Source organism: Marmota monax, unplaced genomic scaffold, assembly GCF_021218885.2.
Source record: "Marmota monax isolate L192 unplaced genomic scaffold, Marmota_monax_Labrador192_F-V1.1 WCK01_AAM20220418_F8-fsc00020, whole genome shotgun sequence".
NCBI lineage: Eukaryota > Metazoa > Chordata > Mammalia > Rodentia > Sciuridae > Marmota > Marmota monax.
Window position 1 is genome coordinate 13,691,814 of NW_026692912.1, and position 248,935 is coordinate 13,940,748.

General features: G+C 45.4%; 1 protein-coding gene and 1 pseudogene across 8 annotated transcripts; one reads left to right on the forward strand and one right to left on the reverse strand.

Moving 5' to 3' along the window:
* Positions 1–41,507: 41,507 nt before the first annotated feature.
* Positions 41,508–235,988, reverse strand: Cdk5rap2 (CDK5 regulatory subunit associated protein 2). 8 transcript variants are annotated; one of them, XM_046451706.2, is made up of 38 exons: positions 235,750–235,987; positions 225,446–225,513; positions 222,488–222,555; positions 203,851–203,961; positions 199,977–200,053; positions 194,018–194,141; positions 191,079–191,233; positions 186,688–186,850; positions 185,476–185,529; positions 184,526–184,645; positions 181,715–181,816; positions 175,482–175,700; positions 145,675–145,845; positions 141,756–141,899; positions 134,024–134,121; positions 129,096–129,226; positions 127,553–127,662; positions 125,413–125,541; positions 118,356–118,451; positions 116,314–116,501; positions 109,637–110,048; positions 103,452–103,683; positions 101,055–101,186; positions 96,010–96,583; positions 94,091–94,323; positions 83,139–83,187; positions 80,304–80,476; positions 75,686–75,805; positions 71,950–72,066; positions 69,923–70,091; positions 68,864–68,988; positions 67,532–67,777; positions 65,412–65,486; positions 64,972–65,231; positions 62,188–62,331; positions 55,250–55,376; positions 51,170–51,216; positions 41,508–50,690 (listed from the first exon to the last, which is right to left on the reverse strand). In XM_046451706.2, the coding sequence occupies exons 1-38, from the start codon at positions 235,806–235,808 to the stop codon at positions 50,634–50,636; spliced, it is 5,679 nt and encodes a 1,892-aa protein (XP_046307662.1). In that variant the 5' UTR covers positions 235,809–235,987; the 3' UTR covers positions 41,508–50,633. The 8 variants fall into 8 exon arrangements, with proteins under 8 accessions (XP_046307662.1, XP_046307663.1, XP_046307660.1 ...); XM_046451707.2 differs by having other exon boundaries at positions 80,304–80,425; positions 109,637–110,054; XM_046451704.2 differs by having other exon boundaries at positions 109,637–110,054.
* Positions 166,308–166,607, forward strand: LOC124097274 (transmembrane protein 258-like; annotated as a pseudogene).
* Positions 235,989–248,935: the final 12,947 nt, after the last annotated feature.

Here is a 248,935-nt window from a genome sequence, read left to right on the forward strand (position 1 = left end):
GGAGGGCATCGTGGGAGAGGAAATGCTTCGTCCCCTTCGGCAGCTGAGCCTGGGCCCAGGTGTAGCAGAAGTTCCCGGAGGCTGACCCCTCCCTTGGTGGCTGTGGAAAGCAGGAATCCTGGAGAGGTGGCATGTGGCAGTGGTGGGGCCTTCTCAATTTGGCAGGCACCTTCCTGAAGCCAGCTTCCTGATCTTGGCAGCAGCAGGAGCTCCCTGGGGACCCAGTTACGTGTGCACTTTTGGGGGGGGTGCCCCTCAAGTTTTAACCCAGGATCTGTTTCTGCAGTGTCCCCCTGGATCTGTAGTAAGTGAGGTCATCCGCTGGGCTAAAGCCCGGGGTGATGTCATGACTAATTTCCAGCCAAAACAGAAGCAAACGCCCCTCCCAAGCCCCTTAGTCCAGTGCAGCCAGACAGAGACCCAGAGAAACAAGGCCTTCTGACCCCAAAGTCCTTGCTCTTTCCACTTTGCCTCCAGAAACAGACAAAGATTAAGTTGGTGGGGACGGTTATTATGTCAAGAACCCAGAGTCCTGATTCAGGGGCCCCTAAAGCCAGGGATTCTGTGGTCTCAAGGTGTCTGTTCTTAACTTGGCAAAAGTTGTCACTGCCCAAGAAAGATGTTAGGTCCCCAAATACTTCCTCCTCACCGTAATGCCCCACTCTTGCCGGAACAAAAATAGAACAATATTGGAGAAATCTATGAAAGTTTGATATATTGTTTAAGTACAGTAAATATGAGTTCCAGAAGATTCATGCTTCAAAATTAATAAGATGTGTCAACAGTAAAAACCATCTCAGTGGAGATGAAAAGTGGCTTCCTCTGGTGAGAAAAACCGTGGGACATGGGGCCTATTGCTTTATCTTTTTTAATCATATCACTTGATTTTTAAAACACGCATATTTCATAATCATCAGATGTGTATGATTTTACAACTGCAATCATTGTATTGTACAATAATGATACCTAAGACATGTATATTTTTATTAAATGATATTTTACTGTTAAAATATCTAAGACATGTAAATGAATACATATTCTATAACAGGTATACACTTCAAAATATACATTATATAGGTCATACCTGAATGTATATGAGACATATTTGAAAATAGTTATGTAAATTGAATACATTTGGTTTTACGAAAAGCAGTCTTTATGAAATGCGTGCTGTAGCAGGTAACTTCACTCTTACATTATCTTTTCCAGGATTCAAAAAAAAAAATTTTTCCGTCCTATGCCAGCTCTGCCCCTTGGTGATTTTCATGCCAGCCCAAGTTGACGATGTGATATTTCTTCTTTCTCTTGCCTTCCCTTTATGTTACTTTTGCAAGACTTGGCAAACTGCTTGTGCAGTGCCCTTTCCATCTATTATCATGAGGTTCAGGGCACGTTTTTCTGGCTCTGTGCTGAGGAATTCTGCATTAAATAGATTTCTTCTCTTCCACAATTTTCGAGAATTTGGATCACAACTGCCTCGCTCCACGACCACAAAACAGGGCGAGCAGAGCTGCTGTGGAGAGGTTCCTGCCAGTTCCGTGAGAATCTAGACCACCCCATGCAGCTCACAGGCCTTAGTGACAGCTGTCCCTCTGCTCAGGCCCCTCCAGGGTGGAGACTGAGAATGACCTGGAAGGCCCACTGAGATCAGAGGGTCCTCAACAGCCCAGGAGTCTCTTTCCCCAACTTGCTTTTGAAAACTTATCTCTTGCTCACCCCATGGCCCTCCTCACTCCACACAAACACTCACGTCCTACATGCCCCTACCTGGTGACCTTATTCTCCTGGCTCCTTCCTGCTGGAATGCCATCCCCTGACACCCTCAGACATCCAAAGCCTTCAGGGTGAGTTACAATAGTAAAAATGGCCAAAACTCGAGCATTTGCTGCCTACCTGAGCATTTACTGCCTGCCTGAGCAGACCTCTGGGGATTTTAAAGTAGCCAACACCTACTGAATGACTGACATATAGGAAGCCCTTTATATCCACTTCCATCCAATCTGCACAACCATTTTATAAGGGCCACCTCAGGAAATGAGCAACAGAGCCACGTACCTTACCTGAGGTCCCCAGGTAGGGAGGAGTGAAGCCATGCTCAGGGTCAAGCTATTGATCCCCAGAATCAGGCTCGGCACCATGACAGCCTGTGGACTGCCGGGGGTGGGGTGACAGATACATCATTAATAATTGCTGCCATGGAGAAAGGCTGTAAGTACCTCAAAAATCTAAGCGTGGAAGTACTATACAGCTCAGCAATCCCACTCTGGGAACACACCAAGAGAAATGAAAGCCCGTGTCCACACAGACACACGTCCACCGATGGCCATGGCAGCATTATTCACAACAGTCTCAAAGTGGAAACAACCCAATGTCCATCGATGGATGAATGAGAAGCAGATTATGGAGTATGCATGCAGTGAAATATTATCTGTCCATAAAAAGTTACACAGTAATGTCACAGGCTACGACATGAATGAACCTCAAAAACATGTTGATATTGGGGAGGCTGCACCCATGCAGAGCCAGAGGCAGATGGGAAATCTCTGCACCTTCCCCTCTTCTTTTTTGAAGTCACCAGTCTGCTATAGGGTTGCCATGACAAAGTCCCACAGACTGGGTGGCCTAAACAAGAGATTTGTTTACTATTTAAAAGGTAGCCAGGCAAGATCGAGGTGTCTGCAGGGTTGGTTCTCCTGTGAGCTTTTCTGGGTTTGTAGATGTCTGCTTTCTCCATAGCTCACCACACAGTCTCTCTGTGTCCTAATCCCTTCTTCTAAAGAAAAAGAAAAACACCCATCAGACTGGGCTGTGGCTCCGTGGTAGAGCACTTGCCTAGCATGCCTGAGGCCCTGGGTTCAATCCCTAGCACTGCAAAAAGTAAATACAAGTTGTCTGGGGTTGTGGCTCAGTGGTAGAATGCTCGCCTAGCATGCTCAAGGCACTGGGTTCAATCCTTGGAACCACATAAATATGTAAAAATAAAGATATTGTGGCCACCTAAAACTTAAGAATAAATATTTTTAAAAAAATACATAGATAAAAGAATAGCAGTCAGGGTTGTGGCTGTGGCTCAGCAATAAAGCGCTCACCTAGCACATGTGAGGTGCTAAGTTCGATCCTCAGCACCAAATAAAAAGGTATTTTGTCCAACTACAGCTAAAAAATAAATATCAAACAACAACAAAGAACACCAGTCATACTGAATTAGAACCTACTCTGTTGGCCTGAGTTTAATGCGATGACCTCTGTGAAGGCACAGTCTCTAATTACAGTCACCTTTCCAGGCACAGGAGGTTTGGACTGCAACATGCGGATTTGAGGGGACACAATTCAGTCCACTAAAGGCACATACTATATGATTCCTTTTATATGAAATGGCCAGAATAGCCGAATGCATTGAGATGGAAGGCCGATTAGTGATAACAGGGGAAAGGGGACTGAATGACTACTTAAAAGCTGTAGGGTTTCCTTTTAGGGTGATGAAAATGTGTTCATTTGAGCACGGCAGTGCATGTCTGTAAATCAGCAACTTGGGAAGCTGAGGCAGGAGAATTGCAAGTTCAAAGCCAGCCTCAGCAACTTAGCAAGGCCCTGAGCAACTTAGTGAGACTCGGTCTCAAAAAATCTAAAGGGCTGGGGATGTGGCTCAGTGGTGACGCACCCCTGGGTTCAATCCCCAGTACCAAAAAAAGAAAAAAAGTTTTCAAACTAGAAAGAGGTAGTGATGACATAGCACTGTGAATGCCGTTGAACTAAATGCCACTGAATCATAAACCTTAAATGGTGAGGTTTTTGTTACATGAATTTCTCCTTGATTCAGGGGAAAGCAGGAAAGAGTGGGCCAGACCCTGAGCTTCGGCCTCGGTGGAGATTCCCGTCACTCCTCTCCCTTCCAGCCAAGCTGCAAGCTCTCTCTGTCCTTCATCCAGGGGGACTGATGGGCCCTGAGTTTTCCTAAGCATGACATAAGATAAAGTCATTTTTGCCAAAGAGAGAAGGAAGAAAATGGCTCCAATTTCAGGAGGATGTAAAGAAACCAGTGCTGCACACAGAACATCCATCCAGGAGCCACCTGCTGCCTGGCCGAGACCCGCCAGGTGCAAAGTTTATTCCTCTGTTCTGGGCTCCATGCCAGGACTTGCCGTGGGGCTCTGTCAGCGCTGTTGGCTGGTCCCAAGCTTAGACCTTTCTATCGTTCTCTAAAAGCCCAGATTTTACCTGAGGACAGGGGGTCAGAAAGATGGGCCACTAAACCAGAGAGCACTGATGGGTCGGATGAAGGCCTCCTGGGGCCTCCGTGGAGCTCCAGATGGTCCTGGGTTTCCTGGACCCCAGTATTTCCGACGGTGCAGTGAAGGGGTCCACTTCTTTACCTGTCCCCCATTTGGGACTGGGATGCCCTGGAGAGCCCCTCAGTGACCAGCAGATGAAATGCTCAACTAAAGCTTATAGAAACAAGAGGGAGGAAGGCAGCATTCAACAGGGAACACAAGGCACGGTGAGAGACATTCCTTTGATCTTAGGCTGCACTCATTCCAGGCCTAATTTCTAGGTGACGGGGGACCTGAACCTTTCTCCTCCAAGAGGCACTGAGGCCAGGAAGAGAGACTTCAGGAAGCAGAGAGCTGCAAAACCCTGTCCTCAATATGTTTCGCTATCTCCAAGCCCAGAACCTGATTTTCCTCGTCAATGATGCTGCTCTCCCTCCTCCAACACACACACCAGTGGCCACAGGTCCACACACTTGCCTGGGTCTTCAAAATTCTCCTGAAGTCAACATTACCCTCATCCACTGATGATCCCCCAGTGTGGTCCCCAGGCGTACAGTTGGAATCTGTGGGTCACCATCAGGACCTCGAGTCCCTCCTCAATAATCCAAGCCTCAACTCCAGACTTGCCAAGGAGCCCCTGCCCCTCTCCAGCTGCAGCCTCTGCATTTGACCTCCCACCCATCTTGCAGCACCTCCATCTTCTGGGCCTCACCACCTGGACCTCCCCCAGGGACCAGGACCCGGAGGACAGCAGCACTACCCTGGTAAAGGGGTTCCAGTCCCCCGTTCTCAGCTGCATCCCTGTCTCTCCAGGTTCTGGGGTCTCCCGGAGTGTACCCTTCCCTGCCCTATATTCAATCAATCGTTCAGCTCCTTAGAACTCCTCTCCATCTTCTCTGTTGTCCAACTCACCACCATCTTTCTCTAGAGCCATCAAAACTGGTTTTCTGACCCCCAAACCTTGCTCTTCTGCAGCCTACCATGCTGCAGCCAGAGTGACCTCTCCAACAGGATGGTCTCACCCAGACAACACCTTCCTCCTGCCAGATCCAATGTCTTCCATTCTCCCTCCGTCCAAGCCGCCCTGCTCTCCTCCCCTCCCTTCTCCTCCAGCAGGATTCCTCCATATTGGAACAAAGGGACATCTCTTGGAGGTCAGTTTCTTTGTTTTGCTCGTTGTGTATGAGCTTGAATCCTTTTCAACTGTGGCTTCGTAGCTTATCTCTCTGGTAATTTTGTTAGCACCTCAGAATGTTAAATTGTGGGGGCAGGCCCGTCATGTGCTAGCTCATGCCAAACTTTGGATTGTTTGCACTACATTTTTCTATGACTATTACTTGTTGAATCCTTGTGTTTTATGTTAGAATAAAAATTCTAGGAATGAGCCAAAGATGTCTAGGAATTATTTGGTCTTATTATATCCTGAATATTATTCAGGACAACTAAATATAATGTGAGGATGCAATTAGGCCTGAAGTGGACTGTGATCACTTGGCTGGTTCACATGGAGCCCAGCTCAGCCAATAGCATCGGAGCTTCATGGCATCAGGGACATTCCTCTTTCTAGGTAAAATTTCGTAGGTTTCATGTCTGGATCAATGTTGTGAATAATTATGGGGAAAATGAGAATGTAGAAGTCTGATTTTAAAAGTATGTACCTGTGGGACTCTAGGAAATTGTCTGGGTAATAGCTACCAAAGGGGCTAATAAAAGTCAAAATAGAAACAGGGAAAGAAACAGACTAAGAGAGTGGATTTCCACCATGTACATTGCTGGTGGGAATGTAACATGGCGCCACCACTACGGAAAACAGTTTGATGGGTGGTAAACATAAGATTTCCATATCACCCAGTAGTTCTACTCCTAGGTATATACTCAGAAGAACTGAAAATAAAGATTCAAATAGATACTCATAGACGGGTGTCCATTTCAGCACCATTCACAATGACCAAAAGGTGGAAACATCTCAAGTGTCCATCAACAGATATATGGGTAAATAAAATTCATGTGTGGGTGCACACGGGTGTATGTGTGTGTGTGTGTGTGTGTGTGTGTGTGTGAGATGGAATATTATTCAGCCATAGAAAGGAATGACATATAGTGCTATGTGAATACAATGAAATATTATTCAGGCAATAAAAAATATTATATAATTCTACTTACCTGAAAGAGCCACAATAAGTGAATTTATAGAGACAGAAAGCAGATTAGAAATTACCAGAAGACTGAGAGGAGGGGGAAAGGGGAGCGAATGCTTAATGATACAGTTTCTATTTAGGAAAATAAAGGTATCTCAGAAAAAAAGAGAATGGTAGTGTTTGTACAACATTGTGGATGTAATTAATGCCACCGTAAACTAAAAATGTTTTAACTGGAAATTTTTACGATATATATATATATATATATATATATATATATATATATATATCCATGATTCAAAATAAAATTTGTGAACAGAGAGGAAGAGGAGACCTAAAACAGCCAAAATAGGTATCTGTGGGCTGACTGGAAGATGTTTGGGGATCTTTTATTTATTTCATTGTTGAGCAGCTTGTGCTTTGCAATATGTTCATGGAATATAAATAACATTAGTGACTATAGACTATCAATTTCTGTCCTGTTACAGCATAAAGGATTTTTTTTTTTTTAATCAACTCTCTAAAAAGAAAAAGAGCAGTGAGTCTCCAGAGAGAGGATCTTAAACAAACCTCTCTATTTGCCTGTGTTCAGGCTCCGGCTGTCACCTTCACGGGGCATTTGGAGATTCTACCTGGGATGTTGAGAGCGGATGGCCCTTGTCTGAACTTCACCCTCAGGGCAAAGTGCCACCTCTGCCTGCCCCATGCATGGAGTGTGACTTTGTGAGGATCCTCCCTGTGGCAGCGCTTACTTAGCACAGAAGGAGCTGAAATTTAGAATTGGAGGACTCAGGAAGGTATTTTCTCCTCCCTCCAAGCACACAGACCCTTTAGGGGCTTTTGTATCCTTGTTTGTTTTTGCGTTTTGCCAGAAACACAAAACCCAGGGTCTCTAACAGGAGCGAGGCAAGCTCTGTGTCCTGAGCTCCACCCCCAGTCCACAGGCCCCTTTTAATAATTCTGGTCAGACCTTCTGTCTTGATCCTCTGGGGACCCCAGAATGCAGTAGAAACAGACTGTCCGCCCCAGGGGACAGCAAGTGGTGAGAAAGTTTAAATTTAGAGGACGCGATGCTACGGTTAAAAATAAACTGAGCGCCGGCAACACCTAGAACGTGAGCCACTCACAGTGGCCACGGGGTGCGGCTTCTGGGCCTGCAGAGAGGGAGCAGCAGCTGACACTGCCCTTTGCTTTGTTCCAGAATGATCACATTCCAGAGGAGCACGGCTCTGACACTGCCCGTCCATAAGGGTGGGAACATCCTGAGGTCCTAAAGTAAAAGGAGAAGGAAGGAAAAACAAGAAAGATACAAGAGAAAATCACAAATGGGCTGCTGTATTGGTAGAGGGCGACATAAAGGGCACTTAGGAAAAGCAAAGGAATGCCGGACGCAAAGAACTGACCGGGACCCGATTCAGGACAACGGGAAAGTATCAGGGTGGCCCGAAAGAAAACGACCGGTAAATCCAGGAGAAAGTCTGCAGGTGAGACCGCAGGAAGAGGGAGCATGACACATGCAGGGGGCAGCAGAAGAATGGAATGGTAACTTTGTTTTGAATCTCAAGAGGGAAGCTCGCTTGGAGGGACAAAAATGTCTATCAAAGCCACCGCTAATATCCCATTCCCTAGGGTCCTGAAAATGGAAAACCTATGTTATAGCAATGACATTATAAGAGGGGAAAGACACACTGAATTTTAAAAACAGTAAACACGGGGTGTAATCTTTTCTTTTTGTCATTATAACAGGTTACCAAAACTTTAATGGCTTAAAACAATACAGAGAATTATTGCACTTTTCTAGAGGTCAGATGTCTGAAGTGGGTCTCAATAAACCAAAATCAAGGGGTTTTCAGGGCCCCTTTCCTGCAAAGAAAGGAAGATTCCGAGGTCGCTCCTTCACCTTGTCTTCTCCCCCTTCTAGAAACCAGCTGCGTTCCCTGGCCCATGATCCCTTCCACCTGCAAAGTCAGTAGCAAAGCATCACCAAGTGTCCTTAACTCTGACTTCTCCTCTGCCCCCTTCCTCCTCTTCCCCACTGGTAAGGACACTGGGGCCACACTGGCTCCTCCAGACAATCCAGGAGAATCTCCCTGCTCTAAGGCCATCTGATCAGCAGCACCTGGAACTGGAACTCCTCTTTGCCATGTGGCATAACACCTTCATGGGCTTGGGGGATTGGGGCGTGGATATGTGTGGGGAGGGTCATATTCTGCTCCCCACAAGGGAACTACATGTGGTCCACCTACCACCATCCTAAGAAGAGTTCTGAAGAGTAGTTTGGGGGCTGGGGCTGTATCACTGACAAAAGTGATCTACACAGAAAGAGTAACCACATCTTGCGGCCCAATTATCTCCAACCTAAGGAAACATTCACCTCTCAAGTGTTGTTGATCTGTTATTTCTCCCCACAGCTCTAGCAAGAGTCCTGTGGGTCAATAAACCATGTGGCCATATATCAGCATCACCTAGAAGGTTGAGCCTGAAAGAAAACCCCAAGTTCTCCTTAGCCAGGGCTGAAGAAGAACAGATGCTCACCCTCCCGGGGCTCCCTGTAGGGGTGGGGACCCTCTGCTCAGATCATTCCTGCCATCACTCTGGAGATGGTGCCATCCATAGGTGGGGAGTGGACCAGGACTGAAGAGTAAATTTTAGCACTAGGTTCTTTCTAACTAAAGATGAAGCAGCACAGAGAAATTGTCCAGAATCCACTGGCTGGTAAAAAGTGAAATTGAGATCCGAGTCCAGATTTGCCCGGGGTCCTAATCTTAGTTGTTCATCTAGTAAGTATTTAAAAGTTCATTCTGCGTTGGGCATCGTATCAGGTGGTACGCAGATCTAAGACTCGGGAACTGTTCAGACCATTAGTTACAGCAACACAGGTGTCTGTAGACAGAAAGCCTGGGAGCTGTGGGAGCTCTGAGGAATGACGATGAACCTTGACTTCTGGCCAGGGATGGTTTATATAGAAAGCTGAGCCACCAGATGAGGCGGGGCCTATCCAGGTGGAAATGTGAGGAAAAGCATCCCAAGGAGAAGAAACAACCTGGGCAAAACGAAGACATAAAAGAGACGGCAGGAGACCTGGGGAAGTAGGAGAGGAGGGAAGAGGAGACTCGGCTAGAGAAAGGCAGGAGCCAGGTGTCAAAGTCCCTGACCACCTGGCCAGGCAGGTAGATTTACCTTAATGCCTGAAAGCATGGAAGGCAAGTAGCATAATCCAATCCTACCCATGTTTTCTAAAGATCGTTCTGGCAAGCCCAGAGTTGGACTGAAGAGCAAGCTGAGCAAGCTTTGATTCTGTTGAGAGCAGATGAGGACCTGTATCTAAGGTGTGGCAGGGAGTGGTGGGTAGAGAGGAATGAATGGCAACATATTATGCATGGAGAGATGGTAGAACCTGGGTCTAATTAAAGGTGAGGGAGATAAAGACATCTGGGGTGGCAGATTGAAGGAGATGCCAATCACTGAGACCATAGACAAAGGATATTAGGGGATTTCAGGATGAGTTTGATGTGAGGTCATTGTAGAAAAGCATTTACCTTTCTCTGTGATCTTGGACATGTCACTTAACCTCTCCAAGCTCCAGTTTCCTCCTTCTGGAAATATAAATAACGTGTTTCTGGAGTTCTTGGAAGGTTGAAATGAAACCGAGAGCCCATTCCATAGACTCTAGAATAATGAGCAAAGGGCTAGAAGGAGAAGAGTCCACCGAATCCAGCCAAGTGAATGGGATGGGAGTCTTGTCCCTCCTCCTCTGGTCTTTCTTTTTTGGTGGAAAATCTTCTTATCAGGACTACGCTAAGAGGTTCAGCACCTTGGAGAGCGCCCCCACCTTTGTGCCCCACACCTTCTAGGTTGGTGAGAGATCTGGCTTCTAACAAATACCAAGAAATTATATAATGGCCGATAATGTCACTGTGGCCCAGTCCCCTGCCTGGAACACTCCAGGTGCCTGTCACTCAAGTGCACAGTCAAAGGAATGAACTTTGATGGCAGGAAAGGCCGATGTTAACATAAAAAATGACAAGGAGATTTGTCAGCTCTCAGACTACCGCTCCAAAGGTGGCTTTTGTTCTCCAAATCCAGATCCCCCTAGGCAAAGCCCAGGACAAAAGTGCCGTCCCACTAGGTGATGACATTCAGAGGGGCTGTTAGGCCAGCCCACTGAAGTTTGCTTCTGTCCACTGCCCACCAAGGACAGGGATCCTCAGTCCCAATTTACAGGATAGGAAACAAACTCTGAGAAGGAAATGACTTTGCCAAGATCAGAGAGAGGAAAGGCCACAAAGCTCAGCCTTGAATCTGGGCCTGTGGGTTCCTGGCCCTGCTCTTCTCTTCCCTCTGCCTGTGTATCCATTCCTTCAGCTTTTATTACATCCCAACACACATGCCAGGCGCTAGGCTAGAACTGTTCCAAAGTGCCCTAAGAGGAGTAGGAGGAAGGGCGCCAAAGAGGGCAATCAGGGTGGAAGGAGAAGAGTCTTTGTGTTCAAGGCCCAATCTGCCTCTTCCTGTCTCAGTTCACCTCACTGGGCCTTCATTTCCCCATCTGTAAAATGGACATAATAAGCACACTTACCACAGGGTTGTTTGAGGGTTAAATAACAGGATACATATAAAGAATTTAATGCAGTGCCTCACACACAACCAGCCCTCAATATGAGCTTATCAAATGAAATCATTTAAAAAAAAACAAAAAAGCGTTGAGGGGAAGGAAACCTTTGAACTTGGTGGTAGTGGTGCAGAGACCTCATTTCCTACTCATCTGCAGTCTCAAGCAAACAACTCCAGCACTCAGTAGCCCTAAAGAAGAATTATTTTTCCCCTAAAACCCAGAGACCTCTGGGGAGGAACTTGTGGTCCACTGAACAATCCAGCTCATCACCCCCTGCCAGGGCCATAAAACAACCATGGTTTAGCTAATTGCAAAGGAAGGAATATTTCTCCAAGGGAGGAAAGGATAATGGGAGCTCTCCAGAGAGTATTTCTACCCCCAGAGCCTGTGCTCTGCTCACACTGCAGGTACTGGGACTCTGTCTGACACTCGGGCTTTGGCTAGAGAATAAAAAGACTTGGGACATAGTGCCAACTCCACCATGCACGACCAGTGTGACAGACGAGACAACCAGGCCTTGCTTTGGAAGGTTGGCAACAGCATGGTCCCGAGAGCAATGGGCCCACGTAACTTTGATCCTCCCGAGGTGAATTCATCCAATATGGGCTTATTGCCCACCTGCCTAGACACCGTCTTCTCCGGTGCTGAGACTGTGATGATGAACAGACTCTTGGGTTCTGTTCTCCAGAAGGTTCCAGTCTAGTGCAAAAGGCAATGTGTGGTAAGTGGTGTTATTGTTCAACATGGTCGCCCCTCCTGCCTGCCAGACAGAGCTTGAACCTGTTGACTCGCTTTTCCAATAAATTATAACCAAAATCTCTCTTTGGAGAAGAAGCTTTAAAAGTTACTATGTGGTTCTCCTAACTGTCTTTCCCCTTTTCCCCATGACTGGCAATGTCTTGGGTGGAAAGGCTGTAAAATTAGCATGAGATAGAGCCTCAGCTGGCTGTGATAAACAGAAAGCACCACCAATAAAGTAACCTTTATTATAAGACACTGAGATTTGGGGATTATTTGTTTACTCAAGCATAACACAGCCTCTCCAGACTGATACAGAAATTGGTACCAGAAGTGGCATGGTGGGGGGGAAAGCCGCTAAGAATATATGGCATCAGCTTCCGAGCTAAGCAGGGCCAGCAGGAAAAACTCACTGGGGACTGGAAAGAAGGTATCAGTGACACAAGGTGGTGGAACATTTGGCAAAACTGTTTTCTACAGTAAATTGGAAGGCATAAAATATTCCAAATGAGCTTGTGGATTTAGGTGAACAGTTTGGGAAAGGCAGTGTTAGTAGCATTCTTTAGATGCTATTAGTTACACTGGGCAAATTGGTTCAATAAAGAGATGAGCTCAGAAAATATTTAGCCAGATTAAAAGCAGAAAAGAAAGAAAATAGAGTCTAGAAACTCTAGCATTTTCAAGCGGAAGATGCAAGTGCCTTGCGTTTCCAGGTGATAATAGAAGTCCTCTGTGTGGCAAAGACTGGTTAAAACTGAGTCAACTGGTCAAGATCACGGAGCCTATGATCATCACAGTCTAGGAAAACCTCTAAACGGACTAACATGGCGTCCAGTAATTCCTTCCTGCTGAACAAAATGGTTACAGAAATGAGATTGAGGATTTGGATCTTTGGCTGGGGATGTGGCTCCATGGTAGAGTGTCTGCCTGGCATGCATGAAGCCCTGGGTTCAAGCCCTGGCACCACAAATAAATAAATAAAGATATACAACAGTGCTTCCTGCTTAAAATAATAATATATTTTTTAAAAAAGAATATGGATCTTCTACAAAGTCCCAAACTCTTCAAGTACCTGCAATTAAGACAAGAGAGAGGTTTGTCTAAAATGGGCTGTAGGTATGGCTAACAGTGTATGGGGCTGTTTAAACTCCTGAGTACAAATAGAGCCATCAATTTATACTAAAAGACACTGATTGTTTAAAGTGTAAAATAATCCATAAGCAGACAATCCTCCAAGGGCAAGAAGCAGGCTTACAAAGATGATCTCCCATGCCTTTCTCAAAAGTACCCAAGGAGAACCACAAAAAGGAAAGAGACTCTCCCCTGGCCCCTGGCCCACAGAAAGCAGAAAGCCAGAGAGAACAAAGCCCAAAGGAACCCAGGTGGGGACCTGTGGCCAGGGGCAGAGCCAGAGCCTCTGTTAAGGATTTTACTCCTCAAGGTAAGGAGCCCTCCTGTCCTCGGTCCAGCAAGACAGAAGACTCTTCAGGACCAGTCCCTGCTGAGGGCCTCCCTGCTTCTTCTTTCCGGAGAGAACATTCACTGAGGTTTTCCTGTCCCTGACCCATCACTGTGTATTAGAGGTGTGAAGAACAGAGGCGGAGTTTCAGCCCAGAGGCCACCAGATCAAAAGGATTCACACTGAGATACAGAGGCTACTCATGACCCAGACCTGGGGAGGGTGCTGTGATCAGAATGGACCCATGAATCTTCTTCAGGGAAGGAGTGGATTCGAAAGGGACGAATGTGAAAGTCTGTGGCCAAGAGGGAAGATCTTGGTAGGTGGATTATCTCTCAAAATATTCACCACCTCTCCCTGAAGGAGGGTTATCTTGGGCACTGCTGTCACGAAGGACAATGGGTAACCCACTATACAGCTCCTCTCCTGCTGTGACACCAATAGGGGCCCAGATGGCAACATCTTCTTTAGCCAGATCCAATGGCCTGGGACAGAGCTGAGCTGATCTGTGACGGTTATGGAGTGTGAGAGAGAAATAAGGCACGTGGTGGAGGACTGGGAGCCGTTGGTTTTTGAGGCAAAGTCTACTTACACTGACCCAGCACACAGGTACGATAAGCATCAGAGAAGTCAGAACAATGATATCAGAGAAAAGCAAATCAAGTGTCGTAGGAGATCAGAGACACTCCTGTTAGACTTTAGGAGCATCTAAGGTCGACTTAGAAGGAATAATAGGATTTGGACAAATGTACATCTAAAGAGGCTCTGTAGAAAAAGAGAATAGTATCGACTCCCTACCAAAGCGGGAAAAGTTGGGGATGGTCAACACATAGGACGTGGTTCACACCCACTTTCCAAAGGCAGAGATCCCAAGAATTCCCAGGGTCTATCACCTCTTACAAAGATATTTTCATTTAATCTTTTCAATAATTCATTTGCCTAATAAAGCTTTAAATGATATTTTGATAGCAATTTTAATTTTCTGAACAGTTTTTAAAAATACATCACCTAGCCAAACACACTAGCAGACACCTGTAATCCCAGCACCTCGGGAGACTGAGGCAGAAGGATCACGAGTTCCAAGCCAGACTCAGCAACAGTGAGTTGCTAAGCAACTCAGTGAGGCCCTGTCTCTAACACAAAAAAGGACTGGGGATGTGGCTCAGTGGTTCAGTACCCCTGAGTTCAATCCCTGGGACCACCCCCCCGAAAAAAAAATATATCTCATATATCATCTGAATGGCCAAGTGGTCCCAGGGCCCATGATGTCCTCTGACCTGCTTGATCTCATTAAGTCATCCACACAATGCAGAGCAAGAGACAGCATTAAATTTCTAATCCTGAGATCTAGAGACGTGTTTATGAAAGTCTGAGAGCTCTTGAGTTCAAGAATCTCTGGTTTAGACCAAATAAAAGTGTAGGGAGCCACAGATTGTACAGCAAGAGACCGGAAATGTGGCTAAAAAGATACACAAAGGTCACTGTTGAAGGCCCCGCAAGTCAGATTGGCAACATAGTTTGTCAATTGTCCTGCTTCAGATAAAACTTCAAAAAAAATCTCTATCTTCCAACAACAAAAAGAAAAAACTCTGCATCGCCTATAAGTAGAGTACTAGTCAGGAAAAGGCTAGGTTTGGCTGCAGTAACAAAAATGAGGGGGGTTTATTTTCATACACTACATGTCCATTGTTGATTAGGTGCTTCTCTGCTCATATTGTCTTTCTTCCAGGGCCCAGGCTGGCAGAGCAGCCTGTTTGTCTGGGACACTGTCAGTCATAACAGCAGAGACAAGGCAGAAGATCAGGTCAAAGCGCAGACTCCTACAGTTCATGCTCTTAAGAAGAATGCATCACTTCTTGTATTTCATTGGCCAGAAGAAATCATGTGACCAAGTCCAGTGAAAATAGGGCACAGCAGGGAGGAGCGGCAGATCTATGTGAGTAATGATATTTGACGCCATAAACAGCAGCCAGGCTGTGTGGGCAGGCTCAGAGCCAGCCCTTCGCATGACCATCAAGCTCACACAGGACCTCATCTCTCCTCCCCTGAGACAAAATCATCAGAGGCAGGGGAGAGTTGAGTCCACCACCCAGCACCAGCTGGACAGTTCCTGGCTGTGGGAGCAATATCCCTTCCAAGGTCTCTTCATAATAAATGAATAATAAACATCCCCCTGAAATCTTTAAATGGATAGAGTTTAATTATAATAATTTAATTTTCAGAAGCAAAAGCTGCTTTTATACAATTACAGTGAGGCAACTTTTAATTAACTTTGGAAACTTTTTTTTTGCTTGGAAAATCTAATTAAAAATACTTAGGGAACTATCAACATAACACAAGATCCAGGCAGGGGTTAGAAACAATATTGGAAAGGTGGGGAAAGGGTGTCTCTGAGCAGGGAGACACTCCTACATTTCCCAAAGCATTCAACAGTTCCTGTCCCTCACTGAACTCTGGGGACGTTCAGGAGAGACTTTGCCATCAGTAGCACAGAGGGATTTCTCTAAGCACTGGGGTCTGCTCAGAGTTCTGCCTTTCCTTTCCTCTGCTTTTAGGAACCTCCATCTCTGATGCAGGGAATACAAAGGAGAGGGGTTGGTTATATTTGAGGTTCAGAGGAAATTTCACAAAGTGATTGACACCATAAATCAGCTTCCCTTCTGGGAGGGGCCCACGGAGTATATGTCTGCTTGCTTTGCAACGACCTACCCTACTATGTGCTCCAGGGATGAGAACAGAGATTCCCAGAGATGGGTCCACAATCCTTTAGCATCAGCATCACCTGGAAGCTCATTAGAAATTCAGGACAGGGGGGCGGGGGCGGGGGCTGGGGCTGGGGCTGTAGCTCAGAGGTAGAGCACTTGCCTAGCATTCGTCAGCACTGGGCTCCATCCTCAGCACCACATAAAAATAAGCAAATAAAATAAAGGCATTCTGTCCATCTACAACTACAAAAAAAAAATTAAAAGAAAGAACAGTGCAAATCAAAATGGGCACTTGAATATGATGCCCAGGTATCAAGTATACCGGCAAAGTCTCAGAAGCACTGGGCTGGCCATGGTCAACTCCAAGCCTGATCTGCCAATGAGCTGCCTCAGAACTCCTCGGGGAGTTGCTTTGGAAAGTAGATTCCCCAGATCCTAGCCCAAACCCAGTGGATAGAATCTCAGAGACGGTGCTCAGGTGCCTGTATCTCAAACACACTCCCCAGGCCTTGGGGACCACCAACACGTGCTGCAGAACTCCACAGTAGAGGTCAGGAACACTAACGCCACCTATAGAAGGGGAGCCCCTCAGCTTCTTGGCCTCAGTCTCCTCATCTGTGAAATGGAGAAAGCAGAGCCCAACCTTGGGAGCTTCCAGTCAGCTGAGAGAGGGAGGGGAACTGCTCTGGAGAGGACAACTAGCTCTGTAAGTCCCAGCATCATTTTTTTGTCTGATGGTGGCCTCATCACTGAACTTGGAGAGCCACTTGGGGGTAGCCGGCTGACACTCCAACCTGGATTCACCTCTCAATGGCTACAAGACCTTGAGCAGATCAGACCACCCTCTCTGGGCTCCGTGTCTCAACAACCAAGCAGAAAGTCGTAAATGTGCCGGATCGTTGGGTATCTAGGTGGTCCTGTGACTTCCTCTGGCCTTGGTGTCTGTCATTTGCAGAGACTTCCCTGTAGGTGGGATCCACCTGCCCAGGTGAAAGCAGGCAGAGGCGGGTCTCTGGCAAGGGCAACTCTGGGCCCATCAGGAGCTTTGGAAGGAGAAGATATCTCCCCTCCTGTTTCAGACATGAGTCAGTTTCTGGGGCTTTCTCAGTAAGTTCTTCTGAAATTCTAAAACTAAGACCAAAAAAAAAAAAAATTTTTTTTTTTTTTGATTCTCCAGAGACTCTGAATCCCCAGCCCACCTGGCCGGCTCCCTCCCCACCAGGGGTTCCAAACAGAACCAGCTGGTCCACATTCCTGAGCCAAGAGCCTGCTCAGGGCTGCCCAGGACAGAGCCGTGGGAGGAACTCTAATGTTGCACTGACCCCCTGTGGAAGTCGGAGGTGGCACTTCAGCTCCCGCCTCAAGATCCCACCCTCGCCCCATCCCTCCTGAAGCCCTGCTGACCCCCCCAGGAGGGCCATCGCCAGGGGCCATCTCTGAAGCAGAAACCACCGGGAGACTCTTCTGCCTGCTCCCCACAGAACCTCCGCCAAGGTCAGAGAAGGACAAAGGGACAGGGCTTGCCCTCGGTTCCAGCCTGCTGTCACTCACCCGAGAACCACCACCGTCTCTTGCCTGGACATTGCTGCCGCCTTCTTAATGGCCTCCTGGCCCTCAGTGTCACCCCCTTTGGGGCAAATCTTTCTCCCCAAAGGCTCATGCTGGCTCCCTGGGGGCGCCCAGAGGAAGCCCCATCCTGGGGTGAGCTCCCTTCCCGGGCTGCCCCACCACCTCCCCCACCTCCTCACCTGGAGCTGTGCCCACGCCCTGCCACGCCACTGCTGTCCCTCTGCCTGAAGGCCTGCGGGTCACTTCCACTAAGTCTCACCCTTCTCCTGAGCACTGCAGGAAGCCACCTCCACCCGCAGGTGTCCCCAGTCACCCTCGCAGCCTAGGCAGAGGGGGAAGAACCTGGGCGGGCACAGCCCTGCCCCCTCCCAGGTGTGTCTGTTACCTCCCTTCCGGGAGCCCCAATTCCTCGGGTGGAGAGGGGAGGTCAGGGCCTGGATGGAGCCTGGAGACTGCCCACCTGCTCAGGTCGCCTTCCACCAGACTGGTTTGCAACCCGCCTGTGTCACGTGACACAGAAGTTTCCTTTCACACACTCTCCTCAAATGACTAAGCCATCAAGGCCAGGGGACAGCAGAGGCAGGCCTGGACTCCTAAGGTCCAACTCTGTTAGGGACTCTGTGATCTCTGAAAAAGCCCTCAGCCCATAAAGGAGACAGACCGTGAGGTTGCAGGTCAGGTCGGCGGGGCTGGGTGGAGGGCTGCACCAGACCTGGAGATCAAGGAGGGCTTCCTGGAGGAGGTGACATCTGAAGTGAGACCTCGAGACAACTCTGAGTGGAGCAAGAGAAGAGCATGCAGGCTGGCAGGAGAGCACTGCAGGTGTCCATGTGCCAGGGCCCGGGGATGCCTTCTCTCTCCACTTACAGGCTCACTTCACTGCCTCCCAAGGGAGGCCACCGTGGTCATTGTTTAGGAAGAGCCCTGACACCTTGCTTTTGAGTGCACCAAGAGGATATTGTGAAGGATGTTGTTCTTCACGCTGGGAGGAGCTGCTTCCCAGAAGGAGCCGCTCTCTCAGCCTCTCTCAGGAATAGCTATGGCTCCTCTACAAGTTGTAGGTGCCCTTTTCCTGTTTTGCTTTGGCTGCTGGGGAGCTCAGTGTCAAGCACAAATTTGATCATCCAGTCCTATCAGTTTCCCCATCCCCCTTAAAGGAAACAATGTGGAAGTTCCTTCTACACACATGCAGACGACTTTCTCATATACATTCTTGGGTATACTCCCTTGGGTACATCTTATTTTGCTATACTTGTTTGCTCTTACCCCCAACTTCTTACTCTCCCCCTCCCCCAGAGCAAAAACACACACATACCACTTGAAATTTCATCCCTCAGGGAAAAATTTTTCCATGCGAACATTTTGGTGAACATCCCTCCAGATGGGGATAAAATGAAAGGATAATTTTATAAAAATGAGATCACATAATTGACTCGACTATATATCATGGAGGGCTCTTCATGCCGATGAATATAAATCCACATGACTGCACAGTATTCTAGAATATGGATTACCATAATGGATTCAGCCAGATCCTTATTTCTCTGCATTTAGACTCTTTTTCATTTTTGGTAATTATAAAGCAAGCAGCCGTGGAATTCCTGGTACAATCATTTTTCCAATTTGTGTGGTACACTTGTTACAAAATCAATTCTTAGAGATTGTCTCTTTTGTTTTCTACCTGGCAATTTCTCTTTTGTGTTTTGCAAGCAATTGTTAAATCTTTGGGGGAACCAAAAAATCATAAAATAAATGGTGGTGTATGTATCAAGAGTGGAATATTATCTCACCCTAGACAGGAATGAAGCACTGATTCGTGCTACAACGTGGCCACCTTGGAAATATGCTAAACGGACTCGCCCTTCACCAAGGGCCACAGGTTGTCTGCTTTGTTTCTATGAAATGTCCAGGATACACAACTCCATAGCGATAGAAAGCAGATTAGGGGTGTCCCAGGGCTGGGGTGACTGGGGTTGGTAGAGCGACAGCTCCAGGGTACCAGGTTTTCTTCTGGGGACAGGGAAATGCTCACCATCCACGGGTGAGGGTTGCTCGGCTCTGAAGCCCACCCTGCCACTGCCTTGTCCACTCTAAGTGGGTGAACTGTACGGCATGGGGACTTTATCTGAAAAAAGCTGTTGTACAAAAATAAAACAAAACCTTCACAAATGCCCAGGAGCCTGACAGGAGCAGGGGCCACTAGGAAGTGTGTGGCACAGGGAGCCTCGGGCTGGGGGACAAAGCCGAAGGCCGCATCTGGGCCTCCACCCCAAGGCAGAGGTGTCCCCAGGCCTGCAGGGCCTCTGGGAGCCTGGTCAGCGGCCCCGTCTGCCGGGCACTCTGCTCCCCCAGCTCTGAAGGCGGAAGAAGGCCAGGGAGCTGCGCTGGCCCCTCCTCCTCGGCCCACGATGGCTCCAAGCTCTCTGATGGCAGTGCTGTGCATGGGTTCCTGAAAGTCGCCGGTAACAGCCAAGAAGCAACCGGCTGAAGAGGAGGCCCAGTCCCCGCAGCTGCAGGGGCAGGAGGAAGAAGCAGCCCAGTGAGGGCCCGTTTCTCAAGGCTGATTTATTGGGCTGGGTCTTTGGGACCATGTAGAGGTCCCCGCCCTGGAGAGTGAACATGGCCAGCAATGCCACCCTCTGCTCCACGCTGGCATCAGGAGCCAAGTTCCTGGCAGAGAAGGCCGCAGGGTTCCACGATTAGCCTCTATCTGCTGGAGGCCCCTCTGCCACCATCCCAAGAGGCTTCCCGGCTCTTGGTGGCTGGAATGACCTGCGGGCCTAGAGTAAGACAGGCTTCCCACCCACTCCCCTAGCTCCAGGACCCTGAACAAGTGACCTCCTCCCTCAGCCTCAGTTTCCTCATCTGTAAAATGAGGATGATGGCTTCGACCTACGTTTTGTTTATTTTGCTAAGTGCTGTGAAGATCAAACAAGATGAGAGGACTTAGGGCAGCAGTTCCTGTCTACCAGACTGACTGCCCCAGAATCCCTGAGGATGCCTGCTAAAGGACAGACTCCCGGCCCCCACCCCCAGAGCGGAATGGCTCCTTGGATACAGACAGGGGCCCAAGGGTCTGCATTTGAAACAAAAGCCTTTCTAGATCTTCTGGTGTGTGGAGAGCCTCTACTTTGCCAACGAGCATGACACAGGCTCTCCGTGTGATGGGTGGGGTCTGGTAATCAGGTTAGGTGCTGCTGGTCCACCTGGGAGCAGCTCTCAGCTGGGCCAAGTTACTTTGCCACTCTGAACCTCAGTTTTCTCATCTGGAATGGGGTGAGTCTACCTGTCTTTCAGGCTTGATAGCCTAAGGAGGTGAAGTGCTCAGCACATAATGGGTCTTCATCAAAATGTTCACACATGCCCACATGCATGCACATGCACTCACACACAAATGGCGCTGCACATCACAGGTCGAGCTAAAACTTGCTTGTTTTTTTTCCTTCTCGACAATCTATCGTGGACAACCTTCTGTGCCCGAATATTGATCCACTGGCCTAAGAGGCTAAGGAGTGTTCCGTCACCCAGACACGCCACGATTCATTAACCAGGCCCCTTCTGACAGGCATTTACGTGGTTTCTGATGTTTCACTCTTATAAACACACCTGAAATGCCCTTCTTTGGACTTCCATCTTTACACCCTTGGGTAAGCATTTCCAGACAGCTACCATGTACCTGCTCCCAAACACCTCAGTCACATCTGTCTCCTTTAAACCACACCACAGCTCTGCTGGATCTGACGGATGAAGGCAGCGGGAGGTGGAAGCCTTTGTCTGGATAGCCAGGAAGTGGCAGGGCCACAGTAAGGACCGCAGCTGGTCGATCGCATTGGAGGTCCCCAAGCATCCCTGCCCCTCCTATTCTGACTCTGGGTGTGCCCACGTCATTTCCTTTAGCCAATGGGATAGTAGCAAACCAGAGGCGAGCAGGAGTTAGAGAAAGCATTTGCACGTTTGCAGTTGTGCCACTGACCTGTCCACTCTGAGTGGGTGACTGTATGCCATGTGGACTTCATCTTAATAAAGCTGTTATGAAAAAATAAAATAGAACCTTAACAAATGCCCAGGAGCCTGATAGGAGTGGGAGACCAGGAGGAAGTTGGGCTTCCTCCTTCAAATCCCTGTTCAGCTATGAGAAACCCAGGTACTGTGCTGGAGAAAGCAAGACTCCTGAGGCAACCCATCCAGGGCCATCTGAGACCAGCCATCCCCTGCCCACCTGCCAGGTGACCTAAGATCCACAAATAAACCCAGCCAAGTTCATTAGTCAATCGAGCCTAGATCCGCAGACTAGCCTAGATGACCCATAGATTAAAAAAAAAGTAAATAATACACATTAAGTAATAAAATAATAGTTCTTATTAAACCACCAAGTTTTGGTATTTTTTTGTTATGCAGCAATAGCTAACTCATACAAAATCAACCTCTGACTCACAATCCCTTTGAGATTGTGAGACCCCACAGCCTTTATTAGGGATCAGACTAACTGAGATGTGGCCCCTTCACTGAGGAATGGACCAGACCATCCACTGGAAAAGAACCTAAACAAATGATTATGTTCATAGGAAACCAGGCTCAGAAGGGTTTCTCATGAGTCCTGATCACATAGCACTTTTGTGATAATGAGAAACCCCAGGCCTTCTGATCCTAAATCCAGAGTTCCAGGGGCTGCTCAAAATTTCAAGCATCCTTGAGAATCCCTGAAAGTCCTGGTGCTCACTCTGCAGGACGGTACCCCCAGAGAGAGCTTTCCCTCAATTTAGTGAGTCCGTGGAAGAGCTCAGGCTTCCGTCTGAGGGCATTAACTGCAAATTTATATTTGAAGCCCTGTGTGCAGTTTTTATGCATCTTTAAATACCAAAACATAATTACTAATGTCAATACATAATGTTTATTTCTTTCAGAACCGACATTTTAATTTTCCTGAGCAGGCGGGAAAAATGATATGCATAAAAATAATGACAAATATTAAAAGTCTCCCAAATAAGGGCCCGGGATCACCCGCGTAATCCTAAATTTAAATGCACTCACGATCACAGCCACATTAAAGGTCTGATAAGCCAAATTAGGTTCCATGTAAGCATAATTAATCTTCTTTTTCAATGAAGATATTACAAGGGCATTCATTTGAATCCCAGAGGCCTTTGGGAAATTGAATTATATAGATAAAGCAAATATTTGACCTTTTGTAGATAATTACTATTTTAAAATATTCACAATGCAGATGAACACCAAGTAAACCTTGGGTGTTTCTGGGTCCTGCCAAAATAAAGTTCTTTATAAATATTCAGCTAGAAATGAAGCAGGTATTCTACTCTATGCAGGCTCATGGCCTTTCATATCCAATTTGGCAGCATAAAACTCCAGCCGGGGATCCGAGTATTTATTAACAAATAATTGAATGAAAATTGGCCAGCTCTGATTATGTTAAATCTGCAAATTATCTGTTATCATTCATAGGTCATTAAATTTCAGAAGATGGCGAGAGATGTCTCTGTGACTATAGCACCGATCCCAGGGCCAGTCACCTGGTGCCCAGGGAGGTGAATCACTCGCCAGTGGCCACAGGGCTGCTGTCACCTCTGAGTCAGGTTCCTGGGCCCCAAGGCGGGGTGGGAAGGAGACCCTGCACCAGCACCATAAGCCTCCCCTGGAGAGTGAGGGGCAGGATTCTCAGTGCTCATGGCAGACGTCACATTCTGGTCCCCTTGCGGATGACGACGTTTCTGGAGCTTTCCAATCTATAAAGAGGCTACAGCCCAATGCAATAGCCTAAGGTGCTTGTGAAGATTAAATAAGAGAGGGCTTCCCAGGTGCTTGGCAGAGGGTGAGCGCTGCTTGAGGGTCGCCTCTGTCTCAGAATGCTAAGCAGCTTCCCCTCCTGCCAAACGGAGACCGGCGAGGCACCTCGGCCTCCTGCCCTCCCAGAGCATCCACTGCTGCCGTCTAGAATTTCAGAATCCTCCCTGGAGGGTGATCCTGACGTTTCTATCCTCCTCCACAAAGATGTCCAGACCACAGACCAAAGGCTGACCCCCGGGACTGCACGCTGTTCTAAGGGCTCCATGTGGACATTTCATCGAATCCTCCGACAATCATATAAGGAAGGACTGCTCTTATCCCCATTTTTTAGATAAGGAAACTGAGACCCAGAGAGAAAGGAAATCCCTGGAGCCCACAGCACCAAAGCTCTCCCCCTGAATCCATAGGCAGGGCTGTCACCACACCATCCAGGAGACCAGACTACCATGGCCCTGGCCGCCTGCTCCTCTCTCTGTGGACATCAAGATAGGAACGCACTCCTCTCCAAGAGCAAGGCCTTTATGCCCACCGGCATGTTCTACAGAGTCCCAGGGTCCCCATGGTCCAGGCATACATCTCCAGGAGGCCATGCATATGTTGCACGGAGGGGCTGGCCTGAGGACCGACCTGGGCCACTGCTCCATCGAGGTTGTAGGACGGCTTCTGACTCAGTTTCCTCCTAAGACTGAGCTAGAGGGGACAAAGGTGGCTGGAGTTCAAAGGTAACTTGTGGACGCTTGGAGGGAAGAACAAGAAGACGGCAGCGAGAGAGCACAGTGACCTGCTGTCCTGGGCTGCTGTGGCCTCCAGAGGGACCCTGAGGGCTGGCTTTGAAGGATGAGTAAGAGGTGCCCCGTGGAGCAGGGAGGAAGGGCCCTCCAGGGGAGGGAGCCATGGAAGCAAAGAGAAGGAGGTCATGGAGGACGGGCTGGGCCACTGGGGACAGCCCAAGCTCCTCGCATCACCAGGTGACCAGCTTCCCTCCTGGATCCAGAGGGGTCAGAGGATGCACAGCTGGCCCCAGCTCAGGGCCAGGCAGAGGGTGCATTCTTCCCAGGACGCCCTTCACCACCATGTTCCCAAAGGCCTGGCCTGGGCACTACAGGAAAAGAAGGTCTCGATGAGTTGAGGTGAAGCTCCACCCAACCCACCCCCATCCAACAGCCCACGAGGCAAGTCCAGTGACGCTCCTGAGCCGAAGCAGGAGACATTTAAATGGCCAAGGAACAAAGTCATTTTCCCCACCATTATCACACTGGAGTTTTCCATCTCTCTGATTAGAACAGAATTGAGTCTGGACAGGTGAAATCAAATTTGTACATTTCCCTAATCATACAATCTTCAAACGCTCAGTGTCTTAGTCTCAATCAGTCTTCTCTGACCTGCAAGGAGGGAGGAGATATCTTATTGACAAGAGCCCTAAATACTCAGCGCCTAAGAGTTATTGGCAATCAATGGGCTGGGTCCTGAGTAAAGATCCAGGGCCTTCCCAGGAGGTGAGCATCACCTCATGTGCCAAGGGAGTTCCTTCTGCAGTGGGCAATTTGGTGCCCCCACGATTTGGGGCAGGATCCTGGGGCTGGCTCTTTAACGCTGATAAAAGCACATCTGCAAGGATCGATTTGCATGGGTCAAGCAATACTTGACTGCAGATGGCCAGGTGGTCACCACAGCCAAGAGCAGAGCCCCAGTTAGATAGGGCTTCAAACACCACAGTCCCCTGTACCCGCCCGATGTCTGTGCTCCTTATTACCCTCCTCTCCCCAGCACCCCCAGCCAGGCCCTCTGTCCTCTCAGCTGGGATCACCACCTTCAGCCCAGATCTCCCTCTTGAGCTGCAGACCCCCCTGGGCATCTCCACTTGAATGTCCAAAATGCCTCTACCTCAACATGGCCCAGCTGAGGGCGTTTTTGAGGGTTCATGTATGCCAGGCTCCGTTCTAAGGTTTCACCTGGGTATTTCCCTTCATTCTCTTCCTACAAGGAATGGCTGTTATTGTCCCATTTTACAGAGGAGGACATTCTGTTATCTTTCCATGTTTCTTTGGAAGACTAGAAAACCAGCTAGGAACACACTGGTCTGTTACTTCAAAGGAAGTCTGAGGCCATCCCAACTTGTTCCTTGGTGGGTCACCTATTAGATGATGTTTTCCCTTTTCCTGCCTGGATCCTTGCAAGTTATTTATTGTTTAATTTTTCTCCTTGTATTTCAACACACTGTCCAGGATTTATCCAAGGGAGGGTCTCTTCATCCGGAAAGAGGATGTTTTTGCCCTGCCCGACCTATCTTCAACGTCTCTTTCCTCAACAATATGGCAGGTTCTATGTTTCCCCATCTTTATCTTTTTATTCTGCCTTCTCAGGGAGTTTTGAAGACTGTCCTCAGACATCACTGATTTGATTTCACATAGAGCTGATTCTCCCCCCAAATCTTCCAGGGGATCCGTCATGGTTCCACTGTCTTTAGACGCCTTGCAAATCTTCCTGACCTCATCCACCCCTCACCCACACTTTTATCAAAGTATCTGCTCATCTCTGCTCTTCTCTCCTGATGGCTTTCTGTTCCACTTTCATAGAAGCCACCGTCTTCTGGCATTCCAGTGAGGGTCCACCCATGATTCTGGAATTTTCTTCTGGACCCAGCGAGAACTCTTCTCAACAGTCTAGCTGTCTTCTGCATCCTGAATTCACTTAATTAATTAACTAAGTGAATTAATCATTCACTTCATTGACGGTATTTTTTCACAGGTCCCAAACCATTTTTTTAAGAAGAACATAACAGCACCGATGTATTTATCAAATATGAACTAAACATGATGTCCCAAGCACCATGCAGAGCACACAGAGGCCCAGCTACACCTGCCACCTGGTCACAGATGCTCTCTGAGTCTCTGTCTTCCAGAGAGCTCCTGAGGAGGCAGCTCCCAGGCCACTCCCAGTGACCCACAGGCCTTCCTCTCCTGCAGCTTTTCAGAAAGAACATTTACCTGGCTCTTGGCGCTCTTAAAACTATTGCTGTCAACCAAACCACAGTCCCCAGAATGCCCTTAACCTGATCCTGGGTGTCCACCATCAGGAGGTCTGGCTACCCACTCATCCAGAGAAATTTGAAATTTTTGTTTGTCTCTACTATGGACTGAATGTTTTGAGTCCCTCTCAAATTCCTGTGTTGATACCCTGTCCCCATGGCCACGGGGTTTGGACATAGGGTCTTTGGGTTTCTCTGAGGTCATGGGAGTTGGATCCCCATGATAGGATTAGAATACTTACAGGAAGAGGAAGAGACCTGAGATCCTCCTTGTCTATTTTTATCTAACTACCTTCCTACCTACCTACCTCCTATCATCTTTCTGTCTTTACCCTGTGAAGAAACAGCAAGATGGCAGCCATCTGTAGGACAGGAAGAGGGTCCTCACCAGGAACCTAATCAGCCAGCACCTTGATTTGGGTTCCCCAGCCTTGGTGAGAAGTGTCTGAATGTCTGCTGTTTGAGCCACCCACTTTATAATGCTTGGGTGTTGCCACCTGAGCAAATTAAGAGAGCCCCAGAGGAGGCCCTCCAAGGGCAGGGGACAGGTCTGTCTTCTGCACCTGTCCCAGGTCTGGCCCCACTTCATGGACTGGCCACTGAATCCTGGACAGGACCTGACTGAATGCTCCAACCCTACAGGGAGGGAGAGGGAGCCATGTCCTGTCCCTTGGCAGTTTGGATTTGCACGGCCACTCCCCAGGAGAGTTTCCAGCCCCCTCAGGACGGAGGCGGCTGGCTTTCTGAGCCTCCCCCGCCTCACCTGTTGATGCAGAGGCCAAATAAAGGGTGGTCAGCCCAGGCCTTGCCATGAGGAGGGGACACTGGGAGCATGTGGCTCCAAGGTCAGGCACAGGCTACTCAGAACTATTGAGTCACCATCTGCGACTTACCACAATCCCCAGGTGATTGCTTAGCACGTTAAATACTGAGAATCGCTAATTTGGGAGGGGCACTGATTTAACAGCAGGGAAAGTGAAGCAGACAGAGAAGGCTGACAGCAGTTGAGGCTGAATCAAGGCCCTGTGGGAGTTCACAGTGTAGATGTTTGCATCTGTTTACAAATGTTTGAAGGTTTTTTTTAAAAAAAATGTACCAACAGATTAACAGGAGAAAAGCAGAGCAAGCCAGGCCTGAGGCTGCAGAGGTCACGGCTGGCCTGCAGGAAGGCTGAGCAAAGCTCCAGACAACAGCCTCAGGGAAAGAGAGGTCATTGGGTGATTGTGAAGAGGCTGGTTCAGGATGCCGGCAGAGAGCAAGGCTTTGTATTAGCCTCCTACAGCTGCTGTAACAAACTGCCCCAAACTCAATGACGTAAAACAACACAGATTTATTCTCTTAAAATTTGGACTTGAGAAATTTGAAATCAGTTTCATCAAGGGGACATTAAGGTGTCCCATGACTGCATTCAGCAGCCCTAGGGGTGAATGTTGGCTCAGCTTTCCCAGCATCCAGAGCAGCATTTCTTACATGTCTTGGCTCATGACCTCCTCCTTGACCTTCAAAGCTGGCCTCTTGCTGCAGAGTCACATTGCCTTCTCCCCCTGTAGACAAATCTCCCTCTCACTCTCTCTCATAAGAACACTTGTGGTCCTATTTAGGGGCCATCTTCCCATCTCAAGATCCTTAATCACATCTGCAATGTCCCTTTTGCCATATAAGCAAACACACAAAGGTTCCAGGTATTAGGACCTGGATGGATTTCTGCAGCCTACTACAGTTTCTGAGATCCAGGGGGAAATGGTTTCATCCCAGGCTAAACTATCAAACCAGGGGAAGGGGCAAAAGTAGGGTACTTTAATTCTCAAGAATATGGACTACTTCTCACTTCTGTACCCAAATTTCAAAACATGCATACAGAGGAGTTTCTACAACAAAATGGTAATTTTAAAAATATTTTCAACAACCAAAAGACAAACAACCCACTTAAACATTGGGCAAAGGACTTGAATAGACACTTCTCCAAAGAAGACGCACAATGACCAACAAGCACATGAAAAGATGCCCGGCATCATTAGCCATTAGGGAAATGCAACTCAAAATCAGAGCAACCACTTCACATCAATGAGGATGGCTATAATTTTAAAAATGGAAAATAATAGGTGGCAGAGAGAATAGGGGAGGAGAAATTGGAAACCACATATGCGGCTGGTGGAAATATCAACTAGCCCAGCCGCTGTGGGAAACAGTTTGGAGGTTCATCAGTAAATTAAACACAGAATTATTCTAAGAGCCAGCAATTTCACTCCTAGGCATATATCCAAAAGAATAGAAAGCAAGGACTCAAACAGACACTTGAACACTAATGTTTATAGCGACACTATTCACAATAAGTGGGGAAAAAACAAATATCTGTCACTGATAAATAAAATATGGCATGTTGATGCAATGGAATATTATTCAGCCGTAAACAGGGAATAAGGAACTGATGCATACCACCAGATGAATGAACCTTGAGAACATCTGGCACAGGAAAGAAGACAAACACAGTAGGCCACATACTGTATGCTGCCACTTACATTAAATGTCCATAATAAGCAAATTCACAGAGACAGAAAGCTGATTCGTAGTTTTCAGGGGCTGGAGGAAGATAGGTGTGAGGAGTGGCACCTCAAAGGCCCAGGGTTTCCTTTCAGGGAAATGAAAAGTTTTGGAGCTAGTTAGTGGGAAGGGATGCACAAAATTACGGACATACTTAATGCCACTGAATTGTATGCTTAAAATCATTAAAATATTACACACAACAATGGCATCGAAGAAGAAGTTAGGATCAAGGAAAGTGAAAACCTGATTATAAGAGATTCCACTGCCCCTGGTGTTTAGACATCCCCTCTGAGCAGTGAGGTTTTAAGACATTTTCCTCCCTGGACCTAATCACCTTGTGTGGTTCTGCAATAAATAGCCTCGTAATCTAAAGTGTATAAATGATATTTTCATTGGGTTTTAAGTTTTAGAACCAACCTATAGAGAAATCATGGAAGACCATTATGGCAACACAATGAATATAAATGTTATGAACTTTGACAATATAAGAATAATTATTTAACAAGAATTGGGTGTGGACAAGAGACACAGAAGAAAATGTAAGTTCGCTTATTTCTTTGTTTTTCATAGCAGAGATCAATTCTTATAATCCAAAAGGAATAAATCAAGAAATAGAGACTTAGCATGTCATTAAAACTTACAGAGGCAATCAGCACAAGAACTAAGAAGAAAATCTATAAGTAAGATTCACAAATAGACAGGAGAGCTAAGGGAGTGAGTGGCCTGTTCTCTACTCTATTTGTTAACAGAGAGGCCACAAATACTGGCAAAGGACTTAAGTTGAGAAACACAACTGTAGTCCTGAAAACTTCAATTGTTGTGGCAAACCTTTTGTTCTGGTGCTAGAACCCCTCTTTCTTTGGGGATGCACATTTGTGTGGTTAAAGGTGGGGCCAAAGGACCCTTCTGGTCACAGAAATGGTCACATGACGTAGCCTGGCCAATCAGAACCTTCCTTGAGACTTTATACTCGGTGCTGTTGATAAAGATACAAAGTGGGGAGAATGTGACTCTAGATCTTTCTGTGTCCATCTTCATGCTACTGGAAGATGTCTGTGTGCAAAAGAAACATCAGAGTTAACACTTTATTGAGTCCCTGAGGTGCCTGAAGCTTGCATCACCTTCCAGATTTCTGTGATCTTGTCTAGTGAAGCCTTTTTGTTTTTACTTTCAAAAATGCCTGGGGAAGTCATGTGACTCATATGCTACTAACATGCTAATAATGTGTGGCACTAACCCAGAGAACCTCCCGGAAGGAAGCGGAGCTCACCAGCATTGAAAGGAGTTAGAATAAGAGCCCATATAATGACACTGACCTCTCAGGACTGAGCCATAGATTGTTTTCAGTGATGAAAATGTCACCCTCGCGGATCTCATGACTATAAGGGTGTGGCCAGAACTTGACATTTGAAAGTCAAACATCTAAATCCGACCCCAGCTATGAAATTCTTAACCTTTTTGGCCTTAGTTTTCTAGTTACCCAGATGGAGATAATGTCTATCTCGTGTTTTGTTGAGATGAAATGGTGGAAGAACAGGTGCTTTACAAACCATACCAGGTTTTATGTTCTGAGATAACCAGCTGAGTTCCTGGCTTGGCCAGTTAAACTGATCTGTTTTCTGGCCACAGACTGTGCCCTAAATTCTTCCCAGCACCCCAAAAAGTAGATGGTGAGGATGACAGTGTGGGGTGGTTCACTGCAGCCCCTTCCAACAACTAGAGAGAAAACAGCGACCCACCACTCAGGGGCAGTTGCATGCGATTCACGAGAATTAGTCCCTTTCTCCTCCTGTCCTGCTGGGTACCTCCCTCTCCTGGCCAGTTCTTCTTTAACTCTGTGATGCATTTATAAATGCCAACTGCACACAGCCGCATAGGGGATTTCTGAGAGAGGAGAGGAGAGGAGTTGGCAGACCCATACTTCTGGATATAGCAAGAGGAATGGAAACCACTCTCCATTCAGATAGTGTCACTTATGAGTTATGGGGTGTTGGGTTCCTTTTGTAAACTTTTATGGGTTTTTTTCCCCTCATTCTAAAAGTAATATTGTTTCTTATAATATTTTTATTGTAAGTAATATAAGTAACATTGTTTACTGCAGGAAACAGAAAGATAAAGAAGGAAATAAAAGTTGCCCACAGTCCTACAATCTAGATTTAAACCCTGATAACTTTTCGTGGACAATTTCCCACTGTTTCACTAACAGTGCTGACTCGGATCACATAATGGGTCCTGCTTTCTCCATTTCGTGTTGGACTGTGAGTATATCTCCATTTCATTAACAGTTTTTTAAGATTTCTTCTTTGGCCAGCAGCATACTCCAGAGTACCAAAATCTAGTTAATCAAGCCCCCATTATTGAATATTTTAGGTACTTATAGTTTTACACAACTGATCACTCAGCCTAATTTTTTCTCATCTGTTCAGTAGAAGACTTTGACCTTTGAGTGCATTGTCATAAGAGGTGATTATTCTTACAGCTCCGTGGTTGGCAGCAAGATGGCAGGGGGACCAGCCCAAGAGTACCAAGACCTCTCACACACTGGATGGTCCCCTTTCCCAAAGCAATGCTGTTTTCCACATCTCCCTGCCCTTCCTTGCTCCTGACCCTCACTGAAGGCCCCTCCAAGGCCCCTCCCCGGACCCATCTCTTCAGTTCTGTGCCTCTGGCAGCAGAGGCTATGGTCTCAGCAATGTCCTTCTAGAAGGTTCTGGGATCCATATGCAAATAAGTCCCTCCCTCCAAGTCCCCCAGCCCCAGAATGTAATTTGCAATTTTAAAAGTCTCAGAATCAGGTCTCACAGCCTGGCCTACAGAGCAGGAGTTTCCTCCTGACCCTGCCCGAGTCCCTCTCCTATCTTCCTCTCTGCTACAGAAGACACCAGGGGCGGGTGGGGGCCAAGGAGGACCAGCCAGAGGGGTCTGGAGCCAGCAGCCCACCCTCTCTGCAGAAAGGATGGTGTTGCTCCTCATTCACGACTTTTCCTGTGATCTCTGCCCCCATCCTGCAAGGTAACCTCTGGCTCCTATTATTCCAGGTTCTGAGCTGGGAAAGGGGGACCCAGGGTCTAGATGCACCTCTGCCCCACACATGCCGTGTGATGCGGGACAAGTGCTTTCCCCTCTTTGGGCTGTCAGGAGCAGGGGCCATGAGCAGATGATCTCCAAAGTCCTGGTGGGTCTGGTGGCTGAGCTTCAGTCCCTCCAAGATCACTCTCTCGGCAAGGACACACCACGGGAAGGAGCCCTCTCCCCAGGCTTCGTGAGCTGAGGCTGAGCTCAGGGACTCACTCTTCCTCTTCTTAGCTCTGCCTTTTCACCCGGAGCAGGAGGCATCTTGGCCAAGGGGCCACCTGAGGACAGTAGCCGAGGAGAAGAGAACATCTCCATTCCTCAAACGATGGGAATCACGGTCACAGGCAGCTGCAGGGCTCCTGTGAGATGGCAGAAGTGAAAGCATTTCCAAAGGAAGGTGTCCCTGTCGAGGAGACCCAGCCCCCAGCTGAAAGAGCTCCCACAGGGCTGGGGTTGTGGCTCCATGGTACAGCGCTTGCCTAGGACGTGAAAGGGCTCCCACCGGCCACCCCAGGGCAGTGCGAGCATCAGGGTGAGGGATGGTGAAGCAGGCTGCAGTCCACCAAATGAACCAGTAGGTTGAGAGTCTACAATGGTCTAAATATATAATGGAATCAATTGAAAACTGGATGAGGAACGAGACGTTTACCTTATTCCAAAGCACCTCCTCCCCCAAACAATGCTTCATGACAAAGGTACGAGAAGGGGTTTTACAGTGACCACAACTTAGATGTCACTGAGATCAAGAAAGCAACACCAACATCCCTAGTAAGGGACCACTGAAACTCAGGGACCTGCGAGGGCGCCCTGAGACCAAGGCGGCGTGCCTCCTGGGACACTATTCCCAAGACGCATCTCACGGATCTAGACATGAGGAGTCGCCAGACAGACCCCAAATGAGGGACAGCTGGGAAATACCTGAGACCAGCAAGGCCATGAAAGTTGAGAAAGACTGAGGAACTGTTCCAGGCTGAAGGAGGACAGAGACATAAAGCACAATGCCACACACCCCCGGGTCCTGGGTCCTGTTGCCTTGAAGAGCTTTATGACACTTGGAGAATGTCGAGTGGGATCTGAAGGTTAGATGGCAGCCATGTCTCTGGGGATTTCCTGATTGGGATGTGATGGTTGTGAAGTATGCAGCCTCCCAGATGGCCCTCCATGACTGTCACCCCCCGTGTCCATTCCCTAGAGTGGACAGAGGAACATGGGAGAAGAGATGGAGCAGCACTCCCAAGATAGTTTCTAAAAGACTGCATCTTTCTCTTAGCTATACTGTACCACTCTGATGGAAGCCAGTGGCCATATTGTGAGCTCCCACGGAGGGTTTTTCTGTCGTGGTGGTGCACAGTGGCCCTAGGTCCAGCAGCCCATCAGGAACTTTGGCCTCGCCACTGACCACTGAGCAAGCCTGCAGGTGGAGCCCTCAGCCCCAGCCAAATCCAGGTGACTGATCCCTGGCTGACAGTTGGGCTGTATCTCCTGGATGGAGACCTGGGACAACAGGCAGATCTTTGAGACAACAAATGGTTGTTGTTTTAAGCTGTCCTCTTTGGGGGTAATTGTTCCAGCAATAAGTGACCGATACAGTTGCAAGTGTTTTATATAAGAGAATGTCCATGTTGGGATTGAGTCGGGAGTGATGGGGATTCCGAAGGGGCATTATTTATTCTCAAATAGTTCAGGAATAAAAAGTTCTTTGTATCCTATCTCAACTTTTCTGTAAGTGTAGGATTGTTTCCAAATGTAGACATTGATTTTAAGAAGAATTCATGTGCCCAGGCTTGGGGCTGGGGGCTGGAGGCTGGGGGCTGGGGAAGGTTGATCAACAGACTCTAGATACAGCTGGAGAGGAGACAGAAGCTGTGGTGTGCTGCTGCCCCACAGGTGACTGCAGGAAACAATGAGATCCTGGGAATGTCGGAAAGTTCCAAAAGGATTATGAATGTTTTCACCTGAAGAAATGATAGACGTGTGAGGAAGAGACACGTTCAGCCTGATTTAAACAACAAACCAGTTGTTCATCACATGGTATCAACATGTATCACATGGTACTGTTAAAAAGTAATTTGAATGTTTTATGTATCAGTTTAAAAGTGAAATAAGTTTTTAAGAAAACAAAGAAGTAAGGTTCCCACGCTGGAGGGGAAGGAGCCCCAGGAGGTCCATACTCTGTCCAAAAAAGTGCATCTGAGGGCCAGTTCCAGACACTGAGGTCTCTCTCTAAAATGCAAACACTCCTGCCTGAGACCCTTCCATGAGTCCTGTGGCCTCAGGACAAAGTCCAAGCTCTGGCGCCTGGTCCCCAAGGCCACTGGAGCCTCCCTCACCGCTCCTCCCTGGCCATGCTCTGCCCTGGCCCTCACATCTCTTCCACCCACGCTCCTGCAGACAGCCACTGGCTACCAGCTCCCAGAGGCTGGACAGCCCCTCCCCCTTTACTGCCCAAGAGTCCTGGAACACGCCTCCGAGGGACCTCTGGCGTGCACCCTAGAGCCCCTTCTTCCCCAGCCACATCACAGCATACAGCCTGTTGTAAGGAAGGGCTCCTCCTCTGGCTGACTCTGAGCCCAGAGAGGCCCTCAGCTCTGTCCACAGCACACCTGGGGACTCAGTCCCAAGGGTGCATGGCCCTACTAAGGCAGGGCTGGGGCAGGAGCCCCACGGCCACACCCCATGAGGACCACCCACTCTAGAAGTCAGAGCCCTATAGCTAGACGTTGGCCTGGGGGCCCTAAACCCTGATCCCCAGAAGTGTCTTCTCTACCACGGGGCCCAACAGAGCCTTGCCAGAGCCCCTAGGGGATTCAGGCCTGCAAAGGAGCAATTTGTACTTTGGGCTCCTTAATGAATCCCTGAACGAAGGAATTAATTACTGTCTGTCGAAATTAGACTTCTCTCTTCCTTCGAGATGCATCTTCTTTTTATTCTTAATTAATTTTTAAAATTACGACGTCAGTGCGAAGTCTAATTTATTTTACTTTCAGCATTATTTCTCTGATAAGCAATTTCATTTTATTCCAGGCAACCACCTCGATGCCAATTTGTCACCTCTGCTCACACTTCAAGGGGCTTCATCAGACCTGGCAGACTGGCCCTGCAGGCCTTGGGGGAGCTGCTCCCTCCCCAGGGCCTTGCTCACCCACTGAGCAATGAGCTTCACACCTGCCCACTCCCCAGGAGGCCCGTGCAGGCTCAGGCTTGGTGTCAGCTGTCCCAGGGTGATCGGAGCAGGTGATGCCGAGGGTAGGACCTGAAATACAGAGCCGTCTGGGGCTGATTAAGTACCATGGATCATCTTACTGATCTCACAAAAGACCCTTTGAAAGCAAAGTCTGTCCTGCCCACTTGACAGGTGAGGAAACTGAGGCTCACTGAGAGGAAATTCCTAGGACATGAAAGAGGACTCCTAACCCAGATTCTGACCGGGATCTAACCACTCGCCCACTGTGCCCTGGTACCCAGATAGGGCTTGTTGTAAATTGTGACTTGAAGGCCTTTGACTTAGACCCAGGTGCTGACAGGACCTCAGACCTACCCTGTGCCCTCCTCCCTTCTGGTAGGTGCCTCTCTTCCCTTGCCTCTTGGCCCAGTGCCCACACCTGCCCCTAGCCAGGAGTCCAAATAAGAGATGCTGACCTCTGGCCCCTGCCCTTGGTCCCGGGAGCTTGCAGGGTGGACTCAGCCCTCAGTTTGGGTCACACAGTGTCTTCCTGGGATCTACCCACTGCAGCTGTAGGGATAGAGCCTGTCCCCTCTGGATATGAGGCTGTGTGTCAGCTGTGTGTCCCCAACGCCCAGCCGCCTTAGGAGAGAGGAAGTCAGCCAGAGACAGAGAGGTCCGGCTCCTTCTAAGGATACTTGCCCTCCCTGTTGGCTACACAAGACCCTCAAATTCCATCGTGGACCGTACTTGCTTGAATGGTGTTTCTGTCACTTGCCACCCAAGGACCCTGAGTGACGCAGGTCGGCTTGCATAGCTAGAAGGAGAAGAGGAGCACCCGCGGACGTGTCCAGGGCTGTCTCCAATCAAGCAACACCGAGCAAGGTGAGCAGAAGGGCACGAAAGTGCAGTCTGAAACCCAGCAAGGACATGCCTTGCTCAGTACTCTGTCCTCTTCTCCCTGGGAGGGAGCCACAGCTGGTGTCCGGCACCTTTGGACTCAGGTTCCACTGTGGCCCCAGCTCCTCGCCCATCCAGCGTGTCCTACACACAGCTCACAGCAGCACCGGCACACGGCCAGGACCAGGTGTCCCAAGCTTATTCTGGCCACTACACTTTCTGCATGAGGCCCTTCACCAGGCCTTCCTACCACCACGCGCCTCCTCATCTCAGACCACGCTCCCTCTGGAAGGTGATTCTGGCCACCCCAGAAAAAGTGACACTCGCCCCCTCTCTGGAGACCACTGTTGCTCCTAGCTCCTGAGCTGGAGCTGTCAGCTCATGGTCCCCAATGATACTGTGAGCTATTTAAGGTCCATGCATGGGTCTCCCCAGGGCCCAGCTCCGGGCTCTGCACAGGGGGAGCATCATTCATCAACCAATGGTGCCAGACACCATTCCAGGTGAACAGGACAGGGGAAGTCCCTATCCTGGAGTTCAGTCTATGGAGGGAAAACAGATGAGAAATGATGAGCATCACACACACAAAAATGGCAAGGCACAAAGTCAGCCAGGAGGAATCAGCATGCAAGGGAGGGGGCAGCGACTGTATCTGGGGGATCAGTGTAGGCCTGACTGTGAGGTGACATCAGCAAGGTGACATGGATATGTGGGGGAAGGACATTTCAAGCAGAGGGAGCTCTCCGGACAAGCAAGCAAAGAGGCCAGGGGGGCGGGTCCTGGGGGAGAGACAAGGGGAGGAGATGGTGGGAGGGGGGAGCGGCTGGGGAGACACATTTGCTTAGGAAGCTTGAGAAGCATTTGTTGGACAAATCGAATTGAAATTTGAGAAGATGCTTGCAGTCTAGTAGCAAGGACTCCATAAATAATTAAAATTGGCAAACACAAATGACATTTCATGGCTATCTGGTGATCAGAGAGTAACTGGCTGGAATAAGTCTGGGACATTCTCGGAAGCAATGTCTCAGGCTGGGACATGGGACTTATGACCACTTTGGGCTGGCAGAGTGCGGAGCATGAAGAAAGACTGGATCTGGTAACAAGGTGCCACAATCGGGGAGGCTTAGAACAACAGAAATCTCTTCTTTCACAATTCTGGAGGGGAAAGTCTGAAACCAAGGTATCAGTAGGACCCGCTCCATGGGGGATTCTGGGTAAAATCCTCCCATGCCCTCCTGGATCCTGGTGGCAGCAGTGGTCCTTGGCCCTCCTAGGCTTGCCACTGCACCACCACCATCTCTGCCTCCATTGTCACATGGCCATCTTCTCCCTGTCACCTGCATTGTCACATGGTGTTCGTCTCCCAGGCCTCTCCCTTCTCATGAGGACACCAGGGGCCCATCCTACTGCAGTATGACCCTGTCTTAACTGCAGAACACAGGCTTCATCTCCCAGGGACCTGACAAATGACTTTGGGTACCCCACTGTCCCTCTCCAGGCCAGCCTGTCCCCCTGTGAGAGAAGGAGGCTGATACATCATCCCGCAGTTCTTGCTTACAGATCTTCAGTCCCTTTTGAAGAATCTGCTCCCCTCTTCTCCTGCTGCCTCTGATCTGTAGCACAGTGACGCAGGGACAGAAGCCCAGATGATTCCAAACTGTATCTTCCCCACAAAACAAATATTTTGAAAAGCCTTTTGATGTCATTTTAATGGAGTGCGGAAAACACGGTTCCACCCCCCACATTTTAAATTTCTTCCTTTCTGCTCTTTTTTTCCCCCTCCTTTAAAGCTTGTGTTTGCTTTCATGTTACACGTTATTTATTTAGTTGCGTGTCAATTAGTGTCTATTCTCCAAGCGACAAGCACATTAGCAGCTGCAGAGATTGGAATTAAAATTCGCAGCCCAGTGGAAGCCTCGCCTACCCGACTGAGAAAACAGCACCTCTTTGTCATTTCAAAAGATGACCTTCCTCTCCCTTCTTCCCATTCCTGGCTTCTGATTTAATTCCTACTGACTCCTCCACGGTCACTGCATGCCGTGATGGCTTTAGATGGAATTTTTTCAAATGCACAAAGGAAGATGCAGGCTCCTGTTCACAGTGGCCTTTGATGATGGTTAGTGTAGAACAGGCGTCCGCTGGATTTGAATAACATGCTCTAAATTGCCATTCCGGGGGTTCTAACTCAGGCAGCCCAATAATACTCCATGCCTCCCTTCCACAGTTCAGCAAACCGTTAGCAAGGTGACAGGGCCTAGTGGAAACAGACCCAGCCCACTGCCAGCTCCTGGATTTATTGGCATATGTCGGAGCAAATGCATTAAGCTTACTGAGTTTTATTTCTTCTTCTGCAAAATGGGAGAATTTAACCCAGCTGCAGAAGAATGTTGTGCAAGCCAAGACTGTGAGCGGAACTTGGCCAATGCCTCTTTCCCACAAACCTGGATATTTATTTGCATGAGTTAATCACAGGCCTAGAGGGCTTTGGGGATATGAGATGGACAAAAGCTTCAGTGTAGAAAGAGGAACTGTCCCTAACCCAGCCCAGGTTTAGATCTGACATTATGCACCCCCAGCCTGCTGGGAGAAGATGGAGAGACCATGAGACCCCAACCCAAGCAGGGCGGCTTTAGAACCCAATGACAAGGCAGACAGCCAGACTGCCAGGAGGACAGCATTGTTCCTTTCTGGGTTCCCAACATGCTACTGCACAGATCCTGGCAAAGGAGGTATTAGGATGACTTGCTCCTTCGTTGGAAGCTCAGCAAATGCCTGCTACCACCACGTGTCCCTCGGAAAGGCACCATTCTCTATCCTAAGTCTCCTAAAAAGTAGAAGAGATTCCAAATTGGCAGCTCCAACGGGAAAAGAAGAACTCCCAGAGGACAACAGGAGAGTGATTGGGCCCAGATCACAATACAGAACAGTGTTTGCCTGGGGATGGACTTATGTTCTCACTGCCAGAATTCAAATAGCAGGAGGGTGACTGTGGCAGGGATCCCCTTTCAGTGTGAAGCAAGGACAAATATCTGGTGTTGAGTCCTGCTGTGTGACCTCAGGCAATTTTTCACACCTTTCTGAGCAGTTTCTCCAGGAATAAAATGGAGGAGATCATTCAGGGCTAGGGGAGAGATTTCATAGTGAACATCTAGAATGAAGCTGACAATGACAATGAGGACACACATAAAGGACAATTTTGTTATCCAGTGTGCTACAGGCAGGGCACCAAAGAGCCACCTCTTTCCCCCCAACATTCTCCCTGGCTGGCTGTACCCTGGTCATGTGGGGAAAACAGCGGTTCAGGGAGGCAGGGAGGCCAGAGCAGGGAGACAGGCGCTACAACCACCTGCCCAGAGGATACCCTCCTCTGCTGCAGCCCTGCCAAGGCCCGCAGCGCTCACACAGAGTCAGGCCTAAGCCTGGCAGGCCCCTAGGCCCATGCTGCCTCCTGCAAGCACGCTGCCTGCTCCCACCCATGGGACCCACCCCCCTGGACCCCTCATCACCGCTACTTGGACACTTGGCGTTCTCCACTCTTGGGGAGCCAGCAAACACCCCAGCCCAGGATACTACACCCTACTACTAGCTCTGCTCACTCCCTCACCTTCCGCCAGCTCGGGTCCCCTCCAGAGCCATCTGCTCCTTTTAAGCACAGGAAGCTGGTTCTGCATTCCTTACACCTCATCACAGCCGGAAGCACGCCAGGCTATTTGCCACCAGGACCGTGCCTGCTACCTAGTTCTGACTCAGGGCAGAGAAGGGAGACAGAGAGGGCCCAGACCCGAGAGGAACCCGAGAGGAAGAGGTTCCCAACTCTCCTGTGGTAGCATCCCCAGGGGTTCCTGCACCTCTCCACCCAGACCCGCCACCCCTCGACCTCCAGGGTCCTCCAATCCTGTGATTGACAAGTCCCCGTGGTTCTAGCAGCCAGGTGAACCAGCTTCCACACTAATCCAGAGGAGGGGGCAAGCCAACAGGAGGTGGAGGTCATCCAGCTCTGCCCACATCTTGGGGCGATCTAGGGCGGGCGTTTGCCCCGCTCAGCCTCCATCTTCCCATCTGGACAAAGAGGGCATTGGGCCACTGGTTTTCAGAGGATGTCATGGGGAGCCCTCATGATTTGTGAAGGGGACTCAGAGGGAATGGAGGCCCCTGAGTGGTCAGGACCACTAAGCCCATCTTGGCTTCCCCCAGAGTTGACTCCTTGGTCTGCCTTGAGATTCTTGTTCAACAAAGGGTTCCAATTCCCAAAGATGTTTGGGAACCACTGGGCCAGAAGCTGGCTAGCACTCAGGAGGTGCTGCCATGGCCAACTCTGGCCCTGGGCAACTGGCCTCATCCCTTCTCCATCTGTCTAATGGGAGGCTGGATGGAGTGACCCCAAGGAGCCTTCCTGCCTGGGATGCTCGGTATTCCTGTCTCATGGCAGCAGAAACTCCATGAGAAAGCACGGAACCAAGCGGGTGGAGGCGGGAGACAGGTCTGGAGGACAATTATCATCACACAATATAACACTCTAATGGCGGAATCTTTTATATTAGAACAGACATTATGGAGCACAGTTCCATCAAATGAATATAATGGACTTGTTTTATATTACAATGCACACTGTAATTACACATTTCAATAATTCCTTCAATGCATTACACCAAAGCATTCTGAAGTAATGGAGTCCTGTTACCATATATAATAACGCTCCCGAGGGGCGGACGCTGCGGGTGGTGACAGAGGCCTCCCGCGTGGCAGGGGGAACCACAGGCTCCTCCAGCCCTGGGCACATGGCTTCTGGTTATAATCTCTGGAGGCTCTTGAGGTCCCTTGTCCAAGCACCTGCCCATCTAGGTGACCTTGGTGAGGTCAACCATGCCTCCAGGGACAGGAAGTTCACTGTCCCCCACGCTGTCTATTCAATGGTCCCCTGTCATTAAGAAGTTATACTTCTACAAGCACAGGACACACCATTTATAAATTCATGGGATCATAAAATTCATGCTCATAGTGACTATTTAAGGCACACTGCTGTCATAACAAGTCACCACAGCTTAGTGGCTTAAGATGACACAAGTTTACTTCCAGAGCTCTACAGCACAAGTCTGACCTGGGTCTCCTGGGTGAAAATCAAGGCGTCAGCAGGACTGTGCTCTTTTCTGGGGTCTCCAGGGGATCATCTGTTTTTCAGTCTTTCCCAGCTTCCCAAGGTCACCTGTGTCCCCAGCTCCTGGCTCCCTGATCCAACCTGAAAGCTCACCATTCTCTGACCACAACTGCGAAAGGTCTCCTTTTTTAAGGAACTCTGTGATTTGAATGTTCCCACCGGGGTTGAGGAATATCTCCCATTTGTAACTGTCATCACTTGTGTCAATTCCATTTTGCCAAGTGAAGTGCCATAATCACAGGTCCTGGGGATCCAAGCACGGACATCTTGGGTCCATGGTTCTGCCTGCCACATCATTTTACAGAGGTCATAACACTTTTACAGAATTAAATGTGACAATATATGTATAATTTCTGGCATATGTTTAATGAATGGAAAATACGTTTAATGACATAATCTACTTTGTTGACATCAGCCTAAAGCCAAGTCACCAGAAATGGTCACAAGGCTCCCAGAGTAGTCTGACAGGTCATGGATAGAATAGACGATCCACTTCTCTTATTTGGACTTATTGTGGTTTGGCTGAGGGGTTGCCCCAGAGTTCCTGTGTTAATGCAGGAACATTCCGAGGAGAAATAATTGAGAGCTGTAACCCAACTCTCCCATCCTAGTTTGAATGGATCCACAGGGTGGTGACTGCAGGCAGGTGGGGCGTGGCTGGAGGAGGTGGATCACTGGGGGATGCCCTGGAAGGGGGCATGTTCTCTGCAGCCCCCTACCCTCTCTGCTTCCTGCCCACCGTGAGTGGAGCAGCGCTCTTCCACCACACCCTTCCGCCATGATGTTCTGCCTCACCTGGACCCAGAGCAATGGGCTAGGCTGACTTTGGGATACAGCTCCAAAACCACCAGTCAAAATAAACTTTTCCTTCTCTGAGTTTTCTTGTCAGGTATTTGGTGAGTGATAAAAAGCTGACTATACATCTACTAATGAATAGATTAAAACCTTTTAGTCTAAAACCTTTTAGTCTCAGCTAACTTAGCTGCCTGCAGTTGACTGAAACCCCAAGTCAATCTCCAGTAACAAGGGGAAAGTGGGATCATGCCCCATTTTTTTGGGGGGGGGATGGGGGGAATCCCGGAAATTGAATTCAAGGACCACCCACAGAGCCGCATCCCCAGGCCTATTTTGTATTTTATTTAGAGTCAGGGTCTCATGGAGTTGCTTAGGGCCTTGCTTTTGCTGAGGCTGGCTTGGAACTCTTGATGGTCCTGTCTCAGCCTCCTGGCCGCTGGGACTGCAGGCGTGCGCCACCATGCCTGGCTCAGACCCATCTTATATGGGGATAAACTGAGGTTTGGAGAATGCAGGCTCAGAGACGATGCCAGGGTGAGTCTTTAGGACCAGTGGGTATCAGGATGAGGATGTGCGAGGTGAGCATTTCAGACCAGGAGACACATGTGCGAAGCCCAGAGATGCAGAAGGTGACTTTGGGGGCCTATGAGAATGACAAGGTCCAGCACCACATGGACGAGGCAGGGGGACACCAACAAAAACAAGCCCAGATGGATGGGCAGGGAAGGCCAGCAGACACCACAGGCCAGGATGTGGGAGGAACGGGACTGGTCTGGGAGGATTCACACACAGGGGAGTGACAGGGTCGGGTTTGGGGTGCTGGAGCATATCCTGGCTGTGCAGAGACCAGGTGGGGACAGGGCAGGGAAACCAGAGGGCCCCCATACCTGGATGCAGGCAAGAAGCTGTGAGCAATAGGAGTGGGGGAGAGAGGACAGAGGGGAGAGAAGGCAAGGAAGGAAAGGACTCCCAGGGCTGGTGAGAGGCAGGGAGCGGCGAGCACGGGCTCCCTGGGGAGGAGGGAGGCTTCCTGGAGTAGAGGGGACATGAAGGGAAGGAGGTCTGGGTAGGAGAAAGGCAGTGCGGCTACCCAGCCCTGATCCTGTCTTAACGGTGAGGAAGTGGGGTCTGGGGGCACTCGGAGCACTCCCAGAGGGCAGAGCAGCAGCCGTCCTGGAGCTGCTCAGATACCCTGTGTCTCCGGACGTCACTCGAGGGCAGGGCGCAGGGGCCGTATCTTAGCAGGAGTCCTGAGCAAGGCAAGTCCCCTGAAGGCCACGTCCAGGCTGCTGTTCCCATTGCTGTGGGAGTAGAGGCTGCTTCCTCTGGCTGGCAGCCTCCCTGCAGCCACTGAGACACCAGTAGGCCCATGGCCACCAGCTCAGCCACCCTGGGGACCATGAGTCCTTCACCCAGCCAGCCTGTTCTGTTCTGCCTCCTCCCTGGCCTTGCTCCACCTCCCAGACACAAGTGCCGCTGGCTTCCCACGACCACCCAAAAGACGAATGAATGCTGACTCTTTGCCCCAACCTCAGGTTGACCCGGCTCACCTCAGGTGAGCCGCAGCTCACCATCGTGGCCCCCCTGCAGCCTTTGCACAGACGGCCCCGCCCCCTGGAGGGCCTCTTCCACCTGCCGCCTTCTGTTCTGCCCACCACGAAGATGATCTTGGCTTGGTCACCATCTCTACTGCTCTCTCCCCGTGAACGCAGTTACACCACTACTGAGCCACAAGCCAGCAGCCGACCCCATCCTGATCCTCGGCCCCATCCCAGGGGGTAAACAGGCCCATGTCCTCCGAGGTGTCTTGAACCCAGAGCAGCCTCATTTCCAGTCCTGCCCAGGTGAGGACGGGTGGGCCTGACCCTCACAGCACCCACCCAGCCCCCTTGCTCAAACACCACATTTCTAGTCTCTTCCCTGCTGCTCCTGGATGAAGTCCTCTTGCCCCACGGTGGCACCTGAGGTCCTGCCAGGATGACCGAGTGGATTCTAAACCCCAGCCAGATCCACGGCAGTGAGCGTGGGCCTTTCTCAGCTCTTTCCTCGACCTAGCACCCCCTCCTCTTCACCTGCTCTCCCCAGGTGGCCTTTTCCACTCACCTAGGGTCACCATAGGGCACCTTCCCTGTCACCTCCAAGGCCAGTTAGGAGTCCCTTTTCTGGGTGCCTGAGGGCCCTGGTGATCATTTATCATGATAGAGCCAGTTAACTGAGGGCCTGCCTCCCCGTCTGGCTCCCCGACACCCAACGAGGAGCCTCAGGGCACACACTGGACCTGGCACTTGGGAGAAGGTAGGTGCTGGAAATGAACTTGACACCGAGGTCTTCAAATTCCTTCCTATGCTGAGTACCCCCCCACCCCCTCAGGCTTCTCTCACACACGGGTTCTAGCTGGGCTCCCAGCCATTGGCCCCACTCTCAGAGAGCTCTGTGGCCTGGTCACTTATGTCTTTGGTCTCTGACCCCAATGTCATTTCAGCTGAGGACAAGGAGTCTGGGATGACCTTGTTCTTCTGTTTCCCTGTGCCTGCCAGCCCTGTCATCCACTGCCCCAACTGAACTGGGACCACACATTGTTCTGTTGAGGAGAAAGTGGCATTAATACAAATAGTGTCTTTTCAAGCCTGCAAACATGTAATTAAGCTCCAGTGTGAACGCCAGCTAACAGGATGCTGGTGACAGATCTTGAGGGAAGGTGCTGGGGACCACTGCAGCCGGCAACAGTGATCCAAGGTGCTGGGGACCACTGCAGCCGGCAACAGTGATCCAGGGGAGGGGCCTGCCATGCCCAGGGCTGCCTCTGGGTCAGGAGATGGGTCAACATGGACACTGCCAATGGACAGGGAAGCTAAGGACAGAGAGGCTGAAGATAGTGAGTTAGAGGGGCAGAAATGGGCCAAGCCAGGGCCAGGGCTGGGCTTTGGGTCCCTTGCAGGAGCCTCTGAGCGGGCAGATGCCGAAGCTGACGATCTGCAAGTGCGATCGGTACATCTGTGCAGCTCAGCCCTCGAGCCCAAGGCGGACAGGGGGCACCCGCAGGCTCCGCTGGAATGCAGCTCCCAGCCTCTGGCCCTGTGACATTGGGCAGGTAGGTGGCTCTGTGCCTCTTTCATCTGAAAAAGGCAGTACCGTCCCCACAGAGCCGGCAGGAAGAGCACGTGGTAATATTCCCAATACTACCTGCTCATGGGACCCCAGGACAAGTATCCCCCTTAGCACCATTATTTGTCTCTTGCCCACCAGCTCCAGCTCTTCTGGGGGTGGGAGCAGCTGAGAACACAGGTGAGTGAGCATATTTGCTGGCCCTGGGCCAGGCACCAGGTCTGGGGGGGGGGGAGCTAGTCACACCAGGTCTGGGGCCTTCCAGAACTTCAGGCTAGTGACAGGAAGAGGCGTAACCGGCCCAAATCCTCCTCAAATGCACGATTCAAAGTCACATGGTAGCCAAATGCCAGTGAGGCAGATTCAGCAGGCACCGAACATCAGCATCACTGCCGCTTCTGACTGGGGAGACTAAGGACTGGGCTCTGGAACATAACTAGGAGCCACCAGCTCGAGAAGCCAGGGTGAGAGGTGCCAGGGAGGTGCCGGGCAGGGGCAGCATGCAGCCGCCCTGTGCCTGAGGGGAAAGCAGAGGGCAGCAGCCGGGCCTGAGGGCCTGCACCACTCCAGGTGAGGAAGCGTTCCACACTTGGCACCAGGTAAGTGGGGGCTCTGCACTGCAGATCTGCTCTAGCTGTGGCCTGGGGCACATCTGGAGAGGGTAGGGGTGCAAGTGGGGAAGTCTTACTGTTGCAGTAAGTGGTCCAGGTGGGAACTGATGGCCACCTGGATGAAGCAATGGCTTTGGGAGGTGAAGTGACACTGATGTCAGACAGGATGCAGAGAGTAAGGGAGGAGGAGGTACTGGCTGAATGCAGGACCCTCAGGAACAAACCCCCAGGCCTGGGCTGACGTTTGGGCCTCACCTGGGGTCATTCTGTCTCTTTAGCTTTCCCCATCTCGTGACCTTGCAGATGAGGAAACTGAGGCTTAGTCTTTTCAGGCACCTCCTTACGCCCAGGACAAGACCCCTGAGTCTCCGGATCTGCCCACAGCCAGCCCCCTGGCAAGCAGCAAAGCTAGCTGGGAAGGCCCCACTGCGGCCAAAGGTAAACAGCCTGGCCCTGAGGCAGAGCCTGGCCTCCTCAGGAGACGGGATGAGTAATCTTGATAATTGGATTTTTGAGTTAGACATAAAATATGGCCAAGATCGCAGAGGCCATTTGGCAGGGCCAGGATCCCCCAGGCAGGTTTCCGGGCCGAGGCGATGCTGAGAACTTGTATTAACAAGATCACTCCTTCTCCACCCACAGGCCATTTACAAGCAGTTCCCGGGCTACTGTGTGGAGGAATTCAACTGTGGGGCTCTGGGTCCCTGCTCTGGTCATCCAGAGACACTGAGTGGGAAAGGGCACGTGAGGATACCATCTGTCTGTAAGCAGGGCAGGAAAATTCAGAGAACAGATTCTGAGTGACTCAGTTTCCTTTTCTGTGAAATGGGTAGGGGGTGCAGACTAAAAAAATGGAGGACAGGAGGAGGTGGCTCCTGCTATCCAGGCTGCCACTGCCTGGGGGTCCAGGAGCTTACCTGTGCCTCACGGCAGCGAAGCAGGCAGGTGGGCTTCAGAAGTGAGGTCAAAGCACCCCTCCCAAGGCAGGCTGAGCGGAGGCGTGGCCTCTCCTCTCCTGGATATATTTAGCCCCTGCAGCTGTTTGTCTCAGGTGCGCTGCACACGTGGTAATTAATCTCACAGAGGATGTGAAATTGACGCATTTTCTGATTGCTGCTTAGGAGCCTCCTGAATTCAGCTGCTGGTGAAATTAACTCACCAGGGACAACGGAGCTTTTCCCAAGGTCCAAATTGCCCCATCTGCAGAGTTTGTTCTTGGCCCTAATCCAGCCCAAACAAACCGTCTGCTCCTCTACCTCCTAGAGAAGGGTGGGCCTTCCCTAGGACAAGGCTGGGACTTTCTTTAAGCTAAGGAATAAAAACACGTTTGTTTGGATTACCATGTCCTGATAACCTGTGGTGGCCTGAAGAGAAGGGCTCTCACAGGCCTGCTCTGCGGGCCTTGCTCCCAGGCATCCTGGGACTCGCAGCCACACAGGCTTGGATGTACCAGAGGTTCCTTTTTCAGAGCACCCCCAGTTCATGCCCTTGCCAATGACCAACCTCAGGGTCCACGGACTGTGCACAAACCAGGGAAGGTGGTTCTGTTCCCCCATGGGCAAATCCTGGTCTGACGTCAAGCCTAGCCTGGGCTAACCACTCCAATGCACCCCCACCTCTGACCACTCACATACACACTGCATCTGTGCACACCTGACACAGGAACTTCAAATAAAACTTTAAAAACTTGCTTGAGTGTGTCCCTGTAGTATGATGTTTTTAAGTCCTTTGGGTATAGACCGAGGAGAGGGATAGCTGGGTCAAATGGTGGTTCCATTCCCAGTTTTCCAAGGAATCTCCATACTGCTTTCCATATTGGCTGCACCAAATTTCAGTCCCACCAGCAATGTATGAGTGTGCCTTTTTCCCTGCATCCTCACCAACACTTATTGTTGTTTGTCTTCATAATAACTGCCATTCTGACTGGAGTGAGATGGTATCTTAGAGTAGTTTTAATTTGCATTTCTCTAATTGCTAGAGATGATGAACATTTTTTTCATAATCCACAATAGCTAAACTCTGGAACCAACCTAGATACCCATGAGTAGATGGATGGATTAAAAAAAAAATGTGACATATATACACAATGGAATATTACTCAGCAATAAAAGAGAATAAAATCATGGCATTTGCAGGTAAATGGATGGCGTTGGAGAAGATAATGCTAAGTGAAGTTAGCCAATTCCAAAAAAAACAAATGCCAAATATTTTCTCTGATACAAGGTGACTGACCCATAATGGGGTAGGGAGGGGGAGCATGGGAGGAATAGACAAACTCTAGATAGGGCAGAGGGGTGGGAGGGGAAGGGAGGGAACAGGGGGTTAGCAATGATGGTGGAATGTGATATCATTATCCAAAGTACATGTATGAAGACATAAATTGGTGTGAACATACTTTATATACAACCAGAGATATGAAAAATTGTGCTCTATATGTGTAATAAGAATTGTAATGCATTCCACTGTCATGTATTTAAAGAATAAAATCAATTAAATATTAAAAAAAAAAAAACTTGCTTGAGACCAGCCACAGAAGAGACACTGAAGAGCCACTGATTTTTGACAAGAATGTTATTTTTCAGCTATTTCTAAATTTTTGAGGCTCTCATCAACTCTGCCATCAGGACTGGGCAGAAGGGTAAGCCCCATCTGACAGGTGTGGAGGCTGGGGCCTGGACCCAGGCCTCCTGTTGACCAAGCTTCTGTTTGGAAAGACCATGGTATGATTTCATGGAAAAGGAACTCCATTTGACATTATGCCTAAATCTGAGTTTTCACACCCAGGCAAATGTGAAAATGAGGGGTGGCTGTGCAGAGGAGGAACCCCTGCGGGAAGGGACCTTCCCGACTACCTGTCCAGGGTACCTGGGGTAAGGCCCCCTCCTGGGCTCACCTGGCTTCTGCTCCCTCTGCCTCCAGCTGAGCATCCCTGCATCTGGGCAGGTGTGTGGGTGGCAGAGAAGCCAGTCTGGGGTCTGGAAGGACAGGAGGGATCAAGAGGGATCAAGTCCTGGCTCCATTAACCATAAGCTAAGGCTCTTGGCTGATCTGTGAAGACAGGGTGACCCTGACCACCATCACTTCCTCCACATGGCTCTGGGGGCTCCAGGGAGGAACTGTGGGGTGCCTGAAGCTGCCCTTGGCTGCACAGGAGTTAGTACTGTCTCCCAGCAACCTGAAGACGGGCTCCTCGGATCAGGTCTCTCCCAGGAACTGGTCCCATCTCTCGGCTCTGTGTACCAGGCCTGCCAAGACGCTCTCCAGGAGCTCAGGGAGGTCCCCAAACAGGGAGTGACGGCTCTGGGGGCAGCAGGAGCAGAGAGGGATGCAGCACAGAGCATCAAGGATCGGGAGAGGCTCAATGGGGGAAAGATTTCTGAAAGACCACTCAAAGCTAGCTGGAAAGAGAAAGGGTGGGAGGGGCACTTCAAAGAGTCAGCACCCTGGCTGGGCTGGGTAGGGCAGGGCAGCAAGGCCCCACCAGTGAGCTGGAGATGGTTCAGTTCGCCTGGACCCGACCAGAATGCAAGGAAGTGGAATGACAGGAGCCAGGGGCACCAGGAGGGGCCAGACACGGGCCCCCATGAACCCTGTCAGGGACCTGGGCTTGGACCAGAAGGTGGCGGGAAGACACCGGTGGCTATCGGGTGGGGGAGCATCATGATCAGATGCCCTGTTTTCTCAGCACCTCAGCTGCTGTAGGGCAGAGAAGGAATCTGGGGGTGGGGCGCAAGACCAACAAACTGGATGGAAAAGGAATTAAATACTAGAGAGGAGCCCAGGGACAGGAGAAGAGGCAGAGGACCAGAGACAGGGAACAACTCTAAGAGGTCAGGACACGAGGGGGATGAGGCAGCCGGGAGCTGGGTGCAGGGGAGGCCACAGCTAGAGGCAGCAGGTCTGCATGAGTGACTTCAGAAGGAAAGCAAAATGCAGGGTCATCCCAAAGGTCACTCAAATGCACAGAACATGGCAGAAGCAGAGGTAGTGAGGGACACTGAGTCAGGGTTCCAAGTGCTCCCTGCCCAGCCTCCTACAAGAGGCCCATCTGCCCAGCTGGGCACTTTGTGAACCTGACCATGGGCACAGGACTGTGAGACAGGAAGAGCAAGGCCAAGAGAATCATGTCAAAGCACAACTGGGGGCCAAGTCTGCCCCGTCTCCAGGAGGTCCCTGGGCCAGCTTCAGCCCTGCTTTGTTTACTTCTCAGGGACACTGTGACGTTCAGGGCAAAGGTTAAGGATAAGCAGGGTTAATAACAAGCTGCAGCAAGCAAGTACCCCCAGGCACCAATGAGGACACTGGGTGGACTGTCATCATCGGGACAGTGCAAATGCCAAGTCCCAGCCTTACCCCGCTCCTTCCTAAGTCAGACAGCACCACTGAGAGGGCTGTTCTCCAGGTGACTGTGAGAGGCCGAGCACCTGTAGGGTGCAGGCACAGCCCAAGGCCACGCTGCTTGGAGTCCTCCTCTCTGGAAACCTGCGAGGGCTCAGCAGCAGGCTCAGGGCGAGATCTGAGGATCAAGTGACTCCTGAGACCTGGCCTGTCCCACAGGGGAGTTTGGGACCCAGGCTCTGAGGCTCCACACAAAGTGACTGAATCATCCCCTTGGAATGCAATGAATCATTTAAGGAGATTCTTCAAACTGCAGAGCCAGTGAGAGCCAAGGTCACCCAGGACAAACGTGGAGCCTAGCAACGCATGCAGCCTCAACGCCATCCCTCTGCCCCAGACCCACGCAGCCTCCCAGAGCTCAAGGCCTTTCCACGCCTCACCGCAGAGCACCTGAACCTCTGTGGCCACAACCACGAGCCACGTGTGGATGGAGAACACGGAGGGAAAGAGACTTCCTTGGGCCAGGCAGCCATTTCTCCCCTTTCTCCCTCAGCCACCAGAAGCCTCAGCTGGAACAGAGACGCGTGATCTCGGGGCCACAAGCTTTATTAGCTTCAAGTCCTCAGGAGCCAGGTCTGTTGGGACTGGCTGTTCCTGGATGGGCACCCCCGGGCCTCAGCTGGAGAAAGGGAGGGGGAAAAAAGGAGGGTTTTAGGTCGAGGGGAGGGTTTCGGAAGTAAGATCCCTGACCGAGTTAAAAGCAAGATGTGATCCTGAAACTGCTTTCTAGGACTTATTAGTTTGATCAGCAAATATTTACAGAACAAAGGGACAATGAGATCATACTGTATTCATTCATTCATTCCAGAAAGATTTAACAAAGTCCTACTATGTGCCAGTCACTGGCTGCTGCTTTTTCCCCTGGTAAAAACAGCAAACAAATCTAAAAACCAGAGCAAATACTGAAGATAGGCATGAAACTTGTCATTCTTTGTTGGCAGAAAAATACAACTCTATATGGAGGACATGTCCCTTGGTTCCAATTCCAAATTCATTTTTCAAAAGAGATCATTTCTGGTCCTGCACCCATCCCCACCCACTACATGGCTTTCAGTAAAAAAAAAAAAAAAAAAAAAAACCACAAAGGGATGAAGTTACCTCTAGGTTTCCTCTGGCCTTCCGAAGGACCTTGTGGGTTACAAGCACTGGGGAGAAAGCAAAGAACAAGATGATCAGAGACCAGACATTGGGAGGGCAGTGAAAAAGCCCAGTTCAGGGAGGAGAAGCCCAACTTGAAGGCTCTGACACATGAACCACCCTGAAGAATCCAGAACAGAGAGGAGCATGAAGGGTCTACCTGTCCCCTCTTGGGGCCCAGCACAAATGACACATCAGAAAGGGTGGACCACTGACACCTCTTTCAGTCCCCACAAAGCCAGTCTCACAGGGATGCACTGGGTAGAGCATGCCATGCCATTGTTAGGGGCAATACCAAGGCTCTGCAAGGCCACCTGGTAACCCAGGCAACCTGATGGCTCCTCTCTGTGGGCCAGGGAGGTCCGTGGTGCAGGGCAGGTCCAGGCATTCATGGTGTCCTGAGCCCTCTGAGAAGCAGAGGGGGAGCAAACCCATGTGTGGAGATCCACATCAAGTGCTGAGGGAAGTTAAGCAGAGGTGGGGTTTCACACTGCCAAGTTCCTAAGCCTGGGAGGAGAACCCTGGGCGGTTTGGCCACCCCCACCTTTCAGATGGCAGAATAGCCCCCACGGTCTCCCTAGGGAAGCTGCATTCTGCCTGGATGGGAGCAGGCTGGTGGGTGATCTCAGAGGACGCTGCCCACTGACACCAGAGCTGTGTACTGAGCAGGCCTGCAGAACTGGAACTCCAGAGAGCGGGAGTGTCCACCTCTCAGGAGAGCAGCTGAAGGAGCACCACCTCCTCCTCCATCTTTTCTTCTCCAACACAAACTCCAGCGACGGCAGGGACGGCACTGTTGAGCGGATGCTGAGCTTACCAGGAACCTATTCTAAACAGGCTTGGTGAGGGTCAGGGAATCAGCCCCGTGCCCAGTGGCACAGGCACAAGCCCTGGATCCGGGCCTTTGACCAACAGCACCTGCAGCTAAAACAGACTGAAACCAACACCACATCCCAGCTTCCCAGTGGTGTGTTCACAGCAGGTAATCTGTGGGGACCTAGAGAAAATATTTTTTATGCTTCACAAAACATTCTACCTGGGGTAATAAAATCTATTTGCAATCTGCACCATCAGGGGAAGGGACAGGCCATGTGGGCTTTAACTGAACAAAACGAACTTCAGAAGTGGCCACTGCTTCTCTGTACCTCCACTCCCCACTGAAGTCTGCAAGCAGAAGTTCATAACCAGGGGCCATGGGTGTGCTTTGGAGAGTCCTACATCCTGGATGTGACGTGCAGGTCTATGTGTGGGTATAAATGTGTGCATTTTTCTGGGGAAAGAGACCACAGCTTTCTCAAAATTCACCAAGGGGCCTGTGACCCAGAAAAGATTAAATATCATGATATTGAGGTTAAAAATAATCTTGAAAGAGTACTGAACATACCAAGAGAACAAAACTCACCATATGAGCTAAGGGTTACCTCACCCAAGTTTTGATGTAGCCCTTACATCTGAACAGCACCACCCACGTTCCCAGGTACAGAAATCCCCACTGTGACGAAAAGACTGAGGGACAGAGTGGTAAAGAATGTGTCCCAAATCAAGCCTTGTCCCAGCACAAAGAAGAGGCTCACACCCTAGGGTCACATGAGTCAGTCCAGGGTTCCTCCCACTTCAGGGGAGGCCGGCAAGGAAGATGCCCACCTGAGGGTGCCCCACCTGGCCAACTAGGTTCACCTCATCAGCCCGGATCACTGTCCTCACTTGGCAAATGAGGACCTGAGGCTGGTGTTTCCAGGTCACGTGCCCAGTGAACAGCAGAGTCCTAAGTCTCACCAGGTCACCCTTTCCCTACTTTCCCCTATAGAGCCTGGGAGGACACAGGCAGGGATAAGCCCTAGCCCTTGCTTGTTCCTGTCACTGTGTGGGCAAGGAAGAGGGAATGCTACCAGCCTTCATTTAGTCACTTCGGTGCCAGAAGCAGGCCCGTGAGGCTGGCAGTGTTGGGGAATTCCCAAGGGCCTGACTGGTCAGGACGAGCTGCCGAGCCCGGGCAGGAGGAGGCACAGCCCGGCCAGCTGCAGCTGCCCACTGGCTGGAACAAAACGCAGAGACAGCGACAGCTCATCAGATGGGAGATGCTGTGAGATGTTCTCAGGCTTGCTCTGAATGACCTCTGTACCCTAGATCATCTGGACTAACTGAGAGAGGGAAGCAGCTCTGTCCCCGCACTGTGCTAAGGACAGTTCATATCAGAAGCTTCACATTCCTCTACAGATGACAGACAGAGGTACTTTCTATGCAGCATGATTAGAACCCAGGCCTATGTGTGTGGCCAGTGTGAGTCCTTTGGAATTACTGTCTCCCCTGGGGATAAGGAAACTGAAGTCAGAGCTTTGCACTGTGCCCATTCACAATGCCTTGCTCGCTGACCCAGGACACAGGGTGTGGCACTGTCTACCGTGGTCACTAGACTCATGTGAACCTCATGCCTGCTTCTGAAACCTCCTTGTGCTCTGCCGCTATCCCAGCCAGGCTGCAGAGGAAGAGGGTGCCAGGGCAGAGTTCTGCTTCCCAGCCTCGGGGGCTACACGGAGCATCACTTTGGCCCCTTGCTGCCCAGAAGTCTGACCCAATGTCCCATGGCTACCTTGACATGGCCATGACTGGCACCGTCTGCCCAGGGAGTGACACGAACACCCCAGCCAAAACCTCATGACATCCACCACCCTGCTGGACTGACCCCTCACTAGCTTTCCCAACATCCCCACTTCTCGACAGCCTTGCCTTGCCCCAAGAGGCCTCCCCACTGCCCACCTGAGGGACTGCACCTTCAGCTTGTCCCACAAGGCTCCTCAAAGGCCCTGGTGTGTCCTGAGCATGTTCCAGAACACTCTACTCTCCTGCCTCCTGGGCTGTGGTATGAGGCCACAAGGCCATCACCAAAATCCTGTTCCTGCCCTGTTGCCATCTCAGCTGGCCATCCCTCAAGGCCCAGTCAGTCTTGAACCAGAACCTGGCCAGGCTCCCTGAGACACTCAGCAGTGCTCCCACAGCTAAGCTGTGTAACCCCCACCCCCAGTTACGCCCGAGCTCCCCGCCAGCAGGAGCGCCTGTCCCCGGGGCTGTGCCTGCTCATAAGTGAGCTTGTTGCCCATCTCACAGAGTCCACTTCCAGAAGGTTTCGGGCGAGGGAGTGTCAGGAAAACTGCCACTTGGCAACAATCTATGTTCTATGCCTCCCAGGAAGACCCCGAGAAAACGGGACTTTGCTAACAGAGCATCCAAGGCTGGCAGGCACCTTGGAGAGGAAGGAGCTCCAGATAGAGTCTCCCCAAACAAGCAAACCAACATGCAGGCAGCGTGGGCCCAGCCGCGGTAGGGTCACCAGGAGGTGCTGATGGGAGCTGCCTTGAGCGGTGCTGAAGATTTAAACCAGGGACCAGGTGAGTGGCTAGGCCAGAGCTGGGACTGACTGGCTCTCTGATCCTGGGGCTCCGCACCTGCCTGGAGAAGGGTTCCTCAAGTCCATGACCTACTCTGATCCCGCGTCCTTGCTGTTATGTCCTGCTCTCTGGTAGAGCACCAAGCCTCTTCACTGACAGGCATGGCGGGCGACCCTCTGCTGTACGTGCCAGCCTCCCCAAGCCTGTCACAACATAAGGCCCAGTCCCCGGGCCCCTCCTACCTCGACCTGTCGTAGGCAACCAATAGAAACGCTTCTGGTTTCTTGCCTTCATCCCCGCTATTCCTGGCCTGGAATGTCACCCCCTGTCCTACCTGATGACATTCACTCCCTTTAGATTTGGCTCAAGGATCATTTTATTCAGGATGCTCACCTCCCAGGACAGTGACACCCACCCCACTGCCATCTCCGTGCTCCCATACCGCACGTGCCATACCCCCATCTCCCCAGTGAGAGGACCATCCCTGCCACCAAGACATGGGAAGTGAACAGACGAGTCTGGGCAGGTCAGGAAGAATGCAGCCTAAAAAGACACCCGAACCAGGGGGCCTCATCACCACTGGTCTGGGCTCCAGTGTGGCTAAGCCAGGGCAGGAAGTGGTCAAGCATAGTGGCTACCCACACTGCTCACTCACACTGGTCAAAGATGACTTTTTCCTGGTGCTTGCTCTGCTGCAAAAGCCTCATGCTGTTCTGCAACTTCTTTTCTTGTTCAAACAATTTGTTCTGTAGTTTGGTGATCTCTGCTTTCATTTCTCCAATCTAAAGAAAAAAGGAATTAGAAAACTGACATAAGAATATAAAATGTCAAATCACATAGGAACAATTGCAAAATCAGATAAAAAGATGCTCAACGTCACTAACAGAGATATTTAAATAAAAACTAGAAGGCTTTCTCTGTCCACCAGATTGGCAAAACTGGATAAAATACAGATGAAAGAAAGCAGTCTTATGACCACTGGAAAACTGCAAATTGGCAAGGCCCTTGGGTAACACCTGGCAAGATCTACTGTAAGTGCATGACCATCTCTGAACTAGCAAGTCTACACTACAGCATTTACCCCCAAAACAACAACCGTACAAGCACAAGAAAGTTGCTGGTTGTCCATGGATGTCCACTTCAGCCTTGTTAGTGGTAGCAGAAAAAAAACAACCCAATTTGTTTAATATGGATCTAAAATAAATTGTGGTACTTACACAGAAAGAAGTAATTCTGCAGCTATTAAAATGAGGTTGTAGAGCTCTATTTATAGATGTAAATATCAATATATATAAAAGATTGTAATGAGAGAGAAAAAGAGCCCAGAACAACAGAGGCTGCCCTCTGCCTCCACAGCACTCATTTCACAAATCTGAACCCATTTCCACAGCCACAGAGCTGGAGGTCAAAGGCCACAAGATGCTAAGAGTGTCTCCAGGAGATGTGATTTCAAATTTTGTTGTTGTTGTTTAATAAAAACTATTATGCTGATTTTTAAGTTTTGTGTTTAAATCTTGAAAAAAAATAATACAAAACTATTTCTTGGTGAGTGTTATCCATTAGGAGGACCTACTGTGAATTTTCAGAGTAGAGTAGAGGTGGGAGGCCACACTGGGTCCCCAGTGCTCAGAGGGGGACTGAGACACTTTAACCAGCTCCCTTCCTCGTGGCAAGAAAGCCTGGCACCTGCTTCTCCCGGCTGCACTCAAAAACCTCTGCTCCAAGGGGAGATGCTGAGTTGTCAGCTTATGAAGAGTCCCTTTAGTTTGTTCCCAAACTTATTTATGGTAGTTGTAACAGAATTACAGAATCTAATTAAATATTAAGTGAACCTATGAAGCCTGTGTCTGGATAGAGAGAACCGACTATGAAAACTAACATATGCTTCAGAAATACCAGAGAAAGGCGAGCCACTGAAAAACACATTCTGGCAAATTAGGTGTGGGTGAAACAACTATACAAGATGTGGGAGGAACACAGTCTAGAAGAATTCTAAATTCAGATTGCTTCACAAGTGTCTAAGTTTTCTCTTCATCTTAAAGAAACAGAAATTGGAAGTGACAGACATACATTATGGATGTGGCTTATGAAAGTAAGGACATGTGGAACTCCAAACAGCAGCCCCATAGTCAAAGAAATGGCCCTGGCCCTCCATCAAAAGAATGGTGAATGTAAGTACATTTATCTGTTTAAAGTTAAACCAAAATGTTTAAGGTATGTTTCACTTTTTGATTCCCTACCTTAACCACTTTTAAGATTAGCCAATCATGTCAGCTAGAGAGTCTTCAGTGCTTCCAGAACAGACCCTAACTCAGACATCAGGTCTGCACGGTTCTCTCCTGCTATCCAGGGCCCACAGAGACTTGGGCTGTGGTCATAGCTCCATCCTAGGACAAACTGCCCCGCAGTCAGAGCCTTAACTCCACACCTGTGACACCGGAATAACCACCCCTGACCCACCCATCACACTGCAGGAGGATGAGACTCAGAGGAGTCCATGGAAGCCGGGAATGGCCACTTCACTCCTGGCCTGGCTAACCAGTTTCTCTTTCTATAGTCAGCTCAGCTGTCCCTTCCTGCAGGAGGCTTCACCTGATGCCCCTTCTGCACCAGGAGCTGAGGCTCCCCATAACTGCCCACATCCAGGGGACTGTAGCAACTGGTCGTCACAGGCCTGCATCCCCTGTCAACTACCAGTTCCTCCTTCCCTCGATCACCTTTGCCTGATGCAGAGCAGGTGCTGTGACGTGCCTGCCAACTGGCAGGGTCACCTTTCATTGGCACTCTCCTAACACCCTGTACACATCCTGTCCAGCACTTAAAACCACAGATTGTAATAATTTACATCTGCTGTGCCACTGGATTCAATCCTTCATTTTTACAGCATTAAGATACTTTAGAAAAAACAGCGAGAGCTCCAAAACAGCTCTGCCACTTCCTAGCTGTGTGATGCTGAAGCAAATCATTTAACTCCTTGGAGTTTCAGCTCCTACTTCTGGAAAATGTGAACAAGATGACCTAACTCCAAGCCAAGCATGGTGGCACATGCCTATAGACCCAGCGACTTGGGAGGCTGAGGCAGGAGGATCAAAAGTTCAAAGCCAGCCTCAGCAACTTAACCAGGCTCTGTGTAACTTAGTGAGACCCTGTCTCTAGATAAGGGCTGGGGGTATGTGGCTCAGTAGTCAATTGCCCTGGGTTCAATCCCCAATACCAAAAACAAAACAATAACAAAAAAAAAAACCCTAACTCCAGATAGTGGAGTGGATTTTGAATGCTCACAAAGAAATGATAAGTGTCTGAGGTGGTGGATATGCCAATGACCCTGATCTGACCAGTATTCATGACACATGTGTACTGAAATGCCACACTTACCCCATAAATGTGCAATTACTATGAATCAGTTAAAAATAAAAACATTTTAAAATAAAATAAAAAAATAAGAACATCTGATTCTTATACCTCAATTTAGAAATTTAAAATAAAAAACAAAAAACCTAACTCCCCAAGGTTGTGGTAAAGGGGTAAAATAAGATGTATATGAGCAGTGCCCAGTATCAACAGTCACTCAACAGAACAATTCTTGTTTAATTTTCTCTTTCCTTTCATTCTTTTTAGTTAATAACTGATAACTTTACTGAAAAACAGTAACATTTTAAAGAAATTTTTCAGAATGCAACAATATACATGAATAAAATTGGATAACATTTAAAAAATTTCAGGATTCTGAACATTTCAGAGCATAATGTAGTATCTATTTATCGATAACAGAGGAATTAGGAAATGCTTATGTAAGTAAGAACACTCTTGACAATATCAACAGAACAACTCAGTGAGCATCGCAGAGCCGAGAACAGAAATGGAAGCCCCTCCCCTCCCAGGAGGCCACAAAATCCTCCATCAGTGTCTCGAAGCCTTGCTTCTGGGAAGAGTTTTTGTTTGTGTGCTTTCCTTTTTATGAAGAACATCTCAAATGTTTATGCAAGTAGAAGGAATTGGATAATAACCCTCCCCCCAGGAACCTGTCCAGTTTAGCAATTATCAGTTCAAGGCCAAACTTATTTCACCTACACCCAAGCTCCTTCTCTCTCTAAAATTAATTTGAAACCAATCCTCGAAACTAATCATATCATCTATAAAATATTTCAATATATATATCTGGGAAAAAAGATTTTAAAATACCATAATATCATTAGCTCACCTAAACAATGAACATAATTCTTTAGTACAGGTTGAACATCCTTAAAATCAAAATCCAAAATTCAAAATGCTCCAAAGTCCAGAACTCTTTGAGCCAATGCATTTTGAGCATTTCAAAAATATTTTTTAGTTGTAGTTGGACACAATGCCTTTATTTTATTAATTTATTTTTATGTGGCGTTGAGGATCGAACCCAGTGCCTAGGCGAGCACTCTACCGATGAGCCACAACCCCAGCCCCATTTTGAGCATTCTGATCTTTAGATTAGGGATGCCCAACTCACAAATTCTTTGCAAATACTTCAAAATCTGAAAAAAAAAAAAAAAATCCAAAATCAGAACGACTTCTGGTAGTTTCAAATAACAGATACTCAATAGGTATCTCCAAATATGGAGTTAATAGACACACTTCCCTGATTGCTTCATAATTGTACTTTTTAATAATTGGTTTGATTCAGGATTCAAGTAACATCCATATTTTGAATCTGTTGTTTCTTAAGTTTCTTAAGTTTTTAACCCAGGGTTTCTCAAAGCTCCTAAAAGGGCTGGTGAAATAAACTACTGAGGCCACTCCCAGCGTGGCTAATTCAGTTGGTCTGGGTGAGGCCCAAGAATCTGCATTTCTGATAAATTTCCAGGTGATGCTGATGTTGCAGGTCCAGGGCCTACACTTTTGAGAGCTACTGTAAATCTTCAGGTTTCTTCCCTATATCTTGTCCTTTCTTACTAGGATAAAATAGGTTCTGAGCTCCTTGTATTTCCTGCCCAGACATAGAGTCATTTTTCCAAGGAGCCCAAGATCCTTTTGGGGGAAAAGGCATTTAGACATCATAGTTTGGAAATTGTGGGTGTTTGCTGGCACTTGGTCAGATTTTATTTCTTCAGCCTTTTACACAGAGTGAGTTAGTAAATTTTTTTAACAGAAAAACATCATGAGTTCATATTGATGCTTACAATTTAAATTTACAATTACAGGGTCTTTATTTCTTTGATTTTAATTTTTTTAATTCATAGTAAAAATCTTAGTTCCTAATGATACTTAAGAGTTGTTTTACAATAGAAATACATTAGTTTCAGAATATTAATACCAATACTATTACTAACCACTGAAAACGGTTTATATCTTAAAAAAACTTTTGGGCAGTTTTTCTTGCCTGTAAAATATTCCTGCTAGGAATGTATGGTCAAATCATTGTTTCCGTCACTGAAATGTTCTTTGTGTGACCATGCCTCCAGTGCCATCCGTAGTGAGGTTAATTGATTCTATACCATTAATTTTTAGAAATTTCTATTTTCCCCATTTTGACAAATTTTATTTATAATTATGTTAACTATTGATATAGTTTGGAAGTCAACTGTATAAAACAAGCTCTATTCAGAGAAATCTACTTTATCTCTGCCCTTCCAATCTCTCCCTTTACATGCCAACACATAGCCTGTTATTGCTTTTTCTTCATTTAAAAAACTCATAAGCATGAGCCTATATATTTATATCGCTCCAACAACTTTCCTAGGTCAACTCATGCCTGGGATGCATGCTTTTCAGAGCAGTCCACAGGACTGAGTGGGACAGTACGGTAAATGCAAAAGGCAAATCAATGATTCTCAGAGAAAATAGCAGGGAGCAAAAGCCACCGGGCTGCTGAAGATGTGGAAGTCTGCTTTACACACACGCTTCACACCAGGCAAAAGGCACCGTGTCAAACACAGGCAGTGACAGAACAGTGGTGAGAGGCAATTTAACACCACACAGGGGTCTGCGTACACTAGCAACCAGCAGCCACAATGGAGCATCTCTAAGTCCTTGTCCTACTCTGAAATTCTGTGACACTAGAGTGAATATAATCAGTTATCTGAGAAACGAAGGACAAAACACCTCGAGCACCAACCAGTCGCTGGACTGATCTAGAAGTGGGGGAAAATCGACACGGCTACAATTTTGTGTGCATTTATAACGTGTGTGTCTTATATATATATAATAAGAACTGCATTTTGTCTATTTAACAAGTAGTCACTACTTTTATGTGCTAAGGATAAAACCACTGCATTGTGGGTCAACTGTTTGGTTCAGACATGTTTGCTTTCAAAATTCATAAGGGACAGGTAATAATAGTTTGGTTATATGGGAAAAATCATTCAATCATACATTTATTCAAAAACATGAACAAAACACATGTTCCCCTGAAGGAAAGCAGAGGAAGGCAGACATTAAAACAAACCAAGTAATTATCTTTTGTGTCAAAAGCTATGAAGAAACAGAGGAAGACGCTATGACCGAGTGACTGGGAGCCCTCTCTCACCTAGGGGTAACATTTAAGCTAAGAGAAGGTGGGAAGGAGTCGGCAGGCAGCACGGGACATCCAGGCAGTCAGAGTAAGAAAAGGCTGTGGGCTAGGACCAGTGGGTCCCACCATCCCCCTGACACTTGCCTTCCACCCCACACCCCATGGGCTGAAGTGGGCAAAAATGAATTTATGAAACATTAAATGTTTATGAGCTTCCCTGAGCTCAGCACGCCCACACTCCCCACAGGAGCCTAACAAGGAAGCCTCAGGACTCCTCATGGAACCTTGAGGAAGAGGGCTACTCATGGGCTGCTCCAGAACCACGATAAACCCATCTAAGAGCTGCCAGTGGGGTGGAACTCAGAGAGAAAATCAAATTTCCTTTCTGCCTCCCTGCTGGCCTGTAGCACATTCACAGGAGAGGCAAAAAGGGGAAGCAGCATCAGACCACCCAGCTGGGAGTCTCAACCTCCTTTACCTGCATGTGGCTTTCCCAGGGAGGTTCCCCTGGGAGCCAGGCTGGCTGCTCACCCTGTCACAATACACATGCACTCCACAGATGGAAACAGGTAGGGCTCCACCTGCCTGGCTGCTGGCATGGATCAACTGCTCCCCAGCAGTTAGGCAGATTTGAAAAAGGCCTACTCATATCAAGAAAAGCCATTAATGGGAGTGGAGGGTGCAGGCAAAGGCATATAATGTGAAAGGGACTATGAAGAGAGAACCCGCAGGCCCATGAGAACAAGCCAGAACTCAATGCCTACAAAATGAAAGAATAGCTCCGGGTTCAGTCCTTATGTTTCAAACCAGCTCTGTAACCCTGATGAATGCCTGGGCCCCAGTTCCTCGTATATGGAGTGTAGACAGGATCCCACTCAACACTCATGTGCTGGACGTGGGCAGCCGCTGCAGGCTGAACTCTCGGGTGCTGGAGGTCAGTCAGCAGCCCAGACACAGCAAAAACATAACCAACCTGGTGCCTTTCCTCCCTTTAACACTTCCCCGCACCAAATGAGAGCCACTGGGGCTGCTCCTGGGCTGGGCTAAGGAAGGGACTGAGACACAGGCCCAGGGGCATCCTTGAACCTCTGAAGAATGTCACCACCTACCTGCCCACAGTGAAGGGTACACTGGCCATCTGTGGGGAGTGAGACTCTCCAAAGGAGCTTCAGCAACCTCGAGGCCTCTTCTAGGATCAGCCTGGCCGTGCTCACGCTGGAGACAAACTTGCTCAGGGGCACCAAGTGCAGACCCTACATGGGGTCAGGGATGAGAGAGCTGTTACGTGTGGTCCTGAGATCATGGACAGCAAGCTCTGACAGGCAGCATAAATCTCCAGGCTGCAGGGCTTCACCGGGTTTTTTGTGGTGAGGAGGAAATAAAATGTCATGTATGCTGCAGCCCCCGGAGATGCTCCAGAGCAAACGACACCGACAGCGAGTACAGCGACAGGGACAGTTTGGTATCAGCTGCACTGGTCTGGGAACAGTGCTGGGGACTTTTGAAGTCTCTCACCCTCACTGTCAGCAGAAAGAAAATCACATGGGAGAGTCAAGGGCATGAGAAAACAAGAATGTGATCAGAAATGGAAAAACACAAAAAAGAAAAGAAAATACAGCATGTCTTTACAAGAAATGAATATAAAAATAAAACCATGTATACTTTTTTAGTTATCAAATTAACAAAAAATCATTATAAATAAAAATACTCAACGAAGACAAGTGTGGGTGCTGAGATGGGTACTCAAACAGATGTGATCCTTTGGGAAGCAATGTAGCAATGGTTATCAAGAGCCCTAAAAAGTGTACACGTTTTGAACCAGTAACTTCATTTCATACCTAATCAAAAATACAATTTAAAATAATAAAAACTGTTTCTGAATGAGGATGCTTGCCAGTCACAATTATATGTCCAACAAACAGTGCAAGTGAAAATAAGTGAAGGTCCAGCCACACATGAGCTGATATGGCCGCCAATAAAAGTCAAGGGTGAGGAAAAACCGAATGAGATGGAAAAAGCATCAACCTCTTGTTAGTGAAACATGTGGAACTCACAGTTATGTGTAGGTCTGATAAACTTTTGAATGTCCTAAAAGTACACATTAAAATTGTAAGTGCTGACCTTCAGGGGTAGTGTATTAATAAATGTTTTTATGCTTTTCTATAATTTCTAGCTTTTGTGCAATAAAAATTTCAATCAGAAAAGAAAAAGCATCTTATTAATATTTATTAATTTATTCAACAAATATTCAGCAAGCACATTGGTCTTGTACCAGGTGATGGACAAAGTTAAATAAAGCAGCCCCTCTCCCTGTTCTCCAAGAGTTCATCTGTCTAGTAGAACATAAAAGGCAAAATCGATTTTTATAATACAACAAAATAAAAAAGTCAAATCAGGTATGGGGAAGCAGGGGGCTCAGGCATCTCCAGTAAAGACCCAGGAAGAGAGATCAGGAATGTGACCCAAGCTTGGGGTCTGGTCCAGCTTGCGGGTGGGGGTGTACCTGTCCCCAAGCCTTGGAGGAGGCGAGTAAGGAAGCACATGCCCAACAGCTGGGTCTAGACAAAAGGCAACAAGTCTGGGAAGAGTCCAGCGGGATGGGGTGCGGGAAGAAGGAGGTAAAAGAGGCTGAGGGGGTCCCAGGACAGAGGGAACCTGGGCTGGAGACAGGCTGTGGAAAGCAGGCGGGGATGGCGCATAAGCCTAGCCTACTCAGAGTAGGACACATGGCAGGAGAGGGAACATGCCATTGGGCAGGCAGGCAGAAGTCAGCAGCTTCTGCACAGGTAAGTCTGGTGACTAATGCTGTCCTACAATGTGGGAAGCGAGCACCCTGGAGGACAGGGAGCTGAGTTCAGATGTGAACCTCTCCAAGCTACTTCTCAGCATCTCTAAAGTGGGCATGACGTCACTGCTTCCCAGGGTTGTGGTGAGGAAATAAAATGTCATAAGGGAAGCTATGGGGGAAGAGATGGAGATGCCAACCATCCTGGGTTGGATGTAGGGTTTCTCAAACTGGCAAGCTCATCACGAGGCAGTTGTAGAAATTATGGTGTGGTGTGCTGCAGTATGACGTGGTGTGGCGTAGTATGGTATGTGGCACGATACTGGGGTATGGTGTGCCATGGTATGGTATGGTACAGTATGGTGTGGCGTGACACCAGGGGATGGTGTGGTGTGATATGGTGTAGTATGGTATGACACTGGGGGACAAGTGTGATATAGTGGAGTGTGGCGTGACTCCGGGGGATGATGTGGCATGGTGTGGTGTGACACTGGAGGACAGCGTGGTGTGATGTGGTGTGGTAGGACACTGGGGATGCAGTGTGATATAGTGTGGTGTGGCGTGACACTGGGAGACGATGTGGCCTGGTGTAGTGTGACACTGGGGGATGGCATGTTGTGATATGGCGTAGTGTGGTATGACACCAGGAGACAGTGAGGTATGAGCTGGGGAGGTGTGGGGTGGGCTAGCATGGTACGGTAAGTGCAGTAAAGTGGGGTCTGCCTCAAGAGGATGAGGCCCTCCATCTTCTCCACAGGATCCTCAGAACCCGAGCACACCGGGTGGCTGGACATAGGGATGAACAGCTGGACACACAGAGGGACAGAAGACTGGATGAGACTCGACAGACAGGCCGACATGGGCACAGAGCAGCAGATCCCTATGAAGTAGCCACAATAACGCAGGGTACAAACCTCAAGCAGATGTCTTCCCGCAGCCACCAACACAGAACCTGACTCTGACCTTTCTTGGCCGACACCTTCTGGTCCCTCTTTTTAGAGCCCTACTGAGGACAACTGTGCACTTGCCTCCAAGCACCCTCAGTCAGTCCTTCCCACTCACTGCCCCAGTGAGCACCTCCCTTCCCCTACTCTAGCAGCCAGATTACCTTTGTCCTCAGCTCTTGACCCATGGGGCTGGAAGCCTCTTGGGTTTGCATGTCCATCTCAGCAAGGAGCCTCTGTCCTTGGTGGATCTGCTCACACAACGCATCATAGTCCTCGATCAGGCCCAGGATGTGGCGGCCACTCCTGCTGGCCCACAGGCGAGAAGCCATGCGGGGCAGGCAAGGGGTGCTGGTTACAGAGCTGCCACTGATGCAGGAGAAGGAGTCTATGTCATTTCCAGAGAGTGGAGGAGTCTCTGAAGCTGCAAAATGAGAAGTGGAACATCAATCTACTTGGTAGCACCCTGTGTTCAGAGCTTACATGCTGATCCCCAAACCCCTGCCAAACACCTAGTTGGGACCAGGGACCCCCTTTGATTCAATTTAAAAATACCACTGTCACACCCCATGCTGCTTCAGTTACTCAGACTTCAATTTTGTACCTGACTTTGGCATCACAGCCCAAGTGGACTCAAGGTCAGAGGAATTACTGCTTGCCAGGGGACATTTGTTATCATCTGTAACATGCAAAACAAGAGAAGGAAATAAACTGTTTCACTGCCTTCCATAATTGAGGAAGAAGTGACTGAGAGTACAGTGTCTCATCCAAACACATTTGTTCAGAAACACAGCATTCATTCAAATTCTCCCTGGACATCAGTCCTACTGGACCTGGTCAGGACAACAGAGAAAGAGTGACTGGGCCCAGCCCCTTCCTGGGAAAACCCTCTTGTCAAACAAGAAACAGGCAGTTTTGTCTCGGTGTGCTCAGGATGGAGGAGGGAAGCACAGGGCTGTGGGTGCCGGGGGATGGTGCTGACCCCAGCATGGCTTCCCAAAGGCTGACACCTGTGTTATGTTTCAAGACCACTGTGACTGATCCCTGGGAAGGAGGGGAAAAAATGCCAGGCAGAGGGGGGAGCAGGCAGTTACAAGCTCACAAGGATGTGAACTGTCATTCGGGGAGAAATAAGCAGGTCCTGTGGCCAAGGCCCTGATGCCGGGAAGACACAGGAGGGTGCAAGGCCAGAACCAGGAGGGCTGTGGGACCTACTCAGGGGCATCAGGCTGGGCAGCGCCTGGCTGAGATCTCAGTTTGGTCCTGGAGGAGAAAGCTTGACGGCTGCTGCATTAACCTGAGAGAGAGGGAGCGGCCTGCAGAATATGGGGGTGACACATTTCAAACACCGTAAGAAGGCAAAATCAACAGGTACTCAAGACGATCTGAGCAACACTTTATAACTTGGAAAGCACTTTTACATCCGGAAAGCTATTAAGCTCTCAAAAGCCTAACAGGCAGGCTGGCACTGTAATTCAGACGTCACGGAAAAGGAGGCCACGGGGCAGCATAACCCAGCAAGGTTGGTGTCTAGGCCTCAGGATTCCCCATCCATGCTTCCTCCATCCCTGCCAAGGGTGCACTGTGGTTTCCAGGCCCAGGAAGCCAGGAGGTCAGCTCCACGAAGTCAGCCCCTGGGGAGAATCACTTTAATCCAAGACCACAGCCCTGGGTTCCATCCCTAGCACTGCTAAAAAAAACAAAAACAAAATGTACAAAAAAGCCCCCAAACAGAAAAATGGTACAAAAAACAATTTGAACAATATAAACTCAAGCCTGTTTCTGATTAACAAATGAAGAAAAATATACAAAGAATTCTTTTCCCAACCTTTCTTCCTTATATTGTTACATCATCTTTTTGGTTAAAGTTTTAAGATCCTTATCAAGGAGAAATCAATGAACCAATCAATGACGGTGCTAAAGCTGACTGGGTTCTCCTTAAGACATCTGAACTTTCAAAATTAAAGGCAATAGACTTGATTCTCAAACCAAGTGATGAGAAACTTTTGCACAATCCTTGTCTATAAAGCATGTCAATATTCCTCGCTCCACTGAACACGCACAGTCACCTTATGGGCATCAGAATGACAATCTCCAGGCACCTGAGGCTCGAGGTCGGGTGGGGTCAGGAACAGCTCTGGACTGAGAGCTCAAATGAATAGTGCCATGTCACTCTCAGCTCCAATTCCTTTGTCTACACAGTAAAAGGGATGGCCTGGTCAGGGGCACTGAGTCGACCACTTGCTGGTTTGTCCTGGGTTCGGCTGGGCTGGGGCAGGAATGTCTGTCTGGTCCTCTCTCTGCTCCCCTCACAAACTCTCCAGGGCTGACAGGCCACCAGCAAATGCAAAACAGGCCCAGGCGTTCCCTACCAGGAGGCTTCCCAGACCTAGAGGGCACTGCAAATCAGAGTAAGAGGCTGGGTTCTCTTTGAAGGGTAACAAGAGGACTAAAAAGGCCTCAGGCTCCGAGTGGCATAGGCAGGACAAAATAGATACGAGGGAAGAAGACTGGAGGCCATCAGGGTGGTTGGAAGCCCAAGCTCCACTTCCAGAGAACCAAGACACCCAGAGTATGCCATTGTGCCAGAGGTAACAGTTAATTAGCGGTCAGGCACCCGGCTCCGAGGGTGCAGTGAATCTACTGTCTATGGAAGGACATCTCCGTGGGCAGGGGCATCACTCAGAAGTTCACACATAATACACAGATGTGCAGATGCCATACCGTGTTTGTCTAGCTGTAGGGTCCAATCGAGGACACCCGGGGCTTGGACAGCCAGACTGAGGTCTCCTTCCTGGGCCTTCTTCTCCCCCTGTGCCAGCTGCTCCTCCAGCTTGCTCTGTAAGGTGCTATTGGTTTTGATGCCACCTTCCAACTGTGCCCGCAGAGCCTGGATCTCTGTCAGGAGGTCGTGCAGGTCACTGAGAAGCTCCTGCCCCTTCCAGCCTTCTGGTGCCTCTGCTCCAGTCTCTGTGGACATGTGCAGAGGGAAGTCTTGACATCTTCCACAAATAAAGGGTCAGCCATCAAAGGAACTCAATGGCATTTTCAATCCGCACACCACCATCGACCCCCCCCACCTTACTGAGAACTAGGTACAATTTAAAATAACAACTCGACTTTAAAAACAAAAATATTGGCTGACTTAATTGCTGCTATTCCACAGGCTAAATAAGAGCTGGAAATTAATTTTCACTTCTGGCCATAAAAGCCTAGCAAATTGCACACCAAACCCTGAAATTATGTCTAGTAGTAATAAAATCTATTTGGGCTGGAATTATAGAATGAAAGGGGATGATTTTAAGAGCCACAGTATATTAAAAAGGCACAACAGCAAGAATAAGAGAAGCAACTTGAGAAGAAATGAAAGCTGTGAGATGACCCTTTTCTAGATAAACTTTCAATAGGGAGAAACCATCTGGAAAATTAGTTTAAAAAAATCCCACTACACCTCAAAATTGATTCTGAAACATTAGACCTTATACTTGAGTCACTCTGATCTGGTATCTCTCTTGAAATACAGACAAGACCAGGGCCAACAAGGTCCAGCACATGGTAGGCACTGTAACTGTTTGCTGAATGAATGGGCAAAAAGAAACACACACTAGCAGGAAACCTGTAATGAAAGTTATTTCTTAAGCGTCTACTGTGTGTCAGGGAGTACTTTAGGGCGCTTTAACACATGATCTGCTCAACTTTTACAACTCCACACAGTGGATTTTAACAGACATGTTTCCCAAGGCAGGAACAGGCCCAAAGGGTGAGGTGACCTGCTGTAGGACACACGGCCAGGTCGAGGGAGTGATACTCTAGAACTGAGCTGGCAGGATGCCTGAGCCTATGTCCTTCCATGTTTTCTGCTCCTATTTAAGAGAAGTAGGCCAAAGAGCTGGCTTCAAATAAACCACGTTTACCCCCAGGGTCACGCAGAGTCTGATGACAACATCTGGAGAAAGGGCATGGAGCCAGAGCCCCGGCCTGCTGCTCCTGCCACAGGCTGTGCCCGTGAGCTCACAGCTCTGGGACATAAAGAGCCTGGTCCCCAGGGCCCAGTACCTTGCTGTAGCCTCTGGTGCTCCTCGTCCAGCCTCACATACACCTTCAGCTCCACGCGGAGAGACTGGAGCAACTTGTGGTTCTGTGAGAGCAGCTGCTGCCTCCACTTCACCTCCTTCTGTGCCCTGCAACGCCCCCCGTGGGGAGGAGAGGTTAACTGCACTCCAAGGTGGCTTACTCATCCCCCACGCCACTCGGCCAGAAGAGTGAGGACAAAAACAGCATGGTTTAAGAACTGCACTGCAGACTCTGTTTCCCAAGGGCCCCGTGTCCAGCCCTTTACCCTCTTTCCTGTAGTCTTCACAGACACCCTGGAAGGAATGTGCTCTGTAATCCTCGATTCAGAGACAAGAGGAAGCTAAGTTCAAAAGGTTGCGTCCCCTACGCAGGGGTGCACAGCTCAGAGCGGAGCTACGACCTACACCGGGATCGCCTGCCGGCAAAGACAGCGGATTATCTACATCACCACCTAGCGCGGGCAGCCTAGGTGGTGATGGGAGCGCTGAAGGAGCAGGTCACTGCTGGGAGCCAAAACGAACAACTGAAAACATGGGATGTGAGTCTAAGGGGAAAACCGCAAAAGAGGGAGCAATAGGATCCTTTGAAAATGTCACTCCTCTGCTGGGAATGTCCCAGTGGCTTCCTATGCCACTCAGAGTAAAAACCAAAGTCCTTCTACAGCTAGGAGGCCTTATGTGATTCTGGCCACCTCATGCCCTCTGCCCCTACCACGCCCTCTCCTCCAGATGAACAGGCCCCCTGTTTGCCTCGGGCCAGGTGCCCTCTGCCAAACAACTTCCCAAGAGGGTTGCAGTATCACACCCTCCTTGGGGCTCTCCACCCAAAGGGCACCTTTACAGAGAAGGAAAGATGGAGAACAACAGCCCGCCCCACCCCTCCTTCTTTAGATGATCATTCCCCATATTTCATGCCCACCAGATATATGGCATGCTTCTGTCCATCCCTGCACATTAGGAGAGAGGCTAGTGTGCCTCACTCTGGGACTGTACCCCCAGAGCCTGGCTGCGGGGGCCATCAGGGCAGGGAACCAGGCCCCACCTGTCCAGCTCCTGGCTCAGCTGCTGGTTGAGCCTGTCCCTCTCGCCGACTTCCTTCCGCAGCCTCTCGTTTTCTCCCCGCACAGAGGCATGCTCCTGCTGCAGGCGCTCCAGGCTTGCCACGTTCCCGGAGAGGGACTCTCGTAATTTTTCATTCTCTTTCTGTTTATCTGCAAACACCAAAAAGTGCCACTGAGAAGGGACACCATTTGTTTTTTTCCAACCTTATTACGCAGATAGAGCACTTCAGTTCGAGCACTCCAAGAATACAAAAAGGAATGAGATTTAATCTGACATTTATGATTTTGGTGTTCCAATTATCTTATGCATTTTGGGCAGATAAATCTGTCAACATCAAGGCTGCAGATTAAACGTCACTGGCATAAAATGGGCCTGTTTAATTTTCTATTAAATAATGGGCCCTGCAAACCTGGTTACTTTTCTTCCATACAGCACAAATGTGTAGAAACTAGAAAGAAAGAAGCAGGGCCCCAAACTCTGGCGGCAGCAATGGAAAGTGCGCGGCCTTCCCTGCCTCCCAACAGAGCTGTGCAGAACGGACCCTCTGTGAGGGCCTCAACTCTCCTGAGGAGCAAAACCCTCCCCAGAGGTGCAGGAGACAAAGAGGCTCAGAGCAGGGTGCTGGGGGCAGGGTGGTGGGTTCAAGGGTTGCTCCTTCATTTACTGACTACAGGACCCTGAGCAAGGGTCTCTACTTCTTTGTGTCTCAGCTTCCTCACATGTGCTATGGTGAAGAAAAGGGTCAGCACAGGGTTTTGTACGCAGGCTGGAGTTGAAAGAACCCATATGGGTGAGAGGTGAGCAGCGGGATGGTGGGATGGTCATGGCACAGCACACTGCACAGGTGTCACATAGAGACCCGCACACACCAACATAGTTAACCTTCACTGCAAACCTCTGAGGGAGGCACTACTGTTCTCCCATCTTACAAGCAGGAAATTGGGGATCAATGAGGTCAACACTTCCCTGCAGCCACACTGCCAGTAAGTGGCAGAGGCAGGCACAGCTGTCCATCATTCCTGGCCAGCCTGTATGCTCCTCACCTCTGAGCGGGGCTGGACCTGCTCTCTCCCTTCCATTTCAAAGGTCCCGGTTCTCTATCCTGAGCTACCCTGGCTAACCCCTCCTCATCCTTCTAGACTAGGCTTTTGATGACCAGTCTCTCAGGGTCCTGTGCTCCCTGCACCGGCTTCATCAGGGCCATTCCTCATGCTGGCCTGCTGTGGGATGTCTGCATGTCTCTCCCATTAGACCACAAGAGCCTGAGAGAAGGACCAGGACTCACTGATTTCTGTAATCGGCCCTGACTCAGAACTGGAGTTGGGGGATGTCTGCAGAATGAATGATCTCCAAAGCCCGAACTTCATTTCTAAAACCCAAATCACATCAATATCCTCTGGGGAAAGCAGGTAAGCTGGCCCAAGTTCCAGTCCCAACCACCGTCTAGCTCTGCGACCGCTGGCAGGGCAATTCCCTGGGCCTTCGTTTCTTATGTGGAAAACAGGGATACTAATATCTCGTTCCAAAATTGTTTTAAGCGCTAAAATGTAGCATAAGGCAGGTTCTTAGGAGCTAAGCTCCATATAGAAAGAACTAAAAGAGGGTCTTTTTAAGAACTGCTGGATGAAACTCTGCTGATTGTTGGAAATCTCTGGTTGAGTAAACCATTCCCAGCCCCTTTCTCTTCCACCGGGAACCAAGACAAATGAGAGGTGGCTGTGTAGAGGGCATGAGTGACAAGGAAATACAGTAGAGACACTGTGCTGAGGGCTTTATGCAATTTGATTGTCACAACAACCCTATGAGGTATCCCCTAACCTCCCTGTACCACATTTTTCTCAGCCACAACATAGGAATATCTCACAGGACTGTTGTGACAATGACACCCTGTAAAGCTGTCACAGGGCCACAGGACTCAACCTAGGTTGCTCCAACTCCAACACCTGCATTCTTTGCCTGGCATGGAGGCTTTGGGGCCCTGGCTGCAGGAGCTCCTCTATTTCTTACCTTGAGACCCCTTCAGGAGCATCGCATTGAGCGTCTGGTTCTGCTTCCTCAGGAAATTAATCTCTGAGGTGAGAGAATTGTGCAGCTCTGAACCATAAGCCAAAATGTTTGTAGCCCCTATTAAAACACAAGCAGAAGCACTTCAGGGACCATCTCCAGGTCAGTATGGATAGAACTTCCTGGAAAGGAGTTCTGAACACTGAGGGAACAAAACATGCAGTGAAAATCAGCCCTGAGAAGCATCCAAGTTATTTCAGAGCCCAAAGGGAAATGAGAGTGAGCCTGAAAAGGTGGCAGGAGGGGACCCAGGCCTTACCGCCCCTGAGGTGAATGCACCAGGAGCCAGGGCCAGGGTGGGTGAGTGGGTGACAGTCTCAACCTCCCAAAGTGCAAACTCACGCACCCAGGGTCTGCTGGGCCTCCACCCTGCTGAACTGCCCCCTTCACCGCTCTCTTACCTGTGCCCTGCCTCAGGGGCAGTACCACACAAGACCCGGCCTGAGCCCAGACACGCTGCTGCTGCTTTCCCAAGATGCCGAGCACCCAAGTGTCTCTCCTGTCCCCACCCTTCAGGCCTCAGGCCTTGCTCTGACCTGGCCGCCCTGCCTTCTGCCCATGGTGTTGTCATCCTAAATACAATCCTTTCTTGTAATTCTCTGCTCAAAAACCTCTAATGTCCCAGTACTGCAAAAGACAATCAAAACACAAGGTCCAAACTTCCCAGTCTCCTGGCACACTGCACCCCTCTCCATTCAGAACCCTAAGGCCCTTAAATGCAGTGACACGGGGCCACTTCTGGTCCCTAGGCACACCATATGGTCACACCCCTTGCAGAATGAGGTTCCTTCTTTGCCTGGATGCCCACCACCCTCTTCATCTGACAAAGACACCTTCAACTCTTAGCTAAATTCGCAGTCTCTGAGTGTATGCCATAAAGGTCAGGGTCAAAAGCTAGGCAAACTGTGAGGGAGGCCACCCCTCACTGTGAAGATTTCACCATGCTGTCGTCCACTGCTGAACCCCTACCCTTCTTCTACATCCAGCTTAGATGACGCTCCCCATGCCCGGCGCTTCCTTGTCTGCACCACTACAGTGCTCCCATCCTCAGCCCCTCGGGAGAGCACCTACTACTGTGTGCAGGGCACCTCGTCCACATGGCTTCCATACTGAGTCCACTTGCTACGCTGCAACCCAATGCCAGCCCCTGCTTGCCCAGCTACCCTGCAGCCAGACATGGTCATGGGTCTCTGCTGGCCAACGAGACCTTCAGAGGCTTCAGGGCGGACTTCCCCTTACTACAAAAGGAAGACAGAGTAAAGACTGAGTCTCTTTCTTTCCATGCTTCAGACACCAACCACAGAGAATGGGAACCTCATAACCACCATAGTTACCACAGACACCATCTCCAAGTGTTGATGTCACTGAGTCATAACCCCTGCCTCAGAACCACTTGCCTCTGGATCTCTTGTGTAAAAAACATAACCCCCATCATTTACACCAGTTTTTACCCATATTTTGTTATCTGCAATGGAAAACATCCTGGTGTACAAGTGATGACCTCTAATGCTCTCACTCCTCATAAGGAAGGACACTGAGCTCTCGAGAGGCGTGTGCCCGCCCCTCTCTGCAGTACAACCTCCTTTCCTGCTAATTTTTCACTGATCAACCTTTTAATTCACAAACATCTCTCTCCACCATCCTTCTCCACTCTCCCCCAGGAACTCTGGTGCTGTTTCAGAGACACCTGGGTTGAACTATGGCTCTGGTTTCTTAATAACCACAAGACCTCAGGCAAGTCACATAAGGTCCCTCAGTCTTCATTAGCACAATAAAAGTGACTGGTACTGTTACAGTTACTGCTATTACCATTTGTAGTGATAGCACGATTAATGATAGGCTGGAGCCAAAACAGGACTGAAGAGTAATATGAATGAGCAGGAAAAACTACCCAGGTCTACAGTGACCCAAGTCAAGGCAGTCGCTTTCCAAAGGAACAGCCAGGCCATGGACCAGTTCCCAATAGTCTAAATCTGAGAGTCAAACTGGAACTAGCAGGGTGCACTTTGAGACCAGGAGGCCAGTTCTTCCTCTGAATGTCACCACTACAGAAAACCTGGTTAACGAACAGCACCTGGAAGCTCTGCTGCAGCGGATGTTGGCATGTAGAAACTTCCACCTCAAGGTTGTAAGGACTCCTGCCTTTCTCAAAACTCCTCCCAAGATGAACATTTCACAGCAGGGGAAGGCGGGGCCCCTTTTATTTCTTTGTCTTGTCAGAGACAGTGACAACATGGTGAGAACAGCATGTCTTTCCACCAGCGTAAATACTTTATGAATGCATTTTTGTAAACCTTCCCGTCAGAGGGAATTACTCTCTAGAGCAATTGCCTGCTCCATTGTAGCCGGTGGCCATTTGAGCCCCCAAATAATTCTATAATTGGATTTTCCAGGGAAAATGTAAAACAAAATGAATCTAATTCAGGCATTACCAAGAGTAAATGTGAAGGGCCCAGGCGTGTATTTCTTTCCTGAGTTTGATATGACTAATAACTCATAATCAATTTCCCTGGGGGCCAGAAGGGGAGGAGGCAGTGTGGGGGCGGAGTGAATGGGGGGAAGGAAAGGGAGAAGTAATAGAACCACTGTTTACCTTGAGAACTGGAGCATACAAAGTACTTTTGAAAAGATGTCCTTCTTAACCGATGGCCACAGTGGGTGACTGAGGAAGGATAAGTAGACTAGGGGACGGGGGACTGAGTGCCGCCATCAAGCACTATCTTGAAGTCAGTAATCTCACCTCTAAAAATGGGAATGACATTAGGGTCCATGCTCACCGGACCAGTTTAAATGTTAAACTGGTCAGGTTATGAAATAAATAAAATAGTAAATAAGACAGATACTAATGGTGACAGCAGCCACTTAGTGAGTGAGGCACAAGCAGAGCCTACTCAGGGCACTGCTCACCTCATCTTGCAGTGACTCAATTTTGTGAAATAACTGAGACTGGGAGGTGGGGAGGTTGGTGAGCTGCCCAAAGCCATGAAGCAATAAAGAGAGGAGCCAGGATCTCCACCCAGGTTGGGCCTTTCCCAGAACACCAGCTGCTAAGGGTACATTCTTCATGGAACGAGGGCTCTCTCTGCAGAATAAGGACAGAAGTCAACATACACTGTTCAATGAAAAATGGGTCAGAACAGTGGATGCACAGTATGTTAACTTTTGGATGAGAGAGAGAATAAGAATATATATTTGTATTTGCATTCTAAAAATCACTAGAAAGATACAGAAGAAACACAACAAGAGTGTGGGGCAGGGCAGAGAGGACAGTGTTAACAGGTAGAATGGAAGTGCTAATTTTTGACCTATGTGAAAGTCTTACCTATGGGGAAAATATGTTTAGTGTTCATGGAAGATCATTTCACTCAGAGCTAACCATGGTTATACAGGAATACTGGTGACCTTTTTGATTGGCATGTGAGATTTACCAGACTGCTAAAATGCTGACATTTTTATAATCTGTTATTGACAAAAAGACAAAATATGCCTTGTTCTCCCCTTGCATACCTATCTACATCTCTACAGCTTCCAAAGTCCAGTGAGGGGCCATCCACAATTCAGGAGAATAGGGATGGCAGGTTTGGGCAGTGATGGAAGCATCACTGTCCACAGACTGCTCAGTTGGGCAAATGTGAAGCACTCAGGGTTTGCATTGCCCTGTGAGAAGGTCCTTCCTTACCTTGATCAAACTCAGTCCCTTGCCGTTCCAACTGTTTCCGCAGCTTCTCATTTGTTTTAATAGATTCTTCTAAACGTTTTCTCAAAGTTCGAATTTCCTGTATGTGTTCCATTAGTAAGTCTAGAGGAAGGAAGGGCATTTTTAATTTAAAGTCTGAAGCTCCCAACAAATTGAATAATTTATAGACTATGCAGGGATCTTGAAATTCCAAACAGTATCGGATGTGTTAAGATAGCAACTGGCAATCCTGCCCTGGGCTTGGGGAGCTGGGCTATTGTCCGTGGCCCACAGACACAGCTCTGTGATGGTTCTCAATGGCCCTCCAATAGGATGCAATTTTACATCACACGAAAAAATTATATTCCATACAATTTTAATGCTAACTCTAATGTAGCCTTTTATTCTTTTCAATATCAAATATTAATTTAAAATCTTCCTTATGGTGAAACCAACAGATCACTTTCAGGCCTGCTTAGATTGCCTGAGAGTTGATTAAACCACCTTCATAATGAATCCAGATATTTCTGAGACTAATTTTTTAAAGAAATGTGTTTATTTGGTTATTACTTATTAATTTAAGACTGAAAAATAAAGCAAAACAATGCCACTGAGAATGGCTACAAGAAGGGTAATCTCAAGAATATACCCTGTTAGTGCAAGTATAAATGCATATGACCTTTTGGGGCTATTTGTATCACTAGCCTCAGAGAAGCTTGTTTCAATGTCTTTTACCAAATAATTCTACTTCTAGGGCTCAATTTCAAGAAATTGCCAGAGATGCTGGCAAGCATTTTCCAGAACACATGAAAATATTCATCTTGGCAGCATGCAACAGTAAAAACTGAAACACCTAAAATTGTTGAATAAACTGTAGTATATTCATTACGATTCAGTATTACATAGCTATTAAAATTGTTATGAAAACTGTATAATACTATATTATGAAAGGGTTATCATTATCATATTATCATGTGAAAATTTTAAAAAACACAAACAAAATTGGCTATTCAACATGATCACAGCTCCATATAAAACCTTCCTAAACAGAAAAGACAAATGTACAAAAGAAGGTGATACACTGAATATTGAAAGTAGTTACCGTAGGATGAGAGATTTTTGATTTTTTAAAAATTCTACATTATGTTTTAAGATAATACTTAATAATAGATAAAGATTTAAGTTTCCTGAATTTTCTAAAATGGGCATGTATTATGTTTTCATCCTCTGAAACATCACTTTAACAAAGAAAGGAGGAAGCCCAGTTTCAATCTAGAGATAGGTTTCTAGAGTCAGTGTTTAAAACCTAATCACATTAAGTATCCAAAGGCAAAACTAATGTCTTTAATTCATCAATTAGGGTACACTCAGTATGTCTTAGTAATGTTTGTTTTAAAACATTATACTAATGTTATGACCCAGTTTTAATTCCTCCAAAATGGCTTTCATTTAAAAGTAGCACAATGTTACAGATCTTTTCCTAATTAAATAGTAATTTTGCCATGAATTTGAATGTTTATGAGATGACTTAATTCCCAGACCTTCAGCTATCTGCTATTAATGCCAGAAGTGTGGCAAGTAATTTGGTGGATGCCTGCAGCTCCCAAGGCAGCCCAGCTCTGAAGGACTCCATGTGTACCGCACTCTGACACACCCTGCACTGTACCTCCTGTCCCGGCCCGGTTGCCCTGCAGCTCTTCTTCCAGGGCCCAGACAGGCTGGAGGCAGCCAGGACCTTATCGTTTTGACTGCAACCTTCTTCTCTGGTTTACCAAGACTCACTGCTGGCTCTGTGCTGGTAAGTGCTCTGCAGCCATGGATACAAGTCAGCTTCCACTGAGTCTGGCCAGGAGCCGAAACAACACTAGGGCTTAAAAAAACACTCCCAGTTGAACTGGACACCATCATTAATTATGCAGCCAAGGTAGAAGGAAACACTACACTGGCCTTCACGAAATGGGAGAAAAACATCTCTTACAATAAATCCTTCCGACAAATGCTACCTCTTTAAAACCATAAATCCTGTAAGAAGCAACTGCCAAAAATAGATAGATAAATAATTACATGTATCATTTTGCCTGGTAGTTCCAATTTAGAGAATTAATGTTAAAAAAAAAAATGCCCCCAATAAGGGGAAAGCTTCATGTTCAAAGACACTCCCGGCGGCACTGTTCACAATTGTGAAATTCTGGAAACAGCTGAAACATTCAGCAACAGGGAAACATAAGGAAAACTGCAATTCAGTCATTCAATGGACTATTCTAAAGCCATGAAAAATGACATTATATAACAGCATGTCAGGAAGCTTAGATGCAATTGAATGTGAGAAAAGAAAATATAGTAAATGATCTCTCTCCACAGATTATAAGCATGACAAAATGAAAACCAGATGCAGAGAATAAAAGGCTGGAGAAGGGCAGGCCAAGAGGGACAACAGTGGCACATGAGCACGGCTCCAGAGAACACCATCTCCATCCAGGAACTGCCTGGTGATCCACCAAGAGGACACCAGAGAGCCCGGGCATGAATCACCAGAGGAAGAGAGGCCTAACAGCTCCACGATGGAAACAAAACCAGGTAGGGGAGACAGGGCGAAGGGAGAAAGAGGGGGCAGGCAAGAGGAGGAGGGCACCTTCCAGCTCTGCAGCAGGAGGGCTTTAAGGAAGCAGGACCCACATAGTCCACTCGACATTACTTGGGTTGCAAGGCAACAACCTCCTTCCTTCTGCTTCCTCCCTGCTCAATCAAGTCTGCACAAAGGCAGACTAGTGGTCCCAGGGGTTCTTGGAAAGGGACTGAGTCCCACACTGGGTTGATACAGCGCAGAAGAAGGTACACTAAGGCCAGGGAAACAATCTGTAGTCTGACCTAAAAACTAGGGAAAGGCAGAACCTATAGCCAGAAATGACCAGGAGGAATCAACTACTCAGAAACTTACAAAAAAATAGCAGAGGGACACTGGCAGAAATCCCAATAAATGAGGTCCAGATAATCGGCTGCTGGAGGACTCCAGCTGGTTTTTGAGAAACACTGAGACTGTGCAGATCATGTTCCAGGTATATCTATACCATGTTCCTCTGGGCCCTCAAAGTCCTAGAGGAGCCTCAGAGGCTACCACTGGGCAAAGGCTCCACTGGGTTTCTTTGCCATATTGAATGGGGCCATCCTGTAAAACTGCATATGAAAAAAAAAAAAAGAGTTCTGTTGTTTACATATGGCTTCAAAAAAAATTTTTTTTTTTAATAATGACCTATGTGACCAAGTAACAATAAAGCTTTTAGCAAGAAGGTGCCAGTGTCTGGTTGGTGCTATAGAACTCATGGTGGTACTGTTACCAACCCCCAGAGAAGAAGAGAGACCAGAGACTGTGACAACTAGAATCTACACCACCAAAGGGCTGGAAACCACTGCCTGTGGCCAATACTAGCCCATCTCCATTCTATCAACACAGTTTCATAGGAACACAGCTCTGCCACTCATATCAGGGGCTGCTTGTATGTGTGACAACAGAGCTGAGCAACTGCCACAGGGCCCTTGACCCTGCAAAGCCTAAAACATCTTCTTCCTGCCCCTTTGCAGGAAGTTTGATGGCCAGTCTATCTGGACTGGTCTATATAATCCTTGGACTCTCTGAAGCAAACTGAATTACAAACACAAAGCCCTACTTCTTATCCCAAAGAGAGAGACTACAAGAACAGAAAAAGCAAACGGGAGATCAGAGCAGGTTCCCAGGGAGGCTGGCTGAACTCAGCCCAAGGTCAGAGGCAGAACAAGAGTGTTATGGGCTGAATGTCTGTGTCTCCAAGGTCACCTGCTAAAGCCTTCAGCTCTCAAGTGATGGCATTAGGAGGTGTGGCCCTTGAGAGGGGATGACATAAGAGGCTGGAACCCTCGTGAATGGGATCAATGCCCCCAAACAGAGACCCCTGACAGCTCTCTTGCTCTCTTGGCTCCATGTGAGGACACAGTGAGAAGTCTGCCACCTGGAAGGGGACCCTCACCAGAACCCAGCCATGCTGGCTAGCACCTTGATCTCGGACTTCCAGCCTCCAGAACTGTGAGAAACAAGTTCCTGCTGTTTGTGAGCCACTCAGACTGTGGTACTCTGCTACAACAGACTGAATGCACTAAGATAACGGCCCGGCCCAATGGGCCAAGGGTCACACTAGAGAGAAACAAGTGGATTCACAGAATCACAAACTTTGCTCTGTAGAAAACTATCGGAACAGGGCTGGGGCGCTCTTGGGCATCCATACAACACAAAGCAGAGAGTCTTCAGAGTGAGCCTGCATGCAGAGGAGTGACAGGAACCCTGGGCACTAACCGAACTCGCACTGCTGCAGCTCCAGGGCTCTCCACGCTACGATTACAGGAGCAGGGAAACGGGAAGTCCAGGGCAGGTCTTCACTCAAAACCACACGCCCTTTCCCAGTCACCCACACTTTCACCACCACGGTTTTCTCTGGTGATAAATGACACTCCATGACCAGCTCCGGCCCTCACAGGATCTCCTTTCATCTGAGAAATAGTCAAATGTCACCACACTCTAGCCACTAGGGCGAGACAGCGGGTCAGTGTTTAAACACAGCCACGTTTACGAGGCTTAATAAAGCTAGCTTACCTTGAGAAAAATGGTCTGCCATGACTGAAGTCTGCCCGGACACGCTGTCTTGCTTCTGTTCTCGGGAGAGGAAGGACTTCTCGGATATTTCATCATCAGACAGCACATGAGAGGAGAAAGGCCTAGGAGATTCGGGTAGAAGACGCTGGTAGTCCACGTTGTCTTCCTCAGTCCTTAACAGTTGGGATTGAAAGACAAACCATTTCCCGCACTAAGACCCCAAGCAGGGCTGTGACATCAGAACCCTCGAGGTTACTTTCCCTTCAGAACTGTCCCGTGTGTGTGACTTCCATCAGCCCTTTCATTTCCTTACTACATTAAGCAATGACACTCCCAAAACAAGAAGGGCTCCATGTGCTTGAATCTGAAGCCAAGGAGGAAGGGAAAGTGAAGGGATTGTAGCTGTCCCAAAGTCTGGCTTACAAGAGAGGAAAGGGGTCCGCAGCAGCTGCTTCCCAAGTGCTCACTCTGACGAAGCAGCCTGGGTCTGACCTGGGCCTCCTGGGCCCCCTCTGAGGAAGGGAGTGCTGTCCTCCATAGAGCCAGAAAGGCGGTGGCTCAGCATAAACCAGCCACTGTCCGTTTATAAGTGGCACCTCCCAGATCTGAACCAGGCTTGTCTGGCTCCAAGGCCCCAGGACAATGTGGGATTCTGGCCCAAAGCCATGAAACAGCATTATGGATTAAAAAATCTCAGAACCCTCAAGGTCCCCAAGCAGGCCCCAATGGCATGGTTCTGGCAATCATGTGGTTATTAACCAGTACTTCCTGAGGACCACCTAAGCCACAAGGAAAAGCAGCCTGAACACTGTGAAAAGCTCCTGTGAATCTCCATTATAGATAAGCTCCTTGATTTAAGCTCCTTTCTCTCCAACTTTCCCATTACTGTGTCAGTGGCCACAGTCTCATTATTCATGAGCTCAGACAAGAGCAGAGGACTCCGAAGCTGCAACGCATTCATTAGCAGGTAAACACCAGATGCAGCTCTGCCCAGACAGCCTGATGGATGCTCAGGCTCACCGTGGGCCCACAGAAGTACAGAGTGGGCCAAGGGCAGCCGTTTAATTAGCCTAGGAGTGACCCTTGTGAGGGCTGAGCCTGCCACTGACAAAGAGAGGACAGAAGGAGAAGAAGAAATCCTCTGAAATGGAGAGGGGTGAGCGCTGGTTGAGGAAGGCTAAAAGACTCTCCAAACTCATCAGCTTCCAAAATGATGAATCTGGCCATGTCTAGCCCCAGCTTGCCCTGCTCATCGACTCCCTGCCTCCTGCAGAAGAGTGTTGGGACAGTCGTAATAACAGCCTCTGAGAACCAACAGGCCCAGCCTGCCTCTCAGGCCTTGACCCAGGATCCCTGCTCAAAGGGGCCAAGCTTCCCTCCCCTCAGACAGGGACAATCTCCCAACAGCCCTGGGCCCTTCACTCTCAATCTGCAGAGCTCAGCTAAGACGGAGTCTTCCATACCCTCTCCACGTCCTGCCAGTGGGAAGTGGTTGCCATCCTGAGGATGGAAGTAGTGGGGTGAACTGGGCGGGGTCTCTGGCGCTACTGCAGGAGGAGAAGGAGTATATCTTTTACATTCATAGAAGACCTGATTAAAATGTCCTCCAGTGAGTTGTGAACCTCCTACTTGCTTGCTGTAAGGATGCTGATGGCCTTGGTGATGACAATAAAATCTAAAATTCAGCATTCCAGACTGTCTCCATTTCTTTATTTTACCCCTAGGAGTCCAAAGGGCCACATCCTTTAAAGTGAAAGAAGGTCCCCTCCAGTGTCAATAGCATTCAGAGCCTTTACAAGTAACAGGAGGATGAGACCTTGGCATTTGCAACAGCCACAGAGGCAAGCTAAAAAGGACTACAATTCACATATTGTCACTGCCTTCCAAAGACAATGTAGAGTAACCATAAGAGCACAGGTGTTCGATTCTGAAAGACCCAAGTTCAAATCCTAGCTCTGCCTTTCAATGGCAAACAGGCAACTTGTCAGCCTCCTCACCCTAAAATGGGAATAAAAACGTTCACTTTGTAGGGTCAAAAGTAATAAGTGTGAAACACCTAAGGCAGCAGCTGACACGTACAAGTACCCTGCAATGCTGGTCAGCTCCTCTCTTATTCTGAGGACTCTGGGAGTAGAAAGGTAAGACACACCAAGTGGTCTTCTCCACGTGGAAAGGCAAGTGCTGTAATGCAATTACATGCCAAGTACCAAAACTATCAGAACAGGGCTGGGGTGCTCTTGGGCATCCACACAACACAAAGCAGGAGAGTCTTCAGAATGAGCCTTCCTGCAGAGGAAGCAGGAATAACTGGCCCGGGTGTGGTGGAGGAGGGTACAGGGAGGGCTGGTTCACGTTCACTCCAGCCCCTTTTACACTACATGAGGAGGGAAGCAGGGGGCACAGTTCGTGCACAGCCATGGTGGGGGTGGGGCAGACAATGGAAGAGCATGGGGTACACGACAAGAAGGGAACAGTGTGGAGGGGAGCAGAGAGGACCGGTCAGCTTGAGGAGGGCTCAGATTCCCGGCTAGGGAGTCTGGAACTTTCATCCTGCAGGCCCCAGGAGCCAACAGAAGCAATATGTCATCTGATTCAAATCCCTGACAGAAATACCAGGAGTGACCTGGAACAAATGAATGGAGGGTTCGGGACACCCTGAGTGGCCTCTTCACTTTGCTCGGCCATAGACAGTTCTATAGGTATTTATGTTTTAGTTACAAGAAGCAGAAAACTTACACAATGGAAAGCAGCTAGAATATTTTTTAAAAAAAAGAAAAAAAGAGGCAAACCCAAACGGAGGTCCCAGAAAGTCTTCTTAACAAACGTTAAACTCACCTCTCTATCGGCTCATTCTGGGGACTCAGCTCCACTCCAGATGATTTTCCTAGAAGTAGAAATAACATTAAGAAAGAAGGAAAGCATTTTTTAAAAAAGTGATCCCTAATAATTTCTTGCTCACACATGTGCAGGGGCACTGTCCTGTTGGTTTAAACACTTTTTACAACAAGCCAGATGTTGAAAGTGGGATTCGCAAGAGCACAGTGCCGGCAAGAGACTCCTGCTTTATCACTAGTCTGGCTCTAGTTCCAGGGCACAGCATTGAATCCAAAAAGCAATCACAATAGCATCACTGGGTGTAATTCTTTTTCCTTCGCTAAAATTCTGATACTAACAGAGCATAAGCTCATTATAGGAAATGCACAATAGAATCAAGAAAGCTCCCTGCCCTCCTGAACGCCCATAGACCTGTGACTGGGCTGCCTTTGGTTCTTTCTTCCATGCATTTGGGCAGAGATGATGCTGTAGTGACTTAAGTTTTTCACTTTGTACTTTATTATAAGCATTTTTCCTACTAAATTTGCTTTAGAAACCTCAGCCCTAATGGCACACACGTCATAGTCTGGCAGTTTTTGCCAGTTCCCTATTCAACATTTAGGTCATCTCCAAATTTTCGTTTTAATAAATAATTGAAATAAACATCTTTGTGCATGCAGCTTTATCTGCATTTAAATTATTTCCTAGGAAAGACCTCAGAACTAAGATTACTGGGCAAAGGAGTGCTCGAGTGAGCTGAAAAAACCACTGTCTGCAGCAGGGAGAGGACGAAAGGGGATGACAAAAGAAAACAGAATAAAGCTCAGAATGTTGCTGGGCGAAAGACGTGCTGCTCTATTCCTGCATGTCATCATTTGCTGTTTGAAAGGAAGCATGAGCCCAGATTTCAAAGAGGCTAACAACTTTATTTTTAAAATACTTCAGAACCCTGGAAATTGCAGACCGGGATGAGCTCTTTGAAGAAACTGACGCATGGCTAAAGAAAAAAACAAACCCTTCTACAGCAGCACTCGAAAAATGAGACTATAATTAAACTGCACCCACACATACAATTTTCAAAACTACTCCTAAAAGGAAAAGTTCTCCAACACAGCAGCACAGGGAGAAGATCCCGAGCTTGCCTGCTTGCTTCATGGCTCACGGTTCCCACCTACAACTCCCAGGCGCCGGCATGGCCAACCGAGCTCACGCTATATCCTAGCCGGCTGGCCGCCTGGGCACCAAGAGCCAGTGGCACATAAAGGCCTGAAAGCCATCCTCCACAGCAGGGCACTGAGGGGCACTGCACCACCGGGAAGGAATCAGATGGGCCTGAGCGAGTGGGCGCCAGGCCCTGGGTATGACTCTGGGCCTCCCGATAATCCCTCAAGCACAGCCTTAGCAGCCAAGAAGCCGAGTCCAGGAGGGCTCATGTCCAGCTCTCTCAAGGCACCCCATTCTCACTCTAGCATTACTGAGATTTCCAGTTCATAAGCAAGGGGGGTGGGGGCAGCCTCATAGCTAATACCATCACAGAGTGCCCAGCCAAAGTGGTGTAAAGATATTTTGATGTCTTGCAAGGCAGGGAGAGGCTGGCAGACCTCTCAAGGGGGAAAGCCACAGCCGATCCAGTCAAACTCGAAGACCTTGACCGTAGTTAAGTCCCAGATCGCAACCAACCCTCATATGTTAGGGAACATCTCAATCAGCATTTTTCATCACATGTCCATACCAGGGCAGCTTCCAACATTCAGCTGATGATAGACTTTGACCCAGTCAACCCCGAGGATGAACCATCTGTCCCAGCCCAGCCTTCCCAAGAGCTTAAGAGTCATAATGTACCACCAGGCAAACAGCCAGGTGAGACCCCGCTCCACACGCATCAGTGTTCTTCAGCGCACACCTCCCTCAGGAACCTCTAGGGTGGGTACCCTTGGTTTGAGGCAGGCTTTAAGCATCCTGAGTCTCCTGACCATAAACCCATCAAAGACCTCTCCTCCATTCCTAACAAAACCTGTGGCCACAGAAGGAGGTGACCCTAATGCCACCAGCAGCATGGGTTCTCTCTTTTTCAAACAAAGACTCTTTGGGGAACTTACAATAACTCAACAACAATAGAATCCCACATGTTCCCCTATCACAACAGGGTTCTTTAAAACTCAATGACAAATGGTTATTGTGGGATTCATAGAGAGATCATAACAACTGATGCATTGAATTTCTTGGTGGAAACTGCCTTCACACAGGTGACAGGAAACCATCTGTTAGGCTATTCCAAATGCTTAGGATGCATGTCATGAAAATGCTGCTGCCATCTCTCAGGCAAATCCTATTGCTACATCTAAAAGCTGTGCAGTCTGTGGCAGTGGGGGGACTTCATCTTTACAAATAAAAAAACACCCGGTTATCCCCTTCATTTCCAAACAAGACCATGATGCAAGACAGACTGACAGATTAACACCCCCTCCCAGTCTCCTCTGCACATTAATCCATCCTGTACACAGCTGCCATTGAAGAAGCCCCCATAGGCCAGAGAAGGTGCAGTCACACACCATAGACTGGCATCTCCAATGTGACCCAAATATTTCTTCCTTTCCATCTCATTAGTAACTGGACACAGGTACCCCGTTAGACCCGGAATACAGAGATGGCTAGGAGCCATCCTGCCCTTGAAGAGTTCACCTCTGAGTGGGAACAATGGACCCAGAAGACAATTAGATGACAATATTGAGATAAAGGGCAGCATGTGGCTGTGGAGGCAAGCACAATCCAGCATGGCTGCTGGGGAAATTTAGGGGAGGGGGAGTGGAGCTATATCTTTGAGGCAGAAAGAACTACTTTATAAAGGTAAGAAAAAGCTAAGGGGCTCTGGGGAGAGCAGATTGCAGGGGTAATTAAAAGCCAAAACCCTCCATCTGATCTGAAAGCCTGGGTCATCACGGTCAGCTCCTGAGTGCCCACTGTTTGCCAAGCAGGACACCAAACTCGCTCATCTCATTTAATCCTTTCAAGCAACTTTGTTAAGACAGGTGCTACTATCCCCACAGAGGAAACCTGACCCTTAAGGAGTAAGTGGCACATGAAGCTGGGGTCTGAACTCAAACCTCTGAGGTCAAAGGTCCTCTTCTTTCCACCCTGTGAGGGCCTCCTCCATCCCAGGGCCAGACATGAATGTCATGTGTGAGCTGCAAACAATCCAGAAGTGAAGAAAAGGAATAGATCTTGCTTCCGTGGCTTGAACAAAGAAAGCTTTCTGGCGGATGGGTGTCATTTCCTTAAGTGGAGAAAGAGGGCAGCCTTGGTGGAAAGGGCCTGGTGGAGCAGGCATGGAAGTGGAGAAACACAAGGCCTGGCCACAGAAACAGGTGACCAGTGCACCCCCAGCACGTGCAACTTGGTGGACTGAGAAGGCAGCACGTGGAGGTTAGGAGGACGGGCTGTGGAAGTAAACTGCTGGCTCTAAATCAAGTTCTCCAAATTCCCATGTGACCCTGAAGAAGTGAATTATCCTCTCTGTCCTCATAATAAACAAGGATAATGTGTAATGCTTCCTCACAGGCTAGCACACAGCAACCCCCGACAAAGGTCAGCCTTCCTCGTTTCCTCATTGTCTTCTTCACCACCATCACCATCACCAACCAGAGGGTAGAAGGCTGGAAAAGGCGGGCTATGCAGGGCCTCAAGAAGAAATGAGCTTTGGGGTCCATCTCTTACAGCAAAGGAGTGCTGAGGCAAGGGATGCCAACAGCTGTCCTCTGTCACGTGGCCAGACCCTGACACCCACAGTGAGCTCACTAAGGGACCACTCACAGTCTTCTTTGTACGTTGCTCGAAACATTTGGAGTAAAACACTGCCTTCCTCGTCTGTGCAGCTGGTCTGGGGAGGCACCAGGACGAGGACACGGGAGGAAACCTGGTCGCAACAACAGTCACTGATCTATTTTGTGTCCCAGCCCTCTTGGGGCATCTAAAAGCTACAGACCCTCACCCCAGAGAAAGGTACATACCGCCCCAAATCTTGCAGAATTCCAGACTCCTACAGGGGAGTCCTAGTTTCTTGGAGCTAAAGAGGAATTCCAGTTCTCTCCCTGATGAGCATTAAGAAACCATGCTATCATCCTACGCCTTAGATTCTACCAACTAAACACTATGAAAGAAATGCCAAGGACACGCACAAAGATTCCAATTCAGTGTTCTTTATAAGAGCACCCAAACTGGAAATAACCTACATGTCCATCTAATGGGGAAGGATTAATTGTGGTACCTTTACACACAAGAATGCTCTTGGGGCCACTAAACTTTAAAGTGTACATTAGTATTATTAATGGTGTCATACATGTTATTTCATTAAAACTTCAGAGAAAACAAAGTGTAAGTTGCAAATAGTTGTGTTTCCATAAAAAATACACACATGTTAAAAAGATCTAGGCATGTAAGCTCCAGGGTGTTCATGCATCACCGTGTAAATGATGCAATCACAAGATTTTAGTCATGTGTTATTCCACAGTAAACATGTAATGTTCTGTATTGATTTTTAAAAGCTGGTATTTAAATTTTAAGGAACCCAAGCCATGGGACTAAAACTACATCATAATTCAGGAACCAGAACACTTACATGGCATCTAAGAAAAGACCTGCCTCTATGTTACATTTTCCTCTTTACCAAAAGAAGCTGTAGTGAAGTTTCTGGAATTTTTAGGTCTTTTGGGGAAGAAAATAAAGTTTTATATGTGTGGCGTCTGCTACTCCTGGCATGCTCCTGCCTCCAGAACCCACAGCAAACAAGAAGTGGGACTTCCCTGGGCGGTCAAAGTCAGTAACTGAAAAGTAAAGCAAGGGGCAGCTCCATGGTGGGGCGGGGTGGCAAGCTGGTGCCAGGGTGCGCTCCCTTCTGGCTTGGCACTGCCAAGACAGGATGAGGGCTGCAGGAAGGAAAGAGACAGGGACACACCTTGGGCCTGGGAGACACTGCTCTGTCAGTCGCCCAGTTATTTCCCCACTAATAAGATGAAAATCAGCTTATCTGAAAGCAGCCAAAAGAGGGTGCATTTTTATAAAGCTAGGAAAAGCCAAGTGCTCTTATACCCTGTGCTCAAAGGTACTGGGGAACTAGTACTAGAAAACTCAGCCTCTGCCAGCTCTTTGGGAAAAGCGCTGACGACACCCAGACAGGCAAACCATCCCTTCTCATATCCTGGAATGGAACTGAGCAAACGTGGACCCTCTTGGACCATGTGTCATTTACGTAAGAAGACAGAAGAACAGAATCAAATCCTGGTTTCCCCCAAGTCAGCTGTGTCTCTGAGTGCCACTCTTTGGTTATGGCTAAATCCCCTAGAAAACAGACTGGTGCAGGAGTACGATGCCAGAAGCGCTAGGCCCCAGAGAGCCGCCTACTGAGCAATGGCCGTGGCTTCACGTCCATGATTTAATTCAACCCTTAACACAACACTGTGAATTGGGGTCAGCATGCCAGGTTCACAGGTGAAGAAATTCATTTTCTCATGAAGTGCTGAAGGTCCACAGCCCACGGGTGGGGAGCCAGAGCTCTCAGCCCACCCCCGGGACTGCGCTCTTCCCTGCAAGACCCACGTGCTAGATGTGCAAGGACATTCCTGAAGCTCAGTTCAGCGTAGGTAAAACTGGATTCATCCTCCCCTCCAAGGTCACTGTGAAGTTTCAATCAAATAACATGCATGACACCAAGAGGAACACACTTGAAATGCCAGCTCTGCTGTGCACTCCATAAATGCTCACAGAGGGGGGCTTCCTCCCACTGGGCCACGCTCTGCTCGGCTATGAAACTGGGATTCACTTGCACACTTTGGTCTCAGCAGACGTGCACTGCGTGCCCTCTACACCGAGGCTGCTTATGTCCTAGTGCTATAGCAGCGGACACATGGGACAAGGTCCGTGCCCCTGGGGGGCCCAGAGCCCAGCAGGGCAAGCAGACTCCCAGGCCAAAGACAGATACGCAAGGTGGTGGCAAGCAGGAGAGAGGACACAGAGCAGGGCCAGGGGAGAAGAAAGGCCAGCAGTGGGCGGGACGCTGGCTGTTTACACAGTCGTCAGAGGCCCTTCTCAGAAGGGAAAAACTGGGAAAGGCAAGAACTGCTGAGGGTCGCCAGAGAGAAAGAACCCACAGAGGCCTGGAGAAGGCGCCTCTCAGGCAGACGGGCAGCTGCAAGGTCACAGAGGGTAGGGAGGGAGAGCTGGCTGGCTGGGAGGAGGGGGCAGAGCCGGGCAGTACGGGCCCAGCTTAAAAAGTACATCTGTACTTTCCCACTGACTCAAAGAAGCCTCTCATTTCTAAGCAGAGAAGGGACATGGTCTGCCTGACATTTTTAAAGGTCGCTCTGACCACTGTGTGGAAATGGACTGTGCTGGGCAAGGGTGGAGGCACAGAGGTGGGCTGGGGCAGCAGGCAGCGGGGACACCAGTGCAAACTGCAGCAAGGGATGAAGACTGGCCAGACCCAGGGCCGCGGAGGGCAGAGGAGCGGGAACTCTAAACGGGGCCCCTTAGAGGCCAGGTGAGCATAGCCTTTCCCCAAGGAGGGAGCTGTGGACCTGCCAACAATGCTGTAGTCTGAGAGAAGACATGACCACTGAATCTGGCAAAGCAGAAGTTGCTGGTGCCTTAACCAGCGCCCTTCTGTGGAAAGGTGAGAATGGTGGAAAGCCTAAGCCCAACCGGGTTAAGAGAGAAAGGGGGACGAGAGTAATGCCAATAGGTGTAAGGGAGAGGGACAAAGATAATGACTTCAGGCTGCGGCTCTGTGGGAGAGCATGTGCTTAGCATGACTGGGGATGGAATTGGGGGGGGGGAGGAGGAGGAGAAGAAGAAAAGACTTCAAAAAGGCAATGTGGAAGGAAAGAAGTTTTGACTTTGCAACCATGTTCAGATATTTCATAAATGAATAAGAAAATTAAGTTAAGAAAGATACAGGGTAAAAATAAAAACCCTAAAATTAAATACAAGTAGAAACAAATGAATATAACTGTATTTCAAATAAATAACATAAGGATACTGTGGAAAAAATAAAACCAAGTAACTTTTAAATTCAACTCCTGATTATATGCCCTTAGCCTAAAAACAAAAAGAACAACAAACAAATGAATTCTTCTAGCAGACTTTTGTTGTATGGATGAAGCAATTCTGGAACCATCTGCATATGTCATAGAAATGAGCAAATCAGCAAAGAGACTGATGCTGCTAGAGCAGGGTTCTCACTGAAGGGGAAGGGAAACGCAAATGAGGAGGTGGGAAAGACAAGAAAGAACCAGCGGGTGTGCATGGACTCGGGTAGCATTGTGAAGCAATGAGTTTAAAATGAATTTAATATTTACATACACACACACCAGTTCTGCCTGCCTGAGGGCCTGGAAACACACTCTAGTGGCCATGAACGCACTCAGCACTGAGTCTTGGATTGTAAATAGCACTCCCCACTGAAAGAAACCAAGCCTACTTGGAGAAATGACTGACTCGGAGAAAGGCACAGTGTAAGAAGACTAATCATCTTTGTTGTGGCTGAAAGGAAGAAAGGGCTCCTGAAATGAGGGAGACATGTCCACCTTTGGAACATGCAACTTAACAATCTGAAACAATTTGAGCATCAATGTGAAAAAAAGAATGGGAAAAAGTCCGATGAATAAAATAATCTATAAGCCTATATTGATAATTAACAAGTAACAAATACAGAAATAAAGGAAACTAATGTAGAATGCATCCTTCTTTTAGCTGTTACCTGATAATAAAGGAAGAGGAATGCTGATGTTAGAGAAAAACAAAACCACATTGCCTCAACCATTGTAACATTTGACTGGAGCAAGAATCCAGGGATGGTATAAACTCCTGAGTAAACGTTCAAACATGAATGGCCTACTTCAGGAGTTACAAAGTAGTCCCACCAGTTAGCTGTTACACAGGGAAATATAATTTACAGTGAAGAAACCAGACAGACACCACTGTGGCTCGTGAAGGTGTCAATGAAAATGGGAGAAGTGAATCCTGTGCCTTCTTCATGGGATATCATGAGAACAAAATGTCGTCTATGTGGCATTCTTGCCAAAGCTGAATAAGTACTCTGATCCAACCATAAATCAGATTATACGGAAACAGCAGGTAATCCCAAAATGAGAGACCAATCTAAACCCATCAAGCACATCAATATCACAAAAGATAAAGAAAGGGTGAGGAACAACTCCAGATCAAAGAGACCACAGAGACATGTCAACTAATGGTTACATGGGGTTGGGGTGTGTGACTCAGAAGTACAGTGCTTGCCTAGCATGTGCAAGGCCCTCGGTTCAATCCCTAGAACAAAGAAGAAAAAAAAAAAAAGTAACATGGGGACTAGAACCTAGATCAGGATCAAGAATAAAAATTTTCATTAAAAAACAAAAACAAACAAACAAACAACAACAACAAAAAAACATTGAGATGGGTGCAGCGGCTCATGCCAGTGGTTCTCAGGAGGCTGCGGCAGGAGGCTAGCAAGTTCAAAGCCAACCCAGGCCACTTAGTAAGGCCTAAGCAACTCATCAAGACCCTGTCTCTAAATAAAATATACAAAGAGGGCTTGGACACTCATTCATAGACAGTGTAACCAATCTAGAAAGTAGTATGGAGATTCCTTAAAATCTTGGTATGGAACCACCATCTGACCCAACTATCCCACTCCTCGGTCTATATCCAAAGGATTTAAGAACAGCATACTACAGTGATACAGAAAAATCAATGTTTATAGCAGCACAATTCACAATTGCCAAACTGTGGAACCAACCTAGATGCCCTTCTATAGATGAATGCATACAGAAACTGTGGTATATATACACAATGGAATATTACTCAGCATTAAAAGAGAATAAAATTATGGCATTTGCAGGTAAATGGATGGAGTTGGAGAATATTATGCTAAGTAAAGTAAGCCAATCCCCCAAAACCAAAGGCAGTATGTTTTCTCTGATAAGTGGATGCTAATCCACTGGGTGAGGGGAAGGGAGGGGAGGGGGAACAGGGTAGGAATGAGACAGACATCAGTGAGCACTAATCTCTAGGGTATATTAAGAACTCAAGAAGCTAAGCACCAAAAAAACATAACCCAATCAACAAATGGGCCAAGGACCTGAACAGACACTTCTCAGAAGAGGATACACAATCAATCAACAAATATATGAAAAAATGCTCATCATCTCGGGCAAGCAGAGAAATGCAAATCAAAACTACTCTAAGATTTAATCTGACTCCAGTCAGAATGGCAGTTATTATGAAGACAAACAACAATAAGTGTTGGCGAGGATGTGGGGGAAAAGGTACACTCATACATTGCTGGTGGAACTGCAAATTGGTGCAGCCAATTTGGAAAGCAGTATGGAGATTTCTTGGAAAACTGGGTATGAAACCACCATTTGACCCAGCTATTCTTCTTATCAGACTATACCCAAAGGACTTAAAAACAGCATACTACAGGGACACAGCCACATCAATGTTTATAGCAGCACAATTCACAATAGCTAAACTGTGGAGCCAACCTAGATGTCCTTCAGTGGATGAATGGATAAAAAAAAAAAAATGTGGCATTTATACACAATGGAATATTAGTCAGCATTAAAAAAGAACAAAATCATGGCATTTGCAGGTAAATGGATGGCACTAGGGAAGATAATGCTAAGTGAAGTCAGCCAATCCCAAAAAACAAATGCCAAATGTTTTCTCTGATATAAGGGGAGTGACTCTTGGTGGGTTAGGAAGGGACATCATGGGAGGATTAGATTAATTCTAGATAGGGAAGAGGAGTGAGAAGAAAAGGGAGGGGGAAGGGGATTAGCAAGGATGGTGGAATGTGATGGTCATCATTATACAAAGTACATGTATGAAGACTTGAATTGGGTGTCAACATACCTTATATACAAACAGAGATATGAAAAATTGTGGTATATATGTGTATTAAGAATTGTAATGCAAAAAAAGTACTTGTATAATGGCATAAATTGACGTGAACATACTTTATAAACAGAGATACAAAAAATTGTGCTCTATATGTGTAATAAGGATTGTAATGCAAAAAAAAGTAATAAGCTGGGTATTAAAAAGCAAAAAAAATCTGAATCTCTACTATATATCATACAATGGTATATTAGATAATGTGCTACTTTTGACTTTGATAATTGTACCATGGGTGTGAAGGAGAATGTCCTTGACCTGAAAAACTACACACTGATGTAGACAGGGGAAGGGATATGTAGCCAATACAACCTTGCAGGGTTCAGAAAGATGATAACGTGTGTGTGTGTGTGTGTGTGTGTGTGTGTGTGTGGAGGGGAAGTAGGGGAAATGTAGCAAACAAAGGCAGCAAAATGCTAACAATTGATAGCCAGGGGAGGCTATGTGGGATTTCTTATGGTCTCAAGAAAGAAAAAAGAGGTTTATTGCATTAACATTATTAAAATACCTCGCAAATAGCAAAGGACCAGCCTTTCACCCCTTTCTGGCCAATTGGACCCTTAGATATATTTCTTAACTGATAAAGATTTTGTTTGCTTGAACAGGGATTTTTTTTTTGGGGGGGGGGGATTGCCAATGTCTAAAACTCATGATTTTTCAGCAAAAAAAAAAAGACGACAAATAATGAAGGACAGGGACCAATTCTCATCTTCTCTAGAAAATCTGCAAGAACAAGCAACCCCATGGCCATGGCTGAGGACAGCACCCATTGGCTGGCTTCACTGATATGCCTCCCCAGTGTGGCCCCAGAAGCATCGAAACTGGACCCCTGGCTTGGACAGTGCAGATTGCTGCCATGTGGAGGTGGCCACTGGAGGAGAAGTGGCCAGTAGTGTGGTTCCGCTGCCACCTGGTCAAGGTCTGCAGTAGGTAACTAACAGCAAGGAGTCACTTCCTTCCGTGCCCACCTAAGAAGTCCCAAATCAATTCCATGTGGTAGGACTCATGTCCCTCAGCCCACTTACCATTGAGAAACAGAGTTTCCAGTCTGTCCAGGAGCTCTGCACACTGATTCAGCTGCTCCTGGAAGCCCTCGGCCACACAGTGATCCACGTCGCTGGCCTGCAGCAACTCCTCGAACGCCTTGATCATGGTGTTCACATGTTGATGGTACATGACACAGATGCCGTGGCTGTCCTTAATCTGCTGCCGCTGAAGGGACAGCTCCCTGGCTTGGGACTGAACTAATGAATCGTATCTGATAAAAGGGGAAAAGAAAATGCTTTTGCCATTTCAGAATTGAATTTTTGTGACCTTAGCACTAATTGGAAAAATGACATAGCAAAATTTTTAAAAGCCTGCAGCTGTACAAGGATATATATGTTAGGAAAAAAATGAAACTGTACAAGGTCACTCCTTTGAGTTCAAACAGCCAATGAATGCTAGAACTAAGATCTTTCTGCAATATTTTTAACCTTATAAAGCCCCCAATTAAAGTAGAGATTGGCAAGAACTCTGAAGAACAATTAGTTTCCATATACTCTTCAAAAACACTATGCCAGATTCAGAAACAAAGGTCAGCAAAGTCACCCAAAAATCCTTAAGAAGTACAAAAAAGAAAGTGTATGGCAGGGGGAAAAAGCCAGGATTCTCCTGTCAACAAAAAGGTCAGGGAATAATCCTGCTCCAAGCCACCATTCAGTGAGTGTCTAGGGCCTGTCAGTCACTGAGAGAAATACTGTATTTGTTATCTGATGAACTCTGCTTTTATAGAAAAGGAAACGGATCGAGAAGTTGGAAATGTGGTGAACTTGTAGGATTCCAACCATCTCTAAATGCAAAGCTCTCATGCAGCACTGCCTTGCTCCCGGCCACCAGTGCCGTCTTTCCCCTGTGGATCCACAGTGTCAGTAGGTGGCAAAGTGGCCCATATACACTGTGGCCACAGCGGCCTGGCTCCAGAGAAGCCTGGCCAACATTTCTGTTCACATGTTCCCCTTCCCTCATGCCAGCACTCTCAAGGCCATGAATGGACATGCCAGTATTAAGGATGGGGATCAGTTTTACGGAGGAGGAGGAACATGGGTACCAGAGTGGGACTACGTAGGTCTCAAATCTGGCAACGCTTCTGACCAGTTGTGGACACTCACAGGCAGGTCACAGCAACCTATCTGAGGCTGTTTCTTATCTATGAAAATGAGTTTAGAGCATCTCTTACTCAGGGAACTTTGGAGGATCAAATAAGAGAAGTTCCTGACCAGAGGCCTCACGTATCAGCCAGTCAAAAAAATACAAGCCTCCTTCAACCTCACTGCTTGGGAAGTCTTGAAAAACTCACTCTGCCTCCCGACAATCCAGAACAATGTGTTTGTCTCAAATTAGTGATGGATGAAGGTCAACTTTACAAATGATCCCATTTTTGCCATATCTCATGAAGCAAAACTGTATCTATTTATACTCATAAAGCATTATCTTCATGACCTAAGAATTCTTCTCTTTCAACACAGACTTATTTCTCTAAGATGACCTTAAAGGGTAAAGATATGGAAAATAATTATATTCCTCCCACCCTGCCTAGGACGTCAGTCTTAGTTCCACAGAGCAGCAAAAGCCAATAATAGAGTCCAGGAATAAACACTGCAGTTCAGCCACAGCACTATAATTCACCCAGCGATTGGTATGAAACCTCTCCCAGGCCCCAACCTGACGAGGGCAAACTTTGCCCTGCCAACTTCAGAAGATGCACCATTTGTAAATGATGTTGGTGTGCGTGGGCACCATGTTTGTGGCCTCACATTTGACTTCTCCACAGGCCTGACTGCCTTCCCTATCACACACACCGCCTGTCACACAGCACTGTTCCCTGTAGCTCACGGGCTCCTGCCTAGTGGCAACATGGATGGACTGCAGGCTTAAGTGGGGAAAAGGCAGAGGTGGAGTGTACCTCGAGGGTGAGATCTCTCTGAACTTATTCTGCAGGTTGTGGATTTCACTGAAGAGTTCCAAGTTCAAATTCTGCTCCTTCGGCAACTCATCCCCCTGGTCCAGCAGCTGCTGCTTGAGGCCCTCAACCATCCTGCCATCAATCATCTCTGGGGCCAGAGGATGGAGGATTTTCATGTGCTTCACATATCGTACTTGGTGCAAACTGGAAAAGGTCATTTCTTCTTCATCAGCACTGCCCTTGGGCTTATTCAACCCATCTGGGGCCCCTTCTGTCCCACACAAAACTGTAATAATGGCCTCACTGCACTGGGAGTGTTTTTGAAGCTGAAATATGAAATCCCGGTAGCCCGCCAGCTCAGCTTCCAAGTCACAGATTTTCTGTTTTAAGTTTTCCACATCATTTAAGGTACTGATGTTCTCAGACTGGTCAGTCTCAGTCACGTTGACTTTAACAGAAAGCTGACTCTTAGAACTCAAGTGAGTAGCTACTGACATTGGGCCCAGAAAATCTTCAGAATTCTCCTTGCATGCTGGTAACATGGGAACATCATCAGACAGACAAATTTCAGGATCTGGAAATCAAATATATGTATGTCAGCATCTCCTTTGCCGCAATCCACATCTGCTCCCCCTGTTATTGCCACAGCAGAACCAAGACAAAGCAACAGCCTCCTGACGAGCCTACCTGTCCCTGGCCCTTCCTTCTGTTGATTTGGATATTAAATATACCCCAATGGCCCATTTGCGAAGGTCTTGTTCACTCGGCTGTGGCTCTATTGGGAACCTTTAGAAGAGGGAATCAGTAGAAGAAAGTGGCTTCGCTGGGGACGGCCCTTGAGGGCAGGATACTGTTCCTCCCCTGTGCTTCCTGGACACCAGGAGGTGAGTAGCTTGGCTCTACTGCTGCTCCCTGCCATGATGTTCGCCTCACCAGAGGCCCAAAGCAACTACACTCAGAAACCTCTGAAACCTGAAGCTAAGATAAACTTATCCTTCTTCTCAGTTGATCTTAGGGTTTTTGTCACAGCGATAGAAAACTAACATACCCTTTCACCTCTCAATGCAACCTCTTTCTCAGAAAAAAAAAGTTCAAAGAGTGAACATAACCATAATAAACCAACTATATATCAAAACTCATCAGTATCCCCACTACCTACCTGTGACCTTCCATGATCTGATTCCAGGCAACCTTTCCAGGATTATCACCCCACACCAGCTAGGAGATTTTCCAGAAACTGACTATGATTCCCAATGCCCGGTGTGTGGACTCATGCCTCCAACACTTTCACATAAGCTGTGCCCTCTGCCTGGAGTAGCCTACGCTCAGCCCTCCATTCCACTCCTACTCAGTGAACCCTACTTGTCCTTCAATGCCAGCTCTCATTTTCCTCCCCTGCAAGCCCCACCTCCCAACTATGCAAAAGCCACTCCCCTCCATGCATCTTACACTTATTACCATGACAAAGCACCACAAGCTGGGGGCCAAAGCAGGCACCACAGTCAGCATTTACACAGCAATTAATAACTAGTCTGCAGGTTCCTTTTCAGCAGGACTGGGTCCTTTCATCCTCACTTTCTCAGTGCTTAATATAGTACCTAGCACAGGTAGAAGTCATTAACAGTCTGGGAAATACTGAGGGACTCATGAAGCAACATTACAGAGTAGTACTTCTATACATCCATAACAGAAGAGTCCTCCTTTCAGCATTGGTGAGTTTCCGGGCGATGCCTTGATGTCCCCTTGAGTGTGAGCTGTTTCACTGACTCACACCAGTCAGGAGCCAGTGTCTATTAGCTGGCTCAAATACCAGAGATGCAGCCCAACTGGTTTGAGAAGTGGACTGCAGAACAGAGACAAAGCAGAGCTTTGGGGCCAAGGAGCAGGAGAATCACACACAGACTTGCCACCTGCTGGCTGCACCGCCTGGACAGGAAATTATAATCCCAGAGCCTCAATTTACCCTATATGGAAAATAAGGAAAGAGATGCCTCACGTGGCTGTGTGAGGTTTAAGCTCAGGCCTCACCCACAGCCTCTGTCCTTAATCACTACACCATGCTGCCTGCCACCCAGGAAAGCTCAAGAAATGGTTTGAATACTTGAGTCAGCTGGAGACAGTAGGAAAAACTCATCTTTGAAACCCAACAGATGTGTTTTCTTTTTTTTTTTTTTTTAATTTTTTATTGTTGGCTGTTCAAAACATTACATAGTTCTTGATAGATGTGTTTTCTAGCACTGGCTCTGCCCACTGCTAGAAAAGCTGCATGACTTCAATTGTAGGCTAACTGACCTCCCTGAGCCTCAGTAACTTCATTTCTAAAATGCAAAGGACTTCATTCACTGTGAAGAGTTGTGTGTGTTTGCTCTTTAGGATTCTATGGAAATGTCTGTAAAAAGGCTGACATGGTGCCTGGAGCAGAGCCGTGGAGACCAGCCAATACAAACATCCCCAGAACCACTCAAAGACAGAAGGCCAGGCCCATGGTAGGAGGCACACAAGCCAAGGCTGGCCCCAGGTACTGGGGAGCAGCGATGTAGTCTGCAGCAGATGACCCAGGACACCTCTCAGAAAATCACAGATGCATCCTTGTGAGACTGCATGTTTCAACTGCTGGTTCAAAATCTGCTCCTTATAGCTGTAGGTCCACTCGTCTCTGCTCACAGTGCAAATACTATAAAGTAAACCTTTTCATTTTGGACAACAGCTACCATGTGACCTAAAGGAATTATACAATTTTTACTGTACACAGTTGATAGGAAAGCTTGTCTATGAGGTCCTGGAGGGTGGAGACCAGCATTCATCAGTTTCTCCACTGTCTGGCATAGTGTCTAGGACGGAGAAGGTGCTCAGTAAATACTTCTGGCTGAAGAGTGTAAGAGCACACACATGAGCACGAGGGACAGACCTCTCAACCAGGCTCTGTTCCAGTGCATCATCCCAATAGATAAGGATGTATCTGTACTACAACAACCTCATTAAAATGGAATTTGGTTCATGGCAAGAAGCAACATTTGCTCACAGAACTAAAAGTTAGTTCCAATGACTTTCATTAAGAAATCATGAGGTAAAGTCAAATTTAAGTCCCACAGGAATGTCCCTTTGTGATATACTGTGGTCAGCTTTGATGTCTGGCTACACCCCAAGAATGTCTGGGGAGTGCCCTCTCTACTCACACTGAGACCTCCACTGTAAACTTTTTTCCTAACAATGCAAAAAAATATAACTTTCAGACACTTCACACTCAATACTTTTGACTTCAGAAAGACCCCCCCAAAGTCCATAATCTCTAGCAATTTGTGATTTAGCAGAAACAAGGATTTGATTTCCTGGCCCCAAGGCCAGTATTCAGCAAGTCTCACAGCCAGAGCAGCATGGCAATGAGGCTTTGCTGTTCTCTGCTTAGCGACCTTCAGTGAAGAACCAAAGGAGCTGCTTCCACTGCTCAGTTTAACATCGCCTCACAGAAGGCCTGGGGCATGGGGAGCTTAAGGCTGTGGCGCACATGTAAACCTGTAGGTTGACCAAGGCCTCAGGACACATAGCTGTGTGCCAGGACCTGGCCTGTGTACCAAGCACCTCACCTAGGCTGCCTATCTACCACAACCCTGTGGGGCACCACTGCCATCCCCATTGTACAGAAGAGGAAGTCCAGGCTTAGGAAGCTTGAGAATTTGCCCAAGGTTCATGACGAGTAAGCGGCAGGGACCTCTGTCAAAGCCTGACTGCCTGCCCATGACATTCCAAAAGCTGCCTCTTTCACAGAGCTCCCACAGTAGGGGTCTCCTGCATTGGGGTGCATGAGTAAAGAGATAGCTGTGCACCCTCAGTGGGAAGGCCAGTCATGCCTGTGCAATCCATCATTCATACCCCAAGTGTGTACAATGAGGCTCCTGAAGAAGAAACAGCAGGGAAAGGGCCCCACACAGCCCCATTCCTGAGGACAGTTACTGGGCAAGTCAATTCAACACCAGCTGGTGGCCGGGAGGGATATGGGAGCTAACAGTGCTCAAATCCTAGGGGATGCAGGAGTGCCCCCATGAAAACAAAAGTTTAGGACTAGATCTAAGGAGGGAGCTTCAGCTAGGCAGTGGCTCAGGAGCAGTGACAATGGCGGTGCAAAGTCCTGGGTGCACATTCAGAAAACTATAGGAAGGCCACAGTGAAAGGAAAAGGGAAAGTGTCAAGAAGTCTCCAATAATCACTAACAAGAATGCCAAAGATGTCCTCAGAACCATTCATTTGCAAAATAAAAAATATTGTACTTCTAGAACTTTCCACAATTGAACTAAATAGTAGTAATACTGCCTGGTAAAGTACTTTTCTTCTCAAAGCCCAGGACACCCAGGAGCATGTGACCATTCATTCACTGCCCTGACTTCTGGCCAACAGGACCAGGGCCACAGCACGGCCTTTCTCCAGAGACTGGTGTTCCCACGGCCATCCTATGACGGATTTACTATTCCTCATGGTCATTACTTCTCACAGATGAAGGATATCCAGAATAATACTATTTGTTTTTTAAGAAAGGGGATCTAAGTTAAAAGAAAAAGATCTAAGTTAAAAAGAAAAAAGTAAGGATTCGCTCATTCTGGTTAATGGGAAGGCGGGTATATGCTTTATGATCCTTTGTATTTACCTGTACACTAGTAATACTTTCTAATTTTTTTATAAAGGACATAGAACTTGACAGTGGCCTCACTCACATCTCTACATGTTCCCACTGACCGACTCTGTGCACACCTCCAAACGGCAGCACCACACTGAACACTCACAGGCTGCTGTGTTGACCGGCCCTGGCTTTTGAGGCACCTTGAGAACAGGCAGCGTGTCTGCTCAGGCTCAGCCACCAGAACCCACACCCTGCCTGACACAGGGCCTGTCAAATGGACCATGAGCTCTTCCACCCGCTTGGCAGCTGGGTGACGGACGTGGGCTAGAGTCCCTTGTGTTAGACGGGAGCGATGTTAATGCGCTGAAAGGGTTGTTGTGGGCCTAGCCTGGCACCCAGTAGCTGCCTAATGCACACAGGGCTGAGTTCTGACCCGTCCTGAGGCTTGTCTGCTGGTTGTCATCCACCTCCCTGTCTTTGTGAGCAGAGGGCATGGCTGTGGTTCCCATCTGTTCTCCTGGGCTCTGCTGGTAGGCTGGTCCCACAAGGGGCTGAGCTGCCGGCACTGGCAAAGAAAAAGAAAAATAAAATGATAGACTTGAAACTTGGCCAAGCAACTGAGAAGAACACAAAGATACAACAGGGAAAATAAAAACACTGGGGAGACAAAATGCAATTTATAAGATAAAATTAATCTATTGAGCTGCCATAACAGGACATAAAAAGCATAAATATACTGCAGCTTGTCTGAAATGGTTTAAGTCCAGGCTCTCAAAAAACTATGAGTGAGAAAATGAATTCCATCAACTCATGCCCACTTTTCACAGAGAGAGGCCCCAGGGTCTTTTGGGAAACAACCTGAGCAGCATCTGGTTGAGACCCCTAATATCTCAGCAAGAAAGGAAAAAACCTTTCTGTAGCCCCCACATCCCTGCACAGTACTAATTATCTGCAGCTGCCCCCACCCCAACTAGACAGGATGCTCCCAGAAGGCAGAGGCTGCATCTGAGTCACAGCTCCTACTAGTGTGAGGGGCTGGGGACACAGCAGGTGCTGAGGACTACTCATTGCATGCATGAACAGATGCCTAGATGGTGAAAGAATGGATTGACAGAAGGTGGGAAAGGAAGGAGGGAAGAACAATTTTGCCCAAGCCAACCTACCTTGAAACTTCAACTGTGGAAAATCCAAGAGAGAACCTAATGTAAGACACCTCTGGCTGCAGATTATAAAATCTACAGAAGTATCATAGACTAGACTTCAAGAAACAGGAAATAATGCAGACTTTGAATGCACGCAGGCTGCTTGGCATCCAATTCTGAAAGCTATTTACTGTGGGACTGTAGACAAGGCACTTCTCTCTGAAACTGCTGCCTCCACTTAAGAAAGAGACACTGTTGAGAAGATTCAGTTGGCTTGTGTACTTATTATACATAGTAGGGCTCAACAAACAGCAGGTGCTCATTTTATTAGCACCACAGGAAATCCAAGCCTCCAACACCGTCTCCGACCCATCTCTGAGAATCCCCTGATTGGACACAATCTTCCCCTGGTACTCACACCCTTCTTGGCAAAGACCATCAATCTTTTCTCTGAAAATTCATCTCACCCATTTATGCTAAATGGCCCAGGCTATCCCTGAGGACACTGTTTCTTCTGCAGGCTTCCCTGTAGTGATTTATTCTCCCATCTCTGTATCATGGATCTAGAAGTACATAAGTACTTCCACTTTTCACTGCCACTTCCAGATCATTCTGTCTCTTCCCCCAAAGCTCCAACTTCGAAGCTCATGTTGCCAGACCATGCTGCTAATCTTACCTTACTGCAGCCATCTTTGGTCATCCGCTGGTTTACCAGATCCCTGGAGATTTACTGATAATTTGGCTCCTGGCTTCCCTATTTCTCTGTGTCTCTTGACAGTGCAATCTCCCAGAGGTGTCTGTTCTTGGTGTCAACATTTCTCCTCCATTCTCCATGCTAATCCAGGCCAATCAAGCCCCACACATTCCATAGAAACAGCTCTTTAAAGCCCCTGATGTCAAATCCCAAGGTCCACCCTCGATCCTTGTCTGAGGCACCCTACTAGCAATGTCTGACACAGCTAACCTCTCTCTACTCACTTTCTGAGGTGTCATGCTCTCTTCGCTCCCTACCTAACTGGGTACTTACGTGGACTCACACAGATCCTGAGGCAGTGATGTAAAACACTACTTATGTGCTGACCTTACCCTTCTGCAAGAGGACTCCCAGCATTCTTAGATTCCCAGAGGGCACCTAAAGTGCTTCCTCCAAGTCTCTGGATGCTGAACATCAGGCACATTTTTAACCCAGGGACTCTTCCCCAGCCCCCCAACGGCACCCAGGAGACCAGAGGCAGCAGATTCAAAGTGAATGAGGCGGTAGGTCTCTTCTAGACAAAGATACGAGGTCACTAGGGTTCCAAATCTGCTCCAAGATGGCCTGGAGAGTCCAGAGAATCCTCTAAAGGGGACATTCACTTTCCTATTTTGTATGCCTATGGCTTCCAAAGACAGAGCCAGGCCAAGATGCCCAGCTTCAACACATAGCAAAACTGGGCACCTGCACACAACTCCAAGTGAAGGCAGCAGAAACCCAAGACCTAAGAGCACCACAAATCCTGTTTCAGATTCCAGGATAAAAAGAAAGCAATAGATTTATCTTCTGTATTGTTTTCCTCCATTATATATTTGTCAAGAGTTAAAAATAGTCACTGCAATTCATGAAATTTATACTAAACAGCAAGGTGGACACTTCAGGTAGCTCTCCGGGCCACCTGGTTCATAGAGAAGGCGCTTCTCCTGGTGCTTACCATTCAGCAGCATAGGGTCAGGCATTGGCCTCCCCTCCATCATTGCCTCAGCCAGAATCAACTTCTGGTGCAGTTGCTTATTGCGAGTTTTAAACTCCTTCAGCTCCCCCTGCAGCTCTAGGATCTGGCCCTGTAGCCGAGCTATCACCCCCTGGGTGGCAGGGAGATGATACATATTTCCTAATGACCGGGATGGTTTTATGAGGATGGGCAAGCGGGACTTCTTAGTATCCTGGGGAAAAAAAAAAAACACACACACACACACAACAATGAGAAAACGTCAAATGCACTTCCTTTGGTTGCATGGTTGACATCCTCATGCTAATCCTATAAAGAAATTCTAACTGGCTGCCCAGACTTCTGGATCCTATAACAGTATCTATGTCAAGCTTCCCCGACACCCTCTCAGCCAGGGCCCACTGTCTCCCAGATGATCCAGATGTTCCACGTGGGGCAGTTCTTTTTCCAACACAATCTTCTGGAAAACTTTTTTTTTTTTTTTACCCTATTTTCTCTTTCTCGCCCACTCCTAGTGTAAGCCAATCCGCCTTCCCCCTACTGCTGGGCCACCAGAACAACCCCTTATGCCAGGGGCTACTGAGTCTCCAGCCCGGAGCTCTCAAACTGCTCATCCTGGGCATCTTCATTTGCAATGCCTTACAGGCTGTCCAGGGTCAACTGAAAATTCAACTCTTCACTTCCACTACACTGTGTTCCCAGGTCTATGCCACTGTCTTACTGTCTGTCTTGGTAAATCACATGACCGTCCACTTACTGCACAATCCAGACACCTGGCATCATTTTGAAGCATCTCTTTATTCTCATCATGCACTTTCTTCACTTACGGGGTTCAGAAAATTCCAGCAACTCCATTTCTCTCAACTCTTCCCAGCCTCCACTTCCACCACTAGCTACCACTAGCTCTCCTGGGCCACAGCCTGGGTGTCCTGAGTGGTCTCCAGCATTTACCTTTGCTCTCTCTATCCACTCTTCACGTTGCGGCAAAAAGACAAGCCTGCTAGTCTTCTGCTTAAAACTCCTGTAATTTGCTTCTTGGTTCTCTTACAACAAAGGTCCAAGTCCATACCACAGCCTGCAAATCCTGCAGAACCCGCAGTCTGCATCATTGCCCCTCTCCCACTCTACCCCACTCTCCAGCCACATTGACCTCTGTAGGTTGTTCAAAATGCACATTTCCCTTGCACCCCAGGACCTTGGCCTAGAATGCTCACTCTTGCCCGTACCCACTTCCTCCACTTACCCTAAAATCATTCATCAGCACTCAGCTCAACGTGCCTTCCTCAAGAGAACCTTGATTTCCAAGACCAAGCTGAGCCTCCCTGTTATACAGTCAGTGTCCCCTATAATTCTCCTCGGAGGACATGAGTAGTCTCATTATGATTTCATGTTCACTATCTTCTGCACCAGCCTATAAGCTCCAGGCTGCACATATCTTGGTCCCCAGCTTCCAGCACAAGAACTAGTTCACGGTAGGCTCTCAACACTGTGGGCTGTACATACAAACTATAACTGCAGAGGCCCAATGAGGTATCTTTCAAGTGGGGAATTTTAAACATTCCCAAAAGCTGCGGAGAGGAATTTGAGTCTAAAATACATGAAGAACTAACATAACTCAGTAAAAAAAAAAAAAAGCTCAATTAAAAGATGGGCAAAACATATCAATGTTTATAGCAGCACAAGAGCTAAATGGTGGAACAAACCCAGATGCCCTTCAGTAGATGATGGACAGGGAAACTTTGGCATACATACATAATGGAACATTACTCAGCATTAAAAGAGAATAAAATCATGGCATTTGCAGGTAAATGGATGGAGTTGGAAAATATAATGCTAAGTAATGTAAGCCAATCCCAAAAAACCAAAGGCAGGATGTTTTCTTTGATATGAGGATGCTGGTTCATGATGGCGATGAGACTGGGGGATGGGAGGAATGGAGGAACTTTAGATAGGGCAAGGGGGTAGGAATGATGGTGGAATGAGTTACACCATTCCAGAAAAGATGTCTTCAAGTGCACAAATGCTAAAGCCACTCTCAGACTGAAATGATGGTGGAATGAGTTACCCTAAATACATGTATGAAGACACGAATGGTGTGAAAATACTTTGTGTACAGTGACTTGAAAAATTGTGCTCTGTATGTGTAATATGAAATGAATTGCATTCTGCCATCATGTATAACAAATTAGAATAAATAAATAATTTAATTTTTAAAAAAAGATGGGCAAAAGACCCAATAGATATTTCTCCAAAAATGTCATATAGCTAACTAATAAACTCATGAAAAGATGCTCAACATCATTAGTCATCAGAGAAACGTAAATGAAATCATAATAAAACACCATCACTTCATATCCATTAAGATGGCTATAATCAAAAAGATAACCAGTGTTGGTGAGAACCCAGAAACTGGAACCCTCACACACTGCTGGGAAGAATATAAAATGGATGGGGTTGCTCAGAAAAAGGCCCAGCAGTTCTTCAAGAAGTTAAAGAAGGAGTTACCATGTGACCCATCAATTCTACCACTAGGAAGACACCCAGGAGAAATGAAAACATACGTCACACAAGAATCTGTACATGAAGAGCAACATCATTCCTAATATCCAGGAAGCAGAAACAGCTCAGATTGCATCAACTGATGAATAGATTAATAAAATGTGGCACGACCATACATTAGAATACTACCTGGCAACAAAAATAAATTAAGTACTGATCCATGCTTCAGCATGAATGACCCTGGAAACATTATGCTACGTGGAAGAGGGCACATGGCGCACGATCCCATCCATATGCAATGTCTAGAACAGGTGGACCTAGAGTCAGTGGTTACCTAGGCCTGGGGGTAGGCAGGATTGGGCGTGGCTGGTAATGAGTACAGGTTTTCTTTTCAGGTTGACAAAAATCTAGCATTGCAGCCAGGCACAGTGGCGCATATCCATAATCCCAATGGCTCAGGAGGCTGAGGCAGGAGGATTACAAGTTCAAAGCCAGCCTCAACTCAGTGAGATCCTGTCTCTAAATAAAATACCCAAAAATAGGGCTGGGGATGTGGCTCAGTGGTCGAGTGCCCCTGGGTTCAATCTCTTGTACCCTCCCCACAAAAAATCTAGCATTGATTGGTAATAGTTATACAACTCTGAATAGACTTAAAACCATTGATACCCTTATTTAATTCTTAATAAACTGTTCATTTGTTTAAAAAAAAACACTGAAATTGTACACTTTATTTTTTTAGAATCTTTTTTTTAGTTGTAGGTGGACTTTATTTTATTTTTAAGTGGTGCTGAGATCGAACCCAGTGCCTCACATGTGCCAGATGAATGCTCTACCGCTGAGCCACAACCTCAGCCCCTAAAATGTACACTTTAAATGGATGATATATAAATTATATGATGTATGTGAATTATATCTTAATAAAGTTGTTAAATTTTTTAAATGGTGAAAAAGAAGGTACTCAAAATTTTAAAAGGAAATATTTGGCACCTGAGGTATGAAGAAATCACCAAAGTCCCTTCGGGAAGAAGGAACAGTAGGGGCCCTTCTTCTTGCACACTCTGGGGTGTAAAACGCTTTCAAGCAGTCTCCCATGCCCCTCAAGTAAGCGCTGCATTCTCAGAGCTCATGGGAGAACAGAAGGCATCCTGCCTATTTTCCAGATGAACAGCTGAAATATCAAACACCTATGTTTGTCCAATGTCAAACCACAAGAAGGTACAACGGTCAGGCTCAAATCAGCTCTTCAGTCCCCAGCGCTCAGGAAGTGAGATGCTTTCTACCTGGCATTCCAGGAAAGAAGACAAAGAAGGTGAGGGGACCACTTGGGAGGATGCTGTTGCCTCAACAACAATGGTCAGAAAATACCAGTCATTTGTCTCCACCAATCTCTATTTTTGGATCCAAATCTGTGTGTCATGTGGCAGCAGAAAAGATATCTTCAAGTGCACAAATGCTAAAGCCACTCTCAGACTGGAAGATGGCATCAGTCAACCTAATGCCAGGCCTAAAGGAATGCCACACAGAGTGCTACTTATGGACTCCAAACACAGTCCCACCTTCCACCTAAATAGCCACGACATACTGGAACTTCTTACTTGGGAATGAAAGAGGACAGGAGCCCAGACACTGTGGGCTCCTACCAGGTACAAAGTGCAGCCCTAGGCATGTGCAACACCTTGCCTCACTCTGCCACCTGGCCAGCCCCAGGGTCTAGGTTACACTGTCCCATTCCAGCCACTGAGAGAGGTCAGGTGACTTCCCACCCCAAAACTCAACCAGGTAAGTGGCCAAGCCCAGTGCAAACACCAGGGAGGCATGTCCGTAAAGCACGCCCGCTCAGCCCTGACTGAACAACCAGGAGGACACCAGTCTCGGTCGACCTCGGCTACCATGATGCTCCTCATAACAGGAAAACAGAGTTTGGCCTAAGCCATGGGATTATCAATTTTGTGGCCACCAAAGTCACAAAGAAAATCACTAGCGTTTCTGTGCATACCCTGGAGCCACGATGGTGACAGGAGGCACGCAGGTGTGTGATGCAGCTCTGCGGCCTCTACGAGCAGACGAACTCACAGCCTCTCACCCCACCTGCCCACTGAGTCACTCTGCACGGTTTTCTGGACCTTATAATGCCAACATTTCTTCATAAGTAAAATGTGCGTGATACCAAACTCACGCCCTTGCTGAGCAGATAAAATAAGATGAAACAGAATTTGGCACAATCCTTGGTATATATAGCAGATGACAAAAATAAACAGTTTCCCTCCTTTTGAAAATAAAAGCAAGAAGTATAATTTCAAACTAAAAAAAAAATATTTAATGTATTTGGGGAAATTAAGTCCATTTAATTATCCAATTTTCCTGAACACAGGATGGCATCTCCCATACAATAGAAAGAAAGCAAATGAAAAACAACAAAACAAAAAAAACCCACCTCATTTTCCTAATATGCAGGTACAAACCAAAGGAGCTGGGGCAGGTAAGAGCATTTCTATTCTAGCCCAATTGCACAAATTTGCATTTTGAGTACCATTAATATAATGGCAGTAGTTTTTTTTTTTTGGTCTCTACTGATATCTTTAGAAAACCCTTTTCTAGAAATTACAGTTTTGGTGCATAATTTAAAACAATCAAAAGCAATTTTGCTAATGATATATCTAACTCTCTTTGGTATGCACAAAAGCAGTAATTTAGTGGTCAGAAAATAAACTTAATTCTCCATTCTGATGCTATGAAGCACTGTGTACAGTGGATTTCTCTGCTACAAAACATCCGTCAGAAGTAAGAATACAGCAGTCTACACTGGAGCTCTAATAGAAACCCGACCTATTTCCCTCTCTACCAGAACACATCTCCCTGCTACCGGGATTCTCAACCCCAACCTTCTCCCACGGGGGCTGCTGTCCAATAGAACATTGCCAAGAAAGTCTGATTCTTAACAATCTGGCATAGCTGACTAATCTGCAGAGAAGCTCAGGGAGAGTCCCTAAGTGGAAGGGAAACCAACATTTAGAGACCTGCTCATCAAACCAGACCCTACCATTTCAAGCCACCATGGCTGCCAGGTAGCTTGACCAGGGAGAGGGTGTGGCTGTGCAGTCAGACACAGTGTAAACCTCAGCTCAGCCCTTAAGCACTGCCACACCTGGGCACTCAGAACCTGGCTTCAATAGACAAAGCTCTCAGAACAACCCCTTTCCTATAAAAGTCCTCAAAATAAAAGCCAGGTCTCATCCTTACTTAAAGTTGGAGTATTACAACTTCACTGCACCCTGTAAAAGGAAATGTCCATGGGGGAAAGTGTCCTCACAGTGGACTCTCATGCACCCATTCTAAGAAGACATGTGAAATGGTATGAAAGAGAACGCCTTGGACAGACGTGCGCCTGTGATTCCCTGTGGGATTTTTCTGAGGAAAACACCAAAATACCATGCTATACAGATAAATGAGATAGTGCGGGGGTACAGGAGAGACAAAGGGTGGGGATGGCGGGAGAGAGGGAAGATGGGAACACTAAAGAGGACCCAGGCCTCCAGGTGTAGGCCAGGAGTGGCCCAAGCAGGGGGAGACACCAGACTGTCTCTTCACAAAAACAGGAAAATGGAAGTAATCTTTCAAGTTTTTGTTTGTATAAAGTAAATACATAATTAATGTTTGCACAAACTTACTTTGTGGCTAGCACAGGGGCCGGAGAGGGGAGTGGCCTGCTGCCCTGGAAGCTGGCACCAGGTCTCTGGCTGGGGCTCAGCATTCAATATGGTGCCAGATGGCTTCTCTCCTCCTTGTCGGAATCCAAGCAGGTCACCCTCCTTGGCCACAGTCTGCACTGAGGCATCCTTGAGCTCCACCTTGGCCACTTCGCCTGTCTTTGCCAGCTGATCCCAAGTCAATTTCTGTTCATCATGTGGCTTGGAGAATGAGCTGGCTTGGACGAAAGGTTCAAGTTCACCTCTTTGCTGAATGGCCATTTGCTGAAGTGTCTTCTCAGTTTTACCATCAAGGTGTTTTCCAGAAACTTCCTGCTCTGCCAAGCATATTCGTTCCAAAAGCAAGTCACCTAGCATTTTCAGAAGGTCTGGCCTGTTTCTCCAAAGGGAAGGAAGTGGGAGAAATAAGCTTCCTGCTACACCTTGGCCCCTACCCACCTTCCCAAGTTTTCCCCACTGACTCCTACCCAGATTCTGCCTACATGAAATACAGTGAGTCCCCAAATATACCAGGAACCACACCAAGCATTTTATCCTGTATAACCTGACAACACCCAAATAAGACAGACACGACGACATCTAACTCATAGATAAGACATGAGGCACACAGCAAGTGAGCAGGCTAGGCCCAGGAAGGAGCAGGTGGGATCATAAGGTGCCCCACCCTCCCCATACACAGGGTTCCCAGCCCCACCCCACAGCCCTGACTCCATTCCTACAACCAAAGGCATATGTGGCTTTGGATGAATCTTACCAGCCTGGCTGGTCCATGGGTGACCTGATCCATCTTGGTGCAAATAGGTACTCAAGGAACAGATATTAATGAAGGGACGTTTCACTGACATGCACACAGGTACAGATACAGGTTAGAAAGTACCTTGCCTTTGAAGGCGGATAAAAATGGCTTCAGGGGCTGGAGGCATAACTCAGTGGTAGAACTTTGCTTAGCATGGGTGAGGCCCCAGGTTCGATCTCCAGAATCACACACAAAAAAAATAAAATGGTTTCGAATTCTAACTTCATGGTTCTTTGAAAGGAAGACTGAGTGTCTCTCCATAGGATAGCTATGAGGACAAAGCAGTGTAGTGTCTGGGTGGCAGATGCTTTCCATACCCCTTGCCAGTGTCCTTGGCCCACCTCTGATTCAGTGGCAACTGTGTGAGCAGTTCCTGTGGACATAGGCAGTCCCATCTTGAGTGGCCTCTGGGGCTCTTTCTAAAACCTCTGAGCCAGCCAGCAAGGCAGTGTGGAAGTGTGGGATGGCTGACACCTCTGGGAGACCCTCAACCCATGGGGCAGAGAACCCGTGACCCAGGCTCCATCCTTCAGAGGTACAACACAGGTCATACTGTCCCTTGGAAGATGCCCAGTAGGATGGGCCCCCACTGCCCAGCAGTCACCAGATCACTAATGTACCTTTCCTGGGTAGGACTTCAATCCTGTCTTACTCTCCGTGAGCTTTCATTTCAGCTCCCTGGTGCCATATCCCAACCAAATCAGTTGTACCCAAGTCCATATCTCAGGGTCTGCTTTCCAGGAAACCAAAACTTAGCTATCCTGTAGAACACCTGGAATGGCACCGGCATGCAGCGGTTCAAGAAGCCTCCTTTGTGTTTCTGTTCCAGCCACTGTAACGGGCCCTCAGCATACAAAACCACCAGTAGGGACTTAGATTGGTGTTAGAGGCAGGTGTTTAGCAAGGGAAAGTCACTGTAAAGTCCACTCAGGGTGTGGGGACAATGTCGGAGGGAGCTTCTAAAGTCCAGGAGAGGCCATCCAGGGGTGGGGTGCTGGAGCAGTCGAGGCATGGACAAGATGATAAGCAAGGGGGCCTCTGAAAGGCCTGCGGTGCGGTGGCTGCTCACACATGTGTTTGGAAAGATGACTAGTTGATGGGTAAAGGACAGATTTCCTGTCAAAATGGTGGAGTGAGCACATAGGATTCCTTCTACTCCAGGGTGACTGCAGAACCAACAGCAAAAAAGAATAAAAGAATTTTTCAAGATGCAATTCAGGGCTCAAAATCAGGATTTTAAAAAATGGAGATTAGAAACAGAGGAAGAGAAGCCTGAAAAGGGGGCTGGGATGGTGCAGAAAGCATTGGAGCCAGGAATGCGACTTGCGTGGTGAAGTGAGAACCAGGCAAGTGCCCAGGGCCCTTAGTAAGACCCTGCAAGACCAAGCCGAGGCACCTCAAGCCCACACGCAGGAAGAGGAAGGCCGGGTGCTGCCTGTACAGGCAACCTGAGCTTGCACAGGAAAGCCACCACTAAGAGAGACAGCCCTGAGAGAGAATTCACACCCAAGAAAATGGAAATCACATGGCAATCTGAAGACTTCCAAATAAGAATGTGCAAATAAGGAAGAAAAGAGAGTCCTAAGAGAAGAGGGAGGGATGAGACTGAGGTAGGGAACTGTGGAGGAAGGGAATGGAGAGGTGGCTCCAAGGTGCGGGCATGCGGCTGGCAGGGAGAAGGAAACAGGATGGGCCTCCGCTATATTACTTCTTATTCTTCTTCCTTGGTTTCTCCTTCCTGCCAGTTTCAGCAAAACTCGTAGACAAGCCAGGCCCTACCAATGCCTTTAATACTTGCTGGTCTTCACTCCCTTGGACCTTCACTACCACTAGAAATGACAGGCACCCATTTATCTTCCTCACTGGGTCCTTGGAAGGCAGGGATAAGGCTCTCCTCATAGCTGAATTCCCATGATCTAGATCAGGGGCCAAGTTAACTAAATTCAAATTAAACAGTTACAGCACACTGAAATGAACAAAAATAAATAAATAAAGCAAGGGGGGGGGACCTAAAATGTATAGCACATTACTCTTTTCTAACAGGAAGAACCTAGATATACAAACCATCTGAAACTACAATAAGCCCAGACTTAAAAAATATTTCTGGTACTCTAAGCATCAGGAGATGTTAAACTGATTTTCCTTTCCTTTCCTTTAATACAAATAAGAAGTAATGACAATTGCAATTCAGCTAACCAAAGGAGGACCATTACTCACCACCAAACAACACGCAATAAAACCCCCAAAAAAGACTTTACAAATGGGTAGTAAAAGGTGCAAAGAGGCCGTTACAATATACTAACACAGTGCTGCTATTAGATAAAACATTTCAAGTGCTACTTTGCTGGGAATCTGAACCACAGATTCATTAAGCTGTCACTGGAATCAGGACCTCTAGAACAGTTCAGTCCAAGGGTCCTGTCAGAGGCCCACGCTTCTCTGCCTTCCCGAGCACAAGTGCCATGCAGATGGTATAGAACAAGGCACCGACCTCACTAAGCTCTTGCCATGCTCCAGATCCTTTAAACACACTGATTCTCATCCTGACTGAGGCAGGAACTATCAGTAACCACATTTTATAGGTGAAGAAATGGGCTCACAAAGATTGAGGATCCTGTAGCAAAATATTAGAACACAGAACTTTCTGACTCCCAAGAAGCACCAACTGTCTCCAGTTTTCTAGACTCACCTTCTGCTATAATGTTAAGCTTTTAATTGTCTGAAAGTTTATTCAAACATTTACTGAGTACTCTTCATCTGACACGCAAGGCAGCAGTTACACATGGTAAAAGAGAAACAGAGCTTACCTGTCATTAAGGACGAGACAGACAAACTCTGACACACACACTAGAACTAAAGAAGACAGGAAGGGATGAAAAGTACCATGACTAGAAGGGAAGAAGGGAGGAGGAGTGAATCTGAAGGTAAAGCAGAGAAACAGGGATGCTCTTTGGATGGACTGGTCGAGAAAGGCCATGCTACAGAACTGACACCCAGCCAAGACACGGCCAGGCCTGCACACCAGGCACAGGGCACTCCAGGTAGAGGGAACAGCTGTCACAAGGCCTGTTGGTGAGAACAAGCCTGGATGGATGTGGAACGGTAACAGGGTTCAGCTGGGAGTCTGGGGCCCAGTGAACTAGAGTGAGTGACGAAGGCAGAGGAACAGAGAGGCAGCTGAGCATCTCCTATCTACCTCCAGGGGCAACAGAGACCCACTGGAGAGTTTTAAGAACGGAAGAGACATGATCTGACCTAGGTTTCTAAAAGCTCTTGCTGCTCTGTGGAGGACTATGGAGGGGCAGAGGTGGCTATAGAAGTGGCTACAGGCAAGGAGGTGTGCAGTTGGGGAGCCCAAGCAGGAGATAACAGCAGCTTGGACAAAGGTAGGTGCGGGGAGATGAAGTGGCTGAACCAGGAATATAGCCCGTCTTAAAATGGACCCAGGAGGATTTGCTGATGGATATGGGGCTGGAGGAAGCTACACTCTTGCCCACAGCAATTAAGTGGATAGCAATGCTATTAACAGACATGAGGAGGAACAGGGAAGAAGCGGATGGGAACACTGACTGGGTTTTGTGGCAGGGGAAGATGCCAAGGGCAGAAGCCCTGCGTGTTCTGGGTTACAGGAGGAGAGATGGGGAAAAGAAGGGGCTGAGAATGCAGCTCTGGGATGCACTGACGTTCTCCAACACGGGAGTCTGAGGAAGCGCCGTGGGCAGAAGGAAAACAGAAGGCCAGGGAGATCTGAGCCCAGATCTCACAGTCTGGAAATCACTGCTGACCTTGATAAGTGGACTGAGGGTATGAAAGCACTTACGATGGGATAGGCAGCAAATGGAGGAAGAGCACACACATGGTGAACACAGACGTTTCTTTGAGATACCTTGGCTTGAATGAAACACGGAAATAAAGAAATGGTATAGTCACTAGAATGGACGAAAATCAGGGCACGGGGGTACTTTTCCCACATGTCTGATGTCAAGGCATGTCTTATGCTTCTGGAAAATGGTTCAATGAGAGGAAAACAATGAATGATTCAGAAAAGAGAGAGGACTCAGAGAGGACAGGAATTAAACCACAAGGGGAAAGCTGGTGGTGACTAGGAGCAGGGACTCTTCTTCTACTCCCACAGTAGGAAAGACAGAGTTTGCACCTCCAGAGGCAAGCAAGGGTTTGAACTGAACTGTTGCTGTCTTCTCCATGACATAAACAGCACGGTCATCAGTCAGGTGGACAAAGAGGGAAGAAAAGCTGCAAACCAGCCTGACTGTGCCAGGCCGAGCACTCACCCTGGAACGAGTGAGAATAAATATGAAACGTGGCAAGTCCTATGAATGTGTGTAACACAAGTACCTGGCCAATCGAGTCCTTGAGGAGGGCTGGGATGCAACAGGTCAATGCGAACCTAGGTCTCGGGGTGGGGAATGGCAGCAGCAGCCAGCAGCGCTCCTTCAGCCCCGTGGGGTAAAGAAGCACCACCCCCCACACACTGTGCTGATGAAGAAACTGAGGTGGGAGAGACAGCACGAGACCTGAATGGTGCAGCTAACGGGGCCCAGGCCCATCCCACTCCCACTGTTTTTTCCAGTGCAGTGAAACACCTCCTTGTTGGGAGGAATTTCTAGACAGAAGACTGGTATTTGCCCTACCAGTAAGAATACTGAGTATCTCCCCAGAAAATGCTTTAATGGCTCTGCCACTAACTAGCTAGAGAAATATCAAGTCCCCAGGTTTCAGCTCTTATCTTTATAAAAAGATCACTGACAGGAGCATGCAAAGCTGGCATGAGGGGCCTGGCAGAGTGTGTGCAGCTCAGGACGTCAGCAGGGCCCTTGGAACCATAGCTCTACTGTCAGGGTCACTGGTGAGGTGAAGGACAGTGAGCAGTAACGATGAGTGGGGCAGTGGATTTGCACTGGCACAAAGAAAGCCGTTAACACCAGAACTGACCAGCAAGGGCCTGGAAGCCTATGGAACAGACAGACCTACAAGGGTGCCAGGGAAGGAGCAGGTAACTGAGCGCAGGCGCTGCCAGCCTGCTTACAGTGCCGGCTCACCAGGTGGGGCCCCCCGTGCTTGCCTGATCTTTGGTTGGGGCTGAAGATCTCCTGACCCCTGGGGCAAGGAGCACCCTTCCCATCCGCCTCTGCCCTCTGTTCACACCAGCCGAGAACAACCAGTTCACACCACCCGAGAGCATTCCTGTGGTCCTCAGAGACAGCAGTATCTCGTAATTCTGATGCCAAGCCTGCTGGTGCTTATAAAATGCTCTATTTCTCAAGTACCAGCTCTGGTAACCTCACTATCCTATAAACCAGAATAGCCACTGGGCATGTCCCCCAGGAGGCCTCACGCTAGGCAATGTTAAGACGTCAGTGAGTAGGGAGGGCAGCTTTGCCGAGCACAAAAACAGAACACTGCAGCCCTCTTCTCCACTGAAGAGAAGTCCGTAGAGCAACGTATTTTTCAAGCTGTTGTAGAAACTGGAGGTTTCGATAGAGCTGATTCCTCTCCCAACAACTGCAACTTATTTTTCAAGCTGTTGTAGAAACTGGAGGTTTCGATAGAGCTGATTCCTCTCCCAACAGTCAAGAGGCCCTTTCCGGGACTCCGAGGAACCATTCTCAAGGAAAGCCTTCTCTCCCTCTTCACAAAGGGCTTGCAGGAGGCGCTGGGAGGGCCCCTCACAGCCTCTAGCCCGATCAGTTAATTGCAGGACTGGCAAGATCCCTCCAGTCCCTTCAGGAGCTCTCAGGTGCCCTGCCCAGCTCCATCACCCAGATCCACTGGGCAGAACGAGCACCTTCTCCCCTTAAACCAGGCCCGGGTCGTGTCCTACCTGGATTCCAGTGACAATGCAGCCTTCTCGTGCAAGAAAGGGGCAAGCAGACCCAAGAGCTCCCCTGCTTCCTGGCTCTGGTCTCCGGGGCAGCCAGGCTTGTGGGCTCCTTCATAGTCTAAAATATTGGAATCCGTGTGTCTTAAATATCCATTTTTGTTGCCTAATTTGGCATAGTCCTCAGTGATCTGCAAATATAAGTATTCAGTCAAACAATGGAATGTGGAGAAGGAGGCGCATGGATGAGAAAACGTGGAGACGGAGAGCACAGGTGTGAACGCAAGTGAGCACAGGGAAGGGGAACGGGACAGGGGAAAAGAGGAGGAGACGCAGACACACAGGGAGCCGTTTACATCCCTTCTCCTCGGCTCAGTTTCCTCATCTACAAACTGAGGGCCGTCGTGCTACCTCCCAAAGTGGTCTGGAGAATGAAATGAGACGACCCTGTCAGGTTAAAAGTCCTCTCACTACAGGTGCACATTGCACAAGTGTCCTCCTGCCCCATGGCCCCCTCCTTAGAAGGAGGTTCCACAGAACCTGTGTCCTCAACAACACTGTGGATGTTTATTATTAGTCTTGAGACATTACGTCCCTTATTATATGCCAGAAATCCGGCTTACTCTTTACAGACTCTCACTAATGAACACAGTACTGAAGTGTCTCATTAGGAAGGTGGAGAGTTCCTAATTCCCCCGGAGATGTCATTCACAGAACCACCTTCGTGGTCAGGGAGGGTCCCAGCAGAGTGGCACCAAGGAGGCGTCCAGCTGGAGCCTGTTCCAGGCATGTCTCGAGGTGCTACAATTAGCATTCCTCCTCCCATCGTCAAAGCTGTAAATTTCTTCTATGGTCTATAAATAACTCCTCTTGACTTCATTACTGTTAGTGAAATACACACTAGCCATCACCCCATCTCTCACATTGGAAAAATGATTAAGGTTTTTTAAGTGGAAGACAAGACCCACACAAATGAGCTGTTATTTATAGGTCTTGTTTGCCACCATTTTAGTTATTAAATCTTTCAAATAAGCAAAATCCAAAGAAGGAAAAGTCTAGAATGCAATAATAAAAATAGCAGTTATTGTCATTTATTACATGCCTATTTAAGTGTCATAACAATCCTAAAAGGAAGTGTTACTATCCTCATTGCTGAGGAAACTCAGCCAAGCAAAGGCCAGCCAAGGTCACAGAGACAATGGAACCACAGCCAGACTCAAAATAAGGGCTGACCCAAAACTCCTTTTTTTTTGGTGGTGGTACTGGGGTTTGAATCCATGGCCTTGTGCAGATGAGGCAAGCACTCTACTAACTGAGCTGTATCCCCAGTCCCCCAAAGCTCCCATATTTTAATTGCTTTGCTCTCCAAAACTATCTGGTAGTTCATTTTCTCCCATTCACGACTCCATAAACTTGAACACTGACCAAAAGGCCAAACCTGCAGCCTGCTATTGCTCACCACATCTCAGCTTCCAAGAGCCTTTCAACCTGGAAGACTGTCTACTCCAAATGTTGGGGAGCAATGTGGCTAGAAGAGTATTCTTTGTGGATGGGGGTCAAATTCTCCTAATGCTCAAATCATACCATTCTGGGTTCCAAGAGACTGCAGAGGGCCATTCCACTCCACTGGTGACCCTTACACTGCAATCAAATGATCCAAGAGTTTGTCGTAATCTAGACATGACTCTGTCACTTAGTTACTCTGTGTCCTTCATAAAGCACCTCCCCTCACAGGTCAGTGTCCAGTGCGTAAAATGAATGGGCTGGGCTAGCTCTCCAAACTTCTCTCCAGGCCCACCCCGCAAGCACTGCCATTCCAAAACTCTCATTTTTATCTGCAACTATATAACAGCCCAGGTGCTTCCCAAAGGACTCTATCACCCAGGTTGTAACTTCAAATAGAGAGAGCTGCTCCCCACTGGCACAGTAGGCACTCAACATGGGGGGGATGAACAGAAAACCCACTGGACTCCCTCCAGACCGAAGCCTGGCTTGTGCACAAGAGTGGGGCAGATGGCAGAAGGAGTTAACTGCCATGTTCCTACCTCATTACTCTGCTCCAAATGCTGGTCATTCTGGAAATTATTCTCGTCATCCTCTCCAATTTTGATCGTGTCCTCGTCCTCCTTGCTAGCTAGAAGCTACATGGCATGAAGCATGGGATGGTTTTAAAATGCAACCCAAAAAAAGTGTGCAGCATGAATGTGCACAAACAGCCCGGTGACGTCTGTTTTTTAAAATGCAGAGCAAAAAACAAACAAAAAAAGGCAGAAACAAATGCCAAAGCCATGAAATAAAAATTAGCCAAAGTTAGAGGTGCTGGTTCTGTCAATCACATGCAGCTGCCTAGAATCAGCATAATTTAAGGACAAATTCCCCAAGAAATCACTGTCAGCTTTCTCTGCCCTCGCACGGTCTGTCTGCACTGCTGTAAATTGAATATGCTGTCTGTTGTGCTGCTGCCATTTCTGCCTTTGCTAAATCCACTTTTGGATTATATAAAAGTAACAAGATTTTGGAAAATGGCTACTGATGGAATTGAACATATCAAATAGCAAAAAAGCAATAAGTGCTGTACCCAATTTATGCATCATGTCTCCTATTTAGCACAGGTCATAAAGCTGTTGTTAGACTGTCACACATCTGAGATGGACAGTCCCAGCAATACTGTCAGTTTGCTGACAAAAAGTCCTCATCACTAATGAGGAGAGTACCAAGCTTGCCTGATGATAACTTTATGCTTGTGGAAATGAAGGACAGATATTTATAAAGACTGCATAAACCTCAAATGCTTTAAAGAAGTACAAAACCCAAAGCTTCTGCGTTGCCATCTTCTGGAAAGGACAGGACAAAGTTCTCCAGAAAGTCAGACCTCAGCTCTCCAGGAGAGCAAAAATCCCAGCTATGGAACAGTAGGATTAACCAGATCAAAGTAAAAGAAGAGGAAGCCACTCCAGGAAGGAGCCCAGTCAATCAAAGCTGCTTCAAACCCTCCTCTCATGGACGAAGTAGCTGGCTCTGCACTGAAGGTGTTAAAACTAGAGAGGACTGGTTCACTTGTGGCACACTATATGAGCTACTTACGGTTCTATCTCCACAATTTTATTTTATGCGTTCTACACTCAGCCCATTACACCCATAACTCTCCCAGTCCAACTTCAATTCTTTCAACCTTCCCTTTTTGAGGAAAAACCTTGTTTTGGAAGAAGAAAAACAAAACAAAGCAAACTGACTTTAGAAAGTCACTTTATAGAAACCTTTCAGGTTCAAAATACATCCAACATACTCACATCCAAGTACACAATCATCTGTTTATCCTGTGAAGCATTATACAGAGCCCAGGTTCTTGTTAAGGCATAAAAGTTCACAGATACAGGGAGTGAGGAACACTCTCTCTACTGGCTTCTTTCCTTGTTATGAAAACATTCTAAGTGATACAGACCAACTAGGACTATCAAACTTGTTGGCAAGAGCATTAAAATGTTAACCCACTTCAGAAAAAGTACTGGCAATTCCTTATAAAACTATAACCCAGGAATTCTACTTCCAGGTTTAATCGGGTGTGGGGGGGAGCATGTCCACCCAAAGACTTGTACGTGTTCACAATACCTTTACCCAATGTCTATTCAGAGCAGATAAATACACAAATGTGTCACGTATTCATATGATGGAATACCACTTAGCCACAAAAAAGAACCGGTGACTTATGTAAGAACACAGATCACCTCCAAAACATGCTGACCAGAAGAAAAGCGGACACAAAAGATGTGTGATTCCATTTATACAAAGGTCTAGTATAGACAAAATTAATCCACAGCAAGATAAAATTAACCCGGGACAAAATAAGAGCAGCAGCTGGGGTTGGGTGGAGGTGGGACTGACAAGAAGGGAAACAAGGGATCTTTATGGGGTTTGGGTCACAGGTACACACATTTATAAAACAGAGCAAATGCAGTCTGTATATCACTGTTTGCAAATAAGACCTTAAAAGAAAAATAAACTATAAACATAAAGCTAAAACTAGAGTTTAAATATATGCATGCTGAAGTATTTAGACTTATGTTTGCAATTAAAAAAAAAAAAACTTATCAAAAAGAAAATGGAGTGATAATGGACAAGTGGGAAACGTTAACGGCATTCAGGTAGCAAATCAGGTGCTCCATGATCTCTCACTCATGCAGAATCTTAAAAAGTTGATTTCATAGAAATTAAGAGTAGAAAGTGATTAGCAGAGTCTTGGAGAGCAGAGGGGAAGAGGAAAGGAGGAGATTTGTGGGTAGGTACTGAGGTACAATTCTACAGGAGCAAGAGGCTGACTGGACATAGCAGTAATGAACAACATAAAACTAGAAGCAAGGATCATGAAAGTTTTCATTATGAAGAAATATTAAATGTTTGAGGAAATAGATACGTACAACTTGGCTTAAATATTATGTTATATATACACGTACCAAAACATCACATGTTAGTAACATCTATAATTTTTATTTTTATGTGTCAATTAAAATACATTTAATTTTAAAAAGAGATAAGATGGATGATGGTGGATGAGTGGGAAACGATAATATAATAGGAGAGGGAACCTCAGGTGTTCACTATAATATTCTTTTCATTTTGCTGTATCTGAGTTTTTTTTAAATAAAATGTTGGGAAGTAGGAAGTAGCCTCTTATCTTTTTTTTTTTTTTTTTTTTTTTTGGTACTAGAGATTGAACCCAGGGGCACTCAACCACTGAGCCACATCCCAGCCCTTTTCTATGTTTTATTTAGAGACAGGGTCTCACTGAGTTGCTTAGGGCCTCGCTAAGTTGCTACAGCTATTTTGAACAGGCGATCCTCCTGCCTCAGCCTCCCAAGCCGCTGGGATTACTGGTGTGGACCACCACTCCTGGCTAGCCTCTCTCATCTTTTTAAAACAATAAAATAAAAACAACTAACAAAAGTCCTCTCTGTTGTTCTCCAAGCTTCTAGAAAGTGTTCTTCTTACCTCCTGAATGTGGCTTTTCTGCCTTCAGAAATTGCCCATGAAAGTTCCTCAAAGACCTTCTGGATTAGGAGGTAAAATCCACATGGGGTGAGGGACAAGGGAGGAGATGGCCCTCCCTGCCGCCTGTGGCCAGGAGAAGAGTTCCCCTAAATCTAGCTGAGCAAAGGAACTTAACACTCACCATTCCAAGGTGAGACAGCAACAGCTCTGAAGCCCTTCTGCATTTCAGAACCACAACCCGCCATTACTCGAGGCGCCGAGATAAACGCTAACTTTCACTTCTCTTCACCTCTGCTTGACTTGATGGAAATTAAAAATAAACACTCATTTTTCAACAATGATCAGAAAACTAAACGTTGGGGACAAAGATAAATGGCCCAAATGCCACGTATGACTTAGTAGTTTCCGAAGACACAGAAGATGTCAGAAAGAACCACGTCACTGCAGCGGGGCTCTGCCTCCAGCCCAGCCACCAGCTGGAGAAGGGGCCGCCACGCCTCCCAGGGCTCCCTGGACAGTCTCCATACACTGAAGCTGGCTGTCCCTGTCACCCTGACAAAGGGCACAGGTCATGTGACTCCCTGGAAGCCCGCTGTTGCCTGGCCGCTCACTCCTTAAGTAACACCATCGGGAACTCTGCTCTCCTGGTCCTGCCCCCTGCGCTCTTTCTTCCTGGTGGCTTTGCAGCTGCCCCTCCTCGGCCTCCTGCTCCCTGCAGGCACCAGCCACATGCTCCCCTGGTTCGGCGTTCACCCCAGCACAGCTCTGGCCACACTGCTCCAACTGCCCCTCTGCTCGTCGCTGTCATGCTAGGCACAGCAGGGGTCATGTTTGTGTTCACGGTTTCAACACCAATGCCTGGTGCTCCAAAAAACACTATTGCAAGGACAAAAGAATGAATAAAGACCCGAGCGAGACGGAACCAGAACCAAGCGGTTTTCAGAAGTATGTCTGCTCTTGCTACTCAGTGTGCTCCTTAGCAACAGTGCGTCACCATCCAGAAGCTTGTCAGAAATGCAGACTCCCAGGCCCCATGCCAGGCTTACAGGACCAGAATCTGCATCTTAACAAGATCCCCAGGAAATTCACATGACTGCTAAACTTAAAGACAACTCCAAACAGAGCCAGAGATGGCTACTAATTCCTACTCTGACACTAACTTACTAAAACAGTAAAATAAAAATAGCTGTGTTTTATTGAGTGTCTACTATGTGCCAGGCAGTGCCAAGGGCTTTATAAAGCATTTAAAATTCATAATATCTTACACAGGTGAATTGTTGGAAAGTTCCTTCTTTTAATAAAATTAAATCCACTTCAACCAACCAAAATGTACCCCATTATTGGTAAGGGACTATTTAACAACCATCTTCTACTTCTGAGCACTATCTCTGCTCTCTAAAGTCACAGGAGGTCTATTTTCTGTTCAACATGACAATCCTAGAAATACCTGAGCTCAATTAAATTCTGCTCCTTTATCCATGTTTTCTCTCCATGCAAAAAAACAAAAACAAAACAAAAATACTTCAGCACTCTAACCACACCTAAGAATGACAGTATAGCCACACAAGTAAGTAACGGGAGTGACCAGCTTTTCTGATCACTTGTGATGTTCTGGTACCTGTGCCTTACACCATCCTGCCACCTAGAGATGGCTGTCCCAGGCGCTGCATGCTTCATGGTTTGTTGGACGCTCACCACCCTGGCTGAACCTGCTGAAACTGCTCCTGTACAGCAATTGTCCAGCAAATTCTCCTGATGCTATATCAATTAAGGATCAGTGAATAGATATAAGAAAAGGGGGGCCAGCTCAGTAGAGAGTGAACACATGAACAGGCCAGGCCCACTCTTGGTCTCTGTCTGGTGGCTTCTGCGTGAACCCCATGCATGCAGGGAAGGCGTGCCCCTCCCAGCTGGTGTGCTTCCAAACGGGGAGTCAGGAGAGGAACTCAACCAACTGTCAGGCATCCAACCACTTTTACCCTTCTTCAAATTAACAATTGTTGGAAGAGGGTATATGAAAATAATTTGAATGCTCACTGTATAGCTATAGCTGTCCTTTGACCCTGAAATTACATATCTAGGAATACAGTCCAAGGAAAAAACTCCTAAACACAGAAGATGATCTGTGTACAAAGACAATCAATATGTAATTTAAAACAGTTAATCACTCGAAACAATCTACATGTCCAACGAGAGTGAGGCAGTTATATTTCAATGCATTCATAAGATGGGAGAAGAGCTATGACTTGATGGCAACTGGAAGAAACAAGATACAAAACCGTATTAGAGTCTAATTGCGTGCGTGTACACAAATATGGAAGGAACAATTCCAAAATGGTAATTAATTAGGCCTCTCAGAGTGTCAGGATTAGGGGTCATTTCTTTTCTCTATTTTCTGAAGTTTAAAGACACAAAATATATTTGCGATAGTAGAGGATAGGAAAGGCAGCAGAATACAACAGACACTAGTATGGCAATATGTAAATCAATGGATGTGTAACTGATGTGATTCTGCAATCTGTATACGGGGTAAAAATGGGAGTTCATAACCCACTTGAATCAAAGTGTGAAATATGATATATCAAGAACTATGTAATGTTTTGAACAACCAACAATAAAAATTTTTTAAAAAAAAGAAAAAAAATATATTTGCTTCTTCCCTCCTCTCCTTTTTTGATTTACAGGCTCCTAAGGAGCAGGATCGTGCCCAGCCCCCACCCCACAAGTCCTGCTGCTCAGAAAACACTGTGGAACTTGTATGCATGTCTGCCTTGCTCCTCGCTGAAGGAGTCCCACACAGCCTCCAGAAGAACAGCAGGCTCCCCTTGCTGTCCCCCTCCCCGCCTCCTCTGCTCCCTCAGCTCCAGATTATAATAGGCACACCATCTTCCCCATGGCCATCTCCTATCCCCTGCCCGGGGGAGATGGCAGCTGTGCTATAAAGGACAGGGCTATTCACTGAGAACATCAAATTGAAGTGCAACCTGACAAATGACTCAAATCTGAATCGGCTGGTATTAAGATCTTAGAGTGGGCAGAGGAAAAAGCCTCTGTTCTCCAAAGGACATAATGGGACATTTAACAGATTTTTTTCAAAGGACAAATGAACAAACAAAACTCGCCATTTACGACTCAAATGGAGTCGGTGAAGAAAGAGCTGCTTATTAAGCATGCTGCCTTGGAGGAAGTGAACCAGGAGACTTGTTTTCCCTAAATGGATTGCAGTTACTCTCGGTTTTCAAAATTATCTGAGCCCTGGAGGCCAAGATCAATAATATTCCCTGTCTCAAAGAAAGCAGATGGCCAGAGCGCAGCATAAATACCTGTGAGCAGCTCCCACTTTGAAGGCGGAAGGAGACAACTTAAGGCTGACAAATCTTTCCCAAAAAATGACGTTGACTATGAATGTGGGACCTGCACTTTCCTGATGCTCCAGGCTGAGTTCCAGACAACCCCAACTGAGAAGATTGTGGTTTTGCTCACGAGGGACCCAAGTACAAAAAGGTCCTTCTGTACCTGATGGCAACAGTCCCAGTCTTCTGTGCATGGAGCAACCCTCCTGGGGAGAGCGGGGCAAGCCAGGGACTGGAGGAAGAAAATCACATCCTCCTCCCTGCCAGCACGACTTCAGGGTCCTCCCACTATACAGCGCAGGTTAGGAGCAGAGAAAACCAGAGACAACACAGCACAAAGATCAGCACTGAGACCCAGAAGTCATCCAGGTGAATTTTCAGGGCAAGTATATAATTGCACATGTATTTGAATGTGAATGGATTCACTAAGGCTGTATCTACACTACCCAAATTATCTGGGTGATTTGGAAACTCTCTAGATCCCTCTGAGACCACAACACTCATCCAGCTGTGCCATCTGCAGCACAGATCCCAGAGTGGGACAATTGTCGAAAGCATCCCAATAGCGATCCATGGAGACAGGAACTGAACTGTAGGATGCCTGTGGACACACCTGCTGACCTAACAAGGTCCTCAACACCCGCCCACAGAAGAAAGAAAGTTTCAGTTACAGACCTCCCCAGAACAGAGGCAGTCTTGAGAAATGTTTGGGGTTAGTAAATTTCAGCAATTAGCACATGACAATGAGAATGCTGCTCCTTACCTCTCTTTGTTCTGTTGACTCAGGTCTGCCATTTCCCTGGAAACCCTCACAGGAGAGATCAAAAAAGGTTTTCTTCAGACGCTGGTTGTCTGTGTAGAGTTCCTTCACCAGCTGTATAAGTTCGCTGACCTGAGAGATAAGAGCAGGGAGGTGGAGCCACGGCTTTAAGGCAAAGTGATCCTCAGCAAGCTGCCTAATCTAAGCTTCAGTTTCTCATCTGTCGGATGGGTTACTGTGAGAACTCACCATGACCATGTCCCTGACACCGGCTCAGTCAATGACAGCCAACGCTATCTCTGCCTTGCATTGGAGGCCTCTGGAGGAAAAACACCCCAGTGGTGAAGTTTCTACAACTGTGCCAGGGCCTTATTTTACAGCACAGACCTTCCTTTCACCTAGCAGTGTCAGTAATGACAGCCGTCCATTACAAAGAATGTTTATGGCTGCTAACATACTTCTGCAAGTTAGTCAATCGGTCCCTCAAGGATCCTGAGGCAGAGGACAGGATGGCATAAGAATCCCCACCTTACAGCTAGGAACCAGAGATGCAAAGACACTAACTTCCCAGGGTCCCAGTGTGGCAGCATATAGGGAACCGCATGAAAAGGAACAGCCACAGTGCCAGCTCAGGTAGGAAGGAACAACTGTCCCCAGAGGGAACCAGGACAGAAGGAAGACCCCCTCAGGTTCCAGGTCCAGGGCTCCTCCCGCAGTACAGGTCAGCTGCAGGGGCAACTGAGCAGCCACCACCTTCGTTCCCCACCAGCTTCAATTCCCTGTGACTTTTCAAACTCTTCTTAATGGGAGTGGTCACTGGGCCTTCAAATAAAGTGGAAAACCCCACCCTCACTACACATGGTGGGTATATTTGATGTATTTTGAACACGAATAAATTTTATCCTCAGGGAGGATATGGTGGGAAGAGCGCGACATTCTACATGACTCACGCGACTACGTGCTGCCCTGGCCACAGCACAGCAGCTACCACCATCTCCACTTTCCTCATCTTCAAAAAACACAGCTGAGGGCTGGGGCTGGGGCTCAGTGGTAGAGCGCTCGCCTCACACGCATGAGGCACTGGGTTCGATCCTCAGTACCACGTAAAAATAAATAAATAAAATACAAATATTGTGTCCATCTACAACTAAAAAAACAATTAAAAAAAAAAGAGCTGACTCTAGACTCCTTGCCCCGCTCCTCCAGAAATACCCAAATTCTTTGTTGTTGTTGTTTTATGGACACAATACCTTTCTTTTATTTATTTTACCTTTTATGCGGTGCTGAGGATCAAACCCAGGGCCTCACAAATGCTAGGTAAGTGCTCTACCACTGAGCTACAACCCCAGCCCCCAAAATACACAACGTCTTATGGTTCTCCTTGCTATTACTTACATCGCTGCCTTACATGTTCTGCTTTCTCTCCATTGAGAAAACCGTCCACCTGGATACACTCCTATTTATCCTTCAAAACCCACTTGGAATGTCACTTCTGTTGGGAAGCTTCCCTCGATCAGGCAAGCAGCAATGAACTCTCCTCTGCTGTCTCTGCACCTCGAGCAGCTGCCTCACACAGCAACCTCTGCACTCCGTCCTGCAATTATTTGTTCCCATTTCTGTCCTCTTGGTCAGAATGTGAATTATTACATGAAAGAAACTGAATCTCTGTCCCATGTATGTGATAATTTCACAATGTACAACAATCTCCTCTGTGTTCACATGGCTTATTCTTAACCAGGATTCTTAGAACCCTGAAACCACTCTCATCATACCACCTATCGACAAACTGAAAATCCTTTCCCGCATTGATCAAACTGGAACCATATTCATTCAAAAACCATCTATTAGCTCCTACTATTGTGTGCAGGCCCTGGGACATTAGAAATAAATAAGACATGATCACTAAGGTTGAGATGCTCATAGCCTAGGGACAAATAATTACAGCCCCTCACGAATGGGAGGACAGCAATTTGAACTGGGTACACCTTCGCCCAAGGGGAAGGAAGTTCACTCTGTGTGGAGGGGCTAAGAGCTGTCCCTGGATGACAGGAGTAAAGGGACTTTCAGAATCACACCTCTGTGATCAGGAACCCAGAGACAACAAATTGAAAAAAGGAAAGAAAGAAAGTTATTAAGTCAATACCTTTTTCTTAAGTTCTTCTTGAGAAAAATGCTCCACTTGAAACTGACTGTTTTCTTCAAGGCAAATACTTAGATAAGACGTTTGATCACTATAAAATGAAAATGGTTCTTCTGTCCAAAAACAAAGTGGGGGGGTGAAAGGAAGAACATCAGAACAGATTTTCGGGGACCAATCCCAGCTCCATCCACCTAAAGCACTCTGTGGAGGGTGGGTGAGGGCACAGAAGCACGTGGGAGTTTCCAACACCACCTCTGGAGCAAAAGTAACCTTCCCTTGCTCCACAGGCTGCCATCTCAGTGCATGGTTTCATCTGGGGCTGTAGGCTTTAGTTGGCCAATTCTGAATTATAATCTGCATATCAAGTGCTGGGTCTGGAGACCATTCTGAATGGCATAAGCAAATGGTGATTCCAGTTTAAATGAGCGTGATTCTGTTTAGGTGAGAATATGGGAAAATGAGATGTGACCCCAAGGGTAGAACTCAAGGGAAATAAAAGTGCCTGATGTATTTTTACTGGCCCCAGAGCCCTTGTGGAAGCGAGTACACCAAGTGCAGAAGCGGCCTGCTGGAGCCAAGACAACAGCGCCTCGGTCACCTCGGTTAGAATGTGTCATTGGCTTCCTCTGCAGTAAAGGACACATTCTAACAGAAGGGGCAGAAGCAGAGGAGAGGGAAGACATTTCCTGAGAAAGCCACAAGTACAAACAGTAGCTCATCTGAAAATACACATGGCTAAGTGCTGGAGCACCATGACAGTGGCAATGACAGGAAGAGCCAGACCTCAGGACACCCTGGCTCACATCCAGGCAAATCCACCCAACCCACCCCCAGCTCAGCTTCCTCACTTGTGCCTAATGGGGTGACTGTGAGAATCGGGTGAGAAGGGCGGAGCATAGTAAAAGCCTATGCCCTGTACACAGCAGGAGTCCAAGAAATGTCAACCCACCACGGCCATAACCAGTTCCTACCATGTGTGCCAGGCACTGAGCTAGAGCTACAGAAAGCAATAAGCACCACCCAGACTTCAGAGCTTCAGTCTAGCACAGGACAAGGCCAGATACACATGATGAGAACTCAGCAGGGCCACAAGGGGTCTCTTCCTGTAGCCCTCCCTGAATGAAGCCACCCTGCAATGCTAAGCATGTTTCGTGTCTGCCGTTCCGGACCCTCTGCAGGGGTTCCATGGGAAACTGAGCCAGTCAATGAGGGGGTAGGCAGGGAGAGAGGGAGGGGTTTGCAAGTCCCCGAGGTTACCTAGAATTGGGAGTATCAAATGATGCAGAAAATAGCAGAAGCAGTAGGGACACCACCCTGCAATGGATCTTCTGCAGTGTTAATACAGTTTACTGGGCTCTTCTGCTAGGAAGGCCGAAGCTAGACAGAGAAGACTGGGCAAGCCAACATCAACACTATCACCCCATAAATGACCTCCAGCCGCAGGCGGCTGCTCCACCTCCTCATGAAGATCTAGGGCTCTCTTAAGTTCACCCAAGGCTCTCCAGGTGGACAAAACAACGGGAAGTACAAAGAAGAGAGTGTGTACCTTCCCGCCTCCGAATTTCGCTGATCTGCTCCGCAAGGCTCTTTTGCAAATTCCGATACGTAAGCACATCCCGTTCCAGTTGCTTCCGCAGGGCAAAAATGTTGTTCAACTCTGCCTGCACGGTGTCCATACTTGACATAACAAGACATCAGAAATTTTAAAATAGTCCTAGTAGTGCTTTAACAAGCAAAGACCAGCAAGCCCTTCTGTGATTTTTATGCTACTTGTGTTTTCTCTTGTTGTAAAAGTTAAATATATGTTTACAGAAATAAATGTTCACAGAAAATTTAAAATATAAAAGTATAAAGAGAACAAAAATTATCATGATCCCCACTACCAATTAAAACACTGCAGACCATATTTCCCCTCAATCTTTTTTCTATGAAAATTTCAACATTAATATAATAAATGCTGAATTGTGCATTCCTTGCTTAAATATTTCCCCACATTTGTGGAAATTATTTGCAACATCATTTTTAATGACTGTATAAATTATGTCAGGTGAATGTCCCTCCATTTAGTCTAACTCATTCCCTATTAGAGAACACTTGGATCATTTCCAAGTTTTGCTATAGATGTAACCAGGTGGAAATAACCTGCTTTTCTAGCATGTTCCTCTGTTTGGAATAACCCCTTGAGAAGGTTGGATGGAGGGGAGACTCTCCAGGTCTGAGAGTCACTTACACCCAGGCTTCAGAGAGAAAGGAATTCTTTTGTGTTCCCATCAAAGAGGTCATCCTGGGGGGAAAGGGGAGGGGCAGGAGAGAAGAAAAAGCAGAGGGAGTTGACAGTAAGAGAAAATGACCAATCCAGGGGCCAACAGAATCACTCAACGCTGCACAGGGTGCATGGATTTTTATTCTGGAAGAGGGAGGGTCAGGTTTCACACCCAGATCAGCATAATGCGCTGCTGAGCTGTGTAGACAATATGTGCGAATGAGAAGCTCAGAACCTGGGGGAAGCCACACAGACGCACACCTCACAGAGTGTGCACTCATCTTGGAGAGCCCTGGCTAACAGAACTTCCCCTGAAGACAGAAACAGTCTGTATCTGCAGGGTCTAATACAGTAGCCACTAGAATGCACCTATTGAACATCTGAAATGTGGCTTAATGCACCAAGGAAGTGAATGTTTGTAATTTCATTACATTTAAAATAAGTTTAAATTTAAATGACCTAACCACTCTTGGGTATTCCAGTGGACAGTGCAGATCCACACACCAGGCCTTGGACTTCAACAGATGAGAACTGGCACAGGTCTGAATACTCAAACCCAGCTCACAACTGCACAGCCTGAACCTAGGTGTGGCCTGGCCCCTGGGCTGCTTTCTTAAGAAGGATTCCAAGCAGTGCTACCAGCAGGTCAAAGCACACAAGCACTTTTAAGGTTCCTAAAACACCTTAACAAATCTGAAAGCCTCCTTTATAAAATCACTTGAGAAATATTATCATTCCCCATCCAGCGTCCATCCTACAGTTCCCTAAGAGGGTCCATCGGCACCTTGAAACTAAGCTTCAAAACTGATGACTACCAGACTGCTCTAGGGAGAGGGCCAGTAAGCTTCCATCTGATTCTCCCCAGTGTTCTGAATCCGTGTGCCACACTCACACCCCACTGGTCCTTCAGAGACTGTTCTCCAGCTCCATCCCTCGAACGGCACACAAATCAAGACATATTGGAAAGAAAGTAAACCATTCCGTCCAATCTTCTATGCTTGCTGCTTTGAAGACGGTTCACTGCAAGGCACCCTTCACGAATGGCCAAGGGCCCGACTGGCGGTCCCGATGATCAATTTGTACAGCTGATGGGAGTCCTTCCAGAGGAGCACAGCACTCACTTGGATGTGGCTGTGCTGCTGAGGCATTTGACCAGAGGAAAAGGGGAGACTGTTTTAGCAAAGCTCCTGCCATCGGGGCCAGGGAAAGCTAACTGCCACGGTCCCCTTCCACCTCTGACACGGTGAAAAGCACACAGCTGCCGTGTGCACACAGGAGCCCGTCATTTCCCAGCTCCAGAAGTTTCTCAAGGTGAGAAGTAAAAAGTGCTTTGCTCAGAAAGAAACAAAAGCCTGTGCAACCTTCCTCCCGGATTGGGGCAGGGGGCCGGAGAAGGGGTGGTGGGCAGGAGGAGTCAGAGAGCCCAGCTCAAAACAGCAGGCCACCACTAACCTTAACCTTGCCTCCGTGGCCATGTCAGTCAAACACCTCATCTGTAAAATGGGGATGATACCTTTCCTTTGAACTGTTTTGAGGACTAAATGATAGTCCTATTACATGGGAAAGAGCTTGGCATGGTGCCTAATACATTCTAGATACTCGGCAAACACCATTTCCTTCCTCCTGCATACCCCAACAATTCCCACAAAAAAGATGATATTTATGAGCCAAAATTTCTGATTCTCATGAGTTACAAGAGGGATTCTCATCTGGAAATGATTTTGCTCCCCCTGGGAGACATTTTGCAATACCTGGTGGCATGTTTGATACCACAAGAGGTTGAGGGAGTGAGTGTGCTCCGGGGACAGAGCCGGGGATACTGCTGAACACCCTAAAATGCACAGGGCAGCCCCTCATGACAAAAAAGCCATCCAGCCCCAAGTCCCAGTACTGCTGAGGTTGAGAGCCCTTGGTTATAGGAAGTGTCGCTGAACTAGCCCTCAAGATGCAGGGGTGGCTGCGAGGCCTGGGCTACAAAGCCAAGGGGGTCAGGCTCTGATCACCCTTCACCGCAGGCCTTAAGGAGCACTTCTGTCACATGAGCTAAAGCGCCCACATCTGAGCACTGAAAAATAGAAAGCAAAGGTGAAAGAACCAACAAGCCTCCTCCTCCTCCCTGTCTGTGCAAACCCCAAGTACACCCTGGCCTGCAGCCACCACCCCACTGCCAGTTCCCAGAGAGAGAGCAGTGCTGGAGTTAGACGTGGGGGCTCCTCCTGGATATGCCCAGGGCTGAGGATCCCAAAATGGCCTGGATGCTAAGCTGATGCATATGGGGGGTACTGAGGCACGTGGAAGCTTCCCATGTGTTTATTCTCAACAAGTGTTGACGTTTACTGAACACCTACTATGTGTCAGGCAGCATGAGGAATTTACACACTATCATCCCTTGTATCCAAACTACCTTGTAAGGTAGGTGGGCAGGAGGAGGGTAGGAAGAGGGTGGGTAGGTGGGTGGGTGGGAAGTAGAAGGCAAGCAGGCACTTGGCAGGTAAGCAGATGGGTGAGCTGCTGTGCAGGTAGGTAAGCAGGCCACACCCCCACTCCACAACACTCTCCCAAGAGCCCAGAGCAGCTGAGTGGCAGGGCTAGATGTGGACCAGGTCTGGCTACCCCTAAACAAAGTCTGAAGATGTGCAGAAACCTTTTGAGCATGGGTTATCCACTGCCCTGACCCACTGCAGTCCCATCCACGTTTTTATTCATTAGGAAAGAGGCTGTGAAACTCGGAGCCATTCCTGTGGAGAGGGCTTGAGAGCAAGCACATCTACCCACAGCACCTCTCCCGCCCAGAGAAGCTGCGCAATTAAAGTGAAATTTGTGCAGTTTCCCCACATGATTGAACCCCTCCTCTGGTGAAAGAGACCAGCTGCTGAGGTTTCCTGAAAAAGCCCACTTTCAGAGATGCCTACGCCCCAAATTTCATCAGTATGTGTTTGGTTTTTTCAAACTCATTTCAGATCTTAAAATCTGGAAATTATCTACTAACTTGGACGATCCGTGCTAGGGCCAGACATTCCTGCAGAGAGCATTTCCCAGGCTCTGGGAGCTGCAGATGGCAGAGGAACCCCTGGTCCTGAGGAAGCTCCCAGACCAGGAGAGCAGGTGGAGCGGCAGAGACGCCCACGCATCAGGCAGGCAGTCAAGAGAGAAGATGCAGAGGGGCAGCAGAACTGGGGGTCAGCCAGGCACCCAACGAGGCTGACACTCAAGCTACTCCTGAAGAAGGAGTGGGAGACACAGCAGGAAGGTGGGGCCAGGAGCACAGAGGACAGAGGACAGCAGAGGCAGGAAGAGACGGCCCAGCAACACAGTGAAAGCAAAGGGCATCATGAGAGAGAAAGAGAGGTGACGGTTCTTAGCTTCTTCTTATGGAAAACCTTGGACACATACAAAAAGACAAAGTAATGGGATGAGCTCCTCCTCATCTGCCCACTCGGTATCCCAACAAGCAGGGAGCCAGGGCTGACCGTGTTCCGCCCATTGACATCCCCACCTACTTCCTCTGCTTCTGTACTGTTCTGAAACAAGTCCCAGACGTCACATCCGTTCAACTGAACCACTCCCATGGGGAGAGAGCTAGGTTTTAATGCAAGAAATCCCTGAGGCCAGTCCTGCAAACAGAGGCCCAGAGCAGGCCAATTGCCTGGGGACACCGAACCAGAGGGCAGGGGAGCCAGGACTATACCAAGACCCCTGGCCCACAACTGGCTCTCTTCCCCACACCTCACTGGCACCAAATCATTTCAGCCATCCTGCAGACACAAGTCACTCTAAGATACAGAGACATGTTGGTGTCCCGGAGTTCTCACAACACCTGTGTGACTTTGGACAAGCCACTTAACCTCTCTTAGCGTCAGTGGATTCATGTGAAATAGGGAGAACATTTTCACTTACCTCACAGGATAGCTGTGAAGATCGTGTGAGATAATACACAGGGAAGTGCTTTCTAAATATGTGATAAAGTATTTAGAAATATGAGTAAACACTATATTTTTAATCTAATTTAGTTGCCAAAGATCAGACAATTCTTGATAGAAAACAGGTATAACAGGTATTGTAAGGAGACAATCACTACCTAACAACTGTGTACACTTCTTAAGCACATGTTGGGACGGCTTCTCTGGCTCAGGGTCCATCAGCTTTTCCAAAAACTGTGTGCATGCTCACCCACACTCACAGGCGTGTGATGTCCAAATAGAAGGCCTTACCTGTCTGGGTCCTGCAGAGACCTCACCAGCTGGGCATAGATGTCCTGCTCCTGCTGTAAGACCTGTATCAGCTTTTCATAGTCTGACTGTTCCTTTTCCTGGAAATGATGGTGGACATCTGACTTTAGGAGAAGGATCTCAAGAAGACAGCCTTATATTATACAACGTATGTGACCAGTTGTGTGTGTGTGTGTGTGTGTGTTATTTATTTATTTATTTATTTATTTATTTATTTTGAACCACACAAAGGTGAAGCCCTGGCCAGGCTCTGGTTCAGGCCACAGTCACACAGCACCACCTGCAGGAGGAGCGGGGAATGCCTGCCTCTCGCTGCCTGCTACAGCACACATCTGCCGTGTACCCCAAAAGCCCAGTGTGTGAGAGGCTTGGTCCCCACGGTGGTGCTACTTAGAGGTGGTGGAACCTTTGAGAGTGGTGCCTGGTCTGGGGTCCTCAGGTTATTGTGGGTGTGCCCGAGAGGGGAATTGTGGCACCCCCAACCACTTCTTTCTCTCTTTGGCTTCCTGGCCAGGAGGTGAGCAGTTTGTTCCTCCACACACTCCCTGCCACGGCCCACCAACATACCTACTCCAGTGAGGCCCAATGCAATGCCTCCACTCTGTCTTTGACTAGAACTTCTAGACCTCTGAGCCTTTTATCTTTACAAGTTAGTCACTTCAGGTGCTTTATTACAGTGACATGAATCTGACTAGTATACTTACCTAGAAGCTCAAAGCTGTGCTTCAAACACCCAGAAGCTGTTATGAAAGACTCCTCAGCCACCTGATTCACCCTTGATCAACCCGTGACTCCTCAGGGCTGCTGGCCATTGTTTCCAAAACACTACAAGAATGCCTTGCTGCACCTGCTCTTGCTTCAAAGAAGAGAAACTCACAAACCCAAGCCTAAAGAGTACCAAGTACAGAGGTCAACTGAGTAGCACTGGGAGTAGACCTTTAAACATATCACTCTAATTTGTCAATGATACTTCAATAAAACTTACAAAAAGAAGTTTCAAGAAAAGAACTGCTCAAATAGTATTGCAATGCTGTCAAAAGAAAATAGTGGCCCATTTGAATAGGTCCCCACAACTAGTCGCAGTGGCACCCACCTGTAATCCCAGTGATTCGGGAGGCTGAGGCAGGAGGATGGCAAGTTCAAGGGTAGGCTCGGCAACTTAGCTAGACCCTGCCTCAAAATAAAAAATAAAAAAAAGGACTGGGGGATGTAGCTCAGTGATAGAGCACCCCTGGCTCAAATTCCCAGTATCAAAAAAACAAAAGAGGAGAGGCTCCCACCAGCCAATCAAACCTGGGACAATATGAACATCAAGATAAAGGATGACAGTAATGGATTAGAACCCACTGAATAAAATATGAATTCATAAATCCACACTAACAAGAATGAATACAGGAGAAGACTGTTCATTACAATAAAATGATAATGTGTAGAAAGAACAATGGATTAGAAAAATCACCATTGGCCGCCATGGTGGTAATAAATAATTCAACTAAGAAACAAAAAAGAATCTAAAACCAGTAGGAGATCAGGATATTTACACAGACGCAAAACATCTATTTAATAAAAGAAAAAAAGAGCAACCACCAGTCAAGAAGAGTGGCAGACACCACCTTCCCAAACTCGAAAAGTCAGCCTGGCTAGCAAAGGAACAAATGGAAATTGCGTACCATGGGACAGGATGCCATGAGAAGAGCACAGCATGGCCACTGCACCATTCCTGCCAAAGACACACAGCCAGAACCCCTGTCGCGCCAGTCACCACAGAGACATCAGGCACACCCAAACTGAAGGGCATCTTACGACAGGGCCGACCTGACATTTCCAGGGTATCAAGGTCAGAGAGCCGAGGAAAGGCTGAGGAACCACAGGACAGACTAGAGAATCCAGGCTGAGACTCAAGGCGTGACACTGACACAGAAGCACACACACCTTCCTGCTGCAAAGGGCGAGACTGAGACAGTGTGTTAAATACAATGGAGTCTGATGACTGGAAGAGAGGATGGGTCTGGGCTGACTTCCTGGCTGAGGTGGGCGGGCTGAATGTCTTTGTTTACAGGAAATGCACACTGAAGTGTCCACAGGCGACAGGACTCCATTGGGCAACTTTCTCTCAGATGACTCAGAAAAAAATATAATCCTTTAATCATGTGACTTTTCTATCAATGTGAAAACATTTCTTTATAGGAGTTGCACACCTATAAAGTCACCTGCTTAGAGGTCGAGGCAGGAGGATCACAAGTTTGAGGCCATCATGGACAACACACCAAGACCGCACTACCATGGGGAAAAAAAAAAAGAATGTTGAAATAAATAAAGTTAATGGGTACAGCATCCACAGCACTGGGGACAAGCTGGGTGCCCTCCAAGTGCTGACGAGAGCTCTTAGTCAACAGAGAAACAGGCTGCCCACAGCATCTGTAGCTCACATTGACCTAGGTTTCCTCCTGAATTCAAGACACCATCCAGGACAGCAGATCACACCTCACTAAAATTCAAGGGTCGCAAGAATGTGATCAGGAAAAAAAAAAATTCTATCTTCATTTCTATTAGCCTCAGCTGAAATTCAATTATGAGCTAAGGAACACTGTTATTGCTCCAAACAATGACCAGGCGTGTGCCATTCCTACAACTTTATCATTAAAAAAACTACAGTTAATACACTTGTTTTGTACGTATCACTGATACCTCAAAATATTCATTCTTGGGACCAGGGGTGTGACTCGGTGGGGGAGTGCCTGCTTAGCATGTGCGAGGCCTTGGATTCCATTCCCAGCACTGAAAAAAATTATCATCACCACTTCAAAGCTACAGCAGTCACTGTACTCACCACTAGACCGTGTTATTTAACATAAGAATAAAAGTATCACTTCCATAGCATAATTTTTGATATTTTGAAAACTGGACTTAAGAATATTTGGTTCCCTTCATAACTCTCTGCATATAATTTGTGCATGTAGTGTTTTCATGGAGGGGGGGGGTCCTCGGCTTTAGTTAGGCCACCAAAGGGATGCAGAGGAGCAAAGAGAAGAGAGCCTGGGCCCAAGAGAACCCCACTGTGCTTCCAGCCCAACAAGACAAGGCCAAGGCAGCTCCTGCCGTTGATGGTCTGCAAGGCTAAGCCACCAGGCTGGTCCTGACAAGTCAGTCACCAGCCCAACAGAAATGCCAGGCCCTTCTGTAAATTATGCCATAAACCAGTTCCAGGGGCTCCTCAATGCCTTCTGAACACAACAGCATCATGTGGGACTCTCTCATCAATGAAAGAAAACTAACAGGATGCCCAGCCCAAGGTCAGGGTCCTGATTCAGGGCTTACTCCAGGGCCTGTGCTCTTTGGCCCACCCATCACTGCCTCGCCCTTACTTAGACCACGTGAAAGACAGTCAAAGAAAAAGAAAAGATAGTGACAAAATAAAAAAACCTACTGCTTCTGGAGCACCTAATAAGAGGGGAAGTGATGGTTATTAAGTGTGTGATCTTGAGCAAGTTTCTCAACCTCTCTGTGCTTCAATATCCAAATGAAGGAATAATTCTTTAAAGCACATGGGGTTGTTAAGAAGATCAAATGAATTAAATCTATATGAACCTCACAGAATGATACCAGGCTGCGTGCAGTCAACACTTCATAAATGCCATCTGTAACTAGTCCCCAGGCCCCAAGTGTTGTGCTCCATACTTGAAAGATCTTATCTCTGATCACAATGCTGAAAGGACTACATTCATTTCCCCATTTTTTGGATGATGGAACTGCTTCTCAGGGAACAGAGTTAACTTGCTCCAGTCCAGTCAGCTAACATAGGTTCAGCTGGAGTTTGTGCACATATATAACTTCAAAGCCAACCAAGAAGGGCTAGGAAAAAAAGATTAGGAAATGTGGATTTCTGGTGGATGGAGTGTCCAGTGAAAAAATCCAAGCCCTGGACTTTATCTCTTAACTCGATATCTGAAACCTGGGCTCTAAGCCACAGAGGGGGACCAGCCACTGCCCCAGCAGGGCCCAATTGCCCTGCTCAGCTCCCTCCCTCCCTTCTTCCTAGAGGCCACTCCCAACCCTCACCAGGGTTCACAAGCCACCACTCTCCTCAGCTCCTGCCCTCATCCCCCTCCTGCCTTTAAGGAGAGACAGTGCATCAATTGCCACTGCACACTGACACACTCAGGGCCTCTCGGGATCGCCCGGGGCCAATCTCACTAGGAAACTCTCCAACTGCAAGGGCACGCAGGCTCACCTGCAACCCAGAGCTAGTGTGCCATCACCTGCTCGCTGTCAGGATGACTTGCCAGCAGGACTGTCCCAAGCCAGGCACAGTGTCTGCTACAAATCAAATGCTATCACAAATACTTGCTGAGCTGATGATTAAAAAGGTAAGAGAGAAACACAGGAACTGATGTGAATCTTAAGAGCAGAGTTTCCTGTGGGTATTTTGCATAATGGAAGTCAGGGTGAGTCAATGTCTTCCTAGAAGCAAATTGCTCACCCATGTTAAATAAATGAACTCTTCAGAGCCATTTGGGTCCCATTTCATCAATCACCTATTCCCCACGTAGAATCATACCCCACTAGAATGAAGTCATTGGGCTCCCTCTGCAGAGCTGACGACCCAGCAGCAGAGTGCCCAGGCTCAAAGGCAGGGCTAGGCCACTCAGGGGAGCTGCCCCACCCCACCAGGCCCTTTGCACAGAGAAGGCTTGTCGCCATCTCACAGCTACTGTGTCTGACCCTGCTGCACTTCCTCCGCAGCCCTTGGAGTGATGGCACACTCCCCTGCCTTGCCTAAGAATGTCCCTAAAAACTGGGAAGCAAGTCCTAGGAAGACACCACTCCATTGTGACAGGTCCTGGGCCCTGGAGGACTAGGAAATTCCAAGAATTCCAAGACACCAGACATCTGGAGTCACAGGATCAAAGTCAAAAGCAGAGCTCCAGAGCCCATGACTTCTGTCCTCAAGGTCCAAGGGACTGTCCTGGTTCTTACCCTCCCCAGCTGTAGCTGCTCAACCCCTGCCTGGAGTCTGGGAGAGCCTCTAGTCCTGCCCAGCTGGGACCCCCTTACACTGATGTTTTCCTCAAACTACTCAATGTGGGCTTCCACAGCTTATAACCCCAAAACCTTTACCTCCTCTCTTACACTACTTCTAATACTCTCAGAGGAAGGCACGCAATTCCCCACTTCCCAGATTACACAGGTGCATTTCAGAAAGACTAAGCAACCTGCCTGAAGTCACGGAGCTACTAAGTAGCAGCACTGGCATTCTGACACCAAAGTGGGCACTTTGTACTGCCACCATTTTCTTAACGACTTGAAGGAAATACATGTCATGTGCAGACCACACTCTGAGGAGGCAGCAAACATGTAAAGAAAGCCTAATGGATCACTTCTTGGTAATCAGGGCAATTTAGGGGCCTCGTAGATAGATGGTTTCTAGTAGCTAGGTCACAGCCCTGCAACAAAGACATTTATTTTAATACTTAAGAAAATTCACCACCGATGTCCCAACCACATTAATAACCAAGCTATAAATCTCTGGTGGTAGCAAGTCAAATATGGTCAGTGTGTTTTATTCTCTCTCCTTCAATTCCCTGATCATCTAGCATTAATTCTCAGGATCACACAACGATTAGAAGGAAAACAGACTACCCAGAGACTATGGAGACATCATAATAGCTTCAGGCTTTTGGTAGAAATGGGCAGAGGATAATTCCTAGGTCAACACAAAACAACCAAGGACGTAGCAGGAAAAAATCCACATTTTCTACAAAGAAAGGACTACAATCTGAAAAGCATACTTCTCTTGGAAAGAAAAAAATATATATAAAGCTGCAAGAGCTGGATTTCTTAAATTGACACCTACAGATTTACAATTCTGAAGTGATAATTTATAATTCTTTATCTACATTTTACATTTTGCAATTAGTCTTGAAGAACAGAATTAAAATCTTTACTAAAATTCTTAGGTATTTTGCACAGTAATTTAAATGTCACTTGGATCTGATATTACTGAGGTACAGATATCATCCAGCACAAAATAAAAACAAAATGTATAGATGACAAAATAAGGGACATTAAGTTGGAAAATACTCAATCATTCAGTAAGTTTATAAACATTTTGTTCAACACTTCTTACATGACTAAAATGAGATTCAAATTAGCAAAGTTTAATAATTAAATGAATTCATTTTAGTAAAGATATGTCCCTCCGAAAAACTAGATTGTCTGCGACTTTGTTTCAAAATAGACCACCTTATTACAGGTGAATGTGCTTTTTAACCGCCCAGCTAATTTTTGTCAAGATCCAATAACTAAATGCAAGTTAAAATCACAAAATACTAGCCCTCCAACACTCAGTTATGAGACTTGCCCAAGGTTACTACCTATGTGGAATGACAGAGCCCAGAGAGAAATCCAGGTCCCCAGATTCCCAGCCCAGCCCAAGACTCCACTACCCCATGCTGACACTCTCAAGGACAGCAGCAAAGGGACAAACACACAGTGAGAAAGCATCCTAAACGTTCAGCCAATGACACACCAAGACCAGGTCTGACACAGCGGGCACACAGTGCCCCAGATGGTACTGGCTGCTAAAATTACTGAAATGCTGCTACACTCATTGGAAAATGAGCCCAGGCCCATCCACTCCATCCACCCCACTGCCCTGGGACCTGCCCTTGATCCAGGATGTGGGGTGTGGGGGTGCCTGGAAAAAGGCAGGCCTCAATCTCCCCACTCCAGACCAACTGCCTGAGTCTGTTCTGATGGCTGATGTTCCAGTTGTAATTATTTTGAGAATCACCCTTCACAAAACCACAAGTCACAATCAGAGTCATTCATCAGAGAACTCATTTGCATAAGAGTCTTCTGTCTTCTGCACATATGAACTTAATTAGAGGTAGGTTTTTAAAAAAAAAAAATTGGATACAGCCAACTCCGTAGCTTTCCCATGTCTGGCTGCCTCGCTGCATTATTCACTCACTCAACTACCATTTTCAGAGCCGGGCACTGGGCTGTGCTGGGATTCAAGGATGAGTGCCAATTGCCACCCGCAAAGTACCTGGCCCTGGTGCTGCACTGGGGTTCAAGTGAGGGGAAGCAGAAAGGTGGGATCTACATGAGGAGCACGTGCCACATTGCAAGGTCCTGGACAGGGCTGTGGGCCAGAGAGAGGAGGCTCCCCTCTCAGCAGGGCCCACAGGGAGGGAGATAGAAGGGCAACATCTGCAGGAACCCTCAGGAGTTAGCAGGTGAACAGGGAGGGAAAAGCCCCCCAGTTAGAGAGGAACACAGAGGGTATCTGCAGGAATCTGTAGCAAATGCTGCTACTGGAGATGGAAAAAATGAGACCCGAAATAATCTGGGGCTAGATAAGAGTGGTCCACCTGCTGGGGCACTCTTCACATGCATTTCAACAGAAGAATCCCCCAGACGTTTGGGACCACACAGTTCTTGAGAGGTGACCCCAATAGAGCAAATGTGAGGCTCCTCTCTTAACAAGCTGCCAATTCTCGGTTTTGTGTGCAGGGCAAATACAAACGCTCAGCTGGAGAATGCTAATCTGAGGGTGGCTAGACAGAGAACCCCCTGTCCTGCCTGTCATAAGCTCAATTATCAGCAAGAAGACATCTGAGGATCGCTAGATCCGAGGAGTTATCAAATACGTTTCAGAAGAGAATATGAATACATTCGCATGTGAACATCCAATTTCAGTCAAGCTTACCTGAGAGAAGATGAGCTTGCTGCCTGGTGACTGTTGAGAAGAGCACTTTTCTGTTATTAAGCCTTCGCTCCTGAACTCAAGATCCTCGGCAGTCATTAAATACCGGTTCTGCTGTACTGCTTCCAAATCTTTTTCACTGAATTTCTAAGGAAATGAAACAAATCATAAGAAAGTTTTCATCAAGAAAAAATATTAAGAGATTGTCCTAAACCCTGTAGGGGAAGATTTTTTATTTTGTCATGATACTCACATGTCCCCTAAATAATTTCCATCATTTCAAAATATTAGGCAATTATAAAACCGTAATGCAGCTCCATTTCCACGTTATTACAACTTAGAGAAAAGCAGACTGGTGGCAAGGCAGAGCTGAGGATGGCGCCAGGGGCTAGGAACCTTCAGGCTTGCCACCACAGTGAGTGTCCTTTAGCGGGTGTGGAAGAAAATGTCCAGGCTCTGTCCCAAGAGAAACAGTCCCAGTCCTGGGCCTGCCCCGCTCAGGTGTGATCCCGGATCTGCTTCCTATCCTGCCAGCCTACTGGGTGAACAGAGGACTTGTATATTAAAATCCAGCCAAGTCTATCTTGAAACATAATAAATTTTGACAAAACTTGAGCTGACCATATCCACAAGGAGATCTGACTTTCGGGAAGAAAAAAAAAACTACAAATATGGCAGTAGAGTCTGGCCACACACAAAAGGCTCTTTCTTGACGACACACAATAAATTCCTCTCCCTGACTCCTTCAGGAGACCTGAATCCAACAACTGGATAGGACATTACTCTGGTCTTTGGCCAAGTTCAAGCACAGAACTTATTACCAAGCATTTAAAGACTCATGGCTCCAAACTAGGGCTCTGTTCTTTCCCTGCGGGAAATTAAGGGAAGGAACCATATCTTGCTCCTAAGCCCCTAGCAGAACTAATTTATCATGCCAAACAGAGACAGTAGCTGAACGCAAAGAAAGAAGCAGAGGCAAGTCTTCATAAGAAACCATTGAACTGTACTAGGAAGAATCAAACAATGAGCGCTGACTTTCTAGAATTGCCTTAACACAGCTGTGCTTGAATCACACTTTCCACTTTCATTTTTTAAGTCCAATTATACACATGTAGTTTCACACTCAAACAGCACTATAAGGCTTAACTGGAAAACAGCAATGCCTGACCTCCCCACTTCTCGTCTTGAAGCCCCACACCCAGAAAGAAAAACACCTGCAACTCCTCATCTCCTTCTCCTATTTATTTCCACATTTCTAGATTACATTCTTTACCTTCACATTCTTGATTTCTTAAGTTCTGATTGTATCTATAGGTTCCTATCATAGAGGTTTAAAAATTTAGCTCTTACATCATCTGCATCTCAATTTTATCTTTAGTTATATCATCATCATCATCATCATCATCATCATCATCTATACCAGGGATTGAACCCAGGGGCGCCTTACAACAAGCCACATCCACAGCCCTTTTTTATATTTTATTTACAGATAGCCTCAGCCTCCCAAGCCGCTAGGATTACAGGCATGCACCCCACATTTATATTATCATAACCACACAAATATGGCTCAGTGTACAGCACTCCATGATTTCATTTCCATTCATGTTCAATTCTTTGCTTTCTTGGAATTAATAATTATCTTATTCTATTTGTTTACTTAATCCATAAAATTAAATTATATACTAAATGTAAATTTATCTCCAAACTTTCTAAAAGAACATAAAAATTTCACTCAATGAAGTCAAACACATCAGGTAACTGATCAGTTCCTTGTTAGTTTCTGGAGAAGCCCAGCTGAAACTCTAGCCCTCAACAGCCCAAACCTGAGCTCTCCACATAGGCAGCTCAGCTGTGACCTTGGGACTCCCCTTCACAACATTCCAAGTGGATTTCCTCCTTTTTGGGTCCAACATCTCTTTCTTTTGGGTTATTCCCTTCTTTGCACAGAATCAGCCTCCAAGAGCTTTTTGCAAAGAGCACACAAGAGGCCAACAACTGAAGACAAAACTGAACATCTGAAAACACCTTTCTTCCACGTTTACACTTGCTGACAGCACGGTTGAGGACAGAGTGCTCATAACTTTTCCTCTGTCTTCCAGTGTCCACGGGTACTGTTGGGAATTCTGATGTCATCTGAGCCCATCCTTTTTAGGTGCCCTGTATTTTCCTCTCTCTGGATGCCTTTCAGGTCCTCTCTCTATTCCTGTGTTCTGAAATTTCACAATGATCTGCCCTGGAGTACGGGTTTTCTCTCATTCCCCGTGAGAGAAATGGAGCAAGCCCTTGCATTGTAGAAGACCTGGCCCCAATCTGGGACATGGTCTCCCATTTCTTGGAAATCTTCCCTCCTCAGCTTTCCCTGCTGTGTCTCCTGGAACTTCCATTAGTCCATATTTTTGGACCCCTTGAGCCATGTCTCTAATTTTCTTAACTTTTCTCTCCCTTTTGCCCATGTTTTTGTCGGTGTGATTCTATTTTCTAGAAGACTTATCTTCCAACTTTTCCAACTCTTCTATTTTTTTTCATAAGAAACTCGTAAGTAATATAACTAACTCTTCTATTAAACGTTTTATATCTACAATCATACTTTGAATTTCCAACAGGCCATTCTTCTTTTCTAGATCTCTTTTATATCATATCCCAGTTTTATTTCTTATCTAATCATTTAATAGGGATAATTTGGTGGGTTGATTTTTGTTGGTGGTAGTGTTTTATGGTGCTGGGGATCAAACCCAGAGCCTCACTCATGCTAGACAAGCACTCTACCGCTGAGCTCTATATACCTTGGCTATAGTGTTAATTTGGGGGATTTTTAAAAGCTGGCCAACTTTGCCTTGTTTCCATCTCCTCTGTGCACCTATGTTCTGTCTGGGCCTTTTTGTCTTTCTTCTCAAACACTTTCACCTATCTGATGAACTCAGGCTGTCTACCTACTTTTCACAGACAAAAGTGCTCAGAGCTCTGTGAGTGTGGAAAGGACATGTCAATGGTGTCCTCAGTGTGATGTCAGCTGCCAGCAGCTTATGTCACTTCTCCCCTGAGAGGAACCTCTGGTCTTGGTGTGTACACTTCTACTCCCTCCCACTCTGATCCCTAAAACCCACTCCTGCTCCCAGTTGCATCTGGTGGCTCAGGGCCAGAGTTTATCTGGTTTAAGGTCTCCACACATGTGCTGCTGCTGAGAAGAGGAGGGTCACCTAGAACTGCTTGGTATTCCAGCATGATCTCCCATTTCAAAGGTACCACTGCATCCAGCACCTACTAAGCCTTCCTGGGGCCACGATATAAATCGGCTTGCTTCTCTTGGCTTTCATCCCAAGGTATATAGCCTGGTAACAAATGCTGAGTCCTACTGCAATTCCCACTTGCCCACCCACTTATCCTCCAAACTTTTCATGCCGACTCACAATGGCTATTGTACCTGCTCCCACTGTCCTCGTTAGTTATTGTGGGTTTTATACCTTCTTCTTCCTTCACGGTTATTTTAGTGAGATTTTAGTAGGAAGCAGAATTAAACACTCGTGTTCAACCTCCCATGGTTCTATAAGTCTGTGTTGAGTCTGAAAAATTCACTACATAACCCAAGAAATATATTCCAAGACCAAAAGGAGTCATTTAAAGAAGTCGTCCAGAGTAGTGAAGAGGCATGGCCCAAATAAGGAACAGCAAGTACCCACTAGAGAAAAACAGGCCAGGGCTCTACCACTCATCAGATGACCCAGGACAAGTTGTTCTCCTCTCTGAGCTTCCTGTTTCTCTTACTCTCCTCATGGCTGAGGCTCAAATGACATAAATGACATCTAAAGTTCTCTGAGACAGAACAATGAAAACTATAATCATAACAGTTCCTAGAAAACAGTTCCTAAAAACCATGCTAAATCAAAAGATTAAAAGAAAAAAGAAAAAAAAAAAGTCGCAGTACCTGAAGCAGCGGGTCCTTTTGACTGGCACTTTCTATCAGATGTCTGATTACTTGCTCTTGACCACGCAATTTGTTATTGCTTTCACTTAAAAGACTCTTGTAGCAATTCTCCACTGCTTTCTCTCTTTCATTGACTTCATTGCATAATTTTTCAACTTCATTTCTCAGGTCCTACCAGGAGAAAAAGAAAAAAAAATGAAATTTATTTGATAAAAATTTTGAGGTAAGAATCAATTACCCACTGGACTTGCCAAATTATCACTATAAGAAAACAAGCTAATTGATGTATTTAACCAATGTGTATTTCCTGCTCATTCAGAATCTTACAAAAGCCAACTTTAAGAATATCTGAAATTTAGAAAAAGTTTTGTGCACCTATATTTATCACAATATTATTTACAATGCTGAAAAACCAGAAAGAAACTGGAGCCAACAACAGAGAAGTAATGATGAGAAAATTAAAACAGTATGGAATAGAAAAAGCACAATTATGTGTGGTGAGCCGTGTTTGTAGACCGTTGCCGCCATTAGAAGATGGCGCCGGTCTCCGTTGTGGATCTTGGTAAACAGCTCCTTATTAGGGAGAGTTGGCGTGCTGTCCCTCAATACCCTATGAGAAAACCCCGCGTGGCAGGCTTGGATTGGACTTGAGTAAGCTTTATTAGGCTGTGTGTGGGTGCATGGGAGAGAGCGCTTGAGAGAAACCTAGAGTTAAGGCCTGAATAAACCGCTGAAAGAAGAATCCTGTGTCGTGTCTTCCTTGCTGGCGAGGGGGTCGCGACAATTATGAGTAATATCAAACCAGGATTCCAAACTGTATGTACAACATGATGCTGTTTTCGATGTTTACACAAATGCTGCAAGGTCCTCAGGGAACATATAAAAATTATTAACAGTGCACCTACATGGAGGGAGGGAGGTGTTTTTCAGTTTTACCCTTTTTTCTTCTGAGTTCCTAAAATCTAGGTAATCTTGTATTACTTTCATAATCAGGAAAAAAAGTTTCTCAATACTATTTACAAAGAATTTATAATATGGAACTATTTATAAAGACTATAATATGGGAAATTATCATGTTATAGAGTTAAAAATGAAAAAAGGCAGTTTATAGTACAATCGTGACTACCTTAAAATATGTACTATTTGTAATATTGAAGCACAATTCATAATAGCAAAAGGCTATAAAACCCAAGTGTCCACAATAGAGGAATCAACTATGGCGTGTTCTTATAATGGGGCACACTTGAGCTATAAAGAAAAAGGAATGGAACTCTCTCTACAAATATACTGCCCTAAAGAAACCCTCAGAATATATTAAGTAGGGGTGAGGGGAGAGAGGAGAACCCAAGAGAAATAAGTATGGACAGCATACTACCATTTATTTAACCATAAAACAAATTAAATGGTAGTTGCCTATACGGTAGAGAGAACAAGGTAGAAGAGCAGAAATAGAGGCTAGAACTCATTTTACAGATGTGATGTTGGAACCATTTAAATGTTTACAGAATTATGTTAAAAAGAAAATAAAAATCCCCTAAAACTAAAAACAGTGCAAACAAAAGAACCAATCTAATTTGGTATTGAGTTGATTAGCTAAGCAAACATACAGGAATTATTTTAATAACTTGAATGCAGAGTAATTTGTGGGTCCCCGGTGGGATACTTTACTCTAAAGACAAAAGGGGCTGCAAAAAATCTTAAAACTATTTTCATTCATCTTGTTGTAAGTCATAATCTTGGTAGCGGTATGCTGAAGTTAGATATATGTATATAATATATATTTATTAAATAAGTAATTATTAATCTCAGAAAAAGCATAAGAATGAACACAAACTTAAAGGCTAAAACTCGTAACTCTAAATTTAAATTTGAATCTCAGTAAACTTATATTTTACTTCCTTCCTTCCACTGAATAAGGCCAGCATCAGTGTCCTCCCTGGTATCCAGACTGTAATCTCTACCAGAGTTCCTTAAAGCAGAAGTTCTCAAAATTAAGTTCCTAAAGCAGCAAAATTAGCATCACGAGACAACCAAATATCCCCACTTCAGGATCCCACTTCAGATCTATTAAGCCAAAACCTCTGATGTAGGAAGGCCCACCAATCTGTGTTTTCACAAACCCTTCAGGTAATTCTTATGCACACTCTCAAGACTACAGGATTCCTGTCCAAGGAACTCAGGAACCAACTAGAAAAAGCTTATTCTATTGTCCAAGAATAGAAAAATTAGAATTTTTAAAAAGATAATTATAATTAATTCATATATCAAAAATCCAAAAGTCTGGGCTGAGGGTGTAGCTCAGTGGCAGAGCACTTAGCTTACTCTAGGCTCTAGGTTCAATCTCCAGAATTAAAAAAAAAAATCAAAAAAATCCATGAATTTATGATGCTTTTTAAAAAGGCCTTCCATAAATCTGATAGACAGAATAATAGCCCCCTTCTCCCAAAGATGTTCACATCCTAACTCCCACATGGCAAAAGAAATAAATATAATGGAAGAAGGTTCCAAATCAGCTGACCTTAAAATAGAAATGCTACCCTGGATTGCCCAGGTGGGCGCAACAGGACCACAAAGATCCTTAAAAGTGAAAGAAGAAAGCAGAAAAGACCCCGCCAATCACTGCTGGCCATGAAGATGAAAAGGGGTTGTGGGACTAGAAACCAGGCGTCTCTAGAACCTGGACAAGACCAAGAGGTCAGGGTGCCCTGCAGCTCTCAGGAGGAGCCTAAGCCCTACCCTGCCTTACTTAGCGAGACCTCATTCAGACTTGATTTCAGAACTGTTAAGATTTTAACTCTTTATTGCTAAGTCACCAAGTTCATGGTAACCTGCTGCACCAGCAATAGGAAGCTAACACAAGAGCCTCTGGTGGATTCCAGAAAACTCTTATTTGTCTTTCCTGGAGGAACTTCACCTAAAGATAACTAAATAAACGATGAAAAATAAGTATCTCTTAATAGAAGTATTCAGCTATAAACAAAAAGTGGAATAATGAAATGAGATTATTACCATTTTGCAAACAAACATCAATGGCTAATAATATCTCAAAATCAGGGATTATCAAATGTTTGGAAGAAACAAAGAAAATGTTTTAAAAATAAAATGCTAATTTAATTTCTTTAATTTCAATTTAAAAAATTGGGGCTGGGATTGCGGCTCAGTGGTAGTGATATGCTCGAGTTCAGAACCCCCAAGAGACCACCAGAGACCAAGATTGATGTAAGCAGCAAAAGAGGTGTTTATTGGGAGCTAGCGCGGTCCTCCAAGCACACACAGCAAATGGTGACGCTGAGAGGCCCCGATCCCAGGGTTTGCAGCAGTTTTGTACACTCTTTGGGGAAGGCAGGGACTTCACATACTTCATAGCATCTCTTAGCAAATCATCACACACTGTGGAAAAATCATAAAACAACTCTAAAACATGATTAGCACATTCACTGGCGGGAACAAGTTGGATAAGGGTGATTGGTTAGTACAAGAGCGGGATTCGTTTGAACTCATTGGTTTAAGCCACAAGGGGTGTTCGTGCTGAACTACATGGTTTCCCAACATGTTATCAACCACCATAAACTACTCGGAGGGTCATCAGGCATCCCAGGTATTTTCCTGTCTCATGCTGATCGGTGGTTGCTACAGGGTTGCTCTGGGTCCTCACCTAGCCTGACTGAGTCAGGGACACCTGGGCACAGATCTCTCCTGTTATTTGCAGACAAACAACTCACCAGGGTGGGTATGTACCTAGGAGTGCTCTGTGGGTTTTTCCAAGGACAAGGGCCACGCCCGATTCCTTGAACAAGCTTTGCTCTGAGGTAGAGGCTGGTTTCTCAAAAATGGAGTCACATCAGTTTCTCAGGAGTGCACTTGCCTAGCATGTATGAGACACTGGGTTCGATTCTCAGTACCACATATAAATAAATGAATAAAATAAAGGTCCATCAACATCTAAAAAAAATTTTTTTTAAATAAATAAATTTTAAAAATTAAATGTTAATTACTTTTCTTGGATAAAAATGATATGATTGCCCTAAATATTTAGTGCAAAACAACTCGACCAAGAACCTATCATGAATTATAAACAGTAAAGAGAAATTCAATTCTATTAGAGAAGAAGGTTTTTTTTTTATTATTATTATACTGGAGGTTCAAGGGCCCCCTAACATATACCAGAAGTGGACACTCAAGTAAAAGTGGACACTCTGATATGTAAAATAGCACAGTGTTTATATATAACCATACATCATCCTGTATACTTCAAATCATTCTGGACTATCTACCAAACCTAATACAATGTACATCCTATGTAAATAGCTGTTAGACTTCGTTGTTTTGGGAATAATGTCAAATTATTCTATGTTTTCAGTACAGGTACAACTTTTTTCCCAAACATTTTCTATCCAAGATTGGTTGAATCCGTGGGTGTAGAACCCACAGATACAGAGAGCTGACTATAATACCAAAGCACAAGCAAATTCTATAATTAAAGAGTTAAAATGTTCTCCCTCAATACAATCACACACCAACAAAATAAGCCATTTTCAAAGTGTGAGTGCTCCTTTCAGACCTTGTCCATCTGCAGCCATAATTTTTATATAATTTTAATTTTGGTTTGGACATTTTCTTCTTATTATTTTTTACATTATACCATGACCTACAGAGAAAACACAGCAATTAAATAATGAGGACATAAAAAGTACAATTAAAAACAAAAAGGGAAGTTTAAGATTATGAAATCAAAAAAAGTTGCTTGGTTTTTTTTAAGTTTGGGGATGAGGGAGGTCCACAGAAGTGCCCCAGTACTGCCACGTTGGCTCAGATATCCTTTGAGCCAGAGAGAAAGAGAAGGCGGGTTTGCTTAGCAAGACCCCACGTCACGGCCACTGCCCTCGCCTACAAGGTAGGCAGACCTGTGACCGACCGGCAGAACAGGCCCAGTGACCCGCCAGCGGGGTAGACACGTCACCCCAATTGGAGGAGGGGCAGAGCAGAGCCGCCGCCCGCGCCTGCAAGGTAGGCAGACCTGCAACCGACCGGCAGAAAAGGCCCAGCGGCCTGCCGGCGTGGTAGACACATCACCCCAATTGGAGGAAGGGCCCAGCTGCCGCCCACAAGGGAGGCAGACTGCGTGTCCCGGAGAAGGGGCCCAGCGGGCCGCCGGCCTAGTTGAAAGATAACCCCAATTGGAGGAGGGGCACAGCCGCCACCCGCACCTGCAAGGTAGGCAGACCTGCAACCTGGAGAACAGGCCCAGCGGCCCGCCAGCGTGGTAGACAGATCACCGCGATTGGAGGAGGGGCCTAGCCGTTGCCCGCAAGGTAGGCAGACCACGCGACCTGGAGAAGGGGCCCAGTGACCCGCCGGCGTGATAGACAGATCACCCCAATTGGAGGAGGAGCACAGCCGCTGCCCGGCCCTGCAAGGGAGACATTGCAACTATACAAAAGCAATATAAATATATAGGGGGAAAATTCAATAACACAACAGTTTCACCAAGCAGAAAGAAACGCAAGCAGTATGAAAAGACAAGGAAAGAAAGGACCACAAGCAATGAAGGTCAACTCAACTTTAGAAGAGGTAATAGCTGCAGCAGATGGAATGTCAGATAAAGAATTCAGGATTTACATGCTTCAGATGATCTGGAGTCTCAAGGAGGACATTAGACAGCAAAATCAGACAATGAAAGATCACTTCGACAATGAATTACATAAACAAATCCAAGAAGCAAAAGATCAACTATACAGGGAGATAGAGGTTATAAAAAACAAACAAACAGAAATCCTTGAAATGCAGGAAGCAATAAACAAAATTAAAAACTCAAATGAGAATACTACCAGCAGAGTAGAACATTTAGAAGATAGAGCATCAGACAATGAAGACAAAGTATTTCAACTTGAAAAGAACATACACAGCTCAGTAGAACTGTTAAAAAACCATGAGCAGAACATCCAAGAAATATGGGATAACATAAAGAGACCAAACTTAAGAGTCATTGGGATACAGGAAGGTACAGAGGCCCAAACCAAAGGAATGAGCAATCTGTTCAACGAAATAATACGAGAAAACTTCCTAGACTTGAAGAATGAGACAGAATCCCAAATCCTAGAAGCCTACGGGACGCTGAATGTGCAAAATCATAAGAGATCCACACCTAGACACATTATAATGAAGATGCCCAACATACAGAATAAGGAGAGAATTTTAAAAGCTTCAAGAGAAAGGAAGCAGATTACATTTAGGGATAAGCCAATCAGGATAACAGCTGATCTTTCAACACAGACTCTGAAAGCTAGAAGATCCTGGAACAACATATTTCAAACGCTGAAAGAAAATGGGTTCCAACCAAGAATTGTGTATCCAGCGAAATTAAGCTTCAGGATGGAAGATGAAATTAAAACCTTCCACGATAAACAAAAGTTTAAAGAATTTGCAGCTAGAAAACCATCTCTTCAAAACATCCTCGGCAAAACATTCACAGGAAGAAGAAATGGAAAATAACAATGAAAACCAACAGTGGGAGGTAGTACACTAAAGGGGAAAAAAAATCAAAGAGGAAAAACAAACGAGGTTAAGTAACATAAATAAACAAATATGGCTGGAAGAGCAATACATATCTCAATAATAACCCTAAATGTTAATGGCTTAAACTCACCAATTAAGAGACACAGGCTAGTAGAATGGATCACAAAACAAGACCCAACAATATGCTGCCTACAGGAGACGCATTTGATAGGAAAAGACATACATAGGCTGAAGGTGAAAGGTTGGGAAAAATCATATCACTCATATGGACTTCGGAAACAAGCAGGAGTGTCCATACTCATATCAAATAAAATAGATTTCAAGCCAAAGTTAATCAAAAGGGATAAAGAGGGACACTACATACTGCTCAAGGGAACCATACACCAACAAGACATAACAATCATAAATATATATGCTCCAAACAATGGTGCAGCTATGTTAATCAAACAAACTCTTCTCAAGTTCAAGAGTCTAATAGACCACCATACAATAATTATGGGAGACTTCAACACACCTCTCTCACCACTGGACAGATCTTCCAAACAAAAGTTGAATAAAGAAACTATAGAACTCAATAATACAATTAATAACCTAGACTTAATTGACATATATAGAATATACCACCCAACATCAAGCAGTTACACTTTTTTCTCAGCAGCACATGGATCCTTCTCAAAAATAGATCATATATTATGTCACAGGGCAGTAGAGATAATACCATGCATCTTATCTGATCATAATGGAATGAAACTGGAAATCAACGATAAAAGAAGGAAGGAAAAATCATGCATCACTTGGAGAATGAACAATAGGTTACTGAATGATCAATGGGTTATAGAAGACATCAAGGAGGAAATTAAAAAATTCTTAGAGATAAATGAAAACACAGACACAACATATCTGAATCTATGGGACACAATGAAAGCAGTTCTAAGAGGAAAATTCACTGCCTGGAGTTCATTCCTTAAAAAAAGGAAAAACCAACAAATAAATGATCTCACACTTCATCTCAAAATCCTAGAAAAAGAAGAGCAAAACAACAGCAAAAGATGTAGAAGGCAAGAAATAATTAAAATCAGAGCTGAAATTAATGAAATCGAAACAAAAGAAATAATTGAAAAAATTGACAAAACTAAAAGTTGGTTCTTTGAAAAAATAAATAAGATCGACAGACCCTTAGCCATGCTAACGAAGAGAAGAAGAGAGAGAACTCAAATTACTAGCATATGGGATGAAAAAGGCAATATCACAACAGACACTTCAGAAATACAGAAGATAATCAGAAATTATTTTGAATCCTTATACTCCAATAAAATAGAAGATAGTGAAGGCATAGATAAATTTCTTAAGTCATATGATCTGCCCAGATTGAGTCAGGAGGATATAGACAACCTAAACAGACCAATATCAATTGAGGAAATAGAAGAAGCCATCAAAAGACTACCAACTAAGAAAAGCCCAGGACCAGATGGGTATACAGCAGAGTCTTACAAAACCTTTAAAGAAGAACTAATACCAATACTTTTCAAGCTATTCTAGGAAATAGAAAAAGAGGGAGAACTTCCAAATTCATTCTACGAGGCCAACATCATCCTGATTCCTAAACCAGACAAAGACAATTCAAAGAAAGAAAACTACAGACCAATATCTCTAATGAATCTAGATGCAAAAATCCTCAATAAAATTCTGGCAAATCGGATACAAAAACATATCAAAAAAATTGTGCAACATGATCAAGTAGGATTCATCCCTGGGATGCAAGGCTGGTTCAATATACGGAAATCAATAAATGTTATTCACCACATCAATAGACTTAAAGATAAGAACCATATGATCATCTCGATAGATGCAGAAAAAGCATTCGACAAAGTACAGCATCCCTTTATGTTCAAAACTCTGGAAAAACTAGGAATAAGAGGAACATACCTCAATATTGTAAAATCTATGCTAAGCCTCAGGCTAGCATCATTCTGAATGGAGAAAAATTGAAGGCATTCCCTCTAAAATCTGGAACAAGACAGGGATGCCCTCTCTCTCCACTTCTGTTCAACATAGTTCTCGAAACACTGGCCAGAGCAATTAGACAGACGAAAGAAATTAAAGGCATAAAAATAGGAAAAGAAGAACTTAAATTATCACTATTTGCAGGAGACATGATTCTATACCTAGCAGACCCAAAAGGCTCTACAAAGAAACTATTAGAGCTAATAAATGAATTCAGCAAAGTGGCAGGATATAAAATCAACACGCATAAATCAAAGGCATTCCTGTACATCAGCGACAAATCCTCTGAAATGGAAATGAGGACAACCACTCCATTCACAATATCTTCAAAAAAAATAAAATACTTGGGAATCAACCTAACAAAAGAGGTGAAAGACTTATACAATGAAAACTACACAACCCTAAAGAGAGAAATAGAAGAAGATCTTAGAAGATGGAAAAATATACCCTGTTCATGGATAGGCAGAACTAACATCATCAAAATGGCGATATTACCAAAAGTTCTCTATAGGTTTAATGCAATGCCAATCAAAATCCCAACGGCATTTCTTGTAGAAATAGAGAAAGCAATCATGAAATTCATATGGAAAAATAAAAGACCCAGAATAGCAAAAACAACTCTAAGCAGGAAGTGTGAATAAGGCAGTATAGCAATACCAGACTTCAAACTATACTACAGAGCAACAGTAACAAAAACAGCATGGTACTGGTACCAAAACAGGCGGGTGGACCAATGGTACAGAATAGAGGACACAGAAAACAATCCACAAAACTACAACTATCTTATATTTGATAAAGGGGCTAAAAGCATGCAATGGAGGAAGGACAGCATCTTCAACAAATGGTGCTGGGAAAACTGGAAATCCATATGCAACAAAATGACACTGAATCCCTTTCTCTCGCCATGCACAAAAGTTAACTCAAAATGGATCAAGGAGCTTGATATCAAATCAGAGACACGCCGTCTGATAGAAGAAAAAGTTGGCTACGATCTACATACTGTGGGGTTGGGCTCCAAATTCCTCAATAGGACACCCATAGCATAAGAGTTAATAACTAGAATCAACAAATGGGACTTACTCAAACTAAAAAGTTTTTTCTCAGCAAAAGAAACAATAAGAGAGGTAAATAGGGAGCCTACACCCTGGGAACAAATCTTTACTCCTCACACTTCAGATAGAGCCCTAATATCCAGAGTATACAAAGAACTCAAAAAATTAGACAATAAGAGAACAAACAACCCAATCAACAAATGGGCCAAGGACCTGAACAGACACTTCTCAGAGGAGGACATACAATCAATCAACAACTACATGAAAAAATGCTCACCATCTCTAGCAGTCAGGGAAATGCAAATCAAAACCACCCTAAGATACCATCTCACTCCAGTAAGATTGGCAGCCATTATGAAGTCAAACAACAACAAGTGCTGGCGAGGATGTGGGGAAAAGGGTACACTTGTACATTGCTGGTGGGACTGCAAATTGGTGCAGCCAATTTGGAAAGCAGTATGGAGATTTCTTGGAAAGCTGGGAATGGAGCCACCATTTGACCCAGCTATTCCCCTTCTGGGTCTATTCCCTAAAGACCTAAAAAGAGCATGCTACAGGGACACTGCTACATCGATGTTCATAGCAGCACAATTCACAATAGCAAGACTGTGGAACCAACCTAGATGCCCTTCAATAGACGAATGGATAAAAAAAAATGTGGCATTTATACACAATGGAGTATTACTCTGCATTAAAAAATGACAAAGTCATAGAATTTGCAGGGAAATGGATGGCATTAGAGCAGATTATGCTAAGTGAAGCTAGCCAATCCCTAAAAAACAAATGCCAAATGTCTTCTTTGATATAAGGAGAGTAACTAAGAACAGAGTAGGGACGAAGAGCATGAGAAGAAGATTAACATTAAACAGGGATGAGAGGTGGGAGGGAAAGGGAGAGAGAAGGGAAATTGCATGGAAATGGAAGGAGACCCTCAGGGTTATACAAAAGTACATACAAGAGGAAGTTAGGGGAAAGGGAAATAATAAAAAAAAAAAAACAAGGGGGAGAAATGAATTACAGTAGATGGGGTAGAGAGAGAAGAGGGGAGGGGAGGGGAAGGGAGGGGAGGGGAGATAGTAGAGGATAGGAAAGGCAGCAGAATACAACAGACACTAGTATGGCAATATGTAAATCAGTGGATGTATAACCAATGTGATTCTGCAATCTGTATACAGGGTAAAAATGGAAGTTCATAACCCACTTGAATCAAAGTGTGAAATATGATATATTAAGAACTATGTAATGTTTTGAACAACCAACAATAAAATTTTTTTAAATAAATAAATAAAATAAAACAAAAAGTGAAGAGAAAAAAAAAAAAAAAAGACTCCACATCACCTTCAGATTTCCTAGCTTTAGTGAATACTCACCACATGTCCAACCATTTGCTTTTACATATAACAAACAGCAATGTGCTATTACATCTTCTTGGGGTTTTTATTTTTACAGTTTTTAATTAATTTTGATTTGATTTCTCAGAACATGTTTTGAGGATTCTTTCTGCAAACCAACAAACTATCTTCCAAAAAGGCAGTGGCTAAAGTATCACTGCAAAGTGTTAGTCCCACCCCAAAGTGTAAGTTTTTATCTTACCACATCCTGGCCAGGAACATTTACTTAACTGTTTGCTAATATAAATTGGTATAATGATAATATAATTGGTATAATGATTCTTCAAGAATTTGAATTTGCATTTCCTTGATTGCCAACCCCGTTTCTGTATATCTGACATTTCCCCTCAGATCAACTGTCCTTACTGGCCAAGGATGACAAAATTTTCAAGGACAGCTCTAACAAAAATTTGATCTCTCAAGAATGAATGGCCTGGAGCAGGGGCAGAATATTTGCCTAGCATGTATGAGAGGTGTGGAGCCTGTGTTCCCTCATACTGAATCCTGGCAACACAGTAGCTGGTGCAACCAGAATACAAAAGAAGTGACACTGTGCCAGATCCTGGGCCCAGGCCTTAGAAAACTGGTAGCTTCCAACTCCTGCCTCCTGGAGCCCTGTGAGTCCTCCAAGATGACGAGTACCCTGACTCTGCTCTGCTGAAGAGCCACACACAAGTGCCACGGCTGACAACCCCAGTTATGCTTAGTTTTCAGTCATCTCCAACAACACGCCAGACACATGAGGAAAGATTCATGGCCCCTCAGGACCAGCCCCCTCACCAGCTGAATGCCATGAGTGACCTGACCACCGCAAGCAGAAAAATCACACAGCTAAGCCCTGCTCAAATCCTTGACCAATAAAGTGAAATATAAGAAAGTTATTGTTTAAGATGATCTGGGGTAATCTCTTACATAGCACCCAGAACACCACTAACTAAATACTTATTAGATAAACAAATGAGCAAATGAATAAAGTAGATGAGATTTCTCTTTCTTTCTTTCTTTCTTTCTTTTTATTTCAGTGCTAGGGATTGAACCTAGGGCTTTGCACATGCTCAGCAAGCACTCTACCACCAAGTCACCCCCCAGCCCTGTTTCTATTTCATGAATGAGGAACAGCATCTGCCTGACCCCACTCTCTGATTCCAAAGCCTCTCAGTTCACCCAGACACCATGGCACAGGTTTGTGTCTCTGGCATCACCCACCTATACCTTGATCCTGGTCCATTTAAATGATCTCATCTGACACTCGAGTTTAGAAAATTCCAGATGAAAACTGCTATGAAGAATATCTATATTATGTTAACATTGCCTTTCAGGTATATCTCTTTAAAGTCACAATAAACCTGCATACCATCCTAGAAGAACATGCCTTCTTTTAAATTTTATTTTAGTTATATTGTTTAAGTCTCACAAATAATAATTATATTTGGGAGTAAAATGTGATGTTTTGATATATGTACACATTGTGGAATGATTATATCAACTAATTAGCATATACATCACTTCAAGTACTTTTTGTAACGACAATGAAAATTTGTCCTTTCAGCAACTTTGAAATATGTAATAATTAGTTATGCTAATAAATAAATATTAATTATGCTTAGAATGTGGTACAATAGATCTAGAAAACTTATTCCTCCTAAGAAACTCTGGACCCCTTGTCAACACCTCTATCCTTCCCTACCAGCCACAGTCTTTGGTCACCACCATGAAACTCTCTACTCCTGCAGGTTCACCTCAGATTCCAGCTTCATCCATACTGTCTAAAGGATTTCATTCTTTTTGGTAACTAAATATTATTCTATTGTAAAAATATACCACATTTTCCTTATCCATGCATCAGGTGAAGACACTCTTGACTACTGTGAATAACGCTGAGATGAACATGCAAGTGGACCACCCGGTGCTCACATCAGCCCTTCCCAGTGCAGACTCACATACTCAGAAGCAAGATCACCAGATCATATGACACTCCTATGTTTGGTTCTCAGGAACCTCCGAACTGTCCTCCATACTGATTCACATTCCTACCAACAGCATTCAAGAGTTCCTTTCCTCCAATCCTCCACAACAACTGTTATCTTTCATCTTCTTAGTCACCACCATTCTAACGCATGTGAAGAGTGTCTCAGTGTGATTTTAATTTCCATTTCCATGATGATCAGGATGTTGAGCATTTTATTAATACACTAGTTGGCTACTTGTATGTCTTCATTTGAGAAAAGTCTGCTCCAGTCCTTCCCCTTTCTTCATCAGGTTATTTGTTTCCTTGCTACTGAGTGGCATTCCTTGTATATTTAAGGTTCAGATGCTTTCCCCCAGCCTCCAGGCTGTCTGTCCACACTTGTACCTGGTCCCCTGCTATGTGCTTTTCAGCTTGTTGAGTCCCCTTGGTCTGTTTCTGCTTTTGTCTACAGTGCTTTTGGGATAAGAGCCAAAAAGCCACTGCCCAAACCAATGTTATGGAGCCTTTCCTCTGAGTTTTCCTCTACTAGTTAGTTTCACAGTTTCAGGTCTTGCATTAAGTTGATTTTTTTATGTGGTGTGAGACAAAGATCTAATGTCATTCTTCATGTAAGTATCATTTGTCCCAGTACCATTTATTGAAGACACTATCCACTTTTATGCCAGTACCATGACATTTTGATTATGAAAGCTTTGTAGTATAGCCGTCCTCCTAATTTTAAAATGTCCAGGTATCACAGTCTATAGGCACAGTTAAGTCCATTTACATCATTTTCCAGACTAAGTGCCTTCCTCTATATATGCACTTGTCAGATCCATATTTTAATGTCTAGTTCAAATTCTAGCACATATGTGTACGTTCAGTAATCTTTTACTCTATTCTCCTTTCCATGTGCATTTAAATTTTTAACTCAGCTAACTAGGCTAAGAACTTCTTAACCTAGTAATACATGGCTACTCATGTTGTACCACATTTCCCCCACATGCCCTCCAAACATAACAGAAGACAGTGTGAAAATGACCTGCTCCAGAATTCCACAAAGGACATGTAGCTCTGTCATCCCCAAGATTAAGGGCTCTTAACCTGAGGTGCACTGATTGAACCCTGAGATCCTACACAAGTTTGTCCATGTACATACTTCTGGGGACAGGACTCACAACATCATCAACCTTGAGGAAATTCAATACACCCGTAAATATAAACCACCTCTTCTTTTAAATCATTGGTAATAGAAACCACCATTTTCTGAGCTTTAGCCAGGGCTTTTTCCATGAAATCACTCTAACCTCTCTGAAAGCCTGTGTGGTATTATTAATGCCACTTTTACAGAAAGGAAACTAAAGCTCACAGAGATGGTAAAATTTTGCCAAAGCTTTACAAACAATCTCTAATGCTAAAATTCAAAACCAAACCAGTGTGACCACAAATTCTGTGTTCTTTCCACCCAACTGCACTATTGCGAAGACCAAAGGAAGTATAAAACCAGTGTGTGACCTGGCTTTCAAGGTCAACAATTCCAACATCCCAAGCGAATTTTATGATTTCTCAAGGACTTGGGCTGATGGAATATCCAGACTGACACTGAGGCCCTCCTCCAAATGAAAGAGGCAGGACCAAGGATGCTGTACCGCTTATGAAGAGCAGTCAGATAAGGCTTAAAGCAGAGAGGCCACTGGGAAGGGAGGAGGTGTGCACAGAGGTGGCCTTGAGGAGGAGCGGCTGCCATGGCAACACAAAGCCGCCGACAGGCTCCTGTTCCCGCAACCCATGGAGTTATAATAAATGTTTTGGGGAGGCATGGAGACAGCATGTCTTGCCTGAGCAAAACAATCAGAACTGAAAATTGATAATCTTGGGTTTTTTCCCCAACCCTACTTCAATATTCCTGGGTTGTGAAGACAGAAAGACCTTGCCTTGCATCGTGGCTCCAGGCTAATCAGCTGTGTGACCACAGATAGAGAACTTAAATTTTTATGAGTATGTCCTTTCCAGAAATGATAATGATGTGGGCTCCTTTGAAGGTTAGTTAAATGGGGGAATACAGGACAGGTGCCCAGCACAGAGGCTGGGGCGGAGCAAACCATTCTGTCTCATCCCTCTCTCCCCTCCCTGGTTTTCTCTGATGGCCGCAGGGTTCAGCGCTTGTCTCTCCCTCTCACACACACCTTATCATCCAACAGGTCACCCAAACCTCAGGGTATAGCACACCCTGGGTAGAGAGCACAGGAGAAATGAAGAGTGAGGATTTAGAGCTCTTCATGGCCAAGAGCCTCAAACCTGACCGGTCACCCCTCCTTCCACCCCAGAGTTCCCAAAGGGACTGTACAAAGAAGCAAGAGCAGAAGGGGAGTCGAAGTACAACTCCGACAATTCCAAATCCAAAGCTGAACTTTCTTAGGAAATTTAAGATCCGAGGTATTGCTGTCATTGTTATTGTTCCCGGAGGGGCGCGTGCAGCTTAATGGAGCTGCCCGGTCCTCTTAGGCAAGTGGATAAAGACAGATGAACACTGGGGAGTGAGGGAGTCAGCCTGCCATACCAGGTGCAGCCTCCCAGGCCTGAAGAGGAAAGCAAGCAAATCCAGAACTTGGGTTCTTCCTGAATATACAATGAACACCTGCACCTTCATTAACAAGGACAGCCCACTGAATACCCCGGACTCTGAATAATCTGATTGGTAACTCTCCTCTTCATGAGGGATCCAAGTGGAAGAAGGGTAGAAGCTGTAGCCACTAGGAGACAAGAGCATCCCTTCCCCTCGCTCACTCAGCCCCTCTTCTCCCTACACCCAGCTGCCACTGCCTTCTTCATACAGCAGCTCCCTGGGGCACCAGAGTAGCTTCCTCACTGGTCTCCCTGTCTTTGGGATTATCCAGCCAAATCCTGTAGACCTCTGATCATCCTTCTGCTCAGAACCCTTCAATAACTCCAAATCAATTGCAGAACAAAGCCCTCGTAGCAGGCAGCTCCTTCCAGACTCCTGCAGTGGCTCCAGCCTTATCTACAACCAGCCCCCTCCCCTGGCCACTTATTGACAAACTTTCCAGGCTCTGCCTGTATCCACCCAGTCCCCTCCACCTGGTAAAAATGTCGTAAAATTCTCACCAATTACACCTAGAGATGGTGGCATACCATGTTCAAGGCCCAAGCCCAAGTGGCCATCTCTTCCACAAAGCCCTCCCTGATTAGTCTGGCCCTGGCCAACATCCTCCCAGAATACCATCCACCACTTTGATCTACAAAACTCTACAGCACTCAGAAGAGTGCAGGGCACAGTTACCCAGGACCTCATTCAACTCAACAACAACCCTAAGAAGCAGGTATTCTGATCATACCCATTTTGTCAATCAGAGTGCTGCCGTTCAAACAGTTCAAGCCACTTAAGCTAAATATCAGGTAAAAAGTGGTAAAACAAGAATTTAAAACCCAGTCTATCCTCCAAAAGATCAGAACTCTCTAATAACAGACTCCAAAGTTATCAAAATGTCTGAAATGTCAGATAAAAAACCCAAAAGAATGATTCTTAAAAACTTGAAGAGATCCACAAGAACATGGATAAACAGTTAAGTGAATTTAGAAAAGTAATGCAGGATATGAATGAGAAATTCAGCAGAGATAAAGATTTTGAAAAAGAACCAATCAGAAATCTTAGAAATGAAGAACTCAAAAATTCAGTTGAAAGTCTCAACAACAGACTACATCAAGTAGAAGGAAAACTATCAAAGCTTGAAGAAGGTCTTTTAAAAATCACACATTCAGACAGACATAAATAAAAAAAATAAATAAGAAAGAATAAAGAGAACATTCAAAACCTTTGGGACAACATTAAAAAAAATCAAACACCTGCATCATTAGGATACCCAAAGGGGAAGAAATGATGGTTAAGGCCACAGAAAACCTACTCAATGAAATGATAGCGGAAACCTTCCCTATCTCGGGAATGCCATGGGATCTAGGTACAGGAGGCCTAGAGAACCTCACATAGACATGACCAGAAAAGATCCTCACCACACACCATGTTAGACTCAAACTGTCAAAAGTATAAGACAGCCAGGCGTGGTGGACCATGCCTGTAATCCCAGCAGACTGGGAGGCTGACACGGGAGAATTGCGATTTCAAAGCCAGTCTCAGCAACTTAGCAAAGTACTTAGTCACTCAGGAAAACCCCGTCTCTAAATAAAATATAAAAAAAGGTCTGGGGACGTGGCTCAGTAAGTGAGCACCCCTGGGTTAAATCGTCAGTACCAAAAAAAAAAAAAAAAAAAGTATAAGATGAAGAAGGAATTTTTAAATCTGCAGTTTTTAAATCTGCACATTCCAGGGCAACCCCATTAGACTAACAACAGATTTCTCAGCATCAACTTTACAGGTCAGGAGGTACTGAATGATGTATTTCAAGTCCTCAAAGAAAAGAACTGCCAACCGAGATTACTACACCAAGCAAGGCTGATTTAACAGACATTTACAGAACATATCATCTAACAGCTGCAAAAACACATTCTTTTCATCAATGCGAGAAACTTTCTCTGGAACAGACCATAATTAAGGTACAAAACAAGCCTTAAGAATTTAAAAAAATTGAAATCATATCATGTACCTTTTTTATCACAATGGAATCAAACTAGAAATCAACAGCAAGAGAAGTTTTGGAAATTATATAAATACATGGAAACTGTATTTATACACACCCTTCCAAGGCACACCCCCGGTGACACTCCTCCTCCATCCATGCCCCACCAGCCTTTGGTTACCACCCAGTCAGTCCACTCAAACCAGGATGGTCTGATTAGGTTACAATCTAATTATTCTACCTCTGAATACACTTGAATTAACACAGGAGCTTTTCAAGGACACCTAATACCTAAACCGTAACAACCAAAAACAAATAATGAGAGCAAATAAAATTAAAGTCTCCCAACAAAGACAAGTCCAAGATCAGATGACTTCACTGCTGAATTTTGCCAAACTTTTAAACAGCTAACATTAATGCTTCTCAAACTATTCCTCAGAATTGAAAGGGAAGGGACACTTCTAAACTCATTTACAAGGCCAGCATTGTCCTGGTACCAAAATCTGACAAGGACACAATAAAAAGAACAGACCACGGTGTCTGGTGGTCACAAAATTCTCAACAAAATACTAGCAAATCAAATTCAACAGCACATCGAAAAGATGAGACGCCTTGATGAAGCTGGTTTAATTCCAGGGATTCAAGAATGGTTCAACATACCCAAATCAATAAACAATATATCCCATAAATAAAAAATATAAATCATATGATCATCTCCACAGATGCAGAAAAGGCAGTTGATAAAATTCAACATCCCTTCATGATTAAAGCCCCACATAAATTACTTACAGAGCGATCAGACCTCAACATAATGAAGGCTGTATATGACAGACCCACAGCCAACACCGTACTGCATGGGAGAAAACTGAAAGCACTTCCTCTAGGATCAGGAACAAGGCAAGTGTGCTCTCTGCTCTTATTCAATATAGTATTAGGAATTTTAGCCAGGGAAATTAAGCAAGAGAAAGAAATAAAAGGCATACAGACGATGAGATTCTATACAGAGAAAAACCTGAAGATTTCACCAAACGACCATTAGAACTGATAAATTTAGCAAAGTAACAGGATACAAATCAACGCACAAAAATCAGTAGCTTTTCTATACACCAATAATGAATTTGCTGAGAAAGAAATCACAAAAACAATCCTACTCACAGGAGTCACAAAAAAATAATAAAATACTTAGGAGTACACTTAACCAAGGAAGTAAAAGACCTCTACAATGAAAACTGCAAAATACTGAAGACGGAAACTGAAGAAGACACTGTAGGGTGAAATGATCTCCCATGTTCATGGACCAGAGGAACTGATATAATCAATGCCCATACTTCCCAAAGCAAGCTACTGTTTCATTGCAAATACCATCAACATACAAATGACATTCTTCAGAGAACTAGGGAAAAAATCCTAAAATTCATGGAAACACAAAAAAAAAAAAAAAAAAAAAAAAAAAAAAAACCAAATAGCCAAAAACAAACTTGAGCAAAAAAAAAAAAAAAAAAAATAGAGCTAAAGGCACAGTACCAGATTTCAAGACATACTACAGGACCATAGTAACAAAACAGTATGGTATTAGCATAAAAACAGACACGCCAATGGAACAGAACAGAGGACCCAGAAATAAATCCATGCATCTGCAGCCATGTGACTCTTGACTTAGATGCCCAAATGTACATTGAAGAAAGGACAGCCTCTTCAACAAATGGTGCTAGGAAAACTGGAAGTCCACATGCAGAAGACTGAAACTCAGCCCCTAATTCTCATGCTGCATAAAAAGAAATTCAACTTAAAATGGATCAAAGACCTTAATGTAACATTTACCACTCTGAAACTACTAGAGGAAACAGCTGAAGATACTGGCAGAGACAGCAATTTCCTGGATAGGACTCCAAAAGCACAGAAAACAAAAGCAAAAACTAACAAACAGAATTCCCCCCAGAATACAAAGCCTCTGCACAGCTAGGAAACAGGAGAGGAGACAGCCCACAGGATGGAGGAAACCTCTGCCAGCTATTCAAATGACAGAGGATTAATATCCAGGATATATAAAGAACTCCAAAAAAAGGACAACAAAAAAGTAATTCAACTTCAAAAGTGGGGAAATGATCTGAATAGACACTTCCCAAAAGAAGTACAAATAGTCAATAAATAACATGAAAAAAATGTTCAAAATGATTAGCCATCAGGGAAACAAATTAAAACTACAATGAGATTCCATCTCACCTCAATTAGAACAGCTGTTATAAAAAAAAAAAAAAAAAAAAACAGCAAATGCTGGTGAGGATGAGGATAAAAAGGACCACTTACACACTGTTGCTGAGAATGTAAATCAGCATAGCCACCACGGAAAACAGTAGGGAGGTTTCTCAGAAAACTAAAAAATAGATTTACCATATGATCCAGCCACACACTCTGTGTATATACTAGAAGGAACTGAAATCAGTGTACTATAAAGATATTTGCAAATCCATGTTTATCAAGGCACTATCTACAATAGGCAAGTTATATAATAAACCTACTAGATGCTATCAATGGATGAAAGGATAAGGAAAATGTGGTATCATTACATAATGGAGTCTTATTCAGTCATAATGGAAAACAAAACCATATCACTTGCAGGCAAATGGATGAAACTGAAGAGCATCATGTTAATAAGCCAGACTCAAAGCAAGCACTGCACACTTTCTTTCATCTGTGGAATCTAGAGGGGCACAAAAGATGACAAGAAAGTAGAAGGGGGCTCTGGAGTAAGGGAAAAGAGGTCGGAGGAGAGGGAAGCAGGGTCAAAGAAGGCAACAGGGAGGGTGAATGTGATCAAAGTAGGTCACACGCATTATAAAAATGTCACAACGAAACCCATTACTTTGTGTAATTAATATGTGCTAATTTTTATAATTTTTAAAAACTAAAAAGAGAACAACCATATGATCTAGATATCCCATGTCTAACTATGCATCCAAAAGAAAAGAAGTCAGCATAAAAAAAGATACCTGCACGTCCATGTTTATCACTGCACTACTCACAATATCCAAAGTATGTAATAAGCCCAGGTACCTGTCAACAAATGCATGGATAAAGAAAGTATTGTTCTTCCGGTGGCAGAGCGGCAGATTACTGTGTGCGGGGCAAAATGGAGCTTGAGGCCATGAGCAGACAGATACACCAGCCCAGTAAAGCCAGCTGTCTTCCCCCATCTGACTGTGGTGCTTCTGGCTAATGGCATGTTCTTCACCTCCTGGTTCTTCATTTACAAGGTTACCTCCACCAAGTACACATGGGATATCTACAAAGAGCTCCTCATCTCCTTGGTGGCCTCACTCTTTATGGGCTATGGAGTCCTCTTCCTCCCTCTCTTGGTCGGCATCTACGTGTGAGCTCCCAAGGGCAACCACCAAGTGGCTTCACTAAATCCCTGCTTTTGTAAATTAATTTTTTTTTACTGTTGCTAGAAGTGTCCCACCTACTGCTCAAATATAGGCAGATGTGTGACAAAAAAAAAGAAAAAATTATACAAGTACACAATGGAGTATTACTCAGCCATAAAGAATAAAACCCTGTCATTCGAAATACCACACGCTAACTCTCATATGTAGAAACTAAAGAATAAAATCTTGATCTGGAAGTAAAAGGATTATTAAAGAATGTGAAAGAATAGGTGAGGGTAGAGATGAGTAAAAGCAGCTGGGTAGACACAGTGGATCAATGGTAGATCAATGCATGATGTACACAAGCATGAACATATCACCATGAATCCCATTAATTTGCACAATTAACACATGTAATAAAAAATAAAAATGAAACCTGTTATGTATTCTTTTTTATCACTCCAGTGGTATTTCAAATGGAGCCCAAGAAATCCAAAGATCAGGAATACCCAAACCTCGCTGGCTAGCAGAGTCACCCAACTACATGTTCCAGGGAACCCCCTACTAGAAATTGATTCAGCTGGCAAGGGGAAGAGGACACAAATTCACATTTTGTTTTAATGCCTAAGAAATCTACAGAGCCCCTTGGATGCATCTGTTTTATTTGCTTATGAACAAGAGCTACTAGAAAAAGTTTGAAAACCCCTATCCTTCATCAGACACCCACCCTGCTTTACAGCAAGAACTGACACAGCAAGATCTGCATAAGGTCACTGAATGACAGGTGTGAATTTCTACACTAATAGGCGATTTTCCTTGAAGATTCATAGGTGCTCTCGGGGCCAACACTGAGCTGAGAACTGCCTTTGCATATCAGGACTTCTTACAGCATGTCTGGTTTTTAAAAAGTGGATTATTTGAAAAATAAAATATCCCTACAATCTTAGAATTGCATTAGAAATGAAAAGCCAGGCCATCACACTTCCTTCTCCAGCCAGCTAGTCAGTTTTATCTCTGGCCAGATGGAGAATGAGAAGGTTCTCATCCATCAAATTTCTACCTTATCAGGTTGCACTGTGAGAAAGCCTGTCAAAGGGCTCAGTGGTTACCTTTAAATATACAAAGGAAATTTCTCCAAAATCTTAATGAGGTATAGGTACTTGGTGATGTGAGAAGAATTTCCAGAATCAGTTCAAGACCTGGTGTTCAAACCACGTTCTGTGGAGCCCCACTGCTGTGGAGGAAGCAGTCACAAAGGGAGAGCAAAGGATGCCAGGCCTCCCCCCGACTTCAGCCTGCGCAGCTCCACTTTCAGGGTTTCTCTCCATAAAAGTTCATATGAACAAAGAATTAATATGCTTTAATAAAAGAAAACACACACACACAATGGAAGCCACTGGAGTGAGAAAGTCCTGCCATGGAGAGCTGGCAACCACCCCCATCTAACTGGGGCCACCTGTGCAGATTACAGAAGTTCAGAGCCGGGCTCAAGGCAGCCCTCCCCAGAAAGCAGAGGGAATTCAAACCGGGCAGGCCCAGTGGGGTCAGCACCAGACAGAACACCACACCTTTCTAAAAGCCCACCCACAGGATGCACTCGAGGTCCCGGCCCCCTCCTCCAGCCCCACCTCCTCTTCCCCAAGTGCCAGGCTTATTCATGCTCCAAGCCTTGGCACAGGCCTTCGCTCTACCAGGAATGCATCTCCACCTCCCAGTCCCTTGGGAAAACAGCTCCTTATCCTTGAGTCTCCACTCAAATCCGCCTCCTCCCTGAAGCCTTCCTCCGCCACAGTCCCAATCTCAGAGCTCCCAAAGCATTTACTCCATCCTGTTATCAGCACTCACCATGCTACGTGCATTTCTATTACATTTCCCCACTAGGTGCCTTCAGAGAATAGCATATTTGATTTCAGTCCAGTTCTCCCAGTGCCCAGGACAGAGCCTGGTACAGAAACAAGAAAATAAGAAAAAGGTCTCCCTGCCTGTGCCCTCATAGAGATCATGGCAATTCCTCAGGAAAACTCATGGGGACAGACTTTTAAAGTCAAAGCAGCCTCATGCATGAGCCACCAAGACACTCCAAAGTCTCTCAATCCAAGAGCATTCTGACCCTCTTCCTGGTGGGATCAATGGGCTAGACAGAAACAGACAAGCACTTTCTTCAGTGCAGAGGTTACTGTTGAGCAAGGAGGAAATGTGTAGCTTGGTGACTTGACTGGTAAAGGGCAGACCACATTTGTTAATCAACAGTGTCCAGTAGATTCTTGTGGGCAGTGGTTTGTCATTCAAAGTCCCAAGTCAGCACCTGCAACAATATTAACAGCAGGAAAACAGCAAAGAAGAAATCTGACCAAGCTGAGCATCTGCTTCTCTATACCAGGATCACATGTTAAATTTTATTCCTCATTTGTTTAATGCTAAGATAGATTAAAATCAACTATATTTTAGGGGAGTAAATGTTCATTTTAAGAGGTTAAGTAGCTGGCATAGAGGTTAAGCACCTCTAAGTGAAGCTGCAGTTCCAACCCAAGTCCACACTGACTTCCACTATTCCAAAGAAACCTACTAACGTTGCTTCATCTCTCCATTTATTGATCATTTATGGTGTGCCAGGTATTATGCTAAGGGCTATACCCTATCAACTAATCCCTGTTCTTCTGATAAGAAATGGATGCCATGGCTCAGAGAGGCAAACTGTGTGTGAGTGATAGAGCCAGGACTCAAATCGAGCGTGACTCTAGTCTCTGTGTTCGGGCTCTCTTAAGAAACTAGAATTGTCAGGGACAGAACTTCCTCCAACACAGTTCATTTAAATTGCACATTATTCTACAAGGATGCCAACTTAAGATCTTCACACCTGATTTTAAAAATAACAGGGGAGAGTCTGAGCCATCACACCACCACAGCTCTGTGTTCTTGGCCCTAATCAACCACCTGAGACACTGTCTCCAAAGCCACCATGTTTTGATTATGGTTCTCCAAGAGATGTACTAAATGCCATCCCAATCTCCTTCGAAGCCATCCAACAATGAGAAGCATGAGAACTAGAGGAGTTCGGGCTGAACCTCCTGAAGTTAAACCACTCCATGAACGCACATGGGATCAGCCAGCTGGGTGCAGGTACAACTTTAATTAGATTGGGGGCTTCAACTAGCAAATGCATCCCATGGAGCCAAGTGCCCAGGTACTAAAGCACACACTTGTCAGGATAGCAGTTGATAGGCCCTGTAACAGAGGAGAGCATTACGAGACGTCTGGGGATGCCATCTCAGCCGAGGCCTCACACAGGCTGCAGTGCAGAAAGGCAGAAAGACAGAAAGACAAGACGATGATGCCTCGCTCCTCCTCCTCACCATAGAATACTGAGTGCCCGAGCCAGAGAGAGCAAATCTGAAATAAAGAGCTCTCTCTCACCCTTCACCAAACATACATACTCAGGTACACACACAAGCTGGGCTAAAAGGAGAGAGCATCTTAAGTCTCTGGGGCCAAATAACGTGTGAAAGTTAGAGATGAGAGAGTAGGGAAAAGAAAATCCCAGCAGCATCGCCATCACAGGCCACAGAGGCTAGGACACTTCAACACCACTGTGAGCACAATGAATTGCGAATACAGGGGTTTTGTTTGTTTGCAAAGGTCTTCTGAATTTCCTTAAAGCAATATGGGTCCTCTGGCACAAGGAGGTATAGCACAACACAAGGGACCTATCTAAGAGCCTCACTTTTCAACCTATCTCATTATAAAGTAAAAGCGAAAGTGTGCACTCACAAGGCCTAATGATGTGCCTGTGCCATTACAAAGAATGTGCACTGAACAAACTGCATATCTCCCTCAGGACCATACTGAGCCAACTGGCACTGGGTTGCTGCAATTGCAGGCATGACGACCAACCCCCTGGCCCAACTCCTCCTGTTCATGCACAATCAGGCTCAGTAAGCCATCTGCCTCTCATCCAAACTGTGCTTCCAGCGAAAGCACTGTCTCCCCCAAAATGCCTAAGACCTGGCACAATGAGACTGGCAACAAATGCTTTTGGCGTGAGCTAAGGATAGTTTGATCACAACCAAAAGAATTTATGGACTTTCACAGAAACTAGAACCACCCAATATGGTCCTCTATTCAGACCTGAAGTCAGGCCTCATCTGTAAACCCGGCTGCAGTATTTCCAACTGATTTTGAAGCTCTTGTCCAAGAAAGAGATAACGGGAAATAAACAGCTATATCAGTCCCAGGAACTGAAACCTCAATGTGTACAAGCTCGGTGCCGTGGGCGAAGCTGACCAGCCCTGTTCAGAGCTGTCTGCTGGAATGGGGGCTGCGCAGGGCTCTGCACACCACAGTTCTCCTCACAAGAGCGCAGAGGCGATTCCTCCTGCAGGCCCCAGTGGCAGCGAAATCATCTTCACATGGTCTTCTTACAGGCACTGGCGACCTTGTGACAGAATTTCCCTTTTTACCCTCCCTGCCAGGAGATACCAGCTGAATTTTAAGTTCCCTCTTTGCTCCATGCTGCTGTTTCGCCATGCAGCTGTTTTTCCCTTGACCCTGAGTCCTTTATTTTTAATTCCATTGAATTTTACAACCTTCTGTAAACCTTCACAAATGTTTCTGAAACAGAGAAAGGAACAAATTACAATTTTCAAGGCTCCAAATAATCAGAATACATCAAGTTGGTTTTCTTAAGGGCATAATTTGCTGGTCTGCTGAATATGTAAAATTCCTTTCTTCCAAAAGCACAGGTTCTTAACTGGTGGCTCGCCACTGCCATGACATGACATCTTAGGCAAACTCCTGAAATGAAGAGTCCACAGACCTGGGTCCATGTCACATATATAAACCATGGTCAAGCCACTGAAGTTATGAGGCTCAGATGAATCTCTAAAATGGAAATAGTATTCTCTGGCTCAAAAACAAGGTTGTGGGCCACATGAGAAAATAGAACAGCTATAAACTACAAGGTGCGACCAACAACTAGAGATCTTGCCTGCTGCGCTTCCATCACTGAAGAGCAGTTTCCTTGACTAAAGAAAGTGTTGAAAACGGGGCTGACTGTGGACTGAGAGCAACACTGTGCTTTGGACATCTTCTTACCAGTGTTTTCCTCAGCCTGCCTGTGGGACGCGGTAAAGTTCCAGTCAGCACAGGAGACCCAAAGCTGAGCACGGGAGTCCTCACAGGGGAACTGTGAATGTGCCCCAGCGCGAGGAGCCACAGCTGCGCAGCCTGCGCAGGGCCAGGTTCCTGCTCTCCTCCTCGGCGCTCTGGCCTCTCAGACCTGGCTAACAGGTCAGGGAAAGAACTGTTCCATCTTCTCATTTTCTCATCTCCCAACTGTCCCTCATCAATCCATCCTCTGGCCATCCAGACCACAGGTCCTTCTAAACTGCAAATCTAATCCTGTCAATCTTCTGCTTAATTCCCCTCCTCGGGGCTCCACAATCTAGAGGTCAGGTCCAAGCTCCCAAACTCTTTATCCCAGGCCCTCTGAAGGCCAACTTTCCTCCAGATAATCTCCAGCCATGGCCCTAGAGGCCACTGCCCTTCATTACAGCCCCAAATTCCTCTTCTCCAAACAAATCATATTCTGTTCCTCTGCCTTCAGTACAAAATCCCCCTTAGCGGCACCTACTTGTTGACCTTCAGCTCAAACTTCAGACCAATTCCAAAGTTACAATCCTCAGAAACCCTCTCTGGTCCTATAAGCCACTTCCTTTCTCCGTGCTCCCAGGGTAGTGTGTCCCCATCTCTGTTGTAGAATCGTGCCCACAGCCAGGAGAGGGCCTGTACAATGGATCCAATGCTGCCAAATGTATAAATGATCGCTTTGCTTTGCCAGGGAAGAAGGAGAGGCTACTAAGAGGACTGGGTTTTTGTCCCATTGTTTCAAACCAAAAGCAACACCAGTAGCAGCTGGCAAGTGGGAGGCACTCAGGTTAATTAATTAAAGAGCCTAGTAAACAGAAACAGCTGATGAGATGTGCAAGGCTAGAGGGTTATGCTCCACCTGTGCCTATCCTTCACCAGGAAGCAAAACTGGCACCCCAACAAGTCTCCCCATAATCTACACCCTACAATCTGATGCAAAACATTCTCATGAAATGGACACAGCGAAATTCTTAGACTATAACCAGAAGTGAAGCAGACATACCATTGGGATGCAATATATATATATGCGAAATGAAGAACACCTTCCCAAATCATCCTGTCAGACACATGTGTAGGACCTGATGAGAAGCCAGGAAGCTCTGAGCCCCAGGAGTGCGGACCTGAGGGAAGCACTCAGCCTGCACAGCTGTTGCTTTGTTCGGCCCAGGGTGTTACAACCAAGTACTACTTCCTAGGCGCCTTCTCGCCTGCCTCCAGATATGTGGCTCTAGAGAGGCTGCCAATGAAGGTGTACACATGTGCACACACACACACACTCCGGTCAAAGCCGATGGCATATGACCCACGCTAGGCTTCTCAGTACCTCACCTGTCTAGCCATCCTGACAGGAAGACCGCAGGGTAGTGGAGTGTGAGAATCCTCCGTCCTGTGATCCCAGCAGGGCTGGCAGCGACGGGTCCCACTACTTGGACCTGGAGTTAACCAATGCAAGAAAAAGCAGCCATCTCTCAGAGACGTCCGCCCTTCCAGCAACTTCACTACACAAGACAATGCATTTCCCTTTCACCAAAGCCAGTCAGCTAGGTACCTGCTGCTTCCAAGGAGCCCCCTCAGAGTGTACTTGCCCAACCCCTTCCTAGCACAATCCTGGCCCCCCAGTCCTTGCCAAATATTTTAACCTCCTTATGAAAATGTACACATATTATACAGAAGTGCATCTTATGTCAGCAGCAGAGCAAAATTCTTTTAGAAGCACCAGGGTTTTTATGAATAAGTGAATTATGGATCCAACAATGTTATAGAGAGATTTCAAATGCTGACCAAATGATAAGGTAAAAAAAAGAAGCACATAGTATATATATGAATGTATAATTACATGTGTGCATGTATCTCCCCACCTGCCCACCATCCAAATTTTACTAAAGAAGCACTTTTATGATGACAGGGGCAGGGGATTATTTTAAGCCAAATAAATAAATAAGAATCCAACAGTGAAGAACATTGGAATGAACCATGAAAACTTCAACTCCATAAAGGACCTCTGGCCAGGCTTTTCTTTGCCTCATTCGTAAGGCACACTACTCCAGTCTTACCCCGTCACTCAACTCATGTGTTATCTCCTCCCAGAAGGTCTCTCTGGCTACTCCAGGCCACTAGGATCTTCTACACAAGTATACAGTAAGTTACTTAGTAATCTCATTCTTCAGTCTCAATGGTAAACTGCTTTACACTTTGTCATGTATAAGATTTCATCTTCCTTAGAAAAGTAAAACCTTCAGAAGCTTCCCTGGCCTCCCCTCAGCAGCTAAACCAGATGCATTTGATGTTCAATAACACTGACAAATTCGGAAACTGGCCTGCTCATGGCAGGCAATAATCCGGTATACTCTACTACTGCTGGTGGCAGCCTGAGTTGAGCCAGTCCTCTGTACTAATATCTGGCTGCATAATTACCCAATATAAAGATTTGCACCATATGACTTAGTAATCTCATTCTTCAGAATCTGCCTGAGGGATTTCAAGAAAAAAAAAATGATTTTATGCCCAAAGATATTCATTGTGGCATTATTTAAACAGCAGAAATATCCAACAAAGGAGGAAATCATTAAGTCATCACATGAAAGCCATCAGTGAAAGAGTACGCACCGCTGCACGTGATCACTGTGGAGCCTCGCAGAAGGAAGTTGCCTATGATAGAGCGAGTGCTCCAAAAACACAGTATAGGATTTAGTCTCTGATTAGACAGAGCCCAGGAGCATCCCCACTGGAGGGGAAAACTGGAAACAGCATTGCTTTGTTAAGGTGGTAAAGTTGTAGCTGACATTTTCTTATTTCTCTAAACTTCCATTACTGCTCTCTTAATGGTTATTAAAAATGTTATTAAAATACACAAACATTTGTACTTCAATTCTCTGTTCAGTCTTAACATTAGGATTTCACCTAATCCTGGCAGCCCTGCCAGAAGCAACCCCAGAGAACAAACCAGTGATACCCAACGCTCTCTTTAGAGCCCTGTGCTCTAACGACTGCCTGGCTCTGGAGCAGGTAATTTAATTAACCTGAGTGTCAGTGATCACTCCGACTCAGGCCCTGTCCTGTCTGATGGCACCAAGGCTGGGTGTCTGGCTGTGACTCTCAGGAGGAATTAAATTAAAAGATGCTGAATACTTACATTTTGATAGAATTGAAATTTAATAAGCCTACCAAATTGACAGAGAATTTTTAGATGCTAATACCCAATGCTGAATGGAATGCAGCCTTTTAAAAAGATGACACAGAGAAACCTGGGACAATCTTTGTTCCAGGACAATTTGAGTCTATAAAAGTCTTTAAAATATTCCCTGATTGACCCAGTAATTATACCTTTATCAAAAATAATCAATGGCTGAATATTATTCACGTAAATACTCACGTAGAAGGATGTTTGCTGCGGCATTTGTTACAAGGCAAAAAAAGTAAAACGACCTAAAGGCTCTACACTAAAGGACTATTCAACACACTGCGGCACCTCCGAGTCATGGAAAACCACGCTGAAACAAAAACTGTGTTTCTCAAGAACAATCATGCAAAGAACCAACACTGAATCAAAAAGGGCCTACAGACCGCATTCTCACCTTGATACCAATCGTGAGAGGCAAAGAGAGAACTAAAAGGACTGCAACAGCAGATAGTTAAGACTGGTGGTTTCTAGGTGAGATGATGATGAGTGAAGTATTCTCTGTATTTTTTTCCCATTTTTCTATTTTCTGCACTGAATATCTCCCTACAACCCAAACAGCAGCACAAGGCAGGCCAAACGCACCATCCACCACCAGGGGCCGGGCGCCTCTCACCTGGATGGTGCGGGCTCCCCTGCTCCCCTCGCAGCGGGCTTCCTCCAGGTCCCTCTCCAGTCTCGTCTTCTCCTGCTGCAGGTCACTGAGCTCCTGAGTGACCTTCTTAATGCTCCTCCGCAGTCTGTGGTTCTCCGAACTCTTAGTAAGGTTTTCTGAGCGCAGCTCAGCCAAGAGGGCTTCCTTTTCTGTCAGAGCAGCCTGGGAGCCTTCAGAGCCCTGGAAAAGAAGAGAGGGGGTGAGCTGATTTTCATGCCTCATTAAACACACCAGGAAATCTGTTCTTTTTTCGCCTTGGGGGGAAAAAGGAAAAGAGAAAGATTAACATAGACAACATTCAGGTTTCAAAGCACAAACAATATGAAGATTTTGGACTAACAGAGGATGTTTATGTTATGATCAGATATGAAAGAAAGCCTATACTTGTGTAGAAGAAGTATTTTTGAACAAAAGAAAACACAAAATGTTAACAGTAACTAACTTTAGTGGGGTGAAGATATAGTAGGTATAGTTTATTTTTTCTTCATTTCTCTATATTTTCAAATGTTCTGAGGTAAGTGAACATGTTACTTTCATAATGACAAAAAAAATGTCATTTTAAAAAGGAAGAAAATCAGTAGCTTCACAGCTTCACTTGAAAAGCAGTGATGGATCTAAGCACTAGCTGTTAAGATGGCTTAAATCCAGAGGACGACAAGGAGAGGTCAGCATGGTAGTTCCAAGGTCACTTTGAAAAGCTATAATTTCAGCAAAGTCCAAGAGTTTGTCAAGAACACCTTTATTTCATTAATACACTGTTCACCTGAAAAACTGCATTAGTGATCACAAACATGAAAAAAAAAAAAAAAGCCATGACCCAGCAATAATTAAAGAGAGCAAATTAAAACAAGTTCTCAGATATCAAGCAAGACAGTTTTAATGGGATACTCAGGGCTGGCAAGCTTGTGTGAATGGCACAACTCTTCATAGTTGTTCTTGAATAGCCAGACATGCAATCATGGAACAGTGGTCCACTTTATTCTGAGATATACATAGCCCTTGCTGCTCTGCCACTGTGACTTATTTTTAAAAGGTCATATTTCTTTCTCTTCTCTACCTGCTCCTCCCTAATCCCTCCCCCTCTCTAATCCTTTGGATCTCAGCCTCTGGGACAGGAGTCCTCTATGTTTCTCCTTTGCTGGCAAAGCAATAAAAACTTTTTCTTTTTCTCAAAACTGGGTCCTCGTTACTGGATTGGCATCAGGGATAAGGACCAAGCTTTTGGTAACACCCAGAAGCCAGGAAATATACTGGGAGAAATGTAAATAAATATAACCCTAGATGAACAGATTGATACATACATCGAGTACATCTGTATAGCATAAACACGTTCATACTCATCCCAGTAATTCCATTCCTTGAATTGAATCTCAGAAGATCCCAAAATATGGAGGAGGGAGGGTATTTACAAAGTTATTCATCAGTCCTTGTCCCCAATACCAATCTAATAATGAGGACACATTTTGAGAAAAAGAAATTTTATTGCTTTGCTAGGGAAGGAGAAACACAGAGGATTCCTGTCCCAAAGGCTGAGATTTTGCCCATCAAGGGGAACAGAGGATTTTTAAAGAGGTAATCCAAAGGCTACATTCCACATGTTCTCTGTCCACAGTTGTAATTCACTTGTTAATTTGGGAGACAGTCATTTCTGAGATCTTTTGGTTCCACCCCCAGAGTATGCATGACTTTGTTCCTACGGTGGGTGTGTGCTCAGGGACAGATACCTCTGCCTAGCATGGGGAAGGAAGGTGATCCTGTTTCCCCTGAGATGAGGGAGAAGCAAGGAGAGAAGAGAAAAAAAACATGTCCTTTGAAAAATGACACAGTGGCAGAGCAGCAAGGGTTATATTCAAAGCATAAAGTGGACCAATGTTATATTATCACTTATAACAGTAAAAAATAAGAAAGAAATATGCAAAAATAAAGTATGATGAATATACACAATGAAATCTGAAAACTACATTTGCAAAGAATCAATAACATGGGAATATATCCAAGTTACAGTGTTATATGAAAAAAATAAAAAACCTAATTTTAAATGATCTAAAAAAAAAAAAATCTATACATAAAAGAAAGTCTAGAAGAAACACATTAAAACATCAATATTGAGTGGGTCATTTCCAGATTTCTTCTTTTTCTTTCTAATCAGGGGAGGAGTGGAAGCATATGTAATCTTCTAATCAGGAGAAAATAAAACTTTTTAATAAATCTGTTCTTTTACTTTGACTAATATGCAAAATTAAGAATTCAAAAGGAGCTGACAGTTGAATTCTCAAAAGCTACAATTCAGACTCGAATAATAGCTCCAGCTTCTTGGCCTTTCCAGGTCACAGGTGTTCAAGTGTCAACCCAGTTGTTCAGGAAGTGGACTACAACCACGGTGAACCTGGGGGCTACAGACCTCTGCTGTTTGAGGGCCACCTAAAGCCCAGTCATCGGGCCTATGTTCCCCTAATTGCTTATTTGACACAGAGCAACATGAAATGAGAGTGAGCACCAATCAAACTGCAATGTAAGTTTATGAAAGCTTCCGGTTTTATTTCTTTGGAAATTAATAAAAAGTGGGAAACCTAGGTCAAAAGGCCAAAAATATTTTTTTAAATGTCTATGACATCCAGGCATGGTAATGCACTCCTATAATCCCAGTAACTCCGTAGGCAGGAGGAATGCAAATTCAAGTTCAGCCTCAGCAAATTAGCAAGGGCCTAACAACTCAGTGAAACTCTGTCTCAAAATAAAAAATAAAAAGGGCTGGGGATGTGGCTCCACGGGTAAGCAACTCTGGGTTCAATCCCCAATACCCCCCCCCCAACAAAAATGTTTAAACTCAACAAACAAAAGAAAGTATACAATGATTGTTAAAATTCCTCTTGAACAACAGTTACAACTCCCCTTTTGTGCTTTATTAAGCACTGATTTTATAAAAGGAGCTAAACAAGCACTTCTACATACAGGGTGTCTCTCTTTTTCATACCAACTGCAAAAGTACACATTTCTGTGCCCATTTAAATAACAAGTTGAGAACTACTAAATGACTAGTCTGTCTTCAGACCACAGTGACTAGATCTGGGATTCAAATGACTCAGGGCCTGTGTTCTTTCCACAGCACTGCACTGCCCTGCCCAGGGCAGTGAGGATTCCAATGAACTCAAAAAAAAAAAAAGAAAGAAAGAAAGAAAAAAGAAAAGAAAAGAAAAGGAAGGAAGGAAGGAAGGAAGGAAGGAAGAAGAATGAAAACAAGGAGAATGAGTTGGGGGTGGGGGTGGAGGTTAGAGACAGGAACATCAATTAGGCACTTGTTAAATGTGCCTAATTTTGATATTAACAGTTATTATCAAGCGATGAGAGTTCTACGGGATTTCCACATAAATAGGAATGGTGAAACTTCTTTAAATATCTAAGCTTAAAGAATTTAAATGAATTGATTCTATTCATTTCATAACACTGTCCACGTTGAATTTTCCTTAAATGGCTTTTTAATCTACTTCTCTGGAGGGCTTTCTACCTTTTTCTGAATGATGCTCAATGGCAAATATTTGGTCCAATTAAACATGGTCAGAAGCTAAAGGCCAAATATAATCTTAAACAAACCACCCTTGCCAACTGTGTAGAAACATGTTGAGCTCAAAAGGGAGAGAGTCAGAGCCCTGGGTTCAAGGCCAGCTTCAGCTGTGTGACCTGGGAGGTGATGCTACCTTTGACAACTGAGTAAAGAATTCAGACATCTATACCACATGTGACTCAACTGTCTCAAAATAAAAAAGACTGAGTGCATCTATATATACTACTGTGGCAAGAATGTTGGGTAAAGAAAAGAAAAAACACACAGGTCTGTAATCCCAGCAACTTGGGAGGCCAAAGCAGCAGGATCACAAGTTCAAGTCCAGCCTGGGCAACTTAGTGAAACCCTGTCTCAAAATAAAAAATTAAAAGGACTAGAGATGTAGCTCAGTGGTTTAAAAAAATAATAAAAAAAAAAAACTGGGTTCAATCCACAGGACCCCCAAAAATGAATAAATAAATAAAAAGTAAAAATAAACTTCCTACAATATGCATTTCAGTTTTATAGTTAGAAGAGGGATGCCATTTCCAATTTGGAAATAATTTGTTTAAATGGGTTTGGAAGAATGCCAGGCAGCCCACACTGCAGCTCGCACAGAGTCATACCTGGGATCAGAATTCACGTCTCTGTGCATCTGTGCTTGGGCAGCCACTCCAAGGCTTAACTATCAGTTACTGTCACTTCAGTGTCAGGCTTGAAGCCAGCCCTGTGAACTTTGGCTCTTCTACTACTGCTGCAATTAGTTCAGATCGTGTGATATCCAAAAGGCCCCAATACATGGAAGAGACACTTTACACGTCTGTGAAAACCATGCACATACCTCAAACAGAAAACCAATATATGTGTACCGTGTACATTTACTCACAGAGTAGTAGGAAAAAACAGGCTTTGGAGACAGATTTGAATTCAAATCCTGCCACAAACTCTCTACCATTCACAAACACACTATCTTTTTGGATAAAGGTTCAAAGAAGGTTCTCCAAACAGCCCACCTGACATACATAACCCCAGGAGTTACAACAGTCCCTGAGCCCTGTGCACTGCAAGACTTAAATATTCTGAAAGTCTTTCAACTAGGACTAAGAGTTATTAAATTAATAAATGTATGCAATAATTCTGGGAAACATTTAAATTCATAAGACTCCTTTCTTTACTTCAAGGCCCAACATAATAAGTAAAATACCCCAAAGCTTATAAGAATGTCGGGTCTCTGGCTATCAATTGCCAACATATATATTTTTTTCTTAAGCAATGGAAAATTGGATGGTTTTCCTAAGGATTCAGCTTTTAAAGCTTGTTATTTTCTAAGCTAGGGGAGAAAAAACAGAGTGAAATGTAATTGCAGCTCCATTTCATCAAGTACTGTCAACACAGTAGGAGAGGGCAAGTCTGAGACTCACAAAAGCAGAGGTTTATCTAGCATACCATGATTTAAACCAAATTACTTCAATTATTCTTATTGTGAACCAAAGCTCTGCAAAAGATAAGGAAGGGATGTGAAGATTAGGGATCCACATGCCCTGGATTTAACTTCTAACTTCCACCTTACGACCACAAGCAGCACTGGCGCAGGGACAGGAAGAAGACCCTGGGCAGCATGGACTTACTGGGCTGGCGGATTCCTCACATCCTGAGTCATAGGTATAAACTGTTTCGGGAAACCAGAAATACGGGAAGAAAATTCTTAAATAATTAAAGAGCACAAAACTGAAATTAGGAAGAGAGAGAGAGACAGACAAAGGGGAAAATAGGAGTCCCTCTAGTACAATGTGGTAGGGCAGCAAAAGAGAAAAGACCAGCCATAAAAACATCAAGACCTCTGGAACCAAAACTCAGAAGGAAGAGGTGGGATTGAAGCAGCCAGGTGAGGGAAGGTTTGGGATGGCAGGCAAAAGCTCAAGCTGGCCAATGAGATTGACTCAAACCCCAGCTCTGTCACTTACCAGTGAAAGGACCCTAGCAAGTTACTTCAATCTGTCAACCTGGACTTCCTCAGCAGTAAAACAAGATATTAACAGTGCCTACTTCACAGAGCTGCTAGACAGATAACTGAGATAATCTATGGGGAGCACCTAGCAGGGCCTGGCACCAAGTATGTGTTCAATAAAAGCCTGCTGTTATTCACAATCACTGCATTTAAATCCTGGCCCCACAGTTTGCCAGCTGTGTGGCAGTGAACAAGCTACACACCCTTGCTGAGTTTTCAAAAACCTCACAAATATAAGGGTGAGGATGATTACCTTCCCCACAGGGCTGGGGAGATCACATGAGATAATCCACATACACTGCACTAATACTCGGCACAGAGTAAACTCAACACTGCAACTCTGGGAATAGTTATCACTGTTATCATATTGAGGAGGGGGCTAGAGAAGCTCCCAAAGCTGTCAGAGAATTTCCCCTTAAACAGACTGAGCTGATTCTATCACTAAAGACCACCCACAGCTCTCCTTATTTAAATCATCCAGGTTCCCTTCAGCTGCAAAGCCCTGACCTCATCCGGAGTTAGGATAAGAGACAGTCCCAAGGCTGGGAGTGTGGCTCAGTGGCAGAGCATGAGCACTCAGTGCCTAGCACGCCTGGGGGGGGGGGGGGGGGGTAAACACACCCTGAAATTAAAGTGAACACTCACCTGGCATTTCAGGATCTGTGCTTCCTGTGTTTTCTGCAGGGCCTCTTTGGCCTCAGCAAAGGTAGCACTGAGCTCTTTGATTTCAGAGTTAAGTTCTTCAACCTAGCAAAAAGTAAGGAATGGCAGCCAAATATATAACTGGGCTCTCCTCTCTGCTCAGCCCAAATGCTCTTCCTGCTCAATTGTGTATACAAGGGCTCTGTGGTCAGAAAATACCTGAGTGGGATTTCTAGTTGACTAGCTGGATGAATTAACCTCTTTAAGATCCAATTCTCTCAACTTCAGCTATGGTTCATGTGTTGGAAACTTGGTCCTCAGTGTGGCAACACTGGGAGGCGAGTCCTTTAAGAGGTGTAGCTCAGTGGGAGATCCTTACATCAACTGGTCCTTAAGTCAGCTCTTAGGAGGGACTCTGGACTCCTAGTTTCTCTATGACTTCCTGTTTGGAGATCTCTTCCTCTTGACCATGCTCCTACCAACCATCATTAGGCCCTCAAGAAAGGCTGAACGGGGCTGGGGATGTGGCTCAGGCGGTAGCGCGCTTGCCTGGCGTGCGTGCGGCCCGGGTTCGATCCTCAGCACCACATACAAACAAAGATGCTGTGTCCGCCGAAAACTAAAAAATAAATATTAAAATTCTCTCTCTCTCTCTCTCTCTCTCTCTCTCTCTCTCTCTCTCTCTCTCTCTCTTAAAAAAAGAAAAGAAAGGCTGAACATATGGGGCTGCCTTTAAAACTGTGAGTTAAATAAACCTCTTTTCTTGATAAAGCTACCCCACCTCTGGTACTTAATAAGATGAGGTTACCACCACTCACCCAACTATAGAGTTGTTAGAATTAAATGAGGTAATATGCACTCGTGCTCAAATGGTGCTTGGCTCATACCAGGTGTTACTACTATTACTGGCCACAGAGATGACCCACCCAACCACCTGGCCTGGCTAGTCCCAGAATTTCATCTTCTAGTGACCGCCTCCTATACCCTAGGGTCAGCTATGAACTACCACGACCACACGGTATACTTTGCTCGCACCCAGAACTGTTCCCCAACACAGTGAGGTCTCCAGCTTCAGCTGGGCCCTGAACTTCCAACACATGACAAGAATGGTGGCTGCTGTTATTAGGAGCCAAACCTCTGTTGCACCAAACTCCTGCATTCCTTTAGCTTCGTCAGCACCCGTTTCCTGCTCAGGCTCCTACTCCTGCAACCATTCCTGCTGCCTGCTTTATGCGCTCCTGACCCTGTCCCTGAAATTTTGCAGTCCCCCGCAGTCTCACCCTCAGCCCCCTTTCCCATTCTACTCTCTCCTTGGGTAAACAGGCCAACTCTCAGATTTTAAAGCCCACCTGCAGACAGGGGAGTGACTCCAAGTCAGCTCTTCAGGTTGACCATGCTCTCCACGCTTTACAGACTTGCAGATCCATCTGCCTCCTGGACAGCTCAGCCAGGGCTCCCAGGCCAGTACTCTCTAAACAGCCCATCGCCCACACCACTGCCCCAGCTCACCACAAGACTCCATTTTCTATGCTATGGTCTGAGCTGGTGGCACCCCCAGGTCCCTAGACATGCGAGTCAGACACCTAAAGTCACTCCTGACTATCCCTTATCTGAAGTCCAACATCCAACATTAGATTTCCACAACCTTATTTCTAATCTTCAATTACGACTCTCACCAGGGCTCCTGACCTCTCTGCCTCCATTCTCTCCCTCCTATAATTTACTCTCCAAATATTGCAGAGGCCTCTCTAAAAGGAAAATGGGACCACACCCTCCTACCCAAGAGCCCCCGGTGGCATGTCCCCTGAGCAGCTGAAAATACGTTTAGTCCCCTCCTCTGGCTGCCCCTGCAACCAGTCCAGCTTCTTCTTTCGCCTCACACAAGTTCTCCACTCTGTGTTCGGGCAGCCCCAGGCTGGTTTTGGTGCCATACACACACCCTGGCCTATAATCCTGTTATGACTTGACCAACATTTTCCCTCTGTCCAAAATGGCCACCCATCTCTGCCTTCCTTCCCATCTAACACCCACACTCTCCTTCTTTAAAATTCAGATCAGGATCTGCTCCCCTAAGTACACTCCCTGTGCCCCACATCTACACCTAATCTGAATCGAGTCCCCCACCCTCTGCCACCCCAGCCCCTGCACCTCCCTCAATCACACCTATCACTCTTGGTTCTGCACTGGACTTGCGAGCAGAGCTGGGTGTCCCCTCCATGTGGGGCCTAGCGCCTAGCATATCACTGGGACACAACTGATAGCTCCAATGACAAGAAGACAGCCATCAGCCATCTCCTTGGATCCCAAAGACAACCAACCAGATGGCTCTTTAACTGGTCCAGTCACAGGTTCATCAACTCCTTTATCTCAATTTTCTACTAACCACCAAAAGATCAGATCTTGACTACAACTGTCCACCAGGGCAACCACTAGCCACATGAGTTGTGCCGAGTATGGACCGAGATGAACATCTGGACTTCAAACTCTGGGGAAAAAGGCTAAAGGTCTCATTATAACCTTTGTTTTATTGATTTTATATTGAAATGATATCTGGGAAGTATATATTATTAAAGTTAATTTTACATGTTTCTTTATACTTCTTTTTATGTGACTATTAGGAAATTTAAATTACATGTTTAACATATTTTTCTTGGGCGCACTGGATTTCCAATGAAATAAAGGATCCTTTCCCCACTTTTTATACTATCTCAGCTCTCTTATGAACTTTTTACCTAAAGCTAAAAATTCAGGGTAGAACAGGCCAGTGACAGAAACTAATAAAGAAAAATCTCACCTCAAGTGTATCAGACATACCTCTTTTTCCTTTGATTTTAATGCCCTGGTTAGGCCCTGAATGGCTTTATCCCTCTTTAAACTATTTTTCTTCTCTGCAGCAATTTCTCTTTCCTTTTCTCTCAGGTCCTTCTGAAGTGCCTAAATTCGATTAGAAAAAGATTCACTAAGTTGATGCGTTGCAACCAAAATGCACTGTAAATATATCTTTAAGAGCACACTCAAATGCAGTTATTCTATCTTATTCCTGTCAACCTGTGATTAATGTTTCCAAGTCGAGCTGAACGCAGTGGCATCAGCTACAAGTTACTGTGTTACTGCTCTCGGCAACAGGACTGGGTGAAGGGAAGGGGATCAGATCAGCTGAGATGATGACAGCTATTCCTATGGGAAGGGCTCCAGTGCCTTCCAAAATCTGAATACAGTCACATCAGAGTCTTTGAACTGTACCAGGTTATTTGGAGGGAAATAACAGATCATTAATTTCATTCCTTAATGCTACAAAAGCTAGCAGAGAATCTGGTTTGATGGAGACTAAACTACACATTTACAGTTTAAGTTTATTTCTAAAGATAATCACTGCTGCCTCCCTCCTGGGTTGCTGTAAGGGTCAAATGAGGTAATGGACATGAAAGCACTTTCTATGCTGCGGGCACAACACAGATCCGGCTACCATGACTGGGAGAGCCCGTGGACTGGCAGGTCTGAGTCCTCACCATAGTCTAACCAGCTATGTGATCCTGGGCAAGTGACCTCACCTTCCTAGTCTCAGATACCATATCTGTAAAACAGGACTGTCTACACAGAGTTACCACAAAGATTGAGAAACTCCCTCTAAAGATTCTTAAGTTTAATGGCACCCAGGAGCATTCAATAACTGACTGCTAAAGATACACAGAATTGTCTATCACACTTGGAATAAAACAAGAAGCAAGAATAGGAGAAATCTTCAATAAAATGTATCAATATACCTGGATCCTTTCTTCAAAATGACTTCTCTCCTTCTGATGCTCCATTTGTGCAGCCTAAGAAAAGATATTCGTTAGACCCAGAGAGACGGCACCCACAATAGCTACCCTAAAACAAGCAGAACAAGCACCTCATGAACCTACTTTTCCCCATTGCTGTGGCATTCATTAAGTCAAGGGTTCTCTCCTTTTCTCTGCCCCGCGGAGTGCAAAGGAGGCTTAAAAGGAGAAGTAAGAGGCAATGTCATTTCCTGGCAAGGCTAAAGAACTCACTGATAAGGCAGAGACAACGGCCCTGCTCCATAAAGGAACCAAGACCTTCACAAGCACCCAGAACATGCCCCACTGTGAACCCCCTGCATGCAGCAGCCACCCTTGCTCCAGCAAGAATGGAAGCTCTAGTGGCTGGGGATGTAGCTCAGTGGTAGACCACTTGCCTAGCACATGTGAGGCACGAGGTTTGATCCTCAGCATCACATAAAAGAAGGAATACATAAAATAAAGGTATTGTGTCCACCTACAAGTTTAAAAAAAAAAGAAAAGGAAAGAAGGAAAGAATGGAAGGTCTAGATCAAGACCCGCCTGCACTTCCTGGCCCTGACCTCCCTCTTCCCAACAGTAGCTGTGGAGGCCGCCTAGAGTCAGGGCAGGGGTCCAGGGCTGGGGTCAGCTCTCAGTAACCCCCCTCTTAGAGCCTGGAAAAATATAACAACTCCTCTGAGTCTGCTTCTAAACTCAAAAGGGGACAGGGATCTCCTCCTGGCCAGGTGGCTGGGAAGACTGAATGAGGTGGTCCACTGAACCCCTCGCATGCCACCAGGCCCAGCAGGGCTCACTTCCGTCCCCCCACCACCTCTGAAGTTTCAGACCAAAGCTGGCCTCAAGCCTGCCTCTCAGCACACAGGTTAAACAGACAAGCACAATGCACCACTGTTCTACTCTAAGAAAGCCCAATGATGAAACCAGAGTCCGCAGGCAAGGACAGATTATCACATGATGAGACAGACCAGCGGGCACTGTTTTTCTAACCAACTCTTCATGTGAGAGGAGAGAGAAAATGCCAGGTCCTGACAAAGGCTGTTTCTGCTGATTCTTCGCTCACAGGACTCATATTTGGAAGCTGACCATGTATGAACCACACAGAATGAAGGCCAGTCCATCTCCCATAGAGGAGTAGGAGCTGGTAAAGCGCCCCCTGGTGCCCTGACACTTCACCTCAGCATCTCTCTCCTTTTCCTCCCTCAGAGCAGCAGAGTGTCTTCGGAGCTCTCCAGATGACACATTCTCATCAAGACATGCCGTCTGAGATTTCTCCTCTTCAAGGCACTGAATTAAAGCTTCTCTGCTCTTCAAAGACAGCTTCAACTCCTCAATCAGTCTAAAAGAGAACAAAATTTAAATATTAATTCTATGCTGTTCTCTTAGCTCAGTGGAGCAGGAGGAGGCAGGAAATGGAGCCAGACATGTTCAAAATAGACAGGTCCAGTGACTAAACAAAAATAAAAACACACCTTGCAGATCAGATGTCAAAGGCCAGAACCAGTATGACATTAACAGGTCCCCTTGCCTCTAGCCTGGCCCCCGTGAATCCAACTCTGGGCAGCCACACTGGTCAGATCACACCCCTATTCAAAGACCTCAACTGCCCCCACCAACTGCAGTGGATTAATATTTTTCTGGGTAAGAAATCCTGCCTCCAAAAGAAGTCTGTGCAAACACAACTGATGGAAAGCTGCTCTGGTGAGTGTGGAGAAAACAAGGGGATTCCTCCACAGCTCCTCAGGGCAAAGCTTTTAAACACACTGACTTTCAAGTTAAAGGCCAAACTCTTGGACAAGATATCCAAGCCTCAGTCTCATCTCAAAGGAAACCATTACCCTCCACTGCTAGGTAGTAGCCTCACTTCCGGCTCTCTCCCAAACCAGACTGTGTGCTTCCATCCCTTTGTATAAGCTGCTCCTGGAATGTCCTTCCCAGCCCTGTCCCACCCTCTCCCATCTGTCCCACCAGGTCACACTGGTTAAGCATTTTCCCCTTAAGGAAAGCTTTGCCATCCACAACCTGAGTGGCCCCAACAGGGAGAAATGAACACATTCTCTTCTGAGCACTAAAGTCCCCATATCAACCACTCCCCAACCACAGCAAGTCATCTGACCTCTCTGAGCCTGCATTTCCTTGGCTATGAAAGGGATAACTTGCTCATGTGGACTGCAGTTAAGCCATTTAACACAACCCTCACAGCTCGTGGCCTGTGGCAGAACTCAACAAATGACAGCTGTTAAAATTACTACCTTTTTCAACATTCAACAATTAGCATTTTGTCCGAGGACCTCAGAAGAGGCTTTCTGCAGCTAAGCCAGGAAGCAACTCAGTTTTAGTAAGAGATTAAAAGATTGGAAACACAGCAGAGCAGCCCTCTTGAAGCACTCAGCTCCCCCAGCTAAGGCTAGGAAGGAGACACAGCAGCTGGAACAGCTAGCAATGCACTGGGATGGGGCACCAGGCTGCACCTGCACAATGCCCCCAAAAATGTGGAGGGAGGAGTAAGACTGCCCTCTAGGGGTCTAGCTCGGGATCATCACATCATCAATGGAGAGGTAAAAAGTCACCCAACAATACACTTCTAAATGGATGCCTTGTATTGTATGTAATTTATAACTCAATAAAATTGATTTTTTTCAGTTACCAGAAAGCAAGTTTCAGATAGGGAGTGAAAAAAGTGGGGCAGGCTTGTGGAGTCTGAGGCCAGCTGAAGGACTGGCTCATCCACAGGGAACAGCAGCTTTGACCCAGCAAGGCAGCATCTGGAGATTTTCAAGAGAAACTGGAAATCCAGACTTTTACATGAAAGTCTGTTTTAGATATTGGCAACTAATTCAAACTTAAAACTACTGTGTAGACCAAAGAAAAGACAATATATCTGCAGGCCATATTCGACTTGCAGGGTCCCCAAAGTTGACTGCCTTTTAGATTCGAATAGTTCAAAGGCCAGACTGAAGGAAATAAAGTAACTAGAACTACAACCTGTGTCTTTGAAAAGGGGTGGCGGGAGCCCAGAAGATATTGGCAGTGCCCACCCAAGTGAGAGGCCAGGCCTCAGGATCCAACTCCAGGCCCAACAGAGAGTCACTCTGGCAGATCTGGCACCCCTCTCACCAGGATGTAACCAGGGACCCCTGCTTAATGCAGTGCTAACCTCTTGACCCCCACGAGCCTAGTAGGCAGGACTGATTTCAGAGAGGGAGCACACAGATCTGTGTCCCCAGAGTTTCACCATAAAGACCGTCAAATCCTGAACACAAATCTGGAGTTGGCATCTGGCTGCCAGTCTCTGGCAGTGCAGCTGGGACACCTCTACCCCTGAGACAAACACATTCACAAGTCTGACAAACCAGATTTCTGTGCCCATCTAGACGGAACTACGGGAACCCCAGGAAGATGAAGCCTTTACCAAAGCTCTGAATGGCCACCCACATTCCCGGGGAACCCACCAGCCGGACAAAAGTAAGTACTCATCCTCCCAAATTCCCTCTTCCCCCAGCAAACAAAACAAGAAATCATGCTTCCGCAGCAACGCGAACCGGGAATACTTATCGGGGACTCCACAATCAGGCTGTGTGACAGGCTTTGCACACACCACTCCCTGAGCTAGCACCTCCAGGATTCCTCCCCTGATGAGCCTTCCCTGCCCCTCGCTGAGCACAGGGCCCTGAATTTGCCTCTTCCACCCAGAGCTCCAAATAAACAGGACTGTGCTTCCTCTGTTTCCTATGCGCACCCCAGGCCGAGCTCAGCAGCTGGTTAAGGAATGAATCTACTCATCCTCCATCCGGCCTTGATCCACCTACCTCCTCAGCCCCACTCACTCACTCATAGTCCTCAACCCACTGGGTCCGGAAAGAAAGCAGCATCTTCCCCCCCCACCCCCCAACACACGTCTTCTTTCCCCTTTTTCCCCAACTCAGCAAACTGCACTCCCATCCCGCAGCTGCTCGGGCTCCACCCTGGCCCAGAGGATACAGCCCAGCCTGCAGCCTTTTCCCCCAGCCCACATCCATTCGGTCATCATATCCCCTGTACCTTCTCCATCTCTGCCTGTTCTCCTCCGCTCCAACCTCTCCCCCGTGCTGGTCACATCACCTCCTGTCTGCAAGTCTGTATCAGCCTGAAAACCAGTCTTGTACCTGACCCAAAGGCAGCTTCTCTAAATTTAAACCTGATCCTGTCATGCCGCACCTCATCCCTAACTCTTCAGTGGCTTCTACAAGCTCTTAGGGTAAAACCCCACTCCAGGGAAGATTCTCTTCCTAGCAATGTGATCAAGAAAAACACAGGACTCAAATGGTAAGCCGAGATGGTCCCTACTCCCTCCACTGGGATCCACAGAGAACTGTTTCCTCATCACAAAACTTAATTTCAAAGTGAAGAAAAGGCCACAGCATGCTCAACAATGCTAGCTCCTCCAAACGCAGAAGCTAGAGCACCTAAACATGGAGACCACGGGCTCTCCTCTTTCACAGGAAATCGCAAAAGGTTTGCTCATCTGATTTTTTCCAACCCATAAATGAAAGTAAGTAGCAGACACAAATCTCAAAAGATGGCACCCAGAGAGAAGTAAAAGCCACCAGCATTTGGACATAAGAACTAAACTATATTGTGGGGGCAGGGGGTGTTTCAATGCAGGAGGCACCAGTGACTTTTTTTTTTTTTTTTTAATGAAAGGAACTAGTCAGTATTCCCTGATTTAGTTCATTCACTTTGGAACAATTTCCATCAAATTCCAAACAAGCTTGTCTCTTTGACAGATAGGTCACTGGTTAGCTAGTGTCTCACTGACATTTAACTAACTCAACCTTCCATTTAGTGACTACCAACACAAGGCAGGAGTATCAAAATGTAAGGTTCATGGTAACAAATAAAACATAAACGTTCTCCCAACGAGTTTCTATCAAAAGTTTGGCTGTAAAATATGATGAGCACTAAAGATGGCCAAAAGGCCTACTGTCCACTGTTTCTCTGGACTCCAGCAGACTCTGTATCTAATTGACATTGTTCTGCTTTTGGCTCCCTGTACTGTACCGATTTGGGCCTCCTGCCAGCATTCAAAGATATGATGGAAAACAGGTCACACAAAATTCACTAGTATTTATTATGAGGATATGGTCACTTACTTTTCCCGTGGAAAGAACCACAAGAGAAATTTTTCTCTGATAGTGCCAAGTACAACTGGGCTTCCTCTGAGCTACTGGCTTATTTTACCCAGGGAGGAATGCAAATCTCATGTCCACCAAAATTGTTTTTCCTTTTTTCCTTGGTTACCAGGAATCTTAAAGCTAACACTGAATGCTAGATTTAGTATCTAAATGGAACTTACCCACGTGAATAGCTATCTACTGTCTCTGCCTCATGTTACATTCTATTCCTTTTCTTTCCTGCCCAATGTCATCCCCAGTTTGCTATCTTATTGCTTTGGAGATGTTCCAGTAAGCCACTCACAGCCTTGGGACAAGGAGGGAATGGAGGAAAAGAAGGGAAGGAAAGGAACAATCCTTTCCCCACGCCGCAGATAATGAGACGTTAGGATTTCACCAGGATGAGAGCCAGACCTGTCCTTCTCTTCCAGAACCAGGACCATCTCCAAGTCCCCCTTGTGCATCTTCTTCATCTCTGAAAGCTTGCTTTCCAAACTCAGCCGAAGAGCCTTCTCCGTTTCTGTTCCTGCAAAGGCCTTTTCCAGTTCTGCTTGGGCGGCTTTCACATCCTAGAGTTAAATTAAATGCATTTGATGCAATTTTTCAATACAATTGGGAACATTTTGAAAGGAAATTGGATTAAAATATAAATATTTATGACTTTTTCTCCGGCACATTTCCCCTCCCTGAATTGTACTATACATGGAAAGAATCGGTAATAAATACATTTGCCAGCCATTTTTCCCTCTTGTATCCTGAAGAGTAATAGGCATTTCCAATGGAAAAGAATCAACTCTACAAGAACTGTACTTTTGGTTTTGAAAAATCAGATCAATATTTACAGCTTCAATGAGAACAAGGGGAAATGCGCCTCTCAATACTAAACACACATAAATTCCAAAGAGTCACCATGATCACCACACAGATTCATCCCACCCCCCCACCCCCATTTCTTTTTAAGATAATGACTACACAATTCTAAAGTACATTTTCTAGATCTCCAAAGTGATTTAGGTGGTGAAAAACTCTGTGTTCTTCTTGAGAGCTCAGAGAATCCACCAAGAAAATTATATAAATCACCCATGCAGTGTCTGTGTTAGGGGAAAAGCTCCAGTGCTCACACGAGTAACCTAGGAGCAGGCCTAAATCTCCAACTATTAAAGCCCCCTGCCTCTGATTATATTGCAAAGATAAAATCAACTCAAACTGGGTTCAAAACCCAGCTTTCCTACTTATTTGTTATGTGACTTCAGACAGTCCCTTAACCTTTCTGAGCCCCAGCTTTCCAATCCGTAGAACAGGAATAACCACTATCTCATCAAAGAGCTGCTGTGAAACTCTGTTAAAAACATGTTGCATCACAGGAAGCTCAAAAGACGTTGGCTTCCTTCTCCCTGCCCTTTCTCTCCACTGTACCCCCCAAGCCTGTCTCCCCAGGAGGCTTGCCTGTCAGTCTAATGAAAGCTGGCAAAAACCATCCCCCATATTCTAAGACAACAAACAATAAAGCCTGCTATTTACTAAGTGCCTACTAAATGCCAGGCTCTAAGCAAGAAGCTTTATTTATATCACATTTGATCCTCAGCAACCCTAAAATGTTATAACCAAAACTGTACAGAACAGCATTCTAGAATGTGGGTTGGCAGCCAGACCACCGGACATGTACACCGGGGACCTGGAGCCGTGACTCAGCCACTCTGCCTCCTTCATCATCTGTTTAAAAAGAACGAAAGGAGAAAAAGGGTGGTAAAACTATTTGCCTCCTCAGTTTACTGAAAGGATTAACTGGTCAGTGTGCACAGGCAGCGCTGGGAGGGAGCCTCGCCCACCAGCAGCCTCCGCTGATGCTGGTTCCCTCTACTCCACACAGCAGGCGGCAGGCACTCTTTTCACTTCACAGAAGCAGAGGCAAAGGAAAGGCAAATGCCTCGTCCAAGGTGACAAAGATAGGTTGTGGCACGCCAAAACACAGGGAAGCACACACTGGGGAAACCAGGAGGCCAAATCAAAAGCCACATCACTTCAAAGCATCATAATTATATTTTCATACATTCCAGAAAATCCTTCTTTTAAAGGTCCCACTCGACCACTTTTGGCTTAGATAGTTTCTCGCTCTTTCTGAGCCTAACGCCTGTGTGGCCCAAGGGAAGGTAAGGGCTGATGACACAACCTGAGTAGCAGGTAACTGCAGCTGCTCAATACAGACTCTGCTTTTTACATCCAGAAGTGCTTGTTGGAGCCATTTCTCTTTGCATCCACTAAAAAGATACCAGAGTTTTGGGTAGAAAAATTGAGATCAAACTACTCCAAAGACCAGGAATTAAATAATTAGAATAGTCTGAGAATCCCTAATCAAAAAATCCAAACTCTAAATGCTCCAAAATCTGAAACTTTCTGAGTACCAACATGATGTCACAAGTGGAAAATTCCACATCTGACCTCACGTGACATGGTCAAAACACAAGCACACTAAAAATACTGTATGAAATTATGTACTTAAAGCATATATGAAATATATGTACTATATGAAATATAAATGGACTGCATATTGAGAATAAAAAAGTCCCACCTCCAAGATATCTTATTATGTAAATGCAAATATTCTAAAATCCAAAGAAAACCCATATCCAAAACACTTTTGGTCCCAAGCATTTCAGATAAGGACGCTCAACCCATATTAGTTAATAACAGTTAAAATGGAGGAAAACTTTGTAACCCAGACACACACAGGATTTTTTAGCCAGGAAACATCCTGGCTTGCATCATGATCACAGGAAACACATAACTGAGAATGAGTAGAAGGAGAAGCTACACACAGGGCCTCAGAGAGAAAGGACAGTCAGTGGGCACTGGCAGGATGGTTGGATGAGGTCAGGCCAGAGGGACAGGGGCTGAACAGGCAGGTGATGGCTAAAGGCCAGGATTTCTGGTTCCAGGCTCAGCTAGCTTTAGGTAAGAAAGTCATTTCCCTTCTCTGGGCCTCAGCTTCCTCATCTTTATAATAAAGGGACCAAACAAGATGGTAAACAGAGTGGTGTGATCAAAAGAGCACAGGTTCAAAATCCAGCAGTTACAGCTCTAAATCTAGGATTTAACTTGGACCTGTTAATATTTCTTTCTGAACCTCAGTGTCTCATATAGGAATGAAGACAATGGCAGCCAGTTTTCAGGGTATGATGGTTATGAATTATATATATAAAGTGTCTAAAATGGGGAGTAAACTCAGGAGATGCTCAATAAGGGTGAGGGTGCCCTATAGCAACTGCTGAAACTCTTGACAGTCTAGGAACAACACTGCCCATCACTCATCAACCCGCGGTGTGAAGCACAGTCCCTCAGGTCTGCAGACTTGCCCCTTCCAGAAGGAGTATCCTCTTGGTTAGGAGATCTTCCACCTGCTGCACCTTCTTCTGAGCATCTTCTTTCACCCGCTGAATTTCAGAGCCACCACCTTCAGCTAAGCTCTCAACTGCTTTGCTGCAGAAAAAGGCAGAGGGCAAAACACATTAGGGTGAGAGTCTGAGGGTAACTTTGGCAGCTCCCCAGAGACAAGGAATATTTGTTAGTCATCTCTCCCACCTCCCTAAGCCAAGATTCTTTTTTCTTTTTTTAATGTAATTTCAAAACACAGATAAGAAAAAGGTAAGACGCATGCATAAAGTTGTCACTCGGGATAACAAAGTCAACATTTGAGTATGTAGCCTTTCAGACATTTTGTACACAAACAGAACCATTTAATACATATCAGTGAACTGACCTTATTACTTAATACACTATAAATATTCTTCTGGGTCAGTAAGTAGAAATCTAGAGCATTATTTTAAAAGCTACCTATCAACTTACTGTATAAAATATAACATGATTTATTAAATCAACTGCTTATATTTTAAATATTTAAATTGTTTCTGATTTAACATGTTTGATAATACTCATAAAAATCTGAGATCAGTGGCTGGTATGAAATAAGCATTCAATAAGCATTAGTGCCATTGTTTAATATGCCAAGCAGTGTTATGATAAAAGCATCCTTGTATGTCTACCATCCATTGATTTCCTAGGGGTAGATTCCTAGAAAGGGAACTGATGGGTCAAAGGGCAAGCACACTTTTAAGACTCATGAAGTTACTGCCTGAATATCCACCAGGAAGTTCTTGACCAGGCACACGTCATGTCCACCAGGGGTACAGGAAAGCTGGTCTAACAACTAACATGCCAAGGAGCAAATGCAACAAAAGTGCATCTGGAGGGCTAAGAAGCACAGTGTCACACTGTACCAGCAAGAGGGGACAGCACCTTACATTCAGCTAGGTCCATCTGTTGCAGCTCAGGCTACCTCTCAGGGAATAAAGAGGGAGATGACACAAAACATACAAGGCAACCACTGTGGCCCCTGGAATATCCTTCTGCACATTGAACAGTGTGGGGATAGCGCCCGGGCAGATGTGGGCCACAACCACTGACTCCACAATAAAATGCGTCAGACACGGATTTGCAGACTCAGACTGTGTCGGATCTCTAAATGATTGCAGGTTTCCAGAAAGCAGGATAACAGAGGAAATGGCTCCACCTAAAGCTGTTTCTCAGAAAAACTGCAACAGAAAAAAATGTCTTCACCACTAGCCTCCCATGTCCTACTTTAGGGGTATATAAAATTTCCCCAACAGAGAACCCTGTGATCAGGCACTCACACATCTAGGCCATGTGACCGTTTTACCAAGAACAATAGAGAGTCAAGAGGGCCAATTTGCTGTCCAAGTCTCAAAAAGGAGTTGCCTGCAAATAAAGACCTTATTTATATCTGTTTTTTCCTTTCCCCAATAAGGCTGGAGAAGGCCCCAGGGTTGTGATATCATGTTAATGGAATTCAGTGTGAACAACTGCAAGTAAAGAGCATGGGCTCTGAAGCTACACAGATCCGCTTCCACAGTCTCGCTCTATTCTAGTGCCAGTGTGACTCTGGGTACATTACCTAGCCTCAGTAAATTACCTGTTACCCCTTAGTTTCCTCATGTGAAAAATGAGATGATTACCTCTTAGAATTAATGGCTGACACGCGGGCGCCTCTTCCTCCATCTGAGTGCTCTGCACCGCACTGAGGCTGCTGCCTCTGAGGCCAGAGCAGCACAGGCCCCTGCTGAGCTGCTGCAGGAGGTCTCCTGCCATCCCTCTGCTGGGCTCTGAGCTGGAATAGCTCACCCCCCCAGCCAGAACCAGGGCCATCATTTCCACCTCCTGATTAATGCCATTAAGTATCCTCGGCAACCTCTCCCTTAACTCGTTTCAGTACTCGCGCAAACTCACAGTGACTTACAATCATTTCTATGGCCCCTCGAGGGGCATGAGAGAAGGCTAAAAGGATGCCAGACTCGCTCCATCCCGTGCCCTCCATCCTGTGCCACAGACGGAGGGTTTTTCTGGCCCCAAGTTCCTGCCATGGGTGGCTCACAAATGTCTTAGCCCTTGGGGCTTTATGGAGCCTCCACTATAAAATCGCTCCCCTCTTTAACCCCTGCCCTCACCCCACCCACCAGAGCAGAGCCTCCCTCCACCAGCTCCCATCTAACCTTGGCATTTTACAGCCTGAATCATGTACACTGTCAAGAGGCTGACTACAATTTTTAACAACTACTGGTATTATTCAGTTTGTTTGTGTTTTAGTTATACCAATAAAATATATTCCCAATAATAAATGTTCCAACTTTTCATTTATCATCTTTGTATTTTACAGTTACTGTAGCAATAAAATTTATACTCAGCAGTATGGTACAATTTTCCTCTGCTAATGGAATTATTATTTTTTGTTTGTGTTTTAAAGCTACGGAGATAAAATTTACTCCCAACAATATGACTGCTTTTGTTTTTAATGCCCCCTTATTGTAACTGATAAATATAACAATGGAAAATGAGCAAACAAATATGTTTACTTCACAGCAAGGCAGAGTGGGCTCTGGAGCCAGAGCAGACCCAGCTCAGTGACCAACTCAGGCAAGTTTCCCCTCTCCTCTGAGCCTCGATTTTCTCTTCACTCAAATGGGAACACTGGCTGCCTCACATAACTGTTATGAAGATCAACAGAAAAAAGCACATTAAGTGCTAGGAACAGGATTTGGGACAAAGTAGGATCTAGCTCTTGTTAGTTCCCTCCTTCTACCCTTGCTTTTCTTATAGAATCTGGGCTAACAGGTAGATAGGGAGATACAGGGAGTCAAGGAGACTATAGGGAAATGGGTCTAATCTAGCTTTCTACCCAACACAAGAAAGAACCTTCTAGAAATACTACCCTCATTATTTTTTTTTCCCCAGTGAGCACACTAAGCAGGCACTCTACCATGAAGCTACATCCCAGCTCTCTTCTCATTACCCTGTATCCTCAACATTCTCTCTGGATTCTTTCCATTCTAATTATAGTTTTCAGGGAAAAGCAAGGGCTTTTCCTATAGCAGGTCCCATATTCCACTCCCACCAAAAATCACACAGCGGAAAAGAGAGCTGAGGGAAGCATATTGGCAAAGGTATCTTCCATCTATGCATGAAAATCAAAAAACAAAACCTGAAGCCTGGCGCTGTGCTCCATGATGGGGAACTCACCCTCGTTCCGACCTTTCTGACAAGGGCTTAGAACCCTTCCTGTTGCCAGGCCCAAATCCCCTCCTCTATAAAATGAGGGTACTCCTTGAGATTTGCTCTGCTCAGAATAATGATGGGATGTCAAGGGGAGTGAAAGTGTTCTTAACCTCAAAAGTGGTGTGCATACGGACTTATCGTATGCACTTACATGTCAGAGTCTGAAGAGACTGACGTGGATTGGAGGAGCCTCGGTGACCCACATTAGAGCCTTTCCAAGGGCAAGGCAGTGGGAAAGGCACTGGGCTGGGGGGACCAAAAGGGGAAGAGCCCGCCAGGGCGAGGCGAGAACGCCAGAACAGGAGCACCAGTGGAGCCCTCAAAGCAGCAGGGCAGAGCTGGTGGAGAGGAGGCTAAAGTGGTGAAGTCCCAGCGACGTTTCCGAGCAGAGCTCATGCTCTTAACCCAGGAGGCACCAGCCTTGCCCTCTCCTCCTCATTCACACCAAGGCCTGGGGGCTTGCCCAAGTGTCCTTCCCACCACCACCACTCAGCACCTGGCTCTCACCTGGCCCACTGAACAGCGTCCTAACTGGCCTCCTTGCTTCCCCTTCGCTCCCCCCACCACCCACTTCCAGCACAGAGTGTGACCTTCTCAAGAGCAAAACTCTAGATTGTGTCACTTGCTCATTTGATCTTAGGGGAAAGACCAAAATCACTAGGGTCCTAGACTTCTCATTTCCTCAGACATATACTCATTCCCTTCTCCTTCAACGCTTCTCCATCCACTCACCTGCCAATTCCTCCGTACGCCTCAGATTTCATTTCAAATGCCACCTCACAGGCTCATCTTCCCAGTTACGTACCTACATATCTACTCCCGCAACTATAAACCCCCACAGCTCCCTTTATTTTCTCCTTATAGCTCTTTTCCCAATTTGCATTCATGCCTTTACTGTTGCAAATACTTGACTGCCATCAGCTCCACTAGAACCTAAGCTTCATCATCACTTTGCAACCTCAGGAACCTTGTCCAGTGCAGCACACAACAGCTGACCCATCCAGCAGAGACAGCATCTGCTGGTCAGATGGCAAAGGGCCTTGAACACCAGCCTGGACAGACTGGAAAATATATGCACACAAACTTGTGTGCAAGGCCCCGAGCACTCCATGCTGCGTGCTGTCCCTGAAGCGTGCACATGAGACCTTGTCAACTGGTGTTTCCCTATGCACATGCTCAGCTAATAACAAGGCCTGCAATGTACAGGAAACACACTAAATTCTATTATTGATCTCCAGGCCTAGGAAAGTAGATTTGCCTCACAGCTGAGAATGACATGCTTCCAAAAATAAACAAATAAATAAATAATAACAAAGACTTTTAATCTGCTTATATTTATTCATTTGCACATTCACAAAATGCTGCCTGTGCAAGTTTAGCATAGCTCAGAGGAGAAGCCCAGGCCTGGGAACCTCTCATCTGCTCAAAGCCAACACAGACCAATGTCCAGCTGCCAGACTATGGCAGTGAGAGGAGCTACCCTGGCCTGGCATGGAGCAGCTGTGCCCCAAGCCAAAGAGCCAGCCACGCCCAGCAGGAGCTCTGCTTCCATGATAAAGGGAGCATGCCCACGTGAGCTTCCAGCCCACCTCAGGGAGGCAGCCCTGGGAAGTCGTCGGAGACAAATCGAGCCCCACTTTCCCCAAAAATGCCCTCCATCACTGCCTCTCCACACTCCACTCATTCACAAGAATATAAACCACTCAGCAGCTCCAGTGAGTGCTGGGGGGAGGTAGTGTCTCTTTTCAGGTCCTCAGTGTGTGACACAAGTCATTACGTAATAAATGTTGATGGATGAATGGAGAAGCAGCTGACTGCAGGCTGTGTTCTCTAAACTGTGCTGTTGTTCAACAAACACATTAACTTTTGAATGTTAACTCATTAATGGAAATACTAAAATATTTCAATTTTTTTTAAGTAATAGAACCCCTTTCAAACAAAACATTATAGGGATCCTAGGGCCTGTAACAGATTTTTTAAATAGTTACCCCACCCTCTGCTTCCTTGCCTCACCCACCAGGACCCCTTGACTTTTTTTTTTCCCCAGGGGCACTCAGCCACTGAGCCACATCCCCAGCCCTTTTTTGTATTTTAGTTAGAGACGAGGTCTCACTGAGTTGAGGCTCAGAGCCTCCCCGAGGCTGGCTTTGAACTCTCAATCCTCCTGACTCAGCCTCCCTGGGATTACAGGTGTGCGCCACGGTGCCCCCTTGACTTTGACAGCAATTACAATGAATGAACCACTGACATAATTAATAACAGATGAATCTCACAAATATATTGCTAAGGAAAGAAGCTAGACACAAAAGAATACATTATTGTATAATTCCAATTATATGAAGTTGAAAACCAGGGAAAACTAAGCAATCATGACAAGAGTGATCAAAACAGTGGCTACCTTGGGGAGAAGCACAAGGAGGCTTCAAACCCATAGTGTTCTCCTCCTGGTCTGGATGGTTCCCCGGGTGTGTTTGCTTGGTGAAAATTCACCATGCTGAACTTAAGACCTGTTCGTTTTTCTGGGCTAGTTCATTGAAAAATTAGTAATTAAATAAAACCAAAACTTCCTTGGAGTCCTTGGAGGCCAGTCAGAGAACAACTGGCTTAGAAAAGCAGTTACTGACCAGCTTAGCGCCCACCGTGGAAAGCCCGGGTGACCTCCCAGCTGGGCAGCACCAAGGTACTCACGAGGCTTTGATGAGCAGCTGCTCTCTCTCCTGCAGCTCCCTCTTCAGACTTTCTACTTCCACCTTGAGCTCGATGTTCTTCCAGATAAGGAAAGAAAAGAAGCAGCGTAAGACTCGAGATCTCATCGGTGGGCGAGCCGCCCCCCACACAGACGGACCCTGCAACGCTTTAACAGCAGATGTTAGAATTCGAAGCCCTCATTAGCCTCAAGGCACAGGGAAAAGGGAATTATTAAACACTGGTGGTCTCAAAAGAAAGCCCTGGGTTTCTCTAGACTTGGAACAATTATGCAAATGCTGCAAGCTTCTAACAGCCAGAGCATTCAAATATCGAGGCATAAATGTCATACAAGTGAGGCTGATTTAAAAATTGTTTGCCTTCCGCCAAGCAAATTTACAGTTTGCTTTTACCATTCCAGGCAATTACTTCTGGTTGTTTACAATCATGCATGTGGTGGTTGTAGCAGTGAGAACATGCTACAGCTTAAACAAAATAAATAAAACCTGGGAACGGGTAAGTGGGAGTCCACATCATGGTCTGTCTGGCTTAGATATAAGATTTCAGGGTACTCACAAAAAAGCCACACCGCATGGAGCAGGCTGACACTAAGGGACAGTGTTCTCCAACCAGCTTTCTCTTAATTGACGGGAACAAAGTGAGACACACACCATCCTCACACACCACAACTCACGTGAGATTCAGACAGAATCTTAGACAGACAGAACACAACATGAGACAGTGGAGCAATGGCGGGCTTCTCAAACCTATCCCCTCATGTATCCCAGAGAGAATGATGAGAAGAATGCATGCAGCAGAGACAGGGGTTCAGAGTACAGAGTTCGCATTCCAAGATTCCTCTAAATTCACTCTCCTGTTTTATTTTAATAATTAGTGACAATTTTATATTCTACTCCATGACACATATATTATTCCAACTAAAAATAACCAGTCAGATGTGGTGGCATGCACCTATAATCCCAAAGACTAGGAAGGCTGAGGAAGGAGGATCACAAATCCAGCAAGATCCTCATCAACTTAGACCCTGTCTTGAAATTTTAAAAAGGACTGGGGCTGTAGCTCAGTGGTAAAATATCCCTGGGTTCAATCCCAATTACCTAATAATAATAATAATAATAGTAATAATAATAAGAGTTATTGATAATTATAATCTATCATTGTTATTATTTCCAGTACAATTTATAATCTCAGAGGACATTGCTCCCTTCTTCCTGCCAAGCAGTTCTGACGGAATGAACACTCCAAGTTGAAAGTACTAACAAAATGGAAGTCTTGAACATGGGACCAGAAGGACCCACAGGTTCAAATTCCACCTGTACACTTCCCCAGAAGGAGACTACAGTCAGAGGACACTCGCTTGTTCACTCCTTCCTGTTGCAGGCACTTCCCCTGGGCCTGTGACAGAACAAACAGTGAGGACACTGGAGCAAACAAGACTGCTCCAGGCCCTGCCTTCATGCTCACAGAAGGCACAGATCTGGAGATGTGGCCTGTGCCTGTTCTCCAGCACACGGTCAGGGTGAGAAAGCCATGCTCCGCTTCTCAGACCCCTCAAGTGTCAAGTGGAAAGCACAAAGCCCACGTGCCTGGGGGCTCTGAGGGCTGACTCAGCTGGCACAGGAAGCCAACATTACCCTCTTCACTGTGCACAACAGGAACTGAAGATGTCACCTATGAGGCAGAACTTTTCCTAAAAGAAACTGACCTTTGCAATAGGCCAGGACACTGAGTGCCTCAAGTGTGGCTCTATGGAAACTGTAGAAACCCCCTCCACATGCAGCTTGCCCTTCCCAACTCTCACAAAACAGAGCTGCAGGGACCAAGTGGACTGATATGTTCTAAGAGCTCTGTTTTGTGATGAGCCAAATGGAACCCAACCTAGCAGATTTAAACATGGACACCCGACATGGCCAATATCGTAAGTTATAAGCTTATATAAATGATAGTGATTTCCAAACTAAAAGTCAGAACACTTTCTAAGTATAAAATGGACTATTAAAAGGCTATAAAAAATGAAAAAGTTCTTAAACTACCAAGAAAAGATATCTAAGTGTTGGGCACAATGACACATGCCTATAATCCCAGAGGCTTTGAAGGCTGGTGCAGGAGGATTGCAAGTTCAAAGTCAGCCTCAGCAACTTATCAAGGTCCTAGGACTTAATGAGACCCTGTCTCAAAATCTTTTTTAATAAATAAAAGGCTGGGGATATGGCTCAGTGGTTAAGCACCCCTGGGTTTAATCCCTGCTACAAAAAAAAAAAAAAGAAACAAACAAACAAAGATATCTAAGACATAATTAAATGAAAAATGCAAGAAGGAACCAGGCAGAACATGCTTGTTCTTCTGTATAACAGGTTTACTCATACACATGCACACACACACACACACACACACAATCAATCAATCAATCATATTGAGTAGATATAGGGACCCTTTCCAGTGTGTCCCTTTTCTGTTTTATGAGTTCTGAATCATGTGCACCTACCCACATAGTTAACTGGGAGGGAGGTAACTGTATCAGTCCATCTACACAGACAACAGGGGAAAAAAACAGGTGAAGCAGCATGGTACACTGAGGTAAGCATACCTGCACTCAAAATCTGCCTCATACCTTGCTAAATGACATCAACCAAGCTACTGATCTTCCCTGAGCATCTGTTTCCTCCCCCATAAGATGAGGATAACCTCCACTGCACAGGGCTGTCATGAGATGCACAAACACCCAAGATGGTGCCGGACAGGTGCCTGACAGTGTGGCTTCCAATAACCCCAGAAGTTCCAAGATGCATGGCCACAATACTTACACAAAAAAGGTTTCAGACTACTGCTTTTTCTTTCAAATTCTGATTGTATCACCATTCCCTTCAAGAAAACGGGACAGCCTTGTCATCTTTGCACCCCCACCCCTATGAAGAAAGAAAACTGTGCCTTCAGGGACAAGGGAGATTTTCAATTCCTGCAAAGGACAGTACAAGCTCTCTTCAAAAAGAGCCCATTTACGCTCCTCCACTGACATTCAAGGAGAGTTCTTTTTCCTCCTTCAAAAGTTTCCACTGGTATAAACTTCAGAGGAGAAAAGATGGAATAATTCCCAGGCCAAGGGCTAATCTACCAGAAAAAGCTAAAAACAGGGGGCACCGAAATATTGTTTATACTCCTGTCTTTTCAAGAAAGCCAAGTTCTTTTTTCAACTCTCAGAGCCAAGGTTTGTTTTCAGATAAAGATATCTAGTCAAGACTTCAAATAGGAATAAACTTTTTTTTTCCTGACAGTTCTAAGCAAGAGCATGAGAATATAGAAGAGTCAAATCACAGGAAAAACTGACAATCCTAACTTGGGGTGGCCAAAGGAAGCCTCTATAAGACTATGCTGATAATTATCCAGCACTGACCCTGTGCCGGAGCTTTCCATCTGTCATCCCTTTTTAATCCACACAAACAACTCTATGACACAGGGATTATCACTCAACTCTGGAAACAAGCCCAGAGAGCTAAAGTGACTTGCCTGAAGTTACCCCAGTTAATTGGTAACAGTATGACTTAAATCCAAAGCCATTCTATCATTCCACTGCCTGCTTCCAAGTAAATAATTATAAAAAGGCAACTGAGATAAAAAGACAGTGGCTCAGAATTCTGATGTTTAAGACAGAGTAAAAGACTTCCTTAAAATTAATCATGTACCTATTTGCTTAACATGAGGGTCAGCCTAGTATCTTTATGCTCCCCGTAATCAATCCAAATCGAATGCTAGCATCTCCATCTATTCATGCCAACTCTAGGAACAAAATCAATCAAATATCTGCTTGGAATGACTGTGAGAACAGACACAGGGAAGACAGCAGAAGTGGGCCACTCACAGTTTTGTAGACGTGTTCAGTGGGGCCATCAAGTTCCTGTTGCAGCCTCTCCTCGAGGAAATAGATGCGGAGCTTCAGGTTAAAGTTTTCTTTCTTCAACTCAGTGATTTGCTGGAAAATGAGCACAGAAAGGTTATCTAAGGCAAACAAAAGGCAGAGCATCTAACTGATGAGTCCTATATTAATCCCCACAGCTTCCAAGGCTACAAAATGAATTCAAATGTTAAATACAGAGAGTTTACCTTTGCTACAGTAATGTCAACCCAGAAGATTAAGTAGGTCCCACCAGCCAAATTTGAGCATAAAAATGAATGACAGAAATGAAGAACAACTAAATAAAAAAAAATTCATGAGTCCACATGATAAGAAAGAATGAGATGGGGAAGGAAGAAAGGAAAAGGGGAGTCTCCTTTACAAAAGAAACCCAGTAAACAAATGAAGAATAACAGAAAAAGAAAATCACTATCATGCAACTTCTAAAGCAATGATTGATTCAGGTAATATAAGGCATCAGGTGAAAAATCACTGGAGAATAGGATATCAGTCCCAAAATATCCTCCCACAGATGGCTTAGTACCTACAAATGAAAAGGTACCTTTATAACTTAGAAATGTATCAGCTTAATCAAGAAAATATATCTAATATCACATTGATGGGACAAACTGACATCACGTGTCTCCTGAAATAAATCACTGAGAGCAATTAATTCTATCTAGAGTGCTCCCGTCTATAACCATTAACCCAAATCTAATGAAGAGGAGTCAATCAGACAAATTTAAGTTGAAGGACATTCTGCAAAACAACAGACCTCAACTCTTCAAACATCTTGATGACAATCTAAAGCGAAATGTGTTAGATGGAGGTTAGAGAAGCATGAGTACTATATGCAACTGAATCTCAAAAAATGTTATATGATGATAATAACAACTTGATATCAGGTTACAGCATTCTGATCTTGTAGGATAACATTCTAAGAGACCCGTTCTAAGAGACTAAAGGGAGTGTCATGATATCCGTAACTAACTCTCCCTTGAGTGGGGAAAGAGGACAAAAAGGGAGAACACAAATGTAAAAATTATTAACTGTTCAATCTGGGTGAAGAATCTAGAGTGCTGTACCATTTTACAACTTTACCATAAAATTTTGAAATTTGTCAAAAATAAAAGCTTGGGGAAGGGGGGCGTATGAAGGACTCATCCTGAGAACCTATCATGTCTAAAAGCACTGGCCCACATCTGGTGTCCAGAGTCTCTCAGTCCTGAAACACACCATGAAAGCACACCACCAGCCAAGGACTGGGACTCCTACCCTATGGTGTCTCCAGTGACTGTAATCTGTCACTAAACCTCATTGTCAAAAGAAAATATTTGATTTCTTTGGATTGGTTGGTCTGCAAGATTTTCTGGGAGGGCTAACCTAACTCCAAGAACAGAATACGCACTAAAGCACCTCCCTCAAATGTTTATATCTGCATGCTTAAATAGCTAAATCTTCTCCGAGTCCTTCCACCGTCCCCCACATTCTCCTTCTCTGCTTCATTTTTTACCTCTGAGTCTCTGCCTTACGAAAAAGATACCCTTCCTTAGCACCGCAAGAAAGAGAATGACAGAGGCACAGGCTAAGCAGGGACTGAAAGTCAGTCCAGGGTAGTGGTTACCTTTAGAGACAAAAAGTGGATGGCATTTGGAAGGAGCCACAGAGGAGACATCTGGGTACTGAACGGTCCATTTCTTGTCATTGGTGACAGTTACAGTATATGATCTTTCTTTGATAAGTCACTGAACTAGTTCACACATGTATATGTTCCCATACGTATGTCATACTTCACTTTTAAAAGTTTTTAAAGTCAAAAAGTCCATGGTTAATTTAAATTATTAATGGGGCTGGGGTTGTGGCTCAGTGGTAGAGTGCTTGCCTAGCATGTGTGAGGCACTGGGTTCAATTCTCAGCACCACATATAAATAAATTAAAGGTCTCATTGACAACAACAACAAAATTTATTTTAATTTAAATTATTAAAAGTCAACTAGTTCATCATTAAGTAAATTATAATATATCCACTCAATGTAATACTATAAAGTCACAAAAAAAAGAGTGAGAGACCACTTGGCTTATTCATTATTATCAAGATGCATTGTTAAATAATACCATGGCATAGATTCTATAGGGCAGGTTACTATTTAAATACAAGGCAGGGGAAGGAGGGTGTAAGTGGGGAAAGGAAAGATGTTAATCAAAGGGACAAAGTTTCAGTCGGAAGTAATAAGCTCTAGTGATCTACTGCACAGAATGTGACTATAATTAAAAACACGCTGTATATTCAGGGCTATGAATGCATGCTTACTGGCTTGATACAATGGCATTCATCTGGCAGTATGCTCTATACCCTTTTTATCTCTTAAATTTAAATTCCTTAATAAAAAATAAAATAAATTTGAAGTAATAATAAATGAATACAGTCTTTTTAAGACTATTTCTATTATGTAAAGAGAGCTGATGTTTACTAACCCAGTGTCTGCCCACACTGTAAGTCATGTGTCTGTTGTCCCCTTCCCATTCACAAAGTCGCTACTCAAGATCAGTTCTCAGCCAAACCAGAAAGACGAGGGGCTTTGTGACAATACTAAGTTCAATGTACATGTTACACACTGAATCCTAGACATGCTACCCCTCTGAGCCTTGGTTTCTTCATTCTAACATAAGGATAATAAAGTCAAGTTCAGGTTTTTGTGAAAAGAAGATAAATGCACTTGACTATATCAAAAGGGAAAACCTTTTAAAGGCCTAGGATATTTCCAAGAGGTAAAACCATGATCCAAGCCACAGGATGAATAGTCTCAAAATGAATAGAAAGATATAAAGTCTCAGTCAAGAAACATAAAAGAGAGCCAAACAGAAATTTTTAGACTGAAAAATACAAGAACCAAATAACAAGTTGAGTAGATGGGCTTTAAAAAAAATGGAGATGAACTTGAAAAGAGATCAACAAGACCCATCCAATATGAAAACAAAGGGAAAAGAAAACTTGAAACAAATTAGCCCAGCCTCTGTGACAACCACCAAAGATCCAACATTCACCACAGTGTCTGAAAAAATAGATGAAAAATTGGTGAAAGAGTGCAGTACAGAAAAAATATTTGAAGGAATGATACTTTTCAACTTTCTGATTTTGGAAAAAGGCATAAGATATGCAGACTCAAGGAGCTTACTAAACACTAAACAAAATAAGCTCAAAGAAACATACCCTCACACACTGATGAACACTGAAGAAAGACCAAAAACAACTCTTGAACACCTGAGGAAACTGATGTATTACATACACATGGGGAAGGAACAATGATTCAAACGACAGCTGACCTTTCCATCAAAACTATAGGGGCTATGTACTAGTATGTATGATGTGCCAAAATACATTCTACTGTCATTATAACTAAAAAGAACAAATTAAAATTATTTTTTTAAAAAAATACAGGGGCAGGGGGAAATATTAAACTGCTCAAAGAAATCACCATGCAGAATTTTATATCCACCAAAAATATCCTGAGAAAGAAAGGTAAAATGAAGACATTCTCAAATTAAGGGAAAGCAAATAGGTGCATTGGCAATGACTGTTCTGAAAGAAATGATAAAGGAAGTGTTTCAGACTGAAGGGAAATGATACCAGAAGAGAATGCAGAACTCTGGAAATGGAAGAAAGAAAAACAAATGGTAAATATCTGGATACCTAGCTCTTTAAAACATCTATATATGACAGTTGAAAACAAAATTATAACAGGATCAGGTGGGGTTTTCAGTGTATGTTGATATAATACATACTGGAAATGAGCAGTAGTAAAGCTCCTTGTATGTGTAGATGTGTGTAGTAACCTCAAAAGTACTGACTTAAAATTTGTAATCTTTTTAAAAAAAACTATACAAATAGATATTTCCAAAAACAATTACATAAGTCTAAATGGAATATAAAATAATTCAAATGATCTAAAGGGGGTTTGAAAAGGGAAAAAGAAGAATGAAAAATAGGTCTAAATCAAAACACTTTCATACATATTAAATGTAAATGGAATAAACAGACCAATTAAAATACAGAGATTGTAAGAACAGATTTTAAAAATAGTTTTATGCCACCCACAAGAAACTCACTTTAAATATAATGATAGAGATAGGTTAAAAGTAAAAGAATAGCTGGGTGCAGTGGCACATGTCTGTAGTCCCAACGGCTCAGGAGGCCAAGGCAGAAGCAAAAGTGAAGCACTAAGCAACTCAGTGAGACCCTGTCTCTACATAAAATGCCAAAATGGGCTAGGGATGTGGCTCAGTGGTTCAGTGTCCCCAGATTCAATCTCCAATATCCCCCCAAAATAAATAAATAAATGAAAGAATAGGAAAAAATGTATTCCATGTGAACACCAAATAAAAGAAAGCTCAAATGGCAAATAATACCAGAAACTGTAGAGTACAACGCAAAGAGAATTATTCAAGGACCCAGAGGGACATTACATAATGAAAACTCTATGGTCCTAATGTACACAAACCTAATACCATGCCTTCAAATTCATAAAGTAAAAACTAATAGAACTGAAGGAGGAAATGGACAATAACTCAAGTATATTTGGTGGTATCAATACTCCTCTTTCATCAATCCACCAACAGGATCTGACTTACATTTATAAAATACTACCCAGTAACTAAGCAAGCATGGAATACTTATAAGATATCCTGGGTCACAAAACAAACTTTAACAGATTTAGAAGAACTGAAACCAAACTATGTTCTCTGACCATAACGAAACTAAAAATCAATAACAGAAAAAAAAAAACAACTGAACAATCTACAAACACTTGGACATTAAATGACACATTTCTAAACAATTCATTGATCAAAGAGGAAGCCTCAAGGGAAATTAGGAGACATTTTTAATTAAACAAAAATGAAAATACAATATATTGAAATTTGTAGAATGCAGCTAAATCAATGCTCCGGGGAAATTGATACTATCAAATGCCTTAGAAAAGAAGGAAGGCCTCAAATCAATCTAAACTTCTACCTTGAGATGCCAGGAAAAGAGCAAACTGAACAGAAAGCAAACTGAGCAGAAAGAAAGATACAATAAACTTCAGAAATCACTGAAATGGAAAACAGAAAAACAATGAAGAAAAATCAATTTTAAAAGCAGGTTCTTTCAAAATGATCAATGAAATTCATATAACTCTGGCAAGACTGGCAAAGAACAAAGAAGATACAAATTACTAATATAAAGAATGAAAAAGGGCTGGGGCTGTAGCTCAGTGGCAGAGTGCTTGCCTAGTATGTGTGAGGCACTGGGTTCGATTCTCAGCACCACATATAAATAAATAAAATAAAGGTCCATTGACAACTAGAAAAAATATTTTTTAAAAAATGAAAGAGGGCTGGAGTATTGCTCAGTAGTAGATCACTTGCTTAGCATGCATGAGGCCCCGGGTTCAATCCCCAGTACCACAAAAAGGAAAAACAAAAGATGAAAGAGGACCCATCAACACAGATCCATGACAATTCATAAAGAAAGAAATACTGCACACAACTCTGCACATAAATTAGACAACTTAAATAACAATTTCTTGAAAGTCACAATTTTTCAAAATTCAAATAAAACTAACTTGATGTATTTTTTTTAGTTGTAGAACACAATATCTTTATTTTATTTATTTATGTGGTGCTGAGGATCAAAGCCAGTGCCCCATGCATGCAAGGCAAACGCTCTACCACTGAACCACAATCCCAGCCCTTTATGTATTTATTTTAAAATTTGATTTTTGTACTTAAAAGTCTTATTAAAAAGAAAACTTCAGATGTACATGATTTTATTAGTAATTTCTACCAAATCTTTATAAAGAAAAAAAACAATACCAAGTCTACCCAATCTTCTCCAGAAAACAGAAAATGAGGACCAGGTATGGTGGCACATGCCTGAAATGGGGGTCTGAGGCAGGAGAGTCACAAGTTCAAAGCCAGGGCTAACGTTGTAGCTCAATGGTAGAATGCTCGCCTAGCATGTGTGAGGCACTAGGTTCAATCCTCAGCACATAAAAATAAATAAATAAAGTTAAATAAAATAAAGGTATGTGTCCAACTACTACTGAAAAAAGTATTTAAAAAAAAAAAAAGTTCAAAGCCAACCTCAGCAACTTGGTGAAACCCTAAGCAACTTAGCGAGACTCTGTCTAAAAATAAAAATAAAAAATAAAAAGGGCTGAAGATATATCTCAGTGGTAAGCACCTCTGGGTTCAATCCCCAGTACAAAAAAAAAAAAAACAGAAGATGAGGAATCCCGCTTTATTACAAAAGGCTGTGTGTTTATATAGGTCTAAGGAGAGGTCGCAGGGCTAAGGTAGATAACGGGTCGCCCGTTTATTGGCAAGCTCTTCCATGTCAGTTCCGGAGCCCAAGAAGTTAATTCTTATTGGGGCTAAGGTTTCCCACCAGCAGGATTTGAACATTGGCGCCGGTGGAGACGTTTCGCGCCAGTGAAAGAAAAAAAGAGGAGAAAGAGGGTCGTTAGGCGCCATGTTGGGGTTTTTCTCTGGGATGCTGCTGCCGTTATATGTTTTCCCAACACTTCCCACATGTTTTTATGAAAGCAGCACTACTCTAATACCAAAACTAGAAAGAAATATTACAGGAAAACTGTCCACCAAAGCCTTCATGAACATAAGCAGAAAATCTTCAACTAAATTTTGGTAAACTGAGTAAAATTATTGATGCATTATGAGTGGACTTTATCCCTGCAGTGCAAAGCTAATTCTCTACCTGAATGTCAATCCACGTAATCTACTGCTATGGTTTAGACGTGGTGTCCCCCAAAAGCTCATGTGTGAGATAATGCGAGAAGGTTCAGAGAATAAATGATTAGGGGTTGTAAGAGTGTTGACTCAACCAGTGAATTAATCCCCTGACAGGGATTAACTGAGAGGTAACTGAAGTGGTAGGGTGTGGCTGGAGGAGGTGGGGCATGGGTTGTGGCTGTGGGGTACATACTTGTATCTGGCAAGTGGAGTCTCTCTGCTTTATGATCATCATGTGAGCTGCTATCCTCTGCCACTCTCTCTGGCCATGAAGTTCAATCTCACCTTGAGCCCTGAGGAATGGAGCCGGCCTTCTATGGACTAAGATCTCTGAAACCGTGAGCCCTCGAATAAACTTTTCCTCCTTGTTCTGGTCAGATATTTTAATCACAACAGTGAAAAATCTGACTGAAACAGCCCCATACCAACAGAATAAAGAATAAAAAATAATAAGATCTTATTAATCGATGCAGAAAAAGCATAGGATAAAACCCATTCATGGGGGGGGAGGAAATTATAGCAAACTATTAAGTAAAGGAAATTTCATTAATCTGCTAAGGCATCTACAGAAAAAGCCATACATCTACTAAAAACAATACATGTTTAACTAAAGATAAAAAAAAAATTGAATTTTTTATCTGCCCTAAAGTCAATAATAAGGAAAGGAGATCCACTCCCACAATTCCTGTTCTACTTTGTATCTGAAGCAATGTGACAGTAGAAGAAATACAGATGGTAAATAGGTGTAAGAAAAGATTTTAAACACCTCAGCTTTTAAGGAAATACAAATTAAAATGACAATGAAATGCCAATACACACCTATTAGAATGGCTAATTTTTTTTTAATTGACCAAATGCTGATGAGAATGAGAACAAATGGAAACCTCCTTTGCCCACAGGAATGCAAAATTTTTCATGCCAGAAAATCCTTTGGCAGCTTCTTACCAAAAACCTACAATTACCATGTGACTCAGCAATACTAGATGTTTATCCTAAAAAAAAAAAAAAATAGGAAAACCTGAGGTCACACAAAAACCTGCACCCAGATGTTTACTGCAGCTTTATTATTAATCACGAAAGCCTGGTAAGAACCCAAATGTCCTTCACAGGGTCAATGGACAAATAGTGCACATTGATAACAGGAAAGTCCTCAACTACCAGGTCCCACACAAGGACATGAAGGAGTTTCAGAGACTTGTGGAGACAAAGAAGCCAGTCTCAAAAGAATGCCTACTGTGTGATTCCATTTAAGTGGCATTCTGGGAAAAGCAAAATTATAGGGATGGAAAAACAGAACATTAGTTGCCAAGAGGTTTGGGGCAAAGAGAGGGTTTGACCGCAAAGAAGCACCAGAAGAAACCGTCTTGGCAGTATGGAACTGGTCTTTATTCTGATTGTGGTGACGGTTACATGAGCCTAGAACTGTCCACATACACACCAAAAAAATACCTTGATTATGATAGTAATTAAGACACATTTGTCAAAAATCATAGAACACTTAAAATTGGTGATTTTATTTTATGTGAATCATACCTTAATAAAGTTGTTTAAAAAGATAACTAAAATAAAATATAGAAAAATGTGAATAGCCACACTGGATGCTAGTACCTCTCCACATATATACACTCATTGGGTATTTTTCAGCATTTTAAAAAGTAACGTTAATGGTATATAATATTTTTGAATAAACATGGTTTAGGACTGGATTAAAGAAAATGATAAGCATATTCTACATTCGGCGTATTTTCAAACAGTCTGCCCTTGGCCCTCTCATTAGCACTGCTTAAGATTTCAATTTTGTGGCTAACAAGAACAGCACAAGAAACAATTGGTAGGCTCATTAAAGCCTCCTCTTAAATGTTTTAAGGAAACAGCACATAAAACATTCATTCAAACAAAAAAGCCTATCCCACCAGATGCTTCCTATAAAGAAACCTTATTCTATTACTCAGCTACCAATAAAATATTTATGGCAGTTGCTTAGAATACCCACATTGTACATAATGCTAAAATTCTTCTTAACACTTGAAGGAATATTTGTCCTATTTATAGGTAAAGAAGTTTAAAAAAACATAAGAGAAAAGCAAATATGCCTTCAGAAGGTCACACAAATGCCAGAAAAGCCCAAATGAATAAAAAGAAACGCAAGCAGCACGTTTTCCACGTGGCCAGCCGTCAGCTAGGCGCACCATCACTTCTCAGTCTCCTCTGCTGGGCTGGGGACCTTTCCAAATGCTTCCACACACCCTCTACTTTCCCATCACAGATATGGCCACTCTGCACTGTACCTTAGTTACTGCCTTTCTAGCTACCCCTCTCAGAGATGGGGAGACACAGCCATCTTGCACATTCCAGTCAAAAACACAATAGCCAATGGATGGATGGACAGACTCCTAAGAATTTCTCATGGCAGTATATGTCATGAGACCCACATGGGCTTCAGAGTCAGGTCAGTCCACATCACTGTCCTGCTTAAACCTTCCATTGTTTTCTCACATCACTGTTAGAATCAAACTCCCTGCCACAGCCACAAAGAGCTACAAGATCTAGGTCCTGCTGCCTCTCCAGCAGGTTCACAGTGTTCCAGCCTCACTGGCCTCCTTTCTGGTCCTCAAAAGCCAAGCCCTTGTTGTCCTTCAATGCTCTTCCTGTAGCAAAAGCCAGGTGGCTGGGTCTCATCCCTCCCATCTCAGCTCAACTATCACTGCCAAACCACCCGGTCTCAAGCGGTGCCCATCTCTGCCCACCATGTCACTCTCCAACACACAGCTCTTATTTTCTAACAAGAACTGTTCACAATCTGTATTCACCTTATTTATTTACATGTTTCATTTGGGGGTAGGGGGTAGTACCAGGGATTGAACTCGGGCACTTGACCACTGAGCCACATCCCAGCCCTATTTGGTATTTTAGAAACAGGGTCTCATTGAGTTGCTTAGCGCATTGCTTTTGCTGAGGCTGGCTTTGAACTCGCAATCCTCCTGCCTCAGCCTCCCAAGCCACTGGGACTACAGGCGTTTGCCACCACGCCCAGCTTACATGTTTCTTATTTATTATCATGTTTGTTCCATGAATTGGGAACACAGTAGACACTCGACCACCATTTGTAAATGAGTGAATAAATTAATGAACAATGCAGATGACCTTACTCAAGTTCACTGTGCACCTCAGTTCTTTCATCCATAAAAATGGAATTATAAAAATGCCTACTTCATAGAGTTACTATAAGAATTAGAAGAAATGAACCAGAATGTTTAGTAGCGTACCTAGCACAGCGTAAGAATTTAAACCAGATTAATATTTTTCTCATGTGTACTTTTCCCTTTACGAGAACAAGTTTAAGAGAGGAAAAGAAACTTGAAGTGGAAGAATTGAAAACAACTTACCACACAGTAGGAATAAACACCCAAAAATATAAAACCCACCAAGTATGACTTAGAAACATCATGCTCAAAAGTCCGCCCAAGCAAGGGCTGTGTCTGCCAATCCCAGCCCTCAGAGCCCAGGGGTTACTGCGGACTGCGGCCATCTGAAACGGAACATCCCAGCATGGTTGAGGATGCTGCTTTCTGAAGCTGGAGAGAGGGAGAAATTTTACAGGAGCTCCTGGTCAGTCGTTCTAACTTCTGTCCCCAACCCCTCCTACTCCCACTCTGTCAAAAACCTAGCCTAGCCTCATGCTCCATCCAAAAGGGAAGAAAAATTCAAACCCACAACATAAAAAAGAATTGGGCAGGGTTCGGTGGCACACAACTATAATCCCAGCAGCTTAGGAAGCTGAGACAGGAGGATCACAAGTTCAAAGCCAGCAGCAGCAAAAAGCAGGACACTGAACGACTCAGTGAGGCCCCGTCTCTAAATAAAATACAAATAGGGCTGGGGATGTGGCTCAGTGGCTGAGTGCCCCTGAGTTCAATCCCCAGTACCCAAAAAAAAAAGAATCAGGGCAACTCCAACCAGCCCTGCCTCGACTAAAATCTAAGCAAGCTGCCTAACTCTGGGTTTTAGCCAGCTTTTTCAGTGCTGTGACCAAAAGGTCTGACAAGAACAATTAAAGGAGGAAAAGGTTATTTGGGGACTCATGGTTTCAGGTGTCTCAGTCCATAGATGGCTGGCTCCATTTCTTAAAGCCCAGGGTGAGGCAGAACATCATGGCGGAAGGGTATGGTGAAGGAAAGCAGTTCAGAACATGGCCAACAGAAAGCTCTGTTCAACAGGACAAAATATGTATCCCACAGGCACAACCGGGACCCAGTGCCTCCAGCCACACCCCATCTGCCCACAGTTACCATCCAGGTAATCCCTATCATGGGATTAATGTACTAAGTAGATTAAAACTCTCTAACCCAATTGTTTGACCTCTAAACTTCCTTGCACGTTCTCACACATGAGCTTTTATGGGACACCTTACATCTAAAACATAACACTCTGGCTATCATCTTCACCAGCTTGCAAGAGCCTGGGCTCCAAAGCAGAAGCCCCCCCTACCAGATCACCTTTCCCTAGACAGCAGGGCCAGCAGCAAGGGTTCTGGGGGCAGCAGAAACTGACTCAACTCCCAGTCTTGCTACTTGTGAGTCCTGTGACCTTGGGAAGACTATTTAACATCTTAAAGCCACTGTTAACTCTTCTATAAAATGAGGATAAAATCAATTACCTCACAGGGGTGTTGTGACAACTAATGAGCTAAGTACCTGGCCCAGCCCAGCACTTAGCAAGCGGTAAACATGGTGTGGCTTTAAAAAGGAATCCATGTCTCACTTCAGCTGATCTTTGGGTTGCCAATAATCTTTCACTCTCTTTGCAAGTACAAAAACTGTGAGACCTCACTTAGGCAAACAAAAATCATGTACTCTTGCTGTCCCAAATCCAACAATACTGCACGTAAGGTAGTTCTACCAACACAGTCAAATGAGGACAATCTGGAATGAGTTTGTGAAGCCAACATTGTCCCTGGTGATCATCAGGAACACTGTTACTAGGCAAATATCTATTTACTAACAAACAACACTGTAGCAATAACAAATTTTTTAAATGGAACCCAAACAATGCCTGGCATATAATTGCCTTATGAAATCCACTCTTTTCATAAGCTTTTCAGTCTCTGATCAGGAATATACCTTTTTGTAGAATTATAACTGAATTTGTGAGCAGGAGCAATAGTAGAATGAATCGGACATTATTACCCTGTGTGCAAATATGACTATATGAACTGTGTATCTCTACATCATATTTGAGAAGACATACTCATTTATGTATGATGTGTCAAAATGTATTCTATTTTCATGTATAATTAGAACAAATAAAAAATATAATAAAAAATAGGTGAACTCGTATATTCCATTGCTTTCACTTAAGATTACATCTTAAGTATTTTTCATATTGTTGCAGAATTACACTTAAGTATCACTTAAAATGATTGCACTAAAAAAAAGCCCAGTGAATTGATTAAGAGTCACATAACCATTTCTCTACTGAGCACTAACTAATGGACTCAGAGTGCTGCAGCAGGAACTGTACAGGCTTTACAATCAAAAAGACAAGGTTTAACTTGACTTCTTTTAGCTTCTCAGTCAAATCAAGCTCATGGGCAAATCATTCATCTTTTCAACCTCAGCTTCCTCACCTGTGAAACACCCTTAACCAATCTTGTTACAGGAAGTCAGCAATGACAAATGTAAAACACAGTTCCCCCATTCCCAGTGTTTCACAGTTACATACACAGTGTGGCAAACAAACACCTTCATGAACAGATCTTTTCCTTCCACCAGGTTGTTTCTTTAGGAGACAATTTTCCCCAAAATAGATTACTGAGCTCAAGAGCAATTTTATTTTTATGACTATTAAAATCTGTTTCCAAATGGCCTTCAAAAAGATTGTAAAAACGTACTCTGCCCAGGCCACCATCTGGCCAGGGTTTTGGAGGGCATGGCCAAACGTGCAGAGGTACAGGGACTCAGGAGTTCAATCTAGTGAGCAAAGGCCAGGCTCCCACACAGACCTATAACTCCTCTAGTCACCACCGACAGCCACCCCAGCCCTGGGCCAAACCTATTCCAAGTGCAGGACTCTGTCCGCAAAGCCCTCTGTGTGCAGAGGGGCTGCGACCTCACTGCCAGCTACAGACCTGTTCCTCAGCATCTTCCACTGCTCTGCTCACCCCCATTCTTCCTCTCCTAGCTTATTCCAAACAGCCCCCCCCCACCCCAGTCTCCCACCTCACCTGGCCTGGCCCTCCCTACTGCTTCCTCTCCTGGGACCTTGGCTCCGCATGCCCCACCCTTATTACCAACTGTTTCCCTCCAGCTTCGCTGTCTCCAGACACTTTATTAACGCTAATCACAGCAGACACCACTGACTGAAGACCTCAGAGGCTAGCCCTGTCCTGGCAGGGTATTTAAACCTCACCACAAGCCTGTGAGATAAATATTATTTTTCTTACTTAACAGATAAAGCAATCAAAACTTGAAGATTTATTATCTCATGCACCCATCCAATCAACCCATGTTTGTTAAGTGTCTACCATGTTGTTGGGTTCAGGGTTGAGTACTAGATGTACAGTAGAGACAGAAAGTTAAGCAAGCATATGAATAAAGACAGAAAAATAAACTATCATAAAATCCACGGTAGAAAAGAAAAGGTGCCAAGTGCTCGCTAGAACAGAGAACCCGAGGGCAGGGAGTGGTGGTTAGCCTCTCTAACCAGGTTACGTTAAAGCTGAGACGTGCAGGTCCGGGAGCTGACATTCGAGGAAAGGGAGAGAGGTGTCCTGTCAAGAAAGTAGGACATGCTGAAGGCCCTGACACAGGAACAAGCTGGTGTGGCCCGGCAGTTACAAGGGGAGAGAGGAACATGCAGAGCTCAGAGAGACAGGGAGCTCCAACTACTGAGGACAGGACCTCAGGGGTCATGGCAAGAAGTTAGGGATTTTATTCCAAAGTCTAAGAAACATAAAAAGATCAACAGAAAATTAAAACTGATGAGGCAGCCCCAGAAGGCAGTGGCTACAACAGATTGACCTTCCGACTAGAGCACATGCTAGTGCTCACTGAGTGCCCATTACATGCCAGGTGACACACCGGGTGGGCACTGTACATACCACAGCTCATGAAATCCTCACGTGGCTGAACGAAAGACTCTATTAGGTCTACTTGACGTGAGGTTCTGGAAGCCACCAAGGCAAGGCCACAAGTCAGTGAAGACCTCCAACCAGCCAGACCTCCAACCAGCTAGACCTCCAACCCAATCCTCATCATGTCAAGTCCACGTTGCATCTACCCATCACGGTGCTTCTGAAAGCTTCAGGGCTACACAAATGGGAAGGGTGGGGTGCTCTCTGGTGATAAGTAACTCACAACACAGTTATTACAGAGCAAGTTTAAAGATGCAATCTCCTTGTCAAAGCAGGTAAAACACTCCAAGTTGACCAACTGTCTCAACTAAGACCAAAAATCTTCAACAAATAGGAGTAAGAACCTCAATACAAGAACATAGGTACTCTGGATAGCTGGGTATGAGACAAGTCAAGCAAAGGACAAGGACAAAGAGACACAGGTGGGGAACAGAAAGAGACAAGCGTTTCAGCCCCACCTGGCTAAGGGTCTCCCCGCCCCTTACAGAGGAGGCCACTGAAATCAATCCTGCTCTGAAATCTACTGTTTGTTGCATATGATTTATATTTGAAACCTCTGACATCCCCAAATCCCATTTCTAGGAATTTACCCTAAAAAAATAAAATAAACAAAACTAGTTTTTATTATCCTGGAAATTAATGCTCTATCTGAGTTTCAGGTGGCGAAGATTTTCTCCCATCCTGTCGGCTCTCTCTTCACGCTCACCTCATACAAGACAAAGGTGCCAATAACATATTGGAGAAAAGACAGCCTCTTCAACAAATGGTGCTGGGAAAACTGGAAATCCATACATAGTAGAATGAAATTTAACCCGTCTCTCAGCCGGCAAAAACCCAGCTCAGAGTGGATCAAGGACCTAGGTATTAGACCAGAAACCCTGCACATACTAGAAGTAAACATAGGCCCACACTCCAACATATCAGCACAGGAACTGACTTCCTTAATAAGAAAAGCACAGGAAGTAAAATCAATAATCAATAAATGGGATGGCATCAAACCAAAAAGTTTCTTCACAGTTTTGCCTGTAATTCTGAGAAACAAGAAACAACCTGAAATGTTGAACAGTAGGCAATTATGTAAATTGATTCAATCTACCATGTTAATATAAGCCTTTATGAAATATTACAGTCACTAAATAACGCATTCTACCAGTAATGAGATGGAAAGCTAATGATGTCACTCCCTGTCAAAGGCCAAAACCAAACTGTTCTATATATTGATAAGGACAGTCATGTGGACTGGACATGTCACACCAAATTCTGGGTCTTCCTCATTCACAGAAAAAAAAAAAGAAAAACTTTCTTTTTATTGCAGATTGAACCCAGGGTTACTCTGCTATTGAGCTACATTCAATCCTTTTTTAAATTTTATTTAGTTTTTATTTCAAGACAGAGTCTCATTAAGTTACCTAGGCCCTCAATAAGTTGCTAAGGCTGGCCTCGAACTTGCCATCGTCATACCTCAGCCTCCTGAGTTGCTGGGATTATAGGCATGTGCCCAGCTTCAAAAAAAAATTTTTAAAGGAAGAAAGAGTATCCAGAATAGGTCACAGCAGATAAACTCAGGCCTTCACAAAATGCTGCTTCCCAGGTCTCCTCCAGCCAGGGAGCTCCCCACATTATCATCTAGAAAGAACCGATGAGACAAGGTCTCACAGAAGACTGAGATGGCTCACTTACTTCCCACCTCAGGGCCTTCCCCAGAGACCACATCCTTGGCTAACAAAGACCCACAGGAAGCAGCGTGGTTTCCACGTGTCAGTGAGTACTGAGGCAGCACAAAGAACACACCAGAAAGGACTTCTTGTGCCAGAAGACCTGGGTTCAAAGACTGAATAAGTCTCACCCACTCTGGGCTTCCAGCCTCCATGTGTCCATTGAGGGCTGGCTGGATGACATGGTGCCCGAGCTCCTCCAGCTGATGTCCTGACCCCACCCCACACCTCTGGACTCACGCCCTGAGCTCCGGCATTCCTCCCTCTGGTCCGCACCACCACAGCAGCCTTTCACCTCATCATCTGGCCACCAGCCTTCTCCTCTCCAAACCTTGCTCCTCACAATCGCCAGAGTGGGTCATCTTTTGAAAGCACAATTCTGGTCCTTTTCCCCCCAATTAAAATCCATCACTGGTTCCCTTTTACCTTCAGGACAAAAATCAAACAAAGCAGCATAATGTTCAAGAGCCTGCGGGATGGGACCCACGCCTGCTCCACAGGCCCAGGGCATGTGCAGTGCCCTAAACTCACCATGCCTTGCCCCACTCTCTCATACCACACATGCGTCCTGAGAGGGATGCTCTCTCAGCCCTCTCCACCTGTCCAGTCCTGACTTGTCCCTCCTGCTCCACCTCAGGCAACAGCTCCTCCAAGAAAGCGTCCCTGAATCCCCCAGCAGGCCCAGACCCGACCCATGCCCCTCAGGGCCTACACTTCCACATTTCCCCAATGGACTATTTTCTTATCCATCTTTCCAACTAACACTGAGTCTCTTGGCAGGGAAACTTACCTGGTCTTAATCCACTGCAGGTTCCCCCACCCAGGTTGTCAGCCTGGCACAGGGATATTTTGTGAAAACATTTACTGAATAGATAAACCCTGAGCAAGACCATGAGAGAGCCTAGGTCTTATTAGACTCTAGCTAAATGCAACTGCTCACGTTTAGATATCAGTCATCTGAGACTAGATAGGAGTCATGAAATTCCTCTCCAAAACAAAAGTATTTCAGTCCCTTCTTTAATATGTACTAACTCTAAAATTAGCTTTAGATATTACAAGTACTTTTTATAGGCACCCCACAGAAAGTTCAGACTATCACCACACAGAAATCTATGACCTGAGCTACGAAATGAAGCAAAGGCCAAAGGAAAAATTTCAGTGACCTATAAAGACCTGAAAGGGAGATACTGAGAACAGTGTGGTCATTTCAATTTCAGCTGCAGAATTTGCTCTTGAAAATGTACAATAAAAAATATTAATACCATAAAAACCTAACAGCAGCCAAAGGACCACAGTCATAAAGAAAAAACATAAATCCTAAAACATATTGGCACAGAAGGCTCTTTCTCACCTTCAAAAAAAACTGGATATAGACTGTCAAGAACAGTCTGAACAAGTGAAACTTCCATCACATGGCAAAGTGGAGAAAAGTGACAAGTATAATAATAACAATAAGAAAAAGAAGGAAAAACGGCCACACAAAGAACGCAGGAGGTGCTGGAATGCATGCTGCCCTCATGAAGCTCCCAACAGCCTCATGAAGTAGAGGCTACTATCAAAGGTTAAGTAACAGGGCCAAGGTCACTGAGCAGAAGTGCACAAACATAATCTGACTCCAGAAGTTGTGGTAGGACCCAGGCAGCATGGACACCCCTGAGAATGGCTTTGCCACACTCATGCCCAGCCCTCAGTCTCTCCTCCATGTAATAAAGAAAGCTAGATTCAGGATTCCTTCCCATTCAAAAGGCAGGCAACGAAATGCACAACGAAAATTCTACCATTTTGTTAAACTTTAACAGTGCCCTTCAAAAATAATCACCTCCTTCCAAAGCTGCTTTAATAGTAAAGTAATATATCTAGTTTAACACTTTAAGTTCCCAGCTCAGAACAAGAACTCGATAAACAGTAGCTATTATTACTCTTATGATAAAACAGGAACAATCACTTAAAAGTAGAGTAGATTTTAATTATACACAATATGGAATAATCAAATCTCATGCATTTGAGGCCCTAGACCCACAGCATAGATCGCATTGTACAACTGAAATTATAACAACTCAAAGCTCAGAAATTACTTGTTTCCATTAGAGATCTGACAAGTCATTTCTTCAATTGGTCACTGGTGGTTTGCAGATAACTATTAGCAGTAATGAGTATTCTAAATTAAATTCAGAGACAGCACCACTCTGTTTTGTAAAGACAACTGGGAGAGAGAAACATAATTGTGGCGCGTCCTTCTCTCTGTGTCCTCCGTCTTCTCTCTGATAAATATCTCCTGTGTCTTGCATAGTATGGATTTCATTTGGTTACAAATGAAGAAGGGTCTAATTCTTCCCATGATAAATGAGAGCGTAGAGCAGGTAACTTGTTAAAGAGAAATGGAATTGGGAAAACAACCTTATTTTCCTGATACTTGAAAACAAAACCCCTCGGCTTACAAATGAAAGACACAGCACTGGAAGACATTGGCACACAATGACTCCTTGGTGCTGTGTGCAGGCTGCTCATGGCCCACTCAACAGCGACCACGTCTACAAAATACCAGGGGAGGTGCAAGGCACAGGAAAGAATAATGGTTCTGCAATCACTAAAAACATGGAATCCAATTCCAGCTCTGTATCCCCTCACATATCATATGACCTGAAACAAGTCTTTCCCACTCTTAAGATTCCTTGTTTGTAAAGTGGAGATAATACAAAATACCTGAAGAGTTGAAGCAAGGACTAATTAGGAGCCATAAATAATGTGCCTTATGTTACTGCAAGGCCTTCGACAAATGCTAGCTCCCCTCAACTGTGCAATATGGAACACCCTCATCAAATACCCAAAGCTGGACCTGCAAGTGGCCCTCGTATGAAAGGCTGACAGAGAATACACAGTCCCCAGAAAGGAGCTCTCTCCTGGGTCTGGTTGGACAGCAGCAGCAGGCTTGATCTGTCAGGAATAATGATTTGGCATCTCCACTTACATTCTCAAAGTCCTTCATGTTCCGTACTCTGGTGGGAGACACCTTTTCTTCTGACACTTGTGGGAGCTCTAGAAAAAGGCAAAACAGACAGAAAACGTCATGGCATGCAAACTGCCCAACATTCCCTTTAAGGCCTAGAGGCCCGAGAAGACAAGAATAGCTTCCACATGTGCCATGCTGGCGCTTCCTGCCTACTGTGATTTACTGATTCAAGTCTAGGGAAAGTTCTAAACCATTTTATTTCAACACTGACAAGGTACTTAAACTATCCCCAGTGTAACCATGCATATTAGAGGATGAACCCAAAAAATACAGCAGGCACACAGCACAGCAGATTGTCCTGACACGTGCTTCCTCAACCTCTCAAGTCAGACTCTGGAACGAAGTATGGCTAACGAACTTGATAGCAGGGGCTGGCCAATTTCTCCTAAAAACACCAGACAATGACCATTCTGGGGTTTGCAGGCTACAAACAAAGCCTAAAATCTGTCACAGCTACTTGATTCCTGCAATAGCACAAAAACAGCCACAACCAACTCATAACAATGTGGTGCATTCCAATAAGAATTTACTTCCTAAGTCAGCTAATGGGTGCCAACCGTCAACCCCTGCTTTAGATGAGTACTGACTTTTCCAGCACCCAAGTTTTTCCACAACTTAATTCAACAAACACTTCGCAAACACCTGCTCTGCACCAAGCACCATCCTATGTGCTGGGGGAAATGATGAAGACAAGATCCTGCACCCAAGGATTCCCACAAGGGGGCAGAACAGAGAGGACAACAAACTGTGAGCATGCTGAGCCAGCTCCTGGAGCTTTGCAGGTGTTGAGTAAGCGTGTGTGGAGAAAATGAACGGATTCACTCTCCCAGCAAAGGTGCGCTGAGAGCCGACTTTCTGCTAGGCAGTTTGGGATGTGACCACATCAGGCAACAAATGGAGCTGCTATTCAGAGGAAAACAGGCAACAAACAAAATAATCAGGCAATTGTCAGATATGTTAAAAGGTGATAAAGCCATGGAGACAAAGTGAGTGAGGGTGGGAAATGCCAGGGGCAGGGTGGGCACTGCAACTGAGGAAGGCCTCACCGAGAAGGCCACGTCTGCCAGACTTGAAGGGAAGCAGCCAGTGGCCTGGGGAGGAACACTCCAGGTACAGGGAGATGCCTGAGATGGAGGGCACCCCGGGGGTCTGAGGACCAGCCATGAGACAACCGCTAAGATCAATACACAAAGGGCACAGTAGAAGAGGAGACAGGAGAGGTTCCAGGGACAGGCTGCATATGGCCCTGTGGGTTCTTCTACAGATGGAGCTGCCCCTGGGGATTGTGAGCAAGGGAGTGAAATGAGCAGACTCAGGTTTCTACAAGCTCCCTCTGGCTGCCTGGCTGAGAACAGACTGCAAGAGGCTTAGGAGAGAAACAAGGAGACTGTCGGGGTAACTCAGGAAGAATCCAGGCTGGAGGTGATATAAGTGGATGAGGACTGGTTTCATTTGGGACATTTTAAAAGTAGCCAACAGGAATAAATGAAATGAAGTGAAAGCACAACTACACAGGCCACAGGAGAGCCACAGAAGGGGACTAGCTTTGAACTGAGCCCTAGAGAGACAGCAGGCAGATAAGAAGGACGGATGCCCAAACAAAGGCCCAGGGGTGGGCACAGTGTTTGGATACTACTCAGCAGAAAGAGGCTGAGGGGTGGGCCAGGGCAACTGGAGGCACACAGGTTTGTTTTCCTGTTCCTCAAATGGGCCACGCTCTGTCTCCTGTGTCAAAGCTGACCCTTCTCCCCTTCTCCTTCCCTACCACGGTTCTAACCCCCCTCCAAGTCTCAGCTCCTAGGTCAGGTTCTTCAGAAACTCTCACCTGACTCTGACCCCATAAATCTCTCTTCACACCAATCATTCAATGTCTACCACAACTTTTTGTTTGTCAATGTCCTGGGCTCGAGGGTAATGACATTCAAGCTTGAATCCCAAGCACTTCACCCCCGGAGTCTGGCATGAAGCCAATGTACAGACAAAGTACGGCTAACGGGCTTGACAGCAGGGGCTGGCCACTGGCTGAATTAAGGAGTGGATATAATAATTTTCTGCTTCTAACTACCTATAGGCAGGAAGAGCAGGTTTATGGGATTTTTAAGTTAATAGGTTCCAAAGGAAAACCCGAGGATGGCCTATCTGTTTCAGAATTCTCCAGAAATGACACAGTGACTCTTATCCTGGCTGCTCTAAAAACTTCCTGCTGCACATACCAATCTCATTACTCTGGAGAGAAAAGAAAAAATCAAAGTCAAGATATCTCTAAGTTCAACAAGGCAAATTACTAGCACAAACCACACAGCCACCTAGGAGGGACTTCACTCTTTCCAAAAATGGAAATTTTGAAGAATGCTGAGCAAGACCTGACTGCAAAGGCACCTCATAATCCACTCCAGCACAAGACCCCACTTGATTCAGCCATATCTCCTACGGTCTAGTAGCCATGTGAAGGACGGGCTGAGCAGCGCTTGCCGCAGCCGGCCGACGGAACCCAGCAGCTGCCTGCAAGGCCTTGGCACACACAAGTCCGGACGGCAACTCTTCAGGCCTCCAGCCACTCGGCCTGGAGAAAACAGACACCGCGTGTGAGGTCTAGCCACCAGCTCCATGTCCAGCTTCCATGCAGCTGTTCAGTTCGGCAAGCCCTAGCTGAATCCCTACAGGCGTGGCAGCAGGCAACTGCACCTGTGAAGTACTGCCTCGGACATGCACTCCTGAGTTTGCCCAGCGTCTATGAAGGGAGGTGGAGGGCAGATCAACACATCTGTACTGTAAAATGCTGAGCACTGGCTGTGTACCAAGCCTGGTGGGCTCTAGGACCCAGAGGGATGGAAGTTCAGCCCCGGGCCTCAGGGCACTTGGTCCATGTCTGCTTCCCTTGTTCTCAGTCAAAAAGTGACTGCTTTGTGTGCTTACCTCCATTTTCCAATCCAACACAGGTATTGATGCCATCCAGGTCATCTGGGCAAGCAGGAGCAAGGTCACTAGGAAAGAACACACAGGGTAAAAGAGGAGCCAGGTTTGCACAACAGAGACTGTTCAGACTGCCGCGATATGAATGGCATCAGCAGGCCACAGCTGAGAGGGACACATAGCCCAGCTACCTGGGAGGCATGAAGCTCAGGCACTGGGGCCGAGTTCCGCCTCAGAACGGAGTTCCAGCTCTAACATCAGGAGCTGTGTGACGGACCCCTGCTAGATGGGTCATTCATGCATTCCTTCACACATCTAATGTTCCATGTGCCAAATGTGTGCTGGGTGCAGAGGCACTGTGCCAAGTACACGGTAATTACGTTAATTTTATGAGTAGAATGCTATAGTCTACCTGTGAAAATTAGTCAATTCAGGTACATAAACACAGCACATAGTAGGTCCTAAATAAATGACATCTATTGTTTTGTTATCATCGTTATTATTATCATAAATATGCCTGCAATAGTCTAGATATTAGGTGTCCCCCAAAAGCTCATGTATGAGACAATTCAAGAAAGTTCAAAGTTGAAATGATGAGATCCTTAACCTAATCAGTGCATTTAATCCCCTGATACGGGTTATTTGGGTGGTAACTGTAAGCAGGTAGGATGTAGCTGGAGAAGGTGGGTCATTGAGGGCAGGCCTCGGGTTTATATTTTGTCCATGGTGAGGTGAGTGCATTCCCTCCTTCCCCCCACCGCTCTCTCTCCCCCCGGGGTGGCCATGTCCTGAGCTGCTTTCCTCCACCACTCTCTTCCACCATGATGCTCGGCCTCTCCTGGAAACAGCTGACTATAGATAGAGATCTCTCAAATCACAAGGACCAAATAAACTTCTCCTCCTCTAAAACTCTTCTGGTCAGGTCTTTTGGTTGTAGCAGTGAAAAAGCTGGCTGAAACAATGCCATTTCAACCAAAATTTAAAACTCTGGGAATCAGGCACCAACTTAGATGCCTTAAGAATGTCAGACGGCTGGAGTACAGCTCAGTGGTAGAGTTTGCATATCATGCAAGGCCCTGGGTTGGACCCCCAGCTCCAAAACAAAAGAATGTCAAACAAAAATGCAGAATCCACTGATCCAAGACGTTTTACTGGTTGAGTTATATAAATAGGTTCAGTGAGGATTTAGGGATACTGACAGAAAACTACACCATAACTGGAGGTATGATTTGACACAACAGAAACTGCCCTGGGTTGTAGCACAGCCTCTGCAAGTACCTCTCCAAGCCTGGCCCCCTTCAGCTGTAACAGGAGAAAAGCAGTACTTCATAAAGTAATGGGCAATCAAACAAGATACAAAGTGCCCAGCAATGTACTTGGCATATTGTGGACCCTCCATAAGCAGGAGAAAAACATCACACTGTCATCTTGAAACACATAATGTTTTACAATTTATAATTCATGAAATATTTACCATCGTTAGAACTGCCCAATTCCCTGAGGGTTCATGCATTTTTCAAAGGAAGGCTCTGAAGCCCAGACAATGTCAGTGTCCTAGACAGAGTCACATGGCTGTGGAGAACCAAGTCCAGAATCCAGGCCTTTTATGTCTATTGCCTAATAATGCTTCCCTGACCCAATCTGAAAAACTCAGAGCTGATGGAGGCTCAGCTCAGCTTCTCAGCAGATTGCTCTTTCCTGCTTCTAAATCCAAATGCATTCTGCCCTCTGATAATTTTGCCTGATCACCAAACTATGGAGTTGGAATCAATCTTTAAGTTCAGGACTGAGCCAAAAATTGAAACTATCATAAAAACCCAAATCCAACATCAGGAAAATAAAATATGTCTGCTATAAAGATTAATTAAAAACTTGGAGTAATCCTCAATCCTGAATACATAAATGTACACAAATGTCACCCCAAATCCTCTTTTAGAATGGGTGGGCCATAAATACATACCCAGACAAAAGAAATACACTGAAATATTGAAAATCATCATTTGTAAGGAAATGAGAGATACTTTCTTCCTTTTTAATTTTCTCTAATTTATTAATTTCTTCCAATAAGCATCACCAAAAGGTCAAAGTCCATTTTCTACACTGAATTTCAAAAATTAAAATCAAGTTCAACTACCACCTTATACAGAGAGTGGCGCAAAAGCACAAGTCACATACAAGGTTACTGGCCAGGCTTACCCTGAAGTCTGGTCCTAGATCTTTGACCGGGATTCATTTTGCCAGGACCATTACATTAACTCCCACTGGCTGGAACAGCCCATGAGTAACTCAAGCCAAGGTCAATCACACCTGAAAACTACCTGGCAGACAAAGTTGTCTCAGCTTCCAACAGGCAAACACTGAAGCTGCCAAATTTTACCTGTCTGCTCTTAAACGCTATCTATCTGTCATCTGCACCCTCCAGTCAGTTCCAACTACACCTTCCCATTCTGATCACTCCCTCACTCTTGGCCTTAGAATAAGGTTGGGGGCCTCATGGAGAGCCCTGGAAATTAAACAAGGTCATCAAAAGAGGGCTCAGACATGAGTTCATCCTTTCATAGATGGACAAATGAGGTCCAGAAGGTAGAGGAACTTATCTACTCAAAATCACAAAGGGTTAGTGAGCCAAAACCCAGTTCCTGGTGCCACATCCCTGCCTGGGCTGCCCAAAGCCACTAAGTAACATGACACATGGTGGAGTGCCAGTTTCCTCACGTGCAAAGGTAAGCAATCAGAAGAAACCCACCCTGTCGGGCACCCTCACCGTGCAGGTATCCTGGGCAAGACAGGGCAGGCAGCCTCCCACCTAGTCCTCATCACAGCCTGCTGAGCTTTCTAAAACTTCCTAAAATGCTGCCATTTTGTTTAAAATGAGAAAACAAAGGCCCAGAAAAGTAAAGCTACAAAACCCAAGCTGGCCCAACTTCAAATCCCATGCTCTGTTCCTCTACATCACCCTGATGTCCCCAACACCTTCCTGGGGTGTGGTGGGGGACCCAATGCATGGAGGCAGAGGGCTTATGGTGCTTGGCACAGGGCGCACACTGCTATTCTGGACTTTGCTGAGTGAACAAGTACCACCCCCACCCCCGTGCAGCTGCACCTCCTCTCTCCGGCTCCATCACCGCCCTAAGGGAGGCCTCCCCTCTAGGCTTCTATTTGCCAGCAACAATCGTCCTTTCACTTTACAAGACTCCAGGACCCAACGTTTCACTGACAGTGCGGGAGAGCCAAGGAAGGAACTGGACATCACACCAACAAGTACGCCTTTGTTTGCCTTTTAACAATTCCTTTTTCATCCCATGAGATTCATTCTTAATTAGAGAAAAACATAAATACAAAACTCCAGCTACACCTAAAGTTCTCCCTGACCCCTCCTCACGCCCACCTCAGTTTCCCCTCAGCAGTAACCACTGACGTCAGAAGATGCACATCGGATCCTCCAGGCCCTTCTCTAGACATGGGGTTTTATTTCCTAGCATAAAGAGAAAACAAATGCGGACCAACTATACATACTATTCTGCAACATTTTTCCTCTACTAAAAGGTGTCCTGAAGATGTTCTGATGACAGTACTAACGCGTGCGCTTCGATATTTGTAACTCCCACAAAGCATTCCACAGCACTGTTTTTCAAACTTTACTGACCATGATCAGTCCTTAATTCCAGAACTACTTTCTATTCTGTTTCACTTTTTAAAGGTCTGGTTGCAACCAACTAAACTGAATTGCATGAGCTACCAATGGGTCACAAACAGTCTGAAAGGCACTTTTGAAAGGATGGGTATTTACCCAATCTCCTACTGATAGTAACTCAGTTTGTTTCCATTTTTCTTTTCCAAACAAGCTGTATGTATACAGGTCTCACTATGCACATGTATGAGGGTTTCTCTAGGATTGATAGCAGGCAGTGGAACTGCTGGGTCAAAACATAGGCACAATTTTAAAACCGGACAAAGGATTTGATTAAACATTTCACCAAAGAAAACACAAAGGGCTAATAAACACATGAAAAAATTATTTAATATGGGGGCCAGGATTGTGGCTCAGTGGTAGAGCACCTGACTAGCATGCACGAGGCACTGGGTTCAATCGCTGACACCACATAAAAATTTAAAAAAGAAATAAAATAAAGGTATTGTGTCCATCTACAACTAAAAAAAATTTTTTTAAATACTTAATGATTAGTCATTACAGATATATAAAGCGATTCCACAATGAGATACATGTCACGCCTCCAATGGAGGTTATAAAAAGACAAAAAAATAACAAGTGCTGGTGAGGATGTGAATAAAACTAGAACCTTCAAACCCTGCTCATGGGAGAGACAAATAGCGAGGCCACTTTGGAATAGTTATGCAGTGCCTGAAAATGATACAGAGTTCCCAGAAAGCTCAGCAAACCCCCTGGGCACATGCCCAAGAGAAATGAAAAATATATGTCCATACATAAACTTGTGGACAAAGCCAGGCATGAGGGCACAACCCCATAATCCCAGCTACTCCAGACACTGAGGCAGGAGGATTGCTAAATTCAAGGCCAGCCTCCAAAACTTTGTCAGACCCTGTCTCAAATTAAAATAAAGAGGGCTGGGGTGGCTCAGTGGTAGAGCTCCTCCTGCCTAACATGAAGTAGGCCTTGGGTTTGATCCCCAACACTGTAAGAGAAGGAGAAAGAGAAGAATAAATTGTACATAATAGCAATGATATTCATAATAGATTTAAAAAATAAGCAACCCAAATGTTCATGAACATGAATGACTAAACAGTGTGTGGTACCTGGGTACAATGGAAAGTTATTTGACCATAAAAAGAAATGAAGTACTGATACATGCTACAACATGGATGAATCTCACAAAAGACTCCATGTGTGCGTGTGCATGCATGTATGTGTGTGTGGGGGGGGGGGGTGTGGGGTGTGTGTGTGTGTGTGTGTGTGTGTGTTTTGCTGGGGATGGAACCCAGGGGACCTGAAATGCTAGGCAAGTGCTCTACTACTGAGCTACACTCCGAGTCCTAAAGATCATATATTGTAAGTTACCATTTATATGAAACGTCCAGAACAGGGAAATCAAGTGACAAAAAGCAAACAGTGGTTGCACAGGGCTGAAGTGGGTGCAACAGGGCAGCGGAGGAAGAGGGAGGGATTGCTATCTTTTGTGAATGATGAAAAGGTTCAACTGGATGGCAGCGATGGCGCATGCCTCTAATCCCTGTGACTCAGGAAGCTGCGGCAGGAAGATCATAAGTTCAAAGCCAGCCTCAGCAACTTAGAGAGGCCTTAAGGAACTTAGTGAGACCCTGTCTCAAAATAAAAAGGGCTGAGGATGTGGTTCAATGGAAGAGTATCCCTAGGTTCAATCACTAATACCAAAAAATAAAAAATCAGATGGCAGTAATGGTGTACAACTCTGCAAATACACTAAAAACCACTAAACAGTATACTTTAAGTGGGTGAAATTTATGGTACATGAAGTAGATCTTGATAAATCTTTTTTTTAAAAAAAGAAACATACAGGCATATTTTTTACAGTAACAGATAATGCCAAATTGTGGATTCACTTCACAGTGATTGCAAAGCATCATTTCACCACTAAATATGGGGCCTATATTACATGATCTTCATCTCTAAAAAAAAAAATAAAGGAAAGAAACTTGGTTTGTTCAGCAAATATGTGTTGGGCCTCCACTACGTGCAGGCATAGTCTAGGAGCTGAAGATTCAGTGAGATGAACTATGCTGTCCTCAAACCCGCAGCCAGGGGTACCCTAGAATGCAGTAGCACTCCTGTCACCCTCAAGACCTCACCAGAAATTGCAATCCACCATCCTCTTTCCTGACCTCCCCCTTCTAGCATCCAGTTTCTCTGCCCAAAGCACAAACTGTGCTTACAGCAAAAGATGTCTGGTCGGCAGCAGGCACTTAGAGGCCATGTGCTAGAGGAGCCAATGGGTCACTGGGCCTGGGCTCAGACCTCAGGAAGCCCACAGCTGAGCAAAGGCAGACTGGAGCCTGCACAGAGGAAGGGCTCAGGGCACTGGCACACAAGATCCTGTCCAGAAAACAGCACACTATGGCGTCAGCACAACCCAGCTAGCTAACATTTCACTCTCCCCAGTAGGCGCCAGGCACTTCCACGTCACCCACACAGCCATCGATAAAATAGGTATTGTCATCAAGGAGAAACTGAAGCTCACAAAAGTTAAATGGCTTACACAAAGCCATGCATCTAGTCACACGGGGGTTTATACAGTCCTCCCAACTAGCAAGCCCAGGTTCTTCCCACACCAACAGGCTTGGGCAAGGTCCCTGTGGCCAGAATCTGGATCTAAGTTTCACAGAGCTAGAGCAGTCTGAGGTACCCACAGATTTACAAGGAATAATGTAAACTGACCTAATTCAACAAAAGTCTAAGGACAAACTGGACTCCAGTTTAGACTTTAAAACTGGGCCTTGGAAATTACCAAGCAGAAGGGCCCTTCAAAAAGTACATTAGAGGGCTGGAGAGGTGGCTCAAGCGGTAGCGCGCTCGCCTGCAATGCCTGCGGCTCAGGTTCGATCCTCAGCAGCACATACAAACAAAGATGTTGTGTCCACCGAAAACTAAAAAATAAATAAATATTTTTTTAAAAAAGTACATTAGAGTAAAAAAGATATGACTTTATCCTAGGGATTATCCTCCTGCATGTGACCACCAAATGGAAACTCTGCCTCTCTCAGGATATTTTAAGGATATTTTTGCCACTCTTCGAGGGCCAGTTCAGTGCCAGGAGCTCTGTTAGATAGATCCTCCCCAAATCCTCTCAACCTTGAATTAGTTCAGAGAACTAGTTGGCAAGCAGGACAGCTCTGGAGTCAGCGAGCTTAGACAGTAGTCCTAATTTGATCATGTGTGTGTGTGTGTGTGTGTGTGTGTATGTTCCCAGACTATTCACCTCTCAGAGCCTCAGTGGTACCACTTATAACAAGAGGATATTTGTTATTCAATGATTTTACAAAAATCATGAGCCCCCATTATGCCAGGTACTAGGATGGGAACTGGGGTTACAGAGATGAACAAAATACAGTCCTTGCTCTCATATGGGTCCCCATCTGATCTGGGCAACAAATAAGTTAACAGCCAGCAGCTTCAGTGTCCAAAACAGGAGCCACCTGCCACAAGGACCCAATAAGCACTTGAAATGTGGTTCATCTAAGTTCAGAAGGGCTCTAAGTGAGTGCAAAATTCATACCAAAGATTTAGTAAAATTGAAAAAGAATGGAAAATATCTCATTAGTACTGACTACAAATTAGTTGATAATCTATGGAAATATTAGGCTAAATAAATAAATTATTAAATTCACCCATTTCAACTGGGGAATTTGCTCAATGTCTGAGGGCTTGCCAAGCATAAACAAGGCCCTGATTTCCATCCCCAGCACCACAAAGAAATTTAAAAAAAAAAAAAAAAACTTTTCATCACTTTTTTTTTAATGCAGCTACTAGAAAATTTTATGTAACTTATGTCATATTCCTATTTGACAGTCATTCCTGGTCAACAAAATTCAGTGAGATCAACAAGGGCTAAGATAGGTCAATGACAGATAAGGGTGGTTGGAAAGTTTCAGATGGCCCTGATGAGAATGGCGAATGTCAGCAAGGGTTTCCCAACAATGACACCTAAATTGAGACCTGAAAAATGATGTGTTAATAGGACAAAGGGCAAAGGGCAGTGGGGAGGGTAATCCAGATAGCACATACAGCAAGTGCCCATGTCTGGCAGTAAGAAACGACATGGCAGGCAGGCATGGGGAAGGGGCTCAGGGAGGAGGCAGAGTTGGGAAATTAGGCAGAGAGGAGGCTACAGAAGCAGATGGCGCCAGAGTATGAAGGACCCTGGAAGCCCTATTAAAGAGCTTCTCCCTGAAAATGGCAGGGAGTCATGGAGGGTAATGGCAGTTACCAGGTATGTAGGTAGCACCTGGGTCATGCAAAGGCAGGGAGGGGAAGGAAAGGAATGTTTGCAGATCTGCGGAGTTTCTGCTGCAGGTCAAACATGGGTTAACCCTTTCAGACTCATTTTAATTCTTATGCCAACCCTGAGCTTTAAATGAATCCATTTTACAGATGGCAAAAACTCAGCTCACAAGATGAGTGGCTTGCCCAGGGTCACAGGATTGTCAGTGAAAGAAATGGCATTGAACCCAGTTAAGTCTGGGTCCCAAAGCCCAAATGTTTCCCACCAACACTGAGATGAAAAGAACTGTCTAAGATGAAAAGATCAGATTTATGTGAACAAGTAAAAAACAAAGCTTTTGAGTGTATTAAAGACTATTAGAGGAGTGAAGGAAGTCAGGACAATTTGGTGAGAGCCAGTGTGGTAAGATGGAAAGACAGAGACAGGACGAACTTTCACAGGATCCAATTAGCAAGAGCTTCAAAGGGACTTGCTCTCTGCCTAATATCCAGCAGGTTCTCAATAAACAGAGTATCCCAACAAACTCTACTGTCATGTATAACTAAAAAGAATAAACAAAATAAATAAATAAGTAAACACAGTAACCATTTTCCAGGTTTGCCCAAGGTGGAAACTGTTTATGTCTATCTTGCTATTCAGGCATAAGTATTAACTGTGCCCACTTCACTCTTAAAAGCATCCTGGTCTGCATAACAAATAACATGGTCACCTTTCAATTAGGCTCTGTTGACTAAAAACAGCAGCCTGTCCTACAGAACTGGATAAACACTACAGGTTCTCAGGGCTCTCCTCCATTTCTTCCTACCCACTCTACAACCAGGAGTCCAGAACAATCAAAGGAACCCAACCTGGAGCAGTCTAGGCCTCCATCAAGTCTACTACAGAAAGAAAAGACCACTAAGGGCAGGACCATTGGGGGTCACTCTCAGCCAACATTCCTGATTTCTACCACTATTGATAATATAGGTTCAACATCCCCAATTTGAAAATCCAGAATCCAAAGTACTCCGAAATTCAAAACTTTTTGAGCACCCATATGAAAATCCACAAAGTGAAACGCCACACCTGACCTCAGGTCATGGGTCCCAGTCAACATGAAGGCACATTAAAAATACTGTACAAGGGCTGTGGTTATAGCTCAGTGGTAGAGCGCTTGCCCAGCACATGTGAGGCAATGGGTTCAATCCTCAGCAGTACATAAAAACAAATAAAGGTATTGTGTACATCTCAACTAAAAGAAAAAAAATTTTAAAATACTGTACAAAATTACCTTCAGGCTTTGTATATGTGAAACATAAATAAATTTCATGGTTTTTTTTTTTTTTGCACTATGGATTGAACCCAGGGGCACTTAATTACTGGGCCACATCCCCAGACCTTTTTATGTATTTTATTTAGAGACAGGGTCTTGCTAAGTTGCGCAGGGCCTCCCTAAATTGCTGAGGCTGGCTTATGAACTCGCCATCCTCCTTAGCCTCTGGAGCTGCTGAGATTACAGGTGTGCACCACTGTGCCTGGCAATAAATTTCATGTTTAGACTTGGGTCCCATCTTCAAGTTATCTCATTATGTACTGCAAATATTCCAGAAATCCAAAAAAACTACAAAATACAAAATTCCTAGCATTTCTGATCCCAAGCATTTCAGATAAGGGCTACTCAACCTATTGTAGTAATATTAAGGCAACACAGTATACTTTTTTCAGCACTGGTGCCAGGCCCTACACTTGTCAAGCAAATTTCCAGGCAAGCATCACTTCTTTTAGTCCTCACACCAATGATAATGTGAGGGTATCACCACTAGCCCATTATACTGATGGGAAAGCTGGTCAAATCACTTTACCACCATCACACAGCTGGTCAGTTTACAGGACTGGATTGAATTCCAGTTCTGTCCATCTCCACCCAAGGTTCTTAACCATTACACTCCATTACCTCTGTCTGCATAGCCACTGTGTGTCCCCCATAAACAAAGTCTAGACAGACATAATGACTATATGCCTCATAATGAATCACCAGTGTCCTCAAGGCCCCTCCCTGTCCTCCATCCAGCCCCCACTGATGGCATACTCCAAACGGTTCTCTCTCACCCGACTCTTTTATAAAACCCTTTGCCTGTTTGTCCTCCACAACCTCTTCAAAAGTATGTCCCCAAGTATCAGCCTAGTGCAGTGTAGGTGGGGACCCCAGAGCCCACAGTATCAGCAGGTGGGCTCTCCGGAGACCCTTCCCGAAGGAACCCACCCAGTGCACTGCCCCTGGCCACTCTCAAGCACCCTCAATAGCAAACTCCAAATCCGGTTAGGGAGAACCCCCATCAGTGGGGACCCCGGCCTCCAATGTCGCGGCCGCACCTGCAGCCGCTGAGCGTCCCGGGGAGGGTGACGTCCTCTTCCAACACGGAGTCCATCATGGACACAGAGGCATTGGTACCTGTGGCGAAGGCGCCACTGGTTCCGCTGGCTTGTCGCGATCCGCCTGGCTCCCCAGGTCCCCGCCCCCTCTAACCCAGCTCTTGTTGGGACTCCGGCGGCGCCGCTGGAATTCAAACCGCAGCCGCCGCCATCTTTCCGGCCGCTTCTTCCTACGGAAATGAGGCGGGGTCAACGAGGCGCGCGCAGTGAAGCCAATCTGCCAAGGCCAGAGGCCGGGCAGGGACAGGTGGGCAGGCGCCATCTTAACTAAGGGCAGAGCTTTTTCGCTTGGGCCGTCCAAAATTAAGGAAGGAGAAGCTGGATGCCATGATTTTTTAGGGCACCCAGGCCGAGGCCAGGACCGGCGCCATCTTTGTTGAGGGTGAACGCTGGTCCTGATCCGTTAATTTAAGCGGGAGCTGAGAATATAGCTCACCGCAGCTCAGAGTTTCTTAACCAATGTTTGCTTTTCTAGAACCTTGGAATCTATACACCAAAGAGTCTTCCTTCTTGAGTTGAAACTCAGATATATCAGGTACTGCTTCGCTTTAGAAAATTTCTGCCTGCGGGGTCCTAAAGTAAGCGTACTTTGCACACAGTTTGAAACAACTCATCCCCCAAGCCAAGTGGCCAGCCATACTCCCACTCCAAGCTCGCATTTAGTGATCTTTTGTTACCATTGAGACTCGCACCTACAATCTGTAAATAGGCCCAATCAGTAAACTCGCCCAAGTTAATTACACAGTAAATTTACTGTCAATTGGAGCCAGATGTGCGGCTCCTGACAACTGGATCATGGCTCTGGGTGTCTTTCTTAATGCACAGCCTGTCTTTCCCATTTGTTTCTTTTCCTCCATCTTAGAATTTGGACTAAGACATGCGGTCTATATCCAGACAACACAATATTTAAGTGGTGTGTTGGCCTCTTTTCCTAAAGTAACGGCTTCAGGGTGGCTAAGAGGTGAGTTTTACTGGGGACGGTGTGACTGCCGGACTGGACATCTGCAGTGCCTGGATTCTGAGTCCAGTTCATCCTGTGACCTGGAGATATCTTACCATTGCTGCACCTAGGTTTCCTCATGGATAAAGTGAGGCAGATAATGTCAAGCTCACATGGTTGCATTTTCTAATGAGATACTTAGTAAATATAAAAGAGAAAGACTCCATAAGCGTTTTCGTAAGTATTTTATAAGTATTAAACCGTTGCCCTGTTCAGCAATACCATGCTCTTAGATTATGTGCTAACCCCGCCAGTGATTCTGGAAACTGAAAATAGAATTGATTGCACAAAGGAAAGTCTATGTGGGAAGTTGTTTTTTCTTCTGCAGTAGAAACACACAGTAGTGTTTCATGATCAGAGACAGGGGCCTTTGCCCTGTCTGTCTCACTATGGCTTTTCTTGCTGCCAAGCCTGGAGGCAATATTACTGCTACCAGCTGTTTGGACTGTCTGAAGCCATCTCCTTGACAGCGGCCATCCAGCCACAAAGCTGGCATTATTATTTCCTTGAACAAGGTCACTGAATGGCTGGAAAGAGCTTGCATCTAAAAGTCCTTTATCTGGGGCGGAACCCTTCTGAAATTCTTCATCCACTGAGTTTAACATCTATGGGCAATTCTAACTCAAAATAGTTTTTGGAGTGGTATGTGCCAATTTGATCATTTTTGTCCCCGTCATTCTTTCTCTATTAATTGGAATTCTACTGTATGGAAAACTGCTTCTTCTCCCCCATTTATTCATTTATTTGATTGTTTATTTACATAAATATGGACTCATGGCTATAAGTGTTATTTTATGTGTTATAATTCCTTACTATCATTATGTGTTTTGTTGCATGATCCCAATTTGGCCACACTGCCCTTCTAGCACATGGCTATGCCACAATTCAAGCCCAGATCTGTCTGGTCCCAAGGTCAGCAGTGTTTCCTGGAACACCAATCTGCCCCTTTGCTTTCAAGAACTTGCCTAAACCAACCCTTGGCATTAGCAGTCCTTGTTAGGGGCCAATTCCAATGAATATGCACTGTCTTCTCAAAGCTCGTTGGTGTACCAAGCCACTGATGCCTCTGGGCCCAACATCTAGCCCAAAGCTACGGACACAGTAAGTGCTCAATGCCAGTTTGTCAAATTAACCCCAAGCCAGACTTTGCATCAAGATGGGAAGAGGAGGGCTATGGTCGTGGCTCAGAGGTAAAGCACTTGCCTAGCATGGTGAGGCACTGGGTTCGATCCTCAGCATCACATAAAAATAAAGATGTTGTGTCCACCGAAAACTAAAATATATATATATATATATATATATATATATATATAAATTCTCTCTCTCTTTAAAATAAATAAATAAATAAAAATAAAATGAAGATATTGTGTCCACCTAAAACTAAAGTAAATAAATATTAAAAAAAAAAAGATGGGAAGAGGAGAGTGACTATAATGCACAGCAACCTACAAGATATTTGAGAACAAGTAGAAGAGAAGAGCTCAAGTCTCCAAACAAAAAAGCATTAAGGAGCTGGAAGTGCTAATCACCCTGATACAATCAGTACATACGGCACACATGTACTGAAATAGCACAAATATGTTAAATTATTAGGTGTTAATTTAAAATAACTGAAAGATAGGAAGAGGAAAGAGCAATACCCCACATCAAAGGAGTAGAATGTGGATTATTAGATTAAAAAGGGTAGTACACATCAACATGAGAAGACCTTAGACTTGGAATTCAACTCTCTGGGCCTGTTTTCTGATCTTTATATTGAGTGCTTTAGACTACGATATTGAGGCCCCCTCAGCTCTGATGTTCCATGAATAACTGACATCAGCCACCATGTATTGAGCTGTCTGTGCCAGGCACGGTACTGAGTACACTCAATCCTCACAATCATCTTATGAAACAAGGACTGATTATGCCCAGTGTTATAGTTGACAAAGCTGAGGTTCAGCAAGGAGAAGGATCTTCTGGCCATGGGAGGAAATCCAAACATGCCATCCTAAAATACATTGCTTTGCCATAAGGATGATGTTGAACTAAAGGCAGTTGAGAATCAGCAAGATACAGGAGGAATTCTCTGCCTTCCCTTTTCTGTCTAAAAGCAAGGCATATGTTTACCTTTATGAATCTCTCACCCCCTCCATTCATTTCCCCTGTAGACTCCCAGTGACTTGTCATCCCTTGAAGCCGGAACTCCATTTCCTTTGTTAAAACAGCACATAAGCCAGGCATAGTGATGCACACCTGTAATCCCAGTGGCTTGGAAGATTAAGGCAGGAGGATCATGTGTTCAAAGCCAGCCTCAGCAACTTAGTAAGACTCTATAAAAAAAATGGCTGGGAATATGCCATGTGGCTCAGTGGTTGAGACCCTGGGTTCAATCCCCAGTATTAAAAAAAAAAAAAAAAGCAGCATATAAGCTCCCACATCTAACTACCTGTTTGACTTTACTTCTGTGAACTCCTGTACACAGAACTATTAGTGAAAACTGTACATCTTTCCTCCTGTTAATCTGTCTTTTGTTAGTTTAATTCATACCTCTCAGTACTAAGCCTAAGAGGGTAGAGGAAGATTTTTCTCCTTGACACCGTCTAAGCAGCGAGGTGGGGGAGCTGTAGTGTGAACCCATGCTCTTAGCCATAGGCCCTCTCATGGGTTGCTGGAATCTCTGCCCTCAAGAAGCCGGCTCAAGTACACAAATGATACAGCAAAGTAAAACACCTTAAGTACTTTGTTGATACAAGGAAAATAACGTAAGATTCTAGGGGCACCCAGAGAAGGGATGGAATCCTTCTGATGGAGGGATTGGAGAAAGGTCTTTTACCAGTAAGATCCAGGCCCCACAAAATCAGCATTGAAGCCCTATCAACAACAGAGTACACAGTTTTGAGTCTCACTTTTTGAGGCCCACAGAACAGTTCTGAGACAACTGTGTTATTCTTCTATGGATAAGGAAATTGAAGGTCAGAGACAGGAACTGATTTTCTCAAAGTCACACAGAAAGCTAATTACAGAGAAAAGAACTTGGATTTCAGTTTTGTTTCCTGAAAGCTGGTACTCCTAAGCTTTTTGAAACTTACAGATGGCATAGATGCATCCCAAGCCGAGATCTCCCTGCCTAAATTGATGATCCTCAGTACCATGGCCAGATCTCTGGGCATCTAAGCCCTGGGTCTAGCTGTAAGAGAACCAAATGCTATTGAAAAAAATTATCTTCGGATGCCAGGGAGGCCTTTCAAGCATCCTCTCCAGCTCTACATTTGAATATTTAAAAGAGCAATCATTCCAGGCGAAGAAGGATAATTGAATAAATTAATTCTCTGGACATTTTGCAGTTTAAAAGATGCACACACAGCCTTTAGACTTTTGGGAGAGGACGGTAAAGTTCACCTCTCAACGGCAATGAACTCACATTAGAGGGCAGGTCAGGGCCTAGAAAGGCTGCGAACTTCCTCAGAAGGATGAGGGCAGGGCTGCTTTGCTCTTGCAGGAACCTCCCTCTCTGGCACACCAGAACACTGTAAGGGTACTTTGAGCCAAAGGATGAGGAGTGCAGGCCCATCTGCCCTGCTTGACAAGCCGTGAGTCCCTCCCAAAGAAGAGCTGCCTGTTCTGCCCTCCCACAGGGAAACTCCCTGTGCTAGTGGTTTATCATCTGTGATTCCTTCCCCTTCTATACCTAATTCCCAGGGTCCTTCCAACCACAGTTCAAGAAGAAGCCTGTTGGAGAGATGCCTTACTCTGGACTCCTACAACACCCTGAACTGATCTTCTTTGTGAGGCTTATCCCAGCTCCATAATTGGCTGTTAGGTTGGCCATCTTTCCTATGATCCTGTAAGTTCCTTGAGATGAGGATCTTATTTCAAGTCCATTTTATTGAAATGGAGTTTATATACAATAAACTGGATTCCGTTTAAGTATACCTGCTGAGGAGCTTTGGCAAAATACGCACCCACGTAGCTACCACCCATCAACAGTGCTCTCCAATGGAACTTGGTTAACAGAAATATTCTAAATTTTTGGTGTCTTATAGTCACTAACTATATATGGCTATTGAACTCTGGGAAGGTGGCTGTTTGATGAAGGAACAGAATTTTTAAATATTTTATGTAGTTAGCTTAAATAGCCCCATGAGGACAGTGGCTACCACATTAGCATAGGAATAAAACATTTCTCTCACCTCAGAAGTTTCCTGGTGATCCAGTTATATCCATCTCCCTTTCACCTGGGCAAGTTATTGACCTAGTTTCTGTCATTGAAGGTTTTTCTTTCCTGCAGTTTCAGGTAACTGGAATTGTACCATTTGTCCCCCTTTTGTGTCTGAAGAGCAGGGACTTTTAATTCTGTCTCCTAGGGTCTATTATGGTGCTGGCAGGTAATAGGGGTTCAATAAATGTTGGTGAAAGAGTGAAGTCATAAATCTTGACCAGAATTAACAAACTTAAGCCCCAGTCCCCTTTCCTTCCCACATAATGGAATACAAGAATGGAAAAGGCCTTCACCAGGAACATTTCAGTAAACCTCTTGGATGTACCAGTGGAAAAACTGAGCTCCAGTTGGGTTCAGTGGGCTGCCCAAGTTCATTGTAAACTTATAACAGAGCATGAATTAAACCCCAAATGTGCAGACTCCCAGGGCTGCGACTCCCTCACTTCACAATCTCCACTCCCCAGCCGCTCCCCGCAGGCAAGCACAGCAACTCCTAACGGATCTCGGTGGCACCGCAGAATGTCCATGAGATGCCACGTTGCCTCATTCAGCATCCTGGCACCAGATCACACGCTCAGAACAGAAACAGCATCAATTCAACCTAAAAGAGCATCTAATTTCATTTCAAATGTACCCAAAACCTAGGAGTGGGCTTACTCCAATACTGGTTATAGATTGGGTTTCTAGTTGGAAAATAAGCCACATGGCACTTGATCCAATTCTAGTCACTAGAGAAAGAATAGCACCAGATTTTTTTTTTTTTTGGGGGGGGGTAGGGGGTAAAGTTTTGACTGAAGATTTCTTAAAGGGAGAGAAGAAGGGAACTATCCTTCGTGATAGGCCTTGCGTGTGCCTGGGTGCTTCACATGTGAGACTTCACCTAACCTTACGGTGACCCTGGAGGTCAGCAGAATTACTTCTTTTACAGGACTAAGAGCTACCTATTGACTTGCCCAAGATGCTAGAGCTGTGAGGCTTCATCTGGAAGACACACCTCTTTGCTTCAAAAGCAGATCCTCTTTGTGCTACAACCTATTATTTTTTACAACCCAGAAAAAAAGATTTTCTGTTGGCATTCCAATATTCACTGTAGGTTGCTGGGAAGCTCATAGCTATGTTAGGTGTCCATTGCTAACATAGCCTCTTTAATTTGAATTTTCTGGAATACTTCTATTTCCTTCTTGATATGCTTAAAGATTTAATGATCTCTCTCTCTCTCTCTCTCTCTCTCTCTCTCTCTCTCTGTCTCTGTCTCTGTCTCTATTTATTTATTTTGGTACTGGGGATTAAACCCCAAGGGCTCTCAACCACTGAGCCACATTCTCAGCCCTTCTTTTTAAAAAATATTTCGTTTAGAGATAGCATCTTGCCAAGTCACTTAGAGCCTCACTAAGTTGTTGAGGCTGGGTTTGAACTTTTGATCCTCCTGCCTCAGCCTCTGAGCTGCTGGGATTCCAGGCATGCCCAACTGCTCCTGGAGATCTTTGTCTTTTAATACAAAAAAGTGAGATACAGGTTAAAAATAAATGAAGTTGTTTTTTTTTTAATGATACTGGTGCTTTACCACTGAGTTACATTCCCAGCCCTTTTTATTTTTTATTTTGAGAGAGGGTCTTGCTATGTTACAGAGGCTAGCCTCAAACTTGCAATCCTCCTGCCTCAGCCTTCCAAGTCACTGGGACTACAGGCATGCACCACTGTACCCGACTGTGAAGTTACTACCCAAGACAGTACCTGTCAACATCGCCATCTTTTCATTTTAGCACAAGCAAATTCAAAATGCAACTGTTGCCAAACTCTGATTTTTTTTTTTCCCAGAATTTGCAGACCTCTCTGTCTCAGACAATTCCTCTGAGGATTAATGGCCCATTGGAGTCTATACAGTTTGCTTAATTACCCCCAAATTATTATCTAAACTAAAACAGAATCTTAATAGACAATCTTTAATGTCTTTATCCTTGTCTGGAAGAACTTCATGTCTTGGCAAAAATAGCTTCTTAAAATGAGGCTGGATAATCCCTTAGCCATGGTGATTAAAGACAACAATGGCTCATTTAGAAAATGGGAGAATTAGAAAGCTGAGACATAGCCTGCTGGTTCTGCAAGCTACTGAAAATGAGGACAAGAAGGGGCAGGGCCAGAGCATCCACATATCAGAGGAGGCTTGCCTGTCCGCCAGGCCACGCCAAGGCCATGACATGTGGTAGTGCAATGCAGGCCAGGGCCAAGGGCTGCGCTCACTTGGTGGGAATGAGTTTCATCAGCACCATTCCAAGAAGGGAAGTAAACATCCCTGCTTGCCAGTGACATGGTGCTTCTTAAAAGTAACACTCTGGGAGCTGGGGGTGTGGCTCAGTGGTAGAGCGCTTGACTCACACATGCAAGGCCCTGGGTTTGAAATACACGTACATTTTGCAATATGTACCAGTGATTCACTTATTCATTTACTGACATAATAGTGAGCTTTTTGTGGGAACCAGGGTCTGTGCTTGGCAATGGAAATACAAAGATGAAGACAGCACTGGTCCTCCAGTTGAACAGAAAATCTGAGAGCACAGAAGAAAGAGAGGAATAACTGTGTCTGTCTACTCTCACACACTTCACTTCTGACACCAAATGTGTGGGTTTTCCAACGCTAAATGATTCTCCAATTCTCTATGGACCCCAATGGGGTGTCCTACAATTTTATCCAATTCTGTCCACTTGGAGGTGGTGTCAGATCCAACGAGTACAGGACACCATCCCACAGGGCGGCCTCACTTCAGATGCCAATCTAAAGTCCAGGCCTCCCATGCTCTCGACTGGCTGTAAATTCAGGGTTCTCACGACTCAATCCTGTGGTCTGATAGTTTGCTAGAATGGATTACAGAACTCAGAAAAATAGTTCAATTATGCTTACCTGTTTATTGAAAAGAATACAACTCAGGAAGAGCCAAATGGAAGAGATGCATGGGGCAAGGTATGGGGGCGCTGAGCTTCCACACCCAGTTCTGATTTGCCAGCCTCCCAGAACCTGCATGAGTTCATCAGGCTGGAAACTCTCCAAACCCCTCCACTTAGAGTTTTGATGAAGGCCATTACATAGGCATGGGTGATTAAGTCACTGGCCACTGGTGATTAAACACAATATCCAGCCCTTCTCTCCCCAGAGGTTGGGAGGTGGGGTCAAAAATTCCAACCTCCTGATTGTGCATTTGGCTCCTTTGGCAAACAATATCCCCTTCTTCAGGAGTTTTCCAAAAGTCATCTATTAATTCAAGTGTGGCAGACATAGTAACAAAAGATGTTCCTTTCACCTTTATCACTCTGGAGCTATTTCAAGAGTCAGAGACAAAAACTAAAATTTAAAACAGAAGTTATCACATTGGAAATTTCAAGGGCTTTAAGGATCTCTGGTTAGGAACCAGATAAAGACAAAAATTTTATTTTTCTTTCATCACAATATCACAAGACAGTATCATCATCATCATCATCATCACCATCATCTTTATCCTGAATGAATGCTGGATTCTGTCCAATGCTTTCTCTGCATCTGTTGAGGTGACCATCATGTGCTTTTTCTTTTTGAGTCAGTGTAAATGGCATTGATTGATTTTCAAGTGTTAAACTCACTTATATATCGTTTTATTGAATTTGCTTATGTTTTCTTACACATATTTATGCCTATGTTCATGAGGGATATTGGTCTCTAGTTTTATATATGAAATATATAGCTTATATATATATATATATATATATATATATGCTTATATATATATATACATATATATATTTTAGTCGTAGGTGGACACAATACCTTTATTTTATTTATTCATCTTTATGCAGTGCTGAGGATCGAACCCAGTACCTCACACATGCTAGGTGAGCGCTCTACCACTGAGCCCCAGCCCCAGCCCTGGTCTCTAGTTTTCTGGTGGTCTTTGTTAGTCTTATGCTAGCCTTACAGAACAAGTGGGGAAATACTGCTTCCTCTTTAGTTTTTTTGAGAAAGTTTGTGTAGAATTGGTAAGAATTTTTCTTTAAATGTTTTAGACTTCACCAGTAAAGCTTTCTGGATCTGGAATTTTCTTTATGGGAGGTTTTAAACTACAAGTTATTTCTGTAGTTGATATAGGACAATTTAGGATATCTATTTCTTTTTGAGTGAGGATGGTAGACTGTATTTTTTAAAGAAGCTGTACCTTTCACCTAAGTCATCAAATTTATCACTTTTTAATGTCTGTAGGATCCACAGTGATTTCCCCTTTCCCCTCTCTTTTATGACATTGGGTTTTGTTGTTTTATTTGTGTATATGTGTGTGTGTGTGTGTGTTCGTGTTCTCTCCCTCTTCTTTTGATTTGCCTGATCATTTGGCTAGAAGTTTATCAATTTCGTTGAATTTCTCAAAGAGCTAACTTTTAGCTCTATTGACTTTCTTTTTTTTTTTAGAGAGAATTTTTTAATATTTATTTTTTAGTTTTCAGCGGACACAACATCTTTGTTTGTATGTGGTGCTGAGGATCGAACCCGGGCCGCACGCATGCCAGGCGAGCGCGCTACCGCTTGAGCCACATCCCCAGCCCTGACTTTCTTGTTTTTATTTATTCTTCCTCTTTTTTTTTTTTTTTAATTCCATACTTTCTGCTTCCTTTGAGTTTATTTTGTTCTTCCTCTTCTACTTTTTTAGGACAGAAACTTAGTTCATTGATTTGAGATCTTTCCTCTTTCCTAATATAGACATTTAATGTTATGAATTTTCCTCTAAGCGCCTGTTAGCTGCATTCCACAAATTTGAAATGCTGTGGTTTTTTTCATTCTGTTCAAACTACTTTATAAATTCTCTTCCTTTCTTCTTTGATTTATGTGTCATTTAGAAGTTTAGTTTGTAAATATTTCAGAATTTTCCTGACACATTTGTTACTGATTTTAATTTAATTTTGATATGATCAGAGAACATATTTTGGATCAGTCAATATTTTTAAGTTTGTTGCATCTTATTTTATGACCTAGTATATGGTCTATCTTGGTAAATGTTCCATGTACAGTCAAAAAGAATGTACAGCCTGATATCATTGGTTGGAGCATTCTATATATATTAGATCAAGTTGGTGATAGTGTTGTTCAAATATCCTATATCCTTACAGGCTTTCTGTATATTTGTTCTATACATTAAGAGAGGTATTATAATCTCTAACTATAAATGTAGTTTTGTCTATTTTTCCTTTTAGTATTATCAGACTTTGTTTCATGTATTTTGAAGCTCTGTTATTAGCTGAATACACATACAGGATTGCTGTATCCTTTTGATGAATTTCTTTTCTTTTTTTTTTTTTTTTTTGGTACCAGGAATTGAATTCAGGGGCACTCAACCACTGAGCCACATCCCCAGCCCTTTTTTTGTATTTTATTTAGAGTCAGTGTTTCACTGAGTTGCTTAGTGCCTTACTTTTTCGCTGAGGCTGGCTTTGGATTCACAATCCTCCTGCCTCAGCCTCCTGAGCTACTAGGATTACAGGCATGTGCCACCGGGCCTGGCAAATTTATTTTTTTACCACTGTGAAATGCAATGTTTTGTTTTGTTTCTTTGTTCTTTAACATAGATATCACCAAGTTATGCTGTTTCCTTCTAAATATTTTCTTTGTATATTCAACATATTGCATCCATGTGTACCTTATTAAAAAATTTCACTGTGAAACATTATATATATTCTAGTGTGTGCATACACATGTTATATGCAAATACTATCCCATTTTTATTAGACACTTGAACTTGAACATCTGCAGATTTTGATATTTTCAGGGAGTCTGGAAACAATCCTCCATGGATACCAATGGATGACTGTACAGTGAAAATCCATGTACCCACACACAGCTTAAGAAATAGAATATTTTCAAGACCTTCAAAGCCATCTGTGCATCCCCCACCCCTTCCAAAATTAAATTTACTTTTGTATCAATCAATTACTTGTTTTTATTTATAGTTTTCTTACGTATTTCTAAACAACATAGTATTCTATATCCCATTTTTGGTCCTTCTATACAAGAAATTATCTGTATATATTCACTGTGACTTGATTTTCCTGTTCAACATTGTGTTTTGGGGATTCATCCACATTGATATTAAACATTTATATATATATATATATATATATATATATATATATATATATATATATATATGTAATTCACACATTTTCCACTACTGCATAAAATTCTTTTCAAAGTATATGAATAGACTGCAGTCTAACTATTCTTCTACTGACAGACATCTGTGCTGTTTCCAATTATTTTACTCTGATAAATAATGCTGCAACCAAGATTTTTAAATATTGCTTTTGGTGTACTTACAAAAGAGTTTCTCTGAATTATACACCAGGAGTGAAACTTCATGCACATATTCAAATATTCAAATATCCCATTTTTCTTAACTTTCATTCTGTTTTTAATGATGCTTCCTAATATTTCTTAATAACTTTGCATTAGACTAAATCCCTATTGTCAAACACTTAGAATCTGCCTGCAGTTTTTGGAACTGTGTACATAATTCTGGAAAACAAAAATTTTGAGCAGAAGTCTCTGATTTTTAGGTTATTTTCTTATGAAGTATTCCCAGGAGTGCAATTTTAGATCGCGACCAATTTTCCAGTTGTGCCAATTCACATTCAGTGGGAGGATATTTTATTGCTGAAAAACATGAGGTAATCCCCATCCAAGTAACTGTTAATCCTTTGGGATCACAGATCCTTAGAGACTATGATTAAATGCACAGACCTTCTCTTAAAAACAAAACAAAAAACAAAAACTCACAATTACATTCATAAACAAAACAACATGGGGCTGGGGTTGTGGCTCAATGGTGTGCTTACCTAGCACCACATAGAAATAAATAAAATAAAGGTATTGTATCTAACTACAACTAAAAAATAATTTAAAAATACAATTTCAAGGGTTTCTTAGATATTTTGAATAAATAAGAAATATCCTTCTCTCAGTTCATTTTGTGTTGCTCTAACAAAATATATGAAGCCGGAATCTGTATAAGGAGTTTGCCAGGCTAATGACTCAGGAGGCTGAGGCAAGAGGATTTCAAATTAGAAGCTAGCCTGGTCAACTTAATAAAACCCTGTCTCAAAACAAAATTAAGGGTTGGGGGAGGCTGGGGATGTAGTTCAGTAGTAGAGCACTTGCTTAGCCCACACAGGGCTGTGTGTTCAACTACAGTACCACACACACAGAAAAGAAAAAAAAAAGAAGAGAAAAAAGAAAAAAAGAGAGAGATACAGGGAGAGAAAGAGAGAGACAGAGATATTACTATTTGGCTCATGGTTCTGGAGATTAAAGAGCAAGGTGCCAGCTCTGGTAAGGGCTGCATGGTGAATGGCATTCAAGAATGTCAAGTAGCATATGGAAGAAGGATTCAGGGAAGGTAAGGCTCACTTATAACAACTTGCTCTCGTGAGATTTCTTCTGAGATGAGAACATACTCCCATGAGAAAAGCATCAATCCATCCTCAGACCTAATCACCTCCCTTGAGGCCCCATCTCCGAAGGCTTCCACTACCTCAACACTGCCACACTGGGGACCAAGTCTCTAGCACATGACTCTGGGGGACAAACCACAGCAGTCCTACATGCTGCACATAAGATTTCTTATGATACTTCACCAAAAAAGTTCACAAACCAACTCTTTATTTGGTACCTTATCTTGCAAACCACCATTGAGTGAGCATCTACAATCCACAGCAATATTCCAGATGCCAGAGGCAGAAGAACAAATCCTCCTGGTTTCAAGGAATACAGAGTCTTCCATGCAAGATAGAAACCCAAAAGCATTGACAGTAAAATATATGCAGTTAGAAAGGTATTCATTAGCCAAAATGCAGGTACAATTAAGGATCAAAAAACTTTCCTTTATCAAAACGTTGTAAAAAAAATGAATAAACAC

Excerpts from the sequence above, each read along its gene's own strand:
- Cdk5rap2 (XM_046451704.2), bottom strand. The coding sequence starts at position 235,808 with ATGATGGACTCCGTGTTGGAAGAGGACGTCACCCTCCCCGGGACGCTC. Across the intron at positions 222,556-225,445 it reads TGTTGGATTGGAAAATGGAG|AGCTCCCACAAGTGTCAGAA; the intron begins GTAAGCACACAA and ends GCCTTTTTCTAG. Across the intron at positions 75,806-80,303 it reads GGCAGACCATTTTTCTCAAG|ACTTACTAATGGAACACATA; the intron begins GTAAGCTAGCTT and ends TCCTTCCTCTAG.